At 37.0% G+C, this 288358-nt stretch overlaps 3 protein-coding genes, 1 long non-coding RNA gene and 1 pseudogene across 6 annotated transcripts; 3 read left to right on the top strand and 2 right to left on the bottom strand.

Annotated features, from left to right (window-relative positions):
* Positions 1 to 17116: 17116 nt before the first annotated feature.
* ZSWIM2 (zinc finger SWIM-type containing 2) lies at positions 17117 to 49011 on the top strand. Of its 3 annotated transcripts, none has more exons than XM_053907090.1 (9): positions 17117 to 17350; positions 18532 to 18605; positions 20660 to 20703; positions 26212 to 26422; positions 36019 to 36270; positions 39741 to 39825; positions 40518 to 40630; positions 47024 to 47177; positions 48108 to 49011. In XM_053907090.1, the coding sequence occupies exons 1-9, from the start codon at positions 17186 to 17188 to the stop codon at positions 48912 to 48914; spliced, it is 1905 nt and encodes a 634-aa protein (XP_053763065.1). In that variant the 5' UTR covers positions 17117 to 17185; the 3' UTR covers positions 48915 to 49011. The 3 variants fall into 3 exon arrangements, with proteins under 3 accessions (XP_053763065.1, XP_053763070.1, XP_053763068.1); XM_053907093.1 differs by lacking the exon at positions 17117 to 17350 and adding an exon at positions 17415 to 17623; XM_053907095.1 differs by lacking the exon at positions 36019 to 36270.
* A 4895-nt stretch (positions 49012 to 53906) lies between these two features.
* LOC128778269 (uncharacterized) lies at positions 53907 to 114544 on the top strand. Its single transcript, XR_008423753.1, has 3 exons — positions 53907 to 54009; positions 113615 to 113788; positions 114445 to 114544. It is a non-coding gene; the product is annotated as an uncharacterized LOC128778269 (long non-coding RNA).
* FAM171B (family with sequence similarity 171 member B) lies at positions 104472 to 172476 on the bottom strand. Its single transcript, XM_019461624.2, has 8 exons — positions 172120 to 172476; positions 131691 to 131924; positions 125429 to 125521; positions 122120 to 122278; positions 118126 to 118296; positions 114674 to 114790; positions 109116 to 109239; positions 104472 to 108855 (listed from the first exon to the last, which is right to left on the bottom strand). The coding sequence occupies exons 1-8, from the start codon at positions 172331 to 172333 to the stop codon at positions 107511 to 107513; spliced, it is 2457 nt and encodes an 818-aa protein (XP_019317169.1). The 5' UTR covers positions 172334 to 172476; the 3' UTR covers positions 104472 to 107510.
* Positions 172477 to 182154: 9678 nt separating this feature from the next.
* LOC109269638 (tRNA selenocysteine 1-associated protein 1-like) lies at positions 182155 to 182927 on the top strand (annotated as a pseudogene).
* Positions 182928 to 189713: 6786 nt separating this feature from the next.
* On the bottom strand, positions 189714 to 281019 carry ITGAV (integrin subunit alpha V). The gene is made up of 30 exons (XM_019461605.2): positions 280725 to 281019; positions 270259 to 270386; positions 245133 to 245224; positions 242614 to 242728; positions 237469 to 237530; positions 235028 to 235073; positions 231854 to 231979; positions 229795 to 229839; positions 228967 to 229010; positions 228819 to 228875; positions 226446 to 226498; positions 225889 to 226091; positions 220876 to 221067; positions 218320 to 218365; positions 216858 to 216965; positions 215033 to 215091; positions 213373 to 213527; positions 211523 to 211660; positions 207599 to 207666; positions 205640 to 205787; positions 205018 to 205110; positions 202603 to 202682; positions 202143 to 202223; positions 201306 to 201411; positions 200530 to 200688; positions 199724 to 199834; positions 195123 to 195236; positions 194914 to 195021; positions 194194 to 194316; positions 189714 to 193472 (listed from the first exon to the last, which is right to left on the bottom strand). The coding sequence occupies exons 1-30, from the start codon at positions 280907 to 280909 to the stop codon at positions 193377 to 193379; spliced, it is 3141 nt and encodes a 1046-aa protein (XP_019317150.1). The 5' UTR covers positions 280910 to 281019; the 3' UTR covers positions 189714 to 193376.
* Between the last annotated feature and the right edge of the window lie 7339 nt (positions 281020 to 288358).

Here is a 288358-nt window from a genome sequence, read left to right on the forward strand (position 1 = left end):
TCATAATTTCTCAGTCCTTTAGCAACTAGCTCATACTAATAAAAAAAATGCACAAAAAACTGCTGCATTAAAAAAGCTTTGTAATTTATTGACTTAAAGTAAGAAACATACTATCAATTGAATAAAGTATTCAAACTTTATGAATTGCAATTCTATGATCAAAGTACAAAAGGCCACAATAATAATGAGGTTATTTTAAAATAATTAAACATTAAGTATTAATTATATGATGCTATATTAATTTGATGTACTCTTACTATGTCAATTTGCCAGTTAAACCATTCTCAAAATTCTTTTTTTTTTTTTAATGTTTATTTACTTTTGAGAGGGGAGTGGGCAGAAAGAGAGAGAGACAGAATCTGAAGCAGGCTCCAGGCTTTGACCTGTCAGCACAGACCCTGACGTGTGGCTTGAGCCCGTGGACCGCGAGTTCATGACCTGAGCCAAAGTCTGACGCTTAACCGACTGAGCCACCAAGGTGCCCCTCAAAATTCTTAATTATAAATAATTCAATATGAAAGAAATTCATGGCAATGAAGGTTTATTGGGGGGAGTCTGGATATTGCATCAAGACAAGTCCAAACTGATATATCTAACTGTTTAGTATGCATCTCCACTGAAAGCCCCACAGGCACCACAATCTTAACACATTTAAACCTAGACTCAACATATTCTTGACCAACCCTGCTCTTTCTTCTGTGTTACCTATCCCAGTGAGTTGAGACTCATCTTGGCCTCTTTCCTCTATCATCCAAATCCTATTGATTTCTAAGACATTCTGATTCTATACCTGAGACCCATTATTTCTTGTATATCTCCTCAGCTATTAAGTTAATGCAGAACCTCATTTTAGTTACTCATCTGTGGTCACAAAAAACAAACAAAAAACAAAAACAAAAACAAAAAAACAATCACTGAGGCTAATTCGAGCAAGAGGATTTATTGTAGTAAGTGTTAAAAGATAAACTGAGGCACATCAAAATTTTCAAGAGTTTACTTGAGCATACATTGATTTGAATCAGGCAGCACCAAACCATAGATAGTTAGGAGTACTCGGAGTATGGGAGCTAGGAGGAAGGCTTTTATAGAAAGGACAGGGAAGCAAAGCAAGGAAATTATTTGATTGGCTATAACTTAAGTAGTTATTTATTTGGGAAAGCCTACTTAGCTATGATTGGTTGTTCATATGTTTCATCTTCTCAGACTTGAGTGCATTGACTCTGCTTTAGGTTTTGGTTTGTCTAATGACCTCCTTGCTTAATTACTTGACATGAGTAAGTGAGGAAATGACAATAATCTGGATGGAGGGACTATAACAGAGACGGTCTGTTAGGGCTAGAGAGTAGTTTAGGTTGATGGTAGCTCCAAAGACTTTGGCAGCAGCAACCCACAGAGCTTTACTCTAGTACTCTGTATGACCATGCAGCACCTTAAAGATCTGCTTATTACTATCTTCTCCAGAAATTTCCCTTTGAGTATTAGCTCAGTTTCCAAAGAAGGGAACTTAGATCATCTTCATGAGCCAGGCCCCTAAGTTAGACTTGCCTGTGAACCTTTGTTGAATGTAGTGTCCACTCTTGGTCCAAATAGCTATAATGAGATAGTATTCACATGATTATTTGCCCTAGGACATCATCTCACTTTGAGATTTTCCAGAGGTTAGGTCGAAGTACGATTTTTTTTCCTGACTCTAAAAACACACACACACACACACACACACACACACACACACACACACACACACACACACACACATTTCCATTTCCATTCATTTTGCTTAGGGAATGTAATATTTTTCTATTTATAATATTCTTATGGGCTTTACCCTGAGAATGTCAGGTGTTGTCATTTGTTACAAAGGCAATTTCCAATAATATATTCATATAGATCAGCTGAATTCAGTTCCTGTTCTACAGTTAAGAATAGTGCCAAAATGATATCAGAAAAATTACCATCTGGAGGATATGAAGAGAAGAGATAGACTGAATGTATTTTCCAAGTCAACAATTAAATAATTGAGATAAAAGAAGACACTTTTTAAATATTGATTTAATTTTTGATTTACATAGGCCAAAATGTCAAATATTTAGTCTTGTGATATTACACCCCACGAGGTCCACGAGAAATATTCTCCAATGAATAAGATACTTATATTTACATATCAAATATTCAAAGTCAACTATATGTTTAGAGAACTTTCAAAATGTTTTCATGTTGATTTTCTTTCAGTATGACAACTAAAGTAATATTTCCATATCTCATATTTATAGGAAATAGTCATGAATGGTACTTAAAATTGTATAATAAATCTTAAATTAGACATGGTTTCTATAGCAAGTGAATAGTGAGAGGCAACTATTTCAGATAAGCTTGGGTGGTTTAGTTGGTTGAGTGTAAGACTCTTGATTTTGTTCAAGTCATGATCTCACAGTCATGAGATTGAGCCCCAGTTCAGGCTCTGGGATGGGCATGGAGCCTGTTTAAAATTCTCTCTCTCCCTCTCGCTATGCCCCTCCCCCACTTGCACACACAATCTCTCTCAAACAAAACAAAACAAAACAAAACACCCCACAACGTTAATCTATATAACTATAGACCCTAAGAAAGCTAAAATATTTCTTATATGACATTTAGGATAATCTTTCATTTCTGCAAGAAAACCCTCTGCAGTATTCCTAGAATATGCCAATTCAGTATGCCTTTAAAAGTTTTCTGTGATGGGAATCTTCAAGCAACATAAGAGATCCACTTCATTTTTGGACAGGTGAAATTGTCCAAATATTCCTTCTTATAAGGAGCCAGTCTGACTCTCTAATATATCAAGCCCTCTAGAATGACATAGATCAAAGTGGTACCTTTTCATATGCATGCCTTTTAAAAGTATTCCTTCTTAAGTGTTCTAAGAACCTCTCATAAGATGTAATGCCTAGAGACTTCCAGATGCAGTTAGTAACTAAAACAAAGGCATCTGACACTCTTTGACTCCTTTATGGCATAAAGATTAAATAAATGCAAAACAGTAGGAGAAAATCTGGAACACTAATCTGCGCTATTTGCAGAAAATTATACCAGAGGAACCAGGGAGATACACCATGTAGACTACATTGCTAATCAAGGAGCTAGTCTATAAAAATCAATGGCTCTAACCTCGACTATGTGAGCTGCAGCAACAGTAAGGAGAGTAAAATGATTTCAAGAACAGCTGTGTCAGGAGACCAGAAGTAAAGAAAGCACACAAAATAAGTTATTAGTGACATTAGTATAGGAGCTTCTTTTTTTAACATCAATATTCTTTGATGCCATTGGGAACAAACTTAGAAAGGAGCTTGGACCAAATTTTAGGGTAAAGCCCCTAAAAATTATTTCACAAAACCTGAGAAAAAAAAACCTTACAAAGACAAGTACCCCTGGTGTATTGACCACAGTCTTAGCTTCTTCCTATTCCCGTATCACTGAACTATGAACCACCCCACTAGCCTAAAATGTTAACATGAGGATTCTAACAATTCCAAGTAGATGTTGAAACAAAACAAGAAGACTCCATTTGTCCCCTGCTAGAGGAAAATACTAAGACTAGAAGAAATTACCACCATCAAAGATGAATGTAGTAGACTCTGGGTCTGGAGTTCTCTCTTGTCCAGCAAGAGAGCGGACGCAGGATTGAAACGCGAGAGAAGCTAACGTCCAGGAGGAGACAAGAGCCCCGAGTAAGGGTCCTTGCTCCATTTTTATTCGGATCAGAAGGCTTACAAGCATGATGGACTTGCACAAAGAGACAATGAAATCTTGAACATTAACTCATGGGCGTGGGGGAACAGGGCGGGGGGGTGGTTTTGAAGATACAAGGTGTTAGAGGTTTGAGTCAATACAAAACAAAGTCCTTGTGCCTGGCAGATGGTTGTTTAAGGCAGGCTTGAGGAGCCAAGTCTGTTTACTTAAACTTGTCTAGGGGACAAGAGAGAGCAGGCTACTTCAGGGTCAACAAGGTACCTTTCTTTTGCTAATTAGTTCCACTCCAGGCAACTTGCTGCTGCTGTCTATAGCCCTGTAGTCTATAACCCTGTATACTTGTTTACCAATTTTGGTCTTTCCTTCCAATGATAGCGGCTTTCTGCTATTGTACTAAACTGGGGGGGGGGGGGGGGTGCAGGGGGGGTGATGCGCTTCCACCCTGAATACCTAATCTTGTTTACCTAATCTTGGATGTTTTCATCCTGAGATTTCCTATTCCTATACCTTTGTCCTATAGTGGGGGCCTTTGCCTTGTTTACCTAATCTGTTTTACCTAATCTTGTATGCGTTCATCCTGTGGCTTTCTATTTCTTTATGCCTTGTTAACCCATTGATGCAAGCTCAGGGAATTCCTAAGCTTATTTTTTCCCCACAGATGAATAAAAAGAAGAAGGCAACTTAGAAAAGATTCTATCAGAATAATAAAAAAGTCACACCTTTCAAGAGGTAGACAAAGGGTGTGCTTTAAAAAAAAAAGTGTAAATCTTCAGCAGCATCTGTTTTAATGCTTGGTAAAATTCACTAAAACATGGTCTCATGGTTTTATTTTTTAAAAAAGTAATTTTTTAAAAAAGGTGATAAGATGTCTGCAATCAAAGGAGAACTGGCTGAGACAAAAGAACTGTATGAAAAATTGGCAGAAATAGCAATGAACTAGAATTTTCTAAAGCGTTGTGAAATAAACATTCAATGACATGATTTTTAAATGCCTTAGGATGAAGAGTGAAAATATGAAAAGCTCTCACAGACCAAAATGGCAACATAGGTTGTTCCTGACTTCACTCCCCCCTCACAAGAAATAAAGCTCACAACTCTTCAAGAACAAGACACCACTAAGAGAATCCTAGAACATGGGGAATGAAGCTGAAGCACCCCCTGCACCCCGGAGACCAAGACAGATTGCATTAGAAGGGCAAGTGAAGCAGCTACACGTTGATCACAATGCTCCTTCCTCAGGCCAACATCACACCACATGGAGAGGTCTCCCCTAAGCTTCCATTCCCCCAGTGGTAAAAGAGAACCCGTCAACCCCCAGCATTGTGGGTTGCATTGTGGAAGCTTCTACTCTTATCTCACACCATGAACATTACAGGGGATCTGCTCAACCAATGGGCATATGACTGTGACCGAGAAAGGGAGAGGAGCTTGCAATGGCCAGCACATGGATCTTGGCTGACTGAGTTCACATCTGCAGTGCCCAAGTACTGATCTCAACCAGAGGTTTTGCTCATCTGCAGAACAAGCTAGGGGCACACTCTGACCAGAGAACTCAGTGGTGTGCAGATCTGACTGATTCGGAAGAGTTTTGCTACCCTTAGAGCAGAGTTTGCTCACACCCAGGCAAGAAGCAGAATCATAGTCCCACCCTCAGTGGAGAGTGTCTTCCAGCCCCATCTGACCAGAAAGGTGGTGACAGCTCCTGGGAGCAGTACAGCTCAGCAATGCTTGTGCCAAGAGGCAGGCAGGCAAGCAGAGCTGATCACCCCCAAAGTAAAGCCAGTACTGGGCATGGAGCATTTCCATGCTACACATAGGCAGGGGATTAACTCATAGCCAAGGCTGAAAGTAGTTCTTGGCCCCTCCACCTGGAGAGCCTGTTTGAGAAATTGAGTAGCCTGGAGCAGCCCTCCCTCCCCCAACCCAAACAAGGGAACTGAGACATAGCCCCACCGGCTCTGTAGCGTGCCTTCTATCCTTATCTGATCAGAAAGGCCTGAGACAACTCCTGAAGCTGAGGGGCTGGCAGGCAGAGCCAGTAGTTTGTAGAACAAAGCCAGTGGCCCTGTTCAGTCAGGGGATTTGTGGTGTAGGTCGGCTTGAGTTAAGACAACAAACAAAGAGCCTTACCAGCTTTACAGCTCTTTCTCCCACTATACCTGATCAGGGAGTCAAATTTCTAGCCCCACTCATTAGTGAACACAGTCTTCAGCCTGTTGACCAGAGAACCTACCTGGAGCACACAGTAAGCTGCATAGCCCATCTTGTAAGGGAGAACCTCTGTATACAGTGGCACTCAAACAGAGTGTACAGCCCATGGTTTCCCCTGTCTACAGAACAAAGCTAGTGGCCTCAACTGACCAGAGAATTCAGTGCACACTCTGGCCTAATTCAGATCCACAAACAATGATCTATACAGGCCTTGGGCCCTGTCCTGCTGCCCTGTCAGGGCAGGGAAGATAATTCACAGCCCTATCTACTACTGAATATAGTACCTAGTGTGATCATCTATTAAGCCTGACCAGAGAATCTAGGCAACCACAAAGCCAATCCTTCAGCCTCACTTGGGAAAGGAATCAAGCAGCAGTCCTTTCCAACTGTTTTGAGCCAATGACACACCCATCCATCCATGTTCTCAGAGCTCAAACAGTTGCCTCACCCCAAAACAGACCATCATAGCAGGCCCCACCTGCCCAAGGACATTATCAATAAACACACCAGAAACCCAAACTGGGCTGACTAGTAAAGAACTGTCTCTGTCAAAACCTGTAAAGTTTGAAAGAAAAGTCTGATTACTCAAATGTACAGATACTAACATAAGGAATCAAGGATCACAAAAAAATTAGGTAAGTGTGGCACCACCAAAGGAAACTAATAAAGCTCCAATAACTAACCCTAAAGAAACAGAGATCTATTAACTGTTAGACAAAAAATTCAGAATAATCCTCTTAAGGAAGTTGAGTGAACTACCAAAAAACATAGACAGACAACTAAATGAATTTAGAAAAACAATGCATGAACAAAAGAGAAGCACAAGGAAACAGAAACCATCTAAAAAAATAAAAAAAATCCTATAGTTGAAAAATACAAGAATTGAACTAAAGAATTCAATAGAGAGGTTTAAAAGTAGATTCAATCATAAAGAAGAAACACTCAACTATTTGGAGGATAGGACATTGGAAATTACCTAGACAGAGAAGCAAAAAAAAAAAAAAAAAAAAAAAAAAGAATGAAAAGAATAAAAAAAAAAAAATCCTGTGGAAATTATGGGACACAATGAAAAGAAACAATATTTGCATTATTGGAATTCCAGAAGGAGAAGCAGAAGAGAAAGGGACAGAAACTATATATAAAGCAATAATGGCTAAAAACTTCTTGAACCTGCAGAGAGAAATGAACACCTCAAATAGGTTGAATCCAAATACAGCTAACCTAAGACACATTATAGTTAAATTGCCAAAAGCCCAAGAAAGAATTTTAAGAGTAACAAAAGAAAAGAAAGAAGCTATATACAAGAAAAGCCCTTATAAGACTACTAGTGGATTTCTCAACAGAGACTTTTCAGGCCAGGAGAAAATGGGATGATGTATTCAAAACACTGACAGAAAATAACTGTCAACCAAGAATTCTAAACCTGGTAAAGCTGTCTTTCAGAAACTGAGGGATAGACTTGCTTGAACAAACAAAAACTGAGGGAGTACTTAAAAAAAATGCCATAGAGGTTCTCCCTTACAAGAAATGTTAAAGATGGTTCTTTGAGTGGAAGTAAAAGAATGCTAATTAACATCATAAAAACTTATGGTGCTTGGGTGGCTCAGTGAGTTAAGAGTCAGACTCTTGATTTCAGCTCACCGTTTGTGGGATCGACTCCCCCACTGTCAGTGCGGAGCCTGCTCGGAATTCTCTGTCTCCCTCCCCCCGTTCATGCTCTCTCTCTCAAAATAAGTAAAATTACAAAAAAAAAAAAAAAAAACCTCAAAAAGGTAGCATAAATCTCACTGATAATAGTAAATATAGTCATAGATTCTACAATATGGTAATAGTGATGCATAATTCATTTACAACTCTAGTTTAAAAAGAAAACAAACCATAACTACAATAATCTGTTATTAGTTACACAATAAGAATAAGTAAATTATAACAGCAATTACCTAAAATGTGAGGGGGGAGGAGAAATAACATTATAAAGTTTAAAAATTCTATTAAAGTTAAGTTGTTATCAGTTTAAAATAGGGTGTTATAAACTTAAGACATGTTCTGTAAGCCTTACCAACCACAAGAAACAAACCCTGTAGTAATTACACAAAGAACACAATAAAGAAGTCAAAGCATACTAATACTAAAAGACATCAAAACACACCAAAAAAGACAGGATAAGAAACACAGAAAAACAGATATACAAAACAACCATAAAGCAATTAACAAAATGATAATAGTAAGTTCTTACCTATCAAAAATCACTTTAAAGATAAACAAATTCTCCAATTAGAAGATATAGAATGACTGAATGAATAAAAAACCAGATCCAACAATATGCTACCTATAAGACACTCACTTTAGCCTTAAAGACACATAGACTGAGAATGAAGGATGGAAAAAGACACTTCAGGCAAATGGTAAAAAAAAAAAAAAAAAAAAAAAAAGTGCAGTTGTACTATATTTATATCAGATAAAATAGACCTCAATTGAAAAATGGTTTAAAAAAAAAAGTCATTATATAATGATAAATGGGTGAATACATCAAAAAGATATAACAATTATAAATATTTATGCACCTAACATCAGAGAACCCAAATGTATAAATCAAAAATTAACAGAGCTAAAAGGAGAAATAAAAAGTAATACAATAACAGTTGAGGACTTTAATTTTTTTTTAATGTTTATTTTTGAGAAAGAGAGAGAGAGTGAGTGGGGAGGGGCAGAGAGAGAAACACAGAATCTGAAGCAGGCTCCAGGCTCTGAGCTGTCAGCACACAGCTCAATGCGAGGCTGGAACTCACAAGCTGTGAGATCATGACCTGAGTTGAAGTCGGGCGCTTAACCGACTGAGCCACCCAGGCACCCCAACAGTTGGGGACTTTAATACCCCACTCTCAACAATGAATCTCTCATCCAAAGAATCAGTAAGGAAATGGTGGATTTGAATAACACCAGAGACCAAATGGACCTAAAAGACATATACAGAACATTCACTCCAACAGCCACAGAATACACATTCTTTTCAAGTGCACATGAAACATATTCTAGATTGACTCTATGTTAGGCTACAAAACAAGTCTCAGCAAACTCAAGAAGACTGAAATCATACCAAGTATCTTTTCTGAACACAATGGCCTGAAACTAGAAATCAGTAAGTGGATAACTGGAAAATTCATGAACACATGGAAATTTATACAATACTCTCCTGAACAACCAATGGATAAAAAAAGAAAGGAAAAATAAAAAGTTTCTTGAGACAAATGAAAAGGAAAACACAACATACTGGAACTTGTGGGATATAGCAAAAACAGTTCTAAAAGGAGTTCAAGGCAGTAAATGACTATATTAGGAAGCAAGAAAGATCCTAAATAAACAACCTAGCTCTTTGCCTTAATGAACTAGAAAAAGGAGAACAATCTGAGTCCAAAGTTAGCAGGAGAAAGGAAATAATAAAAGTTAGAGAAAAAATAAGTTAAATAGGGAACAGAAGATTAGAAAAGACTACCTGACCCAAGAGTTGATTTTTTTGAAAAGGTAAACAAAATGGACAAACACTTAGCTAGACTAAACAAGGCTGACTAAACATTGTAAATGAAAAAGGAGACATTAAAATTGATACCACAGAAATTCAAAGGATCCTAAGAGGCTACCACAAATAACTATACACCAACAAATTATACAACCTAGAAGATATGGAAAAATTACCAAGACTGAATCAGTAATAAATAGAAAATCTGAATAGAACTGATACCATCACTTTAGAAAATCCTCAGTCAGTATGAAGAATCCGCAAAAAATTAAAAGTAGAACTGCCATATGACTCACCAATTCACTTCTGGGAATATATCCAAAGATAACAAAAACACTAAATTGAAAAATGCACTTTCACATTCATAGCAGCATTATTTATAATAGCGAAGGCATGGAAACAACCTAAGCATTCACTGATGGATGAACGAAAAAGATAAGGGATATATGTACAATGGACTATTACTCAGCCATAAACAAACAAATAAAAAACACAAGGAATTCCTACCACTTGTGACAACATTGATGGACCTTGAAGGCATTATGCTAAGTGAAATAAGTCAAACAGAAAAAGAAAAATACTATATGATCTCACTTATATGTGAAATCTAAAACTAAAGAAAACAAACAAAATTAACTCAAAAAAAGACACCAGACTTGTGGGTACCAGAGATGGGGGGAGGGGAATTAGGTGATAGGAGGAAGGTGGTCAAAAGGTACAAACTTCCAGTTACAGATCAGTACTAGGGATGTAATGTACAACATGATGATGATAGCAAACATTGCCATATGACATATAGGAAAATTGTTAAGAGAATAAATCCCAAGAGTTCTCATCACAAAGGGAAAATTTTTTTTCCTTTTTTCTTCCTTTCTTTTCCTTTTATTGTATCTATATGAGAAGACAGATGTTAGCTGAACCTATAGTGGCTATTATTTCACAATGTATATAAATCAAATCATCATGCCATATGCCTGAAACTTATACAGTCATGTATGTCAGGTTTTCTCAATAAAATTGGAAAAGAAAAGCTCTCCCAGAAAGCAGAAGAAAAGGTTGAGAAAAAAATAATGAAACAGTAAATAATATATAAGAATAACCAAAAAGAAGCAAATAAAATCTGATACAAAATATAGATAATTTGTATTCTTTTTAATGGAACATAAGCAATTATAACATAGACTAAGACACTATGTTGACCAAGTGTTAAAAAAATTATGAAAAACAACTTATGAAATGATCCTGGTTGAAGTCTTAAGTACAAAGAATTTTTTTTAATGTTACCAATACATAAAGGATAAAAAAATTAGACTAGTCTCAGAGATATACCCTCTATATCATGGATCACCTACAAAATGTATAGCAATATTTTTAGGGTTAGAGGAGAAAGATTTTTATCCAAGTATTTTATAGCCAGCCAAATTGTCATTCACCTGTGAAAGCAATTTTAAGACAATTTACATTATTCAAGACTGCAGAAAATATATATTGCACATTCTCTTCCTGCAAAAAGTATTCAAGAAACTATTCAAACCAATCAAGAAATGAATCAACTAAATAAAGAAAATAGAAAAGCTATGTTATAAAAGGGCAGGTGTTGATTAATAGAAACCATTTAAACATAAAATTAAACAACAACAAAATAATAATAAATAAACATAAAATTAAAATGACCCTGGTTTTACTAGTATATATCCTCTAGTTCTTTACTCATTAATTATATGTAGGAGATAAACTTTCCCTATTTAGCTAGATATAAATGCAAATAAAAAATTTGATGCTAATCAAATTTTTGCCTTTTTATACCTATTTTTTAATTCTCTTTTTTTAAATGTTTATTTATTTTGAGAGAGAGTAAGCATGAGCAGGAGAGGGAAAGAGAAAGAGGGAGAGAGAGAATCCCAAGAAGGATCCATGCCATCAGCACAGAGCCCAACGAGGGTCTCAATTCCACAACCCGAAGATCATGACCTGAGCCAAAATCAAAAGTCAGACGCTCAACTGACTGAGCCACCCAGACACTCCTGTTTTTTTAATTCTGTAAACAGGTTTTTTCAATCTCTTTAACATTCTGAAATGTGCTAATCACATATGTAGTTATGGTAGTAATTATTATTCATTTATCCTAATGCTTGATATCCTAAGCTCTTTCCACTTGAAGGTAAGTTCCCTTTGTGATGGGATTTTTTTTTTAATTTCACAATCATTTTTAAAACCAAAAACCTATTTCTGATTCTCTAGTTGTTCCCCAAATTATTTTAACCTCTCCCTCTGGCCCATTTTGTTACTGGTCTAATTTCTTAAAACCACCTTTCCATATTTCTCATATTTTTTTTTCTTTTGGCTTCAGATTGTAGTACATTACTAACTTCCACCAAGACCTGAAAGGCAGAAGTGAATGAGAGCATGAAGCCCAAGTAGCAATTACAGTTATAAAGTCCTTTGGTTTTCTGCAATAGTGGAGGTACTGATGTCCAGTCCCTAGCTTCTTGAGTGACTCAGAGGTACTTCTGCTGCAAAAAAAAATCTCATGGTATGAGTAAATAATTTTCCTCAGTGCCTCACTTTAGTATATGATCAAATCTTGATCTCTGTGGCCTTACTAGACATTTTGCAAGCTAGCTTAGATCCTATAATAAATTATTTTGTACCTGGAACCAGCCAGAGTGACTCTCTTGTCCAACCCAATGCTGGCAGGTAAGAAGGAGTAAACTGTTCCACGTTTATGCCTTCACTTATTCCCCCCCGAGACAGTCAGCGCCCTCCATTCATATTTGTTCCTCTAGCGGTTGCTGAAATTTGCCAATGGCTCCGTGTATTTATTTTCTATTGGTTTTTAAAAAATTACCACAAACAGTGGCTTAAAACAACACCATTATTAGGTCACAGTTCAGTAGGTCAGTAGTTGAAGCAGGCCCAGCTGCATTCTCTGGTCAGAGTATTAGGAGACTGAAATCAAGATGTCAGCCAGTCTGTACTCTTATCTGAAAGCTCTAAGGAAGAATCTGATTTCAACTTTATTTAGGCTGTGGCAAAGTCCAGCTCCTAAGTGTTATAGGTCTGAGTCCCCCATTTCCTTTTTGGCTCTTCTTCCAGAGGCCCCCAGCATTCCTTTAAGGTGGATCCCTCCATCTTCAAGAAAATTATGCTTCATCTCAGACTTCTCCTTCTGCCACTAGCCAGAGAAAACTCTGTGCTTAATTTATTTTATTTAAAACAAATTTTTTTTGAGGTTTATTTATTTTTGAGAGAGGGAGAGAGAACGTGAGTGGGGGAAGGGCAGAGAGAGGGAGACACAGAATCTGAAGCAGGCTCCAGGCTCTGAGCTGTCAGCACAGAGCCAGATGTGGGGCTTGAACTCACAGACTGTGAGATCATGACCTGAGCCAAAGTTGGACACTTAACCGACTGAGCCATCCAGGTGCCCCTTGTGCTTAATTTTAAACGAGTTGTATGATTAGATCAGGATGACCCAAATCATCTTCCTTTTAATTAACTCAAAGTCAACTGACAGCAACCTTAATTACATCAGCAAAATCTCTTCGCCATGTAACAGGACATATTCACGGGACAGGGAAATATAGAAGGACAAAGGTCACTGGGGTCATTCTTAGAAGTCTACTACCTCAGTCCTCCCTAGTTTTTTCAGTAGCAGAGGTTGAAACCTTTTTATTTTTTATTTTTTATTATTATTTTCAAAGGCTCTTTGGATGGAAGTCTGGCATCTTAAACTAACAGTCCCAATCACACTCACAGTAAGTTGCAAATTTATTTATATTACACTTGGATGTACAAAAAACTGAAGTATGCTTTCTCTCTAAATGATCCAATCACCTTTGCTAGCTACCACTCCACTTGAGGACAAGAAAAAAAAAAACTTTTTAGTCTGATTTAATAGCCTTTTTTAGATTAATGAGTATCTATTGCCAAAGAAAAATTGAACTGGACAGGGTTAAACAGTCAAGGAAGACTTGTTCACAATGATTGCTTGGGCACCCGGGTGGCTTGGTCAGTTAAGCATTCAACTCTTAATTTTGGCTCAGGTCATGATCCCAGGATTGTGGGATCGAGCCCCACATGGGGCTCTGAGCTGAGCATGGAACCTGCTCAAGATTCTCTCTATAAGATTCTCTCTCTCTCTCTCTCTCTCTCTCTCCTCTCCCCTGCTCACACTCATTTTCTGTCTCTCAAAAAAAAAAAAAAAAAAAAAAAAAGCTTGCAGTAGAGGAGAGAGAGACTGAGAACTCAACTACATTGAAACAAAAGGAGCATTTTGAAGCCTGCAGCAAGCTAGTGGAAAAGTACTAGAGGAGGTTGTTAGGAAGGGGGTTGGTCAATGTAATTAGGCCATCTATGACTGCTAACTGGTGATTACCAAAGTTAGGTTTCATACTGCCACAAAGACCAGGAGATGGGGGCACTATCATTTTTTTTTTTTTTTTAGTTTAGTTTATTTACTTTGAGAGAGACAGAGACAGTGCAAGTGGGGGAGGAGCAGAGAGAGGGAGAGAGAGAATCTCAAGCAGGCTCTGCACTGCCAGTGCAGAGGCACTAGGCTCAGACTCATGAAACTGAGAGATCATGACTCCCGCCAATACCAAGAGTCTGGTTGGCTCAACCGACTGAGCTACCCAGGCAGGGGGCACTATCATTCTTGATGATTCCATTTCAAAGGGATGCTTCCCAGGTCCTTCCGAAATATACTACTGTGTTGTAAAACTGGCAAGAGGCTGGGAGAAGAGGTACATCTCAAAGGGACAAAGAAAAAAATTACGATTTAATGTTTCCTAGAATAAATGCTCTAAGAAAAGGGAGGTCAGGGACCTACTGGTAACTGGCCCTATTGAACTTTGATTAAAAAAAAAAGAAAGGTATTGTGTTGAAGCACCTTCACTGGAGTCCTCGGTTCTCTTTGCCACTTTCTATTGTCTTGAAATTGCTGAGTTCTGCATCATCTTAGTCAGACACTAGTTTACTTCTTCTTGTGCCCATTCTTTGTATGTAAACACAGACTCTATATTCAGTGTATGTCTTTAATCCTTGAGGACCAGGACATTACAAGCAGTTCATTTACTCTCTGTCTTCCACTGGCATCTCGCATATTGCTCACTTCATGTTAGGGGACAGTAAGCCAAAAGCTGAAGTTCCCCAGTAATCTGCACCTCTCTGACACTATTCCAAAAGTAAACACACCTTCCATAGGTGTTCTCAGTCTTCCCAAACCAATCTCAATGTTTCAATCCATCCCTTGCCTCACCCTCACATCTCCCACCCTCACCCCAACACAAACACACCCACATTAAGATTAGCAGCTGACTTCTTCCACTGACTTGTTAGTCTTCTTTTCATCCCCCAATGGCATACTCTTCCACTATTCCAAGTCTAATACTCTAAGCCCAGCTTATTCTATTGTACCCTATAGAGTTAAGATCCATTTATTTATAAAATGTATTAGCTCCTGTCTTTTATGGCTAAATTGTATTGCTAAAGGGGCTAAAACTTAATTCATGAAACTCAAAGCTTATCAATGACTCATTTCTAGTACCACTTCCCTCATCCTGGGGCAATATGCTTCAAAATGTAACTTGGAAGGGAACATGACAAACTTATGGGAGAAATTTAATTCCCTGATTTAATATTTGCAAATATTACTCATGTCATACTCTCTTAATTGATGAAGGAAACATATGGGATAGTCACCTAGCTATAAGAACGTTTTTAAAGTCTTAACTGACAGATATAAAAACAAATGTCTTACATCTAGACTGAAGTTCTAACAATCTGTGCTTTCTCTTTTTAACTTCCATGAAAGTATGAATACTCCTACTTTTATCACCCCCCAAAATGGAATTTATGAACCCACATTTCGCTTACATAAAGTTTATTGTGTCTTAAACATGTGTCCTTTCTGAAAATTATGTCTATCACTTACACATAAGTATTATCTAATTACAATAAGTAATAACAGTTTTAACAATTATTTACTGTTTATTTTTTAAAGTTCTCTTCAAGATAATTCTTAAATAACTATATAATACTTCATATGTATATTATATATAGAAAGAGATATTATATGGATATACATATATATTGTGTGTATATATATATATATACACACACACACAATATATATATATGGAGAGAGAGAGCAGGAATGGCAATTGAATAAAATGCCTTCACTCTGAAACCCATCTCATCTTATTAAATAGAAAGTGTAGATTGTCAGTAATTTATATTGAGTTTTTAAATTGTGAATATTAATAAATAAACTAATTCAATTTATAATTTCTTTTGGTTTCAATATGAGGTTTTTCCCTAATGTGTGTTTCACTTTAACACCTAGCACCATTAAGTTGACAGTAAAATTGGGATTATGGTCATATGTATGTTAGTTGTTATTAGTCAGAATAGAAAAGTAGTAATAAAATTTAGTAAGTTAAGATCTTAGACCTAGGATTGGTGGTGTTTATCTGCACATTTAACATGTCCAAGGGGAGCCTGGGTGGCGCAGTCGGTTAAGCGTCCGACTTCAGCCAGGTCAGGATCTCGAGGTCTGTGAGTTCGAGCCCCGCGTCAGGCTCTGGGCTGATGGCTCGGAGCCTGAAGCCTGTTTCCGATTCTGTGTCTCCCTCTCTCTCTGCCCCTCCCCCGTGCATGCTCTGTCTCTCTCTGTCCCAAAAATAAATAAAAAACGTTGAAAAAAAAAAAAAGTTTAACATGTGCAAGTTACCATTTCCATCATCTTCTCTCATATCGTGGCCTTTGCCATTTTCTCCTCTCTGCTCTTGGCATAGTCTAGTTATGGTCTCCTCCCATGATAAAATGGACAACTATCCTTCATCTTCGCTTATGTTACTGAGCCACCAAGTAGCTATTTCCTGATTTCAATTTCTTACAAAGATTCTAGTGACATGGCTTCTTTACTTGACTCAACTTTATTACAGCTCTTCCAGTAGAATGCAGTAACACAGTTCGTAGACAATGTGAATTATTTAATCAACATTGCATACCTCAAAAATATTCCTTACAACAGAGATTGTGGATTTGGGGGACAGGGTCAATGGATTTGGCACCACCCCCCACACCCATCCCTATCTAAATATTCAATTTAGAAATGCTCCTCTGGCTTTAAAACCAAACCCGCCCACACCCTGCACACGTCCCGATTTAAGGATCTAGCTCCCTAGGGGTTAGATTCCTGTCTTTTCTTTCCCCAGCGAATCGCTCAGATTATGCAGATAGTGAGCACTCTGGAAATGGTGGAATATTGTTGAACAAAATAATTACTCTGGGGTTTCTGATAAAGATGATGAATCATCACAGGAAAATTTGAGCACGCAGAGCCCACACAGTAACCCGCTCGTGCGACTGTCCTAACACACATAATTTACCAGCCCTGCCTGCAAGGAACCAGCAAAAGGAACACGAGAGATTTGACAGCTGTGTCTTTAGCCGCCACCTTAACGTTGGGCAGGTCGGGGTATTAGAAACGCTTCCCAGCCAGGAACGTGGCTCCAGGAACGAGCGGAGGCGGCTCTGAGCTGCGGAATCCACTCTCCACCCCTTGCCCTTTGGTTGCCAGCTATAGCTTGGCCGCAAGGCACTCTGGGACATCAGGAAGCTCAACCTTTATCACCAAGGCAACCGGCCGGCACGCGGTTGTCATGGAAACCGGCGGGCACTCGGAGAGTCTCGTAGAGAAGCTGCCTTCGCCCTCACCCAAGCAAGATGCTTCGCCGAGGCTGTAAAGCCTCTGAAAGGCGAAGACACTTGAGCAACCACCTCAGCTGGCAACAGGACTTGGCGCTGAGCGGCAGCATCTACCTCCTACGAGAGATGGGCCCCACCGGCTTCCTGCTGAGGGAGGAGGAGCCGGAAAACAGGGATTTCCGAGTAATTACCACCCCCAACTTGCCTCCACTCCCGCCCGGCCCACCCACCCGGTCCTCCTGGGCCTTCCTTATTTCTAAGCCACCTTCACAATCCCTGCGGATTCTCGCTGCCACACCCACCCCACCCGCGCGAGATCCAGACTCTAAAGATGTGCAAATTGCAGAGGGAAGTCGTGTTTTCATAGAAAAGTTTAATTTTGGGAAGTCAGGACTCCAAAATGGCATCCAACTCCTGTAAGATGATGGCACCTGCTTGATGTTTAGGCTTGAAAATGTGAGACGTTTTACTTGAATACATGCTTTGCATTGCGTGCGTTCTTGGATCCGTTGTTGGCAGTCACGAGCCCTGTAACTAAAACGAAATGAAAATCCTACGACCTATTTCATACTGTAAATACTAAATAAATAAAATCTGTTTTTCTTTACTCTTTAGTCACTCTAAACCTCCAAGAAGATCCTTTTAAAGTATCGTTTAGGTGGCGATGCCTTGGGAAGGTCTTAATAAAAACCTGAAAAAAAGATATTTTATATTTGCATATCCCACTCTTGCCACTCAAAAATCAGCCACCATCCCACCTCCCGGGTGTTGATTTGGAAAATTTTAATGTAGTGTCCTGCATTCTAAGTACTGAATACAAATTACTAGCCTGTGCTTATTTAAGACATCTTTTTTTTTTTTACTTTGTCCCTTAGAACACTTAGTTAAAAAATTATTTTAGCCAATATAAACTTGGTGAATAAAATTAGTCTTCTCAAGTCAAATTATATACCAATTAAGTGTACAAAACAAACAAAAGATCCAAAATAAGCTAATTTACAAAAAGTCTTTAGCTCCACTGCAAGGCAGAATGAACTTTCATTAAGAAATGTATCGATACAGAGATATTTTTTAGCTTTTAAAATTAGATTTCTTTTCACTTGCCTGAGTGTAGGTCACTGAAGAAGTCTTAAGTGATAATACAAGTTGTTGAGCAAGACAATATGACAGTGAAAAATCAGCCTGGAGACTGGTGTCAAGCGTTAAGATGTCTCCATAGACTATATTCAACATTTGAAGTCACCTAAACTAAATTACTTCTTGAAATCTCTTTTAATCCTATCGTCCATTAAATTATTTTTATTCTAACTCTAAAAATTAACTGGAGGGTTTTTTTTTTTTAAGTATGCATTTTTCTTTTAAAGGTTTTCTTAGGAAATCCTCATGTTTGTAACTGTTCCACATTTCTGAAAGGAGGGGAACTTTGTAAGCATATATGCTGGTAAGTAACTCTGTAATCCAGATCTGCCACAAAGGAACATCTTGGTATATTGCCTTTTTCATGATTTGAGTACTTAAGGTAATAGAAATTTGTTGTTGGGAGATATAAGGGTAAAATGGCTGTAGTTTTTCAGTATATTTTGGGGTATTTTATTTCATTCTGAAAATTAAATAAAGTTTAACTTGAGAAACATACTACCCACCTCTGCAAGTTTTAAAAGTTCATGTTTATAATTTAAAAAATCACTTTTTAAATTCTTACTGTCTAAGAATCTTATGTACAAATGTGAAATCTAACTATAAAACAGAAAAAGAAAAACCTCCCTGATTCACATCAATAACAATAATTATGTTCTCACTATAGGATTTCTATTTGCTGTCAGTTAAAAATAAATTCCCGAATACATTTTTATTTTTATTCTTTCTACTGGGTGCATTGTTTGTTTTCTTTGTAAATGTAGTACAACAAACAAATCATTTAATAACAAAAAATTCGTTATGTTTTTTAAATTTTTATTATTTTTATTATTTTCTTCAATTTCTTTAATGTTTATTTATTTTTGAGAGAGAGAGACAGAGTGCAAGCCGGGGAGGTACAGCGCGAGGAGATGCAGAATCTGAACGCTCTGGCTCTGAGCTGTCAGCATAGAGCCAGACACGGGGCTCAAACCCACAAACTGTTAGATCATGACCTGAGCCAAAGTCGGCCACTCAACCGACTGAGTCACCCAAGTGCCCCTCATTATTTTTTTAATTATGATATTTTCTAATGTATTATTTTTATTTTCAATAAGCATTTTACTATGAATCTTTTAAGATAGTAATAGAACTACACTGAGAATTACTTCTGTTGAATCTGAAAGTTTTCCTCTAGTGACAGAACCTACTTACAGGGAAATCCCAAAAATGAAAATTTTTAAAAAAATTGTTTTAATTTAGTGTTTGGAGTTAGTCTGGAATTCTTTCCCTTCTTTCCATTTTTTCATTCTTTCAACTCATTTTGTTTTACCTATCTGTATTTATATGAACAAATCATGAATTATATTATTATAGAATATTTGTGACTGAAATTGGAGGGTAAAACAAATCTAACAAAAAATTGAGAGAAGAATATGTATCTCACACTTTGAATGCTTTTCTTTATAAGTTAAAAAAAAAAAGTATATACCTTCATTTCCAAAGCTTGTATTACCGAGTTTTTGTTGTTTTGTTTTGATCAGTTTTTATTGAGCATTGCTAACACAATTTACTCTAGTTAGCATAGAAGATATAAAATATGGTCCTTTAAAAACTTGCAGTTTGGTTTTATTATTAAAAATAATAAATTATGTTTATTAAAATAGTTTTTTTTCATTTTTGTAATGCCAGCTTCCTCAGGGCAAGGGCCTTCTGTTCTGATTTCTATATAATGTTACTTGTTTTTTACAATATATTAACCAAACTAAATGGAAATATAATTCAAGTATTTAATATACTAAAGTATATTTAATATATTTAAGTAAGAATTTTTTATGTATTTCTCAGCTTTTAAAAAGGTCTCATTTCATTTCAATTGGCGATATTTGAAGTATTTTTTCTGTCATACATTCAAGTGGTATATGTAAGAAAACAGTATTGGTACTCTCCAGAAAATTACTCCATTTTCAGGACTAAGAAACTTCTAGGAAAGTTTAAAAGAATTACAATGAATATCTCATTCCTTTACTAACCTGTCTCTGTGAATAAATGTATGTTATAAAGAAATACATGGACTCTTTCTGGCAAATCTCTTTATTATAAATGTCTTTTATTTTCATTTATAATACTTTTTTCACATATGCTTACTTTAAAACATTTATTTAACTACTGTTTTTGTATGAATTTTTTATTTTGATTTCAGTACAGTTAACATTTAACTACTTATTATTATAACAGAAAACTGATGAGAGTGTTAAGTATATTTATAACACCATCAGCAATATAAATTCTATAATGCTACTCCTCATATTAAAATATATCATTTTAGGTTATATCATAAATAAATATTTCTTTTGGTTTTCCACCTGTGAATACTAGGGTCTTGTTGAAAAAATTCAAACTTCCAAGGAATCATGAATGTAAGTTGCATTTCTTCTTTTATTATTTTGAAGTTAACATATTTAATAATTTTTTGTTTAGACATATTCTAAATTTAAACAATTATTTTCCTAGACAATCTGACAACTATCTGTAGCTCAGTTTGTTGCATTTAAGACACTTGGGACATTTTTCTTCCTTAATAAAAAAATGTAACTTTATATGTCATTTCGAATTCAGGGGCACTTAATAAAAAAAGGGATGAAACAATGGCTAGTTATTCTGAAGGCAAAATTTCCTTCATGTGTGCTAAGCAAAGATTCACAGTGGTTTCTAGGCATAAAATTATTTTAATTATAAAAAAAATCAGAAATGTAATTTTTTAGATCACAGTAATAGTTGACATGGAACATAATTTCATTCAAAAATATCTACTAACTGAAATTTGTATGTAAAAAATATAAATACATGTTTTTAAGAGTAAAATAGTTTTTATGACAGTACTTAAATTGAGTTTAGAGTCAAGCATATAGGTATGTAACTTTAAGTTCTAGAGTCCTCAAAATTAAAAGAGAAAGAAAATTAATTTTGTTATAGGTCATTTGGATTTATAGATTTTATAAAAAAGATATTGTCATTATGGTAATCACAGTAAACATTTAAAAGTTGTACTAGATAATAAATTAATATTAGTGTTTCACAGACACTTTTTTTTGTACTCTTCTCTCATTTTACACATTTCTCTTATCAACAGAGCACTATTTTCAGTTGCTTTCGGGGCAGCTCAGATTTGGAGGTCCCACAGGCATTTTAAATACCAAAATCCCCCCCCTCCCCCATTTGTGCTCCCCTCTTGTATCCCCTACCTCATATATTGGCTTTCCTTTTTCTTTAGTCTCCAAAACTAGAAACCATGGGATTCTCCTTGATTTTTCCTCTCCCAACTTCCTCTCTCCTGTCTAAGGAGTCATTTCATAAATCCCGTTCATGTTACATCCTACCTCCTTCTCAACGCTGTTTTCATCTCTCCATTCTCATTCTCACCTTTGTCCAACCTTCATCGGCCCTTCATAGTGTTCTAGAGCCTGTTTCTTTTCGGTACCTGCACTTGGTTTCTTCCTTCTCCACATTGTAGACAAAAGGTTCTTTCTGGAATGTCACTTAGTTCTCTACTTCATCCTCTCTTCCAATCCTTCATACACAATGATTGGGTTGTTTGATATTGCATACACTGTTTATTTCTCTATTTCTTCATTTTATCCACCTGAAGTTAAGTGCTCACGTCCTCTCCAAATCTTACTTGTTCTCTACACTGTTTTACATACCATTTTCACAAGCTTCCATACTAGTGCTGTCCAATAGAAATATAATGCAAACCACATATGTAATTTTCTAGTAGCCATATTACAAAGAGTAAAAAGAAACAGGGAAAGTTAATTTTAATAATATATTTTAATTTAATCTAATACATTAAAATATTACCATATCAACATGTAATCAATATAAAAATATGCAATATTTTTGATACTGTCTTCAAAGTCTTAGTATTTTATACTTACAGAGAATCTCATCTAGACACTATATTTTCAATGGAAATATTTGATCTGCATTTAGATTTTATAAAATACTCAGTTGAAAAATAGATTCATGTAATACCTAAATTGTTACATATACGTACTTACAAATTTTTCAGTAACTATATATTATGAGTTTTCAATTTCAATTTAAGTGAAACAAAATTAGAAATTTAGTTTTTTAGTCACATGAACCATATTTCAAGTGCTTAGTAGTCACATGTGGCTAATGGCTACTCTTATTACAGTGAAGCTCTATACAACCAAATTCAACAAACATCTGTTGTACTATGTATTAGCCAGGATCCTCTGTTAGATACTTCTTTATGAATTGAAAAATGAATACTAACATTTGTGGAGTTTTTCATTTCCAAAAGTAGCAATTTCATATGGATCAACCTAATAGTTAATATTCTGTTATCCTTTTTATTTCTTAAAGGCAGAAACTATGTCTTGTTCTTTTTATAAATATCAGCCTATGGTTGGGAATTTTTAAAAATGTTTTTTAATGTTTAATCCTAAATGTTAATTTTGAAAAATATATACTTCCTACAAAAATAAAAGATCTTTCATATCTCTATATTTAAAAGAAGTTTTGGTCAACATTGAGAGAATCCTATTTGCACAAATATTCAAAAAAGTAGAAGTCTTAATCATCTTAAAATTTATCATGTAAATGAAAGCTAGAATGGGGGTGCCTGGCTGGCTTAGTCCGTTGAGTAACCCACTTTGCCTCAGGTCATGCTCTCACGGTCCATTGGTTCAAGCTCTGTGTAGGGCTCTGTGCTGACAGCTCAGAGCCTGGAGCCTCCTTTGGATTCTTTGCCTCTCTCTCTTTCTCTGCCCCTCCCCTGCTTGCGCTCTCTCTCTCTCTCTCTCTCTCTCTCTCTCTCTCTCAGAAATAAATAAACATAAGAAAAAATTTTTTAATGAAAGCTGGAACAAACATAGATTATTTAAATTAATTTAAAGAAAGCTATAAATGATTATTCATTTGGACTATGTGAGTGTTTTGAATATCATTCCTAGATTCTTCTAAAACAAATCAGGAAACAAATATTTGTGCTCTAGTGTTGCATATCAAAAACAATTGACTTTTATTTTTGAACATTTACAAAGATGATTACAAAGGAATTTTATTGTAAAGATATCAGTTTTTGAACATGGAGCATTATTTTTCCCATCACCCAATAAATGTTTTCCAGCAAAACCTACATTTATCACCTAATAGTTTCTTCTAAAGACAATGTCTATTTTTTTTATAGTTTACTTTTTAATAGAGAGCTGAGGGACAAAATAGCTAAGAGTCAAAAACGTATCCTTCTCTTTGTTTTATAAACGTTGGCATTAGAGAAACTTTTAGTTTATCCAATTCCCCTCTCTTCTTTTATAAGGGAGATTCTAAAAGTTCCAATGCTAGCAGTAGTCAAAACCCAAAGTATAAACTAGATTTTTTTCCCTCTTCTCCTCCATTTTCTCTTTTTCTTTTTGTCTAGTAAATGCCATCCATTCCTTTTTTTAATTAAATATTTACAAATAAATTAAGAACCATGTTGAAGAAAAAAATTTTTAAATTCCCACTACAAAGATACAATAAACTTTTTTGCTCCCATTTTCATTTATTACTTTATATTTATGTATGTCTAATAGTGCATGGGAATTTTGTCCTCTGCTTTTATCACACATTGTTACTTTATACCCATTTTCAATGCTGTGTAATCTCTGTAATTAAAGTCATCAGGGGCTAAATATGGTATATCATAATTTAGTTAACATTATTCTATTGTTAGGCATTTAATTTATTTCTAACTGTTTGTCATATTCTTTGTACATGAAGCTTTCTCTTCTTTCAATCATTTGTTTAGCCTAATGTCTCATTAATCAGATTTTGGAGTAAAAGTATTAACATTTTTATGTCTGCCAACCAGATGTATTGCCAAATTGGTCTTAAAATACTTTTGCTGATTTGCAATTTCAGCTACCTGTCAATTTTCTGCTAGGTTTGGTTTGAGATTCGTGTTTTAGGTACATATTATTACTTAAGCACATAATGAAAGACATGAACAGAATACTTAAGTCCCCAAAGAAAATAATTTAAAAATATGAAGAAATATTTTCAAATGTTAATAATATTTCTATAGTGTAGGGGAAAAAAAGGCTGTCCTACAGAACACAAAAAAATGCCAGCTACAAGGTTCATTGTAATCTGTTCGTTCCTGGCAAATTAAATAAATTTCCATTCTTCCATACATCTAACATACCCTTAGAAGGTCTAAAGTATCTTCATATAACTTTTTTAAATGCAAAAAGAAATGACATAAGGCAAACAAACATAACATTTCATTGATTTACTATTGCTTATTCAATAGGTTTTATTCTGTGTCTGTGTGTCATTCTTATTTTAACTAATTTTCTTTTATGTTAATGAAGTTGAACATCTTCCATTGCCCTCTGATAAGATTAGCTGTCTTGCTCTTCTCTATAAAAGAATATTCTTTCATAGTCTCATACATTAATTTTTTAAATTAATTTCAGAAGAGTTTGTTTCTGCCTTTCATTTTCCAATTCATGTTATACCACATGAGACATTTATGGCCAGCTCCTCTTATGAACTTTTATGTTTCAATAATTCTGCTGCCCTAGGAAATCTTTATTCCCAAAAGCACAGTTTTTGTTCTTCATTTTCCTCCCTGTCTTTTTTAGAGAGCAGATGTTGCTCTGTCTCTGTGACAAATAGCTCTCATCCTCCAAAGTAATGGTTAATTAAATTATGTTACCCTCTTACATTCCACCTGCCACCCCACCTCACGCAAGGAACGGAGATTTCTATATTGTTCTATGATGTTTTCAGTATTCTTAGTGTTTAATTTGGAAGTCTTTCCAGAAAAAATGAAGGTTTTATTATCTTGCAAGTATTTTAAAATTTATTAAATAATGTATTAAATGTATTAAAGAATGTATAAAATGAATAGAATTCAAGAGGACCAATAACAGATGGCATTTAAATTATGGCATGTTAAGGAGAGAGAAAAGGAAAGGAGCCTGGGATGGAGAAAGGAATAAAGAATCTAGGATTCCCTGATCAAAACTAAATGTATTAGAAACGATTTCTTATAAGGACAGTAGGATGGAGAAAATTCATAATTCAAAGAATGCACATCCCAAGATTATAAGCAACATAGTTCCAAATAGATTATTCAGAAGAATACTAACCAAATCTGTGAAAGATGTGGCTACCAAGACACTCTTGTAGAAACTGAAAACCAAGACAGGAGAGTAGTTACAATTGAGTCTTGCTCTCCTGTTATCTATTCATTCATTATTCATCTAACAAAGACTAATTTCACTAACTACTCAAATATCCGTTTCCCCTTTATGTATTTGTGTCCATTTCTTTTGGTGGTATGTTGATAAAATATTATTTATGGACAAATTGAACAGATTAAAATCTAAGACATGATTATAACACCAATCCAAGAATGAACACTGTCACATAATTAATGCAAAACCTTTACAATGCAACATTTGCACTGACTCTTTTCAGTTATAAGAAAAAAATATAATTTCCATTCATTTACTTTTATGTTTATTTATTTTTTAGGGAGAGAGAACAAGTCAGGGAGGGGCAGAGAGAGAGGGAGACACAGAATCTGAAGCAGCCTCCAGGCTCTGAGCTATCAGCACAGAGCCTGGCATGGGGCTCAAACCCATGAACTGTGAGGTCATGACCTGATTTGAAGTCAGATGCTTAACCAACTGAGCCACCCAGCACCTCCCATTCTTTTTATCAATGACTCTTACTTGACCTTTTGGTTCTGAAAAAAAATACAAGAAGTGGTAAATCTCAGTGTAACAATTCAATCAAAACTGTCTTTCTGATATTTGAAAGAAAATTCTAACTTTCAGCATAAGTTATTTACATTTCTGTATCTCTAATTTTGCCACTGAATTTTAATACTTTGGAATTTTTCATAGGTGCTTTGCAGTTAGGTCTTGTGGAAAGAGAAATCAGTGACTTGCTTCGAGGGATACATCGAGTTCAAACTCCACAACAAGGAACAAATGATGAAACTGTGCATATTGAAGAAGATGGGTACATTAAACAGAAGGAAATTGGTTCAGATGATATCTGCTCTATTTGTCAAGAAGTACTTTTAGAGAAAAAACTTCCTGTCACATTTTGCAGGTGACATGTTTTTTCTTTATCTTTGTTATTGAAGTACAATTAAAATACATTATATTAGTTTCAGGTATACAGTATAATGATTCAGCAGTTCTGAGGAATATTTAGTACTCATCAAGATAAGTGTACTCTTAATCTGCGTTATCTATTTCACCCATTCCCCTACTCACCTTCCCTCCAACAACCACCAGTATCTTTTCTGTATTTAAGAGTCTGGTATTTTGCTGATCTTTTTATTGTTGTTGTTCATTTGTTTTGTTTCTTAAATTTCACATATGAGTGAAATCATATGGTATTTGTCTTTCTTTGGCTGATTTATTTCACTTAGGATTATACCATCTAGGTTAATCCATGTTGTTGCAAATGACAAGGTCTTATTCTTTTCTGTGGTTGAGTAATATTCCATTCTGTGTGTGTATGACACCTTCTTTATCCATTCATTTGTTGATGGACACTTGGGTTGCTTTCACATCTTGGCTATTGTAAATATGCTGCAATAAGCATAGGGGTACATATATCTTTTGAATCCATGTTTTTGTTTTCCTTCAGCAAATTACCTTTAGTGAAATTACTAAATCATGGTAATTCTATTTTTAATTTTTTGAAGAACCACCATACTGCTTTCCACAGTGGTTGCACCAGTTTGCATTTCCACCAACAGTGCATGAAGGTTCCTTTTTCTCCACATCCTTGCCAACACTTGTTATTTTTTGTGTTTTTTGTGTCAGCCATTCTGACAGGTTTAAGGTGATATCTCTTTGTGGTTTGGATATGCATTTCTCTGACGGTTTGTGATGCTGAGCATCTTTTCACGTGTATATCAACCATCTGTATGTCTGCCTTGGAAAATGTCAGTTCAAATCCTCTGCCCATTTTTTGATCAGATTATTTGGGGGTTTTTGGTGTTGAGTTATATAAGTTCTTTATATATTTTGGATACACCAAAATCAGATATATCACTTGAAAATATCTTCCCCCATTCAGTAGGTTGCCTTTTGGTTTTGTTGATGGTTTCCATTGCTGTGCAAAAGCTTTTAATTTTGATGTAGTCCCAAATAGTTGAATTTTGATTTTGTTTTCCCTGACTGAGGAGACATATCTAGAAACATGATTCTATGGCTGCAGTCAAAGAAATTATTGCCTATATTTTCTATGGGGATTTTTATGGTTTTGGATCTCACTTTTCTTTAATATTTTAGAGTGAGAAAGGGAGAGCATGAGTGGGAGGAGTGGGAGAGAGGAAGAGAGAGAATCCCAAGCAGGCTCCACATTTAGTACAGAGCCAAACACAGGGCTCGATCCCACAACCCTGAGATCATTATCTGAACCAAAATCAAGAATTGGATGCTCAACTGACTGAGCCACCCAGGCACCCCCAGGTCTTACATTTATATCTTTAATCCATTTTGAGCTGATTTTTGTGTGTGGTGTAAGAAAGTGGTCCAATTTTATTCTTTTTGCCTATAGCTATCTAGTTTTCCCAGAACCGTTCATTGAAGAAACTCTCTTCTCCTCATTGTAAATTCTTGCCTTCTTTGTTGTAGATTAATTGACCATACAAGTGTGTGTTAATTTTGGGCCCTCTATTCTGTTCTGTTGATCTGTGTGTCTATTTTTGTGCCAGTATTATACTGTTTTCAATTACTACAACTTTATATATATCTTAAAACTTGGAATTTGAAGTGCCAGCTTTATTTTTCTTTCTCAAGCTGTCTTTGGCTATCTTTGAGGTTCCATACATATTTTAGGATTATTGGTTCTAGTTCTGCCAAAACTGTTGTTTGTCTTCTGATAGAAATTACATTGACTCTGTAGATTGCTTTGGGTAGTGTGGACATTTTCATAGTATTAATTCTTTCAGTCCTAGGGCATGGAATATCTTTCCATTTGTTGTCTCATCTTCAATTTCTTTCATCAATGTTTTATAGTTAGGTTTATTCCTAAGTATTTTGTTCATTTTGATGCAATTATAAATGGGATTTTTTTTCTTTGTTTCTCTTTTTGCTACTTCATTATTAGTATACAGAAATGTAATAGATTTCTGTAAATTGATTTTGTATCCTGTGACCTTACTGAATTCATTTATTAGTTCTAGTGGTTTTTGGTGGTGTTTTAAAGGTTTACTATATATAGTATTCTGTGATTTGCAAATACTGAATGTTTTACTTCTTACTTACTAATTTGGATGCCATTTATTTATTTTAGCCTGGTTGCTGTGGCTAGGACTCTCAGTATTATGTTTAATAAAAACAGTGAGAGCAGACACCCTTATCTTATTATGATCTTAAAGGAAAAGCTCTCAGTACTTCACTGTTGAGTATGATTTTAGTGTGGGTTTTTTATATATAGTCTTTATTATGTTGAGAAATGTTCCCTCTAAACCTACTTTGCTGAGAGTTTTTATCATGAATTGATGTTGTACTTTCTCAATGCTTTTTCTGCATCTATTGAGATGATCATATGGTTTTTGTCCTTTCTCTTACTAATGTATCATGTTGATTGATTTTTGAAATTTTTCTAGGGATAGAGAGAGACAGAGGATGAGCAGGGGAGAGGCAGAGAGAGAGGGAGACACAGAATTCGAAGCAGGCTCCAGGCTCTGAGCTGTCAGCACAGAGCCCGACACGGGGCTCGAACCCACAAACCACAAGATCATGACCCGAGCCAAAGTCAGATGCTTAACCAACTTAGCCACCCAGTTGCCCCTGTTTTATTTATTTTTTAGAGAGAGACAGACAGAGACAGAGACGGAGAATGAGCAGGGGAGGGGCAGAGAGAGGGAGACACAGAATCCAAAACAGGCTGCAGGCTCTGTGCTATCAGCACAGAGCCCAACACAGGGCTCAAACTCGTGAACCGCGAGATCATGACCTGAGTCGAAGTCAGAAGCCTAACTGATTGAGCCACCCAGGCACCCCTCCTTCTTCATTTCTGATTTTATTTATTTGAGTCCTCTCTCATTTTCTCTTAATGAGTCTGATAAAAGGTTTATCAATTTTATTGATTTTTTCAAAGAACCAGCTACTGGTTTCATTGATCTGTTCTATTGTTGGGGGGCGGGAGTTGTCTCTATTTCATTCATTTCTACTTTAATTTTTATTATTTCCTTCCTTCTATTGGCTTTGGGCTATGTTCTTTTTCTAGCTCCTTTAGGTATAAGGTTAGGTTGTTTATTAGAGATCTTTCTTGCTTCTTGAGGTATATCTGTATTGCTATAAATTTCTCTCTTTGATCAGCTTTTGCTGCATCCCAAAGATTTGGACCATTGTGTTTTCTTTTTTAGTTGTCTCCATGTATTTTGATTTCCCCTTATTTTTTTGATTAACCCATTCATTGTTTAGTAGCGTGTTATTTAACCTCCATATATTTGCATTCTGTTTGATTTCTAATTTCATAATGTCATGATCAGAAAATGTGCATGATAAGATTTCATTCTTTTTAAATTTATCGATATTTGTTAGTGACCTAATATGCAATCTATTCTGGAGAATGTTCCATGTGCACTTGAAAAGACTGTGTAGTCTGCTGTTTTGGGATATAATGTTCTGAATATCTGTTAGGTCCATCTGGCCAGTCCTGTCATTCAAAGCTACTCTTTCCTTGTTTATTTTCTGTCTGGCAGATGTATCCATTGATGTAAGTGGGGTGTTAAAGTCCCCTACTATTATTGTATCATTGTCAGTTTATTCCTTTATGCCTGTTAATAGGTCCTTTCTGACTTTAGGTGCTTCCATGTTGAGTGCATAAATATTTACAGTTGCTATATCCTTTTGTTGGATTGTTCCCTTTATCATTATTAATGTCCTTCCTTTGCTCTTGTCACTGTCTTTGTTTTCAAGTCTATTTTGTCCAGTATAAGCATTGCTACTTCAGCTTTCTTTTCACTTTCATTTGCATGGTAAGTGGTTTTCTAGCTCTTCATTTTCAATCTGCATATGTCTTTAGGTCTGAAGTGAGTCTCTTGAAGGTGACATATAGATGAGTCTTTTTTTTTTTTTTAAATATTTGCTAACATTTATTTTGTAGGAGATAAAAATGGGTCCCAGAAAGGCTAAATGAATAGACCACAATCATACAGGTTGTTAATAAAAGAACTATAACACATAACTCTCTCATTAGCTGTATCTGAGAAAAAGAATAAAGCTAATTTTTCTTTTTTTTCTTAATATGAAATTTATTGTCAAATTGGTTTCCATACAACACCCAGTGCTCATCCCAACGGGTGCCCTCCTCAATGCCCATCACCCACTTTCCCCTCCCTCTCACCCTGCCCCTCCCCCCGTCAACCCTCAGTTTGTTCTCAGTTTTTAAGAGTCTCTTATAGTTTGCCTCCTTCCCTCTCTGTAACTTTTTTTTCCCCCTTCCCCTCCCCCATGGTCTTCCGTTAAGTTTCATAGGATCCACATAAGAGTGAAAACATATGGTATCTGTCTTTCTCTGTATGACTTATTTCACTTAGCACAACACTCTCCAGTTCCATCCATGTTGCTACAAAAGGCCATATTTCATTCTTTCTCACTGCCAAGTAGTATCCCATTGTATATGTAAACCACAACTTCTTTATCCATTCATCAGTTGATGGACATTTAGGCCCTTTCCATAATTTGGCTATTGTTGAAAGTGCTGCTATAAACATTGGGGTTCGAGTGCCCCTATGCATCAGCACTCCTGTATCCCTTGGGTAAAATCCTACCAGTACTACTGCTGGGTCATAGGGTAGATCTATTTTTAATTTTGTGAGGAACCTCTACACTGTTTTCCAGAGTTTGCATTCCCACCAACAGTGCAAGAGGGTTTCCGTTTCTCCACATCCTCGCCAGCATCTATAGTCTCCTGATTTGTTCATTTTGGCCACTCTGACTGGTGTGAGGTGATTTCTCAGTGTGGTTTTGATTTGTATTTCCCTGATGAGGAGTGATGTTGAGCATCTTTTCATGTGCCTGTTGGCCATCTGGATGTCTTCTTTAGAGAAGTGTCTATTCATGTCTTCTGCCTATTTCTTCACTGGATTATTTGTTTTTCGGGTGTGGAGTTTGGTGAGTACTTTGTACCTTTTGGATACTAGCCGTTTGTCCGATATGTCATTTGCAAATATCTTTTCCCATTCTGTCGGTTCCCTTTTAGTTTTGTTGATTGTTTCCTTTGCAGTGCAGAATCTTTTATCTTCATGAGGTCCCAATAGTTCATTTTTGCTTTAATTCCCTTGCCTTCGGAGATGTGTCAAGTAAGAAATTGCTGCGGCTGAGGTCAGAGAGGTTTTTTCCTGCTTTCTCCTCCAGGGTTTTGATGGTTTCCTGTCTCACATTCAGGTCCTTCATCCATTTTGAGTTTATTTTTGTGAATGGTGTAAGAAAGTGGTCTAGTTTCATCCTTCTGCATGTTGCTGTCCAGTTCTCCCAGCACCATTTGGTAAAGAGACTGTCTTTTTTCCATTGGATATTCTTTCCTGCTTTGTCAAAGATTAGTTGGCCATACTTTTGTGGGTCCAATTCTGGAGTCTCTATTCTATTCCATTGATCTATGTGTCTGTTTTTGTGCCAGTACCATGCTGTCTTGATGATTACAGCTTTGTAGTAAAGGCTAAAGTCTGGCATTGTGATACCTCCCGCTTTGGTCTTCTTCAATATTACTTTGGCTATTTGGAGTCTTTTGTGGTTCCATACAAATTTTAGGATTGCTTGTTCTAGCTTCGCAAAAAAAGAGAACTACAGGCCAATATCCCTGATGAATATGGATGCAAAAAGTCTCAACAAGATACTAGCAAATCGAATTCAACAGCATATAAAAAGAATTATTCACCATGATCAAGTGGGATTCATTCCTGGGATGCAGGGCTGGTTCAACATTTGCAAATCAATCAACGTGATACATCACATTAATAAAAGAAAAGATAAGAACCATATGATCCTGTCAATCGATGCAGAAAAGGCCTTTGACAAAATTCAGCAATGTTTCTTAATAAAAACCCTCAAGAAAGTCGGGATAGAAGGAACATACTTAAAGATCATAAAAGCCATTTATGAAAAGCCCACAGCTAACATCATCCTCAATGAGGAAAAACTGAGAGCTTTTTCCCTGAGATCAGGAAACGACAGGGATGTCCACTCTCACCGCTGTTGTTTAACATAGTGTTGGAAGTTCTAGCATCAGCAATCAGACAACAAAAGGAAATCAAAGGCATCAAAATTGGCAAAGATGAAGTCAAGCTTTCACTTTTTGCAGATGACAAGATATTATACACGGAAAACCCCATAGACTCCACCAAAAGTCTGCTAGAACTGATACATGAATTCAGCAAAGTCACGGGATATAAAAGTAATGTACCGAAATCAGTTGCATTCTTATAAACTAATAATGAAGCAACAGAAAGACATAAAGAAACTGATCCCATTCACAATTGCACCAAGAAGCATAAAATACCTAGGAATAAACCTAACCAAAGATGTAAAAGATCTGTATTCTGAAAACTATAGAGAGCTTATGAAAGAAATTGAGGAAGATACAAAGAAATGGAGAAACAGTCCATGCTCATGGATTGGAAGAATAAATACTGTTAAAATGTCAATACTACCCAAAGCAATCTACACATTCAATACAATCCCAATCAAAATTGCACCAGCATTCTTAAAGCGAGATGAGTCATATATATATATATATACTCACCCTGTGTCCTTTGATTGGAACATTTAATTCATTTATATTTAAAAGTATTTATTGGTATATATGTACTTATTGCCATTTTGTTACTTGTTTTATGGTTGTTTTTGTAGTTCTCTGTTCCTTTCTTCTTTCTTGCTCTCTTCTCTTGTGGTTTGATGGCTTCCTTTTGTGTTGTGCTTGGATTCCTTTCTCTTTATTTTTTCTATATCAATTATAAGGTTGTTTTTATATGGTTGTCATTTTTATGTGTGGTTGCCATTAGGTTCATATATAACATCCTATGAATATAATAGTCTATATACGTTAATGTTGCTTTAATTTGAACCCATCTAAAGCACTAGGCTTGTAGTTGGGCAGCATTAGTAGTCACACCAGATGCCTGCCCTCAGCCTGTCTGTTGGAGCTGCAGTCATGCTGAAGTGCAGAGTGCTCTCCTGTGTTGTCACCTGAGAGGGCTTCATTGGTAAATGGAGCCAGATGTCAGACTAGATGCCTACCTCCAGTCCATCTGTTGGGGCTGTTGTCACACCTGTCTGCAGGGTACTCTCTCTGCCTTGTCTCCTGAGAGGCTTTCATGGGTGGATGGGTCCAGAAGTCAGACCCCATGCCTGCCCCCATTCTGTGTGCCCATGCTACAGTTGCACTGATTGACAGGGCAGTCTCTGAGCTTCCAACTGTAAGATTTGGCTTCTGGGACTGTGGGTGCACTGGTGTGTGTAGTTACCTTCTCCTCTCCCGAAAGCAGGAGTCGCTTTAGAGTGGTGCTGGTCCTTGCCAGGGCTGCCTACGGAGCATGTTAGGGCAAGAACTGCTATGGGGGGACACCTACTGAGTGGGGCAAGTTGGTTGTCATGGATCCACATGATAATGTGAGGGCCAGAAGCACTGCAATAGCAAGATAGGTGGAAAGTGTTTAGCTGATTGCTACAAACATCCAGATATCTAGCCTATGGGGCTGGGAAGAGGATAGAAATGGCACCCACCGGCTCTTTTGTTCTTGAAGTCTCTTAATGATCCTTGCCCTTCTAGGGCATGTTCTGAAATTAGTAAATAATCTCCTTCATGTGTACCCCCTGGTGCTTTTCAAACTGCTGCTTTTATTACTATATCTGGGCTGGGTTATTTGTTATGCTGGCTCTTTAACGGCAGGGACTCAGTTTCCTATCACCCTCTGGCTCTCCTGGAGCTAGGCCCTGCTGGCAGTGTTAAGCCCCATTGGTTTTCAAAGCCAAATGTTATGGAGACTTGTCTTCCCAGTGCAGGTTCCCTGTGCCTGAGGTGCCTGGTGTGGGGTCTGATTCTCTCACTTCTCCATGCTTGTGTTGCCCTTCCCATTGTGGTTAACCTCCACATGGGTTTAGTTCTTGACCACGTCTCTGCTCCCCCTACACTTTTGAATGTTGCATTCTCTCTATGATGAACTGTGAAAAATATGTTCTGCCAGTCTTTGGTTGTTTCTGAGTTAATTGCACTGATGTAGCTGTTATCTCAGTGTGTCCATAGGACAACGTGACCTCAGGATTCTCCTACTTTGCCATCTTCCCAGCGTTCTACGTGTTTTTTTCCTTTGGTGATTTAAAGCTTATGAAAAAATTCTAATTTAATATGTTTGTAATTTCTTGTTAGGAGACATGTTGATAGAAAAACAATAAAAAGCTTTACCTATTGCTTAATTTATATTTAAATGGCCTTCTTTTGTTTCCTAACATATATGTTGTAACAGGTCCTGTTCTTATTCTAAATATTTCTAGGCTACAATATAAAGGGTGAAAATTAAAATCTAACTCCACTTTATTCCCTTCTCCCTTCTCCACTTTAAGCTATTAAGGTAGGATAATTTTCACATTTTTGTTTTATACCCATTGGCTCAGAGAAGTTACAAAGAATTTTCTGAGTAAAGATAGTACTTTAATATTCTAAAAATTCCTTTCAGTTTCAAATTCTATCTTTCAACCTAAGTAATTCAAATTTTTACCTATACACAAACATTTATTGAGAATGTCATATTCATACTATTCTTCAAGGCACTGTAAAGTTGGACTTGGATATTTGGGCAACCATTTGCTATTGAATTTTTCATTTTCTTACTCCTGATTATTTGCCAAAATTTTCATCCATGTAGTTTTTCATATAGCAGCTTCTTTTTTTTTATTTTTTTTCATGTTTATTTATTATTGAGGGAGACAGAGACAGAATGCGAGTGGGTTGGGGCAGAGAGAGAGGGAAGCACAGAATCTGAAGCAGGCTCCAGTCTCTGAGCTGTCAGCACAGAGCCTGACACGGGGCTCAAACTCACAGGCTGTGAGATCATGACCTGAGCCGAAGGCGGACACTCAACCGACTGAGCCACCCAGGCACCCCTCATATGGCAGCTTCTATTGCATATTTTTAAATTATTAACTGTTTCCCAAAATATTATTTCTCTCAGTAGATATTTTTCGGGTACTATCAAATATTGTGATTTCTAGAAGAATGAGGTGATACCCCTGCTCTCAGTGATGTCTTTCATTTAAAAATAATTACTATTGTTATAATTTTCTTTTTGGTCAAGATTATATTTATCCTGACTTTAAAAATGAAAAATACTGGAGTGCCTGAGTGGCTCTCTTAATCTCAGGGTTGTGGGTTTGAGCCCTAGGTTGGGTGTAGAGATTACTCAAAAATAAAATCTTAAAAAAAAAGAAAATGATGCAAAATTGTTTGCCACCATTTCATTGGAATGGGGGAGAATTTGTTAGGAATTCTGATGTATAGATTAAAGATGATAGATTAGGTAGGTGAATAAGATAGTGTTTATGTGTATAATCAAGCCGTATCTGGAAAATTGGTTCAGAATCTGTTTTTATAGGAAACAAAGATGGTAGCACAGAAAGTTTTATTTATATAAATACATATAACTTTGATGGATACAAATGGTAAACTCATTTTATTTCTAACAGGTTTGGCTGTGGCAATAGCCTCCATATAAAATGCATGAAGATCCTAGCTAATTATCAGGATATGATATCAAATGCTTCCATGTTGAAATGTCCTCTATGTAGGAAAGAGTTTGCACCAATAAAACTTATTTTAGAGGAGTTCAGAAACTCTAGCAAACTTGTAACTGCAGCTGAAAAAGAGCGACTGGACAAACACCTTGGAATTCCCTGTAATAACTGTAAACAATTTCCAATTGAGGGGAGATGTTATAAGTAAGTGTCATCAGTAAAATGATAAACATGTTTTCTAACTCTTTTTAACATTAGAAAACTTGAAGCATTAGAGTACTAGTCATTTAGGCTGGGTTCTTCCTTCTGTATGTAGTATGTTTGAGTAAGTGATGGTTGCTTATTTAGGATTTCCAGACTGGTGATCTATGTCAGCCTAGTACCTCAAACACTCATTGTTTTATTCCTTCACTTACAGAAAGGTATTGGCTTTGCACTCCAGTCTAGATTGAGAGTCTGAAGTAGCATTCTGTCCTGGAAGCTCTAGACACAGGCTTGTTGCTTTGGCCTAAATGAGTTTCCAAATTCAGAACCCTCCACTTCTAGACCTCTCAGCTTCTGTAACTTTCTTTGAACCATCACTGATATTGCCAAAAACTTCTATAATTGAGCTAGAGGGATATTGACTAGATTGACTGAATATTTAATTGAGTTTCCTGAATTCCAAATTTCAACAAGTACATGTGTTTTTTGTTTCAATCCTGTGCTTCAATGGCAATAAGATAATTATTAGAGAAAACAGTTTTTGTTACTTTTGTACTTAATCCCCAAACTTTCCTGCAATTGCCACACTAAAACATCAATTAATTGCTATGCTTAGGAATTGTGTTTTAATTAAAATTTTAGCTTAACTCTATGTGAAGAAAATATTTTTTCCAGTCTTCCTAGAAATACATTATGATGAGCCCAATTCATACATTTTTTAGAACCCTCTCATAAAATCATAAAACTGTTTTTAATTACTCCTGTCAGCAAATGGTAACTTTTCTGGTTTATAGTGTTTTAGTTCTTTGTTTTCCTTATGTGTCACATAGAAGAAAATCAACTGGAACACTGTAAGTAAGAGTCTTTACTGGAAAATGACTGGCCTGAGAAGACTCCAAAGGAACATTTTAACTTGAGAAAGAAGGTCAGAATTTTTGTGGAGGTTTAGCAGGTATTCAGCTAGCATCAGGAATGTTAGTTAAATAGGTTCCAGAAAAAGGAAGGACTTGACCTTCGGTATTAGCAACCGTTGTTTTCAAGAGGTACGGATCCAAACAGTAAGAAGCTAAGATAACATGTGAAAGAGGGGGTTGGGAGGAACAGCTGTGAGAGATGAGGACATGAAGCAGACATGGTGTAAAATTCTCAGTCCTCATTGTTGCCTGTTCCTCAAATTATTAGAGTGTTAGTAGATAATTTCAAATCTTTCTTTTAAGTATTTTGTTAATGGTAGTGCACTCTTTTCCTCTGAGTTTTCTGACTGCTCTTTCTGTCTTTGTGGATGATTCTTCACACTACCCCTTGTACAGGAGGAAAAAATTTTCTATACCTTTCTAGGTTCTTTCATCTGGTCTATTAATTAAACTGACGTAAGACAGATTAATAGCAGAAAAAGCAAATTTAAATTTGTTCATGCAGGAGCCTCACACTGACATGAAAGTTTCAAAGACAAGCAGTTAAGGCTTAGAAGCCATCCTGGGCTAAGGAGAAAGGGGTTCGTGTCTTCAAAGGGAAAGAGGACAATTTATGGGAAGTTGGGAAAAACAAATGTCAAGCCATGGTGAGACAATAGGACACAGAGAGGAATTTGAACAAAGAGGTCCTGCTGAGCTCCCTCCAGTTTACCATACCTAGTGCATACTCTTTGTAGTTATCTCTGGTGATAGCTCTCTTCCTGGACTGGGCCTCTATCTAAATTCCTTTAGGTAGTTGAGGGGGAGATAAAAAGCTCTTCCTGACTCTTTTTGGGCCTTGATTGACTTGAGCTCAAAGTAATCCACATGCCAAAGTGGCACATTCTGGGGAGACTTGTTCCAAATACAGGCATTCTCCACTGTTTTGCTCCCTGCTTACTGCCCTACACTTGGAGAATAATTTCTCCACTCTAGGTTTGGCTTACAATTACTTACCTCTATATCACTCCTCTCTTACAAATTAAAGAATTTATTTCAATATTTGTGACTTCACCTTCATTTCATTCCCTCAGATACTGACATTTTAGTCATTAGCCTGAAAAACTATACCCAGTAGTTTTAGTAATGTATTGAGTAGGAGACAAACTAGAAAGATTTTTCAGTTCCTTCTTCATTAGAGTTTCACAACAGAGCTACTTATAAGAAGTTAATTCTAAATACATATATGTGTGTGTGTGTGTGTGTGTGTGTGTGTGTGTATATATATATATGTATATATATGTATACGTATATACATATGTATATATGTATACATATGTATATATGTATACACACACACACATATATGTTGAAATATAGAGATACTTAATTTTTTCTTGCCTAACAAAATTTGGTGTATCAAATAAAATGCTCCATTGCTATGATTGGTTAATGTTAAAATAATAACAATAATAAATTAGTGCATGCGCTTCTAAATGTTTAAAGGACATATTTTCCCAGATTTCTCATGGAAATAGTTTTCTAAAACTTTAATAACTTGCATAAGAAAATAAGTTTGTTTGATTACGGCCCAAAATATTATTTGTTTGGTAAATATTGCTGCAAGTAAATTAAAATTATGTACTTATTGCAAATTTTTTTATAAATGATGTAAGTTTGAGATTAAAGCTTTTGTGGAAAGTGAAGTTTCTGTTTATTTAATAACTTTTTACACATATAACTTTTTACATATTGTGAGAAAAAAAGGGAATATAATTTTTATTTTTAAGAAGTATTCTGCTAAGCACAACTCGCATTCTTGAAACAATTGGAAAACACTGGCTAATCAAATGATAGAATATCTAATAGGCTATAAATCCTATAGGAATTTAGATAAAGAAAGAAATGAAAATTAAGGTACTGTGGAAAGAAATCATGGAAGGATTGTGTGGTAGACAAAATAATGCCTTCCCAAATATGTCCACATTCTTATGCCCAGAACTTACCTAACATAGGGGAATTAAGGTTGCAGACGTAATTAAGATTGCTAAACACCTGACCTTGAAGTAAGAAGATTATTCTTGATTGCCTGGGCCCAATGTAATCACAAGTGTTCTTAAAAGTGGAAAGGGAGGCAAAAAAAAGAGTCAGAGGGAGATGTGACTTTGGAAGAAAAGCCCAGAGAGACAAAGCATTGCTTGCTTTGAAGATAAAGGAAAGGACAACAAGCTAAGCCAAGGAAGGTAGACAGCTTCTAGAAAATGGAAAGACCAAGGAAAGGGGTCCCCTTTAGAACCTCCAGAAACAAATGCAACCCTGTTGACCCTTTGATTTTGGTCCCTTGAGACCTATGTCAGCCTTCTATCCTACAAAACTATAAGATAATTAAGTTGTGTTGTTAAGCTGCTAACTTTGCTGTAATTTGTTACAGTAGTGGTAGGAAGATAATAACAGGTGAGAAAAGATGGGACTTGTCCTATCTGCCTAGTTCCCAGGAAATTTTAGCTGGAATTTTTCACCAAAACCATCAAAATAATTGGTTTTTTTCTTGTATGTCTTAATATTTTGCCTTTTTAGGTGTACCAAATGCATAGAATATCACTTATGCCAGGAATGTTTTGATAGTTGCTGCCATCTTTCTCATCCCTTTACATTTCGTGAGGTACAGTTTCCATCTTGAATTATATGGTGTTTGTATTTATCCTGTTGTAAATCTAAATAAAGTAAATCTAAGAATAATAATACATAACACTTTGGAATAGAGATGATTGTTTTTTAATAAAAACCTAAGACTATATATTTAGGAGAATTCTTTTTCATAGAGATGTACAGTGCAACTAACTCTCACATTGGTAGTTTATAAAATAACAATAACAAACATCTGATGACATTACACATAAATCTTAAGTATTGGAATTACAGCCACTAAACTTGAAAATTCATTTTAAAAAAAGCTCAGCATTTCTAATTGGCATAACTTATTGACAACAACTTATGGTTTTAAATTTTCTTACATCAACAATAATGAAATTTTATTTCAATCCTTTATACTGTATACTTAGAAGTAAATGCCTCCTGATGTTGAATAATAATTCTACCTTCTACCTATTAGACAAGATAAAACATCCACAAAAAAATTACCATTATTCATTAATATTCTTACCTTAAAAAGTAATGTTATTATAGTAGCTGTACAATAGTATATTAGACTCACTAATAATTTATAAATTTTTAATGTTAAAAATTTTAAATGAATATTATTCACATTATGTTGTTAATATGTGGCTGATTTTAATCCACAAAATTAAAAATTTCCATGATTTGCAAAGTAACATTTATTTTTACCTATTACAGAAGAGAAATCAAAGATGGAGATCACTAGAAAAGAGATCAGATGAAACTATAAAATATGTAGATATTAAAAATGAGACAGAAGAAAAGATGCCACATTTTCAAGGAAAGCAAGGGTAAGATTCTCAGTGAAGCTTACATTTCTTTTGTGACTTGGGACATTTAAATAATTTTTCAGTTTGAATAAGTTTTATTCATTCCTTTATTCAGTAAATATTAATTATATCCTAGTAACATTATTATGCAAGTAAAAAGGAAGGTTTTAGAGTCAGACTGCCTGAATCTAATCCTTGTACAACTATAAGTTGGCAGTGTGACTTTTGGGCTAGTTAACTACTTTGCTTCTCTTCCACATTTTTTTCATCTTTAAAATGTGGATGGGTGCCTGGGTGGCTCAATCAGTTGAATGTCTGACTTCAACTCAGGTCATCATCTTGTGGCTCGTGAGTTCGAGTCCCACATTAGGCTCTGTGCTGACAACTCAGAGCCTACTAGCCTGCTTCAGATTCTGTGTCTCCCTCTCTCTCTGCTCCTGCTCTGCTCATGCTCTGTCTCTCTCTCTCTGAAACATTAAAAAATAATAAATAAATAAGTAAATAAGTAAGTAAATAAATAAATGAATAAATAAATAAATAAATAAATAAATAAATAAATAAATAAAATGTGGATAATTATAAAACCAGCCTCATAGGAATTTTGTGAATATAAAATGGTTCAGACACACAGCAAATACTCAAATAATGTCTGTTATTATTAATACTACCAGAGATTCTACTAGGCATTAGGGATATAGTAGTTTCCTCAGTAAATGATTGATCATCTAAGTAAATGTAAAATTAAAAATGACATAAGTTATTAAAAAAATACAGGGGGATTTGATACTTGTTTTGAAGCGATTGATCTCTAGGGGAAGGAAGTCTTTTCTGCCTCACTCCCTCACTGTTTCTCCCTCATGGAGGAAGAATGCTGAATGGATTGGTTGTATTTCACAACCTTGATTGAGCTGTTTATTAGTGGACAGGCCTTCAAATTTTTTGTCATATTCCTTATTAAAGAAAATTAAATATACTGTGTATTATTAACACATTAGCTATAAAAATATACAAAAGAAATAATTTTGAAAGGATATGGGATAAAATTAGTTTTTAAAAATAACTTCAGGGGCACCTGGGTGACTCAGTCAGTTAAGTGTCTGACTCAATTTCGGCTCAGGTCATGATCTCACAGTCATGAGATGGATCCCCATGCTGGGCTCTGCACTGAATGTGGGGCCTGCTTAAGATTCTCTCCCTTCCTTTTCCTCTGCACCTCCTCCACTTGCACTCTCTCTCTGAATGAATGAATGAATGAATGAATAAATAAATAAATAAAGTCCCTTTATTAGTAATAATAATAATTTTAGTGAATTATCCAAATAAAAATTGTCCTTACTCTCATTAACACAAAAACACACATACATTTCTGTCCAATCCAGTGGATATTTACCCATGTCCTGTGGGTGCTTCAGATACTTTGTAGACCACAGCTCTTATGAAGCATAAAATAACGTGTGGGTATATAATAAGCCTATACTAAGGCTCTACATCTCCATTTCCTCTGGCTCTGGCTAGGTTCCTAGGCTCTGGCTATTACACTTCAACCTATTTGGATAATAAATTGTATAACTAAATGTGTTGAAGATATTGTAGATAGAGACAAGAGAACATTAAGGTAGAGAAACATTCTAGGCAGAGAAAGTGGATTAAATAAAAGGAGAGAGTTTCAAGATAAGGAATACTCACCACATTAAATAATAAAAATACACAGGTATTTTTTTTTAGTTGACAATCACAGGTATTTTTTTTAGTTGACAATTAGATGATCTTGGTAAAAGCAGTTTCTGCAATATTATGGAAATATATCTGTAGAGTGATTAGAAACACAATAGAACATAGCATGCAACCCATGAATCAATGAGTAATTTTGACTTTCAAGTCTTATTATTTAAGAAATACATTTCTAAATTTTAATTCCAGTATAATTGACATACAGTGTTATATTAGTTTCAGGTACACAATAGAGTGATTCAACAATTCTACATATAACTCAGTTCTCATCCTGATAACTGTATTCAATCCTCTTCACATACTTCATGCATCCCCCACCCACCTCCCCTTTGGTAACCACCAATTTGTTCTCTATAGTTAAGAGTTTTTTGAGGTGCCAGGGTGCCTCAGTTAGTTTAGTGCCCAACTCTTGATTTTGGCTCAGGTCATTATCTCATGGTTCATAAGTTCAAGCCCCATGCTGGGGGAGCCTGCTTGGAACTCTCTCTCTCTCCCTGTCTCTCTGCCCTTCCCCTACTCTCATTCTGTCTCTCTCTCCCTCTCTCTCTCTATCTCTCTCTCTCTCTGTCTCTATCTCTCTCTCTCTCAAAATAAGTAAATACTTAAAAAAAAGAGAGATTTTTGGCTTATCTCTTTTTTTCTTTGTTTTGTTTCTTAAATTCCACATATGAGTGAAATCATACAGTATTTGTCTTTTTCTGACTGACTTATTTCACTTAACATTATACCCTCTACATCCCATGTTGTCATAAATGGCAAGATTTCATTCGTTTTTATGGCTGAGTAATATTCCAGTGTGTGTGTGTATACTTCTTTTTTGTCCATTCATCTATCTTCTTTGTCCACTCATCTATCAGTGGACATTTGGGTTGTTTCCATAATTTGGCTATTGTGTATAATGCTGCAATAAATATAGGGGCACATATATTCTCTCAAATTGGTGTTTTCATATTCTTTGGGTAATACCCAGTAGTGTGATTACTGGATCATAGAGTACTTCTATTTTTAATTTTTTGAGGAACCTCCATATTGTCTTTAATAATTGGGCCATACCAGTTTGCATTCCCACCAATAGTACAAGAGGGTTCCTTTTTTGTCCACATTCTCACCAACACATGTTGTTGCTTGTATTTTTTATTTTAGCCATTCTGGAAGGTGTGAGGTGATATCTTATTGTGATTCCCTGATTTAGTGATGTTGAGCATCTTTCCATGTGTCTGTTGACCATCTGTAAGTCTTCACTGAAGAAATGTCTGTTCACGTCCTCTGCCCACTTTTAATTAGATTATTTGATTCGTGTTGAGTTTTGTAAGTTCTTTATACATTTTAGATGCTAACCACTTGTCAGATAAGTCATTTGTAAATATCTTCTCCCATTCAGTAGGTTGGCTTTTAGTTTTGTTTGTTGTTTACTTTGCCGTGCAGAAGTTTTTTTTATTCTTATTTTGATGTAGTCCTAATAGGTTTTTTGTCTTTTTTTTTTTTTGCTTTTGCTTCTCTTTCCTCAAGAGACATAGCTAGAAAGATGTTCTTATGGCTGATATTTGAAGAGTTACTGCCTGTGCTCTCTTCTATGATTTTTATGGTTTCAGGTCTCACATTTAGGTCTGCAATCCATTTTGAATTGATATTTGTATATGATGTAAGAGAATGGTCCAGTTTCATTCTTTTGCATATAACTGTGCAGCTGGTCCACAAACCATTTATTGAAGATACTTTTCTTCCATTGCATATTCTTGCCACCTTTGTTGATGATTAATTGGCCATATAATTGTGGGTTTATTTTTGGACTTTCTCTTCTGCTCCATTGATCTATATGTCTGTTTTTCTGCCAGTACCATACTCTTTTGATTACTACAGCTTTGTAATACAACTTGAAATCTGGAATTGTGATACCTCCAGCTTTGTTTTTCTTTTTCAAGATGTCTTTGACTATTCAGGGTCTTTTGTGATTCCATACAAATTTTAGGGTTGTTCTAGTTCTGTGAAAAATGCTGTTGGTAGTTTTTTTTTAAGTTTATTTATTTATTTTGAGAGAGAGAGAGAGAGAGAGAGAGAGAGCGCCTGCATGAAAGTGGGGGAAGGGCAGAAAGAGAGACAGAGGATCTGAAGCAGGCTCTGTGCTGACAGAAGAGAGCCCAGTGTGGGGCTCAAACCTACGAACCATGAGATCATGACCTTAGCTAAAGTCAGATGCTTTAACTGACTGAGCCACCCAGGTGCCCCTGTTAGTATTTTTATAGAGATTGCATTAAAGCTGTAGATTGCTTTGGGTAGTATGGACATTTTAACAATATTTTTTTTCAATCCATGAGCATGGGATGTTTTCCCATTTGAGTGTTGGCACTGCACTTATTCCCACACATGTCTGTGTATCTAGACTGGGGGCTAGGGGAGGGAAATGGTGCCCACCAGCTATTTGGTTCTTGGAATTATCTCCCAAAGATTGCTTCCTCTCCAGCACATACTCTGAGATTTGCAAATACATCTCCTTCCTGTATATCCCAGGCGTTTTTTAAACTGCTGTTTCTATGCTGATCTCAGTGGGGCTGTTTGTTTTGCTCTTTTAGGGTGGAGACTCAGTTTCTTATCCCTCTGGCTCTCCCAGAGCCAACCCTTTTGATTTTTAAAGTTCCAGTTGTTAAGCCCCACTGATTATAAGAACTCACAAAGTTAGGCCCCTCTAGTTTTCATAGCTAAATGTTATGGGGATTTGTCTTCCCAGTGCAGATTCCCCATGCCTGAAGTGCCTGGTTTGGGGTCTGGTCCTCCCCCCTTTCCACACTAATGGCATCTCTCCCCATTCTGGACAGTACCACAGGTCAGTTTGGCTCCCAACTGCATCTCCACCCTCCTTACCTTCTTTGATGTAGACTCTTCCCTACATTTAGCTGTGAACAGTCTGTTCTTCCAGTCTTCATGTCATTTTTTGGGTTATTTAACCTGATGTGAGTGTTATGTAGGTGTACAAATGGGACAAGGTGATTCTAAGATACTCCTACTCTGCCATCTTCCCCAGAAGTGTGGAAATACATTTTGTAAGGCTATAGTTGTCATACTGACTCCTCTGATGGATCTGGCAAAGTAAATTGAAAACCTTCTGGAAAAAAATTCACCATTCTAGATGCCATTAAGAACATTATTCATGGGGAGAGGTCATAATATTAACATTAACAAGAGTTTGGAAGAAGTTGATTCCAACCCTCATGGATGATTTTGAGGGGTTCACTATTTCAGTGGAGGAAGTAACTGCAGATATGGTGGAAATAGCAAAGGAAATAGAATTAGAAGTGGAGCCTGAATATGTGACTGAATTGCTGCAATCTCATGATAAAACTTAAATAGGTGAGGGGTTGCTTCCTATGGATGAGCAAAGAAAGTGGTTTCTTGAGAGAGAATCTATTCCTGGTGAAGATGCTGTAAAGATTGTTGGAATGACAACAAAGGATTTAGAATATTATATCAACTTAGTTAATAAAGCAGCTGTAGGGGTTTAAGAGTATTGATTAATTTTGAAATAAGTTCTTCTGTGGGTAAACTGCAATCAAGCAGCATCACATGCTACAGAAAAATCATCCATGGAAGGAAGTGTCAGTTGATGAGGCAAACTTCATTGTTATCTTGTTTTAAAAAATTGTCTCAGCCATTCCAACCTTCAGCAACCAGCACCCTGATCAGTCAGCAGTCTTTAACATTGAGACAAGACCAGCAAAATATTATAATGCACTCACAGCTCAAATAACGTTAGCATTTTTAACAGTAAGGCATTTTTTAGTTCAAGTATGTATATTGCTTTCTCAAACATAGTATTATCGCACACTTAATAGATTACAGTATAATGTAAACATAACTTTTATGTGTACTGAAAACCAAAAAATTCATTTGGCTTGCTTTACTGTGGTACTCACTTTATTGTGGTGGTCTGGAACCAAACCCACAATATCTCCAAGGTATGCCTGTATTTGAACTATGTTCTGAATGACTTTTGAATAATAGGATTGTGTCTAACCTTTAGCTAAGTTGTGTTTTTAAATGTTTATCTATGTCATCAGTTGGTAATGGCATCAAATAGCAGTTAATTTATATTGATCTGAGTTATGTTGGTTCGTACTTCTGGTACAAAAATGGGTTTGGTACTTTTAGAGTCACATTAACATAGTCTAACAACACTAAAGTAGTAAACGTATCCCAAGGGAAAATGAGTTTCCTCCTAGATTCGTATCTACCAATTTATCATAGTAGCCTGAAATATTTAATGTGGCTTACTGTGCCCCTTACTTCCTACCAGATGGCAGAGTGAATTGGATTGTATTTTTCTAAACACAAGGTGTATGTGTTGGCTCAGACTGAAATAATTTGAGTATATGTTTCTTATTAAAATTTTGTTCTTGTTTCATATACATTAAAAAGTGCAAATCAAAAAATTTCAGGTTAGGGTTTTTATTTGAAATGACTAAATTAAATTTTGTTATTTATGAAGTTGATGTTGAAGTTGGATCTATCTTGTTCAGCATCAATATAGTAGATTTTTTAACTTTATAGTGTATGAGATTTATTACCTTCAGTTCAAGAAAATATTGGAATCGTTTACATTATTTATATGGAGGTAATTTACCTGTGCTATTGACTACTTCCTGATCTATAATCACATATAAACATATCTTTCTGCTCATTCTCATTCAGCCAAGTTTACACACCAAAACAAGTGGTAAAGTCACTGCCTCTCTTACTGATTACAAAAACTAGTAAGCTGCTTGCTCCAGGCTACCAGTGTCGACTTTGTTTGAAGGCATTTTGTCTTGGTCAACATACAAGATTGCTACCATGTGCTCACAAGGTAGAAGTCACATCATTTTAGTTTGTCTTTCCTTGTAGGGCCAGTGTTTATAAATGAATTGACAGTTTAAGTTTCTCCTGTCACTTTTTGGTTATATCATGTGCAGAGATGTTCATATTGAACAGCGTATGGTAGAAGAGCCGTAGCAGAGACCATTGAGAAGGCAGCTCTGTCCCCTGTGGATGGATTTTTGTTGATTAGGACTCATTTCTGTATATGCTATCCAGAAAAGATAAATGGCTCTTCAAGTTAGATTATTTTATCTTACTTCAGTTACTTGCAGAAAGAAAAAGCTTATAGAATATTAACTTAACGTGTTTTGTGATTCTTTGGATGAAACAGATGCTTAATTTGACATAGTTTTTATTTCAAATGAATTCACTAGAATTAAAGTCTAATGTTGTTTGATCATTATATATTTGGTAACCAGGTTTTTTTCTGAAATAAAGTTACTGTAAATATTTATAGCTTTAGAGTCACCTTTATTTAAAATGTCTGATAGGTTGTTTTCTTCCCAAGAATGTGATTTATTTTTATATCTTTTTATATCTTATATTTTACCATTTTATATCTTACCATTACCAGATCTATTTCCAAGTCTAGTTGGTTATGACTGTTTTTATTATTTAATACATGTCATTCATTAGAAAGCAACAGTGAAATTGATGACTTAAGTAGTAAGATTTCATGAGATTACAAAAAAAATCCATAGAAGGATTTCCATTTTAGTGTTGAAAATAGACATCAGTCCATAACCAATTCAGTTTTACTCTTCAAAATATTTCCATAAAACTTGATAAATTATAGTTATCTTCCATTTTGCTAGTTTTAATAATAACATAATAGTGAAACCTGGAGAAATTTGCATAGATAATGTACATTATAAACAAGACAATTATATCTCTGATTAATTCGTAATTTTTTTTTTAGTTTCATAGGAAATGTATTGACAGTTGGTTATTATACAAGTGCAATTCATGCCCTATTGATGGACAAGTTATATATAACCCTTTAATCTGGAAAGATACAGCAGTAAATGGACACACACATCAGTCCATTTCAAACACAAACATCACTCATCTGTCAAAACAGGAAGAACCAGAACTTTTCATTCCTGGTACTGGATTAGTCTTAAAACAAAATAGACTTGAAATTTTACCTAGCATACCTCAACATGATTCTGAAAAGTTGAATACACCTGAAAGTCCAACAGATACCTATCAGAATATAACAATAGATGATCTATTCTCCATCAAGTTAGATGATTCAAACTCAAGAAGATTAATCTATGAATATAAAATTAGCCAACATTTCCCCAAGTATCTTCAAGATTCACTCACTGAACACACTGGAAAAATGTCATCTCAAGCATTTCTTCCTTCCATTACTAACAAGAATATTATATGTCTCACGGCAATGGAAAGCCCATGTATCAGTGAAAAATGGCACACTAGTCAAAGCCAGAAGATGGCCAAGGACTGTAAACATATTAACCACAATCCAAAGAAGACTCTTGGTACTAGAATAAAAGACAAGAAGAGATCAAATACTTCACTACAAGAAGATTTAAATCTTATTGTCAGTTGGGGTACAAGTAAACTTAGTTTGTCTAAAAGATATAGTAATTATATGAGAAAAGTTAGACAAAAATGTAATCTGTCAAGAAGGCCTATATCTCACCCTTTAAATACAAAAAGTACTGAGCTATCTTTAATATTGGAAGGAGTTCAGTTATGAAGATGCATGTTTTATTAACATCAGAAAATGTTTGAATATTGAACATAAAAATGTTTCATTTGTAGAACATAAACATCGTATATTCTTGACAAATGTGTATAGAATTCTTTGTTGTCATTTTGCCTATTTGAATGATTAGCTACACTTAAATGACCCCATTCCTTATAAGACTTAAATCATTAGGTGCTTTGATCAATATGTTCAGGATATTAATTATGAATAATTTTAAAAATTTTATTTCATACTGATTAAAATAACTATTTTTACTTAAATTAAGGAAATAGATTTTCCTTGCATGGAGTCACTGTTTTTAAACATTGAACTTGATACATGTAACATGGAAGGATTCTTTCTAGGTCTTTGTGTATTTTTTGCATTTTAATATTCATACAAACCTATAGGAATATTCACACAAACCTATAGAAAATCCAGATGGTAGTTGTCTCTTTCACTTTATATCCATAAAGGTATTTTTTATACATTAAAGTAAAATAAAATACAGTGCTGTAAGTTATGCCACATTTACAATGGTTTCACTTATTTCAAGAAACTTGTAAGTACTACCAAATTTCTTGATACAATCAGTATTAAGGATCTGTTTTTTTTAAACCAGCCCCATTTCCAAAATAATGAACTATTGTTTCAAAATATTCACTTGAAAAATATAACCCTTAGATTCTTATTTTGCTTATTTTTAAAAAATTTATGGCTCAGTACTTTTCAAATTTTTGTATTAAAATATTGATATTATTTCATTGACTTTTATTATCTATGACAAGGAAAAAAACCTCACATAATATTTTTGTCACAGTGTTAATGGAATACATAGTTCTATGAAACAGATCTTGAAGACATCAAGCAGAGAAAGTTCTTTGAAATAGCATTTGAATTTAAAGAAATGACTAAATTGAAGTTAATCACAGACAGAAATCACTAAAATGTAGTTCAGAAATAGTAACCGAGAGTTCATTAGACCATGAGCTACATTTTTAAATTAATGGAAAATTTGGTTCATCTTTGATATGCAAATGGAGGACCAAATACATTTGTCAGCAATCACAAATTTTATCAGCCTTTTTTTTTCCCTTGGTAAGTTAAGGTGAAGCAAACTGCAAAATAACTTTCCAAGTAATCAAATATTATTTATGTTCTAATTGATATTCTTTTTAAAAGAATTCTTCCAAAAGGAAAAGGAAAGAAAATGCTTTGGAAAGCAAAGTATATGAAAGAGATACAAAAGAACCATAAGAAATTGGGATGTTAGTAAGGAAAAAAAAGATTTATTATTTAGTTTAAAGAAAGATATACTATGGACACTATTCCTATACTAGTCAAACTTATCATGATCATTCTGCAATTATTTGAGTTTTTATTATTGCAGTAGTATACTATACATAAAATACTACACCCATGATTTTGAAAGGAGAGTAGATAACTACTGGAATAAAAATTTCTTAGGTTATGAGCAAGCTTTGCCCTGAAAGAGTTAGGGATATGAATTAGGTGACAAAGCAGAAGAGGATAAATAGTTCTCTGGTTTGTTATTAGACAAAATGAATTTCATAGAAGATGTCTGATTTCTAAGAATAGAGGTAATCCTATTTATGAAGAAGAAGATATGGCCTGAGATCAAGGGTAGCAATGAATGACCTAACAGCCTGGTCAGGGACCTAGAAGAAGAAACATTGAAAGACTGCAGACAAGCAGGCTAGGTGATGATGGACATATGGGTGAGGGTCCTGCCGAAAGCTCCACCCACTGGGAGAATTTTCTCTTACCACTGCCTTTAAAGGCTACTCCTAGTGAGGCTACAGGGCAGTTGGCCATCCATTTTCAGTTTTCACCTACATATCCAGCCAACCCATCCAGAAGCCAAGACCACATTTTTTTCTCTGTCAGTCAGTCATAGGTTATTAACCAAAGGAGGGACACTGGTCCAACATTAATACTGATGAATGGCATGGCAGTCTGGGCTCTCTGCTGATGCAGCTTGCCTTCTGATACTGCTAAAGTTATCTGGATGTACTGCTTCCACATGATGATGGTTTGCTGCTGCACCCAGCCAACTTTATGACATGATGGCTCTAATAGACTCCAGCTTATGATGGGCATTTATGGATACATGATCAATCAAGTGGAATACCATGGTCAGGGGCTCCTCCACCAGAGCATGCCATGAATTGTTTTTCAAAAGGCAAATTTTATGGCCTTGCTCCAAAACCTCAGAAACCACATGTGATTCCCCTATACATGGGCTTGCCACAAGCTCCACTGGTCATGTTACTTATCATCAAAACTTCTAATATTAGGGGCGCCTGGGTGGCTCAGTTGGTTAAGCGTCCGACTTCGGCTCAGGTCACGATCTCGCGGTATGTGAGTTCGAGCCCCGCATCGGGCTCTGTGCTGACAGCTCAGAGCCTGGAGCCCGTTTCAGATTCTGTGTCTCCCTCTCTCTCTGACCCTCCCCCGTTCATGCTCTGTCTCTCTCTGTCTCAAAAATAAATAAATGTTAAAAAAAAAAAATTAAAAAAAAAAAAAACAAACAAACAAACAAAAAAACTTCTAATATTATAGAGCCTTCCAGGTTGTATGGCCAGAGCAGCATTATTGCTTATACCACAATCTAGACCTGTGGCAGAGCTCTTGTGTGCCCCAAGTGCCACCAAAGCTAGCAGCCATTAGTGTCAGCCATATGGGCCACAGCAGTATTCCCAGATGTGGGATAATGGAATATACTGCTCCATAACTCAGAGATACCAACCAGGTGTTAAACTTCCTCTTCTGTTGTGGGGAGTGCAAGATGTGATCATTTGTCTTTTATTTTGGAGTGGATATCTGGCATGCCTCTGTCCACAGAAACCCCCAAAATTTTAGTAATAAGAAGTCCCTGAATCTCTCTGGGGCACGATGTGTCTACCAAGGAGCAGGGTCAGATTTCCTGGATACTAGTTTGAAATTTCCACTTGTTAAATGATTTCATCTACCTGGATTTTGACATTTAAGTGCTACCACTTGGCCTTTATTTAGATCCAGTCACCACCACCACCACCACCCCCCCCGTGATATCCATGAGCCTATTAGTAAGGGCCTTTCCTACTCTCAGCCCTAGGTTATAGAAGAGACCTACCACTGAACTTTTAGTGATTCTGGTGCTCAAAGCAGAACAGTTTATAACTTTGGTTAGTGGTATATTTTGCAGGCCTTTGATGGTGGGGCTTTTGGCCTTACAAAGTGTATTTACTCCAGCATGCTGGCTTCCATAGGTTTTTAAATCCCTTGGTCTACTGTTTGCTATGGTGTTCTGGTATTTCAACTTAGCATTGGGCATTGCTTTTTCCACGTCTCTAGGAGTCATCTCCATAGTGAATACACCATCACCTGTAGTCCTCACCAAGCTGATTAACCCAATATCCCTGGAAAGTTCGCAATAAACTCACCCTGCCCTATCATATATTCTGGTCCCCTTGATTAAGCACTATCAGATTTCAGACCCACAGATTCTCCTCCAGTACACAATGTCTAGGTCTTACATATTCTTTAGGATATTAGACCTTATTAGCACCAGCATATTCCTGAGTTCTTCTGTGACTTAACCTTAATTATATGCCTAGTGGCCATAAAAATGTAAGGTCAGATTCTGGAGGGGGGCAAATGATGTTTTGTGGAGAGAGGACTCTGCATTGCCTTCAAGTAAGAGGGGTGGGCAGGCTAGCTCTTTAAGAGAAAGGGTCGGCTTACTTTAGCATTTTCAGAGAGTTCAGAAGATTCAAGTGGTTCCAAATGTACAGGGTCATCCACCCAAATGTTCTCTTCCCAAATGTTAGGATCCCATTCTTCCCCAACCAGACCCTGATCTTATCATAATTAACCTGCCTTGATTGGGCATTTAATCTTATCTGGAGTTCTACCACTCCATTAACTCCTGATCTTCAGTATTTCCCCTGCTTCCCTGTAGGAGAGTGTTTTTGTAAGCTACCAGGAAGGTCTGTTGGCTTTCACACTTGGAGTTTCATTGTGAATATCTTTTCTAGGGTAGCGGTGGGCTTGACAACAGCCATCCATTCTCATTGTCCTAATAATTAGTTTCCCCAGTACTTCTCAAAGGTCTGATTCTTTATGCAAGGAATATTTTCCTACCCCAGGGGTATACTCTCATACCTCACCAACAAAGAGAATTTTAATAATTGGGCATACACCTTCTGCCCAGGATGTCTGTGTTCCCCTAACCAATGACAGGGTCCTCATTGCAAGCTGGGCTGGAAATGATTCATCTCTCAAATCCCAATATTTCACCTAATTTCTCCTACCCCTCCCATTGCCAACTGGCAAAGGTTATTTCTTCCAAAAGCAAATGTTTAAATAGAAATCGGTATGCAAGCTGTTCATTAACTATCAACACCTGTGGAAAGGAGGAACATGAGCCTGTCTTTATTTGAAATTTTGATGTTCATCATCTCTCCTTACCCTGGTCCCTTTTCTGGGGAAAGAAAACCAACTTTGTCAGAGGGAGAAGCAGAACTGTAAAGACTTGTTCATACTCCCGCCACAATCAGTCATGGGATATAGGCCATTATCTTGGGTGTGCTCTTGGCCCAGGTAATGCTCTGCAGCTGAGGCAGATGCTAAAAGAAGCAGACAGCTGCAGGCTGTTAGCAGATTGCACGCTCAGGAGCCAAGACAAGTCCTTTTTTGAAGGCTGATCTGGGCAATGCATCTCCAGTTTACTGTAGGCATAGAGAAAATTACTGAATTAAAGAGACGTTTAGAAGGTGATTGATAAGAAAAAGGAGGAAATAGAAGTCTAAACAAACTTTTTTCTGTGGTAGCTATTACTTGTGCTCAGAGATATCTGGTTCCTTTCTGACCATTTACTACACTTCCTAGCCCCTTTGTAGTTAGGTTGAGCTCTGTGACTAGTTCAGACTAAGGAAACGTAAGAAAAAGTGAAGGCTGTCACTTCCTGCTAGAGACTGTGAAAAGCTCCTCCGCTGTCCAGCCTCTCTTCTGCAGCCACAGTACTTGCAGAGCCACAGAAAATTTGTTCTAGGTGGTACAGCAACAAAAGAGTGGAGCGTCCAACAGCTCGAACCCTGAGGTAAGCACTTAAACATAACTTTGGAGGTCAGAAGAAGTTTGGGGTGAAAATACAAATTTAAGGGGCATAGGCATGCTGATGGAACCTACATGAATAAATATCAGCCAAGGAGTGAATACAGCGTAAATACATGACACTGGACAGAGCTCTGAAGAATGTTAACATTAAAACTCAGGAGAATAGACTAGCAAAGGAGGCTGAAAAAGAGTAAGAAATGTTCTAATGTGGTTATATCTAACAATATAACTATTCTATCTTCATATAACTTTTGGTGACTCTGTGAAATTACTTAATTCCTCCCCCCCTTAAAATATAAGATATTTGGGGCAAGGACCTTGTTGTCTTGCTTACTGCTGTATGCTTAGCATGCAGTGCTTGATAAACATGAGTATTCTATAATATTTGTTGAACTACTGAATTATGAAGACAAGTGACCAAATAGGAGGGAGGCAAAAAGAAAAAAATATGTGGTATTAGAAAACCAAAGAAGGAAATCCAGTCAATTAGTAGGTATTGGTCAGGTAAGATCAGGACTGAAAAATGTAATTTTGCTTTAGCAATAAGGAGAATGTTAGTGAACTTAGCTAGGAGAGTTTTGGTGGGGTGGTGGGAGCAAAGTCCAGATTGGATTGGGTTGAAGAGAAAATGGCAGGTGTGGGCATGGAAACAGGGAATGTATACAACTCAAGACAAGAGATTAAGAATGAGAGAAGAACAAAAAGTAACTGGAAGGAGATGTTTGTTTCAAGGTTTTTTTTTTTTTAAGCTATGACTTAAAACTATTTAAATGTCATTAAAAATACATCTGGTGTGTGTGATAATTGATAGCAGACAGATAAAGCTGGTGTGTATGATAGCTGATAAGGACAGAAGGATCTAGAGCATAGATGTCAGGATAGCCTATAGTGGGATGCAGGGACATATCCACTATAACTGAAGGGAGCAGTGCCTAATATAGATGTAGATAGGTTTAGATGCAAAAGGTGGTGAAATTGCAGTCTAGGTCAGCAGAGAATAAAGAAGTGGTTTAAGGTTATTGGAAAAGAATTAAAGAAACTATTTTATTGAGAGAAATGGAAAGTGAACTGGTGAAGGATGATAGAAATTCAGGCAATTTTAAGGTTCTTTTAAGTTTGCTGGCTATACATTTATACAGTGCTACCAATCTGACTCATTTGGATGATGTTTAGCAAGCACAATGCAGTCTATGTGTAACCAGAGAAGTTGAAGGGTTGTATTCATCATGGTTTGCATCTCAGTAGGCAGTTCCAATTAAAGGAAAAGGGGCAAGCAAGTTTGAGGCCTCAGCAAGGGAGAGATCAAAGAGACACAAAATCTGAACAAATTAGAAGAGACTGTAGGAAAAGGCTGACTCACAAGACAAGATAAATAAGTGAAATGAATTGGGAGACTAAGACTGGTCAAACAGGAGTTCTTAGGCAGACAAGCTGCAAAAACAGGAAGTTTGGGTCAGAGAAAGTGATACCTGAAGAAGAGACTTCAGAAGGAGGCAGGTTTCAGTGAGGTTCCAGGTATGCCCATAGGTTGGTGGAGGCGACAGAAAGAACCTGCAAGAATGAAAACAGGAAGGAAGAATGAGACGCAATGGCAATAACTGGGTCAACTTCCTAGACATTAACATCCTCCTTGATAAGAGGAGTTAGGGAGGAAAGAAAGTTCATAAATCTGTTGCCAAAAATCCTCAGTAGGGGAGTGTCTACAAGGTCAACAAAGGAGAGAATATGTATAAAAGAAGAGAAATCAAGAAATGGTAAACCTTCAAGGACTCTGGCATTTTTTTCCAATATATGAAATTTATTGTCAAATTGGTTTCCATATAACACCCAGTGCTCATCCCAAAAGGTGCCCTCCTCAATACCCATCACCCACCCTCCCCTCCCTCCCACCCCCATCAACCCTCAGTTTGTTCTCAGTTTTTAAGAGTCTCTTATGCTTTGGCTCTCTCCCACTCTAACCTCTTTTTTCTTCTTCCCCTCCCCCATGGGTTTCTGTTAAGTTTCTCAGGATCCACCTAAGAGTGAAAACATATGGTATCTGTCTTTCTCTGTAAGGCTTATTTCACTTAGCATAACACTCTCCAGTTCCATCCATGTTGCTACAAAGGGCCATATTTCATTCTTTCTCATTGCCACGTAGTACTCCATTGTGTATATAAACCACAATTTCTTTATCCATTCGTCAGTTGGTGGACATTTAGGCTCTTTCCATAATTTGGCTATTGTTGAGAGTGCTGCTATAAACATTGGGGTACAAGTGCCCCTATGAATCAGTACTCCTGTATCCCTTGGGTAAATTCCTAGCCGTGCTATTGCTGGGTCATAGGGTGGGTCTATTTTTAATTTCTGGAGGAACCTCCACACTGTTTTCCAGAGTGGCTGCACCAATTTGCATTCCCACCAACAGTGCAAGAGGGTTCCCGTTTCTCCACAACCTCTCCAGCATCTATAGTCCCCTGATGTGTTCATTTTGGCCACTCTGACTGGCGTGAGGTGATATCTGAGTGTGGTTTTGATTTGTATTTCCCTGATGAGGAGCGATGTTGAGCATCTTCTCATGTGTCTGTTGGCCATCCAGATGTCTTCTTTAGAGAAGTGTCTATTCATGTTTTCTGCCCATTTCTTCACTGGGTTATTTGTTTCTCAGGTGTGGAGTTTGGTGAGCTCTTTATAGATTTTGGATACTAGCCCTTTGTCCGATATGTCACTTGCAAATATCTTTTCTCATTCCGTTGGTTGCCTTTTAGTTTTGTTGGTTGTTTCCTATGCTGTGCAGAAGCTTTTTATCTTCATGAGGTCCCAGTAGTTCATTTTTGCTTTTAATTCCCTTGCCTTTGGGGATGTGTCAAGTAAGAAATTGCTATGGCTGAGGTCAGAGAGGTCTTTTCCTGCCTTCTCCTCTAGGGTTTTGATGGTTTCCTGTCTCACATTCAGGTCCTTTATCCATTTTGAGTTTATTTTTGTGAATGGTGTGAGAAAGTGGTCTAGTTTCAACCTTCTGCATGTTGCTGTCCAGTTCTCCCAGCACCATTTGTTAAAGAGACTGTCTTTTTTCCATTGGATGTTCTTTCCTGCTTTGTCAAAGATTAGTTGGCCGTATGTTTGTGGGTCTAGTTCTGGGGTTTCTATTCTATTCCATTGGTCTGTGTGTCTGTTTTTGTGCCAATACCATGCTGTCTTGATGATTACAGCTTTGTAGTAGAGGCTAAAGTCTGGGATTGTGATGCCTCCTGCTTTGGTCTTCTTCTTCAAAATTACTTTGGCTATTCGGGGCCTTTTGTGGTTCCATATGAATTTTAGGATTGCTTGTTCTAGTTTCGAGAAGAATGCTGGTGCAATTTTGATTGGGATTGCATTGAATGTGTAGATAGCTTTGGATAGTCAATTTCAAAATTGACATTTTGAAAATATTCTTCCAATCCATGAGCACGGAATTTTTTTCCATTTCTTTATATCTTCTTCAATTTCTTTCATAAGCTTTCCATACTTTTCAGCATACAGATCCTTTACATCTTTGGTTAGATTTATTTCTAGGTATTTTATGCTTCTTGGTGCAATTGTGAATGGGATCAGTTTATTTGTCTTTCTGTTGCTTCGTTGTTAGTGTATAAGAATGCAACTGACTTCCGTACATTGATTTTGTATCCTGCAACTTTGCTGAATTCATGTATCAGTTCTAGCAGACTTTTGGTGGAGTCTATCGGATTTTCCATGTATAATATCATGTCATCTGCAAAAAGTGAAAGCTTGACTTCATCTTTGCCAATTTTGATGCCTTTGATTTCCTTTTGTTGTCTGATTGCTGATGCTAGCACTTCCAACACTATGTTAAACAACAGCAGTGAGAGTGGACATTCCTGTCGTTTCCTGATCTCAGGGAAAAAGCTCTCAGTTTTTCCTCATTGAGGATGATGTTAGCTGTGGGCTTTTCATAAATGACTCTTATGATCTTTAAGTATGTTCCTTCTATCCCGACTTTCTTGAGGGTTTTTATTAAGAAACATTGCTGAATTTTGTCAAAGGCCTTTTCTGCATCGATTGACAGGATCATATGGTTCTTATCTTTTCTTTTATTAATGTGATGTATCACGTTGATTGATTTGCAAATGTTGAACCAGCCCTGCATCCCAGGAATGAATCCCACTTGATCATGGTGAATAATTCTTTTTATATGCTGTTGAATTCGATTTGCTAGTATCTTATTGAGAATTTTTCATCCATATTCATCAGGGATATTGGTCTGTAGTTCTCTTTTTTAAATGGGTCTCTGTCTGGTTTAGGAATCAAAGTAATGCTGGCTTCATAGAATGAGTCTGGAAGTTTTCTTTCCCTTTCTAATTTTTGGAATAGCTTGAGAAGGATAGGTATTATCTCTGCTTTAAATGTCTGGTAGAACTCCCCTGGGAAGCCATCTGGTCCTGGACTCTTATTTGTTGGGAGATTTTTGATAACCGATTCAATTTCTTCGCTGGTTATGGGTCTGTTCAAGCTTTCTATTTCCTCCTGATTGAGTTTTGGAAGTGTGTGGGTGTTTAGGAATTTGTCCATTTCTTCCAGGTTGTCCAGTTTGTTGGCATATAATTTTTCATAGTATTCCCTGATAATTGCTTGTATCTCTGAGGGATTGGTTGTAATAATTCCATTTTCATTCATGATTGTATCTATTTGGGTCATCTCCCTTTTCTTTTTGAGAAGCCTGGCTAGAGGTTTATCAATTTTGTTTATTTTTTCAAAAAACCAACTCTTGGTTTCGTTGATCTGCTCTACAGTTTTTTTAGATTCTATATTGTTTATTTCTGCTCTGATCTTTATTATTTCTCTTCTTCTGCTGGGTTTAGGCTGTCTTTGCTGTTCTGCTTCTATTTCCTTTAGGTGTGCTGTTAGATTTTGTATTCGGGATTTTTCTTGTTTCTTGAGATAGGCCTGGATTGCAATGTATTTTCCTCTCAGGACTGCCTTCGCTGCATCCCAAAGCGTTTGGATTGTTGTATTTTCATTTTCGTTTGTTTCCATATATTTTTTAATTTCCTCTCTAATTGCCTGGTTGACCCATTCATTCTTTAGTTGGGTGCTCTTGGAGGTTTTCCAGACTTTTTCCTGTGGTTGATTTCAAGCTTCATAGCATTGTGGTCTGAAAGTATGCATGGTATGATTTCAATTCTTGTATACTTATGAAGGGCTGTTTTGTGACCTAGTATGTGATCTATCTTGGAGAATGTTCCATGTGCACTTGAAAAGAAAGTATATTCTGTTGCTTTGGGATGGAGAGTTCTAAATATATCTGTCAAGTCCATCTGATCCAATGTATCATTCAGGGCCCTTGTTTCTTTATTGACCATGTGTCTAGATGATCTATCCATTTCTGTAAGTGGAGTGTGAAAGTCCCCTGCAATTACCACATTCTTATCAATAAGGTTGCTTATGTTTGTGAGTAATTGTTTTATATATTTGGGGGCTCCCGTATTCAGCGCATAGACATTTATAATTGTTAGCTCTTGCTGATGGATAGACCCTGTAATTATCATATAATGCCCTTCTTCATCTTTTGTTACAGCCTTTAATTTAAAGTCTAGTTTGTCTGATATAAGTATGGCTACTCCAGCTTTCTTTTGACTTCCAGTAGCATGATAAATAGTTCTCCATCCCCTCACTCTCAATCTGAAGGTGTCCTCAGGTCTAAAATGAGTCTCTTGTAGACAGCAAATAGATGGGTCTTGTTTTTTTATCCATTCTGATACCCTATGTCTTTTGGTTGGCGCATTTAGTCCATTTACATTCAGTGTTATTATAGAAAGATACGGGTTTAGAGTAATTGTGATGTCTATATGTTTCATGCTTGTAGCGATGTCTCTGGTACTTTGTCTCACAGGATCCCCCTTAGGATCTCTCGTAGGACTGTCTAGTGGTGACGAATTCCTTCAGTTTTTGTTTGTTTGGGAAGACCTTTATCTCTCCTTCTATTCTAAATGACAGACTTGCTGGATAAAGGATTCTCGGCTGCATATTTTTCCTGTTCATCACATTGAAGATCTCCTGCCATTCCTTTCTGGCCTGCCAAGTTTCAGAAGAGAGATCGGTCACGAGTCTTATAGGTCTCCTTTTATATGCTAGTGCACATTTATCCCTCACTGCTTTCAGAATTTTCTCTTTATCCTTGTATTTTGCCAGTTTCACTATATGTCGTGCAGAAGATTGGTTCAAGTTACGTCTGAAAGGAGTTCTCTGTGCCTCTTGGATTTCAATGCCTTTTTCCTTCCCCAGATCCGGGAAGTTCTCAGCTATTATGTCTTCAAGTACACCTTCAGCACCTTTGCCTCTCTCTTCCTCCTCTGGAATACCAATTATGCGTATATTATTTCTCTTTAGTGCATCACTTAGTTCTCTAATTTTCCCCTCATACTCCTGGATTTTTTTATCTCTCTTTTTCTCAGCTTCTTCTTTTTCCATAATTTTATCTTCTAGTTCACCTATTCTCTCCTCTGCCTCTTCAATCTGAGCCATGGTCGTTTCCATTTTATTTTGCAGCTCATTTATCGCATTTTTAGGTCCTTCTGACTATTCCTTAGACCCTTGATCTCTGTAGCAATAGATTCTCTGCTGTCCTCTATCCTGTTTTCAAGCCCAGCGACTAATTTTATGAATATTTTCTAAATTCACTTTCTGTTATATTGTTTAAATCCTTTTTGATCAGTTTGTTAGCTGTTGTTATTTCCTGGAGATTATTTGAGGGGAATTCTTCCGTTTGGTCATTTTGGATAGTTCCTGGAGTGGTGTGGAACTGCAGGGTTCCTTTGTGCTGTCTTGAATGACTCGTGTTGGTGGGTGGGGCCGCAGTCAGACCTGATGTCTGCTCCCAGACCTCTGCTGGGGCCACAGTCAGACTGGTGTGTGCCTTCTCTTTCCCTCTCCTAGGGGCGGGATTCACTGTGGGGTGGCATGGCCCGTCTGGGCTACTTGCACACTGCCAGGCTTGTGGTGCTGGGGATCTGACTTATTAGCTGGGGTGGGTAGGCAAGGTGCACGGGGGCGGGAGGGGCAGACTCAGCTCACTTCTCCTTCGGTGATCCACTTCGGGAGGGGTCCTGCGGCAGCGGGAGGGAGTCAGACCTGCCGCCGGAGGTGTGGATCTGCAGAAGCACAGCGTTGGGTGTTTGTGTGGTGCCAGCAAGTTCCCTGGCAAGAACTGGTTCCCTTTGGGATTTTGGCTGGGGGATGGGCGAGGGAGATGGCACTGGCGAGCGCCTTTGTTCCCCGCCATTTGAGCTCTGTTGTCCCGGGGCTCAGCAACTCTCCCTCCCGTTGTCCTCCAGCGTTCCTGCTCTCTGAGCAGAGCTGTTAACTTATAACCTTCCAGATGTTAAGTCCCGCTTGCTGTCTGAACACACTCTGTCCGGCCCCTCTGCTTTTGCAAGCCAGACTCGGGGGCTCTGCTTGGTCAGCGGGCTGCCCCTCCACCCCGGCTCCCTCCCGCCAGTCCGTGTAGCGTGCACCACCTTGCCGCCCTTCCTACCCACTTCCGTGGGCCTCTTGTCTGCGCTTGGCTCCTGAGATTCTGTTCTTCTAGTCTTGTGGCATTTTACTGGGTTATTTAGGCAGGTGTAGGTGGAATCTAAGTGATCAGCAGGACGCGGTGAGCCCAGCGTCCTCCTACACCGCCATCTTCCAATCGAGCGGAACTGGCATTTTTATAAGAAAGTCTGGAGCTGTGATCTGAAAACATCAACGAGGAGTACAGAGAACTTGATCCCACTCCGTGATCCTGATGCAAGGACAGTGTGAGAAAATAAATGTTTTCTGACAGGGCTTCAGGAAAGAGAATTTCTCAGAAGGAACACATGTTAAAGCAAGAGGGGAGGGAGGAAGGAAATGAAGCATTTTATGAAAAGACCACAGGTGTAGGGAGCTCATGGTAATGGAATCAGAAGTCCAGAGAAAAAAGGTAGGGGTTTGGGTTGGGAAGCAGAGTGTGCTGTTAGGGGAGTGTTGGGAAGAAGGGAAACACAAGGTATTCTAGAAATTAAGGTGAGCATAAGAAGATGGGACTTTTCTTGAGAAGTAACCAACAAATGGAAATTTGAGGCAGAGTTAACAGGTCATTTCTAAGATTGACTTTTAGTTGCCACTCGGTTGTGGACAGGTAGGGAGACTCACAGGTGGATATGACCTTCAGCACTGGATGCTCCTTAAACTCAATATCTCAGTCACAAATTTATAGGCCCAGTCGTGTTGCCAGGTGTTATGGCAACGAAGCATGTAGTGAGGCAGCAGGAGCCTAAATCAATGGACGGTTGCTGGGCAGTGCAGCTGTGCACTGGTGGGAAGAGTAACCAAGAACCCAGGGGGAACATGGCAGGAGACTTGGGTGAAAGGAAGCTGGCTGGCTAGTTGGCTCAAACCCTTTTCTGTGTCTCTTAATTTCACCTGTCAGAGTGTAAGAGCTGAAAGAATTTGGAGGGGGTCCTGGGTTTTTTTTAATGAGGAAAAATAAAGTTTAAAGGGTTTTAATGTCAAACCCAAGGTGAGAAGCCAAAATGAGAACAAAAAGTCACATTTTCTTCTAGTCTGACACTAGAACATAGTGGTGTTCTTTCTCAGTCTCTTTCTCTGAGTTTCTTTCAGATTTTAATTGAGGGAGTATTATATTATCCCATTTTAAACAAATTTTTTTTTATTTTATGTTTTCTGGAGCTTGTAAAGAAAAAATATTGTTCTTAACAGTGAAATGTAGTTATAGTCAGTATTATACGGAGCACATACCTTCATGAATATTATCATGTTCAGTTACTCCATATAATGTTTCCTTTACACATGGTAATAAATATTTTATTCAAAGCCATTAAAATGAAATATTCAGAGGTACACATTTGCAACAACATTTCCAAAAGCAATTAGAAGATTGCAAACTGATGGAAATATTTTCTAAGTGATGTCTACTCTGAAACAAGTTCTACTTTTAATCTTTTCTTTGAAGAGGATGACCAAATTTTTTTAAGTTAAAATGTCATAATGGTTGGATGAGTGAGCGATCCCTTTGGGCTGGAAGGAGCATTTTTCAAGTTGGAATAGGAAACATTGATTTATATAAGACAATTTGGCATATCCTGGATGTTTAAATCATTGGAGAGGCTCTACTGTTTGAAAGTTAGATTTCAGCTGTTGAATAAATTGTACTGTTTTGTGGCCATCTGTTCCATAATGAAACACATTTGTTAGATGTATGCTTGTTCAAATATTTGAAATCCTGAGAGTAAGAACTGGAAGATGTAACACTAAAGATAAAATTGTGCTTCTGATGCAACTTAATTAGCATGTTACTCTTATAGTGTAAAGGAGCATGGCAGTGAAGAAAATTTAAATATTTTAAGTAGTTGCTTTTATTTGAAAAATGTCAATAATTGACCAGAAGTATTTCAGTGATATTTCAATGATATCTGAACAAAGAGCACCTGGGTGGCTCAGTTGGCTAAGCATCTGACTCTTGATTTTGGCTCAAGTCATCATCTCATAGTTATGAGATCAAGCCCTGCATCGGGCTCTGCACTGAGCATTGAGGCTGCTTAAGATTCTCTCTCTCAGAGTGCCTGCGTGGCTCAGTTGGTTAAACATTGGACTCTTGATTTCAGCTCAGGTCATGATTTCACCATTTGTGAGATTGAGCCCCGTGTCAGGCTCTATGCTGACAGCTAGGAACCTGCTTGGAATTCTCACTCTGTCCCTCTTTCTTTGCCCTTCCCTTGCACTCACTTCCTCTATCTCTCCCCCAAACCCCCCCAAAAAAGAATAAATAAACTTAAAAAAAACACACACACAAAGTAGTTGGTATTAATTATAGGTAATATCAGCTGTTCACACTGAATATTTTAGAACTTTATACCTTTCCTAAAGTAATAGTTAAAACTGTGATTCAATTAAGAAAATGCATTCAAGAGCATACACAATTACATTTATTTTTCTATTATAGAGATTTTATAAAAATATTTTTAAAAATGGAGGCATGAATATCCTGTTTGTATAGCATCAAATGATGTGTTTTGACCTAACTGAAAATATTGTAAAATATTTTTGAGTTTTAAATATTTTGCATTTGTAAGATAAGTCAAATGAAGAAATCTGGTCAACAATTACCAATCTTACATAAACATTGCATGTATTAAATATTCTGAAATTTTTTTGTTTATTGATGCTTGAAAGTAATATTTTTTAGACTGAACTTAAAGATGAAGGCCTTCTTATAGTTTTTCCCAATATGTGTAACTTTTATAATTGTTGTAAGTGTTTTGCAGTTAAGATTCAATCAAGTAGAACCAGAAAATGGTTTTCAGATTATGTTGTCTTTTTGTTTGGTAGGATTTTGTGAAATGAAAGGGGATTAGAAAAGGAGAAGCAGTAACCTGAAGGAATAATACTCAGCGTACTGATGTTAGGAGGGAGCACATTTTTTGTACAGGGTAATGTTTTATTTCCTTTGTCCTATTCTGTCCCAATGCCAGGAGTTACACAGCCCCTTGAAATGGAGTGTTTGATGGTGATAATTGATGCCAGATAATGCTCTCTGGACCTATTCGTTGACCATAGCATATTGTTTAGTCTCTATGTTTTTGTGAATTTTCCAATTTTCTTATAATTTCTAGTTTCATACCATTGTGGTCAGAATGAATGTTTGATATGGTTCAATCTTCTTAAATTTATTAAGAATCGTTTGTGATATGATCTAACCTAGAGCATGTTCCATGTATGCTTAAGAAGAATGTGTATTGTGCTGCTGTTCAATGGATTGTTCTGTAAATGTCTGTTAAGTTCATTTTATGTAATGTGTCATTTAGGTCCAATGTTTTCTTATTGATTTTCTGTCTGGGTGATTAATCCATTGATAAAAGTGGACATTAAAGTCCTCTACTATCATATTGCTATCTATTTCTCACTTCAGGTGTGTTAATACTTCATATATTAGGTGTTCCTATATTGGGTGCACAAATATTTACAAATATTATAATCTTTCATTGGAGGAACAGTTTTATCATTACATAATAACTTTTTAAATTTTTATGTTGCTTTCTTTTTGAAGTATAGTTGACACACAGTCTTACATTAGTTTCAGGTATATGACACAGTGCTTCACCAACCCATTTGTTATATTATGCTCACCACAGTGTAGCTACTATCTGTCACTATGCTAATACCACTTACTATATTCCCTCTGTTGTGCCCTTTATCCCCATGAGTTTATTCCATAAATGAAAGCTTATATCTCCCACTCCCCTTTACCCATTTTGCCCATTACCTTACCCACTTTTCTTACAATCTTGAGTTTATTCTTTGTATTTATGAACCTGTTTCTGCTTTTGTTTATTCATTTGTTTTTTAGATTCCACATATAAGTAAAATCATATGATATTTGTCTTTCCCTGACATTTTACCCAGCATAATACCTTTAGGTCCATCCATGTTATTGCAAGTGGTGAAATCTCATTCTTTTTCATGATATCCCTGTGTGTGTGTGTGTGTGTGTGTGTGTGTGTGTGTATGCATGTGCACACGTGCTCACACACATGTATACTATGTCTTCTTTATCCATTCAACTGTCAGTGGACACTTGGTTTACTTCCATGTCTTAGTTATTGTAAATACTGTGCAATAAACATAGAGGTGCATAGATCTTTTGGAATTAATGTTTTCATTTTTTCTGGATAAATACACAATAGTGGAATTACTGGATCATATGGTCATTGTAATTTTAATTTTTTGAGGAACCTCTATACTCTTTTCCATAGTGGCTGTACCAATTACATTCCCACCAACAGTGCATGAGGGTTCCTTTTTCTCCATATCCTCATCAACACTTGTTATGCCTTGTCTTTTTATTTTAGCCATTCTGACAGGCATGAGGTGATGTTTCATTGTAGTTTTCATTTGAATTTTTCTGATTAGTGATGTTCAGCATCTTTTCATATGTCTGTTGGCCATCTGCATGTCTTCTTTGGAAAAATGTCTATCCAAGTCCTCTGCACATTTTTAAATCAATTATTTGATTGTGTTGTTGTTTGTTGTTGTTTGCTGTTGATTTCTATAAGTTCTTTATATATTTTGGATATTAACCCCCCATCAGATATGTTATTTGCAAACATCTTGTCCCATTCAGTAGGTTGCTTTTTCATTTGGTTGATGTTTTTTTTTCACTGTGCAGAAGCTTTTAATTTTAGTGTACTCCCGATATTTTATTTCTGCTTTTGTTTCCCTGGCCCAAGAGGAGATATCTGGAAAAATGTTACTAAGGTCAATGTGACTAAGGTCAAAGAAATTACTGCCTCTTTTCTTCAGGGATTTTTATGGTTTCAGGTCTCACGTTTAGATCTTGAATCCGTTTTGAATTTATTTTTGTGTATGGTGTAAGAAAGTGGTCCAGTTTTATTCTTTTGCATGTAGATGTCCAGTTTTCCCAATACCTGTTTGTTCAAGAAACTATCTTTTCCCCATTGTATATTCTCTTTTGTCATAGACGGACCATACAAATTTGGGTTTATTTCTGGACTCTCTGTTCTGTTGATCTTTGTGTCTATTTTTGTGCCAGTATTTTACTGTTTTGATTACCACAGCTTTGTATATATCTTCAAATCTGGAATTGTGATACCTCTGGCTTGTTTTTTTTCTATCTCAAGATGTCTTTGGCTCTTCAGAGTCTTTTGTGGTTCCATACAAATTTTAATATTATTTATTCTAGTTCTGTGAAAAATGTTAGTATTTTGATAGAAATTTCATTGACTCTATAGATTGCTTTGCATAGTATAGGCATTTAAATATTAATTCTTTGACTCCTGGAACTTGGAATATCTTTCCATTTGTGTCGTATTCAATTTCTTTCAATGGTGTTTTAAAGTTTTCAGAGTAGAGGTCTTTCATCTCCTTTGCTAAGTTTATTCCTAGGTATTTTATTATGTTTGGTGCAATTGTAAGTGAAATTTTTTTCTAGTTTCTCTGCTATTTCATTATTAGTATATAGAAAAACAACCAATTGCTGTGTATTAATTTTGTATCCTGCAATTTTGCTTAATTCATTTATTACTTAAAGTTGTTTTTGGGTGGGATCTTCAGGGTTTTCTCTGTGTAGTACCACGTTATCTGTGAATAGTGACAATTTAATGTCCTCCATACTAATGTGGATACCTTCATATTTCTTTCTCTTGTCTGATTGATGTGGCTAAGGACTTCTAATATGATGAATAAAAATAGCAAGAGTTTCCATTCTTGTCTCATTCCAGATCTTAGGAGGGAAAGCTCTCAGTTTTTCACCAATGAGTATGATGTTAGCTGTGTCTTTTTTTACAGATGGCCTCTATTACATTGAGGTATATTCTCTCTAAAGCCACTTTGTTGAGTTTTTGTCATCAACATTATAAATTTTATCAAATGCTTTTTATGCACCTATTGAAGAGATAATATGATTTTTATCTTTTGTTAATGTGGTATATATCACTTTGATTGATTTGGAAATATTGAACCACTCTGGTGAATAATACTTTCAATGAATTTTTTAATTCATTTTAATGCAGTTTGCTAACATTTTATTGAAGATTTTTGCATCAGTGTTCATCAGGGATAATAATGACCTTATTTTTAAATATTAATATAATATGATTAATACCGTTAGAAATTAATACAGTGATATTATACAAGTTGTCATGGGTCAGTTTACAAGAGAATGATTTACCTAAGGTCACAAAAATTGATTCTTGCCACCATTAAATGTGAAACAGTTTTGACCCTTATTACTAAAGAGAAGCCAATCAATGTTGAGTCAAGGTAAATAATGTAGTATTTTAGGAAGTTCAGCTTGCTGGAGTCTGGGGATTAGGTTGGGGGAAAAAATACAAGAGATAAGAACACCAGTGAGAGATTGTTGCTATACCCCAGGTGACGCAAGAGTCAAGGTACAGCATGGTACAAAAGAACCAGCCCAGGCAATGGCATCAGAGAGTTGAAGATACTGGCTCTACCACTTATCAGCCATGTAGTATGGGGGAGTCATAGAATCAATTATCAATTTTATAATGACATTCTTTTCTATTATCACAGTCTTTCTCCTAAAGTCTATTTTGCCTGAAATATATGTACCTCCCCAGCATTCGTTTAGTTTCTATTTGCATATAATATCTATTTCCATTGTGATATTTTTAGTCTATGCATTCCTCTGGTCTATGTATTTGTTTTTGTACCAGCACCTTACTGTTTTGATTACTATAGCTTTATAATATAGCATAAAATCAGGAAGTATGGTGCCTCCTGCTTTGTTTTTGTTTCTCAGAATTGCTTTTGCTATTTAGGTGTTTTGAGTTACATATAAATTTTAGGATTCTTTTCTTCTGTAAAAAATGCCATGGGAATCTAGATAGGAATTTCTACAGGTGGCTTTTCATAGTATGAATATTTTAATACTATTCCTCCAATCCATGAACATGGGGTAATTTATTTGTATCTTCATTTTCTTTTATTAAAATGTCTTACAGTTCTCAGTGTAGAGATCTTTTACCTCCTTGATTAAGTTTATCTCTAAGTATTTTATTGTTTTGATGCTATTGTAAATGGGATCAATTTCTTTATTTTTAGATAATTTATGGTTAGTGTTTAGAAATGCTACTGATTTCTATTTAACTTTGTATCTTGCAAATTTGCTTAATTAATTTATTTGGTTTAGTGTTTTGGTGGGGTCTTTAAGATTTTATACATATAAAATATATCATCTGCAAATAGAGACAATTTTACTTCAGTTCTTTTTTTTTCCATTAAAACAAATTTTTTTTAATTTATCATCAAGCTAGCTAACATACAGTATATACAGTGTGCTTTTGGTTTCAGGGGTGGATTCCTGTGATTCATCGCTTACATACAACACCCAGTGCTCATCCCAACAAGTGCCCTCCTCAATGGCCATCACACATTTTCCCCTCTCCCCTGCCCTCCCCCAATCAACTCTGTTTGTTCTCCATATTTAAGAGTTTCTTATGGGTTTGCCTCCCTCTCTGTTTGAAACTATTTTTTCCCTTCCCTTTCCCCATGGTCTTCTGTTAAGTTTCTCAAGATCCACAAATGAGTGAAAACATATGGTATCTGTCTTTATCTGACTGACTTATTTATTTCATTTAACATAATACCCTCCGGTTCCATCAACGTTTTTGCAAACGGCAGGATTTCATTCTTTCTCATTGCCAAGTAGTATTCCATTGTGTATATAAACCACATCTTTATCCATTTATCAGTTGATGGACATTTGGGCTCTTTCCATGATTTGGCTATTGTTGAAAGCACTGCTATAAACATTGGGTTACAAGTGCCTCTATTAATCAACACTCCTGTATCCTTTGAATAAATTCCTAGTAGTGGTATTGCTGGGTCGTAGGGTAGTTCTATTTTTAATTTTTTGAGGAACCTCTACACTGTTTCCAGAGCAGCTGCACCAGGTTGCATTCCCACCAACAGTGCAAGAGGTTCACATTTCTCTACATCCTTGCCAACATCCATTGTTTCCTGAGTTGTTAATTTTAGCCACTCTGACTGGTGTGAGGTGGTATCTCAGTGTGGTTTTGATTTGTATTTCCCTGGTGATGAGTGATGTTGAGCATCTTTTCATGTGTCTGTTGGCCATCTGGATGTCTTCTTTAGAAAAGGATCTATTCATGTCTTCTGCCCATGTCTTCACTGGATTATTTGTTTTTCTGGTGTTGAGTTTGGTAATTTATAGATTTTGGATACTAACCCTTTATCCAACATGCCATTTGCAAATATCTTCTTCCATTCTGTCCGTTGCCTTTTAGTTTTGTTGATTGTTTCCTTTGCTATGCAGAAGCTTATTTTGATGAGGTCCCAATAGTTCATTTTTACTTTTATTTCCGTTGCCTTTAGAGATGTGTCAAGCAAGAAATTGCTGTGGCTAAGGTCAAAGAGGTTGTTGCCTGTTTTCTCTTCTAGAGTTTTGGGGTTTCCTGTCTCACATATAGATCTTTCTTCCATTTTGAGTTTATTTTTGTGTTTGGTGTAATAAAGTGGTCCAGTTTCATTCTTTATGTTGCTGTCCAGTTCTCCCAGCACCATTTGGTAAAGAGACTGTCTTTTTTCCATTGGATACTCTTTCCTGCTTTGTCAGAGATTAGTTGGCCATACATTTGTGGGTCCAATTCTGGGTTCTCTATTCTACTCCATTGGTCTATGTGTCTGTTTTTGTGCCAATACCATATTGTCTTGATGATTACAGCTTTGTAGTAGAAGCTAAAGTCCGGAATTGTGATGCCTCCCACTTTGGTTTTCTTTTTCAACATTACTTTGGCTATTTGGGGTCCTTTCTGGTTCCATACAAAATTTAGGATTGTTAGTTCTAGCTTTAAAAAGAATGTCGGTGCAATTTTGATTGGGATTACATTGAATGTGTAGATTGCTTTGGGTAATATGGACATTTTAACAATATTTGTTCTTCCAATCCATGAGTATGGAATGTTTTTCCATTTCTTTGTGTATTCTTTAATTTGTTTCATAAGCTTTCTATAGTTGTCAGCATACAGATCTTTTACATCTTTGATTAAGTTTATTCCTAGGTATTTTATGGTTCTTGGTGCAATTGTAAATGTGGTCTATTTCTTGATTTCTATTTCTGTTGCTTCATTATTGGTGTATAGAAATGCAACCAATTTCTGTACATTGATTTTGTATCCTGTGACTTTGCTGAATTCATGGATCAGTTCGAGAAGCTATTTGGTACAAATCTTTCAGGTTTATTATGTAGAGTATCATGTCATCTGCAAAAAGTGAAAGTTTGACTTCTTCTTTGCCAATTTGGATGCCTCTTATTTCATTTTGTTGTCTGATTTCTGAGGCTAGGACTTCTAACACTATGTTAAACAACAGTGGTCAGAGTGAACATCCCCACTGTGTTCCTGATCTCAGGGGGAAAGATCTCAGTTTTTCCCCATTGAAGATGATATTAGCTATGAGCTTTCCACATATGGCTTTTATGGTGTTTAAGTATGTTCCTTCTATCCCAACTTTCTTGAGGGTTTTTATTAAGAAAGGATGCGGAATTTTGTCAAATACTTTTTCTGCATCTATTGACAGGGTCATATGGTTCTTATTCTTTCTTCTGTTATTGTGATGTATCACATTGATTTGAAAATATTGAACCAGCACTGCAGCCCAGGAATGAATGTCACTTGATTGTGGTGAATAATTCTTTTGATATACTGTTGAATTATATTTGCTAGTCCCTTGTTGAGAATTTTCGCATCCATGTTCATCAGGGATATTGGCCTGTAATTCTCCTTTTTTGTGAGGTCTCTGTCTAGTTTGGGAATCAAGGTAATTCTGGTTTCATAGAATGAGTCCAGAATTTTTCCTTCATCTTCTAGTTTTTGGAACAGCTTGAGGAAGATAGATATTAACTCTGCTTTAAATGTCTCGTAGAATTCCCCTGGGAAGCCATCTAGCCCAGGACTCTTATTTGTTGGGAGACTTTTGATAACTGATTCACTTTCTTCACTGGTTATGGGTCTGTTCAAATTTTGTATTTCTTCCCATTTGAGTTTTGTAGTGTGTGGGTGTCTAGGAATTTGTCTATTTTCTCCAAGTTGTCCAGTTTGTTGGCATATATTTTTTCATAGTATTCTCTGATAATTGTTTGTATTTCTGTGATATTGGTTGGGATCTCTCCTCTTTCATTTGTGATTTTTATCTATTCAGGTCCTATCTCTTTTGTTTTTGAGAAGTCTGGCTAGGGGTTTATCAATTTTGTTTACTTTTTCAAAAAAACGGCTCTTAGGTTCAATGGTCTGTTCTACTGTTTTTTTTTTTTTCTTTAATTCTATATGTTTTATTTCTGTTCTAATCTCTATTATTTCCCTTCTTCTTGCTTTGGGGCTTCTTTGCTGTTCTGCTTCTATTTCCTTTAAGTGTGTGGTTAGGTTTTGTATTTGGGATTTTTCTTGTTTCTTGAGATAGGCCTGGATTGCAATGTATTTCACTTAGGACTACCTTTGCTGCATCCCAAAAGGTTTGGACTGTCATGTTTTCATTTTCATTTTGTTTTCATATATTTTTTAATTTCTTCTTTACCTGGTTGACCCATTAATTCTTTAGTAGGATGTTCTTTAACCTCCATGCATTTGTAGGCTTTCCAAATTTTTTCTTATGGTTGATTTCAAGTTTCATAGCATTATTATCTGAAAGTGTGCATGGTATGATCTCAATTCTTTTGAGGGCTCAAAAGGTTTTGAGCCCTCAATTTATTGAGGGCTGTTATGTGATCTATCTTGGAGAATGTTCCATGTGCACTCGAGAAGAATGTGTATTCTACTGCTTTTGGATGAAAAGTTCTGAATATGTCTGTCAAGTCCATCTGGTACAGTGTATCATTCAAGGCCATTGTTTATTTATTGATTTTCTGCCTAGATGATCTGTCCATTGTTGTAAGTGGAGTATTAAAGTCCCCTGCAATTACCGTATTCTTGCCAATAAGATTGCTTATGTTTGTGATTAATTTATATATTTGGGTATACCAAGTTGGAGGCATAAACATTTACAATTGTTAGCTCTTCTTGATGGATAGATCCTGTAATTATGATATAATGCCCTTCTCCATCTCTTGTTACAGCCTTTGGTTTAAAATCTAGTTTGTCTGGTAGAAGTATGGCTACTCCAGCTTTCTTTTGACTTCCAGCAGCATGATAGATGGTTCTCCATTCCCTCACTTTCAATCTGAAGGTGTCCTCAGGTCTAAAATGAGTCTCTTGTATGTAGCATACAGATGGATCTTGGGTTTTTTTGTTTTTATTTTTTTTAATTCATTCTGATACCCTGTGTCTTTTGATTGGAACACTCAATCCATTTACATTCAGATTATTATTGAAAGATATGGGTTTAGAGTCATTGTGATGTCTGTAGGTTTCATGCTTGTGGTGATGTCTCTGGTCGTTTGTATTCTTTTCAGCATTCTACTCACAGAGTCCCTGTTAGGATTTCTTGCAGGGTTGGTTTAGTGGTCATAAACTCCTTCGGTTTTTATTTGTCTGGGAAAGTCTTTATCTCTCCTTCTATTTTGAATGACAACTTTGCTGGGTAAAGGATTCTTGGCTGAATATTTTTCCTATTCAGCACATTGAATATTTCCTGCCACTCCCTTTGGCCTGCCAAGTTTCAGGTCTGCTACTACCCTTATGTGTGTACCCTTGTAGGTTAAGGCCCGTTTGTCTCTAGCTGCTTTCAGAATTCTCTTTATCTTTGTATTTTGCCAGTTTCACCATGATATGCCATGGAGAATACCTATTGTTGTTAAATCTGAAGATGGCGTTCTCTGTGCCTCCTGGATTTGGATGTTTGTCCCTTCCTCAAATTAGAGAAGTTCTCAACTATAATTTGTTCAAGTAAATCTTCTGCCCCTTTCTCTCTCTCTGAGAGTTCTTCTGGAACTCCTATGATATGGATATTATTACATTTCATTGAATCACTTAATTCTCTAATTCTCCCCTCGTGGTCTAGTATTTTCTTATCTCTTTTTTCTCGGCTTCATTGTTTTCCATAATTTTATCTTCTATTTCATTCATTCTGTCCTCTGCTTCCTCTATCTTTGATGTCACTGCATCTAGTTTATTTTATACCTCATTTACAACATTTCTTAATTCATCGTGGCTATTTCTCAGTTCCTTGATCTCTGTAGCATTAGATTCTCTGCTGTCTTCTATGCTTTATCCAAGCCCAGCTATTAATCTTATGATTATTATTCTAAATTCTTGCTCATATATATTGTTTATATTTTTTTAAACAATTCTCTGGTTGTCATTTCTTCCTGGAATTTCTTTTGGGGAGAATTCTTCCATTTCATCATTTTGGCTAGTTTTCTATCCCTTGTGTGTTTTACTAGCTTATTGTGTGTCCTGCACCTGCGAGCACTATTATATTAAAAAGGGGTCATACACTGTCCAGGGCGTGGCCCCTCAAGAGGTGTTTTTGGAGTGTGTTGCATGCTCTCTGATGTTGTGACTCTGGTTCTTTATCTCCCTACTCGTAGTGGTGGTTTGGGCCTTCAACCAGGTGTGCTTTGATTTGTTCTTTGAAGTAACTATTGAAAAAATTTTTTTTACGTTGGAGGGGAGAGTGGTAGAAGAAGCCTTATCCCGTACAAAGAGAGAAATGGCAGGGGTGGGGAAAAAGGGAAGAAAAAAAGTTGACCAGGCAGAAAATCAGAAAATCTATACAGTTTAATCCAGAGAGAGAGCGGGAAAAATAAAGAAGAAGGAGATACAGAAGAGGTATAAAAAGAATAGATTAAAAATATCTGCTTAAACAAACCAACACTCAGAATAACCAGAACATAGAAAGGGAGGAAGAGGAGGAAGAGGAGGAGGAGGAAGAAGAGGAGGAGGAGGAAGAAAATATATATATTTGTATATATATATATATAAGAACTGACCAAGAATCAAATCAGAAAATGCAAAACCACTGGACTGATACCTGATGGTGCCTTGGAACCAGTGGCTGTGCTGGTCTGGAGGAGGGGCTGTCTGGCTTGGTCGGTTTCTATCTTGCTCTGGTAGATATGCAGTTACCAGGTGTGGGGGGGGTGGTTTGGTGTAGTGGGTCCTGCCTGCACTGTAGGCCCTTTGTCCATTCCCTGAAGCCCCACCTTGTTGGTGATGGGGAGAAAAATGGTGACACCCAGTCTCTCCCCCACCAGACCGGGTGTCCCACACCACTATTCAGGCAGTCCGTCCTCACAGTGCTGTGTGGACGCAACAGTGCTGGCTTGTTCTGTTCCACAGTCTATGGTGCCTCCCAGGTACTCAGCTGAGATTCAAACCCTGATGTCTTAAAGGGTCCCGCTCCACATGCCCCAGTTCTGGGGAAGTGCCATTCCACGCAGCCCACCGACTAAGAGTCTCTGGCTGGTGGGCATCTGCAAGGTCTTCTGTCCTTCAAGGCTATGTGCTTCTTCCCACAGCACTCAAGGGAGAGAACTGCTCTTTCCAACTGTACCTCTGAGCTGCCTACCAAGCCCAGAGCTGGCTCCCCTCCTCCCCAGGCATGGGACCAGGGTGGCTGGGCCCAGTCTGGAGAAAGCCCCACAACCCTAGAATGAGGTAGAAATTGGTTCTTTCTCCATTTTTTCTGTTCCCCGGTCCATGTTTTTTTCTCTTGTCCAAATTCAGTCCTACACTTCCATAGCCTCTCTTTCTTTTCCTTTTTTCTCTCCACAGAAGGGGATCCTTCCCCTCTGTGCCTACACTGCCTGTTTTATCTTTCCCAGTTCACAGTCACACACCTATGGCCCAACAAGTTGTCCCCATGGGCCCCTGGAGATGTTTCACTCTGTAGCTATGATTGCTGAAATTCCAAGTCTTCTGGCCTCAATCCTGCTGTGTTTGAGGGATGAGGGAAATTCAGGTCCCCCTACTTCTCTACCATGTTGACTCCACACCCTTTAGGGTTTTTTTTTATGTTTATTTATTCTTAAGAGAGAGACAGCATGAGCGAGGGAGGAGCAGAGAGAGAGGGAGACACAGAATCTGAAGCAGGCTCCAGGCTCTGAGCTGTCAGCACAGAGCTTGACATGGGGCTCAAATCCACAAACCGTGAGATCATGACCTGAGCTAAAGTCGGATGCTTAACCAGCTGAGCCACCTGGGCACCTGAATTTTACTTCAGTTTTAATTGTGATGCATTTTTTCTTGCCAGATTTCTCTGGATAGGACTTCCAGTACTATGTTAAATAGCAGTGGTGAGAGTAGGCATCTTTGTCTTGTTCCTGATCTTTGAGGGAAACTTTTCAACCTTTCACCACTGAGTATGTTAGCTGTGGGCTTGTCATATATGACTTCTGTTATATTGAGGTACATTCCTTCTATATGTATATTTAAATGTTTTCTCCATGAATTGGTTGGATTTTGTCGAATGCTTTTTCTGCCTCTACTGAAATGTTCATATGATATTTTCTTTTATTCTATTAAATTTTTTGAGCATTTTTACATCCATATACATCAAGGATATTGGGTGTAGTTTTCTGGTGGTGCTCTTTTCTGGCTTTGGCATCAGAGTAATGCTTGCTTCATAAAATGAGTTTTGAAGTGCTTCTTCCTCTTTGATTTTTTTGAAAGAGTTTGAGATGGATTGTTGCTAATTCCTTAAATGTTTTATAAAACTCACCAGTAAATCATTAGGAGATTTTTTATTACTAATTCAATCTTCTTACTAGTAATTGGTCTATTCAGATTTTCTATTTCTTCCTTTTTCAGTCTAAGAATTTTTCCATTTATTCTAAGTTGTTCAATTCATTGTTGTATAGTTTTTCATAGTAGCTTCTTATGATCCTTTATATTTCTGTGATATCAGTTTGTAATGTCTCCATTTTATTTGTAATATTTTTGAGTCCTCTGTTTTTTCCATGGTTAGTGTAGCTAAAAGTCTGTCATTTTTTTTTAATCTTTTCAAAGAATCATATCACATTGTAGTTTTATGTTTTCTATTTTTTTCTTGTTCTTTATATTGTTTTTTGCTCTAATCTGTATTACTTCTCTCTGCTAACTTAGGGTTATTTTGTTTTATTTTTTTACTCTTTTTCTAGTTTCTTAAATGTTGAGTTATGTTGTTTGAAATCTTATTTGTTTCTTAAGTAGGTGTTTATTGCTATAAACCTCCCTCTTAGAACTACTTTTGCTGCATTCCATAGTTTTGGCATGTTGTGTTTTTATTTTCATTTGTCTCAAGATACTTTTTTACTTTTTTTTACATTTCTTTTTTTCTCCATTTGTTATTCATGAGAATGTTATTTAATTACATGTATTTGTGACTTTTCCAGTTTTCCTCCTGTTAATTTCCAGTTTCTTATCATTGTGGTCAGAAAAGAGATCTGATATGATTTCAATCTTCTTTTTTTCCCAGTTTTACTGAAAAACTATTGACACACATCACTGTATAAATTTAAGGCATACAGCATAATGGTTTGACTTCCATATACTGTGAAATGATAAACACAGTAGCTTCAGCTAACTTCCAGTCTCATCTAGAGACAATGAAAAGAAAGAACAAGGAAAAAAATTTCCCTTTGTAATGAGAACTCAGGATTTAATCTCTAAACAACTTTCCTATATATCATACAGCAATGTTAGCTATAATCATTATGTACATGACATCACAAATACTTATAACTAGGAGTTTGTACTTTTGAGAACCCTCCTCCACCTCCCCCTTTCCCACTGCCTGCCTCTGTCAACCACAAGTCTAATCTTTTCTTCTATGTGTTTGGGGTGGGATTTTTTGGGGTTTTTTGTTTGTTTTTGTTCGTTTTTAGATTCCACATATGAGTGAAACCATACAGTATTTGTCTTTCTCTAACTTATTTCACTAAGCATAGTGCCCTCAAGCTCCTTCCATGTGGTTGCCAGTGGTAGGAATTTTTCATTTTTGTGGTTGAATAATATTCCATTGTATATATATACAAAAACTTCTTTATCCATTCATTCATTGAGGGAAGCTTAGATTGTTTCCTTGTTTGACCTATTGTAAATAATGTTTCTATGAACATGGAAGGACAGATATCTTTTTAAATTAGTGTTTTTGTTACATTTGCCTATATTCCCAGAAGTAGAATTGCTTGGATTCTGTTTTTAATTACAGTTCTGTTTTTAATTTTTTGAGGATCCTCCATACTTTTTTTCATATTTTTTCACAAAAATCATTTTTTTTCACATTTTTAATATACATTTCTACAAACAGAGCACAAGTGTTCCTTTTTCCACAACCATGTAAGCATTTGTCATCTCTTGTCCTTTTGGTGGTGTCCATTCCAACAGGCATAAGGCGATATCTCATAGTAGGTTTTTGGTTTAATTTTGTTTTGTTTTATTTTATTATTAAAGCTTATTTATTTATTTATTTTGATAGAGAATAAGCTGGGGAGGGGTGGGGAGGGGGGACAAAGGATCCAAAATGGGCTCCATGCTGACAGCAGAGAGCCCAATGTGGGGCTCAGACTCACAAACCCTGAGATCATGACCTGAGCTGAAGTCAGATGCTTAACTGACTGAGCCATCCAGCACCCCGATTTTATTTTATTTATTTATTTTTTAATCTTAGATTGATGACTTTGCTATTGGTATGCTTTAACTTCTTTATCATGTTCTTTTGTGTAATTACTACAAATTTTTTCCTTGTCGTTTCCATGAGGACTATATAAAATATCTTAAAATTGGGGGTGCCTCGGTGGCTTAGTTGGTTAAGTGCCCAACTTCAGCTCAGGTCATGGTCTCATGGCTCATGAGTTCGAGCCCCACATTGGGCTGAGAGCTGAGAGCCCTGGAGCCTGCTTTGGATTCTGTGTCTCCCTCTCTTTCTGCTCCTTCCCCACCCCCTCTCAAAAATAAACATTAAAATTTTTTTTTAATTTAAGAATTTAAAAATATATATCTTAAAATTGTAACACCCTACTTTAAACTGATAACAACTTAAATTCAATACAGTGCCTGAACTTGACACTTTTACTTCTCCTCCAGCTCACATTTTAGGTTGTTGATATTACAGTTTCTATATTTTTTTATATTGTGTAACAACAGATTATTGTAGCTAGGGTTATTTTTACTACATTTGTTCCTTACCTTTTAAACTAGAGTTTTAAGTGAACTGCACACCACCCTTACTATATTAGAGAATTTAATGTCGACTATATATTTACCATTACCAGTATATTTTGCACTACTTTCTTAAGTTTTTGTGATGTGACTTAGCATACTTTTACTTCCACTCAAAGAAGTTCCTTTAGTGTTTCTTATAAGACAAGTCTAGTGGTATAAACTTCTTCAGCTTTTGTTTGTTCAAGAAAGTCTTTATCTCTTCTTCATTCCTGGATAACAGCTTTAATGGTATAGAATCCATATTGATAGGGGCGCCTGGGTGGCTCAGTCGGTTAAGTGTTCAACTTGGGCTCAGGTCTTGATCTCACAATACATGGGTTTGAGCCCTGCCTAGGGCACTATGCTGACAGCTCAGAGCCTGGAACCTGCTTTGGATTCTGTGTCTCCCTCTCTCTCCGCTCCTCCCCTACTCGCAATCTGTCTTTCTCTTTCTCAAAAATAAATAAACATTAAAAAAACTTAGAATCTATATTGATTGTTGTTTTCAAAATTTTGAACTTCTCATCACAATCTCTTCTAGACTGAAACATCTCTGTTGAGAAACCCACTGATTGTCTTATGTGGGTTTCCTTGTGTGTAATTACTTTTTTTCTTACTACTTTCAAAATTCTGTCCTTGTCTTTGACTTTTAACAATTTAATTATAACATGTCTCAGTGTAGCCCTTTTTGGGTACAACATATTTGAGGTCATTTTTGCATCATGGATCCAGACAGATGTCTATCTCTCTCCCTAGGTTAGGTAAATTTTCAGCATTAAACATATTTCTGTCTCTTTCTCTTCTCCTGGAATTAATAATGTGGATATTGCTTCTTTTAATTGTGCCCTATATGTCTCATTGGCTTTCTTCATTCTTTTTCATACTTTTTTCTTTTTGCTCCTTTGACTAGATAATTTCAGGTATCTTCTAGATTATTGATTCTTCTGCAGGTTGAGTCCCCATATGAAGCTCTACGGAATTCTTCCTTTCAATCGTTGTATTTTTCAGCTCAAGAATGTGTGCTTCTTTGCTTTTGATCCTCTTTCTTTGGTGAACTCATTTCTGTCTATGCATTGTTTTCCTTATTTTGTTTAGTTCTTGCCTTTCACTAAACTTCTTTAAAAGGATTATTCTAAATTTTTTGACAGTTCACAGATCTCCATTTCTTTAGGGTCAGTTATTGGAGCTTTATTGGTTTTTTTTTAGTGCTCATGTTTACCAGATATTTCATGGTACTTGACTCCTTACATTAGTATCTGCCTATATGAGTAAGTGGTCTTCTCATCCAGACTTTACAAGTTCACGGTGGCAGAGACAGTTCTTCATCAGTCAGCTCAGTGTGGGTTTCTGGATATACCTGCTAATAATATCCTTGGTCACATGGGGCTTGCTAATCTGGGTATATTTGGGAACAAGGTAACTGTCCAAGTTCTGAGGTTGGAGGAGTACCACTGGCCTAGAGCAGTTGAACACTTTCCAGACTATGTGAGGCTATAGGATAGGCTCTGTCATTGCCTGGGTTCTTTAAATTCCCTACCAGCATCACTGACTTTGGGCTGCATTATCAGCTCTGCCTGCTGGGCTCTGTTTCAAGTTTGCTAGGCTATGTAACTTTCTAGGCATTGTGGTCAGGCTTTCTGGTTGGGTGGGGCTATGAATTAGCTTCTTCACCTGGGTGGGGCTGAGAAATTCTCCATGCCTGCCACTGGCTTATTCCTGATCAGCTCTGCCTACCATACTCTACTTGAGGTTTGCTTGGCTATGCTGCTTCCAGATGTTCTTGCTTGCCTTTCTAGTTAATTAAGGCTGGGAGCTTTACTCAGCAGTATATGGAATTATGATTCAGCTCCTCTGTGTGTGCTGGAGCAGACCAGGCTACAGGAACAACAAAACTCTTCATTTGAGGATCTGATTCAGGGAGAACTGTATTCAACTATTCTCTGGTCAAACCGTGCTACCAACTTGGTTCTGCTGATAAGCAAAGCTGCTGGTTATGAGTACTACTTGGGTGCTATAGGTAGGAATTCAGTCTACCAAGATCTGAGTGCTGGTTACTGCAAGCCCCTTCCCTTTCTCCATCACAATCGGTGTTTAAGCCCTGCAGACTCCTCTACATTCTCTGTGGAGGAGATCAGAATTGGGACTCCCAAGAAGTAAACAACAATGCTGAAGGATCTAGTCCACCATGAAATCCCTTTTCTCAGAGGAGATCTCTCAGGGTGTTGCTGCACCAGCCTGGGGAAAAGGAATGTAGTCAGCATGTAGCCACTTCCCTTGCCTTTCTAATGCAGTCTGTCTTGGTCTTTGTGGTACAGGGAGGTGCTTCAGCCTCACCTTTGTGTTCTAAGATTCTCTGGGTGTTTCGTCCATGAATAGTTATTAGTTGTTCTTGTGAGGGTGGATGAAGTTAGGAACAACCTATTTTGCCATCTTGGTGACAGCACTTTCCTGTTGAGGATTTTTGTATCAATGTTCGTTAGGGATATTGGCCCGTAATTTTCTTTCTTGTGGGATCCTTGACTGGCTTTTGTAACAGGGTATTGCTGGCCTGGTAAAATGAGTTTGGAAGTATTTCTTTCTCCTCTATGTTTTGAAAAAGTTTGAGAAGAATTGGCTTTGTTTCTTCTTTGAATGTTTGGTAGAATTTACCAGTGAAGCTGTCTGATCCTGGACTTTTGTTTGTTTTGGAGGTTTTCAGTTACTAATTAAATCTCCTTACTGGAAATCAGTCTGTTCAGATTTTCTAGTATTTCATGATGTAGTCTTATGGCTGTATGTTTCTAATAATTTGTTCATTTCTTTTAGGTTGCCCAGTTAGTTGGTGTATATTTGTTCATTATAGTCTCTTATGATCCTTTGTATATCTATGTTATCAGTTATAAATTCTTCTTTTTTTTTTTTAATTTTTTTTAACGTTTATTTTTGAGACAGAGAGAGACAGAGCATGAATGGGGGAGGGTCAGATAGAGAGGGAGACACAGAATCTGAAACAGGCTCCAGGCTCTGAGCTGTCAGCACAGAGCCCGACGCGGGGCTCAAACTCACAGACCGCGAGATCATGACCTGAGCCGAAGTCAGACGCTTAACCAACTGAGCCACCCAGGCACCCCAGTTATAAATTCTTTAACTACTAAGTTTATTTATTTCAGTCACCTCTCTCTCTCTCTTTTTTTTATCTTGGTAAGAGTAGCTAAAAATGTTTCTATTTTGTTTATCTTTTCAAAAACCCAGCTCTATTTAGTCTTTTAGTCTATTTCATTTATTTCCACTCTGATATTTGCTATTTCCTTCCCGCTACTAACATTGGGCTTAGTTGGGTCTTTTTCTAGTTCTTTGAGGTGAAAAGTTGTTTATTTGAGATGCTTCTTGTGTCTTAATGTAGGCATTTATCACTACAAACTTTGCTCTTAGAACTGCTTTTACTGGATCCCGTAAGTTTTGGTATGTTGCCTTTCCATTTTCATTTCTCTCAAGGTATTTTTTTTTCACTTCTCTTGTGATTTTTCTTTGGCCCATTCATTGATTGTTCAGTGGCATGTTGCTTAATCTCCACATACTTGTGAGTTTTCAATTTTTTTTTCATGTAAGTGATTTCTAGTTTCATACCACTATTGTCAGAAAAGAAGGTTGATATGATTCCAATCTTCTTAAATAATACGTTTTGTGGCTGAACATATGATCTAACCTGGAGATCCCACCATGTGTACTTGAGAAGAATATATGTTCTGCTCCTGTTGAATAGAATGTTCTATAAATGACTATTAAGTCCATCTGGTCTAGTATGTCATTTAAGTCTGATATTTTCTCATTGATTTTTTTGGCTTGTTTGGATAAACTGTCCATTGATAAAAGTATGGAATTAAAGTCCCCTACTATAATTGTATTACTGTCTATTTCTGACTCCTAGTGTGTTAATATTTGCTTAATATATTTAGGTTCTCCTGTGTTGGGTGCATAAATGTATATAAGTATTGTATACTTTTATTGGATTGACATGTGTTTATCATTGTATATTGACCTTCTTTATCTCTTATAAAAATTTTTGACAGGTAGTCTATTGCATCTAATATATATATCTTTGCTTTCTTTAGGTTCCCATTTGCATAAACTATCTTTTTACTTTTACCTTTTTCTTTTACTTTTTACTTTCACTTGTGTGTTCTTAAAGCTGAAGTGAGTCTCTTGTAGGCAGCAAATAGTTTTGTTTTTTTTTTAATCCATTCAGCTGCTCTATGCCTTTGGATTGGAGAATTTAGTCCTGTTTAAAATAATTATTAATAGGTATGGACTTACTATTGCCATTTAAAGTTGTTTTCTGGCTGTTTTATAATTAATTTTTTCATTTTCCTTTCTTGATCTCTTTCTCTGGGATTTAATGATTTTGTGGTTATATGCTTAGATTCCTTTCTCTTCACATTTTGTGTATCAATTATAGGTTTTTGCTTTGTGATTGCCATGAGGCTTTTGTAAAACATTTTATAACAGTCAATTTTAAGGGGATAAAAACTAAATTTTAAAGGGATACTAAGGCTCTACATTTTTCACTCCTCACATTTTGTTTTCAGTGTCACATTTTACATGTTTTTAGCTTGTTTAACATTAACAAATTATTGTAGTTATTTGTAATGATTTTGTCTTTTAACCTTTATACCTGAGTTATAAGTGATTTATCCATCATCATTATATCATTGCACTATTCTGAATTTAACTGTATATTTTCCTCTACTAGTGAGATTTATTCTGTTCTGTGTTTTCCTGCTACTAATATTCTTCCTTCAGCTTGAAAAACTCCCTTTAACATTTCTTCTAAATCTAGTTTAGTGATGGTGAACTCCTTCTGCTCTTGCTTCTGGAAAACTTCTTATCTCTCCTTCAATTCTGAATGACAGCTTTTCCAGGCAAAATATTCTTGGTTGACAGTTTTTTTTTTTCCTTTTAGCACTATGAATATGTCATGTCACTCCTTTTTGCAAAATTTCTGCAGAAAACTCTTCTGATAGTCTTATGGGGTTTTCCCTTGTACATAGGTTTTTCTCTTTGATTTTGATATTCTTTCCTTGCCTTTAATGTTTGACAGTTTAAATATAACATGTTTTGGTATGAGTCTCTAGATTCATCTTTTTGGATTTCTATTGGCTTTATAAATCTGGATATCTGTTTCATTCCCAGATTAAGGATGATTTCAGCCACTATTTCTTTAAATAAATTTTCTGCCCCTTTCTCTCATTTCTTCTTCATCTTGGATCCCTATAATGAAAATACTGTTCCTCTTGATGTTGTCCCATAAAGTCCCTCCCTCCCTCCCTTTTATTCTTTTTTCTTTTCACTGCTCTGACTGTATGAATTCCACTGCCCTGTATTCAAGTTCACTGACCTCCTTCTTCTGCTTTATCTAGCTTGATGTTGGACACCTCTATTGAATTTTTCAGTTCAATCATTGAATACTTCAGCTGAGTGATTTCTGTTTGGTACTTGTCTTATATTTGCTTTTTATTGAAATCCTCATTTTGTTCATGCATTGTTTCCTGAGCTCTGTAAGCATAGCTTTATGACTGTTATTTGAACTCTATCAGATATATCACTGTCTCCATTTCACTAAGGTCTGTTTCTATAGTTTTAGCTTGTTCTCTTGTTTGGAACATATTCCTCTGTTTATTCATTTTCCTTGAATCTCTGTGTTGGTTTCTGCACATTAAATAACATAGTCACATTTCCCAGTTTTGAGGAGTAGTCCTGAGTGTAAGATGAAACTTATTGTTCGCCTGTGTCTGAGCTCTTGGCTGTCTCTCAATTTTTTTGTGATTGTTCAGGTTGCTTCTTTGTTCTTAGTGGCTCACAGTAGTTGACAGTGTACCAAGACTGTCAGTGTCCCAAAGGAGAGGATCACAGCACCTGAATGAAACCTGTTGGCAGCAGGACCCTCAGAGAGCAGCTGGGAAAGTATGTCATTGGGTGACCTCCATGGAGAAACTAAGGGATGGGTTTTTTATCTGCTCCCTCCCTTATCTATACCTTGGGGTATAGCTGTGGGGGGCGGAGAATGCTCCTACACCCATTAAGAACTGTTTCATTGTTTGCTACTGTCCTGTAGGTTTGTGAATGCAACCCCTGGGAGAACAGTCAGTTAAGAACTATTTCTTTGCTACAGTCAGGTGTGAATCCTCATGAATATAAGCCTCCTTGGCCACAAGAGTCAGATGATCTAGGTGTCTGTCCCTTGGTTAGCAGCCCCAACAGCTGGGGTACTAGACATGTGTGCAAGTTCCTTCCTTGGAGATATTGGTTACTTGGAGTGGACTAGAGGAAGAGGTCAGGGGAAATATCCATGGACTTCCCTGGCCGTGGGGGAGGATCACACATCATCCTCTATATGAATGTTAAATTAGAAGTCTGAACTTTGGCAGCAACTTTCAAGGTTATACAAATAGGCCTCTGTCAGGGAAAGATGGAAGTGGCATTTTTTGCCCACTGCCTCTGTGCTGAGTCCCGGGGGAATAGCCACAGTGAATTCTTGTGAGTTCCTTAAGAACTATTTCTTTGCTTGCTATAGTCTTATTGATCCTTCTGGATGTGTGCCTCATTGGTTTTCAGAGCTAGTTATCTTGGGGCCTGTCCCACAGTTGGAACTCTTAAAATTTGGAGCATCATATTTGGAGTCCAAACATTTTGCTTCTCAGAGAGAAGCTGGGAGTTGGGAGTTCCTTCCTGATTGCATGGCTCTATGCTAGTAGTGAAGTTCATGATAAAAGTGTGTCTCCGCCTTGCCTGCCCATTTCAGTGTAGGTGATGTGGGTATTTTCTTGTTTTCCTGAATATAGGATTCACTCAACGAGTCTCTGAATTTCTTTCAGAGGGACTTGCCCCATGTGTAACTGTTGATTCAGTTGTGTGGTTGGGAGAAGGTTAATTCACAAGGCTTCTATGTTACCATCTTGGATCAAAAATCTAAGAAGTTTTTGTCTCCTTTTTTTAAGACTTTATTTTCTTAGGCAGTTTCAATTTTACAATAAAACTGAGAGACAGATACAGAGTACCATATGTCTCTTGCTCCCATACATGTATAGCCTCCACCATTATCAACGTCACTCACCAGAATGGTTCCTGTTTTACCAAAGGTGAATCTATATTGACACATCATAAGCACCCAAAGTCCACAAATCACCAAAACCAATAAAGAGTGAACTTTAGGGTTCATTCTTAGTAGTGTATAGTCTTTGGGTTTGGACAAATGTAATAACATATATCCATTATTATCATACAGAATATTTTCACTGCCCTAAAATCTTCTGTGCTCTGCATGTTTATCCCCCCACCACAACTGATATTTTTACTGTCTCCATAGTTTTGCCTTTTCTAGAAGGCCATATTGTTGGAATCGTATGTAGCCTTTTTAGATTGGAATCTCATTTAGTAATGTGCATTTAAGTTTCTGTCATGTCTTTTCATGTCCTGATAGCTCCTTTCATTTTCGCTCTGAATAATATTCAATTGTATGGATATACCACAAGTTTATCCATTCCCCTACTGAAGCCATGTAGGATATCTTGGTTGCTTCCCAAACTTCCACTTTATGGGAGGAGATATTTCCAAGGATTATTTTAATTACAAAATGGGTTATGTATGTTTACTTTGTTTCTTTTAATTTTACAAAATTTTTGTTGTGGTTAGTCCCCTACTATAAATTCTGAAAGTTTAAAGAGTTCCTCTACTACAAATATTATTCCATTGAGGATCTATTCTCTTTTTCTTTTGAAAAGTCAACTTAAATCAGAAGAAATATTTCTTTTCAAAAATGATTCTTATTCAATATATCTCCCTGAGATTCTATGTTTTTGACACTGAGAACCCAAAAGACTGTGTGTGTGTGTGTGTGTGTGTGTGTGTGTGTATACACAGATATGTATCTTTTGAAAACTTTACTTTGAGCTCTCAGGAAGTTATTAATTTCAAAAAGTAAATGAATATAGAACAATTCAAATTTGACATAATTGTTCAGAAAATAAATAAACTACTCGCCATATTATGGAATCTCTATTTCAAGGGACAGAGCAGGTCCTTATCCTCCAGAAGCTTAATATCTACCAGGGAAGGGAGAGAAGTATGATGAGGAGCATAAGGCAGACTGAGGGAAAAGTATAAGCTAGCACCCCCCCCCACCAGGTGGGATATATATGATATTCCTTGGACACTCCAGGCTCCCCCAAAACAGAAAGGGACCAAAAAAAAAATGGTTAAGTTGATAAGAGTCTTCACCAGTTTACAAGAAAAAGCCAATCCCATCAATAGCCTAAATCCAGGAACTCCCTACTGTCTTAATGTTAATGCCTTGCAAAAGAGAAAAACAACTTTAGCTTACAATAGCTAGGCCTCCAGTAACCTATGAGTCTTTAGCATTTGAAAATCTCTTTGGAAACTTCCCTTTTGACTTTACCTCTTCCAAGTCCATGGTATATAACCAGTCATTCTTCACAACCCCAGTGCCCATGGGTCCTATCCCCATGCTTTAATAAAATCACCTTTTTTTGCACCAAAGATGTCTTCAAGAATTCTTTCTTGGCCATCAGCTCCAAACCCCACCATCACACCAAAACTTCATCAAGTAGACAACCTAGGTAATTTCAAACAGTGAGAATGAACAGAAAGCATAAGAGCAAGATAATATGATAGAGAGTGTCTAGGGATTAGGGTTCAGAAGCCAATTTAGACGGGGTGGGAGGAGGTCTAAGGAATTCATCAGAGACCTTAATAACAACAATCAGAAATAGGCAGGAGCATTCCAAAGAGGGAAGGGCAAATGCAACATCCCAAGGCCAGAAATATCTTAGAAATTTCAAGGACTTAGAAAAATAAAAACAAAAACCAGTGGGTTTAGAATGCACTGTTCCAGTAGAAAGAAATGTTTTTGTATATGGGCCAAAGAAAGAATGGACCAGGGGGTTTTCCTGATAGTCCGTGAGATTTCCATAGCATGTAAGTCAGATCCTAAAAGACTTTACTTGCAGAGATGAGGATTAGAATTGTGCTTCTCAAACTGTATTGCCCACAAATCACTTGGGAGATCTTATTAAAATCTGAATGTGAATGAAATGTGTGTGGGAGCAGCCCCTAAGAGTCTGCATTTGTAACAAGTTCACAGGTGATGCTGATATTGCTGGTCTAAGGACCACATTTACATTAGAAAAGTATTAGGTATTAGATTTACAAATCTTGCTCATCATCAAAATCACCTGTTTATCTTCTAGTAAATATATTTTGGTGTGGGCCGACCTACTTGGAATTTCTGGAAATAGGACCCAAGAATGTTAAAACAAAAACAAAGCACCTTAAGTGGCACAGCTACCAAGTTTGAAGAGTACTGACAAAACACTACAGGCCAGGGAAATAAAATATGGGAAGTAGGAAGGTGTAATCTGTAAATATAAGTTAGCTACTCTTTCTTGTTTAGAAAGATATTTTACTTTTATGAACTTCAGAAAATATTGTGTAGTTGGAATCAATTAAAGATTACTTTAAAGTGAGATAACATAATGATCTCTGGATTAAAAGATCAAGAGAGAAGGAGTTCAAGTTGCTGGGAGAAAGAAAGAATAAAGTAGGACTGAAACTAGGGACTTTTGATCCCCATAAGATTTCAGCTTCTAATGGGTTTTGTGGCCTGGTGTCAACCACTGGAACTCTCTAACTCACACTTCTCATAAATAAGATCTCTGAAGTTTTTTTAGTCCTTACACTCTAGGCCTCTTTGGTAAAGGAGTAATTCTTCCCACCTGATCAGAATCACAATGCCATTTCCCCTAATGCTCTTTCCCCACTTGTACTAGGACAGGGCAGGAATCCTTTTGTAATCAAACTAATCTGGGTTTACTCCTTGGTTACTGTCAGGGAGTAGGAATTCCTGTCCCCTCAAAGATCCTTCTAGCTGGACTAAGAATCAAGTTGACATGAGACAGATTAACAGGAGAAAATCAAATTTAATAGCATATGTACAGGGAATCTGCACAGACATGGGAATTCCAAAAATAGGCAAAATGAGGTATATATGTCATCCTGAACTAAGGAGAAGAGGGTGGGGGTCTGGGACTTCAGAGGAAAGGAATGCAATTCACAGGGTGATAAGAAGAGCAAATGTTTGGTAATTAGATGTTTGCCCTGCCATACACATGAGTTATTCAGATAAAATTTATCTCTGTTAATAACCCTTATTCTGGGGAAGGCCACCAGTTTAGCTGTTTCTGTATGGTTAAGGGAGGGACAAAAGTTTCTTTTGAGCCCATAGAGATTCAACTGCTTTCAGCTCAAAATACTTCATATGCCAAAGTGGCACATTCGCAGCAGGGGGAGGGGGGAGATGGGAAGAGGAAGGGAGAGCTGTCCTGAACCCAGTCATTACAGATAGAGACTGCACTAGGTGGAGGTGTCAAACAAAGGAAACTTTATTTGCAGCAAATAAGGCGATCACAGGGAATAACTTCCAAAGCCATGACTCCCCATGTGGGAATGAGTGGATTTCTTTTATTTAGGTAGGATGAATATTCAGAAAGGGGACTTTTGTCATCATATGTAGAGGTGGGCATAAGGTTGCACAGGCATACTTAGAAAACATACCTAGGCATGCATCCTATGTTAACGAAGCTTGTGTCTCTCATTGGGTGGAGATTCTAACATTATAAAGAGGTAGAAGTAACTGCTAGACACTCCAGGGTCCATCTGCATAGTTGTGAGTTGCTGGTCAAGCTCAAACTGGTTTAGGCCAGCAGGGGCTCTTCCTGTTTGCCTCTGAAAGATAAGGTTAATATTCCTGTGAAGAAAAAGGGAGATCAGGGGGGTTCTTGCTGGTGATTGTTTTAGTCTCATTAACCCTCTGGGGCACATTTTCACTATCATGGGAAAAGGTATCTATGTCCCCTTATTGTGGAAACCCCCAAACTTCACCAGTGACCTTCTTATTCCGCACCCAAGGTTCTGGAAGAAATACCACTAAGGTGTTCTCTTCACCACCATAGAAGGTGAGGTGAAGGGGATAGCTCCCTTTATAAACACGCCTCTCCAGAAAAGGTATTTCTCAGCTTCCTGGTGTTCCTCCTACATTAATAAGATGGGGGTAGGAAATGTGAAGTGAGTACCAGTTCTGCAAAAGGGTAGGTCTCAATAAACCCTTTGAAGAAATGGTTGGCCTGATAACTGAGCATTCTCTATACTTAAAACACATTTTTCTTCTATGGACTTGAGTCTTCAGGCGAAGGGGAAATTGCCTATATTTTGGTATGGTCTCTTAAAAGTTTAGAATATATTCAAACTATGAGTGAAAAGATCAAGAAAAAAAACTTTTCTAAAAGCATTTTTTTCTGAAGAAAACTGTATAATTAAATACTTTAAAATTGTGTAACTTATACTTTGACTTAATAAAAAATTACAAAAAAATACTGGGGTGGCAGATGTTAAAAATAAGCCATTTTCCTTCAATTCATGAATCACTGAATAACAGGCCCATTAAAACATTCTTCGTAATGCCTTTTCAACAGTTATTGCTAAATCATTCTAGATAGCTGAGCAATTATTACAGTTATATGAGATTTAGTGTGAAGTATGAGAAGCAAACTATGCATGAGAGCATCTGAGCTGTATTACCCCATCCTATTAAATCCCCTAATTGACCTACAATATTATATTAGTTTCAGGTATGTAACACAGTGATTCGTATTTTTATACATTATGAAATGATCACCACCACAGGCCCAGTTACTATTTGCCACTATACAAAGTTGCTACAATACTATTGACTATATTCCCTATGCTATATATTACATCCATGAGACTTAATTTATTTTGTAACTGGAAGTTTGTACCTATAATCCTCTTCACCTATTTTGCCCATTCCCTGAACCCCCCTCCCGTCTGGCAACTGTAAGTTTATTCTCTGTATCTATGAACTGCTTCTATTCTGTTTGTTTTATTTTTTAGATTCCAAGTATAAATCAAAGCATACAGTATTTGTCTTATTTCACTTAGTATAATACCCTTTAGGTTCATTCACGTTATCACAAATGGCAAGATTTGATTCTTTTTTATGGCTGAGTAATATATCACACACACACACACACACACACACACACACACACACACACACCGTCTCACATCTTCTTTATTCATTCACCTATCGATGGACAAAGATTGCTTTCATATCATGGCTATTGAAAAAAATGCTGCAAAGAACATGGGGTGCATATATCTTTTTGAATTATTATTTTCATTTTTGTTGAATAAACACCCAAAAGTAGAATTTCTGGATCATATGGTATTTCTATTTTAAAATTTTGAGGATCCTCCATACCGTTTTCCAAGTGACTGCACCAATTTACATTCCCACCTACAGTGCACAAGTGTTCCATTTTCTGCACATCATCAGCACTTGTTTTATCTTGTTCTTTTGATAATAGCTATTTTGATTGGTATGAGGTAATATCTCATTATAGTTTTGATTTGCATTTCTCTGATGATTATTGATGTTGAGCATCTTTTCACGTGCCTATTGGCCATCCATATGTCTACTTTGGAAAATGCCTATTCAGGTCTTTTGCCTGTGCTTTAATTGTGTTCATTTTTTGTTGTTATTGAAGTGTATGAGTTCTTTATATATTTTGGATATCGACCCTTATTGGATATATCATTTGCAAATATCTCTTCCCATTCCATAGGTTGCTTTTTGAGTTTGTTGATTTTTTTTCCTCTGCTTTTTATTTTTGGCATAGTCCCATTTGTTTATTTTTGCTATTGTTGCACTTGCCTGAGAAGACCTGTCCAAAAAAAATATTGCTGTGAACAGTGTTCTATAGCTTACCCTCTATGTTTTCTTCTAGGAGCTTTATGTCTCATATTTAGGTCTTTAATCCATTTTGAGTTTATTTTTGTGTATAGTATAAGAAAGTGGTCCAGTTTCATGCTTTTCTAGGTAGCTGTCCAGTTTTCCCAGCCTCATTTGCAGAGACTATCTTTTCCCCATTTTATATTCTTGCCTCCTCTGTCATAGATTAATTGACCATATAAGTGGGGGGTTATTTCTGGTCTCTCTATTCTGTTTCATTGGTCTGTGTGTCTGTTTTTGTGCCAATACCATGATTAGTACAGCTAATTTGATCAGTGCAGCTTTTATAGTATATCTTGAAATCTGTGATGGTAATACTTCCAGCTTTGTTTTTTTCATCAAGATTGCTTTGTCTATTGGGATCTTTTGTGGTTCCATGTAAACTTTAGGATTATATGTTCTAATTCTGTAAAACATGTTGGCACTTTGACAGGGATTACGTTAAATCTGTAGATTACCTTGGGTATTGTAAACATTAAAAATATTATTTTTTCCAAACCGTGAGTATAGAATATCTTTCCATTCACTTGTGTTGTCTTCAATTTCTTTCATCAGTATCTTATGGATTTCAGAGTACAGGTCTTTCACCTCTTTGGTTAAATGTATTCATAAGTATTCTATTCTTTATGATCCAATTGTAAATTTGATTGTTTTCTTAATTTCTTTCTCATAGTTGATTATTGGTGTATAAAAACAGATTCCTATGTATTATTTTTATATCCTGAAATTTTATTGAATTCATTTATTCTGACAGTTTTTTGGTAGGATCTTTAGGGTTTTCTATATATAGTATCATGTCATCTGCAAATAGTGACAGATTTACTACCTTTTTTTTCAAATTGGATGACTTTTGTTTTTTTTATTGTTTGGGGATTTTTTTGTTTCATTTTGTTTTGGTTTGCTTTTGGCTTTGGTTTTGGGTTTTGTTTGTTTGTTGTGTTTGTTTTTGTTTTTGCCTAATTGCTCTGGTTAGGACTTCCAGTACTATGTTGAATAAAAGTGGCAAGAGTGGGCATCCTTTTCTTGTTCCTTATCTTAGAGGAAACGCTTTCAGTTTTTCACCATTGCATATGATATTACCTGTGGGTTTGTCCTATACAACCTTGATTATGTTGAGATAGATTCTCTCTAAATGCTCTTTGTTGAGAGTTTTTATCATAAGTGGATGCTGAATTTTGTCAGATGTTTTTTCTGCATCTACTGAAATGATCATATGACTTTTATTTCTCATTGTGGTAAGTGGTACATTGTGTTGATTGATTTGTGGTGTTAAACCATTCTTCCATCCTTGAAGTGAATCCCACTTGGTTATGGTATATGATGTTCTTTAATGTGTTGTTGAGGATTTGTATTTATGTTTATCGGGGATATCGGCCTGTAATTTTCTTTCTTTTTTCTTTTTGGAGTGTCTTTGTCTGGTTTTAATCATAGGGTAATGTTGGCCTTGTAAAATGAATTTGGTAGCATTCTTTCCTCTTCAATTTTTGGAATAATTTGAGGAGTTTAGGTATTAACTAATCTTTAAATATTTGGTAGAAATCACTTGTAAAGCCACCTGGACCTGGACTTTTGTCTGGGGGAAGTTTTTGATTAATGTCTCAATTCCATTCCTAGTAGTCAGTCTGTTCAGATTTTCTATTTCTTCATGATTCAGTCTTTGAAGACTGTATGTTTCTAGGGATTTATCCATTTTTTCTAGATTGTCTAATTTGTTAGCATATAATTATTTATAATATTTTTATGATTTGTATTTCTGTGGTATTGGTTGTAATTTCTCCTTTTTTGTTTCTGATTTTATTTACTTGACTCCATTCTCATTTTTTTGTGATGAGTCTAGCTAAAGGTTTGTCAATTTTATCTTTTCAAAGAATCAGCCCTTGGTTTCACTGATCTTTTCTATTTTATTTTTTAGTCTCTATTTATTTCTGTTCTGATCTTTATTATTTTCTTCCTTCTACTCACCTTGGGTTTTCTTTGTTCTTTTTTTAGACCCTTTTGGCATAAGGTTAGATTGAGATTTTTCTTGTTTCTTGAGGTAGGCCTATATCACTATATAAATTTACCTCTTACAACTGCTTTAACTGCCTCCTACAGATTTGGACCACTGTTTCATTTTCATTCATTTCTACATATTTTTTTAAATTTCCTCTTTGATTTCTTCATTGACCCATTGGTTGCTCAGTTGCATGTTGTTTATCCTCCATATGTTTGTGTTTTTGCCAGTCTTTTTTTCTTATGATTGATTTCTAGTTTCATAAGGTTATAGTTAGAAAAGATGCATGATAGGGATTCCTGGATGGCTCAGCCAGTTAAGCAACCAACTTTGGCCCAGGTCATGATCTCATGGTTCATGAGTTCGAGCCTCACGCCAGGCTCTGTGCTAACAGCTCAGATCCTGGAGCCTGCTTCAGATTCTGTGTCTCCCTGTCTCTCTGCCCCTCCCCTGCTCACACTCGTACACTCTCTCTTTCAAAACTAAATAAACTTTAAAAAAAAAATTTTAAAGGTAAACATTTTTTAAAAATTAAAAAAAAAGATGAATGATATTATTTCAGTTTTCTTAAATTTATTGAGAATTGTTTTGTGGCCTAACATATGATCTATGCTGGAGAATGTTTCATGTGCACTTGAAAAGAATGTATATTCTGATTTTGAATGGAATGTTCTGCATGTATGTTAAGTCTATCTAGTCTAACGGAGTGTTCAAAGACCCTGTTTTCTTTAATTTTTTAGTGTTTTTATTTATTTTTGAGACAGAGAGAGACAGAGCATGAGCAGGGGAGGGACAGAGAGAGAGGGAGACACAGAATCTGAAGCAGGCTCCAGGCTCTGAGCTGTCAGCACAGAGCCCGGCATGGGGCTCAAACTCATGGAGTGTGAGATTATGACCTGAGCTGAAGTTGGATGCTCAACTGACTGAGCTACCCAGGCTCCCCAAAGACACTGTTTTCTTACTGATTTTCTGCCTAGATGATTTATCCGTTGATGTAAGTGGGGTGTTAAAGTCCCCTACTATTATTTTATAACTGTCAATTTCTCCCTTTATGTCTGTTAATATTTACTTTATGTATTTAGATGCTTTCACGCTGGGTGCATAGATATTTACAATTGTTATACCTTCTTGTTGAATTGATTCCTTCTTTTTCTCATATTACAGCCTGCTTTAAAGTCTTATTTTTTTCTGATATAAGTATTGCTACCCAGCTTCTTTTTTTTCCTTCCATTTTTATGGAATATCTTTTTCCATCCTTTATTTTCAGTCTGTGTGTCTGAAGTGAGTCTCTTGTAGGCAGCATATTAGATGGGTCTTATTTATTTATTCATTCACCAACCTATATTTTTTGATTATTTAGATCATTTATTGATTACTGATAGATATACAGTTATTGCCAGTTTTAAAATTTGTTTTCTGGTTGTTTCTGTGGTTCTTCTCTGTCCTTTTCTTCTTGCCCTCTTTTTTTTGTAATTGATGACTTTCTGTAATGTTATGTTTTTCTTTCTTTCTCTTTTTGTATATTTGTTAAAAGTTTTGGGTTTGTGGTTACCATGAGGTGCATATATAACATCCTAAGTGTATAATTGTCTATATTATGATCACTTATGTTTGAGCACATTCTTAAAAATCTTTTTTATTCCCTCCATCATGTTTTATATATATGTTGTCATATTTTACATCTTTTTATTCATAATTTTCTTCTAATTATGTTATTTTCACTTAAGGAAGTCCTTTTAACATTTCTTATAAGACTGTTTAGTAATGATGACCTCCTTTAACTTTTGTTTGCCTGGGAAACTATCTCTCCTTCCATTTTGAATGACAGTCTTGCTGAATAGAGTATTCTCAGTTGTGGGCCTTTTTCTGTTAGCAATTGGAATGGATTATGGTATTCCCTTTTGGACTGTAAAGTTTCTGATGAAAAATCAGGTGATAGCCTTATGGGGTTTCCTATATATAAACTTTTGCTTCTCTCTTGCTTCTTTTCAACTCTATCTTAAATCTTTGACATTTTAATTATGTGTCACAGTGTGGACCTCCTTGGGTTCACCTTGTCTGGAGCTCTATCTGCTTCCTGAAACTGGATTTCTGTTTTCTTCCCCATGTTAGGGAAGTTTTCAATTATGATTTTTTTCAAATAAGTTTTCTGCTTCTTTCTCTTTTGATCATTTCAGTTGTGTTCTTCAACTCTAATTGCTTCTTTTTTATATTTTCTATCTCTCTGTTGAAGTTCTCACTGAGTTCTTCTATTCTTCTCTCCAGCCCAGTAAGCATCATTATGATCATTACTTTAAACTATCTATCAGGCATATTTCTTATCTCCATTTCATTTAGTTACTTTTCTAACATTTTATCTTGTTCTTTTATTTGCAGCATATTCCTCTGTCTCATTTTTCTTGACTTTCTGTGTTTATTTCTATCAATTAGGTAAAACAGCTACTTCTCCTAAATTTGAAGAAATGTTTTCCTGTATGGTCACCCCTGTGTGTAGAGTGTGTGCCTGGGGACTTTGGCTGGCTGGCTGGCTGGTGCTGTGGCTGATGTGGACAGGAGGTCCCAGAGCACTCCATGCTGGGGTTGCTGTGGCAGGATGGCTGGAGCTGAAGTAGACATGTCCCAGGTGATGCTGGGGCTCTTTGCATAGAAAATGCCCTATTAGTACAGCTAAAGCTAAATTTGGGGGCAAAATTTTGGTGCAAGCCAGAGGGCCTTAGGGTGTTCCACACAGGGAGTAGACTGGCAGAGTGGCGGGAGCCAAGCTGGGGTGCAGGCCAGGGGGTGACAGAGTGCCCTGTGCAGGGGTTGCTCTGGTATGGTAGCTGGAGCCTAGGTGGGGCTCTCGTAAGACAGCTCTAGCTGAAGTGGGTGCAAGGCAGGGTATCCCGGGGTACTCTGTGCAGGGCGTGCCTTGACACAGCAGCTGGAGCCAAGGTGGAGTGTGGACCAGGGTGTCCCAAAATGCTCTATGCAGGGCATGCTCTGGTGGGACAGTTGGAACAGCGCACAGGCTGTGGTTCATGGGGTGATCCATGCAAGAAGCACCCTGGCAAGGTAGCTGGATCCCAAACAGGCATGAACTAGAAGGGCTCAAAGGACTCTGCACTGGGGGTGCCCTAGGAGCCAAATTGGGGTGGGCCTGGAGTGTTCCAGGGTGATTGGCACCCGTGTCACCTTGGCAAGATGCCTGGAGCTGTATTGTCCCGGTGCATGCCATGCTGAAGTCACCTTGTGGGGCTCACCAAGGCAGCAAGCCAGCTCGAACATCTGGACCCTGTTCCTGTCCATACTATCAAGTTAGAGAGGGAACATAAACTATGGTATTTGCCAACCTCTCTGACCTGGAAAGAGTTCCAGCAACTCCCTTGCTATTTGAGAGGGTTCTAGGGGCTAGTTCCTTTATATTCTAGGTGTTTAAACCATGGCTTTTTTTTTTCCTGTAGCCAGGGCATCCAGGGCCAGAGTAGACTAGGGTCCCAAGGCTCACTGAGGCACCAGGCCAGCTATGGTTCCCATCTGTGCTATCAAGATGGAGGGGGCGTATAAACCATGGCTCACCAGCCCCTTGAACCTGGAGAATTCTAGCAGCAACCCCACTGTTTGGCAGGGTTTTAGAGCTGGTTTCTTTATATTCTAGTTGCCTTTTTAGACTATTGCTTTTTTTCTGTGCTCCAGAGCAAATGAATCTGTTCATGGTCCTGTAGTACTATTTCTCCCCACTGTAGTTCACAGCAGGAGGTTGGTTTTTTTCCTTACTGTGTCTTTGTCTTTCTTGCCATTCTCTATCTCTGTGTGGTCTGTATTTTGTTGTGCAGAAACTGTCCAGTCAGTCCTCAGTTCTTCTTCAAGAGGAATTATTCTATAAACAGGTGTAGATTTGGTATGTCCAGTGGGGAGGTGAGTTCAGGGTCTTCCTACATCACCATCTTGGATTGGAACCCACATCTTGCATCTTTTATTTTATGGACTTCATGTATTCCTTAATTATTATACAGTAAAACCTTGGATTGTGAGTAACTTGTTCTGCAAATGTTCTACAAGACAAACATTTCTAATAAATTTTAACATGATAAACGAGTGATGTCTTGCAATACAAGTAGAACGTGACACTGAATGTCACATGATCACAAGTAAGCCAATGGTTCTGAAATTCGCTTTGATATATGAGTCCTTTGAATTTCAAGCATGTTTCCAGAACAAATTATGCTTGCAAGCCAACTTTTTAGCTTTTACTGCATTTTTTTAAAATTAATTTTACTACTATCTTTTATCCTTCATACTTTTATAAGTAGTTGATCTACCACCTTTATTTATAAACCTCTTCTGGTGACACATCTACTCTCCTATATTTTCTTATTATTAATTAGTGCCTTTTCTTTTTAGCTCAGAGAGGTCCCTTTAACATTTCTTGCAAGGCTGGTTTAGTGGTGAAGAACTTTGGCTTTTGCTTGTCTGGAGAATTCTTAATCTCTCCTTCAATTCTGAATGATAACCTTGCCTCCGTAGAGATTTCTTGGTTGGTGGTTATTCCCTCTCAACACTTTGGATATCTCATGCCACTACCTTCTGGCCTGTAAATTTTCTGAGACATCTGCTGACACCCATATGAAAATTCTTTTATCCATATGTTGCTTATCTCTTGCTGATTTTAAGATTCTCTTTATCCTTAAATTTTATCATTTTAACTACAATGTGTTTCAATGTGTTTCTCTTTGGGTTCATCTTGTTTGGAATTCTCTGGGCTTCCTGGATCTGGATGTCTGTTTCCTTCCCCAGGTTAGGGAAATTTTCAGGTATTATTTCTTCAAATAATTTTTCTGGCACTTTTTTTCTCTCTTCCTTCTGAGATATCTATAATGTGAAAGTTATTTCCCTTTGATGTTGTCCCTGAGCTCCCTTAAGTTATCCTCACTTTTTTTTAACTCTTTTTTTTCATTCTGCTGCTCTGTGTGGATATTTTCTGTTGCTTTGTCTTCCAGCTTCTTGATTTGTGCTTCTATTTCATCAATAATGCTGCTGTACCCCAATAGTGTATTTTTCAGTCCAGTTATGACTTTTGTTTGGTACTTTCTTTTATTTTCTAACGCGTTGTTGAAGTTCTTGCTGTTTGTGTTCATCTAATTCTCCCAAGTTCAGTGAGTGTCTTCATGACCATTACTTTGAATTCTGTATTACATAGGTTGCTTGTCTCCATTTTATTACAGTCTTTTTCTGGGGACTTGCCATGTTTTTATCTGGGAACATTTTCCTCTGTCTCATTTTGCCTGTTTCTGTTTGTCTATGTGTATTAGGCAAAACAGCTACCTCCCTTAGTCTTGAAGGACTGGTCTTGTATAGGAGCTGTTCCATGTGGGCCATAAGTACAATCTCCCTTGGTAACCAGAACTAGGCTTGGTCACCAGAGCCAGGAACTATATGAGCATCCCTCATATAGGCTATTGCCCAGCAGCTGTGATAGGGCTACAGCTGCTGTGCAAAGCCCAGGGCACTCGTCCAACCCACTTCTGTGCAGAATAGCCATGGTTCAGGGTGCTCACCTAACCCAGTTGTATCTTAGGTGCTGAATAGGGAGGGAAGGGCTCAGGGTACTCCCTTGGCCAGTTGTAGCTTTGTATCTGTGAGGGCTGGACAGGACCTGATGCTCTAACTCAGTCTGTCTCTCCACTGCTGAGCAAGGAACATGGGGCTCAGAACTCTGACTTGGCCCTGTTGGGGGTTGGGTGTTATGATTTATAAGTGGGGTCTTGATTCTCACCCAGTTCAGTTATGGCACAGGGTAGGCAGATCATTCCCTCTGGTGCTCGCAGGTTAGAGGGAGGGCACCAAAAATTGTGCCCTTTGGCTCTGTTACTAGCACGTTAAGAATGAGATTGTAAAAATAGTGTCTGTGAGGACTTCCATCCCTAAATAAAGTCCCTGAAGATTTCTGCCTCTCCAGAAACTGCTTTAAAATTAGTAAGTGTGTAGGGGTGCCTGGGTGGCTCAGTCAGCTGAGCGTCCGACTTCAGCTCAGGTCATGATCTCACACTCCATGAGTTCGAGCCCTGCGTCAGGCTCTGGGCTGACAGCTTGGAGCCTGGAGCCTGCTTCAGATTCTGTGTCTCCCTCTTTCTCTGCCCCTCACCTGCTCATGCTCTGACTCTCTGTCAAAAATTAATAAACATTAAAAAATTTTTTTAAATAAAATAAAATTAGTAAGTGTGTCTCCCTTGCTTATGGCTTAGTCTTAGAGATCAGGGCAAATGAGTTTGTGTGCAAGCCCTATGAGAGTGGGATTTCTGTTCCCTATAGCTCTACGATTCTACTGATTTTTATTGCCCTGATTTTCAATGCCAGATATTTTGGGAGTTCATCTTTCCAGTGCCAGCTCCAAGTGTTGTGATGCCTAGTGTGGGAATAGTCCCTTCACTTCTCAAAAGAGAGTCCCATATTTTGGAGATCCTTCCTGATTGTGGGGTCACCACATCTTCAGTGGGATCCATAACAAGGTCATGTCTTTGCCTCTTTTATTCTTCTCAGTGCATCTCTTTGTTGTGAATATGTTGAATTGTTGTGAATACGTTGTTCATCTAACTTTCTGGTTCCTCCCTTTCAGAGGAAAATTATTCTATATATAGCTGTAAGTTTGTTGTGTTCCTGAGAGGAGGGTCTTCCTACACCACCATCTTGGATCCCCTTCCCCCTAATTTTAGTGATTCTCTTTTTTCCCCCCAATATCTAGTGGTCCTGATGGAAAACACAATAATGGCTATAAGAACTCAGTCAATTATCAAAGTGTAGCCTTCAAATACCAATTAGTTTGCAGTGATGCTAATGAAACCTTAAATGAGATAATGTTGGTTAACAAGGTTGAACCACAAAAAGCAACCCCTTATAATTTGAATTCATCAAATGTAGTGTCAAAAAACAATAACCAAGAGTACCTAGGTGGCTCAGTCAGGTAAGCGTCAGGCTCTTGATTTCGGCTCAGGTCATGATCTCACAGTTCATGAAATAGAGCCCCATGTTGGGCTCCGTGCTGGGCATAGAGCCTGCTTAAGATTCTCTCTCCCTCTCCTCTGTCCCATCCCCCACCACGTGCACATGTCCTTGCTCTCTTGCAAAACAAACAAACAATAACTAATATTTGCCTAGCCTGTGCTTTTCCTCTATACCACCTTATTTAAGTTTTCCATCAGCCATGTAAAGGAGGTATTACCGTTGTGGGCGTAGCTAGATGGCTATAACATGAGGAAATTGAAATTTACTAGAAATGTGAATCACCATGATTTGAACCCAGATCCTCCTGACTTTTGTTCCTATGTTTGTCAAATGTTTACTGAAAATCTACATTGTGAAAATGCTATACAGAAAAAAATTTCAGTGAAGAGGATAGAAATTAACATAAAAATAATTATTCATCACTTTTTCTTAAAATTTATTTTCAGAGAGAGAGAGAGAAAGAGAGCGTGCACATGAGTGGGAGAGGGACAGAAAGTAAGGGAGAAAGAGAGCCCTGCACTGTCAGTGAGGAACGAGCTCAATGTGTGGCTCAGTCTCACAAACCATGGGACCATGACCTGAGCCAAGACCAAGAGTCAGACACTTAACTGACTGAGACACCTAAGCTCCCCGCCACTTATTTTTAAATAAAATTCTACTTACAAAAATTGAATTTATACCCAATGAGATATAAAGTGAAAGTCACATTCATAAAATTTAAGAGGAGACACTGAAGTCACTCTTTTTTCCAACTTAAATACATATTTATAAAAGTTAATATTATTGATATTTTATTTATATTTTTAAGTTATTTATTACACAAATAATTTAATGATTTCAGTGGAAATCTTTTCTCACCTTACACACTCTTTCTGAGACATCTCCCCTTCACCTTTAATTCCAAACAATCATCTGGAATTTTCCAAATCTCTACTATCTGCATAAGAACTAACATCTGATGTTACCTGAGTAGCTAACCCAAGATGGATTCAAAGATGCAGTGGAAATCTAGATGCCCCACCAAACCTTATAACTCAGAACATCTGAAAGAAAAGGACTAATCTCCCCCCAGACACCCCCAAAAATCCGTAATAAACACTAAATGAAAAAAAATTAGTAACAAGAACTAAGTATCTATAAAAGTACATGTTAATAATGAAACATTTCTGTATCTAATTTACACAAATCTTTCAGAAGTTATCTAAATTAGAAGCCAGGGTTTCAAAATAGCATTTATAACAGAAAGCTGGATATTGGAGGCAAATTTAAGCTGAATAAATATACTTGAAAGAAATATTTCCTACGTAAAACAAAAATCTACATTTTCTGGACTGAACTATAGAAATATATAAAATAAAAATTATTTTCAGCCAAATACTCTATGTTGCTTAATAGCCACAATTATGCTTTTCAATACAGTATTTAGGAAAGGTTTTTAACAAAGCTGTTCAAGTGTAATAAGCCCAGAGACTCCTGGGAATGTAATTATCTGGTTTGTTTTGAATCAGACTGTCTGCGGTTAGTCGAGTGTTTTAATAAGGTCTATAAGGATTAGAATCAGTCAACATATGAATTATGAAACTTCTAGTTTCAGGCTGAAGTACAGACAAAAAAAACCTAAATCATGTGGGAAATTGGGTATCCCTACAGGACTATGAAGTATTATTTGCAACCATAGCAAGTATAGGTTTGAAAACCAGGAAATAAAAACTTCAATCAAGAAAGGTTTTGTCAAAGGGAAAAAAAATATCATATATTTCTCAACATGTAAACTTTCCCAACAGAAGCAGGTAGGTATTTATCTACTATAGCTAACAAAGTGAAAAGAAGTGTTATTGCAATGTTTTGATAAACAACTCAAGTAATTTTAAAATATGATCCTTAAGTTTATCTAATTTAGAAAGAAAATAATTATCACAACTTTTTCCCTAAGAAAATTGCCATATATATTAAGTGAAAATGTTTTTCTATCATTTGAATTGATTTTATTACCTTTTTGGTATTTAACATTATAAATTGATTAAAATCAATATGGTTTATTTCTAGATGACTTTTTTCTAGTCAAATTCTGAAAATGTTTTTATAAAAAAAAAAACAATGGACATAAGTCCATAATCCTAAAATAAGCAGAGGTTCAAAATAAAGGATAAAGAAAGTAAGCAAATCAAGGATTTTGATGGAGCAAATAAATCCAAATCTAGGGACAATAGAGCAGAGTTCTTGAATTAACCCCACAATTGATTCAGAGAGAGCTAACTGATAGAATTAGTTTATTTCACTGTAAACCATAATAGAGAAATCTACCTATAAAAAGAAGGCCAAAAAGTGATTTTAAGCAGTCTGGATAAAAGAACACTGTGGTATAATTTTAATGGGCACTATATTAACAGCATGTAGTTTAGGGAAATGTCCTTAATTAACTGTCACGATTATCAAGTACTAATAGATTTTTTTTTTAATGTTTATTTATTTTTGACAGAGAGAGAGCATTAGCAGGGGAGAGGCAGAGAGAGAGGGAAACACAGAATCCGAAGCAGTCTCCAGGCTCTGAGCTGTCAGCACAGAGCCCAACGCAGGGCTCGAACTCACAAACCGCGAGATCATGACCTGAGCCGAAGTCCGAGGCTTAACCAACTGAGCCACCCAGGCACCCCAGTGTTTATTTACTTTTTGAGAAAGACAGAGCATGAGTGGGGAAGGAGCAGAGAGAAAGAGAGACAGAGACACAGAATCCGAAGCAGGCTCCAGGCTCTGAGCTGTCAGCACAGAGCCCAATGCAGGGCTCGAACTCACAGACAGCGAGATCATGACCTGAGCCAAAGTCGGACTCTCAACCGACTGAGCCACCCAGGCACCTGTGATAGGAGATTTTTTTAGTGAATTTATCAGAAGTGATTAACCTAACTTCATCCAACTACCTCTCCTATAGTTCTTACATACTAGTCGTCCCATATTAATTTCCCTTCTGAGATGAGCCTGTGATGACCAGCTCATGAACATCATCTGTTTGGCAGCTATGTTTGTGATTTATGAAATCTATTTTCTATTACAATCCATTCCCTGTGAGCTTGGGTCTTCCATGACTCCTCCAGAAACTGCATTATTTCTGTTAAGACTCTATACTATCCAGTGGGAGATCAGGCCTTGGAAAAAAGGTAACCACAGCCTGGCTTATACTCTGCAGGGATCCAAATGGAAGTGTCTGTCTCAAACAATAGTGCTGGGTCATAATCTCCACTATAAATGTAAATGGATTCAGAGCCCAATTCCCATTAGAACTAACCAAAGGTATTTCTACTACAATATTAACTTATATAAGTTATACAAAATGTCTGAAAACATGGCAGCCAAGATAAGGATTCTAAAAGATATTCTAGGTATCCCTGGCTGGCTCAGTAAGTAGAGAATTTGCCTCTTGATCTCAGGGTTGTAAATTTGAGCCCCATGCTGGGTATAGAGGTTATATAAAAAAATCATACATACTAAAACCCCGAAGTGCAAACTGCCTGAACTTAAGTATGGTTCAACTAGGTGAGCAGAAGACCTCTTGAAGTTCTAACACTCTTAATTGTGAACAACCTTTGTGTTAGTATCTTGTATCTGCTCTTATGTTTAAAGTCCAAATAATTTTTTAAGTGGAGAGGTGATATTGTATCTTGTTCTCACTTAGGAATTTTGGGTACTGCAATTTAGTTTATATTCTATCACACAATCTTAAGAACTCTTCTCATTGAATGGAAAAATAATTTCTCTATACTTAGCTTTAACAGTAAAAACGTGAACTTTGGAAAACATGAAATATAAAGAGAAATCAAGTTCATTATATAACCAAATGGTATTCAAATATATAATATTTATTGTTCCATAGGGAGTGTAATAATGGGTGAAGTAATAACTGAATTATTATTCATTATTAAATGACAGTTTAGGGAGAAATGTTTTGTAGTTTACCCAAAATTAAAGAATGAATCAAGTACATTTTTATATTTATTATCTTTAATGAACTATGTTTAACATTTTACAAATCTTCAGATTGTTACAGTTTTCAGCAGTAAATATAGTAATAATGGCAATAAACACAGTGAAATGTGAGATTTCTCTGTTGAAATACAAAAGATAGAAATACTTGGAAACAAGAGGGCAAAATGTCAACTTAAGATTCGAGATGGAAATTAAAATGGTCAAATTCTTTACAATGTCAATACATTTTGAGGGACATTATTTGACCCACAGATTCCTAAAATTCTATATGTATTGATATCAGAGGATTCAAACACAGAGAGTGATCTGAAAACGATTGCCAAAGCAAAGAAGTGCTTTTATTCCTCAACATTTGTGACCTTCGTGGTATACTGTGTATTATATAAAAGGGCATAAACCCTAAACTGCATAAATGTCGTAAAAATTGATTTTATAAAGTCTCAAGATCATAATATGTATTCAAAAATACACACAGCTGTGCTTTCATAAACGAATCCATCAGTTAATTGAGGGATAATTTTGCTTTTAAGATATAGCCAAAGTATATACAAAGGATACACAAATGTTAACAATTTGTGATCAAAATTCTCTAGAGTTACATTTGCAAAAAACTGTGTTGGTTTTCAATTTAAAAATTTAAGAAATGTGAATATTGTAGGCTTATTATTACTTGGGTTAAGAAAAAGTAGATGGCTTCAGCTTTTTTAACAGGAAATTTGTGAACTACTCAAAATGAGAAGTTACACATTTTTGATCATTAGAAAAGGTAAATTGCCTATACTTCCCCACTGAGAACAGAATGTGCAGTGTGTTAAAAAAAAATAAGGTTTTATTCTGAAACCAAAGAAAAGGTATTTCTAGAAAAGCCCCTGGGGATACGTCTTCTCATTTCCTTTACATAAGAATGAATAAGTGGCATACTTCAATGGTGTACCATTATGTCAACATGTGTATTCTATTACCAAACTAAAAGATGAAATATTTTTATTTAAAGGTAGAGAAAATATAAACTTAAGATATTGAAGTGCAACATCTTACTATATAGTTTCTAACTTCATTCCAGCACAACATAATTTATCAATATAACCTGGATTCAAAGAAACACACAAAAGAGAGAAATGTTACTTGCATGCAAAATTCATTGTTCCAACATGAAACACTAGGTCTATATTTTTTAATTAAAACCTGCACATCTGTTTAATTTGGCTAACAAAGAAAATGCACATTAAAGAAAGATGTTCTCATATCCTTCCAATAAAGCAAGTCTATATCAAAGGCACTTCAGCAGAGCACTAACTCCTTAACCTTTTCCAAGTCCTTTTCATTTATGCCGCTTTTAATGCATCTTTCTGTAGACCAAGAAACCTCCTCCTCAAAAAACTAGACCTAGGTATTACCCCAAATATTTAGCTCTTCTGTGGATTGGGTAAAAATGGGTTTTTAAGTTCTTTGGGTTAATACAGAATGGGAGGAGTGTGATCTGACAGGTTAGGTGTTACAGGAAAAACTGAAGTAATTGTAGGAAAAAACTGGCTGAAGTCTATCTTGGGGAAAAAAAAGCTGTTGTCTTTCACTGGATATCCATCTGTAATTTGACTACAGCTAATATGGCTAATTTTGCTTCTTTCAACTTGTTTATGTGCCTTGCGTGTCTATGTTGCTCCCATGTTGAGTAGACGCGAATGAGAAATAAAGCAATTTAGTTTTATTTTTCCCCCAAGGGACAGGGGAAGCTGCTTCAGACATTTGCCTTCATGGGGATTTTTAGAAAATTGGATGAGTTGATTTTAATTAACAAGGAGCTTTATTTTTAGGACATATGAATGACAATTCAGAGTTGAAGACACTTATAATTAAAAACAGCTGTTGAGTGTGTTCATACTGAACTCTTTGCTATGATGAAAATAATATGGATATATTACTTCCAAAACTAGAGAAAGAATTGTAAATTCTATAAGTGATTTAAGAAGAGACCATATGGATATATACCTAAATTCTGGAGATATTTTGAGTCTTAGGGAAATAGAATTTCTTCTCCTGTTTATCAACATTTCAGAAAAAAATGAAATATTTTAATAAGTTAATATTTAGGTGTTCATAAGAAACTTAATTTTTTAACCAAGTTTAAAAGGTTTAAGTGAATGAATTAAAAAATACCTTAAAGCTGCCTACATGTATCAATGAGTCTTAAACTAAAGATATGGGTTGTTTTTTTGTTTTGTTTTGTTTTATGTTCAGACTGGTAAGAAGTTTTCCTTGACAGCTAAGCTCATTTCTCTTTAGAAACAGGGGGAAATTTTTTTAAATAAAAATGAAAGTATCAGAGCATTCATTTTCCATATTTCTAAATAACAAATTAACACCTTATTATTCTGTGAGGTTACATCTAAAAACAACCAAAGAGCTGGCATTTTCCTCTCTAACCACCAAGTAGCTTCTTGCCCATCTTAAAAGTAAGATTTATTTTTGGGTTGACACAGTACACATGCTGTTGACTGCAAAAAAAGAAAATATTGTTTGGCCTTTATGTTCTAGAATAACATCAATTCCCAATATTTGTCCTTATTTTCAGGGACAGGCAGAGGAGAACATAATAGTAACATTTCACAAGACTATGATGCCTGAAGAATACAGTTTCATTCCTAAATGTTTCACAGGGGCAGTCATCAAAGCAGAAGCAACATTTTTTGAAAGCAACTTTAGGAGTACACATTTCACAGTTGTTCTTTAGAGAGGACTAAAGTGGCTGAACATTTTCAGATAAATTACATCTTGAAACTATTTTACATTTTGAACTCTTGGATACTTCAAATTCATCACCCAAAAATAAATGAAAAGAATAGGCCAGAAAAAGCATTCCTTGGTATCTTTCTCTTTTGTTAGTGAATTGCCATTTTACTATTTACTCTGCTTGAGACATGTCCAGGGACCATGAGATTGCTCAGTCTCAACTTCTTAGAAAGTTCATACAGCAATTTACACGAAGCAAGAATAAACAACACAAGAGAGCAGAGACACAACCACCCTTGATGTTAATTTATGGGAATCAGTGGACGTTCCTCTCGCTTCTTCCAGATATTAGTCTTGCTATCTTTTTTGGCTAGTGGTGGTCTGCCCCTTTTTTTAGTGGGGGACATATTGGCTTCAAAATCTTCAACAGTGCTTTTTCTTCCTGGAGACTCTTCCCCAGGGTGTTCCATGATAGCTCCACTCCCTCCATCTAGAATGTGTCTTAAAGCTGGGTCCTCGGGGGAGCAGACAGTGGTTCCACTCTCACTGCTGCTCAGGTCTAAATCTTCTAAGTAAAGGATCTTAGGCTGATGCATGCTTTTGATGAAAGTTTTCTCCCTCTCGAGTTTTCTACTTGAGTGGTGCTCATTCATGTCCACCCCAGAGTCCAAACTCGTGTCATTGCTCTGGGCTCTCTTGCCCTTTTTCAGGTCTATGAAGGAATGTCTCACTTGTGCGACTGGTTTTCCATCAAGAGATACAAACCATGCTCTGGGATGGGGGGAAGGCTTTCCTTTGGACAACTCCAGGAGGGTCTGTTCTGAAATTCCTTGAAGCTCTGATGAAAAGGGAGTCATTACAACAGCTTCATTTAGTGTTCCAGGAACAGAAACAGATTCTAGTAAGCTGTTTGAATACCGGCTCCAGTCTGAAGTTTGGGATGGCAGGCTCTGTTGACCTTCGAGTGGAATATTCTCTTCCCTCGCATCTGGGGGCTGTGTGTGAGAATGCACTGGCATTTTGGGCAACGTCTGTGTAAAGTTCTCTCTACTAACTGGTTCCATCAATTGGCCATAGACTAACTGTCCCTTTCTTGGCAAAGTAGCTGACTTAGCAGCATGTAACTGCTCTGGAGTGGAGAAAAGGTCAGATGTTTGAAGGATGGCGATGGGCTGGCTATAGATGTGCATAAGCTGTTCAGGAATGTGGGAATGTCCATATACCTCTTCGTTACCTGTGAGATACCTCTTTTCCTCTTGTGCATCACCTAGAGATGAAGATGGTTTGTTGTTAATGTGTTTAGGTTGTTTGGACCCTACATTGGGCTCCAAAGACTGTGTTGGGTTTCTTGAGTAATTATTTGGATTGGCTGATAGAAATGAAACCTCTTCATTGTAGACTTTAAAATTGTCCCGAGTTTTTACCATGGAAACTCTTTCTTCTGCTTCTGCCTTTGATGGTTCCTTTTTCTGAGGGCTATATGAGGAGTTTTTGGCATTAAATAACTGTGACTTGTCCTCGGCTTTTAATGCAACTTTGACTGTACTGATGTGGTTTATGTGTGTTGTTGAAGTTGTCTGGTCTCTCTTGAGGACCTCGAGTTTAGTGATATTTCTTTCTCTCTTCTGCGGAGTACCACACTTGTCCCTAAAGGAGAAGAGATAGCAGAAAGTGTTCAAAACTTATGACCTAGAAAATTCATTTTTAAAAACCATCCCATGATATATTATATATATATAATTATATATATTATATATGCAGTGCTCTTAGACTGTATCCAGTTTTATTTTAATCAACATATTTTAAAGGTCACACTGATTTTTATAAACTGTCATACCCAGAACACACTGACATGATACTATGATCAGATAGTTTTCTGTGTTTCTACATGTTAATATTCTTCTTACCTGCAATAACAAAGAAGCACAGCAAAAAATCCAATGACAATGACTATTGTTCCTCCTAATATGGCTGTAAGAAACACTGTGTGGTAGGCAGTTATATCCCTTGAGTCTCCATTTATACCTGAACCTAAATGGTTCAACAGAAACAAGTAAAACAGAGAATTTATTATCTTAGGTAGATCAGATTTTCAATCATGTCCTATCCTGGGTAAAGCAGATTAAGTGTGTGTACACAGCTATACTTGTTTGCTCCCATCCAATGGTGGCTTCCCTGTGGGTAGAACATAACTCCTATGTGTTGGGCTTAATCAGTTCTTGTTCTGTTCAATGAAATGTGAGCACCTTAAATGAAGTGGCATGAAATGGCCCTACCCTCTTGCTAAGATTTTCTAGTATCCAGACAGAATATCCAAAAGTGCTGCTATTCCTTCAACCTAGGTTCTGGAATGAAAACAAATGCTGAGCTGAACCAAGCCAGGCCCAAAAGTCATGAGGCCCTGCTGCTGGGCCAGTGAGGAAATATGCTTCAAGAGGCAGTAAAACTGACTCCTGTTGTGTGGTAGCAAGATATGTAGTGGAATAAACTAGGGGAAAATATTTCTGTGCAGAGAGGTTTGGGGATAGAATGTTGGTAGCGAGGGTTGACTTAGTAGCTATATTCAATTATAAACGAAAATCTAAAGATAAATTCAAAAAGGAATTTGCCAAGGTAAATAGGTATGAAAGGTTTTCTAGAGAGAATCTAAAAATTGGGCACTCGAAGGATTCAGAGTTGCAACTTTCAATCTGGCCTTTAGAATAAGACACCCTGCAGAGGCACAAGATACCCACCGTCTTTCTTTATGAGAGCACAGATATACACTGCTGTTGTAATCACCTTAACTGCAGTAAAAGTAGATTAATGTACTAGGATGATCAGTGTAGGCTATTAAGATTCTACATGAGGGGTGCCTGGGTGGCTCAGTTGGTTGAGCCCCCAACTCTTGACTTCAGCTCAGGTCATGATCCCACGGTTGTGGGATTAAACCCCACACTGGGCTCCACACTGAGCATGGAGCCCGCTGAAGATTCTCTCTCTCTCCCCTGCATGTACTCTCTCTCAAAAAAAAAAAAAAAAAAAAAAAAAAAAGGAAAAAAAAGATTCTGCATGAGCATAAATGCAATTAATTTTGAGGTAATCTGTTTTAATACCACTAAGATTTCACTTTGTTAAAAAATGCATATAGGGGCACCTAGGTGGCTCAATTGGTTAATCGTCCGACTATGGCTCAGGTCACGATCTCATGGTTCAAGAGTTTGAGCCCCTCATCAGGCTCTGTGCTGCCAGCTCAGATCCTGGAGCCTGCTTTGGATTCTGTGTCTCCCTCTCTCTCTGCCCTTCCCCTGCTAGTACTCTGTCTCTGTCTCTCTCAAAAATAAACAAAATGTTAAGAAAACTTTTTTAAATACATATAACAAGTCTACTGATCATTATCAACTAGAATCTAATATGAATTCAGAGTGATAAAGTGATAAGACTGGTCAGACAGGTGGTTCTCTGGCAATCTCTACCACGAGAAACATCCAGAATGAGGCTTTCAGCTTCACCAAGGACCCTAGAAAAGACTGAGGATGACAGACTTTAGATCCTTTAACTTTTGCATCATCTTATTTGATAAAAATAAAATAATAATAATGGTAGTAAGAAAGGTTTTGGAGAAGCAGTATTGTGGTTATGCATACAAACTTTGGAGCCAGAGTGCCTCAATTAGAATCCCAGTCTCACTATTTCTTTTTTCTTTTCAGGGAAACTTATTATCAAAATGTAATTTCTTGGGGCGCTTGGGTGGCTCAGTCAGTTAAGCATCCCAGTTCAGCTCAGGTCAAGATCTCACGGTTCATGGGTTCAATGATTCTGTGCTGACAGCTCAGAGCCTGGAGCCTGCTTTGGATACTGTGTCTCCCTCTCTCTCTCTCTGCCTCTCCCCCACTCACGCCCTGTCTCTTTCTCTCAAAAATAAAATAAACATAAAAAAAACTTTATTAATGTAATTTCTTTAAATATATACCCTTCTCCCACCCTCTACCCTCTCTGGGGAGGAACAGAATATCCCCAGGAGATTCCATGTATAAAGTCTTATATGGTGAGGATGAAGTATAAAAATACTATTAACAAAAGGGAAGAAGGTACCTGTTGCTACCTTAACCTTCAGAAACCCCCAGCCCGCATTACCACATGCCCCTTTTGCTCCTTTAGATTTGAGTGTAGAATAAGCCCTTCCTCTAGAGGAGGACTCAAACCCAACATCATCACTTATTTCTTTGTAACATTCTCATTTAGTTTTGGGGCAAGTTTCATTACTTTGTGTCTCATTTCATATCTATAAGATCTCACCTATATGGCTTGTTATGAGGATTAAGAGAGTTAATACTTATTAGGGGCATCTGGTTAAGTATCCGACTCTTGATTTGGGTTCAGGTCATGATCTCATGGTTCCTGGGTTTGAGCCCTGAGTCGGGCTCTATGCTGACAGCACGGAACCTGCTAGGGATTCTCTCTCTCCCTCTCTCTCTCTGCCCCTCCCCCACTTGCCCTTTCTCTCAGAATAAATAAATAAACTTTAAAAAAAAAAAGTGTAAGTACTTATTAAAACACTTAGTGCTTGGAACATGATAAGCACTCAGTGTACAACATCATTGTTATTAAATGAAACTTCACTGGCACTCCAGTATTAGCCACACTTTCCTATATATATGGTAAGTGTTAACAAAGTATTTATCATATCTGATAGACAACCAAGTACAGCACTCACAACATGAAATTTCTTCAGAAAGAAAAGAAATAAAAGTAACATTTCTATCTGCAGATTCTTATTTAGGATCCAGGGTTGCAATGGAGTAAAGTTTGATTATAACTGGGTGAAATTCAACTTCTCTAAAAGTCTATGTTTCCACAATACAGTAACACTTTTCATAGCACACAATTCCAACAGAACTCCCTTTTGGGCACACGAGGCTGATACTTTTGGGTTTCTCCCAAATTTTATATACATGACAACACCAAAAAGTATGCATCTGTGTGTTTGTGTGTATGCCTAAAAAGAGTCAAAAAGGCAGGAAATTATATTTTCATTTAAATATATTTGAAACTGCATATTTAAAAACTGTCATAAGTACTTGTTTATTAAACTCTACTCAGCTGTCTACTTGCCTGTAGCAATCACTTGATTTTAATTTCTTGCACTTATTTTCCAAGGAATTCTAGAATTCCATTCAAAATGTATTTAAAAAACAGATTTAGTATGTTATTGGCTAAACTTTAAGTAGCTCCAGCACCTAGTCCATCAGAAGACCAATGTTGATTTTACAAAATGTGATTTTACTCACAATCTAAAATTTTAGGGGGCATTAAGGATCATCATATCCAACTCCTACCATTTAGAAATAAGAAAACATTCAGGCAAGTACGTATTTCAAACTCAGCCGGATAAATTATCAGCAAAGCCAGAGCTACAATCAAGCTATCCATATTTCTAGTAGAGTGTTCCTCTGTGATAGGCTCGCAGAATGGATTTTTCAAAAGCATCACTAGAAGGTATCTAATTCAAACTAAATGGGAATCCCACATTTCTATTTTCATACTCTGATTCACACAAAATCTTCTCTGCACTATAAGCTAAAACAAAACTGCCACCTACTTTGGAAAATTTGGCTTTTGTAATTCATAGTCATCTTCTATAAATTGATTTCAGGTATATTTTTAATGGAAGGTACACTTCTCTATAAAACTCAAGTGTTCCCTGGGTTATTTTTATTGGAAATGAAATAACTGGGATTTAGTTGAGCTGAGTATTAAATATTAATTGTTCTTTTTCATCAATATTTCATTATAGTTGCAAATCTAGAATGAAATATGGCCAGACAGCTGGCAAGACTGCAGGATATTTTGCATCATGAAGAACAAAAGTAACCACCCTCTGGTTTCTGAATAAATAATCTCATAAGTACTAAGTTCAAACAAAAACAGAGAGAACATCCCCCTTGATCATAATGGTTAAATGGCTCATATTTCTTCTATTGGAATATTACATGTTAGCTTCATTGAAAAAAAAAAAAAGTCTTGTTACCTTGCATGGTTTAAAATTCAAAGGCTGTCAATATAAAATGATAAAAATTAAACTATCGAAAAAGACATCTTCAGAAAGAACTGAGAGCCTTCGAATTATTAACAGGCCGCCATAACAAAGTTAGGTGATAGAAGGCTGCAGAGAAATGTATGTACAATGTCATCCACATCCTGGGTCAGGGTGTGCACTGGGGCTGTGCCTGACTACCGTGAAATAGCCAGGTTGCAGCTGCCTCTCAGCTGGGAGCCAAAACACTCAACAAACCAAAAGAATTCTCTGACACATGATTAAAGATGTAGGAACGACATATGCATTCAACCTTCACACTCCCCCAAAGCTTCACTAAAATGACCCTGATGGTTTTGCTTGGTTTTGTTTTTATAAACAAACCCACAGGTTAAAGGAGAATGTCGTAAGAGACCAGAGCAAGAAGATGATGAAGGCTGGAAGCTGACTTAGCAAAGCTGGCGACAGGCAAAGCCACGAAGCAATTCAATTGATACGGTGAGCACCCAAAAGGCCCAGAAAATGATACTAAGCCCGTGGTGCAATCAGACTACACTACAGCAGGTTAGAAGACTTTAAGAAGATTTCATGGATAAAACATGCAATGTTTGAGTATTTTGAGAGATTTACACAACTCAAGATGCATGTATAGGATTTCCTTACTTTAAATCATATAAATAATCTGATAGCATGTCCAATCTAGGAAAAATAAAATACTCATTTGACCTAGAACATGAATAGATCATTCCTAGTGGACAAGACTTAGTTTTTGTCCACCCTCAGCTCCTATGTCAGGCCAACCTTCATTTGGGGTATCACATGTCTTATATTGAGAAAATCTGGGGACACTATTTTTCAATAGCCCTCACCCCAGGGGTGTGCTCATGACCCATGTCCGGGCAAACCAAACTCTTTATCTCTAGAATGAAGGAACAGTGTGAGGAAAAGATCACAAAGGGTTGGAGTCAGCTGTACGTGGAGCAGCAATTCTGCAAAGACAGTCAAGTAGGCCTGGTAACCGGGTGCCCTAGGATTCCTGCCTTTTAGAACCTAGTTCTTCAGCCTTCCCTGGGATCCTATGAACTCCCTGCATCCTAATACATCTTATGTAATTATCTAAGATCTGTTCCTGTTGCTTGCAACCCAACGCTTTAACTGATCTGGGTAAAATTTATTCGTGAAAAGTAAACGCTTTATTGAACAAACTTTACACTTTACAGATTCATCAGACATCATGCTATAAAAACCTCAGAGTTCACAGAGCTTAATCTTTTCTTATACACATGAAAAAAATTAAAAGAAAGCGGAGATCAACAGACTAGAAGCTTTTTCCAACATCATACAGTCTGTAAGTGGCAAAGTTTAGAATAAAATTGAGATCTAGTGATATCAATTCCAGTTTGACTATTTGGATTTTTTCAAATGCCTTTTGTTTCATTTTTACAATACCTCTAGTTCCTGGAAGTGGAGCAGCTATCCAGTAGCCCAAACGTGGTGCATCATATGTCCAGACGAAGTGATTGTTATGTTCCTTGACCATTCCCTGGCCATGATTTACCCAAGCACCTAAAAAGGTAAGTAAAAAATCCCAATCAGTTAGTGTATAGATCTTTAAGGCTGATAGGAGTTTGCTGATAGTCATGTATAGACTGTTTTTGCAGAACTCTTTCAAAAATTATGAAGACTCTGGCAATATATTATCATGAGATAATACATATTATATCAAAATATAGTTTACATTATAATATATACAATAGGATGATTTGAATGATTGTTATGACTAAAGGAAAGAAAATCATTATAAATAAACTAAGAATGTACACATATTTAGAGAAATCACAACTCTCCGAATAATGTTTAAATTGTACATATTGAGATAGGTTTTAAGGATGTGAATAGTGAAATTCAAATTTATCAATAGGTGGCTATTTGTCACCTGTTCCAGGATTCTGATTAAACACTTGTAATATATGTTTTATGGCCTCATTAATTTTTTTATTAAATACTGTTTTGGTCTATTACTGTTGGCATAGCTCTTTTAGAATGAAATTTTTAAGAATGTTTTTAAAAATACTATCTAATAAAATGCCATCCATAGAAAAAAATTCAGTAAAACCCAGATCTTTTATAAAGTTCAGCATAACAAAGTTTTTTCTAAGTTCAGTGTATATTTGTACTTGGTTTATTAATTCACTGTAATGATATACCTACAGCATGTAAAACAGTATTTAATAAGGTAGACAAACTTGAAATGACAGAAATGGATCAACTTACTGGTTTTTAAATAGTCATACAATTAAGCATTATATATCGAATATATGAATTTAAAAGTTTTGTTACTGGAGGGTACAAAGCCTCTGTCAGGACGAATAATCAGAAATCAGAACTCAAAACAGATACTCTTTAAAATGTTGTTTTAAAACAATTCTTTCATTCAACAAATTAGGAAATTCAGGCCCAAATAAGTGATTAGTTCAAAATCACACGGCTGGTGGGGTGCCTGGGTGGCTCAGATGGTTAAGCACTGGACTCTTGATTTCGGCTCAGGTCATTATCTCATGGGTTCGTGATCGAGCCCCGCCTTAGGCTCTGTGCTGACGTACAGAGTCTGCTTGGGATTCTCTCTCTCTACCCCTCCCCTGCTTGTGCTCTCTTTCTCTCACTCACGCTCATAGTAAATAAATCTCTCTCGCTCTCATAATAAACATTTTTTTAAAAAATCACACTGCTGGTGAATGGACTAGAATCTAGGGCTTAGAGCTCTTAATCCAATGATTACAATATATTATATTTGGTTTTAGTCCCCAGTCCTTACACAGAGCTTTGGAAATCCTTGGAGTTATCTATGTAATAAAATGCAATGTTACCTATGGAAAGAGTACCTCTTGTAGTTACTAACAAGCCACTTTCAACCACACCTGAGTTCATGTTAATAAGGTGATTTTTGGAAAGTCCCTGTGGATTGGGCTGGTTGCCAGGGAAACCCACCAAGTGATTAGAAGGTTGGAATTTTCAGCTTCACCCTACTCCTGCAGAAAGGGGAGATGGGCTGAAGATTAAGTTCAATCACCAGTGGTCAATGACAATCATGCCTACATAAAAATACCTGAACTACAGGGTTTGAAGAACAGAGCTGGTGAACACATGGAGGTGGTGGGAGGGGATGCACCCAGAGGAGAGGATATTCTTCTATAATAAACTGATAATATAGCAAGTAAACTGTTTTCCTGTGAGCTGTTCTAGCAACTATCAAGGTTGAGGAGAAGATCATGGGAACCTCCAGTTTATAGCCAGTTGGTCAGAAGCACAGATGATAAACTGGACTTGTAATTGGCCTCTGAGGTGGGGGTTAGGGGACACTCTTGGAAGACTGAGCCTTTAACCTGTGGAATCTGATGCTAATTCTAGGTAGGTAGTGTCTGAATTGAATTTTAGGATACCCAGCTGGTAGAGAACTGCTTGGTGTGAGAAAAACACCCCCACATTTGGTGACAGAAGTGCAGTACTGAGTATAGAATCACATTGAGAGACTTTCTCTTACAACTATCCTTTTTACTTATATACATGTTTTTAAAAACAGTGGCAACTATGTATTATTGTTTACATTTTGTAGTAAACAGGTATTTGGATTTTTTTTTTTTTTTTTTTTTTTTTTTTGCCTAACTACCCTTCCAATCCAACTGCAGTGAAATCTCATTCCAAATCTCTTTTGAAGGTTAACTGCTCCATATTCTCAGTCCACATGATTAGTTTGGGCCTCCAACACAGAATCTTAAGCCTAAATAAATCTGTACATTCTATTTGCAGACCACAAAGGCTGGTTCAGAGATGGGCATGAAAATTCTATAATTGCAGTGAATCCAAGAGCTTGCACAATTGCTACTGGGAAAAGAATCTCTTTCCATTGGACTTCAACCTGTGTGTCAAGTCAGAGCACCTACTCTCTTCTTGCCACTCTGAAGGTAAATCTTATCCCAGAAAGGTATTAACACAGAGAAAACATGAGAGAAATCAAATCCTGTGAAACTGTCTAGGCTCTGTATCTTGACTCATCCAAAACAATTGTGGATCATATCCCCCGCCCCCTCCCCCCTTTTTTAGTAATTTAAAGACACTCCTCTTATTTACATGGAAACACAAGAACAAAACCAAGGGAAGCAGAGAAGGAAAAAGTACTTCTACTTAGGAGACTAAACTCAGGACCAAAACTGGTACCTGAGATTTTTTTTTTTTTTTTTTAATAACCACTCTGTATCTTAATAGCACAATGTCGTTTATTTTCATGAAATTAACATACATTTCTTAATTGCCTTAACCAACCTTTTAGATATAAGTTCATATTGCTTATCAAAACAAAAACCTAGAAGAGTAGAAATAGTTTTTTAAAAATTTATTTATACTTTTCTGTTAAAGATCTTGGGAAATATAAAAGGCAAGGGAGGGGTGACTGGGTGGTTCAGCCAGTAGAGCACACGACTCTTGATCTCGGTTATGAGTTCAAGCCCTATGTTGGGCATAGTGCTTACTTTAATAAAAAAGGAATGTGAATAAACAATACTATTCTTTACATGTAACATATTGGCATCATTTTCCCCACAACTGTATTATATTAATCAAAGTGGGGCCAAATTCTGGTCATTGATAAAGTGCTTAAAATTGTAACATTACTGATTTAGTGCTCTACTAAAGATAAATCATTCAAATATAAATGATATATTTTAATGTTTTAAATAAGACACATTAATTTTTAATTATTCTATAGTCAGCATATAAAAATTTGCCAATTATACCTCAATAAAGCTGAAAAAATCTTTAATAGTAATATGGAAACCTATCTTTAAGATCAAACATTCAAACACCAAAAGGAAAATATTCAGAGTATTTTCACATAGCTCACATACCTATGTTCATATCAAATGTCCAGGCAGGTATCTGATCCCCTGCACTTACATCATTTGTATGTATAAGGGGAAGAGAAACTTGAATAGAGCCATCCACCTTTAATTCTTTTCCTCCAGAATATATTTTCACGCATATTGCAGCAAGAGGAGTCAATTCAGTACTTTCAAAACCTAAAAAAGAAGACAGTTTATTAAAACCATTTGTAAAATACACGTTGTAGTTACATATTAATAACAAAGTAATATGGGCCTAAAATATCTAATTCATTTATTTCACCTATGGTTATCCACTTTAATATTAAATAGATACTGGGTCCTCGTGAAAGAATTGTAAAATATATCATAAATATAGGTTATACTCATGTAACTTGACAAATCAACATGAGCCCAGAGATCTAATTCTTTCAGAGTCATGTGATTTAAGGTCACCAGAACCTAATTCAATGTTTTAAAAACCTACAAAACAACAGCAAAAAAATACAGTTCACAAGTGTCCTACCCAAATAAAGGTTCTGCCACCTCAAGTCATCAATGCAGATTTGGGTCTATAAGCCAGTCTCTCCTGTCCCCAAGAGTGTCTGTTTCAAGTACAAGAACCAACAGACTGAGCTGTGTTCCTTGAAGTTACCTCGTGGAAAAAACATTCTGATTCAAAATGCAAATTTTCACAGGTTTGACAAACATGAAACAAAATCAGCAATATTGTTTGCTGATAAAAGTAATAAGCTTTAATATATATTTGATTAATAGCATAACTGAAGGAATACAAACAGACTAAATATTAATAATACAATATTACCTAGACTTCAAAGCTTGAAAGTAGGGAAATGAGATTAAGAGAAGAATTGGTTATAGTGTTTTGCCTAAGGTTTTAAAGTATAATTATACATACAATTTATAATATGCCTTCTTAAACATCAGGAGCTACCTATATTTCTCTATTACTGACAGGAAAAGAGTAGAAAATGCCTTTGTTTTCTTTTTAAATATTAGCGATGCCAAAAATAATCTATACCAGAATATTTATAATGAATAAAGTAATATGGTTACAGATGTTAAAATTTAATATAAATTTTCTACAAATAATTTGATAATTTTAGATTTTCCAAGTAATTTACTAACACATTAGAAAGAGTTGACTCTAGTGTATTTATTACATATAATTTGCTCTTTGGAGATAAACCTGAATCTTTGAATTAAAAGCTAGAGTTTTGTTCATCATTTAACAAATAGTTACAACAGAGCCCCTATTGGCACCACCTACTCATCTTGGTTCCAAAGACACAGTGAGTACATGATCTCTTGAGATATGTTTTTCACAATCTGCATTACCATCAAGAATGCTTTTTTCCATTTCTTTGCTCATTGTCAACTTTTCCTCCACCGGAATGTAAATGTATGGTAGAAGCTGCTTTATCAGTGCTTTAAGGAAAATCTGGAAAGGCAATGTAATTGCATGGTCATAAAAGTTGCCTCTCTAAGGAGGGGCTGTTTGAGCTGCGGCCAAATGATAAGATGCCATCCATACAAAGACCTCAGAGAAGAGCTTTCCAGGAAGAAGAAACAAGTGAAAAACCCCCAAATCAGAGGTGATCTTGGCATGTTTAAGAATGAAAGAAGGTTGGAGGGCAGAGAGGTAGAAATAACAGAGGGCCTTCCAGGCCCCAGAAAGGAATTCTCATTATCACTACTACTATATCTGGTGTGTATCTTCACCTGTCAGAGCAATTACTGGCTTAATGAAAAACTTCAATGAAATAGAAGACAATTAGCCTTGGTAAACTTCCTGAAACACTAATATAAGATAAGCAAAGTAATGGCATACATATTTTGTAGACCAGTTACACTAGTACAAATCCAATGTAAGCACAAATAAATTACTATGTAATCTGAAAGTAGTTATAATTTCTTATGTCAAACTGTTTAGTAAAGCCAGCTGGCTTTCTGAGGTGCCTGCTCTTCACTCCACTCCCACCCCTCGGTTCTGTGCATCGGTGGCTTTACATCCTAAATGCAGCTGAAATTATGAGATCAACTCCCCACCATGTGAGATAAGGCCAACTCAACTCAAAAAAGAAGGAAAAGAGAATGGTACAAGAGAAAAAGAGACTAAAAGATAATGATAAGGACACAACTTGAAAAAAACTTTTACTCACAGACCACTAGAACTATACAATACAATAGCCAATCCAATACAGTAGCCACCAGCAACATGCTGCAATTTAAAGGACGTTAGTGCTTTAGTTCCTCAGTGTACTAGTTATATTTCAAGAGCTCAACAGACACATGTGGCTAGTAGCTACCATATTGGATAGAGCAGAAGAACATTGCCATTGGCGGCACTGCTGTAGAACTTTTAAAATGTTAGCAGCACTCTCAGGATAACTGAAACAGTGAATGAATAGTCTCAAAAGCAGGTGGTAGAGGAATGCTGAAAGGAAGCACCCATTATGTCCCCTTCCCACTGGGCCTAATGAGTCTTGACCATAAAAACTCCTCAGGACCACATGAGCTTCATTTGTGATATGGTAGACTGGTCCCATCCTTGTAAATGTTTTTATTTTGAGCATCCTATAACTTCCATCTGGAAAATTTTGGCAGGTGTCTTAGATTGGCTTCTTCAAGAAGCTAAGCCTGAGATATCAATTTGGGAGGAAGTACCCACCATTGAGGGAGTGGAGACATATAAAGAAGAAGAAGACAAAAAAAGATTATTAAGGAATAGATATGTACTCTCTTTGTACTCTTGTCTATTAGTTGAGAGCTTGCCCTAGTGAGAGCCTCGCCTGCTTGCTGGACCACGGAATGCCTTTAGGCAGAGTCACAGATGTGTGCAGCAGGAAACACAGGCCCATAACAGAGGAGGGACAGTCATCTTGCTGGAGCACCAATAGCATCGGCTACAATAGGTAAGAAAAAAAAAACAAAACTAACCAAAACATCTATACGCTTATTACTCTAATTTCTGGTTGTTCCCCAAATGAAATGGAACAAAATTTGACCTAAATGAAATCATAAAAATTATAGACTGAGGTGATTTTTAAAAACAGTGGAGTTTCAGTTATATGTTGCCACAGGTGGTAGAAATAGTGGAACAAAGGTGGATGTACAGAGAAGAGAGATTTTACGGGGTTTATTCACGGGTATATTAAATAAAATGTAAAAGCCCATCATCCTCTTACCTGTTAGGTTGTGACAGCCCTATACTGTGTGTGTATATATATATAGAGAGAAATATATATATATGCTGCTGAATCTGGAATACAGCTGACCCTTGAATAACATGGGTTTGAACTGCACAGGTGCACTTACGTGCATTGTTTTTGATAAATGCAGTACCATAAATGTATTTTCTCTTTCTTAGGATTTTCTTAACACTTTCCTTCCTCTAGCTTATTGTAAGAATACAGTAAATAACACATATAATATACAAAATATGTGTTAATTGACAGTTATTGGTAAGGCTTCTGGTCAACAGTAGGCAATCAGTAGTTACATTTCTGGAAAATCAAAAAGTTATATGAGTTTTTTAACTGGGGGGAGGCAATCTCTACATTGTTCAAGGGTCAACTGTATATGTTTTTTAAAAAGTTATAATTTTACTAACTTAGAATATCAAATTTACTTAAGAAAAACTTCCAGTTGGTTACTCCCATCTATAAACTTTTTATGTCTAACAATTATTGACAGTTCTGATTAATTTGATAACAATAATTGAAGGTCAAATTCTAAAAATACGTATAAACTTCTTTAAGTCAAATTTTCATTTTTATGTATTTTTTTAACCTGCAAAATTATATAGTATCATTACTATTTTCTTTGGATAGAAATATCCTGTACATTAAATTTTTCATTAATTTAATATAATGTATGCAGAAGATTATGGTATAATTTTTCTTTCACTGGATAAAAGGAAATTGCCTTATAACATTTTAATAACTAGCTTTATATACTGTTTCTTTTAAGTATTATTTATATAAAAGCTAGATAGTACCTGATTTATTGAGCATAATTCCAGTTGTATACAGGAAATTGTCCACTTTCAAAAATTGTTGTAGAACTGTAAGATAGCCTGTTACGTTGCTAATATGATGGTTGTCAGGTAGTTTAATTAAGGCTTTTGAAAACTGAACACTTGGTTGAGATTTGGCATCTGGAAAAAGGAAACTTCATTAACAAATGGACAAAACAAACGCATATTAGGCATAACATCATTACTCAGGACATTTTACGTTAACATCTCCTTATAATTAATATTTTAAATTCCGAATTGAAATAAGAAATCTTCCTTTCTTTAGGTCACACAAGGCACCTTTATCCTGGAGACCACTTGATTCTGCTGCCCAGAATTTCTTCATCCTTTTTGGGTTTTACTCTAGGAAACCACATACCAACCATTTTAGCCCATTTGATTCACTTGGGGTTTCATTTCTGTAACACAAGCTAATGGTGCATGCCAGAATGGGCTGGAACCAATCCAAATGTCAGGTATTCAATTGATAAATGTTATCTCATGTTAATAACTTTGAATTGACTATCCTTTAATATAACTTACAAAGTGAAAATTCAGTGATAGTATTGATATTTCTGTAATCAATGTATTTTTAACAATTTAAGGGTCAACTCTTAAATCCTTGAAACTTATCAGAAATATCAGCTATTGCTTTGGACTTTAAGGTTGCTGACAAAGACAGAAGCAATCAGTTCAATTATTAGAATTTTTAAAGTGTCAGTTTCTAAATAGTTACATCACAAAACATGACAAAGATGTAACATAATTTTCAAAATCAGTGTATTGTTTACATATGAAGCTAGAAAAACTAATACCTGGAAAGTAAGAGATATAACTAAAAACAACACATTTATATTATTCTTATTTGGTTAAATTGAGGGTATAATCTAATACCTTCTGATCACTTTACAAGTACTATCTACACCTTACTCTGTTAAAATACCTGCCTTAAAAAAGTGCTGTGGAAATATTTCACATTAATAGAGGCTGAGACATGAAAACTGAATGTAATATTTGACCCTAAACTGGAGTGACAAAAAAAAAAAAAAAAAAAAAAAAAAGGCGCCAGTGGACAAAATTGGAATTTGGATGGTAAGTTATCCTATCAACATTAAATTGGCTGAACTGTGTTGTGGCCACTTAATATCCCAAATCTTAGGAAGTGCATGCTTAAGTATTTAGAGGTAAAAGGCCACGATGCATGTAACTTACCTTCAAATGGTTCAGAAAAAAAGTATGCATACCCAGAGCACAAATACACATATAGTAAAGCAAATGGAATAAAATGTTATCAATAGCTAAATTTGAGTAGAGGGTATACAGGAGTTGTCTCTTATCCTTGCAACTTTTCTATATTTTGAAATTATTTCTGCATTTGAAGTTATTTTCAAATATAAAGTTAAAAATATACATGTGCTTTAATTATGCTGAAACCCAAATTTCTTATAACTGCAAACATGTACACTAAGTAAAATGTCTGTCTGAGCCTCTCTAAGGTTTTGTACATTCCTGAAGTTTCTAATTTCTCCTGCTCCCTTTTTATCACAAACACACACAAACCTAACACATTTTCATTGTACAAACTGAACACCTTTCTGATCAAATCCTGGAAGAAAAAATATCAATGTTTTATGGAAGTTGAGAAGTGAGGATGTGTATCTTCCAAGGAAGGATTTATCATCTGCAGAAACACCCCTCCTTTCCTGCTTAGCTTTTCAATGGGTCAACTCTTAGGACACTGAGGTAGTAAAAGGAAGCTATCTGAGAACTCAAGAGAGCCCACAGTGTTCTCATGGAGATATAGACAGTATCTCCCAGATAAATGAGTGCTCACCATTGCTTGGTAAAATGCAAAGGAGTGGCATATGGACATGTTCACACTAATCTATTTCATATGTTCTGGAGGAAATTACAATTTGTAATGGGGTTTGAAGAAGACAGTATGAAGTAGGAATTGGTCAAAACACAACCTTAACAAGAAGGTGCTGCTGAAGAGGGACTGTTTTTACTAAGGTCCCAGCAGCATAACGTGTACCCTTTCTCTATGGTAAATGGTTCCTATTTACTTTTTATCCTTCTGCACACCATGCCACATGCACCCATCCTGCCAGGCAGAGCAAACTTGCAACTCAAAATTCTATTAAATCTATTAGATTTCAAGAGTAAGATTCTGGTAATTTCCTCAGTAAATTAATCACACCCTGGTTTAATTTTTTTTTCCAAATATTTTCTTTAATATTTTTGAAATAAGATAACTTCTGAGGGGCGCCTGGGTGGCTCAGTCCATTAGCAGACTTTGGCTCAGGTTGTGATCTCACGGTGAGTTCAAGCCCCACATTGGGCTGTGTGCGGACAGCTCAGAGCCTGGAGCCTGATTTGGATTCTCTTTCTCTCTCTCTTTCTGTTCCCTCTCCCACTTGTACTCTCTCTCAATCTCTCTCTCTCTGCCCCTCCTCCTGTCAAAAATAAACATTAAAAAAAAAGATAGCTTCTGAAAATGAACTTTCACAAACAATTTCTTTTTACCATGACTCTTATTGGACTCTTACTTTGAGGATTTTCTGCCTTTACCAATCAGTCATTACTATTATGCTTTAGTCTTAAACATTGATTCCCCAATACAAAAAAATAATTTTTTTGTCATCGATAGAGGTTTTATATAACATGCAGTAAAAGAGTGCAAAATGTGGGGGTTCCCCTAAGAACTAGTTAAGGAAGATGGCAGGGGGGTAAAGGTCATGCTGGAACTGTCATTCTCAGGGTTGGTAAAGCAGAACTAGAGGTCATAGTTTAAATCAGACTCCAAATAAAGCTTCCTGTATTCTGGCCCATGGGCTATGCAAGTGGGGTAAATCCCGCCTGCTATGGAAAGACCTTACCCACTCTCAGGCCCTTCCCACTCAGGGATGGAAGTGCCTGCAAATTAGAGAGTCCCAAAGTTCCAACCTTTTCCTAATTTCACTGACCACTAAAGCTCAGTGAGAGATGTGATTTGGAAAGAAGCTCAGAATCTCAGTGCAGTCTTTCGAAAACTCAAATGTTCCTACTGGGGCCAGGATGCTAAAATAGTAGAGAATGATTCCCACTATACAAACCCCCATATTGTTGTTTGACAGTGAAATAAGAATCAGTTAAGATCAACTTACAGCAGTACTAATCATCCTTGAGCAATTTAGACTTTTCTCCAAGTTACAACTAACATGAATTCATTAGTGAAGAACTACAGTAACATAATTAAAGTGATTATCACTAAGTTTTTACCTACAAGTTGAGAAGAAGTGTTGTACTTACCAGCTAATTTTCCAGTAATTAAAACAGTGTCTTCAAATAGCCATATATTTGCTTGGCTTTGCGGGAACAGCGAAAGTGTAACTGATGAATATACTGTGAAATATAGAACAATTAAAATATTTTATTAAACGTGGGGAAAAACTAGGTTAAATATAGTCTGTTCCAGCAGGCCCTAAAAAGTGGGAAGGGGGGGGACTGTAGAAAAAAAGGAAAAATAAATGTAAAATACGATGAAGGGGGAAAAAAGAGTATCACAGTAAAGTCAGGGGGGAAAAGGTCAGGCATCACTATTTTACTAATCCTTTCTATTTCCAATAGTTTGTACCAAAATTGCTAATGATGTTCTATAACCCCAGACATGTATTGTCAGATTAAATGCTTGAATAATCCTCTGTTTTCTCTATACAATTGTTACTTGTTATTTCCTTATGATTAAAATAAATAAATAAAACTTTGGCTCCACAATTCAAGGTTCTCTAAGATAGAGACTACATGCACTGATGTTTTTTTCACTTCCTGCATAAGGGCACAACTCTCTTCACCACACAGTATGGTTTGCCAGTTCTAAGTTGGCAGAAGAGGAAACAGTTTAATGCATTACAGAACAAATTATCCACAGTCATTGGTAGCAATGCAGGATGAGACCAAATCTGCCTACAAGAGTAGGTACCTTAAATAACGGGTGGGATCAGTAAGTGCAGATGGCCTGAAAGATAACAAAATTATTTCAAGATCAGAAGTGTGTGGGGGAGGGGAGACCATTTTATAAGCAAGAACAGATCAAATAAACTTACTAAAAATGAGTTCTCATTTGATAGCTCTCTTCTATTCGATACAAGCACTTAACAGAAATAACAAAATCCTAAATCACTTAGGACAGGATAAAATACATTTGCATGGAAATATGTTTTAAGATATTTCAAAGAGCTGTAAAGACTGATAGGATAAAACACAAAAATATATGAATGGGTGTAAAATGAAATACACCATTTTCCTACAATAGGAAAAGAAATACCAAACAAAAGTATAATTTCAATTCAGAATACATTGATAGCTAGACTAATTAGTGGCTTTATGAAATTAGAAAGTGTCAGGGTAGTAGCTTGGACCTTGAGATGATAAGTAGGGCACTTTCCCACATTTGGATACTTTGTTAAAAGGGAGGAGGGGCAGCCCTCACAGCTGAAGGTTATTAAACCCGAGGAGAATCTTTTGAACTTCACTAAAACTTATATGTGGATTTCCTTTCACTTAAAAAAAAGGTTTCTCATTATAAAAGGGATGAATATCCACTCTAGAAAAGTTGAGAAATACAGAAAAAAAGAATAAAGTGATGGCCCTCCCAATCCCATGACAAAGACAATCACTATTAATAATTCAGTATATTCTTCCTGGCTTTTTCCTGTGATTTTTTTTAAAATAGGGAGTACAGGGGCACCTGGGTGGCTCAGTCAGTTAAGCGGCTGACTTCAGCTCAGGTCACGATCTCGAGGTCCGTGAGTTCGAGCCCTGCGTCAGGCTCTGTGCTGACCGCTCAGAGCCTGGAGCCTGTTTCAGATTCTGTGTCTCCCTCTCTCTCTGACCCTCCCCCATTCATGCTCTGTCTCTCTCTGTCTCAAAAATAAATAAACGTTAAAAAATAAATAAATAAAATAGTACAATATTATATGTGGAATATTTTTTACCCTGTTTTTTTCATTTAAGATAAAATAAGCATTTCCATCCCTGATTAGAAACTCTTCCTAACATTGTCAAGGTCACTTATGTCCTTTCTTGAAATATCAAGACTTAACCACTGTACTAGTATCACATAGTTTTCATTTTTACCATTACTGCAAAAAATAACATTTGAATCAACATTCTTATGTACAAAGATCTGTCAACTTTAGTTATTTATATATCTATTTTTTAGACTCTTAGCAGTGGAATACTGGGTCAAAGGTGAAGATTTTGAAGAGTTTTGACACACATATTTCAAAATTGCTAACCAGATAATTTTGCTGACTTGTACACCCACCAACCATGTTCGAGAAAGCTCACTATACCTCACTCTCTCAGTACTATGTTCACTTTTAAAAAACTTAGTTCTAAGGTGAAAAATCTAAGAAATGTGTATGTCTTTGGTACAGCAAATCTGAGACTATCAGGAAAATAAAACAGTTTGTCACATCTAGTAATCTTTTGTTTTTCTGGTTTTGAAAAATTCCAGGTAAGGATTTTGCCCATTTACCTTATTTAGTTAGGACCTGAGTGTTTTCTAACTAATTTGTATGAATTATTTACATATTGAGGCTATTACTCTTTATTGTCTAATATTTTCCTATTTTTAGACATTTTTTGAAATATAATTGATGTATGACTTATTAACTGCAGGTGTCAACATCATGATTCAATATTTATATATATTGCAAAATGATTACCACAGTAAGTCTGGTGAATATCCACCACCTTACATACATTTTTCCCCCTGTGATAAGAACTTTTAAGATATACTCTCTTAGCAACTTTCAAATATAGAATACAGTATTATTACCTATAGTCACATGCTGTATAATACCTTTGTTAAAAATAGTGCAATCTACCTTTTACGACATCTTTCATTGCTTTTAGGTTTAAACAGGCCTTCCTTATAAAAAAAATCATTTTTGGGGCACCTGGGTGGCTCAGTCAAACGTCTGACTTCAGCTCAGGTCATGATCTCACAGCTTGTGGGTTCGAGCCCCATGTCGGGCTCTGTGCTGACAGCTCAGAGCCTGGAGCCTGCTTTGGATTCTGTGTATTCCTCTCTCTCTTCCCCTCCCCCCCCCCCCCCCCCCCCACACACACACTGTCTCTCTCTCTCTCAAAAATAAACATTAAAAAATTTTTTTAATCGTTTTTATTTTCTTGTATTTAACATAATTTGATTTTCCACATTTGAACTCTATGAGCAATGTATCTGGAATATGAATCCAAAATATCCTAATACTACTTTTTTTCAGCCTTTTCTTAATGATTTATACTGGTACCTTATCATAGATTACATTTTCTTATACATGCTACTTAGTATCTAATTTGTATCACAGTATTACAGAATTTTAATTGTGTAGCTACATATTATTTTAGTTATATGAAATGGCAAATCACCTCTAGTAAATCTTCTTTTAAAATGATTTCCAGGTTTTTATTCTCCAAGAATTATTTTGCCAAGTTTTTTAATGCATTAAATCTATAAATTAGGAAGAAGTGAAATCTTTACAATATTCAGGCTTTCTAAAGAAATACAATGTATTCCATTTATCCAGGGTTTTAGTTTTTTGTTTTTTTTTAAGGTCAATCAGTAACATTTGTAGTTCTGTTTTCCCCAATATATGGTTATTTCACACTTTTTGTAGGTTTCCTGCATATTTTGTTTGTCCTTGTTGTTTTGAAAGGGATTTCTTTTCATTATTTTTCATAACTGGTCACTACTTCTGGTATATAAGAATATGTATTGACTTGTACCAATGCTAATTCTATACTTAGTAGTTCTGTCAAATTCCATTAATTCCATTAATTTTGAGATTTTTAAGATTCATGCTTTGTAATTTTCCAGGGATATGATAACTGGAAATAGTAATGTCTTTGATTCTTTCTTATACTTATCCTCTTTTTTGGTCTGTTGATATATTTTTGCTCTGATAAGAATCTATAATGTGGGCGCCTGGGTGGCGCAGTCGGTTAAGCGTCCGACTTCAGCCAGGTCATGATCTCGCGGTCCGTGAGTTCGAGCCCCGCGTCAGGCTCTGGGCTGATGGCTCGGAGCCTGGAGCCTGTTTCCGATTCTGTGTCTCCCTCTCTCTCTCTGCCCCTCCCCCGTTCATGCTCTGTCTCTCTCTGTCCCCAAAATAAATAAAAAACGTTGAAAAAAAAATTAAAAAAAAAAAAAGAATCTATAATGTAAAATAATATGGACATCTGTGTTCTGTTTCTTATTTTCATAGGATCACCTCTACTATTTTATAGTCAGGTATGAATTCGAGATATTTACCATGTTAAGGATATCTTTATGGTCCTAGTTTTTAAAGAGCTTGTTCTTAGTTGGGCATGGATGGTCAACTTGTAACATGCATTTCAGAAAATTATTGATGCTATCTGATACTTCTAAAGTGTTCCACTAATATGATATGTAAAATTGACAGAGTGACACATTTTACATCCTTATAATCCTGCAAAGAAGAAAAATCCTACTTGGTCTTAACAGAATGCTATATTTAAACAATGGTGAAACTCTTTTGTATTATTCTGTTTAGGATTTCTGTATTTAGAGTTATAAGTAAGATTGGTCTATAAAGGAGTACATGTGTATATGAGAGAGAGCACATATGAAGGCATTTAATTTTTCATTACCTTTGTTAGATCTCATAATCAAGGCTGCACTGGCTTTATAAGATGATTTGGAGTATCTTTTTTTAAAATAGCCTTTTGCGGGGGCACTTGGGTGACTCAGCCAGTTGGGCGTCTGACCGGCTCAGGTCACAATCTTACAGTTCATGGGTTCACGCCCTGCATCGGGCTCTGTGCTGACAACTCATAGCCCGGAGCCTGTTTCAGATTCTGTGTCTCCCTCTCTCTGCCCCTCGCCTGCTCACACCCTGACTCTCTCAAAACTAAACATTAAAAAAATTTTAAATAGCCTTTGAATCAAGCTATTTTTATTCAGAACATTTATCCATGGTTATGGTCTACCTCATCTAAAATCAATATAGTCATTTATATTATCACAAAATTATTAGATTTTTTAAGACTATTGCTTTGATACAGAACATTTGATTTTTTAAAGATTTTATATATTTTTTCTTATCTTTTATTTCCTTATTTGTTTAGATTACAGATGCATGTATAATTTATTTTGAAGAACTAGCATTTTGTCAATTCTCTCTACATTTTCTAATTAATGTCCATCTACTTTCATCTTTATTTCCTTTTCCCATCTTTTAGTTTCTTTCATTATTTTTCTAATTCTAATTTAATGAATAAGTGTACTTCATCTCCGTCTTCTAAAAAAAACTAAAGTGGGGCGCCTTGGTGGCTCAGTCGGTTAAGCGGCCGACTTCGGCTCAGGTCATGATTTTGTGGTCCGTGAGTTCGAGCCCCGCGTCGGGCTCTGTGCTGACAGCTCAGAGCCTGGAGCCTGCTTCGGATTCTGTGTCTCCCTCTCTCTGACCCTCCCCTGTTCATGCTCTGTCTCAAAAATAAATAAACGTTAAAAAAAATTTTTTTATAAAAAAAACTAAAGTATATAAGACCAAGAATTCACCTCAGACTTTTATATCCCTAGTCAGATTTTTGAGTCATGATTTTATTAAATCTCATTCACATGAGTCCTTATTTATCTAATTCATTGTTCATTTTCTTTCTCATTCTAAACTTGAATAAGAGTTCAAGAATTCAAATGTTTCCAGTATGAAACCAAATTAAGTATCTAAATTCTAATAACCATCACACACACAAAAAAAGATTGATTACCTAAGTATCATCCTTCCAATCAGACTTGCATTCTAGTATCTTCTATGGCCTGTACTTCTCAATATCCAATTAGTCACACTAAGTCTTATCCACTTATTTTTTTTCCTCAGATTTATTGAGCTATACCTGATATAACTGTAAGTTTAAGGTTTATATGATGATTGGCACAGTAATTACCAATTCTTCCTTCAGTATGCCTCTTATATTTACCTCCTCCCTTTCATTCCCTCGCTTACATCAGACTGTTACTGTCCACCAGGAGCACAACCACAGCTTTGTAGCAAGGCTCCCTGAATCCATTCTAGCCCTGTTTTTGGCCTAAACATCATACACTGTTAAGTAAATTCAGTTTCCAAACAACTTACAGTTATTGTAATCAAGAATTTGCACTGCCTTATGATTCACATAAATCTAAACTTTTTGCCTCTGCTTTCAAGAACGTCCTTGCACCATCTGGCCCACCCTGCTCCTCACTAATCCTCTGGGCATGCCAAGCCTCTCACCGCCACCTGCAGACAAGCTCTGTACCAGAGCAGAGCTCTTGCTCAGGACTCTTTCAAGCCTCTGTGAGGAAAAGAAAAAAAAAAAAAAAAAAAAGACTTTCATGTTTTCTTCCAACTGGCACTCCTTTCTAACCTCTCTGTATTGACTTCACATGGGTTGTCTCATTGTCAGTTTACCAGAACAAGAGATTCCCAAAGCAGGAAAAAAAAAAAAAAAAAAAAAAGTCATGTACATTTAAGTAAAGGCTTTTACACTGTTGTTAAGTGCTTACTTGGCATTTTTCCAGTCTTCCAAGGCAGAGGTGTCAACACGTAGCCATCCTTGTAAGCAACAATGGTTAAGCTGAGCCCTAATTTATAGGGTACTTTTATCAACACTGCTCCATTGTTCTTAGTTACTGTGGAATTTGTTTTCGTGTAGTTTACAAACACTTCTACAACTGCTTGACTCAGGTACTGACGACTGATGATGTCATTCACCTGTACTTTCAGCATAAATACAGACGCTGGAAGAGAAAGAAGCCAGAAATAACAGCAAGTCAGATCCTAGGGTGCATATGTCACTATACCTTAAAATGTCATTCAAGACATCTGAATAACCATACAAAACTGATAAAATCTGGAAATACATATGTATGGATGCATTGACACAGGGGGAGAAACATTCCAACAAATTCATTATTCTTTCTAAAACTGAATAAATTTTTATTATTAATAAGGCACAGTGTTATTATCCCAATTTTTTTTCTGCCAGTAAAAAGAAGAAAAGGAAGCAGTGAGTAAGAGGAAGACAGAGGTTCTGTCTTCAGAAAAACCCATTTTCACTTGGCCTCACTAATTCTAATGCTATCAAGTAACTAATTCAAAATATAGTCAAAGTTCCTAGAATAAAATGCAATCTCACTAAACCTTAGTGCATGACTAGCTCCTTTATTTTGTTCTGTTGTCTGGAAAGCATGGGATGTGTTTCAGTTCCAAATTACCAAATATCAAAATAAAATCTTTAAAATACCAAGAAGTATATTATCTGTTAAATATGTAAGAAAGCACAGTAAGATAATAAATTGAGGAAAATAAGAATTAACTGGTTTCTAACTTAAACCTACAGCTTTATAGATCTTTGACAATATGTTCATGGATATACCAATGTTAATGTCTCATAAAAAAAACTTGTATCACCATGGAAATGCCTTTGTAAAGCCTGTATCACAACTTTACCACCTTTGCCAAAGATGCCTTCTCTTCCACTATTAATGGGCTTTGGAGTCAGTCGATGCCCATCTCTGCCGTTCCCTAGATGTGTGACTTTGGGGAAGTTACCTCTCAAAGTCCATTTGCTCATCTGTAAAATTAGAATAGTAACTACTTTGAGGTAACAAAATGAAATAATGTAAATAATGTGTTCAGCACAGAGGTTAGCTGTCACTTAATATCATTAATAATAAAAATTATTTCTCCACAGTTGAAGACCATTTCACAAACATTAGAGTCATCTGTAAGAAATAACTCATGAGGACTGATGTTGCGGGTATACATTTGCAAAAACCCATTTCACTCCAAATATTTTTTCACAAGAATAGCACGTCAGGTAAAAAATCCTTGTCACCATTGCCTGAGCTGCAATATTACTACCAAACTATTCTTACACCTTATATACTCTAACTTTGTTAAAAATAAACTAGATTTTAAATTGCTTTTGGACCATAACAAAGACATTTTAAATACAAATCGAACTACTGCAGTAATCACCCAGTCCTAGAAAAGATGCAATCTAGCAGGCTAGAAAAGAGCTCTGATCCTTTCAAGACTCTAAAATTCAAGTTAAATGTTATTCAAACACTATTATCTATTTAGACACAAAGATTTTTTAGTATATTTCCTCTTCTGTATGATAATAAAATGTTAATAATATATAGAATAATAATTATAACCACAAGAACTAAAATGTGTTGAGGGTTAATGAGTCAGGCATTGTGTTCATTTTTAAGTGCATCATTCCATTTACTCTTCAAAATCCTAATTACAGAGACATTATTGTTTCCTTCATCATATATATTGGTAACTGTGGGCTAGGTTTGTAAATCATCCATGGCCAACCCGCAGTAGATGGAAGTAACAGGACACAAACTTGGGACCATCTCTCCTCAAAGTGTGTGCTCTTAAGCCACTGCATTACAACTGCCTGATTTAACTCTTTTCTTTTTAAGTTTATTAAGTGTGAGAGAGAGCACAAGCAGGGGAGGTGCCGAGAGAGAGGGGGGGGAGACAGAGAGACAGAGAGAGATTCCCAAGCAGGCTCTGCACAGCAGTGCAGTGTGGAGCCTGATGCAGGGCTCGAACTCACAAAGCTAGAGATTGTGAGCCAAAACCAAGAGTCCGATGCTTAACCGACTGAGCCACCCAGGCACCCTGCCTGATTCAACTCTTAAAAGCAATCCTAACCCCAGTTTAGAGTGAAGAGATGGGAAGAATGAATTGGGAAAAAGGAAAGAAAAGGGAGGATTATATTCTGGATAGCTATACCCTAAAATGAGGTTCCATTAGTCTGTCTAAAAAGCTGTTAATTTCCAGGACAACAATCTCTATACATTCAAATGTATATATGGAGAATAGAAAACAAAGCAAAATATATATTACTGATATTTATCCATACCTATGCCCTCTCAGCATTTTTAATAATAGGCAGCTTTGTGGGAGGTTAAATTATTTGTGATTAGTCATTACTATCATTGCTTTTAATAAATTCAGGAGCATCAGGTACTAAAAGGTCAACGAAGCCTTGGTTTTTAGCACCTACTGTTCCTCAAATTATTTATTTTCCCATCATTTTATAAGTTCAGCCCATTACTCTAAAATTAAAAAAAAAAATCATGTAACATTTAAAATCAAAATATGAAGAAGGGCTGTGGATAAACACATGTTCCTAATGCCAAGCCTTGCATGTATATTATCACAAAAATCTCAATATACTTTTATAAAATATGTGATATCAAGTCTACTTTACCAATGAAAAAATGAGAATTCAGGTAAGTAATGTGAACTGCTCCAATTCTCGCTCATTTTAAGAGGTCTTGTTAGCTGAAACACGTCCCTGTGAATGACTGCAAAGCCATCTTTACACCATGTAACAGGGAGTCTTGGGATCATGCTACTAAAATTAATTCAAGGAATATATTGTTGCAATTACTGAGAAATGCTTATATAACATGAACTAAAAAGAAAAAAAGGCGGGGGGGGGGGGCGTCTGAGTGGCTCAGTCGGTTAAGCGTCCAACTCTTGGCTTCCATCCAGGTCATGATCTCATGACTCATGAATTCATGCCCTGCATCAGGCTCTGTGCTGACAGTGCAAAGCCTGCTTGGGATTCTCTGTCTCCTTCCCTTTCTGCCTCTCCCCCACTTGCACTCTCTTGGTCTCAAAAATCAATCAATCAATATTAAAAAAAAAAAAAAAAAAAGGAAAAGGAAAAAAGGGAGCTCCCCAACAGACACACACATTAAACCATGGCCTTAAACTCATATGGGAAATATAACTCTTGTATAAAAAACAAGTAAGACATGTGACATGATGGCCTCCTAAACTAAACGTCCTTGAACAGGTCCACCTAGAATAAAAGCTATGTGTAGAAGACAAATAGTTGCCCCATTCAAAATAATTTCTCCAACTGCCCAGCTCCTAATCCCCTAGATGAAATTTACTGAGCCGCTGGCACAAAAGTACCTCACTAACGGGGGCCAGAAAGATTCTGTCAGGACCTCAAAATGTGGCTGAAGATACACAGAAGCAAATGGTTGCGGAAGCTGAAACATCTTAGAAAGTCTAGGAGCACCTACCCACTGAGCTTTCCAAAGTCTCCCTGCCCTTTGTCCTTCCAGAGGTGGGTTGTACAGCTCCTCCTGCTGATCTGTGAGCTGTAGCATCATCCCTCCCCAGAGGCCCTTTATTCCTTGTAGCCAGAGGCAGATTCTGTTGCTTCCAAAGCAAGCACCTTGGATGATATAGGATACAACTGTAAACGCAGCATGTGTTATTTAATGGGCTACTCTATCTTTCGTAAGAGAAGGTACAGGAAGGAAGGATAATGTTATGTACCAAAAACAGGATAAAGCATATAAGAGGGAGACTGCACATAACTAAAAGGGAATTAAGATTCGCTAATAAAATTTAATAATGGGTCTTATTCAAATCAAATGTACCCACAATGGCTCCTTCAACAGCATCTTCAGGAGTAGGAATTCTGATTAATTCCTTTGCTATAACGATTAATTTCAGAAATTCTGAGAGCCTTTGATTTATAGACAAACTCCAGTGTGTAGTAAGATCTTAAGTGAAATTCATAAAAAAACCAAACCTGTGTCTTCTGTCTCCTCCTGTAAAAGGACAGTTGTCAAAATAAGACACACTAAAGGCTCCTGACATTCTGAGGCTGGATTTGATTCTTAATGTTTTCCAAAACATTTTTTAATCCAGAATGGATGGTTTTATTTTTCCACATGTAATAATTATGTTAAAGAATAAATTTGATGAGAAAATGATTATCAAGTTCAGGAAAAAAATGATTTGCAAAGGTCAAATATTGCCGATCAAAATCAGTGTTCCTCTGAAGAGATCCCGTATTTCTGCTCCTTAGATCTATTAGACTCAGGACATAATGTAGCCCTGACCAGCAGGGTCCTCTCTAGCTCAATTTGGAAAAAAAACTAATGCTATTTATGACATGCACATACACACACACACACACACACACACCAAGCTGAGTGCGAGAAACTTTATCCGTGTTGTCCAATTTCATCCTGATACAAATCTGCAAGACTTTCCCCCCATTTTAAGGCAAGGAATCTAAGGCTAGAATTGCACAATTAAGGCAGGATTCACAGACAGTTTCATCTGATTCCGAGTTCTATGCATTCTACTCCCCACATCTCTTCTTGAAAACCAGTAGGGATTTGGTTTTTACCATATTCAGTAGCTTACTTGTTTCCTTCCAACTAGTGCAGAGAAGAAAGTGCAGAGAAGAATTTGCTGGTCCTATGAGTCTTTCACCCCATCCCTAGGCTGGGTTTGTGTGGCCCCAGCATAAGCAACAGCAAAAATAGCATTAAAAAAAAAAACAAAAAGTCTCAGCTGGAAGCCTGCTTGCTGCTATTAAAGGGGCATAAACAATTCTTTCTCCTACAAATAAAAGGACAAGAATAAAGAACTGCCTGCCCAAGACTTAAATAGGACACTTCTGATTTCCATGGTGTTAACATTTTGATTAAGCAAACAGGGCTGGCAACCAGATGTTATAGATGTATATATAATCTCCATAACAATCCCCCTACTAATTATCCAACAAAAATACTTTGGCATTTAAATGGGACAGATTCCGCGATTAAACATATAATTTTCAACCACAGGTGCTTTTGTCTCCATAATCTATCCACTCTTCTCCGTTGCATTTTTCAGCTTTTCACGCACTTATTATTTTCTCTGTCACTTAATTATAATCATTATGTCTTGCCCACATAATCTTCTTTTCAATATGTCACGATTAGTTTAAAAATGGTTCAATATCAAATGATTTCAACTGCACCCTTAGAAAACATATAATCTAGATGTTGAGAGAAACAAGTAAAAATAAAATACACATCAATGAGCACAGTCCTAAGGTTGCTGGGGAAAAAATTAACTATCATATAATTAAAAGCATTGTTAAGTAATGAGAATAACTAAAATTCAAAAGAGTACTCTATACATAAAGAAGTGCTCTTGAAAAAGCATATTAGAACCAACACTATATTATGATTTTGCTATAAGATATAGATGAGTGAGTCAGTCTAATAGGGGTTTTAGAAAAATAAAGCTAGCTATTTGTTTGGGTGACATCTAGAGCTTGAAGTGGGTGAGCTGATAAATTATAACCCCACTTCTTTTCAAAAGAACTTGACATCATCTTATTATGTTGTTACCATTATGTAGGTTACAACTGTATCCATAGAGTTGTACCTTATTTTCAGATTTCTACTGTACAAAAACTAGCCCCCTTCTTTTCTGTTATATTTCAAACATCTACAATAATTTCATTTAATATGCAACATTTTTCTCTCTATGAATGTAATGCTAAAAACACAGTAGGTTTATAAAGCTTTTATAAATAGATCACAGATCAAATTTTAAGTATAAGATACTCTGACAATAAAATAAATGTTAAAACTTTACTGAGGTTTAAGCATTCAGATGAGAACTAGACTAAAAATGAAGAGCACAAAAATATAGTGGAATAAAATGGTTGGGAACAATTAGAAATATTCACCTACATAAATTCATCAAATGTTTATTGACTGCTCACTTTGGGCCAGATCTGCAGTAGCTAGGTATTAGGGATAAAAACATTAAGAAGAAACAGTCTTGCCTTGAGGATTAATTTAGAATCTATGTAGATGACAATCTGTATGATAAGTATCCACCTCAAAGAGATACCTTCATTCCCAGGTTCACTGCATTATTCACAACAGCCAAGATATGGAAACAACCTAAATGCACATCACTGCATAAATGGATAAAGAAAATGTGGTATATACATACAGTGGGCTACTACTCAACCTGAAAGAAAGAAGGAAATCCTGCCATTTGCAACAATATGGATGGACCTGGAAGACATTATGCTAAGTGAAATAAGCCAGACACATAAAGACAAATGTTATGATCTCACTTATGTGTGGAATCCAGAGTAATCAAACTCATAGAAGCAGAGAATAGAATGGTGATTGCCACGGGGTGAGTGGAGGGAGAGGTGATGGTCAAAGTGTACTAAGCTTCAATTATAAGATAAATAAGTTCTGAAGATCTATACAGCATAGCGCCTATTGCTAATAATATGTATTATATATTTAAAAATTGCTAAAAGGGTAAATCTTTAAGTGCTTACCACAAAAAAAATTCATTGTTAATAGGGATGGGAGGAAACTTTGCAAGGTGATGAGTACATCTATGGTCTTGATGCCTTGATGGTGATGATGGTTTCATGAGTAGAACTCCAAACTCATGGAGTATATATACATTAAATATGTACAACTTTTTACATGTCAATCATACATTGATAAAGTAGTTTTAAAAAGTATCGAAAACTGTGGATTTAGTATTTACTTTAGAATCAGTTCACACTATCATTTTTTGATGATGGTTTCATGAGTATAACTCCAAACTCATGGAGTATATACACATTAAATATGTACAACTTTTTACATGTCAATCATACATTGATAAAGTAGTTTTAAAAAGTATCGAAAACTGTGGATTTAGTATTTACTTTAGAATCAGTTCACACTATCATTTTTTGAACAGGGAGAATGTTGATATTTTGAGTTCAGATCTCTAAAGGGCCTGCCCATTCATTCTTGCTTGTTTTCCATAATCTGACTTTTTGGTCCATTATAATAGAGACTTTGTGGTGAGAACCCAAAAGATGACAAACTTCTGGCTATGACCCAAATCAGGCTTTATTTGTACTTTGCCATTTTCATACAAGATATCCAGTCACAGAAATTTTAATTTAGCGCTAACTATATAAATATCTTAAAATGTACACAGAAAACATCTGGCCCCAAATTCCAATGTCTGGGTATTTGAAACCTTTAGTAGAGACGTAACAATCATGATTTCACTAAAAAGAATATAAATTAATTCCCAACTCTTTAGCCTGGCATTCAAAATCTAAGATCTGGCCATCACCTTCCTTTCGAGCCTTATCTAATTAGGGGTTGACAAATGACAGCCTACAGGCCAACTCTGACCCACCACTTACTACTGTAAATAAAGTTTTCTTGGAATACTGCCACAGTATTCATTTATGTATTGCCTACAGCTGCTTTCACTACAACAGCTGAGTTGATAGTTGCACCAGAGGCCATATGGCCTAAAATGATCTATCTGGCACATTACAGAAAAACTTTGCAGACCTCTGCTCTACTGTCACATAAATGGGTCAAGGGTCACTATCCAAGACCAACCCACTTTCTTGCTACATTATTCATTTCTTTCTTTCTACTGAAAAGTCTCCCTTTTTTTTTTCCATCTCTCCCTGCCAAAATCCTACTCCATTCTTTAACATTTAGCTCAAACACCCCCTCTTCAAATAAATTTACTCTTATTTCAGTCAGATGGGAACTTCTCTTCTGTACCTGCTAGTCTAATGGCACATGATATATTCTGGCCTTTGCTTTGCTTTCTGTTTATTTGTCTTCTCTGTGAGAATAAGTTTCTCCACAATCAATGCATTTCAAACTCAGCCTTGTGTTTTGCTGGAGTTTAGTAAGGGATTTAGAATATGTATTCTGAATGGAATAAAGGTCAGGAGGAAAAGTGGGGAGAAGGAGAGTAGGAGAAAGAGGAGAAATAAAGGAAGAGAGGTAGAGGGAGGAGGACACAGAAGATCAAAAGTGGCCAAACACCAGGGAAAGAATGATAACTGTAGAATTTCCACAGAGGCCACCTGAAGTTACAGCCAGCTTTCTAACCCCACTATTTGGTAAAATTTTGAGTTTAATCTCAGTTACCCAGTGAGAAATATATTATTGCAACGATCACAGCAACAAATAAATATTAAGATTCCTTTTCCTTTTCCTTTTGGAAACTAATATTTTTCCTTCTTTTTCAAAAGAATATTTGACTGGGAAATTTTGACTAGAGAATAATATAGAAGTAGCAAAACTTGCTTAATAAATATAATGCAACTGTATTACAGCAAAGATTAAAATTAAAATTTTTACTTCTGTTACAGAATAATACCAACATAGTTTGACAACTCTTTCTCCCAGGGTACCAGCACAATTTCCCTATTTGAGTTGGAAGGAGGGTTGAAAGTTCAGCAAAAAAGCAAGGACAACAAAGAAGCTCGTAAAGAGAAAGGAGCATATGATTCCACATTCTGTAATGCAGAGTGGAAAGGGCTGCAACAGTTTACGCTTTCTGGCATTTCAAATGTGGACACATAGCCTTCTTTTAAAGGAACAAAAGGGTGCTGAATTAAAAAAAAAACAAAACTCGCTAAAATAAAAAAGTCTCCTTTTCACTGATTGCTTAAGTACCAGATTAGATCCAAAATTCTAACTGGCTCTGGAGTTTAACAAACAAACAAAAATCTGTTCCTGTTTGAAACAGAAACAAATTTATTTGCAGTAAATTAATATTACAGAGGAAATGTCAAATCTAAAAAGAAATCAAAGAGTTAGATTAAGAACATTATCTCCAAAGGTGAAACATGCTATAAAGCAAATAAAATACATATTTTCTTCATTTCAATCAGGGGCTTCAATGAGTATGATTCACCAAAACTAATGAAAAGAATGACATAAAAAGAATCCTTATAATTTAAGAATAAGCACATTGCAGACGACTCAATAGGGAACAAATGAGAGGGCTGGGCCATTAGCACTTGGACTCTGTTCCTTCTTATCATGCAAAAGACCTTTTCCTCAAGGCAAATAAGTCAGTCTGACTCCAGCTCCTAAAACATACTGTCCAACTCACTCCACAGGTATTTCTCATCCTGACTTTGATCTTTTCTTCCCAATTTTTCATCCTGCTTCTTAATCACTTACAATTACTCCCTCACTCACTCACAAATTCACTCATAAACTATGGTATACAGGGGTGCCTGCGTGGCTCAGTTAGTTAAGCCTCTTACTGGAGATCAGCTCAGGTCATGATCTTGCAGCCATGAGATCGAGCCTCACATTGGGCTAAGTGTGTAGCCTGCTTGGGATTCTCTCTCTCCCTCTTGCTCTCTGCCCCTCCCCTGCTCACACATGCTGTCTCCCTCTCGCTCTCTCTCTCTCAAAATAAATAAACAGTTAAAAAAAAATTTTAAATAAAGTATGCCATATACGGAGGCACTAAATGTGGAGCAACAGAACCTAGAATCCAGAGAGGAAAGGTTAGGGATCAGTTTTTCACTTGTTTGAAAAGGCATTGGTCCCAGCTGCCACAGAAGTACTGGGTACCTAACACAGACTGAGGTGGAGAAAGGGGCTTGCCTGACAAGCTAAAAGAGCATGCCCCATTGCTCCAGGCATATACAGGAGCATTCATCAGTAACACAAACAACATCACAAGGGCCGCATTCCCAGAATCTAGCCAAGGAGCAATCGTAGTCGCAGGCCCCACTGGACACATGCAAGGACTGAGTAACCAACTCTGCTGTGTTAACACTCTCCTCACACCCTATTTTTCCATAATACCTTCTTTACATACTATATAATTTACTCATTATGTTCATTTTGTTTCCCCTACCAGACTGTTAGCTCTATGAGGGGTGCCTGGGTGGCTCAGTTGGTTAAGCACCCGACTTCGGCTCAGGTCATGATCTCACAGTTTGTGAGTTCAAGCCCTGCATCAGACTCTGTGTTGACAGCTCAGAGCCTGGAGCCTGCTTCGGATTCTGTGTCTCCCTCTCTCTCTGCCCCTCCCCAACTTGCACTCTAACTCTCTCTCTCAAAAATAAATTTAGAACATTAGCTCTATAACATGGACTTTTTCATTTTATTTACTCCTGTATCCTCAAATAACAATCCTTACTTTTGAATGAATGATTGAGTTAGTGAATGAATTCCTTCCTCTGATACCATTAAGATCACTGGCTCAGAACTACTTAACTGCAAGGGAGGATGCAAATGTGTCCACTGAGGTAGATAAGCCTTGAAGTAGAGGGCAGGACAAGGAGATGGGTAAGCAATCATTTCTGCACACAGACTATTTGTAAGTGATGTACTTCAAGCTAAGTGCACGGTCTTTGATTCATTACCACTTCTTCCTTCGGTAATTTCTTTCAACAGATACATTCATTCTCATGATATTGAGAAAGAACTTCAAAACACAAGTTTTTTGTTAGGGCAACCATTGTTGCTTTAAGCAATTATATGAGGATCAGTTTCCACCAATTATTATTCAACTTTAATTTGTAGGATAATACTCCAGTAGATTACCAAGAAACCAGAATTGAAGTTGGAAGTAAAAATGGAACAAAGTAATTTACGTGAAAAAAAAAAGACTACTAGAAAAACCCCATTTGGGAAAATAATAAAATAAATAAGAATATTTTTAATATAAAGTTTTTATTGTATATATTTCACAATGACTTATGTTTCTTAACACATTGCTACTTAAAAGGAATAACCGTTAGGAATCTTTGAGTAGCTCATGTTTTCCCCTAGGTGTTTCAAATATATGGGAGAGACAAGAACAACTTTAGAGAAACATTCATGAGAGGGAAGAGTGATGAAACAATGGAAATCGGGTTGGATGTGTTAGCTTGGGTACAATACCCTGCTGGGGATGATCTAAGTATAAATTGCTTAAATTGAACACAAAGTACTATAGCCTCCTTTGCAATTTAATGATGCAGTGTTCTTCAGTACTCCCAATTAGTATAATTTATGAAATCTAGAGAAGACTATGTCATGCATGCCAAAAAGAAATCAAATTATTGCTATTTATATACCATCCTGAAAAAGGATTTAGTATACCAAACCGACAATGTCCCCCCAAAATTACCCCCCCCACCAAGTTTCTAGAAAGGATGTAAAATCTCCAAACTAAATAATTGTAGAGTGTGATTATTATTTTCAGCTGCACAACTCTGACTCAGGAGACCTGGAGTAAGAGAGAACTCATCGCTAAAATCCCTGTTAACACCTTTCTCTAGACTGGGCTTTAAGGTAGGTCAACTGTCTGTACCAACTGGGACAGCCAGCAGCCTTCATCTCCTGCCAGGGGATCTGTCCAGTACTGCCCAAAGACCGGCCTATCTATCCCTCCTGCAAACAGGAAAATTTTCTTTACCATTGTGTATAAAATGAATTAAAACTTTAAAGACAACTCAGAATCAAAGAATACAGTACTGTAAAGTACTTATTAGTACAGTGCCTTGAATCTAGTTAAGCACTTTTTTTAAGTACCTCTTTTTAATGGTTCCATATCTTAATGCTACAAAGAAATAGTGTGATTAATCTCCTCTCTTAGAATGTATGCAGAGGTTTAGCAACTGAATATCTAAAGCCAATGACATAATCAACAAATATTTAGGAAACAAATCTTCCGTGATACCTAAAACAAAACAAAAACATCAAAAGCCCAAGATTTGGGGCCACAGTTCCCAAACTGTGCTCAAAGCCAACAGAGGGGACATAAATTCAGAGGGGTAAAATTCCACGCAGGCACGATAATAACATCCTCTGGACATCGCAGAAACTGGAGACCGCCCACGATTCAATGTACTACACTCAAATCAAGGCCATTCCATTTTGTGAAGTTGGGTGTTCAGTGACTGCTCTGATAAAATGCAAATACTGCATGAAAATGAATGACAAACAGGAAATGAAGAATGCAGTGTTCAATCTCATTCCAAAGTCTGAGAAGTTGTGCCATGTCTAACAAATACATCCCATTAAGTAATTAGCAAGTATTTTTTTCTTGAAATGACTACTAAGTTGTTAGGTCACACACACAAAAAATTACTGAGACACTAAAGGATCTGTGAACAAAGAAAATTTAGGAGTCTTTGTATTTGTTTGCTACACAGTTTTATTAAGTACCTACTATATGTAAGGTCTATACTGGTCACTGTGAGAGGTAAAAGGAAATTAGTTGCCCTCAAATAAGTACATGAAAGAGTCAAATGGAAAGAGTGAGGGTACCAAGAAAAGTGCATGCAGAGTGTTTGAGTTCAGAGAACTGTAGAATTACACTATTCTGGTTAACAATGTTATGAAGCAAGAAATGAGTCATATGTGAATTCTGAATGTACATCTTTCTACAAAGTGCCTGTTCACACTTTATTGTCTTACTATAAATATTCCAGGAAACAACTGTTCTTTGAAAACACATGTGTTATTGTAAACACATATGTGTCTAGTTAACTCTTTTTTGAATGCCTAACTGTTTAAATGAACAAATAAGTGAAATATTAAATGAAAATCTTACAAAACCTCAAGATTATCAGTTTGCATAAAGTGTCACTATTGTTACCGTTTCTAGTACACTCGACTCCCTTGACCTAGGACATGGTTTCTCAACCTGGGTAAACATTAAAATCATCTGGGGGAACTTTTGCTGTATTCCCAGGCCCCACTCTAGTCCAATTAAGTCAGAATCATTGCAGATGGGGTCCAGGGAGTCACAGTTTTAAAAGGTCCCAGATGATTCTAATGCATAGCCAAGGTTGAAACCACTGACCTAGGATAAAGGATAAGTATATCCCAAAGGGGCAGGGATATGACCTAAAGCCATCCTCTTCAGTTCAATTGTTCTGTCTCTTTTAATATAAAAGAATTTAAATTACTTATCTGGGATTGAAATGGGCATGCCCATTTACTCCGGGGCTTGCTGGTGGTTCCTGTTGCACACGCCTAAAGGCGTGAGCACCCCAGAGAATCGGAGATATAGGACACAGATGTGAAAAAAACCTAACCTTAGTGGCTGCGTCTGCTGATAGTTATTGTTAGTTGTTTAGGTTTTGTGTGTGTGTGTGTGTTTTTTTTTTTTTTTTTTTTTTTTTATTTATTTTTTGGACAGAGAGAGACAGAGCATGAACGGGGGAGGGGCAGAGAGAGAGGGAGACACAGAATCGGAAACAGGCTCCAGGCTCTGAGCCATCAGCCCAGAGCCTGACGCGGGGCTCGAACTCACGGACCGCAAGATCGTGACCTGGCTGAAGTCGGACGCTTAACCGACTGCGCCACCCAGGCGCCCCATGTGTGTGTTTTTTAATCACCGATAGCTGCCATTTTCTAATCCCTTATCTCTGGGTCCTCATATTTATTTAAGTAGACTCCATGTGCATCATGGAACACAACATGGGTCTTGAACTCACGACCCTGAGATCAAGACCTGAGCTGCTATCAAGAGTAAGCTGCTTAACTGATTGAGTCACCTCTGTGTCCTCATTATTTAAAAGGGTTTGGCACCACTCAATATTTTCCATTAGTTTTCTTCTTTTTTAATGTTGTATATAGAAAATACAGAAAAAACAGAGGAAAATAAGTTATTTCCTAATTCAACCTCTCAGAAGTAACTTGGATTCCATCCAGTACTTTGAAAATACTTAATCCAGGGGCGCCTGGGTGGCGCAGTCGGTTAAGCCTCCGACTTCAGCCAGGTCACGATCTCGCGGTCCGTGAGTTCGAGCCCCGCGTCGGGCTCTGGGCTGATGGCTCAGAGCCTGGAGCCTGTTTCCGATTCTGTGTCTCCCTCTCTCTCTGCCCCTCCCCCTTTCATGCTCTGTCTCTCTCTGTCCCAAAAATAAAAAAAATAAAAAAAAGAAAATACTTAATCCAGTACTTAAAAAAATAGATTTACAAAATTAAGATTACATTGTGTATATGTGTGTAACTGTGTATATGGTTATATAAGCATGAAGTAAGGTATGAAAAAAACTCACCACATTAATATTAACTATATCAATTGGGTCACTGAGGGAACAGAATACCATTTCACTTGCTACAACATGTGACATGACTTACTACAGTGAGCTTGCATTATACGTAGGAAAGAAAAAAAAAAATAAGCCAATAAAGAATGTTATAAGCTGGGTTTTTCAGTTAAGATTGTATTGTGAACATGTATCAATAGTATTAAATATTTTTCAAAATTACCACATTTCACTACTGAAGAACATTCTATAGGTTATTATTCATTTAACTTTCTTCTATTAGTGTATGTTCAGTCATTTCTATTTTTCACATTTGCAAATAATGTTTTAATTAAAAATCCATGTACATAAATGTTCATCTGAATTTTCAATTATTGCCTTGGTAGGAGAAATAATAGGTCAAAGTATAAACTGTTTAAAGCTTCTTGATTTGTATTACTAAAATGCTTTCTAGAAAGTTACATCCATTTATACTGTAAATGTAGAGTATTCATATTTCATTTTACCATAGTTGATATATCATCAACATGACTGCTCCCTTACCCCAGGGAGTTAAGGTGAAAACCAACATTCAGTAAAGTTTCAAAATCATTCTATTGTCCTTTAAGTTTACCTTTTATTCCCAACATTGTTAGTTGCTTTGTCCTGTTTTTTCTTCATACCTCTTGGTAGGGTGAGAGAGCCTCTTATGAAGAAAATTAAATATACGAACAACAGCGTAAGAATAACAGGAGCCCATCATACCCTCTTTGGTTGTTTTGGGATTGCATTGGTGAATTCATGGACTTTATTCACAGTAAAATCAAATGAAAAGGATTTAATAAAACATCCATTTTCCCTTTTACAGAGTCTTTCTTTCTTCTTTCTATATGCAAAGAATGTTGAAATCAATAAAGAGAAAATGGAATTTATTTAGAACCTGCCAGACACATGCTTCAGCGTGTCTTTTAGAAAGGGTTTGAAACCTACTATCAGCATTTCGTTAAAGCAGATGAGACCCACCCTGCTGGGAGAGTGGTTAGATTTAAACAGAATGAGTCCAGCATTTTCTCCAATGCTTCTCTGACACTCTAGTAGCCTTTTCCTGGTAATTAGACATCTGAGAGGAATACTGACCAGTAAATGGAAATTCAGGTGCTACACCAAAAACATCGAGTGCCTAAAGCATTAGCCCAGCATGAATTCTACAACATATACAAGATGCAGCCTAGTATTAGTAGATAGCCAATATACTGCCAGACCTGGAAATTTTAAGCAAAACGAATCATTCATTAATTTATTTTTTCAGTGAAAAACTAACATGAAATTGAAAGATCTTAAAAGACAAAGCAGATATGACAATGCACATGCAGTATGTATTTTGTGTGAAAGAAAGGCCTATAGGTAGCATGGCAATATTTTTGAACTTCAGATATCAATTAAACTCACTTGAGTAAACATTCATTGCATCCTGACCAGGCATCAGATGAAGTGCCAAGTCCAGAGGGAGAATATACCATAACTTCTATTTATTCAACACCTTCTTTGTGCAGAAACTGTGCCAAATTTTTATGTATGTTATTATATTTAATATTACACAGTTTCAAGTCTGAGGTAGTTGAAAATCCAGTGGGAAAAGTATACAAAAATAATATAAACAAATTATATACAGAAAAGGGAAATATGAATTCTAAATGAGGGATGTTTTCAAGTAGGAATGAATTGAGGCTGAACTTGAAGGAAGAGATAAATTTTATTTTTTTAATGTTGTATTTATTTATTTATTTACAGAGCATGAGCAAGCATGCAGACAGAGGGAGACAGAGAATCCCAAGCAGGCTCTGCACTCTCAGTGCAGAGCTCGATGCAGGGCTCAATCCCACAAACTATGAGATTGTGACCTGAGCCAAAACCAAGTCAGACGCTTAACGAAATGAGCCAACAAGGCATCCCGGAAGAGATAAATTTTGAAGTACAGAGTTGAAGTATGGACATGTAAGTAACATGGAACAGCGTGAGAAAGGGCACCCAAGTTTCCAAAAAAAAAAAAAAAAGTAAATAAATGCAACAATGTTAAGGGAATAACAGTCAGTTGTAGCAAGTAAGAAAAAAGGAATCTGGAAACAATGGGAAATGACTGAATCTCATTCTATTCTCTGTGTAATGACAGGTTGAGAAGCATGTGACAAGATCAGGAGAGACATGCACGATCTCCCTGGGAGCAATCTGTAAAATGGACTTGGATAGTGAGAAACCGGAGGTAGCTATTGAAATACTTTAGGATCAAATGAAGAAAGTCAAAATTAGAGTAGAGGCAGTATAAAGAAGGATCAGAAGCAAAAACATCATCTGGCAACTGATACGATATTGCAATTGAGGTCAACTTAGAATAATAAACTTTTGAGTTTCAATGACTAAGGGAACAGAAAAAATACTCTTTTATTCAACAGTTATTGAGTAGCTGATACTTGTTGATCAAGGTGATAGGCATTGATGTTTAGCCAAATAGCACAAGATCTTGACAGTGTGCCAGGAAGTTCAGTAGGAGGCCACAGGCAAGCCGACAGGCCATTTCAACTGAGCACCCAAAGTGTTCCAATACCTCAAATGCTATGGAAACAAAGAGCAGGGACACCATGCCAGATCCCGAGGGTCCATTATGGTTCCTGACAGAAGTGAGAGTTAAGCTGATATCAGAAAGCACCTGTGACCTTAACAAAAGAAACCATGCAGACAGGAGAAAATTCTAGATGGACTGGGCCAAAATGCTGAGTCATAAGCCAGCAGAGGGCAGGAACTACAGACAAGAGAGCATAGAATGGAACCAAAAGGGGATGGAGAAGAAAGAGTGGCATTTGAACAGAAGCACCCATTACAGTAGATTCATCTACTGTCCTTCTGGAAAGAAATATAAATTAAATGAGCTTTCAAATTTGCCCATCCTGGTCATTATGATCTAACTCCACTTAAGAGATTTCCCCCTCTTTATACCAGAGCAGCGATTTTTTAATCCCTTTGACAATCTGATGGATCTATGATCTCTCTTTACTACCACCCCCACAACACACACATACACAAATACATGTACCCATAAATACACAAAAATGTTGCTTGTGATTTCCCATAAATTAAATTTCTAAATGTTGCTAAGGACATCAACAGGTTCCCTGTGTCACATTTTTTGAAAACAGAAATGACTGTTAGAACTATCACTGCTAACTTCAAAACTGTGCTTTAACTTTATGGATACACATGGGTCATTTTTCCCACAGAGATAGTACAGTTCATTTTAAGTTTTTTATTTGGAGAGAGAGAGAGAGAGAGAGAGAGCGAGCGCACATGTGGGGTAGAGACAGAGAGAGAGGGGAGAGAGAGAATCCAAGCAGGCTCCATGCTGTCAGCACAGAACCTGATGCAGGGCTCAAACTCACAAACCATGAGATCATGACCTGAGCTGAAATCAAGAGTTAAGACACTTACCCGACTGAGCTACCCAGGTGCCCCAGTATGGTCTATTTTAAAAGCCAAACAGCCAGAGTACCAATCCCAGCTCCATCTCTTACTACTTAAAGTGATTGTGACAAGTTACACAGCCAATCTGTGCCAATCTCATCTGTGAAATGAGAACAATAACAGCACCTGACTATAGATATGCCTCATTGGGTTAATGGGGGATTAAATGAAATAATATACAGTACTTAAGACAGCACCTGACCATGAACATTATACTAGTGTTTAGTATTATTTGTCCATACTTGTAAATATTTTTTTAAGCTTCTGAAAATATCTCTAAGGAATGCTCTGACTTCACTAAAACCTCCCCAGAAAAGCTAACACATATTTTATACACATTTTAGCTTGTATAATTTGGCATTTCTGGACATTTTTCTTTTACTTTAAGAAATTGGTAAGGCTATTTACTTCTGTGAAACTAAACAACCTCAATAAGATACTTTTGCATGAAAGACAAATTATATAAGTATAATGCAATAGAATAATTAGTATTTACAAAAATATTAAGTCAATTTTGATAAATGATTCACAATTGTGAATTACCAATGAGAAAAAGACTTCATTTGTCTTTATTACTTCTGTTAGACAAAGGTATTAATCATACATTTTAACCTTCATTTAATCTATCTGGAATGAACTGGATAAAAAAGAAGTCTAGTTCAAATAAGAAATGTTATGTATTCAACAAACATTTATTAAGCAAGAAAGGTTAACACTGGGTGGATAAGAACACTTTGCCCAGGGAGTTACATTGTTTTCATTGTCTTGTATCTATTAACTCATCTCAAGTCTCATAAACCCAATTTACAAATGAGGAAACAGGATTCAAAAAGTAAACCACTCACATCTCATTGCTACAAAAGTAGTGAAGATAGTGTGTTGCTCAATTAAAGACATTATTCTTTCTCAAGCAGAAAATTCAGGCATCCAAAAGGTGATGTCAGCCATTATGGAATATTGTAGAACATTAGATGAACTTCTATATAATTCTTTTCCCCATCTCAAGCAATGCCAAAACTGTATATATAGAGAGACATATTTATTACTGAACAAGATACACTCCTTTTTTCCACTCCCAAATCTGAATACAGGTTTCTCTATACAAGCTATATAATTCAATTTCTGAAGCAGTCAACTCTAGAAACAAATCATATATGCAAGAATAAAAGAAGGCACCCTCACTCCTACGACAGACTGTTCTGCAACCATGGTAATAGGTAGCCACAAGAACAAGCATTAAATTTCCTTAATCAATATAGAGTTCTATATAGCCTTAGAACCACAGAACGGGTTTGAAGCTCCTTTAACCAACAAATCATTGACAACTTGGCTCACTGAACTTATTCCTGTAAGGCAACCAATCAATAACCAACGGTCTCAAACATCAGCCAATGAGGAAAGGACTCACTCCGATAACAGTGCCTCTGTATGCCAACCAAACAGCAAAAATCTCAGAGAAGCCAGCTTCTACTGACGTTATCCCATCACCACCTCTGAAAGTTCCCCAACCTCTGAATCCAATATTTCCCCAGGAACATTATGTGAGTTCAGTTTCTTGCTTTGCTGAGAAAATCTGTGCCTGACTAGCATGGCTCCCTCTCTCAGTAAGCAATAAATTTAGCACTTTTTGTTTGTTTGTTTCAGACATCAAAGAGTAGCCTCATCCATTGACACATAGATGCTGTTTCAGGCCTTAGCAGACACTAAACACAATATTTCCCACGTGAAAAAATAATTTCACTAACATTCTTCGAAGCCTAATACTGCTTGCTGCATCTTTCACACCAGTACTAGGTATGACATGAGATCATTTTCCATAAGTATCATTTTCACTTTGAAAGCTTTGAAAGCAAGATTACTTCATAAATAAAGTAATTTAGGAGAAAATACATATGTAATTCTAATATTTCTTGAAGCTTACTGGGAACTAAAAACAGAATAAAGTATGTAATACATACGGGTTTTGAAGAACTTGAAAGATTTAAATTATTTCATCTTACGCCTGTACACAAAAATAAATTCCAGATGGATTAAACACTTAAATATGAACTGAAAAGCCTTTAGAATTAAATACAGAGGGTTTTTTAAATTACATCAGATTAGGGAAAGAATTCTTAAGCTGGATACATAAATATGATTAAGAAATTTTGCTACATCAAAATGTTTAAAAATTTCCACAAAAGACTCTAAAAAACACTGTTAAAAGACAAGCTAGACACTGGAAAAAGGAATCTTCAAAAAATATATATAAACTATAAAGACTACTATTCAAAAGATACCAAAAACTACAAAATCAATAAGAAAAAAGAAGACACAAAGAGACAATGCATATAAGAAAGACAACTCACAGAGAATAAAAGTAGAAAATTTTGAAAAAAAAATGTTTGGCACCTATCTATAACCAGGAAAATGCAAGTTATACAATTACTTAATTGGACAGACCCAGAAACATTAAAAATGTACACAGCATATGATTTGGCAATTCCATTTCTCTGTATGAACACCATATAAATTCTTAGAGTCATCTAGAAGGAGACACCTGCTAGATTGACCACTATCCACTACATAATAGCAAATTGCTAGTTAAAACCTAATTGTACATCAATGTGCCTTATTTATATCATGGAATACTATGCAGTAATTAAACCAAATTAATGAAATGCGAATGTATCAACAAGTCCCCCAAACACGATGTTGAATGAAAAACATCAAACTGCAATATGTATAATATGTACATACATTTCTTATAGATTTTCAAACAAAAAGATTGACACCCACTTCAGAATAATTATTATATAACATATAATAATATAATAATTCTGGATAATGTAGGGTAAAGGAATGAATCTTCAATCTTTATTTCCTAAAGAGGGAATGAGAAATCTGAAGCAAATACAGCAAAAAGCTAATATTTGATTAACTTCAGTGGTGAGTACATGGATGTCCAATATATAGAGATCATATTTTTATGTTTGAAATATTTCATAATTAAGATGAAAATGTTTTAAATAAAAGCAGAAGTACAGGAGTTTATTCCTACAGTGAAGATACGAGTAATTCTAAAAATACAAACCAAAATCTTAGTTTCTATTTCCTGCCTTAAGTTCTACCAGCTAGTCTTCTTTTTAGACACAATGGGAAAAAAAATTCTATTTCTTTCCAGCCACCCTGCCTTACATAAGTTCTAAAGCTGTGGTGATCAAAAAGCAGGTAATTAAGCTATAAACAATCAGAAAATCAGCCCCTTAATAATTGAAAGTCTGTCTCCTCATCCTCCTGTTCCCACAGCACTTTAAAACTCTTGGGGCGCCTGGGTGGCTCAGTCGGTTGAGCATCCGACTTCGGCTCAGGTCATGATCTCACAGTTCGTGGGTTTGAGCCCCTCATGGGGCTCTGTGCTGACAGCTCGGAGCCTGGAGCCTGCTTCTGATTCTGTGTCCTCCTCTTTCTCTGCCCCTCCCCTGCTCATCCTGTTTCTCTCTGTCTCTCAAAAATAAATAAATGCAAAAAACAATTTTTTTTAAACTCTAATGGGCATATTATAACATCCTGCCTTGTATTGTATTTATATATGCTTATGTCCTCTCCCCCTATAAACATTAGATATCTTGAGAGTAGAAAACTTGCTCTCCAATGTTCTACTATATGCCCATCTTTATTTGACTGTTTGAATAATTTTCCATCTTAGAATCTCCATATATCATATTTAATTTTTCACTATTGGACTTTATAGACTAAGAAATTACCATCTCTAAAGTTTTCTAATTCTTTCTCTTATGACAAAGACTAAGAGAATAGCATAAGCTGCTGTATGTTAAAAATTGAGTGATAGGGGCGCCTGGGTGGCGCAGTCGGTTAAGCGTCCCACTTCAGCCAGGTCACGATCTCGCGGTCTGTGAGTTCGAGCCCCGCGTCAGGCTCTGGGCTGATGGCTCGGAGCCTGGAGCCTGTTTCTGATTCTGTGTCTCCCTCTCTCTCTGCCCCTCCCCCGTTCATGCTCTGTCTCTCTCTGTCCCAAAAATAAATAAAAAACGTTGAAAAAAAATTAAAAAAAAAAAAAATTGAGTGATAGAGGTGGGGCCACCTGGGTGGCTCAGTTGGTTGAGTGACCAACTCTTGATTTCAGCTTAGGTCATGATCCCAGGGGTTGTGAGATCTAGCCCAACATCAGGGCTCCATGCTCACTGCTTAAGATTCTCTCTCTCTCCCCATCTGCACCTCTCCCAGGCTCGCATCTTCTCACTTGTGCTCTATCTAAAATAAAAAAAAATTTTTTTAATGAGTGATAAAATCTTATAGTTAGCCAGCCATCAGTTTAGACATAGCTCTCTTATTAGCCTTTGCCACACCTGTCAATCAGTTTCATCTAACCAATCAAGAAGCACACATTTATTCATTGATCCAACCATTCAGGAAGCTATTACTGTGAACCCCACACAAGCCCAAGGTTAATACTGCATTCCTGCCATTTGCCAGGCTCTGGTAGTTTAGAGAAAAAGAGATCAGTTTGACATGGCTCATTGCTTTGTTTTCAGTTATATTCAAAGAGGACAAAAAATAATTCCTACACTACTTGCTCTGGTTTATTTTTGTCCTATCAGCTTTCCAAACCTTTGTCTGGTTTATTACTTTAATTTAGACACAAACCATATATATATATGTGTGTGTGTGTGTGTGTCTAAATTATGTATCATGATATATATATATATATATATATATATATATATATATATATATATATATCTCATGGCTAGGAATTTTTAATAAATTCCTGATGAATTCTATTTGGCCTTTATAATTCATGACTTTCTCCTGCTTCCTACTTAGAGAAATAAGAATAGCAAATCATTTCTGAACACTTTTCTCATAACGTATAGTTTATAATTCTATCCCATTCTTTCATCCCATCTTTTAATGAAAACTGCTGAAATTTGTTTTGTTTGCGAATACTGTTAACATTAGAAAATTTTTAAACTGGTTAGGTGCAAATGCCATACCAATTTGAGAATTCAATCAGCCTGGAATTTCACAGAACACAATCCTCTAGATCTAATCAATATGTTAATCAATCAGCTGCCTCCATTAGGATGTGAATGTCCCTCTCTGCTGTGGAGCAGTAACTGAGTACTGGAGACAAACATGATTTACTGCTCCTCTGAGGTATGCATTCAAAAATAAATAAGATTTCATCTGTTTTGCAGAATTCTTTTCTAAGGAGAGTGTTTCAAGACGCACTATTGTAATGGACAAATAATACTCCCCAGCATAATGCCAAGGCTAGCAAAAAGAAGGGAGAACTGCAAAACATTCTTGTTTCTTCCATAAAAAAGAAACACTATCCTTTGAATACAAAGTCTTCCAAAGGACCAGAGCCAGTATTCCTTGGCTCATTTGCATGCTGAGGATATTCCCGCTCATGTTAAGATTTTCTGGACAGAAAAAGAATAATAAGAACTACTGTTTGAATTCAGTCTTTCTTAAAAGCCAATTTGTCTTCTTAGCAAAACAAAAGGAATCAATATAATAGTGAAAACTTGAAGCTCAGGGATGAATACCTCACTGTTTTTTGGCTTTCAGGTAGATTTTGTTTGCTTGAGGTAACATTCCAAAAACAATGTTGTTTCTAGATTGTTTTAAAAGAAAAACAGTAATTTTATTCCAAATATACTTTAATATTTCTTATTACAGAAACACATATGCACTTTTAGAGTCTAATTTACAAAGAAACATAATAAAACAATGAAAACAGATTCAGCCTCATTTACTAGAAAGTTGTAAAACTGGCACATTTACCTTTCCTGTCTACCTAGTCAAAACCCTTACGAACGTACTATCAAGAACATGAACCAAGACAGAATATTTGTACTGAAATATTTCATTTCCTAAAAATAATCTCTATTAATAACAGTAATTGGCAAGCATCTGTTAAGTTCCAGGTATTTCACATATATCAACTTAATGCTTAATAACAATTCCACAAGGTACCCCAGTTCCCAAGAGCATACCTAAGGAGGCAGAGCAGATTTCTGAAGTCCAGTTGCCTGAACCCCCAAGCCCATGGTCTAACCACCAAGCCATGCAGCCCTAGAATGATGCCTCTCTTGGTAAGGAAATTAACCACAGATACAGGGGTGAATACAGAGAACCCTATACTCTGCCCTACCCAACAACACCTAAACTGTGCTTCATCTCACGCTCTCCGGGGCAGCCATACTGGCCCTCTCATAGGTCTCAAATTCACGAAGGCCCCTTCCTCCCAACATTACAACCATAAGCTAATATTCAGCTAAGCATCCAGTTCTTGACAGTGCCAGTAAAAAAGTTTGTCCTCTTTTATTATGCTTTCTGTGAGAAAGAGGACTTTTGTTTGATAATTATTGAAGACTGATTAATTAAATGTACTTGTTTGCAATGTAGATTTAGAAATTTGTTCTTATAATTCAGAGGCCCTAGGGCAGGATTTTGAGAAGATAAAAAGGTTGTCGTCAGCAATCCCACATCTAAATTAGCACCTTGAAGTGATAGGAAAATGAAGGTGGGAAAAGGAGGGGAGCAGAGAGTGAGAGGCATGAGCTTATCATCATGGACCAAAAAGTGACAAAACTAAGTGTTGATAAGAGACAAAAATAAATAAATAAAAGTAAAAATGGAATGAAACAAAAATGTAGGGCAGGGAAAGGGAAGGACTCTGAAAAGCACTCCAGGTTTAAGCCATCAACTCTGGTATAACATCATGACTGACTGACAGTTCTCAATCTTAAAGCTCCATATAGTATTATTCAATTCATCATCTTTTAAAAAAAACTTAAAAAAATGAATTTTAAGATTTTATGTTATTTTTTAATTTAAATCCAAGTTAGTTAACATATAGCGTAATAATGATTTCAGGAGTAGAATTGAGTGATTCATCACTTACATACAACACCCAGTGCTCATCCCAAGTGCCCTCCTTAATGCCCATCATGAATTTAGCCCATCCCCCGCACCCAACACCCTTCCAGTAACCCACACTTTATTGTCTGTATTTAGGAGTCTTTTATGGTTTATCTCCCTCTCTGTTTTTATCTTATTTTCTGTTTCCCCTCTCCTATGTTCATCTGTTTTGTTTCTTAAATTCATTTCAATACTGTCAGCATCTGTCGCAAACTCATAAGTCTAAGAACACATTTTTTTTTTAATTTTTTTTTTAAATTTTTTTTTCAACGTTTTTTATTTATTTTTGGGACAGAGAGAGGCAGAGCATGAACGGGGGAGGGGCAGAGAGAGAGGGAGACACAGAATCGGAAACAGACTCCAGGCTCCGAGCCATCAGCCCAGAGCCTGACGCGGGGCTCGAACTCACGGACCGCGAGATCGTGACCTGGCTGAAGCCGGACGCTTAACCGACTGCGCCACCCAGGCGCCCCCACATATTTTTTAATTGCCATGTGTTTGGAGTACTTAGTATATGCCCAGCACTGTGATAGGCATGAGGAGTAAATACATAAATAATAAAAGATACTGAGTTCCATAGATATTTCTAAGGATATGGTCATAACATGCTATGAATCAACACACTTTTATTGAGAACTTACTGGATATTAGGCATCCAGATGTAAAATGAGTAAATGAATAGATCTATGATCTGAAGGAATTCAGAAGCTCAAGAGAAAGACAAAAACATACCAGAAAGCTAAAATTAGACACTAATTTAAAACACCATGTTATCAAATACAGAATCACCAGATAGAGATTGTAAGTGGTCTAGTAAGACAGAAATAATTATGGCCTGGGAAAGCTTCACAGAGAAAGTAGAACAAAGTTGGGTTCTGCTGGAGTTAGGGGTAAGACAGAGGTAGGCCAGTGCCAGTGAGGAAAGAAAATATCTACAATTTTAAATTTTTCCTGGAGTTAGAACTTAGTGCAGGAAATAACATATTGAGCTAGCTATGGGGCTTTTTAGTTAACAGAAATCCAACCAGAATTTGCTGAGGTAAGAATGAGAATTTATCAACTCATTCAAGGAAAGGCTGTATGAGCAAAACATGAGGATAACAATTATCTGACTGGATCTTGGGAATGACTAAAACCAGTAACCCCATCTCTCTCTGTATACTGGCTTCTTCCTTCCCATTCACAGGCTACTGGCTCTGTCCACATAGTAGCAAGCAAGGCTGATGATAACTCTCAGGTTTTATAGGTTACCATTTCCAACCACCAAACATGGATGGATGGGGGCAGCAAAGGAAAGGGTAACTAAGGGTCCAGACATTCTGCATATGACCGCATAGAAGTTACACGTAAAACAGCTGACCTAGATTGGTGGAAAATGACCAAAGAACAAAATAAATTCGAAGCCTAGCAGAACATCTCATTTTGGAGAGCCACATAACTGACTAAAATGCTCCCTTTATACAAAGCACAGTCCTACCACAACATGGTATACGTGTAATATAAATAAAATGTTATTTGCATAAATATAGAAGCCAAAGTGAAACCTTAAGAATTTGTCACATACAATCTATAAGGTTTCTTTATTCATTTGTTACTTGAATCTCCACCTTTTCCTCATTATTTTTTATACAGCTCGCTAAAAAGTTCTTAATAATTATTTTACCATTTCAAAAGAATTATTACTTACCCACAGAAAGTTACCTAGCTGTTAAGAGAGGCATGCTAAAGCTTTCAGGGATGAAAAGTCAGGATGCACAGGACTAAGTCTCAACTGGTTCTGCAACATTGAGTGTTTGGGTGTGTGTGTGTGTAGAAAGATAGATCGTAATAGAGATAAAACAAATACAACAAAATTTTGACAACTGCTGCATCCTGGTGAAGGATATGTGGATAGTCATTGTATTATTTTTTTCAATTTTTCAGTATATTTCAAAACATTCATTATAAAAAGTTGGAGGGAAGCAGAAGGCTGACAGAAGACTTCAAATTTTAATGACAATATAATGAAAGCTTAAGAAAAGAAAGCAATGTTGCAGGAAGACGCATGCAGTAAGGGCATATGGTCTGACTTAGAGGGAGGAAAAATAGGGAGACCTAACAGATTATTGTAACAGACCAAACAAATGGAGTGTGGGCTCGGACAGAGAACGTGGCTGTAAAAATAAAACAGAAGGAATGGACACTGAAGACATGGTGATAGATACTTAACAGAACTCATTGAGTGACCGACCGGTAATGGTAAGAGAGGGAGAAGGCAGAATCAATGATGATTCCAGGTTCTGCAGGTCAGATAGTTAGAGAAAGGATTGAATAAATATAATGGGCAGAGGGCAGATCTACTGGGTTAAGACAATGTCTTCCATTAAACAGATTTATATACTGCCTCTTCCATGTAAATACAGTTCACATTTTGAATGGTGGGGTATGAGGTAGTCTCTTCCTTAGTCTCTGAAAGCCGTGAAAGACAACACAACACACAAGTACCCTGAGAAACAAACACACTGGGGCTAGAGCCCAAGGGAGAACAGCCACAGGCAGCCCATATGCTTTCCCTGGTAAGCCACCTGCTTCAGGGTCTCAATTCCCCTAGCTTGGAAGACTTACAAGACTTCAGGAGTTTAAAGAAATTTAAAAACTGCATTATAGAATGTTTTAAGTGGTAAGAGCAAACTTCAATTATATCCACAAAAAATATATCAATGTATATAGCTGAAAGTAAGTGTGATGCCCTTTCTCTTGCTTTGGTAATTTGCAGCTAAATGGCCTCTTGCTAGGAGTACGTCTCTAGATTAAGTTTCATGGAGAAAAACTTCATGAATACATAATATCCCTATCTATTAGGTTTCATAAACTTTCTGATTTAGCAAAAAACCAGGTAACTGCTTTGTACAATTACCTTTCTTAAAAGTCTCAATTCAGATGGTCAACCACAATCATTAACAAAATATATTTTAAATCACTCACTTTTTTCTGGTGGGGTGTGGATATGAAATTTAGGGTCACTGAAGGGGAAAGAAGAGAAGCCAAGTTGTTTTCATGACAGATTTGGGTTATGGCCACCGGGCTGGTACAGATGAAAGAGAAAGAGGTAGGAGACATCAAGAAACAACTGGTCTGTGTTGTGTTCATGTTGAGGACTAACATATGAAGAAAACAGCACAGGAGAGCCTGGGTAGCTCAGTCGGTTAAGCGTCTGACTTTGGCTCAGGTCATAATCTCGTGATCTGTGGGTTCGAGCCCCCCATGTTGGGCTTTCCACTCTCAGCAAGGAGCCTACTTCAGATCCTCTGTCTCCCTCTCTCTGCCCCTTTCCCCACTCACTCTCTCACTCTCAAAAATAAACAAGCATTAAAAAAATGTAAAAAGAAAACAGCACAGTTTGGTCATGACACCCCAACTGTTTTAATGGCAAAATATTTCACTATAAACGCAAAAGGTACTGATTGCTAGGTCACAGCAGATCTACACTGAAAGAAATGGGCTTATGTTTGAATTCCTTTAAGAGAAGAGTATGCATCATCAATCTGGTGTCTTCAAGAAATGTGGGCACTGTGGAAGAAGCTACGTTATTTTTTTTCTTTTCTAAAAGCCTCAAAACAATGAGCCATAAAAGTAAGAAATAAAAAAAATTCTAGAGAATACCAAAGATAAAAGGGAATAGAATTATTGTATTGTTATATTATTACATATTATATTGTTCTATTATTATGTTGTTATCAAAGAAGTGGAAAAAAATCTAAATCAAAAATAAGAAAACAATTTCCTTCTTTTGTTTTTTACATCACTTTGAAACTCACCTTACGTGTGCTGTCTTCCAGGAAACAGGCCCAATTATTTCCCCCCAACCTGTGTGTCTCCACAGTATCCTATACACTCCGGCACCATAGCTCTTACCACACTCTATTATCATTTATGGTCTCTTTATCTATGTCCCCACTGGGTGTACTCTGTACTCAGTCATGATGAAGTGCCTGGCAAATAGTAGAAATTCAGCGAGTTTTGTTTAAAAAAAATAAGTAAAAAAAAGATGAATGAAATCAGTCACTGTAGGAATCTTATATGTTATCTCTGGCCCCATATATAAATGAGCATATGTTATATTGAATTCAAGTAAATACATCCCTCTTCCCATGTATTTCTTTCAAACCAAGCATACTCTTGACCCCAAACATATATACTTTGGCCACTTCATTCTGAAAGTCCTACAGCCTTTTCTCTATATTATATCCTTTTTCTATATACACTCTCTAGAAAAGCCAACTCAAGCATGGGTATGAAAGAAGGTATTCAATAAGCTATTTCTCTATTTGGAGTCATTCACTTATTCAATAAATATTTATACAGGATACAACCCCAACCAAAATAATTATTGCACCTGGCCTCATCTGGCCTCTAATCTAGAGAAGACAAATATGGAAATATGGACTGGGTGCCTAGATACAAATCAATTACATACCTTGAGCAAGTAGGAGGTGCTTATGAGAGCACATAACAGAGAAAACTAGCTCAGTTTGGAAAGCCAAAGAAAACCTGTTTAAAAGAAGTAGCATTTAAGCTAATATCTGAAGTTTGAATGCAATAACCCAGGTGAATTGTGTGTGTGTGTGTGTGTGTGTGTGTGTGTGTGTGTGTATCAAAGACCATGAGGTACAAAACCTATCACACTCAAGGCACAGAGAACTGAAGCATAGTAATAAAGAGAAAACGAAGCAGAGACTGGAATCATACATCCTGCAAAGACTTGTAGGTGGGGTTAAGACCTTTGACTTGGTTCTAAAGGTCATGGGAAGCTTGATCAGATCTCTACTTAAAAATAAAATAACCAAGGGTGCCTGGGTGGCTCAGTCAGTTAAGCGTCCTACTCTTGATTTTGGCTCAGGTCATGATCTCAGGGTTCATGGGATCGAGCCCAGCTTCAGGCTCTGTGCTGAGCTTGGAGCCTGCCTAAGATTCTCTCTCGCTCACTCTCTACCCCTCCCTTGTTCGCAAGCACTTTCTCCCTCTCCCTCTCTCTCTCTCTCAATAAGTAAGTAAATAAATAAATAAATAAATAAATAAATAAATAACTACTATTGTGGGGGAGGAGATGATATCCATGGTTGCTCCAGGAAATATGGATTTTCAAGCACTGAGAACAGACTGAAGGTGGCCATTACTATGCTAACCTGAACCAGAGTATAAGAATACCCTCAGCCAGAGCAGGGGCAGTGAAGATGGAGAAACTTAACAGATGAGGAATACTTGGGAGATCGACTCGGGATTTGGTGACTGACTAGAGGAAGGGGAAGGTGGAGAAAATGGCAAGCTTTCCTTCCCTTCATCTTTCCTTCGTAGGCTAGTGAGACACTTCACTGGTTCTTAGTAACAATAAGGAATGGAAGGAAGTTTGAAGAAGGTGGTCAAAAGGTAAAAACTCCCAGTGATAAGACACATAAATTCTGAGGATTATATTTCATTGGTTTTGAAAATTTTTAAAAATATTTTATTCATTTTTGAAAGGGGGGGAGGGGTGGAGAGACAGGGAGACACAGAATATAGAGCAGTCTCCAAGCCCTAAGCTGTCAGCGCAGAGCCTGAACCCACACACAAACCGTGAGATCACGACCAACTGACTGAGCCACCCAGGCACCCCTGAGGATTATAGTTAAAAAGAACAAAAGAATAAAGGAGATTTTTCTATTCTGGAAGTTGTGGTGAAAAATCAAGAGTCTGGTTTTAGACATGCTTAAACTGAAATACCTATGATATATCCACATAAAGATGTCAAAATAATTGGTGGATATATTCAGGAGCGAGCTCTAGGGAGTCTTAGCATATAGATGGTATTTAAAGCATCTTAAGTGGATGAGATCACCTCATGAGAGGCAAGAGTGGGAAGAGAGTCAGAGAATGTTAAATTAAACGAAAAAATAAACTATTTTTCAATTTTTATGTTTTAGAATATAAAGATATTTTAGCTACCTATATATTACAGTATCAAACATTTGATGGTTGGAATATTAATACTTAAGCATAACTTTTTAAAAAATAACATAATTATTGCATAGCAAACTATTCAAATCTACAGACTTGAGATTGTATTATTTATAAGAAATACTGAAAGGCACCTGGGTGGCTCAGTCGGTTAAGCATCCGACTTTGGCTCAGGTCATGATCTCGCAGTTCGTGAATTTGAGCCCTGGGTCGGGCTCTGTGCTGACAGCCCAGAGCCTGGAGCCTGCTTCAGATTCTGTGTCTCCCTCTCTTCTCTGTCCCTCCCCTGCTCATGCTCTGTCTCTGTCTCTCAAAAATAACAAATAAAAACATTTTTAAAAAATTAAGAAATACTGAGAAGGAAGAAAGGGGAGTACATTGGGCCAGCAGATTTTCATCTGCCTTTGTTAGATCTCTATCTTTAAGCTGCTGGATCCATGATGGGCCCCATGTACAGTCCCTGCATAGAGTTCCGGACTGTGAACCAGTCCTTATGTACATGAAGCACAATGATCACAGTAAGACTTGGATTTGTCAGGGGCGCCTATTCCTTTTCTACCTCCATGTCTGTGCCCCATGCTGTTTTCTGAAGCTACAACATTCCAAGTCACAACACATGCTATTATTTATCTTTGGAACATCAGAATGTGTTGAAATACAAATTTCTCCATTTGGATTTTCAAATGAAAGAATTCTGCAATACAAAGTTATTCCTCAAAACAAAGACAATTCTTCACTCTGCCATTCATCTTCATAGCATCTAACTCTTCCAATGTAATCAGTTATTAATGAAACTGGGAAAGGCATGAATCAAAAAAGTGAGTAGAAAAATATGGGTTTCAGTGAGTTTAGAAACAATATTAATTTTCAAAGCCCAGAACAGCACTGGTAATGAAAACAGCAAGTTTAATTGCTAGCAGATTTAAATCACTGTAAGCTGAAATTACTATTTTGACCCCAAAACTGTTTAAAGACCAAATATTAATGCATGTTTCAGTGGGTGAGGAAAGGCTTAGGTTTTTATAAATGCCTTCTTGGGGAATTAATAACAACCAGTGTACATCCTCATCTGCTAAAACTGATTGAGGTATATAATCAGACCTGGAGGGATTAGATGACTCACAAAATCATCAGAGCCCTTGTTAACTGAATCTCAGTGACCCTACCCTTCAGTGGAAGAGCCAAGAGCCAAGACGCAGAGAGTTTCTGTGTTGACTGCCAAAGAATTCTGAACAGAGGGTATTTTCAGGTATAAGGTATCCTACCAGTTCATTATATAATGAAAACTGGATATAAAACAATTCGAAGTCATGTGATTTACCAAAAGATATATGTTGCATATTGGTAGTCATTCTACAAATGGAATGGCAGCCATTCCTCAAATGGAATTGAAAACCCAGAGAATGAAAGAATTGACCAAGGCACATGCATCCTAAGCAACCAGTTCTTTAAGGGTTAAAGCCTTTTGTCAGGATTAGTTATGCTGCGGTCACACTTACTAATTTTACCCATCACGTGTGCACAATAACAGAGAAACTCCACATGTTAAGAACATACAAAACTGTTATTTGAGTATGAATGTTGCCTTTGTTCTTTTCTTGAGTCCACTTACAAAGGCCTAATTAACCATAGCAGGTTTTCTTAACATTTCTGGGGTCAAGGATTCCTTTGAAAATCTTACAGATACTCCGAATACAAGATAATTGCAAACTACATAACTAGTTTCAGGGTGTTCATAAACACCCCACACCCTTCCACTGGCTGCCTAGAACCTCTATCTTAAAAGGTAAAAAGGACAGTGAGTCCCTTATACATACAGGAAGGAAAAAACATTCACAACTTGTAAGTGCTTTTCACTCCCATGAAATTGCTTACTTGACCCCCTCTCCTACTCGTCACAGTGAGCTCTATTACTTCTGACTTCTTTTCTCTTCAGCCTCAGCCTCCAGGCTTCACTTCCTACATTTTTACATCCCACACCTACCAAGCTTTATTAATTCACAAGACTTCTTCCCTACTTGAAATACTATGATTCAGAAGCAATTTTAAAATACACATCCTTTTGATTCTTCTCATTCACAAACTTGAGTCAATTGATAGAGAAAGTTTAGATTATAACAAGGATCACTCGACTTAGTCATATTTACTATGAAAGAAATCATCAAATCATTAACTATCAGTTTTTATCAGACTTTGTAACTGCCAGGTGGTACCACAACATCTAAGATGTGGAAGTCTTCTAGCTTATGTCATATACTTTTCAAACATTGCCAGGGCAAAGCACTTAGGGCAAGGTCATTTCTACCATTCTAGTTCTAAGAGCATGGGATTTCAAGAAGACTTATTATAATCTACAAAGTGAAAAATTTTTAATTTTTAATTATTACATATTTTCATAGATATTAGACACTGCTCCATTATAAACAGCACTGGAAGATCAGATTAGTTGTTTCATACATTACTATCAAATATTTTTCTTGTTTGTGATCATGAATGAGAGTTAAACTCTGATTTAGGAAGTATTAAGACAAAGCTTTTCTGCTAAAAGTCCAGAGTCTAATAGATATATATCATACACTGTACTTTGGAAGGTACTTGTTTTATGAAGAGAAGTTATCTGTCTTTAAATGTAAATACTTGGAATACACTAATTCATTTAATATAAATAAGTAGGTGGACTTTTTTTTAACTTCAGGTATATAAATTGAATTGAATATCATCCGGGTTTCATGACACACTCTCATCACTGATCCATGCCTAGTTCCTTTTACTTAGTGAAATATTTTTTAAAAATACAACTATACCCATTACTCTTGGAGGCATTTTTCCCCCTTACATAAAAAGCACAGCCTCCCTGTATTTTATTTTTACAATAAATTCACTTTACAATTCTTTTAATTGTAAAGTGTTATTGTAATCATTTTAAATTCTTGTGGTACCTTTGGTAATCTTGTCTCAGTCACCCAGACATTTACAAACAAACTCTACTCATACAAACATGCAGCATGTTTAAAGTTCTGAAGAAACATAATCCATTTAACTATATAGAGTCATATTTTGACAACTTAATTTCTACCCTTTCCAAAAACATGAGAGCAAGCATGAGCGGAATGGGTGACAAAATCCAGTAAGTCACAAACCCCGAGACACTTCTATTCAATTCCTGGTTATAGTTAACCTGGTAGGAAAAACAAATCATCCATCTATCCATCCTGTTTCTATTTCTGTTGTAATAAAAGAGAGGAATAGGTAGGTGGGAATAAAACTATGGATGGTGGCTTTATTTTAGTTTAGAAAAGCCAATCGATATAGGATTATACAATATCCCTAGAGGACTTACCCCAGAGATAACCCAGGGCCCTCAACGCATGAGCTCTGTCTGGTTTGAGCTGGACATTCTACCAGCTTCCAACTAACTGGTCACCTAAAACCCAACTAGCATTTAGGTCCATAGATATGAATGGGTATTGGCTTGGCTATAGAAGTGTTTTACATTTCAACAGAGCTAACAAGTGAATTAAAACTACATACTTTTTAAGTAATTCTCTACTGACAGAAACAAAACTGGACTAAGTACAATAACTGATAATGCGAATGAATGTTTAATTTTTCAATTATTCTCTAACTTGTTATGATATAGAAACTTACTTCAGAAAGAAAGCACACTAAATGGAAATTGAAATCTCAGTCATATATAAACGAAATTCATTTTAAATCTTAATTTCTGTGCAAGACATAGAGCCCTAACATGGAGATCTTAACAGGCATCATCAACTGAAGCTTTCGAGAAGCATTAATACAGTATCAAGGCATGATACAGTCTGGGTTCACTAGACCAAAGAAGCAGATTCGACATGTTAGTAATGGTGGCAAATGATTACCACTTCCTTGACACACTCTACCCTACATGAAATGAAATCACACATTTCAGGGGCGCCTGGGTGGCTCAGTCGGTTGGGCGTCCGACTTCGGCTCAGGTCCTGATCTCACGGTCCACGAGTTCGAGCCCCGCGTCGGGCTCTGTGCTGACAGCTCAGAGCCTGGAGCCTGTTTCAGATTCTGTGTCTCCCTCTCTCTCTGACCCTCCCCTGTTCATGCTCTGTCTCTCTCTGTCTCACAAATAAATAAACGTTAAAAAAAAAATTAAAAAAAAAAAAAGAAATCACACATTTCAGGCCCAAGTAAAGTGGCCTTTATACTCACAGACATCATCGGCAAGTACTTTAAGAATACTGTCTGGTCCCGATGACACAAACAGTCATAAGAGAATTTAAAACGCAAAGAATCTTGTATGTTTTAGACATATGGATTATGTGTACACAAAGGCCAATTAAAGAGACCTCTCCAAACAATCTTCAGAGCAAACAGAAGCTATTTCTTAAGCTTATGATGTATTGCATTACAACACATAGTTTTCAAAGTTTTAGAATTTTCCAGGTAACTACTATAAAGTATACTTTTTAACAATAGCATATGGAACATATTGTATCCATTTCCAAGCTAAGGCAATTTGGACAAAAAGAAATTAAGGCACATTACACTAAGCCAAGTGAATGAATGACAATACTGTAGCTAACCTAGTCAGACAGAACATTGAAAGAGAATCCAGTTCACTATTTATACACTTGGCTGTGGAGGTGTGGCGGGAAGAGAGTTTCGTTTCAGAAAAATATTTGGTAGTTTTTGTTCAGTCACATTAAAAACATTAGAAAACCACCACTAAAACAAACTGGACTCAAATTCAACACAATGGCCTGTGTTTTTCAAGCAGTAATCAACACCAAGATATAGCCTTGGTTACTAAACCCTTTGGTTTACTAAAATCCTGGAAAGAAATCATAATTACCCCATCTGGGAACATGGCCTTTAAGGCATGAGTACTTTAGATAGAACAGTCAATTTCTAATCCCATTTCTCCTACTGATTTTTAAATTCATTGGAAGAGAAAAAAGTAAATAAATGCTTTCACGGATAGATTTCCATCAGGTTGCTTAAGTCAATAAGTTTTAAATCAAGTTATTGAATTTAATAGAAAGTATATAGTAATAGTCTATATCAAAGTTCATCATTTTTAAGTTGATTGTTATTAAGTGTGAGAGTGCCTGGGTGGCTCAGTCGGTTAAGCATCTGACTTCAGGTCAGGTCATGATCTCGCGATTTGTGGGTTTGAGCCCTGCATCGGGCTCTGTGCTGACAGCTCAGAGCCTGGAGCCTGCTTTGGATTCTGTGTTTCCCCCTCTCTCTGACCCTCCCCTGCTTGCTTGCTCTCTCTCTCTCTCTCTCCCTCAAAAATAAACAAACATTAAAAAAAGGTTAAGTGTGGTGGGTTCCAGCTATACAGAAGTGTGCTGGGTTTCAGCAATTCCACTCTGAGGCATTTACATAAGTGATATGAAGACATACCCATACAAAGATTTGTCCAAGAATGTAGCAGCTTCATTTACAATGGCTAAAACTGGAAATAACCCAAATAGCCATCAATAGAAAGAAGCAATAAACCAAAATGGAGTAATTCATACAATGGAATAAGGCCCAGCAGTAAAAAGAAATAAGCTATTGAACATTCAACAATATGGATGAAACTGATGGAAATTAGACTGAGCTAAAGAAGCCAGATACAAAAGAGTGCCTGCTATATGACTCTGTTTTATGAAGCTCTAGAAAATGCAGAATTGATCTATAAAAATAATTAGAACAGTAGTTGTCTTGGGGTGCCTGGGTGGTGCAGTTAGTTAAGCGTCTGACTCTTGGTTTTGGCTCAGGTCATGATCTCCTGATTCATGGATTTGAGCCCCTCTAGGGCTCTGCACTGAGGGTGTGGAATCTGCTTGGAATTCTCTCCCTCTCCCTCTCTCTCTCCCACTCTCCCCACTCGTATTCTCTAAATAAATAAGCAAACAAACAAAAAAAGAACAGTAATTGTCTGGATAAGGGGCAGGGATTGCCTGGGAGGTGGGTAGGAGGGAACTTTCTATGGTGATGTCAAGGTTCTATATCTTCACAGGGGTGATGATGGTTACATGGGCCTATCCATATACCAAAAATACAAAATAGTACAGTTAAGGTATGTACATTTCAATGTATGTACATCCCCCCCCCAAAAAAAAATCCCACATAGTGGAAATGGGTGGAGGTGTGGGTGAAACAATAACAGCAGAATTCAATCACTGTTAAAGCTAGGAGACAGGTATGGGCTTTTTTTTAATGCTTGTCTGTTTACTTTCTATATATTTAACACTTTCCAAAATAAAAAAAAATGCTAGAAATACATATCAGTGAAATGTACAATCAAAATTTTATACCATGAAAATATATCTCTCAAGAAGCTTTTTCTGTATGCAGAAGACATTTATAAAAATTCACAGAGGTGCCCTGTGTCTGTGCTTCACGTGGAGAATTTGAAATGGAGCTCATTATTTTCTCCAGCTCACCTCGTCCCCACCCCCAGCATGTCTCCCATCTAATGGACCATCAGAGTGAATATGATATGGTTTCTCAGCTACCACCAGCCCCCAAATTAATTCTCCACTGGTCTCTCAAATATTTATTTCTAACAAATACTGGTGCAGATGGAGAAATTCGAGCTGCTGCATACACTGGAGAAAACAATGGATGTGACAGACCTCGACCTCAGTCTTTATTCTCACTACTCTCTGAAGATGGTGTTTCAGAAGTCAATGAGAAAATGAAAATTCAGGTTTTTTACATCCTGATTATTTCAATCTCATATTCAACTTCTTTAACCTTACTTCCTAATTTCTCAGCAACACAAAGAGACATAAATTTTCAGAATAACAAAATCCAGAGAATACTAATCAAGGACAATGCTTAATTTCTCTATTATGGACTGACAAGGCTCAGTCATATACCAGTCACTATGCCTTATTAGATTTCCAAATGTTGCCTGTAACAAGTTCTATAGTCCCAAGAATCAGAAGCACCAGAGGCAAAGAATAAACTCAAGCTCAATCACAGCTATATAAAGGTATATAAATACCCTCCTAGGTCATAAGAGGATTATAAGTGCACTTGGGTAAAGAATCTTGAGTCCTCTTATTATGTCTTGTCAAGCATTAGTATCAAACAGTTCTCTATGGTCAGAATAAGATAAACACTGAAATTAGCTAAAGATCTAAATTTCATAACCTCTACTTACAAATATTTCTACCTAACATTCCTTTATTTTTACATATCCCCTGCTAAATTCCAGTGAAGAATTTCACAAGGAAATTAAATAGCAAAACACTCAAAAGATCCTTGATGCCAGCATTTTTGTTTATTCATTCATTCATTCATTCATTCATTTAACAAATTTATCTATGCCTGTGGGCAACAGATGCTCTTCCAGGTACTAGAAACGTGTATAATAATTTAATAGCAAACAAAACAAGGTTGATGCCCTCACAGAACTTATGTTCTAGTAAGAGGAGGCAAGCTTATAAGAAGGGTTGAGGGTAATAAGTGCACGGAGAAGGATCAATACAACAGGGCATGCAGATTACTACTTAATATAGCTGGTTAGGAAAGGCTTCTTTGTTACAGCGATGTGCAGCAAACCTGAGGAATGTGAAGTTCCAGAATTCCGGGCAGAGAAAATGGCAAGTGCAAAGGCCCTATCCCAGAGTGGCACTTGGAAAATGAAGAAACAGAGAGCCGGTGTGGCTACAGTGGAGTGAGTTAGGGTCAGAGATGTGAGAGATAGGAGGGGGAGGGGCACCGAGAGGATCTAAGCCTTCCTGGGCCATTTTCAGGGTCTGGGCATCTAGTGTGAAAGAGATGGGAAGCCACTGGAGCACTGTGAGCAGAAAACAGTCCTATTTAATGTTTTTAAAAAGATCAGGAGTTGTGAGAGGAGAACAGGCAGTAGCGGAACAAAGGTTGAAACAGGAAGACCAGTTCGATCCAGAGATCACAACGCGCTCAGAGGAATATTTTAACTCATTTGTTTTTTGGTTGTATTTCGTTATACTCAATATTCCAGTAACTAAAACTGCAATCAACTGGACTGCTCTCTTGTTTGCCACTGGATTTGAGGAGTTAGTTTTTGAGGGAAAAGCAAAAGTTAAAAGAGACTACTTTTCAGGCTCTCATTTGACCTACTAGTGATTCCTTTATTTCAATGGACCTAACAATAGGTAAGTAAGACAAAAACTGCTGGTTTGCAAAATAACCTTTTTCAAAAATATTTTCAAAAATATCAGGAAACAGATTTTAATTTGCAGCTACACACAAAAGTTCTCATATTATTGCAGTTTTTCATAACCTTTATCACAACATATATCATAGTAGTCAAAACCCCCTTTAACTAATTAATATTCCTGAAATAAATATATAATTTCAATAAATATATTGAAATAAAAATACGTGTCAAACCACGGAGTCCATCAACGCTTTCTCAGAATTGTTTGGTGGTTAGTTTGTGAAATGACCCTCATAATGAAGACAAGCTCTCAACTGTGCTTCTACGTCTAATTTCTGTAAGTTTAGCAAACAGCATGTTTAACAGCCTCGCCCAAACCCTGTTGGTGGCACTTTCAGTTATAAAAAGCTAGGTAGGAAAACCATCATACAATGCATACCCTTCAGGACTTCTAGCCATGCTTGAGTGTTATTAATTGGTTTAAGAGGGTGTGAGAAACACAAGCTTTCCTGCACACTTCGGTGATTTCATCCTATGTTCCCAGCACTCTGATAAATTAAATCATCCTGTCTGTCATGAATCGCAGCTGGCATGCCTGAGTATTGCTCTTTGATGATGAGCAAGCAGTACAAAATAAGATGCTGATTCCACTCTTCAAAATCTCATTTTCAGCATTTCATAGGTTACCAAGCAGGATTTTAAAAACAAAAACAAATGTCAAAATACGGTTCACTTTGGTTTTGTGGGAACCTAGGCCCACTTGCCAAAAATATCGATAGCTTTTTTCCTTTCTAAATAGCAGGCAGCATCTACAGCAGGGAAGAGCACTGGGGTGGGGGGTGGGGAGAGGCTATTAAAATGGATAATCCAGCTTTCTGTTTACCCATCGAGCTTTAATGGGGGGAAACCAGCCAGGAACTGAGGGATTGTTAGAGCCACACAAACTAGAGTGCATTTCCTCACCCTCATGAATAGTGTCAAGAATCTGCCTCCTTAAGTTCCACTAACAAGTAAGGAGATTCCCCTCTCTGGAGGCAGGCTTTGCTGTAATCACATCACTACTGACTTATCGTATCGTTCCACCTCCCCTTTACCCTTTTCCTTCAACTACAAACTCCTATTCCATTTTGTTTTATTTCATCCTAGTATATTGAAGGCATTCTTGCAAACTGACTTAAACCATTCCTGGGCTAAGAAGAGACAGAAATAATAAAATAAATCAAGATTTCTTTCTCCAGATCTAAATTTAAATAAACCAGGCGGGGCGAGATGATGAAAAGCCGTGTGGGTGTCTATTGCAAGATTTTCCCGTCTCTAGGAAAGAAAAGAATAAAGAACAGAATGCTAAATGGATTTGGGAACGGAGTGTGTGTGTGTGTGTGTGTGTGTGTGTGTGTGTGCGCGCGCGCGCGCGCGTGCAGTCATTCTCAGGGCAAAAGGAAGAATTCAGGAAGAAGGAAGAGAAAAGAAAAAAATCAATCGAGGCAGTCATTCACCCCTACCCCCTCCCGACCCCTCCCCACCCTACTGCAGTGCTCTGCGCTTCCCAGAAAGCTCAGCACCCCAAAGGGCAGTTTCCCGAAACCGGAGCACAGCTCGAGTCCTGGACAGACAGTCTGGGGAGATCGGGGAGGTGGGGATGGGTAGGGACAAGCGATTGGAAGTGAGCCGGCCACGGGAGAAGCGAGGAGGCCAGCGACGCCAGCTGAGATCCCCCGCGGCGATGGAAAGGCAGGGCCGGGCTACCGGGACCTACCTGGAACAGTGAGGGTGGAGGATGCCCCCGGCACCTCTGGCCTCTCCTCCTCAGCCTCCTCCCGCTGCCTTTGCTGCTGCTGCTGCTGGATGAGGCTGAGGTCGGATCGGCCGAGCTCGGCTCGAGCGGCCGCGGGGACCAGCCGCGCCTTCAGCAGCACCGCGGCCAGGCCGAGCAGCAGGGTACAAGAGACGCGCCGGCTGAGCCTCGCCATGGCCGAGAGCCAGAGGGCAGCGGCGGCATATTGCGGGGCTCCCGGCGGCGACGGACGCCAGGGCTGCGGGCTCCGGCGGCGCCCGCTCGCTCGCTCCCGCTCGCGCGGTCTGCCTCGCACGCCCTCGCCGGGAGGAGGAGGCCTGGGAGGCGGAGGGGACGGGGGTGGAGGAGGAGGGGAAGTTAGCATCCTCGCGCACGTGATGCGCAGGGCGGGGCGAGCCGGGAGCCGGCGGCCGCGGCTCAGCTGTCACCGGCGGCGGAGCAGCTCGGAGGGCCGGGGCCGCGCGCAGCGCTGGGGCTCGGGGCCGGGCGGCGGCCTCCGAGGGGAAAGGAGCGAGAAGAGCCTTTTGGGGGCTGGTCGGCCTTCAGATCCTCCAGCCTTACGGAAACACCGGGAATTTTGCAGAAATGGGAATAAAATTGCCCCCACCTGGACCCAAAGTAGAGGAAAAGGTGGTGTATTGATTACTCTCCTAAAACACTTAACGCAGCACCCACCCATCAATTAGCCAGGATCTGTGGCCATTCGGGCTTTGCCGCATCACAGCCATCATTGGTTATCCAACACTTAAACTACAGTTCTACCAATTTTAACTGAACTTCCTCTTTCTGCTCAAGTGGGAATTTCTTTCTTTATTACAAAATATTCCTGATTACATTTTGTGTGATTGTAGCCTACACTTCTCGCTTACTAAAAAAACATTTATTAAATAAATGCACACTAGGTGCTTACTATGTGTCAGCATTCACTCAGGTGCTTGAAATAAGCAAGATACAGTCTTCCTTGCATTCTAAGGTTCGCTACCTGTTAGGGCAGGGGAAAATACAAGCAAATTATAATCCAAGGTGGTGGTTACCACTGGAGACGGACGTGCAGAAGGTTGCGCTGAGTTTGGAAGAAATTAACTATGTGGTATATGGAAGTCGGCTATGAAACACCAGAGGACCTGGGGTTTTAAGAAGAATAAGAGTTCCATACGTAGATGGGTACAACCAGGAAGTCTTAAAAACAACGGGGCAGAGGCGCCTGGGTGGCTCAGTCTGTTAAGTGTTGGGCTTCGGGTCAGGTCTTGATCTCATGGCTTGTGAGTCTGAGACCCCACCTGGCTCTGTGCTGACAGCTCAGAACCTGGAGCCTGCTTCGGATTCTGTGTCTCCCTCACTCTCTGCCTCTCCCCCGTTCATGCTCTGTCTCTGTCTCTCAAAAATAAATAAACGTTAAAAAAATTTTTTTTAATGGAGCACCATCTACGTGTGTGACGCCCAGAGATGTGTAATAGTACCATGTGTTTGGAAATTTGAGCAATGATTGTGACAGAGTCGCAGTGTTTTAGATTGAAAAGGAGAGTGAAGATCAGGTCATTAAAAAAATAATAGCAGACACCTCTATAATATTTACTGTGTCCATGCACTGTTTAAGCACTTCATATGTGCTAACTCCTGTAATAACCCTCCAGATGTACATAAGGACATTGACATACACTGCAAGTGATTAGGAAGTAGTGAAAGAAATTAATCAGGGAAGGGACTTGACACCAGTCTATCTAGCAGGGTCACTTTGGTATCAGTATGAAAGTAGGATTACTGAAGGATAGATTGAAGGAGAAGAGGCCAGTTCAGAGGTGGTTCCAAAAGCCGGTGAGGAGATGCAGAAGTCTTGTGACACTGGAAGGGAGAGGAAAGGCATGGGAGATTCAGTTCTTAGGGCTAGAATCAACAGAGATAGTTGATTGGGTGGGGAAGGGAGATATGTTCAGTATGACACCCAGATTGTCAGACTGAGGATCTTGAGTGGCTGCTTATGTCATCATCAAGATTGACTGGTAATATAGGCTACAGAATAGATGATAGGCTGTGTGTTCAGCTGTGGTCTCTTTGCATTTGGAGATCTCCTAATATAATACAAATGTTATTTGATCGTGACATCATATCATTTTCCATCATAGTTGATTCAGCTGTTTTGGTTGATTGGATGTCCCTTTCCACCCTCACCATTTTTATGTGTCTTCCTCCTAATGTTTCCAACTTCCTGGAAAAAAAAAAAAAAACAAACTCCTTGGTAGTGGAAAATTATTCTTTGTCCAAGGGCATGAAAATAATACCTGTTTAACCACAAAGATAATAATAATAATAATAATAATAATAATAATAGGTATGTTATATATATTATCTCACTGTATCTTTAGAGCAATCCTATGAATTAGTTTTCATTATCCTGTTTATCAAATGGAAACACTGAAGATCAGAGAGGCTACTTACCGTCTTGCTCAAGGCTGTACTAATAATATGTGACTTTGTCTTTCTGCACTTTTTGAAGCTACATGAGCTGTTTAGTGATTTCTAGACAAAAATAAACTATGTGAGCTATGTAAGTTTTGGAAAACAGATGTCAAAGTGAGGTCCCTCACATTAAACACTATTGTTCCACCCCTGCTTTGCCCTGCCTGTGTGAGCAGGAGCTACTGGTGGGGGGCAGGGTGGGGGGTGGAATGCAGGGAGCCTTTATCAGCCTCATCAAGCTGTTTTTGTTGCATTTTCTTCCAAGTTACCTCTGCTCCTGGAGAGAGGAAAGGAGAAAATGGAAACGGCTCCAAAAACCTGACTGGCAGATCAGAAGGGAAGGAAGACTGCCAGGATTTCTGTCATCTGCCTTATGGTGGCCAGATCTTCTTTAATATGTTAAAAGCTGACCTTCCAGAGGCAAAGCCACTGATTTCATGGCCCCAGTAGAGGGTGGACATCAAATCCTTCAATACTGTGGAGTGTTTAAAGAAAAGCTTTGCCTATCAAGATGGTTCTTAGAGGACTTTTTAAATGTTCCAATACTCATATAGTTTATGCCTAATTTCTGCGCAATATACAAAAACCATATTATCTCATGCGATCAGGGCTAGTATTTAGTGAATCAAAAAAAGTTGGTGAAGAGACAAATCAATAGATCTTAAATATGTTTTAAACTGTTTGTTTTATCTTAAAATAAGTAAATGTACATTTATTTACCACTCTTTTGATATAGAGCCAAGATATTTTTTAAGTATCTAACCACAACCTAGGGTTTGAAGTCATAAACCACAATTATAATGAACCTCTATGATTTGCAGTTTGAGTTTAAGTGGAAGGAGCTCTTAAAGACTCCTGACAAGCAAGCTGAGTGCCAATTCGTTCTATTTAATTTTTTCCCAATTTTTTACAATTTTTTCACCTACTTCGTGTTAAACTTTGTTTTCATAGAAAAATACACTTTGCTCAAATTTATATTTCATCCATTCCTTAAAATACATAGCAAAAATAAGTTTCAGAAGAGACATAACTGAACTTTTGGCACACATGCAGAAAGCAAAACCAAGCAGACTTTCCGGAAGGTGAATCCTGCTAACTCCATGTGGGTTACTTGTCAGTCAGTGTGTTTTACAGAGGAATGGAAGCTGCCAACTGATGTAGGAAGTTATTTTCAAGTTCATAATCTAGGATACTGTTCATGCTTGATACAATGTAACTATTAGTGTTAGAAATTCTTCATTTTTATTTAAAAAAAATACTGCCAGAGCCATCAAAAAGCAAATTATACTACCATACATATATTATATAACTTTTCACTGCCTAAGATCTACTGGTACCTCCCAATTGCTCTTAGCATAAAGTCCATAATCCCTAATAGACTTACAAAGCCATTTACAATCTATCCTCTGACTACCTAGGCTCATCTCTGAATATTTGCTACATAAACACACTTTGCTAGGCACACGTGCATACACACACAGACACACACACACGCACACACACACACAGAGCGTGTACAGAGAGAGACAGATAGCACCAGCGAAGAGACAAAGCATTTCTTTTACTCCCTGAAATTAGACTTATTTGAGTTGCCCCTAGACCTTCACATGTTGATTTCTTCTGCCTGGAACTCTAGTCCTTCACATCTTTAATTGGTAAGCTCCCATAGGGCCCAAAAGGTTAGTTTAGATATTCCTTCCTCCAGAATACATTTCCTAACACCCTTAGCTTTGATTAGGTGCCCCTCATATGAGCTTTCACATCACCTCATATTTCCCCTTAGAATTCTATTATTTAAAATGGATTGCTCCTAAGAATAGGGTTAGATTCCTGTGAGTCTCTGGTTCACATTTTTATCAACTGATCAATGCATAACTTGTTTTATGTGTGTCTTTGTTTAAAGACACCTTATTTATTACATTTTGTTAGTTCATTAACATTGAGCTCACAGCCAATAATACTATAACTCATGCCTGAAAGAAGTTTTTCTAACACATGTACTTTCTCTGTAAGAAACATCACAGCCTTCTTGGGCTTAGGAACACTAGACAGCACTTCAGCACTGTAATTAAGGGCCATTTTAAACAACAGAATAAATAATGGAAAGTACAAAACTGAAAAAAAAAATTGGCACTGAGTAGACCACCAAAAGGACACTTATTATGAGAGCAGAAGGAAGAAGGAAGAGCATCACCTTGCTTGACTTCAGCTGGGAATGTGAATGCCGTGTAACTCAAATTTTTCACTGATCTGCACATTTCCGTGAATAACCATGAAAGTACTGATTTGGGGGTGACAAATACATTTCAGCAAACAGGCAAATTCAGAAATATGGAATCATGAATGAGGAGGAACTACTCCTGTGTGTGTAATCTATATAATACATTTCTTTTGGTGTAAGTAAGAAAGATTGGATAAAAGAAATTATAGGGAAGTCAAATGATTCTGAAAAAAAGATGAACACTATCAAGAGTTAAGAAAGAATCTGCCCCTGCAGTCCCAGAATCCAGGCATGCCCTAATGCAAGGCTAGCCCCCTATATACCAGGCCAACACCTTCAGACTCAGCGTCCAGTCTAGCTCCTATGGCCCCAAATTCCAGGCCTGCTCCACTGCCTGAATGGCCCCTATGGCCCCAGTCTCTAGGCCCACCACAGCACTAGACCAGCACCCATGCACCCAGGCTCAAGTGGACTCTGTGTCCAGGACTTCCTCCTCGATTCAGGCACCACGCTTGCCTCCATCAACATCCATCAACATCCAGAAATCAGTTGTGATACACCACAGTAACAAAATGAAGGATAAAAGTTTAATAGTTTAAAAGTTCTCAATAGTTTCAGAAAAAGCATTTGACAAAACTTAACACCCTTTCATGATAAAAAACATTCTCAACAAATCAGGTTGAAGAAATGTACCTCAACATGAAGGCAGATATGACAAGACCACAGCTAACATCATGCTCAATAGTGAAAACTGAGGAGAACCGGGGTGGCTCAGTCAGTGGAGCATCCGACTTCGGCTCAGGTCATGACCTCACAGTTTGTGGGTTTCAAGCTCTGCTTTAGGCTCTGTGCTGACAGCTCGGAGCCTGGAGCCTGCTTCAGATTCTGTGTCTCTATCTCTCTCTGCCCCTCCCCAGCTCGTGCTCTCGCGCTCTCTCTCTCTCTCTCAAAAATAAATAAACTTAAAAAAATCTTTTTTAAAAAGAGGGAAAACTGAAAGCTTTTCCTCCAAGATCAGGAAAAAACAAAGATTCCCACTGTTACCACTTTTAATAAATATAGTACTAGAAGTTCTAGCCAAAGCAAATAGAGAAGAAAAAGAAATAAAAAGCATCGAAGCCATAGAGTAAGAAGTAAAATTGCAGATGACGTGATCTTATATATAGAAAATCCTTAAGACTCCATCAAACCTATTAGGACTATTAACAAATTTAGTAAGGTTGTAGGATACTAAATTAACATACAAAAATCAGTTGCATTTCTATACACTAATAATGCACGATTCAAAAAAAAAATTAAGAAAACAATTCCCTTTACAATAGCATCAAAAACAAAAGCAAACAAAAAAACCTTAGGAATAAATTTAACCAAGGAGGTGAAAGACCTGTACACTGAAAACTGTAAAACACTGATAAATTAAGACACAGAATTAATGAATAGAAATCCCTTGTTCATGAATTGAAAAAATAATATTGTTAAAATGTCCAACTCCCTATAGCCATCTATAATTCAATGCAATACCTATCAAAATTCTAGTGGCATTTTTCACAGAAATAGAAAAAATAAGACAACATAAATAAAAGGCATCCAAATTGGCAAGGAGGAGGTCAAACTTTCACTGTTAGCAGATGACATGCTACTCTATGTGGAAAACCCAAAAGACTCCATCAAAAAATTGTAGAATTGATCCATGATTTCAGTGAAATAGCAGGATATAAATCAATGTACAGAAATCGGTCACATTTCTATACACCAATAATGAAGCAGCAGAAAGAGAAATCAAGGAATCGATCCCATTTACAATTGCACCAAAAACCATGAAATACCTCGGAATAAACCTAAACAAAGAGGTGAAAAATCTATATGCTGAAAACCATAGGAACCTTATGACAAAAATTGAAAACGACACAAAAAAAATGGAAAAAACAATCCATGTTCATGGATTGAAAGAACAAATATTGTTAAAATGTTGATACCACCCAAAGCAATCTACATATCCAATGCAACTCCTATCAAAATAACACCAGTATTCTTCACAGAGCTAGAACAAACAATCCTAAAATCTGTATGGAACCAGAAAAGACCCTGAATAGCCAAAGCAATCCTGAAAAGGAAAACCAAAGCTGGAGGCATCACAATTCAAACTTCAAGCTTTATTAAAAGTTATAATCATCAAGACAATATGGTACTGGCACAAAAACAGAAACATAGGTCAATGGAACAGAATAATGAACCCAGAAATGAACCCACATGTATATGGTCAACCTGATCTTTGACAAAGAAGGAAAGAATATCCAATGGAAAAAAGACAGACTCTTTAGCAAATGGTGTTGGGAAAACTGGACAGTGACATGCAGAAGAATGAATCTGGACCCTTTCTTATTCCATACATAAAAATAAACCCAAAATGGATGAAAGACCTAAATATAAGACAAGAAACCATCAACATCCTAGAGGAGAACACAGGCAACAACCTCTTTGACCTTGGCCACAACAACTTCTTACTTGACATGTCTCCGGAGGCAAGGGAAACAAAAGCAAAAATGAACTATTGGGACCTCATCAAGATAAAAAGCTTCTGCTCAGCACCATCATTAGGAGCAGAAAAGAGTGAGACTACATCATTCGTAAAAGCTTCTGCACAACAAAGGAAACAACCAACAGAGACAACCTATGGAATGGGAGCAAATATTTACAAACCATACATCTTATAAGGAATTTAAGCAACTCAATCGCAAGAAAACAAATAAACCAATTTTAAAATCGGCAAGTAGAATAGAGAGCCCAGGAATAAACCCATGCAAAAACTATTTATGACAAAGAGGCAAGAATATACAATGGGGAAATGACAGTCTCTTCAATAAACGGTGCTGGGAGAACTGAACAGCCACATGCAAAAGGAATGAAACAACTACTATTTTACACCAAATACAAAAAATAACTCAAAATGGATTAAAGGCCTGAGGAGCAGCTGGCTGGCTCAGTAGGCGAAGCATACAACTCCTGACCTCGGGGCTGTGAGTTCAAGCCCCACATTGGGTGTAGAGATTCCTTAAAAATAAAATCTAAAATTAAAAAAAAATGGATTAAAAACATGAGTGGAAGATTTAAGCTATAAACTTTTAGAAGAAAACATAAGCAATAAACTCCTTGACATCCACCTGGACAGTGAGTTTTTATTTTTATTTATTTTTCTCTAGAATTTTTTACTTTTGTACATTTGCCTGATTATTAATTTCCCATAATAGACTCTTAAAGACAGTGAGTTCTTAGATCAGACTCTAAAAGCAAAGGCGACAAAAGCAAAAACAAAGAAGTGCAACTACATCAAATTAAAGAGCATCAGCAAAACAAAGGAAACCATCAGCAAAATGAAAAGGCAAGCCAGGGCATCTGGGTGGCTCAGTCAGTTAAGTGTCCGACTTCAGCTCAGGTCACGATGTCACTGTTTGGTTTGTGGGTTCCAGCCCCGCATGGGGCTCTAGGTTGACAGCTCAGAACCTGGAGCTTGGAGCCTGCTTCAGATTCTCTGTCTCCCTCTCTGTCTCTCTCTCTGCCCCTCCCCTGCTTGTGCTCTGTCTCCTTCTCTCAAAAATAAATAAACATTAAAAAAAATTTTTTTCAAAAAAAATGAAAAGCCAATCCATGGAATGGGAGAACATATTTGTAAATAATATATCTGACAAGAGGTTAATATCCAAAATATATAAAGAACTCACACAACTGGACAATCTGATTAAAAACTGGGCAAAGGACTTTGGTGGGCATCTGATTGGTTCAGTCAGTTAACCATTCGACTTTTCGTTTTGACTAAGGTCATGACCTCATAATTCATGAGCTTGAGCCCCAAGTCTGGCTCCGTGCTGAGAGCATGGAACCTATTTGGGATTCTCTCTCCCCCTCTCTCTCTGCCCCTCTCTCTCTCTGCCCCTCTCTGTTCATGCTCCCTTTCTCTCTCTCTCTAAATAGCTAAGCTTATTTTTTAAATAAACTTTTTTAAAAAATTGGGCAGAGGATCTGAAATAGACATTTTTCCAAAGAAGACATGCCACATGAAAAGACACATGAAAAGATGCTCAACATCACTCATCATCAGGGAAATGCAAATCAAAACCACAATGAGATACCACCTCACTCACACCTGTTACAATGACCAGAATCCAAAAACAAGAAATAACAAATGTCGATGAAGATGTGGAGAAAAGGGAACCCTTGAGTCCTGTGGTGGGAATGTAACTCTCCAGCAAGGAAAACAGTATGGAGGTTCTTCAAATAATAAAAAATATAAATTCCATACAATTTAACAATTCTTCTTCTGGATATTTATCCAAAGAAAATGAATAAACTAATTTAAAAAGGTATCTGTACTCCCATGTTCTTTGAAGCGATTTTTTAAATAGCTAAGATATAAAAACAACATAAGTGTCCTTCAGTGGATGAATGGACAAAGAAAATGTGTTACACAGACACACACACACACACACACACACACACACACACACACACACACATATACACACAATGGAATACTATTTAGCCGCAAAAAAGAATGAAATCTTGCCATTAGTGACAACACGGATGGAATTGAGGACACTATGCTAAATGAAATAAGTCACACAGAGAAAAAAAATACCTATGATCTCATTTATATGTGAAATTAAACAACAACAATAACAACAAACCAAGCTCAGATACAGAGAATGGATCGGTGGTTTGCCAGAGGCAGGGAGTGGAGGGTGGTAGAAATAGGCAAAGGGTGTCAAAAGTTATAAACCTCCAGTTATAAAATAAATAAGATACAATGTGCAGCATGGTAACTAATATGAAATGCTGTATTGTATATTTAAAAGTTGCTGAAGAGACCTTAAAAGTCCTTAAAATATATATATTTATGTAAGTAAAATATATATATTTATGTAAGTAAAATATATCATATTTATGTAAATTATATATATATATATATATATATATAGTAACTGTGTATGGTGACAGAAGTTAACTAGACTTAGTGTGATGATCATTTTGCAATATATACAAATATCCAATCATTATATTTTACACCTGAAACTAATATAATGTTAAATGTTAATTACACCATAATTAAAAAAATATATTTTTGAATGTTTATTTATTTTTGAGAGAGAGAGAGAGAGAGAAGGGCAGAGAGGGAGACACAGAATCTGAAGCAGGCTCCAGGCTCTGAAGTGTCAGCACAGATGACTTCTTTGTAGAAATTGACACACTGATTCTAAAATTCATATGAAATTGCATGGGACCGCATATAGCCAAAACAATCTTGAAAAATAAGAACAAAGTAGATGGCCCTCACTGGTATCCCAGCTGGTTACTTCTCTGTAGAAAGCACAGATTTGGCCACAGCTAAGAAGGGTTTGCATAAACTTAATGGGATACTTCTCCAGGAGCCACACTTGCAAAACGTTTTAAACTAAACTATGCCACTTATGGGAAATAACCAGATAATAGCCCTGAGTACTCCCTTTTTTGAGGGGGGAGGGCTGACTCCAGATGTTGATTTTGGCAAGTTGTATATATATGGTTGACTGTCAACATCTGCCCCTCCTGTTGAGGAGGCAAGGTGGTTTTGGACCAGGCAGGCAGGTGTGACTAAGGGTTTTGGTTTTATGGAATTCACAGATGAACTGGAACAGAAGCAAACCCTGATAGAATGCCAGGGAGCAGTGAGACTGGGGTCTAAACCAGTGCTTTTGAGCATGGCAATGGCTAAAGTGAGCCATATGAAGCCAGTGGAATATAATCAGATGTGTCTTCATAGCTACAGCCAGTGTTACTAGCAGTACCAGAATTACCATGCCTAGTGGAGCTATGACCAGAGAACACAGGCAGCAACAGCTATAGTTACTCCCAATATGGCTACACCCAGAGCACCACACAGACCTATGAAGAAGTTGGAGATAGTGCACTGAATGATCCCTCGCCATAGCTGGATGTGACTAAGGCCAACAAGGAGTTCATGGAGCAGAGGAAGGAGCTGTATGATGCACTAATGAACTGTCACTGGCAACCTCTGTACATGGTGTCTTCAGAGACCACCCCCCCCCCCCACGCATGACACAGCCAAGACAAAGGAATAGCAAGAATGAACTATGTGAGGGAGAAGACAGAATATTTTGCTTATTTTTTTTTTTCTTCCAAGGTTTTATTTAAGTTCAAGTTAGTTAACATATAGTGTAGTACTGGTTTCAGGAGCAGAATTTAGTGATTCATCACTTATATATAACACCCAGTACTCATCCCAACAAGTGCCCTTCTTAATGCCCATCACCCATTTTAGCCCCCATCCACCTCCTCTCCAGCAACCCTCAGTTTGTTCTCTGTAGTTATGAGTCTCTCATGGCTTGCCTTCCTCTCTGTTTTTATCTTATTTTAATTTTCCTTCCCTTCCCCTATGTTCATGTCTTGTGTTTCTTAAATTCCACATAGGAGTGAAATCATATGGTATTTGTCTTTCTCTGACTTATTTCATTTAGCATAATGCACTCTAGTTCCATCCACATCACTGTAAAAGGCAAGATTTCATTGTTTTTGATGGCTGAGTTATATATATATATATATATATATATATATATATATATATATATATATATATGAACATTTGGGCTCTTTCCATAATTTGGCTGTTGTTAATAGTGTGGCTATATACGTTAGGGTGTATATGCCCCTTCAAATCAGTATTTTTGTATCCTTTAGATAAATGCCTACTAGTACAATTGCTGGATCATAGGGTAGTTCTAGTTTCAACTTTCTGAGGAACCTCCATATTGTTTTTCCAGAGTGGCTGTACCAGTTTGCATTTCTATCAACATTGTAAGAGTGTTCCCCTTTCTTCTCATCCTCACCAACATCTGTTGTTTCCTGACTTGTTAATTTTAGTCATTCTGATGGGTGTGAAATGGTATCTCATTGTGGTTTTGATTTGTATTTCCCTGATATTGAGTGAAGTTGAGCATTTTTTCATATGTCTGTTGGCCTTTTGTATGTTTGCTTTGGAGAAATGTCTGTTTATGTCTTCTGTCCATTTCTTCTTAACTGGATTATTTTTTTGGTGTTGAGTTTGAGAAGTTCTTTATAAATTCTGGATACTAACCCCTTATCTGATATGTCATTTACAAATATCTTCTCCTGTTCCCTAAGGTGTTTTTTAGTTTTGTTGGTTGTTTCCTTTGCTGTGCAGAAGCTTTTTATTTTGATGAAGTCCCAATAGTTCATGTTTGCTTGTGTTTACTAGACGTGTCTAGTAAGAAGTTGCTACAGCCAAGGTCGAATAAGTTGTTTCTGTGTTCTCCTCTAGGAATTTTGATGGTTTCCTGTCTCACATTTCAGTGTTTCCTCCATTTTAAGTTTATTTTTGTGTATGTTGTAAAAAAGTGGTTCAGTTTCATTTCTCTGCATGTCGCCATCCAGTTTTCCCAACACCATTTATTGAAGAGACTTTTTTCCATTGGATATTCTTTCCTGCTTTGTCAAAGATTAGTTGTAGATGTGGATTCATTTCTGGGTTTTCCATTCTGTTCCATTATTCTATGTGACTGTTTTTGTGTCAGTACCAAACTGTCTCAATGACTATAGACTTTTAAAATAGTTTGAAGTCTGGAAGACTACAGGTTTGCTGTTCTTTTTCAAGGTTGCTTTGGCTATTCAGGGTCTTTTCTGGTTCCATACAAATTTTAGAATTGTTTGTCCTAGCTCTGTGAAGAATGCTGGTGATATTTTGATAGGGATTGCATTAAATGTGTAGGTTGCTTTGGGTGGTATAGACATTTTAACAATATTTGTTCTTCCAATCCATGAGCATAGAATGTCTTTCCTTTTCTTTGTGTCATCTTCAATTTCCTTCATAAGTGTTCTACAGTTTTCAGAATACAGATCTTTTACTTCTTTGGTTAGGTTTATTCCTAGGTATCTTATGGTTTTTGGTGCAATTATAAATGGGATTAATTCCTTGATTCAGAAAGAATCCTTGGGTACCTGGGTGGCTCAGTCAGTTAAGCATCCGACTCTTAGTTTCAGCTCAGGTCATGATCTCACAGTTCATGAGTTTGAGACCTACATCTGGCTCTATGCTGACAGCACGGAGCCTGCTTGAGATTCTCTCTGTTTCTCTCTCTGCTCCTCTCTTGCTCACTTATGCATGTGATCTCTCTCTCTCTCTCTCAAAATAAATAAATAAACTTTTAAAAATTTTTAGTTAAAAAAGACAGAATCCCTTTTAAACAAATTATTGCAAGAACTTTTACTTTTGGAAATACGATTTTTAAGATTTAGTAATCGACTATTTCCTTATATTATGAATATTCCTGCAATACTGCTGTCTTCATTTGACGGTGAACCATTTCATTTGAGTTTTAAAACCAAGGGACCAACTGTTGAAGAGGGCTGAACAAGGTTAACATTTGTATTTCTTTGAACAAAAATCATTTACTCAGGTAGGTCTATCCACACTCCTGGAGATAAGGACAGTTTGGGATTATTAACCAAAGCAGATCATATGATTCAAACAGTTACTAAATCCCAGTTTTAGAGGTCTCCTTAGGTAACAGGCATGTAAGTCACTGAGATTATAGTCAGAATATGTAGATTACCTGCTGTAGGTCAAAGAGTGGGCAATTTCATCTATGGAATTTCAGGTAACCCTCTCCACCCACAAGTTTTCCCAAGTCTGGTGGCTAGGTAGAAGAGAATTCATTAGCCATTCTAGCTGGGATGGCCCAATGTGTAGTAGGAAGTGATGGAGCCAGATAAATATAGACCAAAGTCTTAAGATATGGAGTTTGTTAAAAGACCGGGTCCAGATTTTCAAAAGCCTGCATTGTTTTAGGGGCAAACCTGTTGAAGAGCATTACCGGGCCATCTATGTGAAAGCGCTCCAACCTTGACCTTAATTATATAAATTCCATTAAATAGGTACACATTTTTAAAAAAGAGAACCCAGGAAACTAGGACTTTATGGTTTGGAAAATTCTTAACATATCTAGATTGCAAAAGATGCAAAAATTAAGAGATTCACTGTCAAAAGAGTTTGCAGTAAGGAGAACACAGAGATTGTGCAAACTTCTGCTAGTATCTCAGAAAGTTTTCTTTGAAGAGATTAAGCATGTGACTCATTGATCCCCTCAAACATCTCAAAAGTAGCCAAAAATAGAGATAGGATCATTCAGCGAAGATATGTAGAGTAGCATCTGGTATGATGGAGTGAGTCTTCTTGATGTACACAGGAGATCCACAAGGTTCTTGAAAATTTTACATCAGCAGAAGCACTGCCAGATTTGTCTAAAAGGGCTGAAGTTCAGAGTGAAAAAACATATGGGGCCCACAAAGTGTTCCCAGAAGAAATAGGCTGATAACAATACAGTACTCAGCTGCAAACATGTGCTACATTTCATGGTGGTGGTTGGAGGGTGGGGCAGGGGACGGTAAGGACCACTCAGGGTGTTGGGGCCATGAGCCACAGAGAATTATTCACAGACTTTGAAACCAAATGGAGTTTCCCAGCTGGATTTTTAAGTTGCTTGGGACCAGTGACTTCTTGTTTTTCCTTCTACTTTTTTTCTTTTTTGAACCAAAATATCTCTGTTAGATGCTTGTTCCACCATGATATGTTGGGAACAGATAACTTTATTTCCTTAGTTTCACAGGCCCACACATAGGGAGAAATTGTATCCCAGGATGGACCATAACTCAAGCCTCATTCATACCTAATTTAGATGATTTAGATGACAAGATTCCGGACATTCAGGCTAATGAGATTAAGGAGGGATTGGGGACTTTGAGTTGCTGCTGTGCCAGTTTGGCTTTGGGTGACTTTGAGATGGGTTTAATGTATTTTGCATGTGAGACTGAAGTAAATCTTTGAGGCCAGAGGTGGACTGTTGTACACATAATGCAGCACTCCTCCCCACCACCCACGAAAGATGTCCGTGGCCTAATCCTTGGATGCTGTGTATATATTATCCTTCATGGCAGAAGGGCTTCACAGTAATTTAAAGCTAATTTATTGTCTAGGGCATGATAAAGGATTGATGTTCATCCAATGACCAAGATTGCATAGACCTATGAGAGGATACGGAGTGGGTAGGGTGAAGAACTAGATTTGGAAAATTAGAGGTGAGAAGAAGAGACCGTCTCTCCCATGGTGTGCAAACCAGATTCACAGGTCTGTTATTGAACCACTGCTATACTGCATGCAGCTGCTTTACGGTTCTCTCGAGAGACTAGGACTGTCCAATGGGAATAAGGTGAATTTAGTTACTGCTATGTCATGTCTGTTCCTAGGAGTCACTGAGTACCTGTGAGATGATTGAGAAAAAAGTTCATTTTTTGCTAGTAATTTAACACCACTTTGTGGTGAAATGCTTGGCTTTGGTTCAGGGGTAAAGTCAAAATCAAAAAGTCAAAGCCAAAATTGGTATTACTACAAAGTAGGAAATTTGCATATTCTTTAATAAACTCTTCCCTTTCGTTCCCTCACTAAAGTACACTGAGAAGTTCAAACTCATTTACTTGTCTTCTAATTAGGTGATAATCTCTCTGAATTTTGAAGGTGTTTGTGTCACTTTTAATCTCAAAAACAACTTTGCACTTCTCAAAGATGAGAAAATTTATAAACCATCAACTTTTTATCTCTCATGGGAAATTTAACACGTATCCTACACAAGATCAAGAATAATTTCTATTACCCAGGTGGAGACCATAATTCTCCAAATTAAGTACTAATAATTATATACAGCATTTAGTACTTTTTATGAATAACTTTGTAGTAACTAATTAATATTCTAACTACAAAATTGGCTAAAAAGTAATCCCTAAAGATTCCATTTTGATACCCTAATTTCTGAGAACTGGAACAGAACTTTGAAAGAAATTAGGGTTTTGTTTTGTTTTTTTAGTAACATGAAGGTAAATTACTGAGTAAAGCTCAAGTCCAAAATCTAAATGCTCCTTTTATTAAAACAACACCAATATATATTTGTTACTTTTCAGGAAATAGGGCTGATAAGGGAAGTGAAGCAGGGTGCAAAAGGAAATCTAACCATATAACTCTCTAGGCAATTCAGAAAGTTGAGAAAGTGAATAAAAATATTACTTGGAAAAGTATTGGTGTCGCACCAACTAATGTGCAGGCATCTCAGCCTATTCACTAGATAGTAACAAATCTATTTATAAGTGGTGACTAGTAATCTAGGCATTGTGGCATAGCAGAAAGCATAGGGAACTAGGAGTTTGAATATATAAACTGTAGCCCCAATCCTGCCAGTAAAAATTTGGACATGAAATCAACTCTGGGCATCGTTAACAGTACGAAAGGGTGAGGTAAACCCACTCCAGCTTGTGATTTTTAGCTGTTTGACCATGATGCACATAGTGTTTTTTTTGTGATTGTACTGTTTGGGGTTCATTGAGCTTCCAGACTGTAGGTTGCTACATTTCATCAAATTTAGCAGCTTTTTGGTTTCAAGTTAGTCTACCCCATTTGCTCTCCTGACTCCTTTTCTTTCATGCCTAGATTGACTCATGGATCAGGAAGGCTATTTATTTTATAATCCCTCCTCCCACCCACTGTCCACCTGCAGTGCTTCAGTTTAGATGAATCCTATTCATCTCCAAATTCAAGGAGTCTTTCTTCTCTTTTGTCCACTTTTAATCCCCCTGATTAAAAAATCCCCCTGAATTTCTGATTTCAGATATTGCATTTTTTAGTCCTAAGATTTCCACTTGAATCTCTCTTGTTAATTTCCAAATCTATTTTGAAATGCCCATAAACTTTCACGTTTTTCTAGAGTCTTTAACATATTTTTTATAGTTATTTAGTCATGTCTGCTAAACTGTTTGTGGGTCTCTTTCTACCGACCCATTTTTTTTCCTTCAAACCATGGGTACATTTTCCTTTCTTCTCATTTACTCACACATGTGACATTGCAGATAAGACATGGCAGTCTTTATAGGTTATCTTCCTCTCAAAGAAACTGCCTAAATAAGCAAATAACTCACAAATGAGTCACCTCAGATTTGTGGAAGCTTGATTTTTATGCTTTGTTAGGGTCGGCCATTGGCTTTGCTCTTCCTCCTAGGGCCAATTAATCAAACTTGGGATGTAGTATTTATTCCTAAGGCATAGGAGTTTTCAATGGAAAGAACGGGTGTTTCAAAGCTCCTGTCACTGGGTAAGACATGAACTCCAATCTTGTTTCTCCTACAGCAGACAGAGCTAAAATAACTGTGTAGCTCTTTCAACCTTTTGTTTGTTGTTTCCTTTTGGGCTCCTTGGAGTTTCACTAGAGCAGGGTCAGAATCAGGGTCGGAAAAGGATTTGAAGCGTGGCTCCTTCTTTTCCTGGATTTCCCCCTGCACCTTTTAGCCATGATGGCAATACCATAATTGAGCAGGAAATGAGAGGGCCCTTTTCTGCTTGCATTCTACCCACACAACAGAAAGTAACTTCCAGGAAAAAGGTGGTTCCCCACTTTAAAAGTCAAATCCCCTTCACTTTCTGCCAGCATTTGGTAACTTCAGTGTTTTCAAAAAGTTTTTTTTTTTCCTTTTTCCTTTGTTCATCGTTTACCATTGTTATCTGATAAAAGCCACCCTGCCATTATTGGAATTTGAAAGCCATTTTAAATGTTCAAGGTCTATGATTCTGTGATCTGTAATAGGTGTCTTTTAACATTCAGTTCCTTTTGCTCTTTTGTGTTACTTTTCTTCAAATAAACAGCACTCTTATAGAATTCAGACTTTTAGAGATGTACCTCTTTGACGTCATCTTTTTAGTGCATTATTACTGGCTTATGTGATTAAAAAACAAAACATCACAGAAGGAAAATATAAAGTCCATACACAAAAGTGGCACCATATGCTCAAGTTTATTGAACAGACACAAGTTACACATTGGAAACTAAGCAGAACACTGTACCAGTTTTCACTAACTCAAGTCAAGTCAGCAAATGACAAATTTTAGAAGACGCTCATTTTATGTCTCACCCAATGTGGGTGATCATAAGAGAAGCTTAACAAAGAAAATTACATTCTATGTTATTAGATAGCAAGTTAATTTGATATACATAGCTTCCAAGTTACTTTGAGATATTTCAAAGAATTTCAAAACTAGTAGGGAATAGTTCATGCCCAGCTTGAAATAAAATGTAGAATGTACCTTTTAGGGGTAAATAACTTCATTTGTATATCCATAGCAGAATCACTCCTTCCCACTAATCAAAAAATTACTAAGTCTCTATTTAGATTAGGTTCACTAAATTAACAATGACTCTGAAATTATCTAGGTTTGGTTACATTGTTATATTGCACTTGAGATCAATAATTCAAAAATCCAGGACTTGGTACCTCTCCCAAGAAGTTCATTATCAATCAGAAATTACAATGAAATATATGCATATACGCATGCTACATGTCGATAGGTTCATTGTTCAACCTAGCCTACCAACAAGTTAAAAGGGATACTCTCCAAAAACCAGAGCATTAAGTTATTTCATTGGCCAATTTTGATCCTTTATTCAATTTCTGAATTTTACATTTTTTAATTTACCAAACTACCCCATATACACACTACCTAAGAGCACTTACAAAGTGGCATTAAGATCGGCAATGGTCCTACACACATATTCCAAGAATGACTTATTCTTCTTCAAGCTTGGTGTTACACTCTGCAACACAGAAATCTATCAACTTACAGATCATTTGCTTTATAAAAAGCAGCTGAGGAATTACATACTGTACTTTTGCCACTTACATCTCTCTTAGGGTCATCATTAACCATCAAAAATCGTCCACAGTTCTCTTAAGGAAGCCATTATAATAAGTATAGTCTCTTTTCCTAACACTTTAATTTTCTCTTTATATGAAGTATTGATGAGAATTTACTATGAAGTAGTAGTTTCATAACACAGGTAAAATTGTGGCACTAATGTTTTAATTGTTTTACACTTCAGAATTATTAAGAAATGTATCAGAATTATTACCATAATGATTCAGCACAAGAGAAAGGGAAAGGGGAAAAAAGGAAAGGGGAAAAGAAAAAAGGAAAGAATGTCCCCCACGCAAAATGTTTCTCAAAGTATCAGTTCTAAAATAAATGCCTAAATAAGAAATCAACAACAGTATCAATATTTCTCACCAATATGAAATGCTTTAAATATCCTCTACCTCACTCATGTTTTAAAAAACTGATCAGATTATAAAAAATTTACACTCAAGATGGAAATCACAAACATAGCAGTATTTAAAATGTTTGCAAATTAAAACAGCTTTCATAGAACTATTGTTTGACACTTTAACCAAATACATTCACATGCTGCTTTAGGGTAAAAAGAATCCCAACATTTTCCCAAACATTTTCCTCGAAGAGTAAGCTTCCAAATTATACTTCTACCATATGTTTGTAAAGATATACATTTTCATTTTTTAAAATACTATTGCTTAAAACTACAATTCATAAAGGGAATTTAAAACATCATACTTCCAACAACAACATCCTTCAAGCTCCCATACAAGATTATACCTTGAGAAAGAGGCCATAAAAGGAACAGAATGTGCAAAAGTAAACAGTAACATTTTTTTTTTTTAAGAGTGAATTCCTATCCAACATATACTTTCAAGGATGACTATTATAAGGTGGGAAAACAGGTAAAGTGAAAGTTGTCACAGACCAACTTAGTGCCTGGTGGCAGACCCTAGGATAAAAATATTTTTTTTCTTAAAAAACTTTAGACTTACTGGCAATAAAAATACTTACTGAATATGACTATGACCTTTTAAGCTACTAATGAAATCTATACTACAAAACCTATTAATTTTGAAATTCATTAAAGCTAAATACAGGGTCTTGTCATGTTCTAACATATATAACTCACGTACCTCTGTTTTATGAATATATTCTGGCTTAGCCACTTGTGTAGGGAATTGAACACAAGATAGGGCAAAGTAAACCTCAATTATATTTAAAGCATAGAAAAATATTCAATTATTTAAGGGAAATATTTATCATTGCCTAATGAAGACAGCAGTTAAAAACTTATTAAACTCACAATTTCTAAAGCACAACATGATGTAATTGCACAAAAATAGGTAAAATTAAGAGTCATTCCCAGACCTTGAGGAACTGTGAATAAATCACACATTCCTCTAGAAGAAATCATCACCCTAGAGGCATATAAAACTATAACATGCCACCTGTGCAGCTTTTATATAAAAATTCCTAGAAAAGTAATTTATGTTAATAAAACTACAAAAGTTTTAAAAGGCTCCCAATAATTTGAATTGCTTATAAAAGTAACTTTTAGAAGTCATTTCAATAGCGGAGACTGCTTTTACCCGTGATACCTTGCTTACATAAGGTAGTATCCACAGGAGTAGAATCATGCTGTTGCTAAAAGCAAACTAGTAAGCTACTTTAAGAATTTCAACTCCAAACATTTCTCACGGGGTTGGGAGTTTAGATGCAGGTTCCTGCAAACTGTAAAAATCCCTCATTAATCTCAACCTATTCTTAGTAACAGTTTGGGAAATATAAGGAAAAATACATATATAGGAAGAAAATAAATTAATCCCAACTAAAAATTCTTGCTCTAAAAGCGTACCATTAATAAGTAACTCTACCAGAGAACTACAAACAGAATCTTATAATTTAAATGCTTTCTTTTGTTGTTGTATTGTAAATATCCAGGCATATACATTGGAACACATGTACTTTGGAAAGGATTCCCAACTGCATATGGCTTTAAGCATCATAAGATCAGGGACAATTAAACTATTACACAAAAGAGGCATTTTTGATTATAAACTTTTTAGTACAGATTGGCTTAAAGGATCTGAAATAGAACCTAAACTTCAACAAATTCAAATGTACTGAAATGGACTGTGGAATAAAACAAAAATAAAAATGTAATAGCATCTACCCAACTGTCATATTAAAATACTACACTTTTGCTATTCCAGGAAAGAATTTTGATGGATCTGCTTTTTTTTTATTAAAGTTTATCATGTAGGTTTAATATTTTAAAATCCAAGTTCATGCAGTTATAAAGTTAGAAGCTTAAAAACTCAACTGTAGTGTAATGTATATTAACATTAAGTTCCTGCACAAAAGATGTGGATCCGAAGGTCCAAATATGGATTGCTTTGAAACAACAAAAACAACAACAAACAAAACCCAACATACAAAATCAGAAACAGTAATTGTAGGAGGTACTATTTTGTATAAAGTGGTAACTCAGGCACTACCTGTCTTATGTACACAGAAGAAGAACTATCACTTGAAATTTTATTATTTAAATACCTAAAAAACACAAGTCAGTGGATGTGCATTAAATGTATGTCTGAACTTAATTATTAGAAAAAGGTTGACAAATATTGCTCTTGTTTTGTGGTTAATACCAACAGGCACCATCAGCAGTACAGTCTTGGAATTTTATTCCTTGTGAAGGAAACTGAAACCTATGATGAAGGTGGTAATTCTCATGGGTCAGGATGTAGCATAACTTAAAAATCACAGTTAAGTTTCTGAGTTTCCTTCACCATTTTCATGAGGTTGAAGCTGTTCCCTTTCTTGCTCTTCCTGAGGTGGCCGGACACGTTTAAAAAAGCCCATCTGTCAATTGAGGAAAAACTAACATTACTGCCACATCAGTGAAGAATATTACAAGTATTCTGAGTGACTATATTATCACCAAGAAAACTTAAATGGCACGTCGTACAACTTCCTTAAGATATGCGGTGCTCCTCTCAACAATAGCCAAATTATGGAAAGAGCCTAAATGTCCCATCAACTGATGAATGGATAAAGAAATTGTGGTTTATATACACAATGGAGTACTACATGGCAATGAGAAAGAATGAAATATGGCCCTTTGTAGCAACGTGGATGGAACTGGAGAGTGTGATGCTAAGGGAAATAAGCCATACAGAGAAAGACAGATACCATATGTTTTCACTCTTATGTGGATCCTGAGAAACTTAACAGAAACCCATGGGGGAGGGGAAGGGAAAAAAAAAAAAAGAGGTTAGAGTGGGAGAGAGCCAAAGCACAAGAGACTCTTAAAAACTGAGAACAAACTGAGGGTTGATGGGGGGTGGGAGGGTGGGGAGGGTGGGTGATGGGTATTGAGGAGGGCACCTTTTGGGATGAGCACTGGGTGTTGCATGGAAACCAATTTGACAATAAATTTCATATATTGAAAAAAAAAAAAAAAGATATGCGGTGCTCCTTATGTATCATTAAAGTTCCTTCTCTATTCTTCCTTCTTTCCCTTCTCGCTTGCCCTTTTCTTCTGCTTCTCCCCGCTCCTGCTCTTCCTAAGTCCATTACTTACCCGGTACATTACAAACACCAAAACAGCCAGCAACAGCAATCCTGCTAACACTGCTAAAATGATCACCCACACAGGCACGGGCATGGGTGCGGGCTGAATGCCCCACGTGACGTTAGTGGTAACCTGGTGGGGGCAAAGAGGTTTTGAGTTTTAAAAATAATTCACCGAATCATTCAACAAATGTCTAAATGCCTACTACATTTTGTTTTAATGATACTCACATTATTTTCTTTTGTTGTATATGATAATTTGTGATTGATTACATATTTGGTATCAGTAGCATGCACATACACACATAAAATTCCCAACAACAGGTTAACTTCAGAAGTGATAAAGTGATTTTTAAATAGTTAAATCCATCTTTGATATATTAGTCCCATTTTTAATCCTTAAATTAAAGATCTTTATAATCTTTAGCCTTCACCTATTATAGTTAATTTCCGACTTTCTAACTTTGTGGGGAAAAATTCCCCAAATTTCCACCCATGAGATTTGTATAAGGTAAGAATCTCTTACACAGGACAAGATGCTAAAGTAAAAGGTCAACCTTTAATGTTCTGGGGTGAGGGAGTAAAATAATATTTAACTAGGTTATAGACCTATCAACCAACTTTTAAATCACCAAAACAGTGAAGGTGCCAATATTTAAAATAAAATAAAAAATATCTATGGCATTGGACTGGGTGCACTTAATTGCATTTCCCCAAATCGATGACTTACTAATGTGGAGTTGAAGATATCCTCAATTGGAAGGTTCTTATAAGGAAACTCAATGACATTAAAAGAAGCAGATGACTTCAGAGAGTATGAATGATTCTGGTTTTCTTTCTGTATGGAAATAACAATGAAATGATTTCCTAGATGGGAGGCCTTTTTCATGTCTTTGAGAAAATGGATAAACTGGCTGAATGCTGCATCTGTCCACTTACATTCATAAAGGTCTCAGTCCACAGCAGGGACTTTACATACAGGATTGCACTCTTTCCTCTGTCTAGTCGTCCAACCTGGCAGACAATCTTCAAGCACTCAGCAATTCCACAGCCCTGCCAAAACAAATTCTTTACTTATAAAAAAATGCCTATCATTTCTTCAGCATATGAAAATTGGACATTTTAGTTGTTTTATGTGAAAGCCAAAGAGATAATCCAGATTCTTTTGCATTATAAGAAAAATGTTTAAAATGCATAGGCTAATAGTGGAGTCTATGAATGCTTTTGCTAAAGGGGTTGGTTTACAGGACACCTGGGTGGCTTCGTCAGTTAAGCGACCAACTCTTGATTTCAGCTCAGGTCATGATCTCATGGTTTGTGAGTCTAAGCCCTGCATCGGTTTCTGCGCTGACAGCATGGAGCCTGCTTGGGATTCTCCCTCTCCCTCTCTGTCTGTTCCTCCCCTGCTCCTTCTCGCTCTCTCCCTCCTTCTCAAAAATAAATAACAAACAAACAAACACAAACAAACAAACAAATACAGGGGTTGGTTTTAGTGCAATGTGGTATAAAAGGATAAGACCTACAATATTATTAAAATATATATTTTTTATGGCTAGTATTCAACATCCTTTAGGTAAACCCAGAGCATGATCATTTTAGTAAGACATGAAAATCAGATTAACAATACACCTGTAGAAAAGAAAAAGAAACGGAATGAATCTTGAGCAGCTATTCCACGTTTCTGCTACATTCAGTGTTTTTATCAGTAACTTGAAGGCAGGCAGTCAAAGATAGCAAATATTCACCACCTTCCATGTGCTGGTCAAATTGCATTAGACATGTCACACGCATAGTCACAACGCTACCCAGCAAGTGAACTTGCAGTCTATGACAAGGAATAGCTTCTTTGATCTGAGGAAGGACATCCGTGAAAAGCCTGTAACTCACATCACACTTAATGGGGAAAGAACAAATGCTTTCCCCTTAAGGTGACAAATAAGACAACAATGCCCACTCATTGACACTTTTATGAAAGTTGTTCAGAAGGTTCTAGCCAGTATAATTAAGCAAGAAAACAATCAAATAAAAGGCATCCAAATTGGAAAAAAAGAAGTAAACCTCTCTCTTTTCAAGATGACAGGATCTTGTATACAGAAAACACTAAAGAATCGACAATAAAATGATTATAGCTAATAAACAAGTACAGAAAAAGAACAGAATACAAGATTGACAATTAAGTTGCATTTCTATATACCAGTAATGAAAAATCTTAAAATGAAATGAAGAGAACAATTTTATTCAAAAGACCACCCCGAAAGAATAGAATACACAAAAGTAATTTAACCAGGAAAGTGCAACACTTAAACACTTACAAGTACAAAGTATTTTGAAAGAAATTAAACATTTAACTAAATGGAAAGATATCTCATGTCCAAGAACTGAGAGACTTAATATTATTAACATGGCAATACTCCTATATTGATACAGATCCAATAAAATTGCTATCAAAATTCCAACTACCTTTTCTGTAGAAATCATCAAACTGATCTTAAAATTCATATGAAATTATAGAGGACCCTACATAGCTAAAACAATCTTCAAAAAGAAGAAACTGTTGGAGGGCTCACACTTCCAATTTCAAAACTTACTGAAGAGCTATAATAAACAATTTGGTACCGGCATAAGAATATGTATACAGACCAATATTAAGAGTCGAGAGTATAAAATTTAGAAAACCAAAAAACTTAGGTGTAAATTTTCAGGATGTCAGGTTTGGCAATGGTTTCTTGACTGTGACAGCAAAAGTACAGGTAATAAAAGAAGAAAGACTTGACAAATCTGAACTTCTTCAAATTTGAATACTTTTCACATCACAGGGATACTATCAAGAAAGTGAAAAGACAACTAACAGAACGAGAAAATATGTGCAATAACAGCTCTGAAAAGGGAAGTATCCTGAATACATAACGAACTCTTCATGACCTAACAACAAAGGCAAACAACCCAATTTAAAAATGGGCAAAGGATTTGAATAGACATCTCTCGAAAGAAGATATACAACAGAAAAGATGCTTGACATCATTAGTGATTATTGGGAAGTACAAATAAAACCACGATGAGATACCACTTCACATTGACAAGGATGACCATAAATAAAAAAAAAAAAAAAAAAAAAAAAAATTAAGGCAATAGTAAGTGATGGCAAACATGGAGAAGTTGAAAAATTCATATGTTGCTGGTTGGGAATGTAAAATGGCACAACGACTTTGGAAAAGTTTGGTAGTTTCTGAAAAGTTAAACAGAGTCCCCGTATGACCCAGTAATGGCATCTCTAGATTTACTCCCAAGAGAACTAAAAATATATGTTCACACAAAAATGTGTACAAGAATGTGCACAATGGCACTATTCAAAATAAACAAAAGGTAGAAATAATCTAAATGTTCATCAACTAATGAGGAAACAAACAAAATGCCCTATACCCATAGAACGGAGTATTATTCAGGCATAAAAAATGACTGAAGTATTACTGCATGCTGTACCATGGCGAACCTTAAAAACATTATGCTGAGTCAAAGAAGCCAGACACCAAGGCCACATATTTTATGACTGTCCAGAACAGACAAATCTTTAGACACACAAAGCAGATTAGTGGTTTCCAGAGACTGATAGCAGGGAAGAATACGTAGTGACTGTATAATGGGTACAGTATTTCTTTCTGAAAGTGATGAAAATATTCTGGAATTAGATAATGGTGGTGGTTGCACAATGTTGTGAGTATACCAAAAATCACTCTGTTGCATACTTTAAAATGGTTAAAATGGTGACTTTTATGTAAGTTTTATCATAAAGTTTTTTAATGTCGTTCTGTAGGAGGATAGAACACACAGGATCAAAAGTAGGGTGGGGGTTAAAAGTAATTTCTATTTCACATGGGTTGGTCAGGGAAGTCCTGTCATAATCTGACATTTAAAGACATAGAAGGAGATGGGGAAATAAGCCACAGGGAAATCTGGACAAGGAGCATTCCAGGAAGATGGGAGAACAATTTTCAAAGCTTGGATGTAGAAACATGCTTGGGGATGTCTATTCAATGAAAAGCAAGGTAGCAAAAACAGGAGGTAGAGAATTAGGAGAGGAAATGCAAATAGCAAGGCAGAAGGGCCTACATTTTGTTGGGCCTAAAGGCTTTGCATGCTCAGGCTTCCTCTCTGACTTAGCTGGGAAGGCACTGGAGTAACATGACCTGATCTCCATTTAAAAGGATCACTATGGCTCCTGTGTGGCTAACTGTAGTGGGGGAAAAGGCAGAAATATGGAGTCCAGCTAGAGGTTTGGCAACAGTCCATGTGAGACACAAAGGTGGCCTAGGTGAGGCTGTGGCAGAGGTAAAGTTGCTGAGAAAGGACCAAATTCAGGGTCTTTTGATAACAGATACTGAAAGAATTTGCTGATACCCAGGATGTGAGGTTTGAGAGAAAAAGAGGAGTCAAGGTGTCCAGGTTTGGGACAAAGAAGGGAGTTGACACACTGTAGAAAGAGTAGAGTTGGGAAAACATTCTTAGAATTAAGTTTAAGATTCTTACTAACTATTTAAGAGAAATTCCAGTAGGCAGTTAGATAATGGAGCTTGGAGTTCAATGCATAGGATCAGCTTTGAAATGTAAATCAAAGTCATCCAGAGATAGTATTCATAGCCACAAGAGTGAATAACATCTCTCGTATAGCACTATCTGATTCGAACTTCCTACGATGATAGAAATGAGCAGTAATGGACATATCTCTACGTCCCAAAGTAGAGTAAAATGTGGCTGATGTCTATAATATTAGACAGCACAGATCTAATCAATGAATACATGCAGAGCAGACAAGAAATCTGAGGTGTAAGCCCTGGAATACTCTACAGAGGTAAAGGTCTGGAAACAGAGATTAGGAAGTAGCCAGTTGATGTAGGTGAAGTACTAAGAGAGCAGAGTCCTAGAAGAGAATGAGGAGTGTTCCACAAAGGAGGAAGTGATAAATTATGCCAAAAGCCACTGAACAGTTGAGGCGGATGAGAACTAAGAAGAACTATGGAATTTGCTGATGTAAAAGTAACTGGTGTTCGCTATTGAACATAAACACTATACAAGGTTCTCTGCTAGTGGATGGTTTGAAGATCTGTTAAACTTCAAAAATTTAAATGATTAGCCCTTTATAACCTTATAGTCATTATACTGGCTGACTCAACAAAAGTTAATCATAGCGCTAATTATTCTTGTAATATATTTTTGTTGATGCCTCCTGGGTTCTTCTTCCAATATTGCATGAAAGCCTCCAAGATCAGGATGAGGTCAAGAAGGAGGTCAGTTAAAGGAGTAAGCCAGAAAAATAAGCTGGAACATGAAATATTTTTATTAGCAATTTATAAAGATAGATCATTTGAAGAAACTCTGGTGTTAATTTGAATAGGAACATGGAAAGTAAGAGGAGTGAATAGTATAAAAATATATGTAGTTCTTCCAAGCACAGCTGTTGTTATTTTTGAAATGTTCTTTGGCATCAGTTCTATAATCACATATTTTTAAATGTTTAAAGTGCTTGTTGTTGAAATGGCGCTTACCAAAGTGTGAACATCTCCTTCACTGAGGGTGAGATCCCGCTTAGTGATGAGATGGTTCCGGTCACCTTGCCCAGCAATTGTGTCATTCTTTTCAGTTTGTGAACTTGAGATCTAGGGTTACAGAGAAACTGGTGGTACATAATATTGGAAAACATTCTGCACTGACATTTTGGCATAAACTGCTACATGTGATTAAAACATGATGACTAAAAATGTGGCATGACAAATTCACCACTTAATATATGGTGGAAAGTAAGCACAAAGAATAAAGACCAGAGATTCCCTAATATGTGGGAAAACGTTATCTCCACCGAGCAGTGATTTTCTCCCTTGCACAGCTAGAGGGGAAACTGATAAGACACATGGAAACAGCCTGAAATGTCATGGTACATATCTGTGATAAGTGTCAATCATGAGTATATATTTTTTTGTTCTGTTTTCTAGTTAAGAAAAGAGCCAGGGTAATTAAAATGTTAGATCTTTCTCCAAAGACAAAAATTTCAACAACAAAACACCCCTGACACAATATTGTATGTGGATAAACCACAGTGCAATGGAACCACAGTCAAATTAGGTCACTACATAAATAGATGACTCATTAGGACTTCACAGAGGAATGAATCAATCCTTTCTCATTATACAAATAAACAATTTAATCCTTAGTATACTGGTTATGAGGTAAATTATTTCTGTGGAGTAGGTGTGTGTATTAAAATGGTTGTTTTATTTCATGCATTTCTTTCACAGATTTAGAAAGGAAAGCTTTAAATATCATCATAATAAAGAGTTGCTATTAAGCACATTACCTTAATTCTCAAAGGGTTGATCTCCATATCTGAAGTACAGTTCATAGGTCCATCAATATCGTATTGAAGGATGTATAACAGAGTGTTATTGTTATATTTGTAAGGCCACTGAAGATTTAGCATTGCCTTGCTGAATGAACTTGGACCATTGTTTCTCAGCTAATGGGGAAAAGAAAATGTAAATACTTTGAGCAAAAATCAATTCCATAATCCCCCTCCTACATCAACCTTAGGAATCATTAGTGATAGGATTTGAATAACGGCAGAGTTTCCAGTTATTCTGACATTACAACATGATCATTACGAGGCAAAGGAGATCAAACTCAACATTTACCTCTAGTGTAGTGCAGTATGTGTCAGAATGAAAATATAAACAAAAGAGGAACGTATGGAAAAGTTTTTGATGAAAGATGGCATAGAAAATCTTGATGATCTGCTACAGGCACTTTCAATTTTTAGGTAGAGCTGCAAACTGTCCATATGCAAATACTCAGCAATGACCTAACGGCTGTTATTCAAGTAGAAAATAATTGGTTTTGGACAACAATTTGTATGAAGTGCATTCTTTAATCACTTGAAGCTACTTGTCTTAAAAAGAGGAACTTCTGAATAGGGAACAAATTCAAATAAATCTCTGGTACATCCTTAAACTATGCAGAGTTTACATAAACAGTAAACAAACTTGTTTTGTTTTGTTTTGTTTTAACAAGTAGCCTATCTGTTCTTCTCTTTAAAGGCTCTCCACCAGGTATCAGTTAAAGTCAACAACCGCAAACCTCATAGATGTGCTGAACAACTGGCCCAACATCTTCTTCAGTCTCTGGGTTCTCCTTATGCTCCCAGTTTGGAATTGGAAGAAAGATATGATCGGGACTTGAGACTCTAAACAATGACCAAAGAAAACCTACCATGAATACCAAAATGATATGGTCAGTTCATTTTCAAAAGTACCCTGTATCCACGTGAATAAAATCAGAATCAACAAAATATATATATTTAAAAGGAAGAAAAAGCTGTATGTATGTGAACACACACATCCACCTACACATAAACTTCTCTGTATTGAATCTAATGTTAACAGGTGTATTGATAAGTCAATCTGCATGCAAGTTCAATACACTTATTTTGCGCCTGCTATTGCCATGTCTGATTTATTTCCAGAGGGTTACCAAGTAAATATTTGGAGCTTTGGAATAATACAGCTAGGTCCTTCTTTCTACAGAAGCTCCAGCTCTAGTAAAAGTATCATGAAATATGAGTGCTACTCCCCAAAAGAAGTTACTGGGCCTATTAGTTGCTTTTTAAAAGTAACTGCATTTTAAAGCAGTTTAGGGGCACCTGGGTGGCTAAGTCGCTTAAGTGTCTGACTTCAGCTCAGGTCATGATCCCACAGTTTGGGGGTTTGAGCCCCGCATAGGGCTCTGTGCTGAGAGCTCAGAGCCGGGAGCCTTCTTCAGATTCTGTGTCTCTCACTCTCTCTGCCCCTCCCCTGCTGTGCTCTGTCTCTCTCTCTCTCTCTCTCTCTCTCTCAAAAAATAAATAAACATAAAAAAAAATTTAAGGCAGTTTAAATCTCGTAAAAATATGACACTCAACTTGGTAATCATACTGACCCTCTTATCTCAACAGCAGCTAAGACAGCGAGGTCAACCTTGTAAGATACAACTGGGCTTACTTTGTCAAAGAGATTGGAGCTGAAAAAGAAAAAAATATAGATATATTTAGGCCTGAACTGAGCATAATTTTCATCTAAGACGTACAGGGGCAAATGCAGTGAAACTAAAAATGAACATATTAAAAGTAAGAAAGAAAAAAACGTACAAAAATAATTTTCATTAGCATTTAATTCCAAAAAGATGATCAAATTTTACTTCTTTTACTTCTGTTTCACAAGCTCAAAACTAACAAAATTATTGTTGTGATAGGAATATTTATTTAAAAAATGGTATAGTCAAGTACTGGAATTTTAGCCAGTTTTATTCCATAACATTTAGAATATCTTACATAACATATTTATGACAAAGAATATTTCCTCAATAGTTAATATGAACTGAAAACAAGTTGTTTTCATACCTTTGGATTTGTAAATCAAATTTCACGGAAGTATCCATCTCTGATTGCTGGTGTACATTGAAACGAAGACCAGCTAGGAGCTGGAGGGGGAGGAAGGGATAGTAACGTTAATCAAAACAATGTCTCATCAGTGAAATTTAAATTCCAATGTCCAAATCAACGAGTTTTTCTAAAATAGGGTTTTTCTGAGCTTATAATAAAACTGAAAGTACTCTAACAAAGATAATTAAATCTGATCTTCTATTAAACCTTTTATTTCATATACATGGGCCAATCCACAAAGGAGCCTATTAAACAATTACTAACATAATTCTATCTCCTCATAATACCTGATATTAACTTCATAAAAATGCCAAAGTAAATATCTGTTGATTCAATGAAAATACACTGACTTGGTGACAGGAAGTTAACAACTGAACTTGTAATGGATCAGGAAGCAAGAAGTGAATGGGTTTTAAAGAGCAAGAAACGCTGGCCACCAAAGGCATGAGGGGCGGGGCCGGACCCAGAATTTCCCCACCTCTCTCACAACTCCATTGCAACAATTATCCTAAGTTTCGCAGGGGGGAAGCTGTTACCTTAAAGAAAACAACGGAGCTAATAAGGTAAGAGAAAGCAGACTTCTTAGGGAATCATTTATCATACATAAAAACAAGACTGGGGGACTTCCATCAAGCTGCCTTTCACTTTACAAAGCCTGATGCTGGCCACCTGAAATAACCTGAACTTATCCACACTGCATGAGCTGTGAGTGAGAAGGCCAGAGAGAGTGAGAACATAGAAAAATAAACACAGAAAGCACAGAAATAAACATAGAAAAATAAGCAAAGAAAAATAAAAAGCATTTCACTTGTTAAACATCATTATATACATGTGGAAAAATGCAACTCAGGGTACTTTGTTCGAGGCGTCTTCCCTAAGAGACCATATATTTAGAAATAATAATGACTTTTAATGTTAAATATTCTTAAAGAAATGTGGAACTTTTATTAAAATATATTTGACATATAACATTGTGTAAGTGTAAGGTGTACAACATGTTGACTTGATACATTTATAAACTGTAATATGATTGCCACTGTAGCTATAGTTAGCATCTCTCCATGTCCCATAATTCCCATTCCTATTTTATGGTTATAAGGATCTAGTCTCTTAGCAAGGTTGATGATTATAATACAATATTGGGTTTTTTTGGTTTTTTTTTTTTTAATGTTTATTTATTTTTGAGAAAGAGAGTGAGTGCACGAGTTGGGGAGGGACAGAGAGAGGGAGACAGAGGACTGGAAGCAAGCTCTGCACTGACAGCAGAGAGCCCCATGCGGGGCTCGAACTCATGAACCTGCAAGATCAAGACCTGACCCAAAGTTGGATACTTAACTGACTGAGCCACCCAGCATTGTTTATACAATATTGTTTATATTCACTATGCTGTGCATTAGATCTCTAAGACTTACTTACCACTAGATGCAAGTCTGTACCCTTATACAACATCTCTCCTGTTAGATGTTGTTTAAGGATAAATATGGAATATGTAGCCCCATATTATCAGAGCTCTTCAAATTACCAAAGTCTTCGTGCTATTAAAGTAAATCCTATTGAAAAAGTAACATGAAATACATTCCCATTTTCCTTTGATACTAAGAATTCTACAAGACACATTTTTGTTTACTTTTTACAGCATTTGGGAAGCGACCCATTGAGCGCATCTTTTCAAGCTCCTGGGCTCCCTTCTCTACCACCTCAAGGGGAGCCTGATCCAACACTAAGGGCTTCTTTGATTCTATTCAGTTCAAAGATATAGGCTTCCAAATTCATGAGATAATTCTATCTCACGTAATAATGACAGTCTTAGTATTTGTCAGAGTAGTTCTAAAGATTCGTTAGGTTATGGGGGCGCCTGAGTGGCTCAGTCGGTTAAGCATCCGACTTCAGCTCAAGTCATGATCTGACAGTTCATGAGTTTGAGCCCCGCATCGGGCTCTGGGCTGACAGCTCAGAGCCTGGAGCCTGCTTCAGATTTTGTGTCTCCCTCTGTCTGCCCCTCCGTTGCTTGCACTCTGTCTCTTGCATGGTCTCAAAAATAAATAAACATTAAAAAAAAAAAAAAAATTAAAGATCCGTTAGGTTAAAACACCAGAGTTACAATTTGAGTCCTTAGTTATTAACCCATGTTCTCATCCATTTAGCAAACTGAAGGCACTGTAAACACGGCTTACTGACTACAGTGTAGCAGCACAATCCATTATTTTATTATCTTGCTCAAAACCTGACAAAACTCTGCTAATCATTACATTCTAAATCAAAACCAGTTTAAAGATATTATTCTGAAATATTTATTAAAAATGTACTATGAACAAACCCATTTTGCTATTTTCTTTAAAGAAAAATAAAATCCATTTAGCTAAATCATCTTACTTGAGTTCCAGCCTTCATTGGGTTTCCAAGGTCACATACCACCTGGCGGGTTTGGTTTTCTGTTTTAAATGCACAGGAAAGTCTAGCTAAGGCCTTTGATAGGTCAAAGAAAAAAAAAAAAAAAGATTGGAAAGATTATAAATTAGTGACCAAAACAAACAACAAAAAAGGCAGAAGCCATAGACTATGGAGTTCCTAGATGACATCATACAATTGGATAGTTAAGTTTCTTGTTTCAAAAATATATCCATTTGAGCAAATGGGGGGTGGGTATTGTGTACAATTGCCACAGATGCATGTAAAGATGTTTCTGAAGGATCCCTAGAGGATTTAGATACATAACCTTATTACCCCTAGCAAATTATTTGATGAACAGTCTTAGATACTTTATCTATCTGACCTTGTTTCAGGCCTTTCGCTAGCAATTCTAAAAATGTCCTATCAGTGCCTTATGCAAAGTACTGGGCTTGAAAGGAATTATGTAAGACAGGCACTCTATTGCCTAGCAATGTAGCCTTAAGTAGAATGGCTAAGCTCATACTACACTAAATAGGAGAGTAACTTATTAATGTTAATGAGACCTATGAGTGCATTTTGATTTTTAAAGAGGCAGTTTGCTTACTTCACTATTACGGACAACCCCGATGAAATCAGCCTGGGGTGGGATGGAAACGATGAGCTCAGCTTCATAGGCACCTTCTCCTTGATTCTGAGCCTTAACAATCAATGTCAGAGGATTGTCGTCTCCAATATAGATCTTCTTTTGATCACTACAAGTTAATACAAATATAGACAATGAAAAAAGACTGCACGGGGAGAATATGATTGTTCCAAGAAACAAGAGAAACACAAGACAGCACTGACATGTTCAACAGTGTCTCAAGATATTTTAAGACTCTTTCACAGCTCAATAGGAAACTGGAAATAGCACATTGGGTGCAAATCCAATGCTTCTCTCAGTAAAAGAAAGCATTAATGTCACTAGCATATTGCTACCAGTCATATCTATTACTGAGGTAACTTTGTATCTCTTTGTAGTACTTTTTAATTCCCTGATTTTTTTTCCTTAAAAGCTGAATAAGGGCCACTTGGATGGCTCAGTCAGCTAAGCATCCAATTCTTGATCTCCACCCAGGTCATGATCTCACGGTTCATGAGGTTGAACCCTGTGTTGGGCCTGAGGTGACAGCACAAAGCCTGTCTGGGATTCTCTTCCTCTCTCTCTGCCCCTCCTCAGCTCACTCACACACACTCTCTCAAAATAAATAAACTTAATAAATAAATAAATAAATAAAGCCGAATTAATCACTGTCATGATTCTCACAATATTCTTTAAAATTCTGGGGCGCCTGGGTGGCTCAGTCGGTTAAACGTCCGACTTCGGCTCAGGTCGCGATCTCGCGGTCCGTGAGTTCGAGCCCCGTGTCGGGCTCTGTGCTGACAGCTCAGAGCCTGGAGCCTGTTTCAGATTCTGTGTCTCCCTCTCTCTGACCCTCCCCCGTTCATGCTCTGTCTCTCTCTGTCTCAAAAATAAATAAACATTAAAAAAAAATTAAAAAAAATAAAATTTATATATCATTGGGGTGCCTGGGTGGTTCATTCAGTTGGCCATCCGACTTCTGCTCAGGTCATGATCTCATAGCTTATGAGTTTGAGCCCCGCATCAGGCTCTGTGCTGATGGCTCAGGGCCTGGAGCTGCTTCAGATTCCGTGTCTCCCTCTCTCTCTGCCCCTCTCCCACTTGCACTCTGTCTCTCTCAAAAATAAACATTAAAAAATTAAAATATAATAATAAAAAAATAAAATGTACATATCATTTAAAATACTAATCAGAGGGGCATCTGGGTGGCTCAGTTAGTTGAGCATCTGACTTCGGCTCAGATAGATCTCACGGTTCGTGAGTTCGAACCCCGCATCAATTGGGCTCACTGCTGTCAGTGCAGAGCCTCCTCAGATCCTCTGTCCTCCTCTCTCTCTACCCCTCCCCTGCTCACACTCTCACTCTCTTTCTTTCTCTCTCTCAAAAATAAAATAAAACGTTTTTTTAATGTTTGTTTACTTTTGAGAGAGATACACAGAGTGCAAGTGGGGGAGGGGCAGAGAGAGGGAAGGAGATACAGAATCTGAAACAGGCTCCAGGCTCTGAGCTGTCAGTATGAACTGAGAGATCATGACCTGAGTTGAAGTCAGATGCTTAACCTACTGAGCCACCCAGGTGCCCCCAAAATAAAATAAAACATTTAGAAACGTAATAATAATTTTTTTTACTAATAATCAGAATCCTTTAGTTAACAGGGTATTTACAATGAAATATATCTTTAAGAAGATATACTGCTACCTTGTAACACTTCTCATGCTGAATGGAAATAGATCTGTCAACCAAGGCAAGTAGTGAAAACAGTGCATATCTTTTTAAAGTTCAATACTGATAGTTTTACTATTAAAGAAAATCGTGAATTATCCTTCAACATAACTAGTTCATGTTAAAATATAGAATAGGATATTCTATATTTGGATAGAAGAGTGTGTTCTTCCATTTAAATTTCTTGTTAGGCTCTTTATTGTTTGGAGTAACACTTACCTATCTACAGAAACTTCCAACTTGGGTTTGCAGACATTGTCTTCCCCACAGTCAAGCAAAATATGGGCCTAGAAAAAAGCATTTTATTTTTTCTATGTGAAAAAACACCAATACAGGATACATCTGCAGTGTAGATCAATATACGTGGATGTATGTGAATATACACATACACACATATATTTATATACACTCATCAAGTTATTTGCATAAAAGGTGTCATGGCTGCTTATTTTTAAACAGGTCGGTGTAGGTAGTCAAAAATGAAAAAGAAGAAAAACATTCATAGGATATAATACAATTAGCTGGAACCTTTCAGTTCTATCTCAACTGAAGCTGTTATGGTGTGGGAAGGAAGTGTCGTGTAGAGAGAAAGTAACAGTCAAGAAGTGAGGATTCAAAAAAATGAGAAAGAAATGAAGATTCAGCGTGAACCTGCTGCTACTAGCTAACTTGTGTGATCGTGGGCAAAACAAATTTCCCTTTTAGAACTTCTTGTTGCAGACTATGCCTCTGCCAGCATCCTGGAAATATGGGGGCAGAGTGTCAAAGAATAAGGAGCTACGGGTGCATGGCAGCAATTCTGACAGGCAGATCAAAGGGAACAGAAACTGGACAAAATGAGGCCAGAATATATGTGGCCACTTGGAAGGAGGTGAAGGAGAAGGGACTAGAAGCACTGAAGCCAATCCAGGAGGGGTGACATAAGCAAAAACTGAATTTTCTCCTTTCAGATCTGGCTGTGAGAGTGTGGAGGCTAGAGCGGTACAGAACGGCATGGAACACCCAAAACACAAAAACAGTGGGAAGTAGCAGAAGAGACTGGGTAGAGTGTGAATGAAGGAAATACAAAAACTGTAAAAAGAAGAAAGAGAAAAAGATGAAGCCATTCTTGGTTTGTCTAGTGTTAATATTCAAAGAGCTTCAAGCCCAGGGGCAGACAAAAAGAAGAGAGAAAATGACTTAAAGGGGGAAAATAATGAGAGGCTTCCTCTTCCAAGTCACAAGGGATAAACAGCCACACAGAATAAAATTACATGATACAGATCTTAACTGCCAATTTAATTGGAATGAAACAACAATATACGTGAATTAATTAAATGACACAGACGTAAGCAACTGCTATGCGCTTCAACAAAGGGGAAAAGGGGGAAGGGCTGGGACTATTACAAGAACTTTGTGGTGATTCCATAAGTCATACCAGATACAGTCATTGCCAAACTCGTTTAGGAATAAAAAGTAGATTTTGTAGATAATAACAGTAACTAGTGATATGGTGAGTATTAAGAGACCCAGTCAAAATGATGAGTATGTTAGGTCTGGAATAAGAAATATGTATGAAATATTAATAATACTGTGGCAAAGGGATATTTGCCTAACTGCTACCATACACTGAAGAGAAAGGATTTAGCTGGCATTGGTGTAACCACAGTATTAAAGCTATTAGAAAAATAAGTTTCAGAAATGGAAAAGCACACAGCAATGCCTTCCATTCATAGAGAACTAAATCTCTCTTGCACAGGGTAAGAACTTAATCTACAATTGCACAAATAAATGGAGGGCAGGAAAAAAAAAAAAAAGCCACTCTTCCTACAGAAAGCACTCTGGTCTCTTAACTGCAAAGGATTAGGCTACAGAAAGGGAAACTCAACAGCTGCCCTGTCCATTACAATAGCCACCAGTGAGCCACATGTGGCCTCTGAGCACTTGAAAGGGGTCTCGGGGGAGCTGAGAATTGATTTTCAAATTTTATTCAATTTTAATTAATTTAAATTTAAATTTAAAAACTGATACTTGATTCCATTACTGGAAAACTGTTAGTATGTTAAAACAACTTGGGTATGTGAATCTACTTCTTCAACTATAAACCATATGAATTCCAAATACAGAAAAAATATTTAGCATCTGAATTGAGATGTGCTATAATCATATAATACATTCTGGATTTTGAAGACAGCAAAAAATAGAATATAAAATATTTCACTAACAATTTTTAAATGGATTATGTGCTGGAATGACAATAACTTGGATATTGTTACGGGCTGATCTGTGTCCCCCCCAAAAATTCACATGCTGAAGTCCTGAGTGTGATTTTACCTGGAGATACGGTATTTAAAGAGGTAATTAACGTAAAATGATACCATCAGGGTGGACCCTAATGCAACACAATGTATAAGGAGATTGGGACAAGACACACGCAGAGGGAAGACCGTGTAAAGACGAAAGGAGAAGGTAACCATTTATAAGCTGATGAGAGAGACCTCAGAAGAAACCAACCCTGCCAGACACCTTGGTCTCAGACTTTAAGCCTCTAGAACCATCAGAAAATAAATTTCTATTGTTTAAAACAAGCCACCCAATCTGTGGTTTTTCATGACAGCAGTGCTAGCAAACTTTATATTATGAAGTTTAATTTCACCTGTTTTCTACCTTAAGAAAATGTTGCCAACTAACAAATTTAAAACCACAAATGTGGCTCATGTTAGTATTTGTATGGAACAGCAGTACTCTATGGAGAAAGTGTGGTAAAACAAGTCTGTAATATGACCAGTGAAATGAAGGACCCATCTTAGAAAGAAGTAAATAATGGGAACAAAGGATGGATAATTAACATAGAAACAAGATTATATAATAAAGCTAAGCATGCATAGAGAGCATGCCTCTCTTGTGTACACAGGCACTGCTGAAACATACGTAGGACGCAAAGGACACAACAATGAAGGAGAGCAGGAAGAGAAGGAAAGGAAGCTAAATATTATTAAAGTTATTATTTCTCTCCAAGGGTTTTCAAAAGTTATCCTACTTACTTAGGTAACTTTAAAACTGGATTGGTATTAAAGAGACTGGTGATCTCAGTAAGCTACTCAAAAGTAATGTTAATGCTAACAATTCTATAATTATAAAGAGAAAATAATCATAACTCCTATATCAAAACACATAATGTAAAAGGTCAAGTCACAACTTTTTCAAAAAGTATAAAACTGAATGACAGATCCTAAAAGGCTGAGATGTTCATTATTAAATTGTTAATTAACAAAATACTGTATATCCATTAAAAATAAGAAATATACACAATATGAACTAATAAAGAACTACATTTTCAAGTTCTATATTGCTGGTGGCAGAAAGTATATATATACATTATATATGATACAATGTGTACAAAGTAAAAAATATAAATTGTTAAAATATAAAAATAATTGTTAAAATATAAAATATAATAAAAAATAAATATAAATATATAAAAATTGTTAAATAATAAAGACTTAAAATATATTTTAATTCGCTTTATGTTGCCTTACACAGTCTTCTCAAATTACAAATAAAAAAAAAGCATGAGACCTTAGTAACTTAGACAAAGAAGATATAACAACCTAAATTTAGGGTAAAGTATTCTGTGGGAGTAGAACTATTAATCTAACAGTATAAATATGCAATAAAAAAGCGGAAGAAATAGGAAATGCAATATCTGAATACATGGGTTTTACACAGGACTTTCTTAAAAATATTGTAATATAGTTTTTAAGAAATTTTGTTTGATTTGATGAAAAGAATGACTTCCATACTACATATACATATGTGTATACATATGCTATTTTTTACAATTAAAATGTAAATCAGAGAAAACATATATATAAAACTTACTCAGCAAAATGCTAAAAGAGTATGTAAATACATTGGCACTTTGTTTTCCTTGAACTATTTTACTGTTTTATGAATATGACCCTGTCTTTCTCTGCATATAACTAAGTTCTGAGTGGCTTCAAATATCTCTGACCTGAAAATTCAGATACCTTCCCCTCTGACTCTGACTAGAAACCAACATTTAAAAAGCCATCCCTTATGATATTTAAAAATATGAAGTGTAAGACTTTAAAAAAATTAAAGTATAAAATTAGTGATAAGTGGAGACAGTACATACAGTACCTGTCGACTAATGTTGGCAGGAGTGAACTGGTTAAGGATAGGTTGCAAGCCTGTCACATCAGCAGCTGTTCTGTAATCCAACCGATACTCCATAAAAACAGTAATCGGAGTGAGTTTGTCTCTAAATTCAGATTCATCCTAGAAACAGAAAAGCTTCCAATCAACGATAACATCAGTCTACAACATCAAAGTATCTGGAAAAATCTGTTAAGTGCACAGTACAAAGGCAGCCATGTCCGACCTTGATCCAATTCTACCAAAACTCTGAAAAACTACAAATATATAAGAGTAAGAATAGAATGTCCAAAAAGACTGGTTATTCAGCAAGGACGCTTAATCAATTTTTGTTTATAATACTTGATTCATACAAAAATATACAAGGGCATGTTAATAAAACAGGCACTCCACAGCCAATAGAATTAGAACATTACTAATAATTTTTCTAAGTTTATTTATTTATTTTGAGACAGAGAGGATGAGAAAGGAGGGAGAGAATCCCAGGCAGGCTCCACATGGCCAGTGCAGAGCCCAACACAGGGATCGAATCCATAAACCAGGAGATCGTGACCTGAGCCGAAACGAAGGGTCGCATGCTTAACTGCCTGGGCCACTCAAGGTGCCCCAAATATTACCAATAATTTTTAAGTTACCCATGTACTCCCTTCTCATTTCTTCCCTCGGCCTTTCTTCTCAGAGGTAACCACCATTCTAAATTTTAAGTACACCATTCTCATTTATTTTCAGTAGTTTTACTACACTGTATATGTCCTTAAACAATATGTTCTTCTGTTTGCTTTTCCTTTTTTGTTCACTTAAAAGTGAGGTCATATGCATTTTTCTGTAACTTGCTTTCTTTTTAATAAATTTTTTAAATGTTTTTATTTATTTTTGACACAGAGAGAGAGACACAGAGAGAGACAGAGCATGACTGGGGGAGGAGCAGAGAGAGAAGGAGACACAGAATTCAAGGCAGGCTCCAGGCTCTGAGCTGTCAGCACAGAGCCCGACATGGGGCTTGAACTCACGAACCGCGAGATCATGACCTGGGCCGAAGTCGGACATTTAACCGACTGAGCCACCCAGGAGCCCCTCTGTAATGTGCTTTCTATTCAACATTCTTGTTAAGGTTTATCCATCCTGTTGCAAGTAGCTGAGGTTAATTTTTACTGTTGAGTAATATTCATCATATGATAATAAAACCATAATGTATTTATCTATTCTCCTATCAAAGGTTATTTGGATTGTTTTTGTTTTTGCTTTTACCAAAAAAACAATGAATATATATAGATATATTCACATATACGTGTGTGTGTGTGTGTGTGTGTGTGTGTGTGTGTGTGTGTGTGTGTTCTTCTATATAATGGCAAGTAGGAGGCTCAAGTCAGACCCCTGGCTTGCAAAAGTCCCAGATGAGTCTGAATTCCTGTGCCAGCGGTATCCGCAATTACTGTTCATCCTTCCCCAGACACTCTGGCTCACGTATCTGCACACAAGTCACAAGTCAAATTTTGCCAATGTAGTTTTTTAACTGATTTTTTATTTTTTATTTTTTGGACCGTGGAGATTTATTTTATGTTTTGAGAGTCTAGCAACATTTAAGAAATAGGTTTGTTATAATTTATTCAGTAGCAATGTCGCAGAAAGACCAGTTGAAATATCCAGTTTGTCAGGAACAAAAATCCATTACTCAGGTTTGATACATTAAAAAGCTAAACTTCCTCAAGTGTATTCTTCTGTGTTTTCCTTTCGATTTAATACCCAAAAATTCACACAAAGTGAGAATCATTTAGATGAAAAGGAAAAAAATTAGTAAAAAGTAAAAGACGATGAAGGAGAAAAGTATCTCTTACCCGCAGATATGCTATTAGTTCCTCACACTGCATCTGTCCCCCCCTTGAAATAGTCATGTTCTTGGAGTGACCTGGGGACCGGTTATGGAGAAATAGTGCTCGTCGAATTGCTCCTTTTTGCTTGAGTTTATCCAAAAGAAGCTCCACCTGGAAATCTATACAAAGGATTTATAACTAATATAATCGTTATGAACACCTATCTGTCCTAGATAGAGTTTTCATGTAAACAAAGATATTTATTCCTTAAGAAGCAATTTCCTTGTAATTCACTAAAAATGTGTATACATTGTAGTGAGACTACAACATATTAATCCTGAATATTTGCTAATTAATAATTAATCCAACTATCCCCAAAGTAAAGCCACATATTAATTCATACAATAGATAATGATGGTAGTAAAATAACTATCAGATGCAAGGGGAATTTTTTCTTTTAATTTAGGCAGAGAGGAAGAAGTTCAGAGCACGAAATATATGTGAATTACGACTCCCGCCATTAACACAAGTAGCAGCAATTTCCCACTGACTGCGATTAATATTTACTAATATGCACCCATATTATTCTATTAAACACTATGACAAATAAACAGTTTGAATCACCTGCAACTACTACTTTTAATGAAGCTACCATATCAGACTGTCAGATAAATATGTCCCTCGTGAAGCAGGTGACCTAATATAGTTAACTAGATCAAGAATTCTATTAAAGCAAACATGCAACCAATAGCCTGAAGCACGGTATTAGGGTGACTTCCTTCTAAGATTCAGCTCTTATTTAAGTAGTTTCTTCAACGTCAAAACCAAGTTTCTAAGTTTCTCTAAATGTTGAACCTCATGTTAACTTTGGGTTAAAACGCAAGGTGATTTTGCTTCCAATTCTGTTCTACCCACCCACACCACTCTCCTTGTGTCTCTCAAACACACGAAGCATGCTCTTGCCTCAGGCCTCTTGAAATTGCCATTTCCTCTGTGCAAAATACCCCTCCAGACATTCCCTACAGGTCTTTAGTCATCTTCCAGGGACCCCACCTTGCCACTCTATGTGAACTTCCATGCACACACACACACCCAGCAAACTCAGTCCTCTTCCTCTGCTTTGCGGTGGCTTCTCAGCACTTGTCACTAACAATGACCAATCTTGGCTACAATTACTTAGCTCTCCTGCCTTGCTCTCCAGACCATATAAACCATATGTTGGAAAGGAAGAGTCAAGTTAGGAATTTGCTGTGTGGGTAAATTGGATGGCCCAAACTTTTTCTCCGTCTTCCACTGTATCTAAAGCATTTCTGCTGCTTAGATTGCTGGGGGTTTCTCTGAGACATAAAATACGAACTTTTCAGTAGATCATCTACTTATATACAATGATACCTATTTCCCCTAGAATTCATTTATCTCTCATTGGTAAGTGTTTAACTTTCTGAAGGCCATCTTTACCATTCAATGGGCTATTCTGTTCACAATGTCAACAAATAAATATGTATTTATATCTGAATTAAGAGTCAACAAGGTAATCATGTTGCAATGCTAGGTGCCTTTAAGCATACATATTCAAATAAAGAACAAAGATAACAACTATTTGAGTAACTATTCAAATATCCTGAAACATTTTTAAGTGCTGTATATGCAGAATCATTCTGTAATTTTTCCATAGAATACTTACTAATTTTCGTGGGAAGTGCTCCTTTGCCATCTGCCTTTAAGCAGAACTTGACATTAAAACTGTAGAGAAATAAAAATATATACAAATCCTGTAATCCAGTTTAAACACATTGCTGAGTATCGCCCCCAAATCTCATATTTCTAATGCACAGTTTATATAGTGAAGCCTTTTATATCTTTCTTCATGTCATAATAACATTCGTGAAACATGAAACACAAAATACACAGAATGTCCTAACTCATCCTTCAGTAATTTAAGTACCTTTCCTTTCATGGTATCTTCATTTCAAAAAAAAAAAAAAAAAGAATCTCCGAACCTCCTCTCAAGTTTATAGAACCTGTTGATAAATCTAAGTGAGAGAAAGGATGGGCCAGACATAAAATAATCTCATTTTTTTTTTAAAAAGCCCCCACCAAGCTTCCTTTAATTAGAAAGCTCCTCTAGAACAGTGTTCTTCATGATTTCTTAATGGGTCATGAAATCAGTTCAGTGGGTTGTGTCAACCAATATCTTAAAAAAATAAATCAAATAAATAAAACTGACTGAAGGGTAAGATTTCATGGAACTTTTGTTTTAATTACACACATGTATTTACTGGATTATGATGCAAAATGTATTTCATACAATGTGCCATAACCAAAAAGATACAAAAGCTACTGCTCTGGTTAGTATATTCAAAGCTTTACAGTTATTAGCATACTTTTAAATATATTACTAGCAATTTCACAGGGGCAGGCAGGGTGAGTGAAGGGAAGGCCATAAAACTTAAAGCTAAAATCTTGAAAACTTCACTGCCAATCAATATAAGATAAAATGTTACTAAATTTTTAATGCAATCCAATGAAAGAAATAAAATTTTGAAAAATGTTTTCTAATAACTATAATAATTTGAAAACAAAATCAGAATTATTTTTTCATTAGCCTCTTAGAAGTAAAATTTTCCCAGCTTCTAATCATTCCTCACCGCATCTGTAAAAGTTCTTTGATTTTTGAGTAACCAAGGAACTTAAAGAACAGTGTTCCCCAAAGTGAGGTACTCTTGGTGATTTTACTAGTATATGGGCCAAGGTTTTTCTTAATTTTATATTTATTTTGACATGTATGAGAAAGGTACTGGGGTTTCTCCATATTATTTTTAAATATTTTTAAGTAAAACATGAATTGATTTAAAGAAAAAAATTCTTTTAATTATAAATACAGGTAGAATGAAAGTATAGCAAAAATCATACACTAGCAGAAAATAGCGTACAAATAATGAAGACTTGAGAAACACTGGACTAGAGAAGAATTCCGATATTAAACTTACAAAAAATTATATTTTTCTTTAGAAACTAGTTAGGGGACAAGTAGAAGAACAAGAAGAACAAGAAGAATATTATATTGGTAATATACTACTTATAGATTTAATATTATTTAACATTTAATAATATTTCATAATAATAATTAAATAATGTATTTTTCATACAACTATTCACAGATATTAAATCTGGAAAAGATCATCTCCTTTAAAAATAAAAATGTTCATGGGTCTGTTTAGAATCAAATAATGAGTTCTGAGATCTAATTAGCTTTTTCGTCTTTTTGAATATATTCATTGAGCATGCATCATTTTTTTTAATGAAGTTTATAGTAGTTTGTAGCATATTTTTAGAGCCTTCTACATATCTACTCTGGAACAACATTTCTATAATCCAATCTATGAAAAGAGAGTAATACACATAGAAACTGTTCTGCAATATTTCAGCCCCCCCTTCATTTTCAATTGTTTTCATAATGACTGTACCAATAATCACAATAGTAAATATTATTAAACTAATGCCCTTACCAGGAAACTTTGAGATCTGTCCCAGGCAATGGGCAGGTTTTATTGTCTTGATTTAAAATGCTAGGGTACACTTCAAGGCCAGCATTTACAGTTATAACTGGTCTGGCCCTGGTTTAAAAAAAAAAGAAGAAAGAAAGAAAAAGAAAAGAAAGCAAAAAGTTATTTACAATATTAGATTGATCTAAGCATTTTAGGTTTACATTTTTTGTATATATAACGTTTTCTAAAGCATTGTTTATAACAGCAAAAGGAATAAAAACAATCTAAACACAGAATGACAAACTGTCCCTGTTTGCTGAAGACCATCCTGACTTTAGCACTGACAGTCCCACATCCTGGTAAATCCCGCAGTTCCAGGCAAAGCGGGACAAGTGGCCATCCTATCTGAACTCAGTCCACGAAAGCAGAATGGTTAACCACGTTGTGGGGTATCTACCTAACGCAATGCAATACAGTAGGGGAAATGAGTGACATAAATCCATCTGTGTGGATACGAGATGATCTCTATGATATATCCAATATAATTTTTATATGACAGGAAAAAAACCCACCATGTACAAAGGATGCATACGCAAACACATACACATAATTTTTTAATGCACAGAATAATTCTGGTAGGGTATACTCAAACTAGTAACTGGCGTGAAAGGAAGTATGTTATTTTTGTTTATGTCCTTTCTGATTGAGTTTTTACTACATGCATTTTACTATATGTATTACCTTTTAATAGCAATTTTAAAAACTGAAATAATAAATTAAAATAAATAGTTTTCCAAAGTTCAGATGTACAGGTTTAAGCCCTGTATAAAAATATAGTAGGCTCACGGCACTGTGCCTACTCAGTCATGATAAATGATTGGGCACACGTGGCCCCAAGAGCCACAATCAAGTTGACCCAACATAAATTCCATTACACAGAACTCAGGTTAGTTATTCTGGCATGTATAAACATAGCCCATAAAAGTGTAAGCATCTTCATCTACTTGGGATGCCAGATGATAGTCTAAAGCATGAGGAGTTGATTAAATATAGAGAATAACTGAGAATATGGATGAAGCTGAGAAATACAGATTATGTGGATTTACATATATTGCTCTAATAAAAATATTGATTTGGGAAGTCATTACATACTGCCCTGTGGTCACAGAATGCTGTGGCATAAACATCAAGTTAACTTCTTGCCTTTTAGAGGAAAATGTAAACTCATATAAATTTTAAAGAGAGATTTAAAACACAGAAGAACATCTTTGAACATAATTTAAACAACAAAGAGAGAAAATTCTGAATGCGTTTCTAAATAAAAAAATCTACACCTTCTTCTGCTTTGGGATTTCCTTGTATAAATGCTGACTGAGCAAGGCTTGACTAGAAAGAACAAATTTTATCATTACTTCAAGAAAATTAAACTGAAATTCAAACAGTGGTAATATTCCTATATTACAGGATATGGAAACGTGCTCACCTGTATAATACAGCTCTATCTACACCAAAAGCTCCTACAATTAAGTCTTAAAAGAGAGTAGAAAAACATGTAAATAATAATAATAATAATATTTTTAATTCATATACCATTCTATAAAACTTTCAGTGCATGTGATAAAGATTTAGACATAGTCTCAAAACTATTCTTCATTAAATGGTTGTAAGATAGTATCTCAAAGGCAAAAACATATGAAAACTCTAAATAAGGTATCAAATGGCATACACTCCACATAAAACTAATCTTTCATCCAGGGAGACAAGCATATTTTTAATGGATACTTTGTAAAGATGAGAATCTTTTTAAAGGGTACTTTATAAAAATTAGCAATAATAAGGAAGTGTATATCACCCAAATGCATATACCCCTCAAAGGAAAAAGTTTTATAAGTGCCTGTGGATTTTACAATTTCATTGCAAAGTTTCATTACAAGTCTAAATTTCATTATAAATTTTCCCCTTTGTTACAAAAACAAAACAAAACAAAGCACATTACATATACATAGAATACTTAGAAGGACAGCAGATAGCATTCAAATTAACAAGAACAGAATGCATTAATTTTTATATGCAGCTGGTACAATGGGTTCGTGATTAAGAAAATATGAAATAAGAGCTCTATTTCACAATATATCCAAGGTAAATCTGAGGAAACCCTTTCTAAGCAGACAAGTACATAAGGAACCAGAAAGATGGGTAGATTGGATTACCTAAAAATTAAGAACTTCTTTATGCCCAAAAAGCAAATACGACAAACTGAGATGTGTGTGTGTGTGTGTGTGTGTGTGTGTGTGTGTGTGTGTGTGTGTTAAGGGGTTACTATCCACAATATTTAAGACACTGTCCTAAGGAAAAAAAAAAAAGAAAGGAAAACAACATCCCAATAGAAACAGAGCAAAAAAAAAAAAAAAGTAAAAAGGGAATTCACAAAAGTAAATACATATAAACAAAAATGCTTACCCTCCCTGATAATTAAAAACTATAAAGTAGAACAAAGTAACATTTCTACCTATCATATAGTTTAATATTATTTTTACAAAAACAACAGATGACCCTCAGTGTAGGCACCCATGTGGGTAAATGATTGCTCATTCTGGTGAATGCTTAAAAAGAGCTGCAAAACCTTCTTTTTGAGGGCATGGGATTATAATTTGATGACATGTATCAACAGATTTCTTTTTTTTTAAAGTGCCGTATCTTTGACACAGCAATTATAGAATTTTGTCCTGGGCGCCTGGTGGCTTGGTCGGTTAAGTGGCCGACTTCGGCTCAGGTCATGATCTCACGGTCAGTGAGTTCAAGCCCCGCGTTGGGCTCTGTGCTGACAGCTCGGAGCCTGGAGCCTGTTTCAGATTCTGTGTCTCCCTCTCTCTGACCCTCCCCCGTTCATGCTCTGTCTCTCTCTGCCTCAAAAATAAATAAACGTTAAAAATTTAAAAAAAAATAAAAATAAAAATAAAAAAAATAAAGAGAAAAAAAAAAAAGAATTTTGTCCTAAGGAAATAATCAGAGGTATGCACCAGAATTATATGCAAGGATATAAATGCCGCAAAATAAACTTAAGTAAGATCTGATACAGACATTTGATAGAATGGGAAAAATATAATTCATATTTAGAAGAATAATTAGTAATATGGGGAAACATTTCTGATACTTTGAGTGAATAAAAAAATATGCTATTAACAGTGCCTAAAGTATAATTCTGTTTTGTTAAAGAACTATATATGAACGCATTGGAAAAATGATTGAAAGATATGCTTTGCTGTATTTTCTAAAAGTTCTATAACAAATATATTGCATTTATAACCAAAAAATCTCCTGAAATAACAGTAACAGACAAGAATCACATTCCTGTCCTATTTCCAAAAGCACTTCAACACACTTGTATATTGGGCTCATACGAACTGTTTCAATAATAAAGGTAAACCAAGTCTTCTGCATTATGTCTCATTTAAAGAATGGACCCATTATGACCAGGTCCATTATAATACTCCAAGTATATAACTGCTAGAAAAAGGCCTCTGTTCCTGTCCTGGTTCAAACCAAAAGGCGACCTCAGGCAAATTACCTTTCTCAATCTTTTCTCATCCATAAAAATGGCATAATAACAACCTAAGCTAGCCTATATGCTTCACCAGCCTTACTGGGAGAATTAAATGAGATAATGTATCTTTTAACAATCACAATGATTAGTCAAGTCCATAAAAATGTTAGATGATTAAAAAAAACAGGAGACATTTAAAATGCTAGAATGAACATTCAAAGTTTTGTCTGACATTTCATTACAGAGTTCAGGACAACAAAAGAAGAAACTCAGAGTATATGTTTTATATTGGAAGCTCCCAGGAAATACAGCTGTCTTTGTCTCATATCCCCTTCGGTGATGAGAACAGTGCCTTAAAGTACATAGCAGGGGTATGAACAATAACTGAAGTACTGAACTGAAATAACTTATGACGTAAATCAAGAGAGCAGTAACAAACTATTCGCTATTAGGACTGAACAACCTAAGAAATTGTATGTATTTCTAGGAAAGCACCTGGATATCCATTTCTGTCTATATCCGTGGCTCCTTTCATTGAATAGCCAAAGCTTGGTGGCATGCTTCGGGCAGCCCACTTCCCTTCAAGGATTTGAGACGGTACTGCATTCAAGCCTGTTAATCTTCCATTGAAAATATAAACAATTCCTTTTTTATCTTCGCCCCCATAGGGAGCAGCAATGGCAATATCTGTGGGGAGGAAGGAAGGGAGGGGGGAGTTTGGAGAGAAACAAGAAGGAAGAGAAGGAGGAGGAGGAGGAAGGGAGAAGGAAAGGAGAGGAGGAGAACAAGGGCAGAGAGAGGGAAGTCTTAGTGTTACTATTTATATGGCAAAGATCTTAATGCAGTTATCTTCCTTTCAAAAGTTCCCCTTACAGCACTTTGCTTTTAGGGAAGACCTACATTAGTACCTGTTTTTGCCAACTGAAAAAAATCTGAAGAGGATTCGCTTTTACAAAGAAAAGCAAAACTAGCATTCAGCGTTTGTTTTACAATGAACCGTTCTAAGAGTTGCCTGCTCCCCGAGCAGCAGGAGGCGCACCCTGAGCTCCTTCCCTGGGAACCACAGCCCACTTCTCAGCATCAAGCTGCCCGTAGTGCTCAATGGTGCCTATGAGCATCTATGCTTTATCTCAACTTATTCTTTGCATCCATTAGCAAGATGTGTCCTAAGGTATCACAAAACCCTGAGAGTGGTTACTTTTTGGGTCTGGGAAATTTGGGGGGTTTGGAAAAATTTTCCATATACATCACATTAATGATAATTGCTTCTTTGCTTGAATACCACTTCTGCTAATGAAAGTTTTCATGGGAAGGCTCCACTTTCGGACAGCAGGGCGAAACCTGTATTCATACAACCCACTTACCACAATAAATACTGATTCAAAGTTTAGCAGAATACTCTTTATTCCAAAGCAATGATCTAATTCAAGGAGATTCAAGCAAAACTATGTCAAAATGACATTAACTTGGAGCCAGATATTCTGGGTATGACCTTGAACAAATCACTTAACCTTTCTGGACCTCAAAATACTTCATCCTTAAAATGGAAGGGAGGGGACACGTCAAAAGATTCATCTAAGGTTCATTCCAGCTCTCAAGACTCTAATTTAGGTGGGCATGGTTTTTGTTTTTTGAAACTGCAGTCTGGCTCAGAAATTTGAAACTTATGACTTCATCTCCACCTTGCTCAACTTATATTAAGATAACACAAGCAAATAAGAAGTTTGAAATTCTTCCAAAAAAGAAAACAGAGAGAAAAATGGTCACTATCACCTTTTGAAACTCTGAAATACATTACAAATATGCTCACTTCCCTGTCTCTGCTGGTAGCATCCTAGACAAGCCATTCTCATCCTTTCCCTGGAGCCCTAAAGCAGCCTGAGTGGCTCCCACTTCTGTTCTTGCCCCTAAAATCTACTCTCCTCAAAACGGCCAAAGGTTAATATGCCACCTTCGTTCTTAAAATCCTTCATTTCCCAAAGCATTTAAACACTACCTGATTTGTGTAGTCATTCCACCAGTGCTCCCCACCCTCCCCTACCACCCCAGTTCTAGCCCTCACTCACCCTTCCTATCAATCCTGACCTTTTCCTCTGTTCCTTAAACACACCAAGCTAGTACCCATCTTTGCATTTACACTTGCTGCTCCCTGTGCCTTAACAGCTCTTGCTCCAGGGTTTTCAAGCTCTGCTCCTTCTGTTTATCCAAATCATAGATCAAATGTCATCGTATCAGAGAGGTTCTTTTTCCCTGACAACAAAGTCATGCACTCTCCCTTCTCACTGACACTGTCTAGGCACTATCACGTTAACCTGCCTTTTTTTGTTTTAACCCACAGCCTTTATCACTACCTGAATTCCCCCCATTATGTATTTACTTTGTGGGTCTTCCATGAAACATAGGCTTCACAAGAGCAAGGATGTGTCCATCTTGCCTGTCACAGCCACTATGCGCCAGTCATTCCAAACTGCCTCGGTTATACCTTCCCATACACAAACTGCTTCCAGCCTCCGTGATGCTGCATCTCCTGAGACACCAGAGACCTTGATCATTTATCTTTAATGTAAGAGCATTATGCCCAGCATTATCCCAAACACGGTGATGATTGCCTTCTAATGTTTACATAAAAGTTGCCCCTATTGATGCTAAATTCCTTAAGGACATGGATGGGCTCTAATTTATCCTGTCATTTTTAGCACTTGGAATAGGGCATGGTGTGCAGTAAGGACCAACTAAGAATTTGTTATTCTTCAAAAAAACAGTAGTATTTAAATTATATAAGAGTCCTTCTTTTCTCTTTTTTAAGTTTCAAAGGTAGGCATAACTTCTAAATTGACACAGGCATTAAGAACGCATTTATCAAAGCACCTGGGTGGCTCAGTTGGTTGAGCGTCCGACTTTAGCTCAGGTCATGATCTCATGGCTTGTAAGTTCGAGCCCCGTGTTGGGCTCTGTGCTGACAACTCGGAGCCTGAAGCCTGCTTCAGATTCTGTGTCTCCCTCTCTCTCTGCCCCTCCCCACACATGCTCTGTCTCTGTCTCTCAAAAATGAGTAAACGTTCAAAAAAAATTTTTTTAAATATATATTTATCAAAATATAATTTCCCAACAGAAGACAACTCTAGTGTTGAAAAACCATTTAACAAAAATTATCTTTAACTTTTCCAAACTTCTCATTATTTTATATATCCTAATTATCTTCTTGTTTTCTTGGCTGGCATCTGTCCAGTCTGGAAAGCCCTACTTTTTCACACAACTGATTTCTTCCTTTAATCATTTTAGTTGCTCTTTTCTGTGTTTTCTTCCCCTCTTTCTGGAGGAGTATTGACAAAAACTGCACCTTATACATAACGTATACAAAACATAACTTCACTGTTTTGTTTTCAGTGTCCCTCTTAATGATACCTAAGGTTTTCATAGTGGGTGTAGGTAGAAATGGGGGAATATAGGATGAACAGCTTAACAAAGGGTTAATGTCATCAAGCTTACACAAAGAAAAGATCCAGGTTATAACTAACAGTTCATATTATATATATAAAATATAGATACATATAAACTGTAAGTATATATAAATAGTTGCATAAATACAGATCAGATCATTTTCCACTCAAGATACCATCATTCACAAGCCACTATTTGAGGCAATAAGACTCCAGGAGAAACTTGGGGAGAACAAAATCATCCTTTCTGGTATCCATTTCTAGAAGTAAAATCTGTTTGTCAAATCTCTGTAAAACTTCATTATTTTTTATCTGTTGTTTATAATTATTGTATTCACTGGTAACAGTTTGATAAAAATATAGAAAATGGAATGAGCTGTTGGCCAGATCATAATACTGAGGAAACTTCCTTTAAAGTGGCTGGAATACCCTTAAGACAAGGTGATGGCAAACATGCCAGGCTCTCCCCGAAACCCCAGAGACAGCGGCCCTGCTATAGCAAGGCAGAACCTCAAATTTGGCCCTGTGTTTTCTAAGTCGTTTTGCTATCAATAAGTAATAGCTTGCTCTGTTCTACAGTATTCTTTTCAAGTTCTATTTTAAACTTTATACCAGAGTTCCTTTGATTTAAGTTCTCTTGGTAGTACAAATCTTTAGGACTCTATTTTAGGCAGCAAGATGTTTCTGTGAACAGTTCTTACTAACACTGAAAACATCTAGAGCTAAGGTTAGAAATGACACTCCCAGTCATGACACAGAACTACCCATGAGGTAGGAGTAGAGTAGTCTTGAAGCCTAAAAGGTGTTTTCTTTTTCCACCACAACTTGGAAGATATAAAATTCAACTGTATTTTCGAAGTTTTCTCTTTAACTTATAACTTTAAATTTTAAGGGGCATATCCCTATATATGATCGATTGTTCAAAAAACCAAAAGTTCAACTTTCTAATCTGAGAGTTTTGTACCAGTATTTCTTTTTTTAAGGGGCGCCTGAGTGACTTAGTCAGTTAAGCGTCCAATTTCAGCTCAGGTCATGATCTCACGGTTTGTGAGTTTGAGCCCCATGTCGGACTCTGGGCTGACAGCTCAGAGGCTGGAGTCCGCTTCAGATTCTGGGTCTCTCTCTGTCTGCCCCTCTGCTGCTTGCACTCTGTCTCTCGCATTGTCTCAAAAATAAATAAACATTAAAAAAAATTTTTTTTTAAATCTTGATAATTTATAATCTATATTTTACTCTAGGTTCAAAGCCACTTTGATTTTTAAAGATATCTACAGATATTGGAGTGCCTGGATGGCTCAGTTGGTTAAGCAACCAACTCTTGATTTCAGCTCGGGTCATGATCTCACGGTTTGTGAGATAGAGCCTTATTTTGGGCTCGGAGCTGACGGCGTGGAGCCTGCTTGGGATTCTTTCTCCCTCTCCCTCTTCCCCTGTCCCATTCTCACACATGCCCATGTGCACACATGTTCTCTCTCTCTATATAAACTTAAAAAAAAATAAAGAAATTATTAAATGGGACTATTATAAAACAATGAGCTTATATTTTTTACTTGCCCTCAAGAAGGGAGTTATAACATCCTTCAGAACTCTCAGAACTTCTCAGATAGCCACAACAAAGTTATGGCTTTAAAAATATTAAAGGCAAATCGTACCTCTAAGGGATGCAATTAGAATCCACATTGCCTTGACAATGTGCCTGGGTGCGTTTTTTACATTTGTATCCAAATGGACAGTAGAGGGCACTGCTGCTAAGCAGGACAGAGACAACAAATCACCAGCTTACTCTGGGCTCCCTGGGAATGCAAATTTCCTTCAGAATTTAACCATTCCAAAATTCTAATTTGAGGCTGTATGAATAATAACTTATGAGAATAATTTTTTTTAAAGTTTGCTCAGATTTTTAAGGAAGAAGAGCAACTGTCGTTTAACCTGGAGTCACTATCAATCCAGTGCTTCCTTCCAGGAAGGAGGTTTGCTCGTATGAACAACCACAGAGGAAGGTACAAGACTTTTCCAGGTAGACACAGAAAATTATGGACCCACAATTACTGAACTTTGTTGATCTTACCATTGAAGCCATCCTGGTCCAGATCCCCCAAAGGTGCTATGGCACTGCCGAACCTCGCAAAGACCTCAAACCCATTCAGCTTGGTCGTCTGGAAGTCTCCTGAAGGTCTTTGCAGGGACACTGAAACCTGTCCCACCTCTTGGAGTTTGCCATCTGAGCCACGATCCATGAAGAGAGGGGCTCCAATAAACACATCTGCGTAACTAAAAGAGCAGAACCTCTTTCACCAACGCAAGATCAAATTCCACCTGTTAATAAAAAACTCAATTTCCCTCTTTCCACATCTCTCATAACCAAACTGAAGCAAAAAATCATTTCAAATTCAAATCTTCCTTCAACTCTTTTAAGAAACTATGAGTAATTCATAAAAATTACTTTATTCCTTCATATCATAAAAGCTACTGAAAGAAATTATGAACATCATGGAGGTTTTCTCATATTCACGAGAAACAGATTAGAAAGGGGACAGAGAAACAGAAGAAAAAATGTTTAATTTTGGCAAAGCATTCATAAACATGAGAGGAAAACTGTTTCTGGAAACATCTTTTTAAACTTACTCATCCCCATTAATGTCAGTGGCAGCGACAGAAAATCCAAAATATGCAGCCATCTGGATAACAAAAAGAAAATGAAATGTTTACTTTCATCCAACTAGCTTTGACAGTTAATATTTATTGTATATTTAATCAAACGGAAAAGGTTTTTTTTTTTTTCTCTCTGCACATAGTTTCAATCTAAATTTCTTCTCTTTTGGGGGCACCTGGGTGGCTCAGTCGGTTAAGCGTCTGACTTTGGCTCAGGTCATGACCTCACAGTTTGTGAGTTTGAGCCCAGTGTCAGGCTCTGTGCTGACAGCGTGGAGCCTGGAGCCTGCTTCGGATTCTGTGTCTTCCTCTCTCTGCCCCTCCTCTGCTCATGCGTGCACATGCACGCACTCTCTCTCTCTCTCTCAAAAGTAAACATTAAAATTAAAAAATAAATAAGTAAATAAATAAATTTCTTCTCTTTTGTTTATTCTACCCTAAGTCTAAGCATAACTAATGCTCCTTCCCAGGCCTAACCTATTATCACCCTTCTTCTCCACTGCCCCAAAAATGTCATACATACACCATCAGAAAGATAGTCACAGACAGAAGTTTTAATTGAGCCCAAGAAGTTATCAGTGGGAGTCTATGCAGTAAAGATAATAGATAATAATTATTAATAGATCATAACTGGCTCTCCCTATGTGACCACTGCTACTCTCAAGAAATTACTGTTTAGAAAGATATTGGAATGACTTTGTTCTTGTCTCACATCTCATCTGATTACTTGCCAATAGCTTTGCTTTTGAGTTATACACAGTACAACTAGTTTTGGGTTTATTACAGGATTATGTGAAGGGAGAAGGAATGTCCTTTCCTCTACTACAGAAGACTGCTAGACATCACAGACAGAGCAGACTGGCTGGAAATAAACCTGAAAAGAAAAGTTCTAAACACAGCCCAACATGCAAAGCAAAACTAGGAGAGATGACATTTTAAAGATGAACTAAGGTGAGGAATGAGTCAACAAACCACAGACAGGAAAGTTAGCAAAAGCTTCCAAATTTTGACTGGTGGAGATATCAGGAAGGAATGATATGGGAGATTCCTGCATCATCTATTTTGGGTTGACAGAGTATAAGTGAAGAAAATGAAAGGTGCAGTCTGTATCCAATTGCAAGACCAGAGCATGTGTAATAAAATGTATTGTATTTACAGTGCAATTTAAGAGAATACTATTTTGGGGTCTTAACCTTGCAAGGCGCTTGGCCTGAAAGTGTAAAGAAAGGGCATTTACTTAGACAAGTTTTTTCCTGGGCACTAGGATTAAAATGTTTTCATTTGATTTGTTACTACAACCCCATAAGAAAGTTACCAGTACCCCTATTTTTACAAATGACCCACCAGATTTACAGTGGCATATACCTTGTCCAATGCAGTTAAGACTGAGAATGAAGAGCCCAGGTCTGTCCTAAAGCAAAGCCCATGTTCCTCCCGCCCCACAGCAATAAAGAAAGCATCATGGACTGCGTACGTGATCCAGAGACATACACAGGCATCTAACAGGAGAAGGTGCTTGAGGTCAAGAAGTCAAAACCTCACAAAGGGATAACCACCCCCTGCCACGACTCTAACGGGCTGTCAACTGCGGGCCGTTTGTTCCGTGCTGTGAACCAACACTGACCGCTACACGTGGGATGAGGTTTCTGGGGGCTGAAAGTCTACTTCCTCATCCTATCAATCCTCTTGCAAAGCCCAAAAATCTCTACTGAATAAGAAGTGGGCTTGAATCCCAGATCTGCCACCTGGGATATAATTATTTTTTCTGTAGCTACTGATTTTTCCCTTGCCATTACTAACTGGGCATTGAATTCTCTGAGATATACGAAACAAAATGTTATAAAATGCCTGTACCTGCAGAGAATGTCTAGTGCCTAATAGTACTACTTTTTAACTGAAGAATGTTTTATTTCTTGAACTACAAATGAAGTTTACTGATGACATCTATAATATACACATCTGTGCCATGCTTCATTTTGCATCGAAAAAAAAAAAAAAAAATGAAAGGGCATAGATCATTCCTTAAAGGAGAATTTAATGTCATCAGCAAAGAAAAAGGAAGTTTTTGTGGTTTTGTGTTTTTGACATGTATGTGTGCAGTTTGTGGATTTCCTTAAAAAACAAGCCATCATGTGCAATTACAAAAGGCTTTGTATACACAAATTACTCTGGTTGAAACAAAGGTGAATTCTTTAAAGCCTATTTTACATTTACAACATTGAATATTAAACCAATATTCATTACATATTCAATGTAAACCATTATGATACTTACAAGAAAAGTTTTAAGACATTGTTACAAAATGCTGATGTGGGGAAAAAAAAAAAAAACATTTTAAAAGCATACCTGCTCACCAGTAAAATTGTGTAAGGAGGACATGTTTTTCCCATCATAAATATAAACCTGTGGAGGAAAAACAAAAGCATATGAAATATAGTAAAATATAAGATAACCTAGAGATTTTTTTTTTTTAGATTCCTTTTAATTTTCCTACCATTCCCAAAGTCCTTGCTGCTCTTGGAACGCCTGAAACAAAGTCTGAAACAAAACAAAACAAAACATAATAACTCATATTTAAGACCAATACTGAAAACTGCAGGAGGAAATGGATATCTCAGAAAGCTTTAAGTTCTGTCTTGTTATTTCAGTAGAAAACAACAACAACAAAAATTCTTTAATGGTACTCCATAATAAATGACCATAGTATTTTTTAACAAGATCAAATCCTTACAAAATACAGAAAGATTCTTGAGAACCCTCAAAGAAATGCATGTGTGCCCTCAGGAATTTGTAATCTTATTAAAAAGAGAACAGCTAAGATCAAGTGACCTAAGAACAAAGGAAAGGCAGTGACACCGAAATGTGGTCAAAATCAGGTGAAGTCTGTGATTCATAAATTGAGCTCTGAAGGGAGATGGATGGACAGACAGAGGATGAGGTAACAATCTTATATACAGAGCCCAGAAAGTTACAAGTTATGTCTACAGGAAGAAGGAACTAAGACCCTCCAAGAGGACCAAATCTGCTGGAATGCAAGAAGGAAGGAGCTGAAGAAAAACTGAAACGCCAAGGGCGGGAAAGGAGTGGATGGGGGAAAACACAGGGGCACTCAGCAACTGGCTGGTTCAACTTTCAGCAGCTGCAGAGAAAGTTTAATGTAGACCAACCTTACATCAATGTACTAACATCTCCCCATTTCTGTTACATTCTATAACAATGGTTTCAAAACCCTTTAACTGCTGAGGTTTTTCAATGTCACCTGTTTTGAATGTTTAGTCTATATTTTTTAAGAAGGGGTAAATATAATTCAAGTGCATCATACCGTCGATGCCATCACCATTGAAATCTCCGACAGCCACGGAATAACCTGAATAGGAAGAACAAAATGTGAAACTCCATCAAGGCACAGTCACCTACGGCATACTTGCTGAGTAGGCTTCCCTTGAAAATATTTTCAAGAAGGATTGACCCTTGAACAATGGGTTTGAGCTACACAGGTACACTAATACACAGGTTTTTTTCAATAAATATAGTGCAGTACTGTAAATGTATATTCTTTTCCTTATGGTTTTCTTAACATTTTCTTTTCTCTAGCTTACTTTGTTGTAAGAATACAGTATATAATACACATGACATACAAAATACGTCTTAATTCACTATGTCATTACTAAGGCTTCCAGTCAACAGTAGGCTATTAGATTTTGGGGGAGTTAAAAGTTATATGTGGGGCTCCTGAATGGCTCAGTTGGTTAAGCGTCTGACTCTTGGTTTCGGCTCAGGTCATGATCTCATGATTTGTGAGATCAAGCTCCACACCAAGCTCTGTGCTGACAACACGGAGCCTGCTTGGGATTCTCTCCTCCCCCGCCCCACGCTCCTCCCTTGCTCGGTCTCACTCTCAAAATAAATAAATACATAAACATTTTTTAAAAAGTTACATGCAGGGCGCCTGGGTGGCGCAGTCGGTTAAGCGTCCGACTTCAGCCAGGTCACGATCTCGCGGTCCGTGAGTTCGAGCCCCGCGTCAGGCTCTGGGCTGATGGCTCGGAGCCTGGAGCCTGTTTCCGATTCTGTGTCTCCCTCTCTCTCTGCCCCTCCCCCGTTCATGCTCTGTCTCTCTCTGTCCCAAAAATCAATAAAAAACGTTGAAAAAAAAATTATAAAAAAAAAAAAAAAAAGTTACATGCAGATTTTCGACTGTGCAAGGGATTGGTGCACCTAAGTCATACAGTGTTCAAGGGTCAACACAATTCCTTTAGTTATGCAGTATTTTGTTCTCTAGAGGTAATAGATGCATATGTACATGCTAAATGAATCTAAAGGAAATAGTTAAACCCTAAAATAGTATTTTTCTATTAGAAAAATAAGACGTTAATCAACTTTACAAAGGAGTCAGTTAAAAATGGTAAATTTCTCATAGATACAGAGTAGAGATTGGAGGTTAGCAGAGGCAGGGGATAAAAGGTGGGCAAAAGGTACAAACGTGCACTTATAAATAAGTCATGTGATATAACCTAGAGGATGGTGACTGTAACTAATACAACTATGTTGTATATTGAAAGAGTAGAATTTAAACGTTCCCATTACAAGAAAAACATCTGTAGCTGTGTGTGATAATGAATATTAACTACACTTATTGTGAGCATCATTTCACAGTATATAAAAGTATCAAATCATTATGTTGTATACCTAAAAGTAATATAATATTACAAGTCAACTGTATCTCAATTTTAGAAAAACAGGGTAAATCTGTAATTTATCTTAAAGGAGCAAAAAATAACATATTTTTTTTAATCAGCAAACTACTACTGCTGTCCTAAGTCCTTGGTTTAAAAAGTAAGAGAAACCTAAAGGGAGAAAACAAAACTTAATAAACTTTAAGGACCAAAGTTTAACACAGTGAATAACACAGAGAATAGAAGCTTAGGAGTCAGACTGCCTGGGTTTGAATATTAGAACAGCAAGTTACTAAGTGAGTGACTTCAGGCAAGTTATTTTGCCTTTTTTTCTTTACCCACAAAGTGCCTGAATTTCTTTACCTACAAAATAGGGATAATAGCAGTACACTGTCACAGACCTGTTGTAAGGATTAAATAAATTAATACAGATAAAGCATACTTAGAACAATGCCTAGAATACATAAGCATACTTTAAAAGTTATCTATTACTATTAATTGTTGTATAAATAATCACTCTTAAATTTCAACTACTGAAATATAACATAACCTAAGTATTCATTAACAATTTGAAGTTATGTTCCTGTTCCTTATATTTAAAAAAAATTCAACATAAAAGATTGTCCTGCTTAAAGCAGCATATGCAAATACAGGGCAAATACACTGCAACTCCATATAATGAATCCATATTTTGGTTTTACTTACCCAAGTAACTGTCATCAAAAATAGCTTGAGCAGTCCGAGTTGCCAACTGGTTATTATACTGGATGCTGTAAACTTTGGGGTCATATTTAGATACAATTTCTGCCACTTGATCCGAAATGAGCTGACCTGAAAAATATATATATAATAACTTTCTAATGGGAATTTATGATGCAGATGATGGATGGCACCAGCACAAGAGTAAATAGCATTCAAGGGGTGCCCAGCTGGCTCAGTCGGTGGAGCATGTGACCCTTGGCCTCAGCATCGTGAGTTTGAGCCCCACACTGGGTGTAGAGATTACTTAAAAACAAATATAAAATCTTTAAAAAAAGAGAGATTGGTATTTCTAATTATTAGCCTTAAATAACTCTCCATAATGCTCAATCTGAAAGTTGATGTTCTGTTCAAGCTAGTTCTTAAAATTAGTCACTGCTAGGAGTGCCTGGGTGGCTCAGTGGGTTAAGCATCCAACTTCAGTTCAGGTCATAATCTCAAGGTCTGAGAGTTCAAGCTCAGCGTCAGGCTCTATGCTGACAGCTCAGAACTCGGAGCCTACTTCACTTCAGATTCTGTCTCCCTCTCTCTGCCCCTCCCTCACTCACCCTCTGTCTCTCTCTCAAAAATAAATAAACATTAAAAAAATTTTAAAAAAAGAGTTTGAAAATCTACTGAAATAATTACCTTTACTGTTATAAGAAGAATGAATCGATTGTTTTTTTCCACAAATTATTTGGATACCTTTATGAAGAGGCCTGAATGGGTGAGTTCACTTTTCTTCACAACCTTAAGGTAGACAAGAAATCTAAAGCACTACACAAAACTCAGATTGTTCCTGACCCCAAGAAAAGTTGGCTGACTTATCAAAATGCCATCTCCATACATGAAGAACATAATCTCCTCATTTCTGCTGTTTCAGGAAAAAACCTCATAGCCAACATTTATCAGTCTGTTCCAATCTGTCCAGTCACAAAGGTTTAGTTTAAAGGTAGGAACACTTTCTGTTTGGGTCAATAATTTATCCTCTGTGCCTAAACAGACCTAACACATAGCAGGAATTCAATAAATATTTCTTGAATCAAAGAACACAGGAAAATTCTATCATCTCTTTTGAGTAAAACATTACAATTTTCTCTATTCGTATAGAGATAATTCTGAGATCTGTGGAAAAATTCATTCTGACATACCTATTAATTCAGGGTAAAACTGGATGATTTTAATCTCATTAGAACAAAATATTCTCTGCCCAGCTACTGAGTCTTTCAGTTACATTTCCTAGACCATTTACTAATAAAACTCAAATCAACATGGTATTGATTGTATCTGTCCTAATTTTTAAATAGGAATGAATACAGACCCTGTATAATACTCAAGGTATTAAAAAAAGTCGTCATTTAAACATGTTCACAGCTGTGTCTCTTAAAAAGGCAGAGATAACTATCAGTCCTGACTGAGAATTACAAAATCAGTCTCTGGTTCCCAGGCATCCCAGCAGACACTTCCCTCCCCTCCACCGAATTACATAACTAGCAATGGAGAAGAAAAATAATTCCATGTTTTTTCTCTTACTAGAAAGTATTAATCTCATATGCGATTAGAGTTATTTTTGTGTTCATTTTAAAACTCAAAAACTCTGTTTTAATCTCATATGCGATTAGAATTATTTCTGTGTTCACTTTAAACCTCTAAAACTCAATTAGAATCTTCCTAAATCATTTCATTTTTCAATAAATGCATACAGTTCACAGGAATCCAAATTCTTTCATTTAGTGTGTCTCACATGCTGCTCCATCTTTCCCCGATTTTTCTCTTTTCTTCATTCCCTCCTTTGTCATCCCTTTCAACTTTTCATTTATTCCTATTTCTCATTCCTTCTTATTGTTTTTCTATCCTATTTTCCCCTTCAGTAAATCTCTTTCTTGAGTTTCCCTTTCTGTGAAACAAAAGCAAGTGTGGGTTTTCCTATGGAAGAGCAAGTAAGGAAAGCACAGTGTAGAATACAGAAGTAAAATTCAGAATTAGAAAGTAACTTGCACATCCATGCAGTCACAGGTTTTTCCAGTTCTTCCAAATACTGATAATGCTTAAATGTCAGAATGCCAAGAAACAAAAGTTCTGACTCTGTGAATAGCATTTGTTAGCAGAAAACAAACGTGAATAAATTAAATATATAATTGTGTGTATATAATCATAAATGAAACATAAAGCAAGTAAGCAAATTTAGGTACCTGTTTTCAAACTTCCAGCAAATAATGATGTTATGCATTTGTTCAAATAGTAATTTTATTGGGCCTCCCAGAATGACTGAAGAATGCAGTGTTTTATGTATGTATTGACACCAGTTTAATTACATTCTTTTGAAACTTCCTAAGACCCACTATTTTAAAAGCTCCCCAAAACGAAGAAGTCATTCATGATGTCAATGGTTAATGAGAAAATAACCATTTAAATATTCTAATGAACAAATTGGAAATACTTTAAAACCATGAGCTTTCAGAATACCACAATTTGCCTGCATAGATCAGTTCCACACACTTCCTAATGTTTACACCATAGACACTAGAGTACAGAGACAAGAAAGCATGTATCACAAACAATAAAAATAAATTGTTTTAAATTACTTTGTAGATTTACTTTATAATTTACTTTAAAAATATTGTTTACTTTCTACTAAAAATATATATAATATATATTATGTATTATAATATGCCACAAATTTTCTATATATTATATTATATATAGGATGTTACAGTGCTTTTTTTAAAAAAAATACTGTGAAACAGATAGCAATTACACATTTAAATTGTATTTCTCAATTTCTTTCTTTAAAATAATTCGAAAAATCGTATAGGCACATGGTAAGCCAAGCAAGCATTAAACACAATCATTACTGAGTAATTTAAAAAATATTATCCTAGGGGTGCTTGGGTGGCTCAGTCGACTAAGCATATGACTCTTCACTACTGATTTCTGCTCAGGTCATGATCTCATGGTTAGTGAGATCGAGTCCCATGTAGGGCTCTGCACTGACCATATGGAGCCTGCTTGGGATGTTCTCTCTCCTCTCTCTCTGCCCCTCTCCCTACTCATGCTCGCTCGCTCCCTCCCTCTCTCTCTCTCTCTCTCTCCCTCTCTCTCAAAATAAATAAATAACTTTTAAAAAATATATCAACCTACCTTGCCAATAAAAGCTACCAGGACCACCAAGAAGTACTCTGTCAGCCTAGATTAAATCAAACAACAAAAAAATACATATTTAAAAATAGGTAGATTTAAAAACTGAAAGCAATGTAATACCCACAAAAGCCATATATATATATATGATATTTAATAAACACAAAAGCTATATAAACATAAAACAAAATCACAAATCTCAAACTCTCCTAACTCATTTTCAGTAAATTTTCATTGTACTTTTCTAAAATACAATAAAAATGTTTTAAAAGTTATGACTATTAATATATGAAAATATACAAATATATACACACATTGGTTCTATAGATCTGGCTGGTTCGCAACTTGTTAGGAAGTACTACTATAAAATATTTTTGAGTTATAGTAAAACAAAAAGTCATTAATTTTGTATATTACATTTGTGACTATATAGGCAAATTTTCTTTCTAGTAATCATTAAAATTTTTTTGGCTAGAGATGCCTCGGGAAGCTCGGTCAAGTATGTGACACTTGGTTTTGGCTCGGGTCATGATCCCAGGGTTGTGGGATCGAGCACCATGTTGGGCTCTGTGCTGGGGATGGAGCCTGCTTGGGATTCTCAATCTCTCTCTCTCTCTCTTCCTCTGCCCTCCCCTGCTCACACACTCTCTCTCTCTAAAATAAAATTAAAAAAAAATTTTTTTTTAATGCTTTGAGAGCACCTGAGTGGCTCAGTCAGTTAGGCATCTGACTCTTGATTTCGGTTCAGGTCATGATCTCACAGTTCATGAGTTTGAGCCTCGCATCCAGCTCTGTGCTGACAGTGTGGACCCTGCTTGGGATTCTCTCTCTCTCACTCTCTCTCTGCCCCTTCTCTCAAAATAAATAAACTTAAAAAAAATAAAAATAAATAAAAGAAAAAAATTTTAAATTCTTTGGCTAATGAAAAATTCTTTTTAGTGTCTTGCAGATCTAAACAGGAATGAAGTTAGAAGGTAAATTTTTCAGGGTATACAATATATACAGTTTACACTTGACTAGCATTTCTTGTATCTGTAACCAACTATAAGTATCTAATTCAAAATAACTGTATTTAGTGTTTGAGCATAATGTTTTGGACATTTCTTCCCCCCTGCAGACAAAAAACTAATTCTTCCCCTCCAAACATACATATAGTCCTTTCAAGCTTTCAACAGACAATTTTCTGTCCTGGCTATGTAAAAGGTACTTCTAAGTTGTCTGTTGTAAAATGACACCTTTTTTCCAGAAATGAGTTAAAGAAAGTAAATAACTAATTTAGTAGTGAATGGTTGCTATATGAGAGTATTTCTGGGGTTATAGTTGCATAAGCATAGGTACAGAAAACATAGGGACTTTTTAAAATATAACACCTCTTTGAAAATATATCATGGAAGTTTCACCTAATATTATTAATATACTTTACCTCTCTTTGTTTTGCTTCCTCAAATTTTGAATTATGAGTAATTATGAGTAAATTTTGAATTATGAGTTTCAAATTGAATGACTTAAATCAATTATGTAATAAGGAAAGTTAACTATAATTATAGTCCCAGTCTAGAAAAAAAATTTTTTTAAATAAAGATAAAATATAAATTAAAAAAACAAGAAAATGCTTTACTAATTTTCTGAATTACACGATTGTAGTTTATATCATTTTAATAAATTTATGGCATTTGTTGCTCACACTTTCTAAGAAAGCCATATTAAGGTTTCTAAGGCAGCTCTATTTTTAATTAATATATTTGAGACTTCTATCTCAAATAGAGAAATTAATATTCTCAATTTGATATTCAATATTTTCACATATCTCACCAAAAAATTCCCCACATACACAAAAGAAAATGACATAAGGAAAAGTATTTAAGAAAAATTTCCTTTGAAAACATAAACTGAATTGTTATTTCAGGAAAACAGATAAAAACTGTCAACTCTGGAGAGCATGCTCGCTTAGTTAAAAATACAGAGTCACGCATCTGAGATGTTTCACAATAATTAAGCTGCTTCAGCTTTACTTGGTGCCTGTAGGCACATAATAGATGGCAAGCATGCATGTTTCTGAGCTTTTATGTAACTAAACTCTAATTCTGTAATCAAGCTCCCAGTGACAGCTTTTGTGAATTTCAATCAAAAAGACAAAACTTTAGTACTATATAAATTTATCTAATTAGAAATTTTAATATAAAGTCATAATAGTTATCTGTCATCTACTGAGATCTTTTAAGTGTCCCCCACTCTCATTTTGATGTCTATTTCAAATAGGCAACGTCCACTAGGGAGAGAATATGAGGCAAAGAATATCAAAATGCATGGGACATTTTTATTAGGTGTTTTCATAGAACAGGTAATAATTATAAAGAAGCTGAAGTATTGAGCAAGTAATTTTTAACAGTGGTTTAGATAATGAGGTAGATCTGAATCTCATTCAATCTTAAATGAGAACTTACTTTGGTAAAATCAATGCTGAATCCTCCTTGACAAAATCCCTGTCCATCAGCATCAATATTTTCTAAAATAAAAAGATTGGAAATATACACAAACCCAAAAACAAACAAATGACATAAAACAAAACATGAGAAAAATCTGTATCACTGTAATCATAAGATAATGTATTGTTGAACTGGGAGTGTTCATTCAATGTGGCATTTAATGAGTTATCACACTCTAAAAAAGTTACTATGCATTTTTATCAGCACCATTTTCTCAGATAATGGCAACAGAGAGAGATCAATGTATCTGGAATGGTCACCAGGAAATAGAAACATCACCTAAGATGGTAGGTTTCAAACTTATTTTTAACCATAACCCACAGCAAGACTGTATTTTATACCACAGTCCATATAACCCAACATATATGTTATTGTATGTGTGTATAACAGATACATGAATCAGACCAAATTTCATAAAACTATCACTATTACCATGGACAATATATTCTAATACTTTCTATTTTATTTCATTCCTTTTAAAAAAGAATTACTGGTTATGATCCACTATTCTGATTTCATGAAACAAAGATGAGTTGTGATCTACAAGTAAAATTCCAGTTTGAATTTGAAATTCCAGTTAACACTCTAGAAATTTATTATGAATACCAGTAAAGAGATACATACACTCCTAATACATACTGACTACACATACATTTTACAGCCAACAACAACAACAACAACAACAACAACAACAACAACAACAAATCTATTAAAAACGTACTTCAGGATTTTGGGAGAGGGCCAGACCCTAACTTAATATTCAGCAAAGAGCAAAATACAAAACTATCTTCACAACATATTTAGAACTGCAGTCTAATGAAAGTGAACATCTTTAAACACGACACTGATTATTTTCCAAATGACAACAGATTCAACAGTTTGACTCTTTCGTAGTTACCCTTTATTTTGTAGTTCTCACAAGGGGACAATTTCTGGACAAGTAGCCAGTTCATTTAGATTAACTCTAATCATGAGTAAAACTGGACCTAGAGCACAGGTAAGGATGAATCTGAAGGCTCTCCCTTGTTTTATTTCGAGGATAACAAGGAACAAAAATACTGCTCTTTAGTTATCAAGCATTTCCTATAGACAATTACAATATGTAAATAATTATGCTTTCGTATTACTAAACTTGCCACCCAAACACAGGAACCAAAAATGTCTATTTTCAGTATAACTGAAAGGACAATTTCCAAATATTCCCATCAAAATTTTTGAACCCATTTTAAAACCTGGGAACTGCCCCAAGATTACACACTTAATAACTAAATTTAGAAGTTGTTTTATTAAAGGCCTCAAGAGTGTAATGCTGCCCCAATGTGAATTTTTTTTAACAGGAGGGAATGGGAGAATGTGGGGCTGGGGTTTCCAGTGTCTAGTGAATCATACTGAGGAAGTCTGCTCCGACCTCAAGTTGGCTCTTTATTTCCTTTCTTCAAGTTGTATTTAGGGAACTATTTCAGGCTATTTTTAGAGACATCCCTTTTTGATTATCATACTGTACAGTTATCTCCTTTATTTGGTTTCTCAGAACATCCCAGCAAGAAAACATGACTGTCCTTTAAAATTTTATTAACAGGTACATATTAAACTGAATGTTTATGACAATGTGAAGAATTTTATGTTAACTACAACTATTTCCGTGAAGGCTTTTGTTTTTATTTCTACAGATGAATAATATTTCTCCCATTCATCAAGCCTGACAGCATTATAAATAATATTACTGATTATGACAGTAAGAGCAGTTAATGTTCACAAAGCCCCTTCTGTGAGCCAGGTACTGTATGAAAGCATTTTCCAAGGTATGATTGTTTAAATCCTACAGCAATCCTATGAGAGATACTAGTATTATGCACAATTTACAGATAAGGAAACTAAGACTTACAGAAACTTAAGTAACTTGACCCCAGTCAACCAGCTAGTAAATAAGAAAGCAAGGATCTGAGCCCAGGTGTGTCCACACCACTAAACTGCACTATCTCAAATCAGCAATGTGCTTGTAATTTCCTGAGTTAACAATCAAGGGGAAAGAAAAGCCAGCTCATTATCATTACTGAGAAAAATCTATGTACACATGTCATCAGAAAGCAGAAGGAACAAAGGACTCAGTCCGATCACGGAATTAAGAGCATGTAAGTTAAATGATTTGTGGGTCAGGCACTTTTGGAACAGAAAGTCATCTGGCCTATTGTATAAAGCCATTAGGTCACAGATAGTTATGAAAAGCCAAAAGCAAACATAATCAGGAACAAGGAAAATTTTTCACAGACAATGAAGTTTCATGTCCAGCGTGCCCACACAGGTCATGTTGAAAACAAAAGCAAACAAACAACAACCCCCCCACAAACTACCACTACCAAAACAAGCAAAGTTACCAAGAAGTTAGCAACTTAGCCCTTCAAAACTGGCACCCCCATGCAAAATCAATCACTGGTTGAACAATCTATGGAAACACGAAGAAGATACAAAATACAAAAACTCTATCTCTGAAGTCTTTTAACCAAATCAGTGTTTTACTAATAGTGAAAACAAAGGCCCAGAGTGGTTAAGTGTACCACCAATAGCTATCGCCAGGTTGCTGACAAAATGCTAGAATAAACCCAGGTTCTCAGATTCCCACTCCTGAGCATTTCTTCACCTCTCGTCAAGTTGCTCTTTGTAATTTGGGTCTGTACATAGCTTCATATTTCAAAGTTTGAGCCAAAAAACATGTACAGTGATCAATGGATACTGAAAGCCAGATTTATTAGGATGAAAGGCACTCACTTTGATGTTTTAAGGTTATTCTTTTGCTTTTTCTAAGATTTTAGGTTTTCTTTTTTGATTAACGATCAGCAAACTTTCTGTGAAGGACCATATGGCAAATATTTCAGACTTAGGGGCCAGCCAGTCTCTGTGGCAACTATTTAATTCTCCCTTTATAAACAACATGTAAACAAATGGGTGTGGCTGCTTTCCAATAAAATTTTATTTACAAAAAGAGGCTCACAAACCAGTTTGCTGACCTGATTTGGATGTTAAATAATTTAGAAAATAAGGGTTAAAATGAGTTTATAATTTTTGTGCCTATATTTACAATTTCTGTGCCTAAACCAAATAAGCAAAAGCATTATGTAACAGATACATCATGCAAATACTGCCTTCATCCTTTAAATACATGTTGAGAAAAAAAAAATGGTCATTATAGAAAAGTCAAAATGAAAAAACAACACTAGCCTAATCTAACAGTATATCCACATGAATGGATCATTTCTAGAATGCTTGCTTTCAGAAGGGTACCAAGTATTTCACATACCCAGAATTATCCAAACCTGTATTCGTGAAAGCACAACGTATTCTTTAAGGAAAAGCTGTGGTTAACCCTGAGGCAATTGAAATGGAAAACATATTCCATTGTTAGTATTTACAAGGGAAGGGCTCGTTTGGAATAAGACAGAACTGGGTTCAAGTCCTCATCAGATCATTCACTACTAAAAGATGTAGGAAAAAATTACTTCCAACAATCTGAATCTCAGTTCCCACATCTATCATGTGAGAATAGGGTGATTTTTACCTTTATGTCCATCACATAAATGGTAAGTTACAAACCTGGCGGGCAAGAGTTAGCTCATTCCTCATAGCTATAAAATTACCTTCTCACAATAGCAACATTTTTGCAATACAGAAATTGCAAACACAAATTTAATCCTCACATTTTCCACATACCAAAAAGACGACAGGACTCTAACCCAAACAGCAACATAAAGGTGGTGATACAGCTGGCGTCAAACACGGAGTATAAACCTGCCAGCCTCCTCTGTGCTGTGATGCGTTGTGCTTTCTGACCGACCCAAATAAACAATGCACTTCTAGGGAGGTACCATTCTTTTGATGTTTACTTCTCACAACATGCAGGGTCAAGTTGGTGGGTGAAGAAATAAGTGTTAATAAAACCATCTGCAGCTTCTTGGAAGTTCAACTGCTTAAAATTTTAAGGACTGAACAGTTCCTTTGGCCTGGTGTCCCAAGTCACCTAACACAGATGGAAAGAATCTAGCAGTTAACAGTCTTACATGTTAGACTTCTGTTCCTGATTCTCTCTACTAAAGTATCTGGTGACCAATGGAACATAAAAAAAGAAACAGCCTAAAAAGTGCTCTAGATATAAATACCATAAGGCACTTCAGTAAGCTATTTTTACATTTCTTGTAGAAAGAGGATCTGGAGTGGTGGCCACTGACCAAAGACGGGAAGGCAAAAGAACTGGAATCTCCTTTGGAAAAGCACGATCAAAACCGTAAGGACTCAAAATCACCTGTAGTCACCACATGAATTTCATTTGAAATTTCAAATAGTGTGAGACAACAAAGTGAGATCTTTTGGATCATCAAAAGAAGAGTAAGGTTGATAATAGACCGACAAAGAAACGGACTTAAGAGGAGTGCCTGGCTGGCTCAGTTGGTGGAGTGTGTGACTCTTGATTTCAAAGCTGTGAGTTCAAGCCTCATGTTGGGTGTGGAGATTACTTCAAAATAAAATCTTAAAACAAAATTTTTTTAATTAAAAAAATAATAAAAGGAGGCAAATTCAGACTCAGAGTCCTGAGCTCAATGTTTTACCTTCCTATATAAACTCTGGCTGTTTAAGACATATATATGTCTTAAAGACATACATACATATATATATAATATGTGTGTGTGTGTGTGTGTGTATATATATATTTTAAACATTATACATACATACATATATATATACACACATATATATGTATATACATATATACATATATATGTGTGTATATATATATATATATATATATATATTTTAAACATTATTAATATAAAGCTCTAGTTCTTAAACTCTGGTATCCATCAAATCGCCTTGAGGAGTTTTCCTAAAAATGCGGGTACACAGGCCTGAGGTAGACCCACTGCATCAGCTTCTTTTGTTTTAGGAAGTCCCGCATCTGTGTTAGAGAAGGTCAATGGAACATCTTTTGACTAACACAACATGTCTACAATTTTTAGACACACACGTGCGCGTGTGCGTGCGCACACACACACACTTTTAACAAATTAGGCTTCCCAACCCTCATTTAAAAGTTGGTACGCTTCTTATACATACTTGATCTGCATGGAGCATACTCTACAGTCTTTGCTCCATCCTGAAGAAAGCATGTTCCAACTGGCTCTCTCTCCTGTTTCATTTCAGTCCTCCAGTGGTACAGTGGGGCACAGGCCTGAAATCAAAGGTGGTGGTCCACAACATAAAAATTCCCTGAAAAGATTAGTGTTTCAGACAATCTACACTACCCCAGAATTGAACAACACTTTCTAAGCATTAATAGAAAGTAACCACACCTATCCTATACTATGAATTCCATATCACAACAGTGATAAGTACCTTTTTCACATATTTCATTTTCAAAATGGCAAAATTATTTCATGTAGCACTTTTTTTGATCAGCACTAAGCTGATCGAATCAACATTGTAACTAAATAACATTCTTACACACGTAGACTACACCCCAAATTATAAAGCAAATAATTTATTATTAAGAAAAAAGTAAAAGACTTTGCAGTGCTCATTTGATCTACTTTCCAAATAAATTGTGACCCTTCTGTTTTCAGAGTTATGGATTTTAACGCCATGCACGAGCAGTAGAATAATGTATGCTTTAATAACATAGTAATCTACCAAAATGTAACAGTTTAACTTGCTGGCAAAAAAGTTCAATGAACTTTCTGTAATACTTTTTGAAGCAAAACATTAACACAAATGTTGCAGACTTCAACAGTGGGTTACTCTATATTTACCCTGAAAAAAGTGAAAGGAGATGATTGTTGCTACTTCTCTATATGTACTTGATGTTTCGTGTACAAGGACTATTTGCACCTGCTTACTTCTGCTTCTTTGCTTTGTGCCTAGAATGACCCACTCTCAACCCCATCCTTGACCTCCAATTAGACACATCCTGTAGAGTTCCTTTGAAATTTCAGCTCCTAAACAAATTCATCTCTAATGCCCCACCATCATATTTTAAAAAACAGCAATAAATACTATGCAGGTAATTACAACAGGGAAGGGCTTTCTGGGGAAAAGAAATGAAAGCTGAAGTCAGAATGACAAGGAGCTAGCCAAGTGAAAATCAACAAGGTGAGCATAAATCAGGGACAGGGAACAAACACACTAAGGTACTAACTGCAGTGACCTGGCACATGGAAGGGATGAAGATTAGTGTGGTTAAAGGCTGCAAGACGGAGTGAGATGATGCCAAAGAGACAAGAGCCAGTGACCTGGTTGTGGGGATGCTTATAAGCCAGGATAAGCAGGGATTTGAACTCTATGAGTGATGGAAAACCACCTGACGGTTTTAATTAAGAAGATGAAATGCTCTGGTTCACTCTGGGCCTCCTCTGGAAAAAGGATTGCAGAGGAGGAACCACAGAGGATGGACTGCAGGAGAGGAAGCAGAAAGAGGAGATGCGCCACTGCAGGAACCCGGGGAGGTTACAATAGTGGCTGGGTACAGGGTGGAAACAGTGCAGGTGATGATTTCTAGATGGATGTGGGATACATTCTGGAGGCAGAACTGATAGGGCTTGCTGGTGGAGGGGATAGAGAGTCACGGCTGTAAACAGGCTGGGGAAGTTTCATATGGAGAGCATTAACTTTGTGTTTTTTCCTTTCTGATGAAGGGTAACAAGAGTTCTATTTTGGCTATGTTCATTTTGAGTAACACAGGAGATATCCAAATGGAAATGCCATATAGCTAGTTTGGAAACACTCTGAAAATCCAGGGAGAATTAAGAAATAGAGATATAGCTTTAGGGATTATGACATATAGACTGTATTTACAGCCATGGGACAGGATAGGAACAGCCAGGTAAAAGGTGTAGTTAGAGAAGATGGTGGCCCAGAACCCAGCGTAGGACACTCAACGCTTAGAAACTGAGCGAAGAGGAGCTGCTCAAAAAGACAGTGAGGATCAGGCAGGGAGATGGGAGAAAACCAAGAAAGTACAGTGTTCCAGAAGCCAAGGGAAGAAAAGCAGTTCAAAAAGAATGGGCTAACTGACCTCGTTGAATGGTGCTGAGTGGCAAGAAACATTCAACAAGTACCAGTGATTTCAGTGACCTGAAAGCCAAGGGTGACTTTAGCCATGCCTACCTGAGCTTGACTGTGGTTGGGAAAAGAACAGGCAGTGAAGAAGTAGAGGGGATAACTGAAGAAAACACTGAAAAAGTTTCTGAAAAGAGGAGCAAGGAATGTGGCATAGCAGGGGAAAGAGGCAAAGGGAAGGCTGCTGTGTTTTTAAAAAGAGGTATTAGTGCCTGTGATTAATCACAGGCACACTCATCCTGAACCCGGCTGGACAGAAACACCCTGAGGGGAAGGATCAACAAGAGTGGAGAAGGTAACAAGGCAGGAATGAAGGTGGAAAGTATCAGAAAGCAAGTCTGTGAAGGGCAGGACAGAGAAGATCTTTGATAGGACGGCCTTTGATCAGGGTTATCTTATCTCATCTTGTCCTGTACTCCTGAGCACACTGAGTTTTACTACTAGCTTTCAAGCAGAAACTTTTCTGTGTTTCCACATAAATTGACAAAACTCACCTACAAGTAAATATCCAAAAGACTTACCAAAATTTTATCCTGTTTTGATCTCACAGATGCTCCAAACCACTGGTGGGACTTAAACTCCAATGGATCATCCTTGGCATAATCTCTGTTGCCTAAGAAAAAAATATATTCTTAGTATAACAGAGTTTATTTCAATCCAGACACACAAAGAGTATGCCTTTGATTAACCAAATTTGATTAATCAAATGCCACATTAGCTATTTATCTCGTGTACTTGATGAATATCAGGAACTTTCAACTAACCAAAGAAATAAAATACAGGATGACTAGAAGTGTCCCAGGGTTGTTATTAACCCCCATTAACTGTAATGCAGATGTGAAAAGGTAATACTAAGTAAAGTTTCCCAGTGGCTAAATTATAAGATAACTATTAAACACTTATAATTACCTACTGTGCTCCTGAAAGTTCTATGATATAAATGTATTTATGAAAACAAAAGGCCTTTGTAAAACACGAGTAGTAAAAGACTAAAGTAAAAGACAAAGATAGCCAAGTGGCATTATAACACAGGGGTTAGAATCTAGGAGACATGATCTGGCTGGTGGGAAAAAGAATCAGATTTGGTACACTACATGCAAATATTTATTTTCAGTTTACACTTTCGAGAAAATGATTCCCAATGTACTAGCCACCCACGTAAAGTATTGCAAATTAAAAAGAAAGAAAGAAAGAAAGAAAGAAGAAAAGAAAAGAGAAAAAAAAGAAAAGAAAAGAAAAGAAAAGAAAAGAAAAGAAAAGAAAAGAAAAGGAAAGAAAAGGAAAGAAAAGAAAAATCCTTTCCATGAGGGGTGCCTGGGTAGCTCAGTCAGTTAAACGTCTGACTCTTGATTTTGGCTCAGGTCATGATCTCACTGTCCACAACATTGAGTCCCACATCCAGCTCCATGCTGACAGCACAGAGCCTGCTTGGGATTCTCTCTCTACCTCTCTCTCTGCCTCTCCCTGCTCACACTCTCTTTCACATGCACATCTCTCTCTCTCTCTCTCTCTCTCTCTCTCTCTCTCTCTGTCTCTCTCTCAAAAATAAATAAATAAACATTAAAAAAAAATCCTTTCCATGGAAAAGCTCTTAAATTGATCAAGGAAAGAATTATGGAAACATATCCATAAAGCATTTGGGGAAGGAGAGACTATTTTTCTTGAGAGACTAAAGTCTAGTATGTTCCTCTTAAAATCTATTTATAATAATCATTCTTTACAAACATATATTTCAAGAACTATACTGGACAAAATATAGCAGACAAGGATCAATTTTAAGACTGCCAGCCAATATGTAAATAGTCATCACAAGGTTCATGTTAAATCTATTTCCTAAATCTCACTCATCTAAGGTAGTACTTATGGTTATTCAGTTCCATTCTGGAGACTTAAAACCAACTGAAGATTGAGATTAACCTTGAGATTAATTGAGAATTTCAATAATTCTAGATGTAATACAGACAAGGTAAAGGATATAATACTGTTCACTATACTATTCTTCTTTTTCATTATTTTAAAAAAGTTTTCTTTAATGTGTGAATCTCCAAAGGCCTCTTTCTGTACTTTTAATACAGCTGATTTTTGTCAGTGGTCACAAAAACACATTTTTATAAGTAGGGGGGAAGGAGAAATGGAACTTAGCCAGTATATGCCCTTCACCATGAAAACCAAAGTTTCCCAACAGTATGGTTGGCTTGCCTCTGAAGCCTGTGTTCACCAAGCCATCATCACTGGGAACACTACATGTCAGTGACACACAGGTCACTAATCAGTCCATGGACTCACTTACATTTCCCATCCTCCCACAGTTACGTTAAAGCCACATAACTAGTTCTTGCCACGAAGCTAAGAGCAAAAGTGGCAGATGTTGCTTCCTGTTCAAGTAAAAGTGGATATGAGCTCACTAATCACTAAGCAAATGCAAATCAAAACCACAATAAGATATCATCTCACACCAGTTAGGATGGCAATTATCCAAACAAAACAAAACAAAACCCCTAAGATAACAAGTGTTGGTAAGGATGTGGAGAAAAGGGAATCCCTGTACACTGTGGGTAGAAATGTAATTGATACAGCTATTAAACACTATGGAGGTTACTCAAGAAATTAAATGTGGAACCACTGCATGACCCAGGAATCCAACTTCTGGGTATATATCCAAAGGAATGAAATTATTATCCTCTAAGGGGTATCTGCACTCCCATGTTCACTGTAGCATTACTCATAATAGTCAAGACATGAAAGCAACCTAAATATCTATTGAAAGATGAATAAAAAAAGGGGCGCCTGGGTGGCTCAGTCGGTTGAGCGTGACTTCGGCTCAGGTCATGATCTCGTGTTCTGTGAGTTCGAGCCCCGCATTGGACTCTGTGCTGACAGCTCAGAGCCTGGAGCCTACTTCGGATTCTGTGTCTCCCTCTCTCTCTGCCCCTCCCCGGCTCGTGATCTGTCTCTCTCCCTCTCTCTCTGTCAAAAATAAATAAACATTAAAAAAAAACTTAAAAAAAAAAAAAGAAAGATGAATAAAAAAGAAAATGTGGCATATTCATACAATAGATTATTCAGCCATAAAAAAGAAGAAGATCCTGCCAGTTGAGACAACATGGATGGATCTAGAGACTTAGGCTAAGTAAAATAAGTTAAGACACAGAAAGACAAATACTTCATTATATCACTTATTTGTGCAATCTAAAATAATCAACTCATTAAAAAACAAAACAAAAAAAATAGATATGAATACTTTGTGTTTTCTCTCTCTCATCCGTAAGTCTGTAATAGATGGTGGAATCACATGGTACAAAAAACTTCAGCCAAAGGTTTTTTTTGTTTTTTTTTTTTTAAGTTTATTTATTTTTGAGACAGAGAGAGACAGAGCATGAATGGGGGAGGGGCAGAGAGAGAGGGAGACACAGAATCGGAAGCAGGCTCCAGGCTCTGAGCCATCAGCCCAGAGCCCGACGCGGGGCTTGAACTCACGGACCCCGAGATCGTGACCTGAGCCGAAGTCGGACGCTTAACCGACTGAGCCACCCAGGCGCCCCTCAGCCAAGGGTTTTAAAATGTAAGAACAGCCAAATTCCCCATACTCAATGATGACATGAGCAAGAAATAGTCTTCTTTTTAAGTGAGTGAGATGTGGGATTTTGTTTATAAAGCATGTTGTTACTGAAGTATATAGCCTAGCACAGCTTGAGTAATATACATTCTGCTATTTCCAAAAGGGCCTGACCAAAAACTACAAAGCTTAGCCGCTAGGCAGACTGGGTTCACCTGATAATTTTTCAAGGATTTAAACCATAAAATGTATGGTTACAAGTTACTTAATATAAACTTTTTATTCCACTGCAAGCTACCTGTTCTCTTACTGTGCTGCAGACTCTATTCTATTCCTTTCTACAAAGGAAAATGAAGTTATTTTCCTCCTTATATTAATGCAGCAGGAGAAATACACTACAACTGTGAAAGAAACAGCTGGTGCTCAGAAAGATTCACTTCCACTCACTGTCCCTTGAGACCACAGATAAACTCAGGTAATCTTAGCCTAAGGGAATTGAGTTTATGAGCTAATAATGCATGTGAACTGAAAAGTGCAACATTCTCAGAACTGCTACTTCCTGCTTCTGCTTTCAGGTAAGACAAAGCCTTTTCAGCAAGACCCTAAACTATGTCCAACTAGAACCAAAGCTTTTCTTTTTTTATATATTTTGTTAATGTTTATTTTTGAGAGAGAGAGAGAGAGCACTTGAGCAGGGGAGAGGCAGAGAGAGAAGAAGACACAGAATCCAAAGCAGGCTCCAGGCTCTGAGCTGTCAGCACAGAGCCAGACACAGGGCTCAAACCCATGAAGTGGGAGATCATGACCTGAGCTAAAGTTGGATGCTTAACCAACTGAGCTACGCAGGCACCCCACAAAGCTTTCCTTTATTAGAGGAAATCTTAGGCTGTACCACATCAGAAAGATTCAAATTAAGGCTCCATATAATTTCTCATAATCTTTAAAACTGACATTTACAAAAACAAAATGATGCAGAACCAAAATCATGATATTCTTAATGCAATTTTTCCTGCCTACAAGACCTAATACAGATTCCTCAAAAATGTCAATGTCATAAAAAACAAAATAGTAGGGAAGATTCAATATTAAAAGAGAACAATGAGGGGCTAATTGCTAAATTAACTGATGAACCCTCCAGAAAATGGTGTGTAATATATATATTGATTATTTAGTTAGTTGGTAATCATGATCCTGAGATCAAGACCTATGCTGAGATCAAGAACCAGATGCTTAATCAACTGAACCACCCAGGGACCCCTAAGATATATTTATTTTTTATGTAAGAGTTCCCTTCCCCTCAGCCCCCAGTCTCTTGAACAAGTCACATTCATTCCCATTTGCAAGCCTTTGTTACCATGGGCCCCTAACCTTAAAAACTTTTATTCCTTTCACTATTGATTCAAACCCTTCAGTTGTGGGGCTCCTGCGTGGCTCAGTGGTTGAGCGTCCAACTTCAGCTTAGGTCATGATCTCACGGTTCATGAGTTCAAGCCCTATATCGGGCTCTGTGCTGACAGCTTCGAGCCTGGAACCTACTTTGGATTCTGTGTCTCCCTCTCTCTCTCTGCCCCTCCCCGCTAGTAGTGCTCTGTCTCTCTGTCAAACACAAATAAACATTAAAAATTTAAAATTAAAAAAAAGAAAAAACCTTCAGTTGTAGCTGTCTGTTCATGATGCTAAGGCATGATGAAACAGGGTGTCTGACCCTAAGGAAATACCTAACAAGGAGACAATCATAGGAACAAGCCCTTATGGTAGAACAATGGCAGAGGAATGTGAAATGTTACGGGAAGAGGGTGGCAGAGTACAAGGAAGAGAAAGCTTTCTGGGCCAAGGGAAAATCTTGTGGCCAGAGATTAAAGAGTGGATATACTTGGATTTTTTACAAAACTGTGAGTTGTTGGCTATGACCAGAAAGAAGGATCAGGAGGGGAGTGGTTGTCAAGAGCTTTGCTGCCATGCTAAGAACGGGCTGCATGGGGTTTTTGAATTGCCCTCTATGCCCAGCAATTGTTCTTTAACTGTATTCCTGAAGGCTGAAGAGAAGTTTCCTCTTTATATAGTATTATCCAGTTTTCCATTGAAAAACTGTCACCATGATTCCTTTTTTTCTGAAGAAATAGACTCTTCTCCAAATCTGCATGTGGTAGCAACATGGTAGGATACTGCTCTGCACTAACACCATGTGCTTCTCATTCGCTACCACGTTTTATTTCCTATTTTAAACAATCAAAAACATTCACTGCTATAATGATTAGGATACCTGCCTTTGCAGATAAACAGGTTTAGCTTAAGCTAGAAAAGGTCATGAAACAGAATTACAAATTTTACAATTTTCTGTTTTGTTTTCATCATCACATATTGTGGAGCACAAAAATCCATAGCTCTCTCCATTTGGCAAGCTATTTCCCCCAAAAGTTTTTAATGAGAGTGAAGGACCACCAATCAAATGTGAAAAAAAATCAGGCAATGCGGCTTTTTTTGATAACACAAAATGCATTTGAAACACCTGGAGCTTTACTAAAACTTTGGTATGGCCAAAAACCAAACAGCCATGTCTTAAGTAACATATGATTAAATGTGTTTTCAATTATATTACCAAACAAAAGGAGTAAAATATATTTGGTTATAATGCATTGGCATACATCGGCATCCAAAACTTAGGCAAGAGTCCTCAAGGAAACATGTATTACCCGTTGCTTTAAGTGTCTTGAGTTTCAACAGGGTCACAACCTCAGATTACCCAATTTTTGAGAAGTTTCCTAAACAGGAAGTTTTCCTTTATCAATCTTAACTCTTTTCCCAGAGACCAAGTCTTAAAATGCTTGACTCAGGCAGAAGTTTTGCTCAGAGGAAGTGTGAACAAAGAAGGGGGTGAGGAGAAAAAAAAGAAAAGTGTGCTCTCTGAACTGACAAGGAGTTCATTCATAATCTGGCTAAAACTGGCAGCTATTCTGGGGCCTCAGTGAAGTAAACATTTTGAGTCACAGCCCTGAAGTCACCATTTCAAGTGATGCTGGAACATCACAGGCTGCTTGGCCCATGCCACCAACCTCAGAAGGGAAATTAGACCCAGAGAACTATAGATACTGCAGTGATGAAAGAAATGTCTCCTCAGGCAACAGTTAAGAAAGCACAAAGATTTCTACCCATAGTTCTGTGAAATACCTTGGAAGACTAGCTTGCTCTCCCAAGTAAATCAAAGGGGAAAAGAGTGTCTCACACATAGTGAAAATGAGAAGAAACCACCCTGAATTAAAAAAAGTGGCATGAAACTAACTCTCTATTAGTCACTTTCAAAAATACACAGGGGAAAATGTTGCAGAGAAACTTGACATTATTTAGCAAGTAAATCAGTAGAGGCTTGAAAATTTAATATCTTTTTGTGCCAGCTTTTAAATCTGTCAATGGCATTTTATCAGACTCCCGTGATTGAAGACTTGAGGACAGAAGCATATTGAGCAAAGCAAACTTTAGACTCTGTCCCCTGCTTAATGGTCAGCTCTTCTCATTTCCTCTCATTCCCTCAGGGTGTTTCAGAAGACACTGTCAACATTCAGCTTGCTCTGGAGGGGATGCTTTTTTAAGACAAAGTTACCTTATCACCCTAGAGTCAATTTTGTTTTTTGTTTCTTCCTTTCACACCTAAAGAATACCCTTTGGAGCAACAAGATTATGTCATCTTTTGTGAAAAGGCCAAAGTGAAAAATAAAGCCAAAGCATAAGAAAAGCAAGGCAATAAACCTCTATTTGGAAGTTACTTCTGTTTTTAATCATTTGGTTCCTATTTATAATTATAGGACTCTATGAATAATGAAATTATTTAGGTCCCTCAGAGAGCTTATTCTTTGCTCAAGAAAGTGACTATGAACACAATGTAACATATAGCATCATGATACCTATAGTTAATAATACTGTAGTATACAGAAGTGCTAATCCATAGGGGCACATGTACCCCAATATTTATAGCAGCACTATCAACAATAACCAAATTATGGAAAGAGCCAAAATGTCCATCAACTGATGAATAGATAAAGAAGATGTGGTTTATATATACAATGGAATACTACTTGGCAATGAGAAAGAATGAGATCTGGCCATTTGCGGCAACGTGGATGGAACTGGAGGGTATTATGCTGAGTGAAATAAGTCAGCAGAGAAACACAGATATCATATGTTTTCACTCATATGTGGATCTTGAGAAACTTAACAGAAGACCATGGAGGAAGGGAAGGGGAAAAAAATAGTTTTAAACAGAGAGGGAGGGAGGCAAAACCGTTAACAGGCTCCTAAATACAGAGAACAAACTGAGGGTTGATGAGGGGCGGGGAGAGGGGAAAATGGGTGATGGGCATTGAGGAGGGCACTTGTTGGGATGAGCACTGGGTGTTATATGTAAGCGGCAAATCATGGGAATCTACTCCCAAAGCTAGGAGCACATTGTATACACTGCATGTTAGCTAACTTACATTAAAATAATAAATAAATAAATAAATAAATAAATAAATAAATAAATAAAATAAAAATAAAAATAAAAATAAAAATAAAAATAAAAATAAAATAATACTGTATTGTGTATTTTAAAGTTACTCAGAGAGTAGATCTTAAAAGCTCTCAGAATAAGAAAAAAAGGTTCTGTAACTATGTATGGTGACAGATGTTAATTAATCCTATTGCAGTGATCATTTTGCAATATATACATTATGTTGCATATATCATTATATTGTATACCTGAAACTAATATATCAATTATACTTCAATAAAAACAAAATGAAACAGTGCCACCCCACTGTCATCCTTTAATAAAATAGACAATTTACAGGCTTCTTTAAGCAGCTTTTTACCTCAACCATCACTTTTTGCTCAGTTGTACTTCATGCAACAAATTTGCCTCAAAGAAAACTCTGCCAATATTGTTTGCTTATTTATGTGAAAATCAACAGGCCGGAGGAAATCTCTTTGATCATTCATTTAAAGAAATAGATCATGTACCTCTTATGTATACATGCAAGGAATATAGCAGTAAATGAGACAGATAAGGTCCCTGCTATCAAGGAGAGACATGAGACATAATAAACAAATAATTATATAAGATACTTCCAGAAAGTCACAAATGCTATAAAAGAAATCTGAGAGAAAACAATGAAGAGGTGGTCAGACAGTGCTGGTATTTGTAACCTAATGCTATTGTAAAATAATGTATTGTACTGATTTGGAACTGCAAATATTAAGATACGATTAACATCTTTGAAATCTGAGTGTGTATTATAGCCAATGGTGACTTAAAATGAGCAGTGTGTTTTAATAATACATATAGCACCGTTTAACATCAATGGCACTATTACATTTATAGTCAACTGATTTTTTTAAAGGTGCCAAGAAAATTCAATGGGAAAGAAATAGTATTTTTCAACAAATGGTGCTGGGACAATTGGATAGCCTTATATAGGCAAAAAGATTCATGAGGAACCCTATCTTAAACCTTACCAAAGCAAAACAAACACAAATAGATCACAGACTTAAAGTAAGAGAGCTAAACCTATAAAATGCTATAAGAAAACAGGAATAAACCTTCAAATTTACATAAGGCAAGATCTAGAAAACCAAAGTCCAAGAGATAAAAGGTTGATAAATTAGACTTAACAAAATTTTAAACTTTTGACCTTCAAAAAATATCATACAGAAAAGTGAAAAGACAACCCACAGAATGAGAAAATATCAACAAAGCCTATTTTCAAAAGGAGACTTGTATCCACAATGAACACTCATACACACACACACACACACACACACACACACACACAAACCCCTTCTCCTTGCAACTAAAGGTTTTTTTTAAAACCCAGTTAAAAATAGACAAGCAACCTGAATAGATATTTCTCCAAAGGAGATAAACAGATGCCCAACAAGTACCTGAAAAGATGTTCTACATCATTAGCTGTCAGGCCAACACAAATCAAAATCACAATGAAATGCCACTTTCATACTCACTAGGATGGCTGGAATTAAAAAAAGATAAAATAACACGTCCATACCAATGTGGAGAAACTGGAATCCTCACACACTGCTAGCAGGAATGTAAAATTGGTGTGGTCAATTTTTGAAATAGTTTGGCAGCTTCTTGAAAAGTTAAACACAGAGTTACTATATGACCTAACAATTCCACTCATACGTATTCATCCAAGAGAAACAAAAACATATGCCCAAAGACTCGTACGTGAATGTTCATAGCAGCATTGTTTACAGGAACCAAAAAGTAGAAACAACCCAAATGTACATTTACTGGTGACAGGATAAACAAGGAAGGGATCAAGGAATGCTTCTGGGCAATAGAACAGGAAACGAGCATTTACACATGTGGATGAACCGCCAGACGCAAAAGACCACATAGTGTATCATTCTATTTATATGAAATATCCAGAGAAGGGATATATACAGACACAGAAAGTAGATTTGTGACTACTTAGGGTTAGGGGTGCAAATGCGAGAGTGGCTGATAATGAACATGAGGTGTTTCTTTTCAAGGTGAGATACATGCTCTGGAATTACATTGTATCTATAAAACTATATAGTAAAATTCATTGAATTGTACACTTAAAAATGGTACACAGGTGAATTTTATGGTAAATTATATCTCAATAAAGCTGTTTTAAAAAGCAATGACGGGGGCACCTGGGTGGCTCAGTTTGTTAAGCATCCGGCTTCGGCTCAGGTCATGATCTCACAGTTTGTGAGTTCGAGCCCTGCATCAGGCTCTGTGCTGACAGCTGAGAGCCTGGAGCCTGCTTCGAATTCTGTGTCTCCTTCTCTCTCTGCTCCTACCCCATTCATGCTCTGTCTCTCTCTCTCTCTCCTTCAAAAATAAATAAAAACATTTAAAAAAATTTTTTTTAAAAAGCAAATGACAAACTTGTCAAGTGCAAAGACAGCTGCAACACTAAGCAAAAATGTATATATAATAAAGACCTCTTTTCAAAATGGACAGAAATAAACAGATGCATTAGTCGGGTAACAGATCAAGAATAAGAACAGGGGAGACTGGGTGGTTCAGTCAGTTGAGCTACAGACCTCGGCTTAGGTCATGATCTCATGGCTTGTGGATTTGAGCACCACATCGGGCTGTGCTGACAGCTCACAGCCTGGAGCCTGCTTTGGATTCTGTATCTCCTTCTCTTTGCTCTTCCCCGACTCATACTCTCTCTCTCACAAAAATTAAAAAAAAAAAACATTAAAAAAATTATTTAAAAAAAGAGTAAGAACAGATAATACAAAAAAAAAAAAAAATACAAAGAGCTAATAAACATGAGGAAAGACTTAACCTCACTAGAAATCAGAAATATAAATTAAAACAAATGTTTCACCTGTGGGACTAAGAAAGCCTAGGAACATCTGGTTCAGGGATAGGTTGTTATCATTTTTTTCCTACTTAGCAAATATGTATCAGAAGTATGTTAAAAAACACATTTATTTCATTGGCTTCTAAGTCTCATTTCTAAAAATCCTAAATAAAAATACCAACAAGCCTTAATAAGCATGTTTGCTTTGTTAACAATAGTTTTCAAAAGCAGCAAAATGTCCAATAGTAGACTGACCAAGTTATAATTTTATGTATTTGTGTACACACACACACACACACACACATACACACACACACAAAGTATATACATAGGCCACAAGATACATACACAAACATGCTATACACACACATACAAATATATCTTATGGACACTAGTTTCCTGGGTGGTTGGGATTTTTTTACCTCTTGATGTTTTCTTAATTATTCAATCAATGAATATGAATTATTTGTATGTTTCAAAGGTGACGAAAAAAGTAGTGTGGATATATATCCACTAATCTTCACATATAAAGCTTTAGTTATGAGCTTCTACATCCCCTCCTAATCGACTTTATTATGGTCACGCTTTCATCTCCCACACATTAAAGCAGTTTTAGCTCACAAAATTCAAGAAAATTTAGTAAACTGAATAAACCTTACTATTCTTATTCCTCTATTCTGTTTTAGAGTCAAACTATAGAGCAGAATATTGCAAAATATAATTCATCAAAAAAAAATAAAAATCAAAATTCTAGAAATTACTGAAGACCAAAATGGAGGTTAATGATTTGACTTAGTAACAAAATACAGTTTCTTTTTTTTTTTTTTTAATGCTTATTTATTTTTGAGAGAGAGAGAGAAAGAGACAGAGTGCGAGTGGAGGAGGGCAGAGAGAGAGGGAGACACAGAATCCAAAGCAGGCTCCAGGCGTCGATCTGTCAGCACAGAGCCTGACATGGGGCTCGAACTCAAGAACTGCAAAATCATGACCTGAGTCAAAGTCAGGTGCTTGACCAACTGAGCTACCCAGGTGTCCCTACAGTTTCTTAATTTAAGAAATTCTGATAGATAATATGTAGCAGTTAGATATTAGTATTAATGGAAGGGTGATTTGCTTTATAAACTTCAAAATGTCTTTAAAAGTCTCTAGAAGCATAATTGTATTGACTCAAAACACGAGAGAAAAATCCCTAACCTCAAAGTGTTTGGAGTTACAGACAACTGAAAAACTAATTATTTGTGAACATAAAAATAAGTTCTGAAATCACAATCTATGAACATGAGAAACTGTTACTAATTCTAACACAGAGGTGTCGAGAAACATCTTTTGCATAAAATTAAATGTAATTGTTTTCCAAAAGCAAACAAGAAGAGAGTCAAAAGTAGAGCCAGAAGAAAACATGATGAAGCTTGTTTCTCTGGGGTTGGTATTTATTTATTTACTGAGTTATGACTACCACAAGGAACAAAGAATCAAAATCTCCTTCTCCTTCCATGAGTAATTCTGATGGCTCTGCTGGAGCCAGCACAAAGAATACAGGCCCTTTGAAAACATCCATTGCTTTATCAATGCTGGTTTGTTTTTTCCTAGAGATGAGAAGGAATGATCCTGAAAGCATTTAACAGTTTTAAACACCAAGTCTTTACTGAAGATTTAAAAAAAAAAAAAAAAAAAAGCCGAGTCAAGTTAAGTCTTAAAATAATGAGTCAGGTCAAAGCGAGCCAGGGAAAAGATGGATTTTAAGGGACCCTATGAATCTACTTTTGGTGAAACATTTAAAGTGTTACTAACTGCATGAGTATTAGTTGACTAGTAATAAAAGAATTAGATTAATTGATTTTTAGGTTGCCTCCCAGCTCTCCCATTAATAGAATTCTGCACCAAGGGATGACAGGTTATACCAAGAGAAACAGTTTCATTCACGAAACACAAATTCCTGGGGGTGTCTGGCTGGCTCAGTGGGCACAGCATGCGACCCTTAATATTGGGGTCATGAGTTCAAGCCCCACGTTGGGCCTAGAGCCTACTTTGAAAAAAAAAATTCCTTAGATTTATTTTGTATTAACAAGGGTAGGGACTCTGTTTTTCTTTGTGTTTTTAACTTCCTAATCTGTAGTCCTGTCACAACTGTAGAAAGACCTAGACGCAACACTGAAAGAAAATGTACAAAGTCAAACTTAAGCTGTTTTTGAGACGGCCTGATTATTTTTATTGCGATGAATGCGAAATTGAATGGCACAGAGGCCAGAGAGCAGCTGAAAGTTTTCTATTTGCTATTAAATACAAAGTGTAGTAATAACATCTAGAAAATATTCCACAGCGTTTTCTTTACCAGAGAACCAGCAAGGCCAGTTTGTGGGTTTGCCCACAGCCTACAGCCAGGCCCTTCTGGGAATAAGTGCTGAGTGTTCCAGCAAACTGTTTTGGGTAGACAGGGGAGTAACCTGACTTGTGACCTTCTCTAGGACAGATACTGTTAATGAGAGGTGACACTCATTCACTGAATTTGGAACACAAATGTAGAAGCTTCTCCTGTTTTTAAGAGACATATTTAACAATCATGCAGGGAAGCCGTATTTCTAAACAGAGACTTTGGCCAGGTTTTCCTGTCAGTGCTGATCATCAGTGCAATCTTTTCGGAAAAGACTCATCACTGAGGAAACGGGGCAGTAGTCAGTCTGTTCATAACATCCGCTTCATAGAAAAGGAAAGCAAGAAGAGGATTTTCCCAAATGTCACCATAACAGGTTAAAATGCAAACCCAGATATAACCCACTTAAGAATATCTACAATTATCTTTATTTCTTTCATTTTCCATAATTACTCACTTCCCCACAACTGTTGTCTGGGCACGATATAAACAACCTTTTCTTTACTTGTATGCCTCTTCTTTCTTTAAAATACCTTCAGGCATCTCACTTGCTCTCCATGACAACCCTTAGGGGTAGGTATTACCCCTGGCAAACTTAAGTCACTTGCCCAAGGTCGTATCTAATGAGTGTCAGAGCCAGACCCTGGGCTTACCTCTTCTAAGTCAAATTTGCATTCCTTATACCCACAGAGCCAACGCAAAAAAGGATAAGAGGGAACAAGACCTACTTATGTAAGCATGCCCCTTGCCCCAAAGTAGCTTGCAGTGTAACCAGTATCAAACAACAAAATATATAAAAGGGCACTGTGGTAACAGAATAATGCTCCCATGCCCAAAGATGTCCGTGTCCTAATCCCCAGAACTTTACATGTGAACGTGTCCTTGCATGGCAAAAGGGACTTTGCAGATGTGATTAGATTAAGGAACTCGGAAGTGGAAGATTACCCTGGATTATTTTAGCAGGCTCAATGTAATCACAAGAGGAGGCAGAAGAGTCAGTGTCAGATGATGTAGCCTGAGAAAGACCAGATTAGCCACTGCTGGCATTTACGATGGAGGAAGGAACCACAAACCAAGGATGCAGGAGGCCTCTAGAAGCTAGAAAGGTACCAAAACAGATTCTTCCCTAGAGCCTCTAGAAGGAACGCAGCACTGATAAAAACACTGATTTAACGCAAATCCCATTTGGACATCTGACCTCCAGAACTAAAGATAATAAAATTGTGCTATTTTAAGCCACCAAGTTTAATGTAAGTTGTTACGACAACAAGAAATCAATTCAGGCATGAAGACAAAATAGAGAAAACAGACCACATCTATCCTGCTACATGAATATTCTTGATGTTGTTTTGCATCTCAATATAATACATTTTAGAATATTTTTACTTCTAAAATATATTAAAGTATACGTTAATTTTTTCTTAAGTCTTAGTTTTCCACATCCCTATTCAGATAAATTAACTGTGTTTTCTACGTTATCAGTCATCTTCATACCCTAAATGACCTTTTGTTTCATTAATTCCACAATGGTTCAAAGTTCATACTATTCTGTCAAATAGGGAAAAATCAGTTTCAGCCATTATGCAGACCTTGGTTAAAACCTACTAATGATGTGCAGTCACTAGATCAAAGGGTTTAAAAAATTCAAGAGGGCAGGGCGCCTGGGCAGCTTAGTTGGTTGAGCATCTGACTCTTGATTTTAGCTCAGACCCAGGGTTGGGGGATGGAGCCCCACATTGATCTTAAACCCTGCTTAAGATTCGCTCTCTCTCTCCCTCTACCCCTCTCCCCCGCTTGTGTTCTGTCTCAAAAAAACAAACAAAAAAATTAGTTTAAAAAAATCCAATTGTACTATTTCAATCACTACACAAGTATGTAAAACATTTGAAAGACACTAGGCTTTCCCTTTTACATTCTAGCTTTGGCTCCGTTTACATATAAAGTCAAGAAAACCAGCAGGAAAAAGAAAAATAAAAAGTCACACAAAAAAATACAACTAGAAATGAAATAAAGGTTATGTTTAAAGTTAACAACAACAACAAAAAGATGAGAAGCACAAGTCAGTAGCTTGAAAGAAAGTCCTCAACAACATATGTAAGAGCAAAACTTCACAAATCTAAGAAATAAGAAATTTTAGACTGAGGTTTCCTTTTGTTCCTGCAGGCTCTGTAATACATAAATATCATTCAAAAATCAATTAAGCTTGCCACCTTGCACTGAGTTTTCTACTAAATTAAACTTTTAATCACAGAACCCTCCATTTTCCCTTATTGTTTGAAAGGCATATGTATAATATTTTGAAGATATTCAGGGCAATATTCATTATTTCATATAACATAAAATTCTACTGAAAATAATGACTAGTAAAATTGCTGAAAGTGTTATTTTCTAGGTAACGTTCATGTCAAGTGTACTTAGTTGGGCAAGGAACCAAGGTCTACCCACTGAGATCTAGATCTTTTCATTTTTAATACAGTGTTCTACGTGTGTTAGGCTTTACAGTCAATGGATTTGGGTTGACTGCTAGGGTACTTTTTTAGTTTTTGTATTTATTTTGAGAGAGAGAGGGAGCGAGGGGGAGGGACAGAGAGCATGGGAGAGAGAGAATCCCAAGCACGCTCCACACAGTCAGTGCGGAGCCCAATGCAGTGCTTGAACTCAAGAACCATGAGATCATGACCTGAACCAAAATCAGATGTTTAACTGACTGAGACACCCAGGTGCCCCTAGAGTGCCTTCATTTAGATGTCTCCTCAGCTTACTTCCACTTTCATTTCTCATCATGCCCTCAATGCCCTCACACTACACATAGAAACTTTATACTCACATACAGATTCCACGTATGTGGGTCACACAGAATTACTTTTCATTCATAAACATCTTTTACTAATCTATGCACATACTGTTTCCTCTACTTGGAACCCTCTTCTATATGTAGTGAATTCCATTTCCTTTTTCATTAGCTAGATCATATGTCACCAAGTGACCTGGGAAGCCTTCCTCAAAGGCACCAGGCAGAGTTCGATACTTCCCAGTTATGCCTTCTTTATTTCGGTATAAATGTATTTGTGTCTACCACTCAGAATTCAAATAAAATAAATGTAGATTGGTCTTCCAAAAATATTTTTGAAATCTTCCCTCCTCTCCACCTACCCAAAATCATGCCCTGGAGTAGGAAGGAAAGCACACTAAGCATATTTATCTTTTTGTTTAAGAGCTTCTTTAGTTTCTTTAAGTGCTATGCTGTCTTTAAGACAAAATCCAGACTTCCTTCCTTAGCTACTACTATGTGTCTTAATGTATGTGACCAGCTACAGTGAAATCACCTTCCAACAAATTTATACACTGTCTAAGCATCCAGTTACATCTTTGGTAAACACTGAAAATAAAATTAGCCCATAAATTATCACTCAGTAATAGATACACCATGTATTCTTTAATTTACTTATTTTTTAATTTACATCCAAGTTAGTTTGAATATAGTGCAACAGTGATTTCGGAAGTAGATTCCTTAATGCCCCTTACCCATTTAGCCCCTCCCCCTCCCACAACCCCACCAACCACCCTCTGTTTGCTCTCCATATTTAAGAGTCTCTTAGATTTTTGTCCCCCTCCCTGTTTTTATATTATTTCTGCTTTCCTTCCCTTATATCCATCTGTTTTGTATCTTAAAGTCCTCATATGAGTGAAGTCATATGATATTTGTCTTTCTCTGACTAATTTCACTTAGCATAATACCCTCTAGTTCCATCCATGTAGTTGTAAATGGCAAGATTTCATTCTTTTGATTGCCGAGTAATATGTACACACACACACACACACACACACACACACACACACACCACATCTTCTTTATCCATTCATCCATTGATGGACATTTGGGCTCTTTCCATACTTTGGCTATTGTTGATAGTGCTGCTACAAACATTGGGGTGTATGTGCTCCTTCAAAACAGCATACTGGTATCCCTTAGATAAATACCTAGTAGTGCAATTGCTGGTTTGTAGGGTAGTTCTATTTTTAATTTTTTGAGGAACCTCCATACTATTTTCCAGAGTGGCTGCACCAGTTTGCATTCCCACCAGCAGTGCAAAAGAGATCCTCTTTCTCCACATCCTCGCCAACATCTGTTGTTGCCTGAGTTGTTACTGTTAGCCATTCTGACAGGTGTGAGATGGTATTGATTTGCATTTCCCTGATGATGAGTGATGTTGAACATTTTTTCATGTGTCAGCTGGCCATTTGGATGTCTTCTTTGGAGAAGTGTCTATTCACGTCTTTTGCCCATTTCTTCACTGGATGATTTGTTTTTTGGGTGTTGAGTTTTGTAAGTTCTTTATAGATTTTGGATACTAACCTTTTATCTGATATGTCATTTGCAAGTATCTTCTCCCATTCTGTCGGTTGCCTTTTAGTTTTGCTGATTGTTTCCTTCACTGTGTAGAAGCTTTTCATCTTGATGAGATCCCAACAGTTCATTTTTGCTTTTGTTTCCTTGCCTCCGAAGAGGTGTTGAGTAAGAAGTTGCTGTGGCCAACGTCAAAGAGGTTTCTGCCTGCTTTCTCCTCAAGGATTTTCATGGTTTCCTGTCTCACGTTTAGGTCTTTCATCCATTTTGAGTTTAGTTTTGTGAAGATACACTATTTATTCTTAAACGATGTTTTCTTTCTATTACCTTATTTTCCAACCAAAAAGAAAAAAAGGCACCCTCTTGCTTCTATACTTTTTCTTCTTTTGAAGGACGCTAAGTTTTGTTTCCTGACACAAGCTTATAATCTATCTTTTCTTAGTTGTGTGAGAGAAGCCAGGCTTTTCCTGACTTTCACAGGCAGGAGACATAGACTCAGGCCTTCAGATACTACCACAAAAGCTTTGAATCTCTAGCAAGTGATGCATAGAGACAGGGATGTGTAAGAAATTATTCTCCTGCTGCTGTTCCATGCTCAGCAACAGTGATTCCAGCAGCAGTAAAACACAGGACCAATGGTTCCTCTGCTAGCTTCTGTGGCCCATTTTTTAGAAAACTAGTGAGTTATCAATATCCTTCTAATAACTTCCTGTTCAGCTAAATTTAGCCAAAGTCAATTTTTATTGCTTTTCACAAAGAACCCAAACCTATATGCAAAATACACACACATGCATTCTACCATATATACCTGTATCTGTATACCCTACCTCTCCATACACTACTAGCATACAATGGTGAGCAGAAACAAATTTGTTCCCTGCTTTGAAGAGCTTAGTCTAGCCAGGAAAACAAACACATCATAACATAACCAGGAAAAAAAATCAATGTAAATTTTAGCTCAATGAAGAAAAAGAGCTTCAGTTAGGGCACTAAGACTGTCTGTATAGCAGAACCTGATGGAACAGAGGAGGAGGGAAATTGGTAAAGGCTGTTCACAATATACTATTTAACACCAAGCATTTCTAGATCGGCAAAAAGCACCCTATTGTGGAGCTGGCTGAGGTCTGTTCTTTTTACAGGAAGGGCTAAAAGTCACTATTGTTTTCTTAAACAGTCCATGAAACAAAGGAGCCTAAAATACTTCATGCAGTTAGTTACCAATGTCAAACGTTGTGGCAAAAATCATCAGGGAGCCTTCTCAAGGCTCAACTGAAGTTTCAGACTCACAAAACTGCCAAAGGCCACACATAGCACCAGTCTATTTAGAGGATATAGGACAGAAGCAGACATCCCTCCCTGATCAGAGTGCTTACGTGACTTTCCCCGTGCAGTAGTGCATACATACGGATATTTAGAGCTCTTCTCTTCGCCTCACTAGGTAACAGCTCACACAGGAAGAAACAAGATATGGTGGGCAGAAAGGACCTACCCCAGCTTCAAAGCTTCATGCCCCAAAGGAATGGTACCTCTTATACTTCACAGCCATTGCTTTCAGAATTCCCACAAAGGACTGCCATTTATAAATCATTATACTCAGGGAACCCTAGAGCTGCGTACAGCATCCCTATCATGTATTTTCAGTCTATTTACAATTTCTCCCAGTCTAAATGCAGTTACTGACCCAGGACCATTTTTAGCATAAGCAATGATATCTAGTCACTTAACCACTCAGGATCCAGTAAAATAGAACAAAAAGACAAGATCAAATTGGCATGCAGATAGGAAAGGGTTTCAGTAACCATTTTCCAACAGCCAACTACTGATAACATTCAATGTCACTGTCCCTGTATGTATTAATTCAGTTAGGCTGCATTATGCTGTAATAACAAGCGTCCCTAAAATCCATTAGTTAAAAATAACAAAGAATTATTTTGTACATGTACATCATAGATTAGTAAAGCGTCTATGCTTCACGTCTTCCTCACTCAGTGACCCAGGCTGATGGAGGCTCTATCATTTAAACTATCACTACTTACTATGGCATCTGGTAAGAGGAGAGGAAGAATAACTCCTAATCCTTCTACTCACAATTGATACACTTCTACTCATGTTTAATTGGCTAGAAAAAAGTCACATGGGCATATTTAAATTCAAGGTTTTGCCACAGTTTTAGAAACACGATACTGATGGACAGTCGTGATATCTACCACATCATATAAACCAGATATAATTTAAAAAAATGATTTTATGAATTTTATTTCCAAAGTATTAGAATCAGCATGGAGCCCTTTTAAGCATTAAAGTCTCTTCTGCACCCAGAAACACAATAAAGTAGCAGATAAACTACCTAATTTAAATTCTTCATGATCACCCCAGCAATGTATTACAGAATGTAGAAAGGTAGGTAATTTTCCCAACTAACATTGGAAAAATGACAAAGCTGGACAAGCTTGTCTGACTCCAAGGCCTATTTCCTTTTCAAGACATCACAATGTACAGCAAATATAAAGTCAGTGAAGAAAGAAGAGTCACAGGGCAAACTGTACCACAGCATTAAGAAGGTTAGGAACAATAAGGGGACATGAGAGTTCCAGTCAAAGAGCAGAGACTTTAAAATAAGGAAGGAATGGTCAGTGGAGCAAACTGTAAAAAGTCCAATAAGATGAGGGGTCCAAAGTGTCCACTGAAGCAGGTGGCTACTAACGATTTCAGTTAGAGCCACTGCTGAGTTGCCAGACTGAAGTGACTAAACATGGAAAGTGATGAAGTGGATTCAATTATCCTGGATGTGAAGAGACAGAGAAAGGAAAATGACTGAGAGGAGATAATGTTCAAGGGGAAGGTGTTTTGATTAGTTTTTCAGGTAGAAACAATTTAAACATGTTTGAAAGTCAGGAAAGGAAAAGTCAGAGGAAGGGAAGGGAACAGAAGGGAGAAAAGAGAAGGAAAGAAAAGAAAAAGAAATGAAAGAAAAGGAAAGGAAAAAAGAAAAAAATAGGGGCGCCTGGGTGGCTAGGTCGGTTACGCATCTGATTCTTAGGCTCAGGTCATGATCTCACAGTTCAGGTTCATGAGATTAAGCCCTGCGTTGGGCTCTGTGTTGACAGCAAGGACCCTCCTTGGGATTCTTTCTCTCTCTGTCCCTCCCCAGCTCATACTTTCTCCCTCATTCTCTCTCTCAAGTAAATATTAAAAAATAAAAAGAGAAAGAGAGAGAGAATGAAAGAAAAAGGGCAAATGCAGAGCAGGGACAGAGAGAAATGAAAGAACAGGCAGTGTCCATGAGAAAGCAGAGGGAGTAAGTGGTAACAATACAAAGCAGCTTGTATTTACTGAGCCACCGCAATGTGCCAGTCCCTGTACTAAGCACATTACATGTCTGAACTCACACACACATTAACTCATTCAGCTGAACACATACCCAGGAGCAAGTCTGATGAGGACAATGCATCGGGCAGCTGGCAGTAACAGACAGTGCAAGTTAAATAGCTGTAAATGCAGAACCAGGGTTTGAGCCCAGGTAGTTCGCCTCCACAAACCACACTAATATGCTCGGCTATTGTCTCCCTTGACATGCGACTGAGATGAGGGAAAGATAGACAGAAAAGCCACTACCTCCCTTGAGATGCTGAAAAAGATAAAAAAGATATTTGTGGTGCAGAGATGTTTATATGTTTGGGCTTGGATGGAATGAGCTCCTCAGGAGAGGTGTAAGGCAAGTTTGGGGGATGCTTAAACGTAAGCATTTCTTCCACAGTCAAGACACAGTCTGACAGTGTCTTTCTAGATACACGTTATTCTGACTAGCTTATTGCAATCTATATTATCGTCTTAACAAAACAAAACAAAACCTATTTGGACAAAAATTCTAATTGTAAAAAATGAAGTCTTAATTTATATATTCCTTTTATGAGGGAAGTCTCAGAAGTTATACAACATGATTACAAAAATATCATCAGGAAAAAAGAGAACAGACCAAAAAATACTTATCTGTACACCTATAACTAAAACTTTATTTCTTCACTATAGGAAAGGCTCTTATGATCCATTCATTCACTCACCTATTCAATCTGCTGAGCACCAACTTGTACTAGGCACCAGGCATTGCTGTAGGCCCTAGGGCTACAGCAGTGAACAAAACAGATTAAAACACACACACACACACACACGCAACTGTTCTCATAGAACATACAAACTAATTGAAAGAAGGAGACATTAACTACCTTACATAAATACCTTATGTAGCAATGTGAGTATTCCAGGGAAAAATAAAGCAGAAAAGAGGACAGAGCACAAAGTGGGAAAGGGGCAATTGCAATTTTAAACAAATGGTCAGGGAATGACTGAGAAGATGGTATTTGAGCTATTCTTGAAGGTAGGGGTGGAGGGGGCACCCAATGGACATTTGAGAAAACAATGTTCCAGGCAGAGAGAAGAGCCCAAGCAAGGGTGAGGTGGAAATGTGTCTTTTGTTTATGAGCCACTGCAAAGAGACCCAATGAGGCTGGAAAAGAATGGAGAGGAGAATAGCAGAAGATGAAGTTAAAGATAAAAATAGTGGACTGAAACTCAGGGACCTCTCGGCTACTATAAGACAGATGGTAAGGTATTAGTGGAATCTGAACAGGAGTGTTATAATCGGAATGTTTTAAAAGAATCACTCTGGCTGCTGTAGAGAACAGTCTGGGAGTATCCAGGGCAGAAGTGGGGAAAACAGTGACACATACCAGCTCTCTTCCAACTGCTCCTCCAGGTTTCCTATCCACCCTGCTCTTGGCCCAGGATGTTGACCAGGATGAACTCACGGACTGCCGTGTCCCCTGGCTCCCATGTGGATTCCACCAGTGGGGAGCACACACAGGATCAAAGGGAGGGAAGAGAGTGAGTCAGGGTGGTTTTTTTCCCCTGCTCCTCCCTTCCAGTTACTCTGGACTGGCTACTGCCCTTGGACAAAAGCCACAGCTCCTGTCCTGTGGCTTTCTCCACCTAATCCTCTGAATTCTAGTACCCACTCCCTTCCCGATCTACCTTCAGGCCAAGGGGTCCAATTGTAATGAGACCTTGCACAGTACTCTTTTAAAATAGTTCTTTTACTAAAAGCTCCTCAAACTATCCCAATTTAAGCATACCATCTCTTTCCTGGCAGTACCCTTGCTAACTCAGGAGTCCAGGGCAACAGTGCAGGTGGGAGACAATGGTGGCTTAGACCAGGATGTTAGCAGCAGAATGACAAGAAGCAGTTAGATTTTGATTTTCTCATAGATGTAATGTCACGCATAACTCCAGATTTTGGCATAAGCAACTAAAAGGATAGAATGCCATCAACTGAAATTCATTTCTTAAAATCACAAATCAATAGAAAATATAAGTAAATATAGTAAATAGTGGTGCACAAGAAAAGGAATGCTATGGCTTACAAACAAATGCAAAGATGATTAATCTTACCATTAAAGGAATGTAAATTAACATAATCATATAAAATATACATAAATAGATACATAATATGGATAGGATAATTACAATATAAAGTTGACAAAGATAAATGTATGATGATAAATGGTGTTGTCATGGATGTCAGAAAAGGAGGAATTGTAAAATTCTTCCCATTGTAAAATTGGGGGAATGTAAACCTCTGTGAAGAATAATTTGCCACACCTATCAAAACTTCAAATGTACATATTTAAAAATGCTCTGCTAGGACTTTATCCTACACACATACTCACACATTTGCATAAATACATACATATAAGATTTTTCACTACTGCAGTGTTTATAATTACAAAAGATTAGAAACAATCTAAATGTCCAGCAACAGGAAATACAAGTTAAATAAATTAGGCTATATACACTAAAGAATAAATACCATCAGTATTTTGCAAAGAACAAGATAAACTCTTGCTTATATATACATATGGAAAGGAAAACTCTACAAAAGATTTATATTGTTGGGAGGGGTGGGGAGGAGTCAAGTGCTTAACAGAAATATTGAGTATATTCTTATTTGTGAGTCTTTTAAGGATATACACATATGTGGGAGTAAGAAAATTCTAAAGCGATCAAAGAAATTGTTTAGAACAACTGCCTCTAAGCAGGTTGATGTGAGAGACTCCTTTTTTTCATTGTATACCCTTTTTGGACTGTTTGAAATTTTTTTTTTACCAAGTACATATACTAATTTGTTAATAAACAGAACGGTATATAAAGCTAAATTTAAAACAAGCAATAAATAATCTTGTGTTCCATAAAAACCTATGGTGTTGAGTACAGAAATATATCTGAAAAGTACAACCTATCAAAACTAAAGTATGGTTTCATTTTATTATTTTCTTATTTTGTTAGAAGATATAAATGCCCTGACCCGTATTATTTTGAATCACTGGTGTTTCTCCATTTGTAGTCAAATAGAGCCTATTGACATACTGTTGGGGTTTTCCAAATGTCAGCCATATATGGAAAATACAACAGGGCTTAATGTAGATGATTTCAAATGGAAAAAAACAAATATGTGACCTGATTTCTATTAAGAGTTAACTTAATGACAGACACTCATTTTGGCACTGACCAGAATGCCAAATGGAACAGCCTACACCATGATTCCTGTTTCACTAATATTATAATTCCCAGAACTAATATATTTTAGAACTAGCAGGAAACAACAATATGGAAAAAAAAATTAGTTGTCTTTAGGCTTATCTTAAAATATTCTCTCAAAGCCAGAAAATCAAAATTGTTAAAAAAACTTTTGTAAAACTATTTTACCAAAAGAATGCCACATTATTTCTTTGAAGATTCTCTAAGTTTGCACAAATGTAGACAAATATACCAACACAAATGTGTACAGGATTCTATATATTTTATTTCATTGATGTAAATGTAAAACTCAACTTTTTTCTTCCCATCTTCCTCATGCTATTTTTCTCCTTTCCACCACAGTCTTGTCTGACACAGAAATTTGTCCCTATAGAGAAGATTTTAATGTTATCCAAACCATAATGCATAATTTATCCAAGAAATTTTGGGTAAGAATTTTTTTTTTAAGTCAACCAAATCTACTTGAATACAAAAATTCCTCAACTGGTTTTGGTAGCACCACTCAAGGTTTTAGATTATTTCATGATTAGGGACTTGATGTATAATTGTCAATAAGTCGCACTTCAATTTTGCTGACAAAGAAAAAGACAAAAAGCCTTGTTCCTTCTTCTCAGAAGAGACAGAAAAACACTTTAATATACTTCCCCAGATTTCTGCAAATTCACACAGTTTGAAACTGAAGACAACCAAAGCAGTGAAAATACAATGTATTTTTAAGACTTTTATACATATATGACAAAACTGTAGGAAAAATGTTAAGTCTTTTGTCTTCATGTAACCTTCCTAGGGATCTGAAGTGCTTATATAAATTGTTTTATTAAGTTGTTACATTTAAGCTAAAGTAAGTTCTTTTAAAAATTAAATGATACTAAATAAACATCTAATGGGGGGAATGAAGGGGTTTCGGGACAGCACCCACACCCCCCCCCCCCATGTGCCATTTTGGCATATGGATTATTTTGAGCTGAAGGCACTTGAGATCCTGTGGACTCAAGAGACTTTTGTCGCTCCCTTAACCACACAGATGAAGCTAAATTGAGTATTTTTCTCAGAATACGGGTTATTAACAGAGACAAACTTTATCTGAGTGACCCATCTGTATGGCAGGGCAAACATCTAATTATCAGACATCTGCTTCTCTTATTATCACTCCATGAAATGCATTTCTTTCCTCTGAAATCCCAGACCCCTAACCCCTTTCTCCTTAGTTCAGGATGACATATTATACCTCATTCTGCCTGTCTTCAGAATTTCCATGTCTATATGGATTCCCCATGCATACATGCACCTATTAATTTTGATTTTCTACTGTTAATCTGTCTCCTGTCAACTTGATTCTTAGCCCAGCTAGAAGGGCCTTTAATGGAAACAGAAATTCTTGCTCCCCAACAGGAGGGAAGGGAAGAGAGGGTAAAGGAAAAGGGGCCACTGTTGCAATATTTACCTGTGGCATCGAATTCGATTGGCTGGCACCCGCGGTGAGAAGACCAGTCACACTTGAGGACTTGCCCTCCTTCCACAATCCCAGGCTGGGTAGTGTTTGCTTTGGGTGCTCCCACCAGAAGAAACATCCTGATAAAATACAAAAGGGAAGATAAGATTTTAAATGGCACAAAGCATAAACAGTAACCTATGATTTAGAAAGAACAATCATTCTCTTGCTATTATACACAATTATTTTTAACCATTCACTGAGGGCATAATCTATCTTCTATATTCATTTGATGCTCTTACATACATACATTATTCAATACAGTTTATCCATGCTAATAACATCTTATAAGGCAACTTCAGAGTGACATGTCATTTAAAAATCTGTGCTGGTCAAACTGTACACTTTAAACATATACAGTTTATTATATATCAACTGCATCTCAAAAAAGCTGTTAAAAATGTGTGCTGGCTAGAATCTGGGACAGATGTTTTGATTTAGGGTTTTTTGAATGGTTTTTTGTGTGTGGTCTGCCATAGACTTTCTATATCCTGAACGCTAAGCAAAAATGAATAAATAAATAATTCTAAAGTATTGTAATTCTACATACTATCATTTTTTTCTTTTTGAAAACATATCTTGTTTTGGAACTACTGTACTTCAGTAATTTTTTTTTAATGACTAATAAATTTATCTTTTCAGAGGATTAATCTAGTCAATCCTGGCCAAAGAATAGGATCGCTATTCAATTTCTTATCAGGATAAAATAAGCAGGAGACAAAATAATACAGAGTCCAGTTTTTAAGCAAAAGAGACCTTTTCATTAGTTTTTTCTATTCATTCAGAAAAAGAAACAGCTTGAGTGTCTTGTCTACATAGAGCACAGTGCTGGGCACTGGGGACAACACCATGAATAAAACAACCTCGTTTCCTGCTCTCGGTGGTGTTTACATTCCCTTTGGGAAGAAATAGAGAACCTGACCAAGAAAATCAGTCATGCTTACAAATGCTGTGAAGGAAAAACTTCTTTACATAAAGGAAAGTAATCTTGAAGGAATGGAGGGGAAAGACTTACTTTACATAAGGAGAAGTCAAAGGAAGTTTTCTGTAAAGAAGGAAGAGGAAAGACCTCATTTAGATAAAGTAGCAAGGAAACTTATTTTTAAATAAACCGAGATGTACAGGATTAGATGGTCACCAAGGAGTGTTTGTGTGTTGGGGTGGGGGGAGGGGTTGGGGGGGAAGGCAAGGTGAGAAAGGTGGGATAAGGGTGTGGCATGAAGAAGTAGATGGGAGCACCCCGGGCAGAGGGACAAAGACCCTCAGCAAGAAAAAGATCAGTGTTGGAGAGTTTCAAGAAAAAGGTGTGGCTGAGGCAAAAGAGCAAGCTAAGAGTGACACATGATAAAGGTGGGGAGCTTGGCAAGAACTAAATCAAGCAGGGCCGTTCAACTAATGTAATACTCTTGGATTTTATCATAAGGTCCATGTGAAGCCTTTGCATTTTTTTTAAGCAAAAGAATGACACGATCTAATAGAGAAAACTATATTTGGTGCCTTCTGGGGAAAGGATTAAGGAGGGAGGGGAACAAAATGGAACAAGGAAAGTAAGAGACTTTCAGCAGGGAAGGGAGGAGATAATAGTGACCTAGATTGGGAAGGCGGGTGGAGAAGGAGATGGGTGGGCAGACTTTGGAAATAATCTGGAATAGAATGAACAGGAATAGCTGGTGGCTGTAATATGGGGGAAAGGGAAGATTAAAAAATGTCACCCAGGTTTCATTCTGAAGTGCATGGATGGGACAACAATTTACTGCACAAAAAGAAAAAAGCCTGAAGAGTAAGGAAGCAGAAGGCAGATTAAATATTTACAGGAAAACCAAGAATTCAGTTCTCAATGTTACTCTGAAGTATCTGTTAGACACCAATTGGTAGTCCGGAGCTCTGAGGAGAGTTTTGCTTCAGAGATCATGTATTGAGAATGTCAACTTAGAGTAGATGGGTTCATGCCGGGAAGCTTCAGAAAGAAGAGAGGCAAACAGTGAGCTCTGGGGAGCAAGAGCCTTTAGGAGTCAGGTAAAGAAAGAGGATATAGTAAAAGAGAATGAAAAGAAACTGATTGAAGTATAAAAGAAAACAGGATATAGTTATACACGGAAGGCCCTCAATAAATGCTACCACCATTATTATTTCACTTCCTCATTAAACATTTAGTCACTTAAATTGTAGCATAGAAAATACTTCACTGCCTTTCCTTTTTTTTTAAAGTTATGAACAAAGCTACATTTTAATATGAAATGTGCTCATTTTAACTTTTACTTATCAATTTCAATTTCATTTCTTCCCGGTGGTATCTGCTAAATCATACTTAGACTCGTCAAGAGCTGGCTGCATGACTGACTGGCTGGTTTACAGGAATCCTGCTTTCTGATATTCATCTTAAAACTCCATACTCGGGGCGCCTGGGTGGCTCAGTCGGTTAAGCGTCCGACTTCAGCTCAGGTCACGATCTCGGGGTCCGTGAGTTCGAGCCCGCGTCGGGCTCTGGGCTGATGGCTCAGAGCCTGGAGCCTGCTTCCGATTCTGTCTCTCCCTCTCTCTCTGCCCCTCCCCCGTTCATGCTCTGTCTCTCTCTGTCTCAAAAATAAATAAAAACGTTAAAAAAAAAAATTAAAAAAAAACAAAAAACTCCATACTCAATAAAAAAAAAAAACAAAACACTCCATACTCAAAATAAAGGCAAAACTCCCAACCGAACCACACCCTGTTTAATAAAGCTTTATGCAGTCATATTTGGCATCAGTAAAACATCAATGCTGGCTCCTTCTCATCACAACCAACTTAGTTTTCACTCAGCAGGAAAAAAAAAAGGCTATGAGTAGGAGAGGCCGTACCCCCATGAATAAGAGGGCACTCAATGTCATCCAGACTCCTTTACTGCAGGGGAGCTGGTTAATAGCTAAAATATTTATGTAAATAAATATAATTTTATATTATAAATATAAAGAATTTTCCATTTCAAAAGGTCAAAAATTTGGCCATACACATCATAAAACTTCCCCTATTCATCTGGATTAAATGCTTTTTTTAAAATTTTCTTTCAATGTTTATTTATTTTGAGAGAGAGAGAGAGAGAGAGCATGAGCAGGGCAGAGGCAGGAGAGAGGGAATCCCAAGCAGGCTCCACACTGTGAGCACAGAGCCCCACGAGGGGCTCCATCTCATGTGCCCAAACTGTGAGACCATGATCTGAGCTGAATTCAAGTGTCAGACACTTAACCGACTAAGCCACCCAGGTGCCCCTGGATGCAATGAGTTTTGAGTGCATGACAGGGAAAAGAACATTTCAGACAAGTATACTTTTCAGGGTCTACACCTGAAAAGGCTGGGGTCAAGTCCTGCAATAGTCCTAATAACCATAATACAATCACAGGTATACATATGATTTCAGTGCTGGGTAACAGCCAGGTTCCAGATGAGGACCAAGGAGGTGGTTCTCAGAATTTGCCTAGAAATTTCCAAGAAAAACTCATTTCCTGACCATCACCACATTGCACATTATAGAATCTTTTATAATTATTTTTAATCAAAGCTATTCTTCCTACCTTATAATAAATTGCTTCCTTGAGGGGTACCTGGGTGACTCAGTCGGTTAAGTGTCCGACTTCAGCTCAGGTCATGATCTCAGTTAGAGCCCCTCATCCGGCTCTGTGCTGACAGATTGTGTGTCTCCCTCTCTCTCTCTGCCCCTCCCCCAGCTCACACACTCCCTGTCTCTCTCTTTCTCTCTGCCTCTCTCTCTCTTTCTCTCTCAAAGGTAAGTAAATATTAAAAATAATAAAAATAAATAAATAAATTGCTTTCTTGAAAGTAGGAGACTCTAATTTATCTTTGGGCCTGGCACATAACAAGCACTCAAGAAAAGTTTTTTTAATTGACAGGTAGGTAGCAAGTAAATTCGATAGTTACAGGTTTCAATCTTAAGAAAGCCCTATGTAAATAGCCATTTCCACTACCACCAAAAATCATCCTCTATTAAACATCCAATTATTTAAATTACCCTTACAACAATTTCTTTACATACATATTTCTTCTTAATTTTGGATTTCAGACACTTTCTTTACTTGGGCACTATGAGAGAGGGCTGGAAAGTTACCCGCAGTAAGGGACTTCAGCAAAGACACAAAAAAGGACGTGGTAGGAGGGTTCTGAAAGAAAACTGCACTCCACTGGCAGCACAAAGTTCGCATTCCTTGGATAAGACCATGAACATGGCTGCTGCTTTTCATCCGGCCATTTGCACATTGTAGGCATGAAATGATGGGTAATTAGATGTACTAACATGGGTGTTCGTTAGGTTTTCCTAAGCATACTTTCATGTGCAGTCTTGCACATTGGTGAAATGCCACAGAAATGGTAGAATAATATAAAAGGAATGTGTGAGCACTGTTAATTTCTAAATGCTAGGTTAACGGGGGAGAAAAAAAAGCTGAGGAATAAAAGTACTTTGTCCAAAGTGTCAACATGATATTTACTTTTAAAGAATATTACAGAAAGTTTTTAAAAAAGAAAAATGGGGAGATGGAGACAGTAAACTGCCTTAGACAAATGTTAAGTCCTAAGAAGGAGCTATATAAAGAGAAATTAAATATTTATAGAGAATAAAAAGTAAAGGATGATAAAAGATGATATTTGAGAAAATTAAGGAATATAAAAGCAACACAGACAGAAAACAAAAACAAAAACAGACAGAAAACAGAAAACAAAAGCCCCGTTGATGTATTAGGAAGATGAATTTTACATCACGTATTTTTTTACTAGAATAACAAAATAGCCTGCTAATGAAATGCTTTATAAGAATTAAGTAATTATTGAAGTTCATCTAAGAATGTCTAACTAATGTCTGTAACAGCTTAATTAGGGTAAGAGAAGTGACAGAGCTGAAAGAATTTGGCAATATAAACAGCACTGTCTAATAAGCAGTTTGATACTATAGGTTACAATTACCCGATATAAATCAACTGAGAAAGTCACTTGTTCAATATTTGAGCCTCAGCTTCCTGTATAACAATGCCCACTGTGATTACTTCTAAAAAGATTTCTGAATGTGGACAGTAGACAAAAACAAACTTAGAAAATCTGAAGGCATCATAAAAATATAAGATGATGGCCCCAGAATTAAAAACAATTAATAAACTATTCTCTCTAATAAAGTAGAAAAAAGCTATTTTCAAAAAGGCTTTCCTTTCCTCAGTTTCCTCAAAGGATCATTAATTAACTTAAATGCAAGACCTCAAGAGGAAAAAAAAGGAAGAAGGGTACAAAGTAGGGGACTTGCAACACTTCCTGACAAGAGTGGGGAGCTGGGGAAGACAATTGGGGTTAGCTGGAGCTGACAGAGATTTCGCTGATTAGCAGTGAAAATCTGAAGCTGAGCAACTCCGTTTCACATGCCTGCCGCCTTCTGCTGGCAGACTCCATCTCCTCCCAAAAGTTTACCCAAGAACAGAATCAGGATCCTTATCCTCACTATTCTGGTCAAATGACTCAAGACATGTCCGTCATTATGGTTTACATACACGGGCAGACTATTAATCAACATCATGCCACAAGAAATTCTGAAAGATAAAGAGCAGAGTGTGTTGGTGGGGGAGGAGGGGTAGAAGAAAAAGGGAGTGAGGAGAAAGTGCAGGAGAAGGGGGGTGGGGGAAGACAGGATGGAAAACAAAAAAGGGGAAGGAGAGGTACAGGAGGAGTGGGGAGGAGAAAAAAAGAATAGATGGGGAGGGAGAAGGAAGAGGAAGAGAGAGGGAGACAAGAGGATCAGAGAAACCAACCAGGAGGATGCCTTTCGGATGCACTTCCTATCCAAAGTGGACTTTAAGGGCAGTTGCTTCAGGGAATGTGACCTTCACTACCAAGGAGAGGCAACCAGCCAAACAATGACAAGTACATTTTTTAAACCCTCCAAATGAACTAAGTTATTTGGCTGTTTCAGCACTGACTTCTCCAAGATAAAGCATGTCTAATATATCTGGCTGACTCCGGGCTGACCAGTGAATGAGCCTTCATCAAAAGCAACTTTCGAAAAATTACCACACCCGTATATAGAAAAAAATGTGTATAAAATAGCATGAATGTTTTTTCAGAGAGGTAATTCCAGTCTCAGATTTACTTTTCATTTTAAAAAAAGTGCTGCAGGGTCAATATTTATATGACATGAAACAAGCACAGTAACTGTAAATTCTAGACATTTTCTCTTTTCTTTTATAATGTCCTATAAACCCCGGGGGGCTTAATCAGGAGTAATCAACACAGAGCTTGCCTTTTAAATTATAAGGGTATAGTCTATATATGTATATTATTTATGACAAGAATAAACAACCAATATAGCCAGAGCCACACAAAGTTCACAAAAATGAGCTGGCATCACTATGAGAAGGGTTATGAACATGGTTACAACGCTGAGGTGAGAAACTGTGCGTCAACATTGAAAAGTACATGCAAGTTGTGTCAGGAAAAGGGGCTTCATCCAGGTTAAGCAGTCTGGACTTTCTCTCTGGCCAAGGACGTACTGTTGAGGAAATTTTAGTAGAGTACCAGATCAAAAAGATGCTTCAGAAAGATAAAACTATTAGAAACGTGTAAGATCTAAGAGCCAAAGGATGGGGAGAGGGATGAGGATCTGAGTGCCACAGACCACCCTTCTGACTAAGCTGAAATCAAGGAAGCTGAAGTCAGGTGCAGAGCAGAGATGAATGCAAGAAATATTAACAAGGAAGAATTTCTAGGACCTTCTGTCTGGTGACTAATCACTGACTAATATTAGGGGACTACAGTAGGAGAGACAAAGAAAAATAGAAAATGAGAGGGAGGAATATGAAATTATTTCCAGGGCAACAGAGAAAATGATGGCGCCGTTATTAGAAACAAAGGTGCAACTGACATCACCACTTGGTGAAAATGAGTGGAGGTAAGATGGGCTGGTCAAGGAGGAGAGATCCACAGGCTGTGGGATTATGAAGTTGAAGCTCTATTTTTAAATCCAAGATGCTGCCAGGGCAGCAGTTTTATTTTAAAAGTTTTCCAGGTGCTGCAAACAGGAAGTCAGAATTGAGAACTACTGAATGTGCTGTAGGACCTTCTGTGACCAGGGCAAACTCACCCACACCTCTTCTTGGGGTCACAGGAACATGAAGCAACTGTAAACAAGGCTTCATTAGTATTTAAGAGATGTGAGAGATGTGAGAACTGTATACCTTATATTTGAAGAATAAATAAGAAAATTGTCCAGTTACTTTCTTCTTAAAAATTTAAAATTTGTGGGACACCTAGGTGGCTCAGTTGGTTACGGGTCTGACTTCAGCTCAGGTCATGATCTCAGGGTCCACAGGTTCAAGCTCCACATGAGGCTCTCTGCTGTCAGTGCACAGCCACCTTCAGATCCTCTGTCTCCCTCTCTCTGGTCCTCCCCCACTAGCACTTTCTCTCAAAAATAAGTAAACTTAAATTTTTTTTTTTTTTAATTTGAATCCTAAAATTAAATGGACTTTAATTTCATACCCTGTCTTTTGATCCCAACTTGCCCCTGACCTCACACTAATCCACTCTAACAAATAAAGACTGAAAACCTTTCTGGCCTCAGTGTCCTCATCTGTAGCAATGTAGCATCTGTAGCAACAAATAAAGACTGAAAACCTTTCTGGCCTCAGTGTCCTCATCTGTAACTCATTGCTTCCCTACTTCTCCTGGTGCTTTGTGCTATAGAGTGAAGTGAGATACCATAAGTAAAAGTGCTTTGTGAGTTATAAAATAGGCTAATCAACACAAGATATCATTATCCTAATTAAACCTAAGGTGCAATTTTCAATTTCTCCAATTATTCCCCCAAGAAAAATGTGACTTTACTTCATGGCCTGTATATGATCTTTAAATTTTACGTAAGTTTGGCAATATAGTCACTGTAAATTAATGTATATAGGGGGAAAAATGCAGAATGCTGACTTATTATTTTTCACAATTTTAAATCACAATTTTTTTGACCTTTCACTTTAAACCTAGGACTCATGATTGAAGGGATTTCTTGAGGAGTCACCTTAATATTTGTCCTTAGTATTTTTCCTTTTCTTTAATAGTGACTCATTAGTTTTCACAACAATATGGAAATTAACTCAGTAACAATTTTTTATAACAACAAAAATGAAACATAAAATAATTCTACAGCTTGCTAGGAGTATTTAGATACCAAAAGAAACTGAAGCAACGGAAAGAGACTTCATTACTGTTGCTTCCTCGTTGATCAAGGGATTCTTCTTTTAGGAGAAAGGAGTCTTTAATAAACACTTTGTTATTTGTGGATTTTTTTTTATTTTAGAAGTTTATAATCACACCAAATAACAACAACAATAAGTGCAGCTGTTAATATAAATCACATCCTCATGTACCTTGGATCCAATGCTTGTTAAATTTAAAAGTATCTTTTACAAAATTAAGCATAATTTTACACTAAGCTTTGTTAAATCTGAACAGCTAAGAAGAAGCCTTTGTTTGTATGTGTTTTTTTTTTTTTTAATCTCAAAATTGATGTCTGTTTACGGTAGACTACATCTAGAACTCACTAGTCTATCAGTAACAAAGTCACTGATGAAGATTTCAAAATATTATATGGAATCAAAGCAAGTTCAATTTTACCTTACCATTGAAGGCCCACATGAGAGGTCATGCAACCTGTGTATTCATAATATATTCAATAACTACAATGATTAGTCAAAGAAGCCATCCAGGCTGGCAATCAAAGATGGTAAACCTCTCATGACAACAGTTCGATATTACTGCATTTTCCATAGTAACAACACTTAAAGTTTATCATCTTGTCATTATCTTTACACTGCTAAACTCAGAGGGTTTCAACTTATACCATTTACAAAACATTCCATCAGCTCTGAAGTATTTAAGCGCTAACTCTTGCTAATTTAAGTACCTACTCTTGTCAAAAGACAATATATTTTCTCAAAACTACTAGAATTTCTGCACCAATTAAAGCTAAAAGAGCACCTCTGATGACAACTAAAATCTGTACTATCAAGGCATACCCTTGAAGCTATCTGGAAACAAAAGAACTTTCAAATAACAGATAAGGCTGGCAGAATGATTAAATCAAATGAGGAGGGAGTAAATGTTGCCCAAACTTAGTGATCATTTTTTTATCATTTTGGAAAATCTGTGCTTAGGTCTGGATAGATAGAAAGCGCTGAAACATAAGACAACAAACAAAACTGAGTTCGCCACATAAAACAATGCCTAGTTTCCACTAATTGCTTCCATACTATTTACTGCTGCAAGGTCGTCACCTTTGATGAATCAACACTCAGACAATCATCAACACCTTTGATGATCAACGCTCAGACAGTATGAATAAATCATTGAAAAATATTTAGATCACCCTCAAATTAGGCACACACGAGTTGGAAAAATGGTCCTATCAAAGTACTGGCCATCAAAATTATTCCCCTTCTACCGCCTCAAAAATAGTACCTTCAATACAGAAAAAAGAGAAGGGAAAAAATGTTAGAATTTCCAAGAGCCCTAAGAATAGTCTTCCTTCTTGAAAACAGGACTTAAACGTCAGAAGGCATCCAGTGAACACCTATCAAATCAGCATTTCTAACGCTAATATGGGGGTGAGGTGGTGAGAACGATGATGTCAGGTTCGGTCAAGTCAGAGACAACTCTGAATCCAATAGTGACATTAACTCTGTTACAAATCCTGACGGCCTTTGCAACGCGAAAACGTTAGCAGTTTGAAAACATAACTGAATTCTTAAATACTGCAGTATTCAAATGACCCGCAGTGAATGAAAAGTCAGCAAACACCCTTGTTCTGTGTGAACAATGACCTAAATAATGAATCACTATAAAAAGAACACATGACACATTCAGTTCGTCCGTTCGCCCTCAAATGTGCAAAGGTCTGACAGTATCAGAGATAAGACACAATGAGTTTACTACGACGGTATGGTCATTTTAGTCATCAGAATGTCTGGAAAAGGAGCGAACGAGAAACGGAATCAGCCCGCGAGGCGGAAAGTGTGGGGGAGGGCTTTTTAAGTCTGCGAAGCAGGCTACGGGGAAGGCAAACTGGTACCGGAGAAAAAAGAAGTTCGGGAATGAGCCTGACCTAGCCCGAGACGCTAGCAGGGGCGGCGCGGAGTCCGGCGGGACCAGCCTTTGTTGCTTTCCCACTTGCCCCGAATTTGAAGCGCACGTCTGCTTCAAAGCTGTCCGTCCGGGGAGAGGCGAGGGGGGCACTGAGAGGAGGCGGTGGGTGCCGCGGGGGTTCGCCTCCCCAGACCGTCCATCCGCCCAGAACCTAAACCCCCGGTGGGGGTGGGGGGACGGACAGTCTCCCCCGGGGAACGCAGGGTGGGCGCGCGCGGTGGGGGAGGGGGCTGACTCCCCTTCCAAGTGCGGCCACTTACGAAGACGCGCTGGGCACGAAGAAATCCACCGCGAAGCCGAAGTAACTTCCTTCGGGGCCGGAGTACTCGGCAGGACTGTCCACGTCGAGGTTGAAGGCGCCGCAAAGAGGCAGCAGGAATCCGGGAAGAAGGAGCAGGAGGCGGCGCGGGCGAAGGCGCAGCCGCCGCCGCGGCGGAGAAGCCATCGCCGGAGCGCGCGCGGGGCGCCGAGGCCGGAGCCGCGGCCACCCCTCCCGGAGCGCACGGTGCCCGCGGCCCGCCGCCGCCTGCGCGCGCCGAAACTGGCCGGCCGCTCGCTTCGCGGCGAGTCCCCGACAGCGCCCGGGGAGGCGGGAGGGCTGAGCCACCGAGCGGCCGCCCGGGAAGTGGGGCGCAGGGCGCGCGGGGCGGGGACAGCGGCGCCGGCGGCCCCCGACCTCCCTCCCGCTCGGCCGCCCCGCGCCTGGGCTCCCGCTCGGGACTGCGCGGGTGAGCGCCGCACCCCCCGCCTGAGTGCTGCCGCGGGCGGTGGAAGGAGGTAGAGAAGGGGGAGGAGCCGGCCCGGGAGGCCTGGCAGCGGCGCTGGAGGAAGTGAAGGAGGAGGAGAGCCGTCCTCCGACTGGAGAGAGCCGGGTGCACTTCCGTGCGCGCGGTCGCCTCCCGTCCCGAGAGCGAGGTGCCAATGCCGAAGCCCCAGTCCCTCAGAGCCCCGGGCCGCGGCAGCGCTGTTGGACGAGGGCCTCGGACCCAGCTCCAGGGGGACAGTGGTGCACGTAGGGATGGCCAAGGGTCCCAACCCGCCCGCGTCCAGGGGCACCCCACGCTCCCGGGTCCCGCCGGGAACTCCTGTGCTACTTTTGTTTAAAAATGAGGACAGCTTTATCCGCCTCTCGGTTTCTACTCCTAAAACCCTGGCAGGCTCTCACAAACGAAACTCTGTAATTAATGGTCGTTTTCCTCCCCCACTCTATCCCACACACACACTGAACTTAATTATAAACTTTCAGAATGCTAGCACAGCCCCTTCCAGGAGTCGTGTTAAAGCTGAACTTGAAGGATTGGCAGGGCAAAGAATTGGCAGTAATCGTTTCAAATCAAGTCAGACTAGTAGAAACCTTATTCCTAGTTTATTAGCTGAAGTTGGGTGATTGCGAATAACTAACGCATTGATTTAGGACGCGTGAGTAGAAATAGAATTTTAGAGTTGGAAGAAGGAATATACACCATTGAAGTAAGGCCTCTGTGAACCTGTTGCTGTTAGGGTTTCCACGGCCTCCAGGCTCCTGACAGTTCCCTGGACTTACTTGAGAACTGGAACCTTGACCTCTTTCTTTATATTCTGTAGTCTTACCACCTGGCCAGGCAGATAGTGAGAAATCGTTAAAATGTTGGAGATGAAATGATGAGTAAACTGTGTCCAGAGAGGGGACTTTCCTATATTGTGTATCATGTGTGAAGGAATTTGGTGAACAAGACTGAGAGTATAAATGCACTGCATAGACCTTAAAAACCTACAAGTACTGGAACAGTAATTTTGGATTGTTTTCCCAAAGTAGGTATTAAAACTGAATCACAATGCACACTAATTTCCTAGCTTTTAATTAATCTTGTGAAGGAGCATGTATTTAAGTGGAAATGAAATGTCTAATTTGAATTTTTAGTACTTAGTTGCATTATATATTTTGATTCTTAAATTTGACTCCAAGATATGTCCCCAAACCTTGGCCATCTTTCACACACCATGGCCCAGCACTTGTCTGAAGGAAATTACCTCGTGAGGCAGGTGATCCTGGACAAATACGTAGAAATACAAATGTTATCTTTCCCCTCACTCTGTTCCAGATGCACTGAAGAGGCAAAAACTCGAAGGGTCTTTTATTCCTTAAAAGCCTGATAACCAATCCCTTTGGAAATCTGTCCAGCCAGGAATAGCAGATTATGGAGATTTAAACTCTAGCTGAAATCAGTAAGCCTTCCCACTCCCCAACTTCTGATCCAGGACAGAGATCCAGTAGGCCAGAGGAGGGAAGAACACCAGGAAAAGGAAGAATACAAAGCAATGGCAACACGTATGTGCCCACCGAAATTGAGTGAACTCAGGTCCCCATTTCTGTTAGGAGACCGTGAACCAAACTAACCCAATATCTTAAGGCACTCTTGAATAATAAATGCAGGCATCTTTGTAACAGAGTTATCATGCTTGAGCAGTCACCTACCCAACACCTTGAAAATTCAGGGAGTTTATTATAGTATGTATCAATTCAGCCAGCACTTATTCGGAATCCACAGTGTACCAAGGCATTGTGTCCATGGGAGAGGGAGAAGCATATTTTATTCTATGGAAGAAAAGCTGTGCCTCTCACCCAGTCCAATGATGCTACTCTTCACATCGTAACAATTTCCCCACTTAAAAGAGCTGGATAATAATATATCTACATTAAGTACAATCACTTTCTTACAGAGGAAATAAAATATTAGATAGTAAAAGGAATTTTGACTTTGAATTTTACCCTCTGCCAAGGCTGTCCTTTAATTAGAATCTTGATTCCATTGGTTTCTATAAATTCAAATGCCTGAGTTCAATTGCTCAGTTCACCCAGTACTAGTTAATGACCCTGGTCAAATTACTTCAACCATTCTGTGCCTCGATTTTCTTATCTATAAAATGGGAAGGATGATAACACCTACTTCTAGAATTGAACAGTACCTGTTGCCATCAATACTTTTACTACTGTTAGTTTAGTACAGTGGTAATAGTAAATTTGTATGACATGAAATTTGTATTATTATACTCTCTTAGTTCTAGTACCTATCCAACAATTCCTTCAATAACCACAATCAAACTAGAACTCCACTTGGCTTTGTCTCTGCACACACAAAAGCACAGTCCAGTTACTCCAAAATAATTTAAGAAAAATTTCAAATTTTTATCTCTCAATATCAAGGTGGATTCAGTTCATAACTCATGGAAGCCCTTCTGCAACCCCCTTCTTCTACTCTCCATTTCTCTAGAGACTTTAATTCACTAAACTCAACCCTACAATGTTGCTGTTGCTTTTTTTGTCTGACTCTCTCCTGCCTCTCCTCTCCCAAGTATTAACGAGGGAGATTTACTTGGCCTCTCAGGCTTCATCCCCACTCCCAACCCCAGTGCTGTCTTTTCCTATCTGAAAAGATAGGAAAAGATGCCAAGCCAGCACCCGGTGCTCCTTGGGTGGCTGGGAAGGCAACAAAAGTAGAAAACTTACCTCCTTTTTAGGTTTGCTTCCTAATCTACCCCTACAATGTTAGGATTATTCAAGTCTCTGCCTTGGTTCACTGCACTTCTTGTTCTACACATCCCCTGCATGATCTTATTCATCACCACATTCTTGCCACGCCCCACCTCCCAAAGTGGCTTTAGCCATATTAAATTAATTACTTACAGTTTCTACAGAATGGCATCTTGGTTCACAGGGCTCTGTCTTCCTAGAAAACACTAGCCTTTCTCTTCGACCACTTCCCCCAGTCTTCTTCCTTCTGCCACATGCAAACATACACAAGGTCCTCTATCTAGCTATTTCCTACCCTTCTTTCAAAATGTGTATCAGGCATCATTTACATCCTCCATGAAGCCTTCTATAAAGAACCATGCCTTCTTGTTTTTGTATCCTTTATGCTCACCACTGAGCTCAACAATGGAATTAATTCTACTCCCCAGAGACTTACTAATAACTAACAATTTTATTAAGCTTACTCATTATGTGCTAGACTCTGTGTGGAGCATTTTGATGTGTATTAAGTCATTTGGTAATCATAAAATCCTATCAGGTAGATTCTATTAGTAGCCCAAATTTAAAGGTGAAGAAACTGAATCTCTAGGAGATTGAATAATTTTTCCAAGGTCACATATCCCTGTGGGTAAGGAAGGGAGCTAGTAATGATCTCCAAGGCCTTCCCCATTCCTGAGAACCTGAGGCTTCAGTGACCTCCCCAGGCTAACTAGGATGGTTGTTCTAACACCCATGAAATGAACCCATCTGGTCTTGCTCAAATATTTTCCCCCTACACTAGGCAGAATAAAGATGCCTACTGAGGATAAACTGGCTCGTATCCACGAACACTGAAAATGAAAAGGGGAAATGTTTCTTGTCCTCATCTATATGTCTAACCCTCATCATAAAATTTTCATAACAGCAGGAACTCAATCATTTGTTGCCTTTAGATCAGACACTCCTTCCATATAATAGGAAAAGTTAGTTACAAACTTAAGGTTCAGACAAATGCTGGGGAAGATGTGGAAATATCTTAGTTCCCTTGTTAAAAGAACAAGACAAAGATAACTAGTCTTTCGAAGTTTCAAAAACAAATATGCAACTCTCCTGACTTGTCTTTGTTTTTGTCTTTAAACGGGTTTAACTTATATACATTACTGTTAAATTGAAATATTTGCTATGAAGGTAGTTCCTTTTGATTTTTCCCCTGAGGACTGAATATGTTGATAAGCCAAAGAAAATATATACTGTCTTTTCTCTCTAGCTTGATGAATAGATAATATTTCACCATCTGAATATCTCTTTTCTCTCCAACACGCTTTCAGTTTACTCATTTCACCTGGTTTTTAAATGTTCATCTTTTCTCTTTAATACCAATGGACTTAATGGTCCAAATGGAAATAGCCATATTGATTACTTTTGTATAAAAATCCTAAGAACGTGACATGTATACATGTAAATATTGAAACTTAATAATGATATCACTACATAACTTCAAGTGTGAAGAGAAAGTGAGTGGATTAAGAAATTATATATAAAATATATTGCTTCCATTAAGTCAAACTTAAATTTTAAATATCGAGCCATATTTCCTCCTGGAGATGTACGATTATTGAGCACCTTCCTTGTGGTCCTATTGCCATGAGTCCTTTTTTAAACAGTCTTTCAGGGTTTGGATAACCCATGATAGAAGATATCCTAGAAAACTGAGATTCAAAGACCAAATTAGAAATCACAACACAGAGTAACTTTAATAGCCATGAATTGAAAAAACAAGCACTTGGAATTCTGTGCCTCAAGGGAGCAGAGCACCGTGGGCAGGTAAAAGTGTCTGTGTGGTCTCCTCACGTCTCCAAATCTGCTCTGCTCACCACTTCCTCTGTTCCTGAGGTTTTCTTTCTTTCTTTCTTTCTTTCTTTCTTTCTTTCTTTCTTTCTTTCTTTCTTTCCTTCTTTCTTTTTCTTTCTTTCTTTCTTTCCTTCTTTCTTTCTTTTTCTTTCTTTCTTTCTTTCTTTCTTTCTTTCTTTCTTTCTTTCCTTCTTTCTTTCTTTCCTTCTCTTTCTTTCTTTCTTTCTTTCTTTCCTTCTTTCTTTTTCTTTCTTTCTTTCTTTCTTTCTTTCTTTCTTTCTCTCTTTCTCTCTTTCTCTCTTTCTTTCTCTCTCTTTCTTTCCTTCTTTCTTTCTTTCTTTCTTTCTTTCTTTCCTTCTTTCTTTCTTTCCTTCTCTTTCTTTCTTTCTTTCTTTCCTTCTTTCTTTTTCTTTCTTTCTTTCTTTCTTTCTTTCTTTCTTTCTCTCTTTCTCTCTTTCTCTCTTTCTTTCTCTCTCTTTCTTTCCTTCTTTCTTTCTTTCTTTCTTTCTTTCTTTCTTTCTTTCTTTCCTTCTTTCTTCTTTCTTTCTTCATTTCTTTTTCAATATGTAATATCTTCTTTCACCTGGTCTCCCACCCCAATTCCACCCAAACTTTAGCATTCAGTTCAAGACTCCTCTTTTCCAGAAAATGTTACATAGTTTCAGTTTCTCCCTTCTCTTTAAAATGACTTGTGTTTCCAAGTCTAATCCACTCACAACTCAACATTTAATTGTTGTATTTATTTCCTGGAGTTTTTGACAGTATTTGAATAAAATTTTATTTAATATTAATTCTTGGTATTCCCAGGCATCTCAGGATTTTTTTTCCTAGTGAAATTATCAGTTCCTTATAAATAGGAGCTATGTTTTCTAATTTATATATTCTCCCATAGCATTGAATACAGTGCTGAATTTATATTTCAAAAAATCACTAATAACTTATTGAAGAATGGGGTGCTTGGGTGGCTTAGTCAGTTAAGTGTCCGACTGTTGGTTTGGGCTCCGGTCATGATCTCACAGTTTTCTCAGTTTGAGCATCATCAGGCTCTGCGCTGGCAGCACGGAGCTGCTTGGGATTATTTCTCTCTCCTTCTCTCTCCTTCTCTCTCTGCCCCACCCCAGCTCACTCTGTCACTGTGTCTCTCTAAATAAATAAACTCATGAGAGAAGCAAACATGTTGATCTCGAGGCCCCCAGCTTTATTGAGTCATAACTGACAAAACTGTAGTGAACATGTTGCTCTTACTCTTAATTAAATGTTCAGTGCCCAGCACAGTTCTTACTGAATATCAAGAAACTAAGAAGTATTTGCTGAAGGATAAATGGATGAATGTATGAATAAAAAAGCAATTGTTACTTTTATAAATTGAACACATGAAGTCAGTAACTCAAAAAACATTCTTACATAAATGAATGAATGAATATATATTTTTCAAGAAGTAGAAAAGCCCAAGAATATCTAGTAAATTCATTTTATAACTAGCAAAGAAATAGGATCAAACTACTCACTTTATCTAGAATAGTGTTTCTAAGTTTTGTAGCTGTTTTTCATTCCTGGTTGTAATTTGGGATTAGGTTTTGGGAATGAAGGAGATAAAAATTAATCACAAATGGCAAGAAATGTCCTGTGCATTCCTGGAGTTCTCTGCATCTCATTGTGAAAAACCACTCTGCTCTCAAGATAGGCATTTTTTTGTTTTAAGTTATTTATTTAAGTAAGCTCTACACCCGACGTGGGGCTTGAACTCACAACCCTGCGATCAAGAGTTGCATGTTCTTCCAACTGAGCCAGCCAGGTGCCCCTAGGTATCCGTTACTTCAAGGACATGTCTGGTAGTTTTCAGAATTTCCCTTCAAATAACCAACATGTTGTAAAAATGTAAAAGGGAAATCGTGTATATTATTTTATTTAAAGTAATTAAAAATTACAGCATCCTCTTACACTGCAACTACTTAAGAGGATTTAATTTGTTTTAAAGGCTTGGAGTGTTGATGTGTGTCAAGACATAGACCGCATTTCTCAGTACAGCACTTATCATACAAAAAAAAAAATCCATGTTTGAAAGAGGGTAATGCTGTCCAAATTACTGTTCTATCACTGAAAAGTCAAATTAGAGGCTTAGGTAAAGAAAGCAAAGTGTTTGTGGTATGTACAGAATTAGCAAACACATTTTTAAAAATAATCCATTGAAAAAAATGGAATTTCAAAAGAACACTATGTTTTATTTATATCATGAGTCATAAAAGGAAGCACGGTATAATTTAAAATGTCCCTGGCGCTTGATAAATGATTGCTAATACTTTCCTCCTACTAATCATTTTGTATAAATGTAGCCTTGCTGTAACTGGAGACTATAACCCAAACTTCTAATTCCTTTTTCCTTCAGATTATGATAAACATAAAGTCATAATCAGAAGATCTTTAAGAACTATAATCTGCAATGTTTTACATATATTTATTTTTTCCCTGGAGAAAATGGAAAGAAAATGTGTCATTAATGACAAAACACACCATTTTTATATTGTACATGTATGTATATTATATGTGTATAGT

The sequence above is a fragment of the Panthera pardus genome, unplaced genomic scaffold (assembly GCF_024362965.1).
Source record: "Panthera pardus isolate Hobbes unplaced genomic scaffold, ASM2436296v1 HiC_scaffold_10, whole genome shotgun sequence".
NCBI lineage: Eukaryota > Metazoa > Chordata > Mammalia > Carnivora > Felidae > Panthera > Panthera pardus.

What these genes read in the sequence shown, in the direction of transcription:
- ZSWIM2 (XM_053907090.1), top strand. Translation starts at nt 17,186, where the DNA reads ATGCTTCGCCGAGGCTGTAAAGCCTCTGAAAGGCGAAGACACTTGAGC. An exon ending in CTTCCTGTCACATTTTGCAG is followed by an intron (nt 26,423 to 36,018) that starts GTGACATGTTTT and finishes TATTTCTAACAG; the next exon opens with GTTTGGCTGTGGCAATAGCC. An exon ending in ATTGAGGGGAGATGTTATAA is followed by an intron (nt 36,271 to 39,740) that starts GTAAGTGTCATC and finishes TTGCCTTTTTAG; the next exon opens with GTGTACCAAATGCATAGAAT.
- FAM171B (XM_019461624.2), bottom strand. Translation starts at nt 172,333, where the DNA reads ATGGCGAGGCTCAGCCGGCGCGTCTCTTGTACCCTGCTGCTCGGCCTG. An exon ending in TCCACTTCCAGGAACTAGAG is followed by an intron (nt 109,240 to 114,673) that starts GTATTGTAAAAA and finishes TGAACCATTTAG; the next exon opens with GTTCAGGTATAAATGGAGAC. An exon ending in GTGCTTCTTTGTTATTGCAG is followed by an intron (nt 108,856 to 109,115) that starts GTAAGAAGAATA and finishes CTTCTCCTTTAG; the next exon opens with GGACAAGTGTGGTACTCCGC.
- ITGAV (XM_019461605.2), bottom strand. Translation starts at nt 280,909, where the DNA reads ATGGCTTCTCCGCCGCGGCGGCGGCTGCGCCTTCGCCCGCGCCGCCTC. An exon ending in TCAGCATTGATTTTACCAAA is followed by an intron (nt 235,074 to 237,468) that starts GTAAGTTCTCAT and finishes GATTTAATCTAG; the next exon opens with GCTGACAGAGTACTTCTTGG. An exon ending in ATATCTTCAACTCCACATTA is followed by an intron (nt 194,317 to 194,913) that starts GTAAGTCATCGA and finishes TGCCCCCACCAG; the next exon opens with GTTACCACTAACGTCACGTG.